General features: G+C 41.9%; 11 protein-coding genes across 17 annotated transcripts; 4 read left to right on the top strand and 7 right to left on the bottom strand.

Moving 5' to 3' along the window:
* Positions 1-1,052: 1,052 nt before the first annotated feature.
* On the bottom strand, positions 1,053-7,905 carry stc2a (stanniocalcin 2a). The gene is made up of 4 exons (XM_033632422.2): positions 7,430-7,905; positions 5,200-5,342; positions 4,251-4,462; positions 1,053-4,010 (listed from the first exon to the last, which is right to left on the bottom strand). The coding sequence occupies exons 1-4, from the start codon at positions 7,566-7,568 to the stop codon at positions 3,647-3,649; spliced, it is 858 nt and encodes a 285-aa protein (XP_033488313.1). The 5' UTR covers positions 7,569-7,905; the 3' UTR covers positions 1,053-3,646.
* Positions 7,906-26,225: 18,320 nt separating this feature from the next.
* On the bottom strand, positions 26,226-82,050 carry bnip1a (BCL2 interacting protein 1a). Of its 2 annotated transcripts, XM_078169245.1 has the most exons (7): positions 81,652-81,747; positions 80,190-80,282; positions 79,962-80,053; positions 79,760-79,864; positions 79,439-79,557; positions 78,160-78,361; positions 26,226-26,436 (listed from the first exon to the last, which is right to left on the bottom strand). In XM_078169245.1, exons 1-6 carry the CDS (start codon positions 81,730-81,732, stop codon positions 78,165-78,167), a joined length of 687 nt encoding a protein of 228 aa, XP_078025371.1. In that variant the 5' UTR covers positions 81,733-81,747; the 3' UTR covers positions 26,226-26,436; positions 78,160-78,164. The 2 variants fall into 2 exon arrangements, with proteins under 2 accessions (XP_078025371.1, XP_033489118.1); XM_033633227.2 differs by lacking the exon at positions 26,226-26,436 and having other exon boundaries at positions 76,572-78,361; positions 81,652-82,050.
* nkx2.5 (NK2 homeobox 5) lies at positions 73,180-76,291 on the top strand. The gene is made up of 2 exons (XM_033633225.2): positions 73,180-73,690; positions 74,314-76,291. Exons 1-2 carry the CDS (start codon positions 73,318-73,320, stop codon positions 74,925-74,927), a joined length of 987 nt encoding a protein of 328 aa, XP_033489116.1. The 5' UTR covers positions 73,180-73,317; the 3' UTR covers positions 74,928-76,291.
* A 143-nt stretch (positions 82,051-82,193) lies between the features above and the next one.
* Positions 82,194-85,035, bottom strand: atp6v0e1 (ATPase H+ transporting V0 subunit e1). 2 transcript variants are annotated; one of them, XM_033633229.2, is made up of 4 exons: positions 84,807-85,035; positions 84,236-84,283; positions 82,700-82,823; positions 82,194-82,580 (listed from the first exon to the last, which is right to left on the bottom strand). In XM_033633229.2, exons 1-3 carry the CDS (start codon positions 84,908-84,910, stop codon positions 82,730-82,732), a joined length of 246 nt encoding a protein of 81 aa, XP_033489120.1. In that variant the 5' UTR covers positions 84,911-85,035; the 3' UTR covers positions 82,194-82,580; positions 82,700-82,729. The 2 variants fall into 2 exon arrangements, with proteins under 2 accessions (XP_033489120.1, XP_033489119.1); XM_033633228.2 differs by having other exon boundaries at positions 82,194-82,577; positions 84,807-85,034.
* A 1,650-nt stretch (positions 85,036-86,685) lies between these two features.
* Positions 86,686-92,036, bottom strand: rpl26 (ribosomal protein L26). Its single transcript, XM_033632473.2, has 4 exons — positions 91,907-92,036; positions 90,988-91,159; positions 90,756-90,896; positions 86,686-86,851 (listed from the first exon to the last, which is right to left on the bottom strand). The coding sequence occupies exons 2-4, from the start codon at positions 91,153-91,155 to the stop codon at positions 86,723-86,725; spliced, it is 438 nt and encodes a 145-aa protein (XP_033488364.1). The 5' UTR covers positions 91,156-91,159; positions 91,907-92,036; the 3' UTR covers positions 86,686-86,722.
* Positions 92,037-92,992: 956 nt separating this feature from the next.
* On the top strand, positions 92,993-148,399 carry ppp2r2ba (protein phosphatase 2, regulatory subunit B, beta a). 2 transcript variants are annotated; one of them, XM_033633230.2, is made up of 10 exons: positions 92,993-93,449; positions 130,843-130,940; positions 134,306-134,471; positions 135,389-135,501; positions 139,088-139,265; positions 139,433-139,597; positions 143,217-143,386; positions 143,964-144,055; positions 144,149-144,272; positions 146,385-148,399. In XM_033633230.2, the coding sequence occupies exons 1-10, from the start codon at positions 93,371-93,373 to the stop codon at positions 146,538-146,540; spliced, it is 1,341 nt and encodes a 446-aa protein (XP_033489121.1). In that variant the 5' UTR covers positions 92,993-93,370; the 3' UTR covers positions 146,541-148,399. The 2 variants fall into 2 exon arrangements, with proteins under 2 accessions (XP_033489121.1, XP_033489122.1); XM_033633231.2 differs by lacking the exon at positions 92,993-93,449 and adding an exon at positions 122,260-123,280.
* A 1,352-nt stretch (positions 148,400-149,751) lies between these two features.
* On the top strand, positions 149,752-152,244 carry gpr151 (G protein-coupled receptor 151). The gene has a single exon (XM_033633655.2). It carries the CDS (start codon positions 150,275-150,277, stop codon positions 151,592-151,594), a length of 1,320 nt encoding a protein of 439 aa, XP_033489546.1. The 5' UTR covers positions 149,752-150,274; the 3' UTR covers positions 151,595-152,244.
* A 10,145-nt stretch (positions 152,245-162,389) lies between these two features.
* On the bottom strand, positions 162,390-190,510 carry adam19b (ADAM metallopeptidase domain 19b). Its single transcript, XM_033632470.2, has 23 exons — positions 190,248-190,510; positions 189,833-189,945; positions 189,628-189,698; positions 179,344-179,422; positions 177,234-177,310; positions 174,561-174,762; positions 174,380-174,445; positions 173,943-174,014; positions 173,671-173,837; positions 173,373-173,457; positions 172,739-172,878; positions 172,463-172,640; positions 172,289-172,378; positions 171,895-172,090; positions 169,105-169,213; positions 168,772-168,988; positions 168,550-168,627; positions 167,411-167,519; positions 167,167-167,296; positions 164,963-165,065; positions 164,515-164,865; positions 164,320-164,417; positions 162,390-164,241 (listed from the first exon to the last, which is right to left on the bottom strand). Exons 1-23 carry the CDS (start codon positions 190,363-190,365, stop codon positions 164,235-164,237), a joined length of 2,856 nt encoding a protein of 951 aa, XP_033488361.1. The 5' UTR covers positions 190,366-190,510; the 3' UTR covers positions 162,390-164,234.
* A 3,465-nt stretch (positions 190,511-193,975) lies between these two features.
* Positions 193,976-200,883, bottom strand: thg1l (tRNA-histidine guanylyltransferase 1-like). Of its 3 annotated transcripts, XM_033632535.2 has the most exons (8): positions 200,825-200,883; positions 200,575-200,687; positions 199,193-199,396; positions 198,897-199,073; positions 198,637-198,806; positions 198,442-198,530; positions 196,284-196,391; positions 193,976-194,354 (listed from the first exon to the last, which is right to left on the bottom strand). In XM_033632535.2, coding segments are annotated over exons 2-8 (912 nt in total). In that variant the 5' UTR covers positions 200,577-200,687; positions 200,825-200,883; the 3' UTR covers positions 193,976-194,192. The 3 variants fall into 3 exon arrangements, with proteins under 3 accessions (XP_033488426.1, XP_078025369.1, XP_078025368.1); XM_078169243.1 differs by lacking the exon at positions 200,575-200,687 and having other exon boundaries at positions 200,825-200,843; XM_078169242.1 differs by lacking the exon at positions 200,825-200,883 and having other exon boundaries at positions 200,400-200,766.
* Positions 200,884-201,175: 292 nt separating this feature from the next.
* Positions 201,176-205,309, top strand: lsm11 (LSM11, U7 small nuclear RNA associated). The gene is made up of 4 exons (XM_033632534.2): positions 201,176-201,692; positions 202,778-202,917; positions 203,053-203,136; positions 204,714-205,309. The coding sequence occupies exons 1-4, from the start codon at positions 201,230-201,232 to the stop codon at positions 205,056-205,058; spliced, it is 1,032 nt and encodes a 343-aa protein (XP_033488425.1). The 5' UTR covers positions 201,176-201,229; the 3' UTR covers positions 205,059-205,309.
* A 1,711-nt stretch (positions 205,310-207,020) lies between these two features.
* On the bottom strand, positions 207,021-221,401 carry clint1a (clathrin interactor 1a). Of its 2 annotated transcripts, none has more exons than XM_033633495.2 (12): positions 221,225-221,401; positions 217,382-217,486; positions 216,321-216,417; positions 215,766-215,874; positions 215,138-215,302; positions 214,832-215,015; positions 214,277-214,496; positions 214,089-214,173; positions 213,388-213,453; positions 212,576-212,883; positions 209,580-209,790; positions 207,021-209,461 (listed from the first exon to the last, which is right to left on the bottom strand). In XM_033633495.2, exons 1-12 carry the CDS (start codon positions 221,263-221,265, stop codon positions 209,154-209,156), a joined length of 1,899 nt encoding a protein of 632 aa, XP_033489386.1. In that variant the 5' UTR covers positions 221,266-221,401; the 3' UTR covers positions 207,021-209,153. The 2 variants fall into 2 exon arrangements, with proteins under 2 accessions (XP_033489386.1, XP_033489384.1); XM_033633493.2 differs by having other exon boundaries at positions 212,576-212,886; positions 221,225-221,400.
* Positions 221,402-223,318: the final 1,917 nt, after the last annotated feature.

Raw genomic sequence — 223,318 nt, 5'->3', positions numbered from 1 at the left:
ATGTTGGACTTCCCGTAATGCAACTTGATAATGTTTTTCATTAGACCCTCCCTGCCTCGTAAATATCCTCTTCTATTACACTCCACACCACCAGTTTGTAACAGGAAGTTTGTGTGCTTCCTGTAATCCAACAGAAAGGACGATAACAGGAAGTTAAAAACACTTTGGATTTACATTTCAAATTAAAATCAAAGAGACTGAATTGTTCAACTCATCATTTCAGCTTTAAAATCATTTGTAGCTTCAATCCAATGACTCATCTCAACCCTATTAAAAATCAAATCCTTGCACCTGCTACTTTCATCTGCCTTTAGGTCAATACAAAGAGAGATGTCACCACCCAGTGGTCATTTGGTGTCATTACACAGTCAGAGGTGAGCTGTGGCAGACTGTATAGGGTAGATTCATACTGAAATGCAGAGGTGCTATTATTACAAGCGCTGTATATGTTAAGTGGCATGTAGCCTTTCTTCTTCCCTGCCACACTGTAGATAAATCAAAAAACAAAAAAACCTTTGGGTGTCAAATTCCCATATATGGCCTTGTGCACCTCAGCACACTCTTAACTTGACCCCAGAATGTCTAAAAGCTCCAAAACAACAGTTGGACGTCTACCTTTCAAACCAGCGCACTGTCTAAATGTTTAGTGAGGCAATGTACACTGTTGGGACAACTCATAAAAACTGACACCCTGGACCCACCCCAAGCATTGCATACAATCCAGAGCCACTGACGTAAATGTTTAGGCCTTTCAATAGGGAGGATATTTCCAGTCCTTGAAACTTTAAACACAGCCCGTATTTCACTGTCAGAGAGGAGGCGGCAAGTCAAACGAGAATAGGGTGTCTTTTAACTCGTGTGTATACCTGAGACGACGAGGCCTTCTCTGCTAACCTGCTCCTTGAATGTTTTACCACCAAATGTTTCGTCCTCTTGTGTGAACTCTTCGGCTGAGCCACGAGAACGTGTTTGTCGTGGTGTTTACGCCATGTTTTCATGCTACATCAGTGTGAATACAAACTGTATTGATAGACACAACATGTACAAAATACAGACAAAAATATTTTAATGATAACAAGATACATCTTACTTCATGAGTCCAAAGTTATTCATGGGATCGTATGCCCAATGTCTTACAGGTGAGTTACAAACTTCTAGACCATGTTCTGTATTTTCAACGGTGAAAGCAGAGTCCTTGTGCTGAACGGAGGAAAACTTGCAACGTGGTGATGGAGCACTGACAATACCGGAAATGTGGTTAGTTTTATTTTCCTCTGAACACATAAAGAAAAGCCATTCAAGCCACTACATTATTACAAAAAGCCATATCAAACCTAATGACAGAGAGCTGAACAGATTGTCACTTTACACACATACAGTACATTCTCAAAAAGGATTAGCTTATGTCTTGTGTTGGGATGTCACAGGAATCCCAACTTCCACAACAGAATAAAAAAAAGAAAAGCCTGAAAGCCTCACTGATGATTCAAACCCTCGGAGCTTATTATAGTCTCTTAATGAGTGGGAGGAGAAAACATTACCTTACTGTAAGTACATCAGAAACAAAAAAAAACTTAATTGAGCCACAAAATCTGAGCAGGTTTTATTTTCTGCTTGCACCAATCGCTCCCCAGCATGTGGTGTTGTATGCTCACAAACTACACTTCCACAGCTAAAAGCATGTGACTGGCCTGAAATGGTCAAAAGCCTGTGTCTGTGACCTAGAGGAGGGAGAGAAGAAGACTACTAGGAGAAGATGGAGTGAATCATCACATAAAAAAGTTGTCTCTCTCTCTTTCTTTGCTCCACTCCTCTCTACCTCTCTGTGTTGCTGGCTCTTGGCTGTGGCCCAGAGGAATTCTCTGGTGGCCTTGGTAAATATAACATTTAGAATAACAGCGCCAGAGCCCCCGTGTGTGGACTTAACCCAGTTCCTGGTTCCTCGCTGCGTTGCCTGCGGCTCTAACGGGTAGAATAACAGGCCTTCATGTCTCTCCTGACCTAGGTAAGGGACCAGAGAGGAATAAGGGCTAATTTAGAGGGGCCAGGGATCTGGAGGGTTTCTGTCAAGCCTCTTTCCTGCCCACTGGGACACCACAAAAGGGTAACATTGATCTTCTAAAGAAGAGGCTCAATCTGGTCCTAAGGAGCATTTGGGGATACAAATCTTGGTGCTGTAAGCTGATAAGGAAAACCAGGGGTTGCTCAAATTAAACATCCTATACAGTAAGGTCTGATTAGAGGGCGACTGCTCTGGTAACCTGGTCTTACTTCTTAACCTGCAGCGGTCCAACACAAACTAACAATCATCCAAAGTGCAAAATCTAAGACTTCTGTGGCTCAACATCATCGTAAAATAGCTCAACATTAAATCTCTCCCATGACACAGTATCATCCATTCACTTAAATCACAGAGAAGCGGTCACTGTGGACAATAACAAGTTTAGGCACCTTGATGTGTGTGACTTTATATGCGAAAGGACTCCACTGAGCATCCTCTCTTTGCTGCAGTTCACTGATAGCTGACAGTTAGATGGAAAACCGACTCAAAGAGAATGTATAACATCTGACAGTTCAATTATTATTCGTGAACAAGAACAAAAAACGTCTCCTGAAGCTATGAACATGAATCTGTAATGTCACCGAGACGCAGCTCCTGAAGTTAGATTAACAATGAATGATAGTGATGAGATACTTTCTGCATCACGTCAGAGTTGCCCTAACACTTATGAAACAAAGAGTCTCCCGTTCGTTGCTGCCCAGACAGCGGCGCTCGATGACATCAGAGATCAGTCTTGGCTCTCTTATTTCTAGCTTTGTGAGAGACTTATCAATACATACAAGTGTGAAATAACTGTCCATATTCATAGTATTACATTTGCATCCTCTTTAGAGTGGATTTTCACTTGAAGAATGCACAAGTTTGTTGGCTTCATGGCCATCATGCACTACAATTCATATGTGCCAGAACTGGACTTGAAACCTGTACAATTTGTATTTAATCATCAAGTATCTATAATTATAATACACATTCCCACTTTGAAACAACAAATGGTGTATGTTACATATCTACAGACCGATGTGTGATGGGTGCAATACTGTGAAGAGAACAACAGACAGCACACCATATACTATGTCATCTATAGTATATCAGTATTGCATATTGTAACTATATTTATACATGTTTATATAAATATAGATAAGTATATTTCTATGTACATTTTGATACTTCAACATTGCATACAGAATAAAATAAATAATACAAATATAATCAAATCTTACAGTAAGTATGATTTGAGAAATGCTATATTAGAGCCAAAATAGTCCTAACAGTTGAAATAATCATGATAATAACAATTATTACTCAATTTTAAAAAATCGTGGCCTACAGTCTGGCATAACAGTACAAGCTACACCACAATTACCCTGCAAGTTTACCATGTGGGACTGCTGGAATGACTGGAGAGGGCGGAATAAGGACAGGAAAGGTCGGGGCTTGTTTCCTTCTGCTCAGTCTGTCTGTGAATTTGTGTGTGTGTGTGTGTGTGTGTGTGTGTGTGTGGAGAAGTGTGGAGTTGTGCATAAGTCTGCAAGTGTGGTTTTTAAACATCGTAGGGGGTCAAAGGTCGGGACAGTCTCTGCGCTTTCACCTCCGGATATCAGTGGCCTCGGGGTCTTCCTGCTCGGCCACGACTCCGGCCTCTGGGCTCTGGCGGCGGGGTCCCTGACTGCGGTTGCGTGGGTGAGTGTTGAAGCCCGCCTTAGCGGGTTTGTCCTTTTCACCTTGCCGCGGGGGGCGAGGATGCTCAGGCTCAGGGTGGGAAGGCAAGGGGCGGTGGTGTTGTTCGACGGCGGCGCCGGCGGGAGACGGGGTGAGGGAGGAGCAGAGGCTCAGGCTGTCGCACAGAGCCCCCCAGTTCTGCTCGCACTGTAGCCGGACACTCCGTGTCAACGCCTCCTTCACCTCCTCTCCGCAGCTTAGGAGAATATTCACCAGCTCCACATATGGACTGGGCAGAGAGAGGCAGATAACTCACATGAAGCTTGTGATTTCATGTTTGGAAGCACAATACATCTAGGTCGAGGAAATGACAAGAATAAATGGGATGGTAGTATTACTATACATGGAAGAGGAGAACAAGCTTAAACTGGCAGAAGAGTCCAGGGAAGGTAAACAGCCAGAGATGAAACAGAAGGGACAGGCTAGAGAAAAAATAAATCCAAACATGCTGTCCAGAGCAGCCACTCACCCTTTAGGGAAGAGATCTTGGAAATGGATCATCTCCACCATGACGGCCACATTCTCCTTCGCAGCAGAGCAAAGGTTGTGTTTGATGTAACACTCTCTCTGGAGCTGGAACACCATCTCTTTAATGGAAACACACTTCCGGCTGATGCAGCTGAACTTGTGCCGTAGCCCATGTGCCATACATTTCAGAGCATCCTTGATGAAGGACTTCCCCTGTGCACACACAGAGACACAACTGTTGAGCAGTCAACTCTTAAGACAAAGTCCCTAGAAGTTGTTGAAACCTGAGAGTACGCACACCAGCCAAAGAAAACCATTTGGCTCATTTTACTATATTACTTACACCTAATAGTTTGGGAGATGTTATGCACCTGTTTCAGTCATGTTGGATTGTGTGTGTGTAGTTGCTTTGGAGCAAACTTTATATGAATGTGTAACTACATGCTTCTAATACAGAATGGGGTGATGAAAGTCTGCATGAATAGCAGTAAACTGTGCCATTCTTCTGCTGAAATCTTCTGGATTTGCCTGCCAAAGATTCCTAGAATGTGACCCTATAGACATGTTAAGACCTCAGTCAGGCCTGGCTTGGCATGGCTTCAGCCTCTGCTATGTATGAAAAGGGAGCTAACTAGGCGTCTGGCCAACTGGCTCATGACCCTTGGTCCTAACTGTACATGCACCAGTCCACTGAGAGGGAAGTGAACTTCCCAAGAGAGGAAAAGAGATTATGAGATCAGTGTCTGTAAGATCGCACTTCGAGGAAAAGTGATATGTTTTGAGGTATGTAGGGGGAAAAAAAGCACAAGTAAACAAATCTGTCTGTGAATGACGAGTGTGGAGCAGCGAACCGGTGAAAAGGAAAAGGAATGTTGCCTCTGGTTATATCATTTTTTTGCAAACACACACACACACACACACACACACACACACACAGAATAGTTTAGTACCTGAGAGTCAAATTTGCCAGCGTTGTGCAGGAACGTCATGCAGATTTCCTGTAGCCCTCGTATCTCGCAGGAGTTATTCTCAAAGCATTCAAACACACCACAGCCGACATCCCCTGCACTCACCAGGCAATGCTGGATCTCAGCTGGAAAGAGAGAACAGGTTAGGGGGAGGGACCTTATCATCTGTTCACAGCAGACACAGCAGCAGATTGTTACAGGCGTATTGGCAATGAAGACCATACGGCTTGGAGGCACAACTCCACTTCAGCACTTGAGATTGCTGCACTAATCACAAAGCTGATGTGGCGTATAACTATTTCCACAGACACAGGCGGTCGCTCGTGTGTTCATGACCTAGAGTCTGAGAGAGAAAGGGGAGGAGGGGAGGGGGGAAGTCTAATTTCCCAAGCTGAGGGGTTCCTGCGGAGGAACACTTGGTGACAGATATTACTGTGTCATTCTGCACCACAATCCATCTGCACTGCCTAGCATTGAGATGGGATGGTGCATTGCAGATACAGCCTTGACTACTTGTGGAGGAAACACAAATGCAGTCATTCCTATTGTCTGTCAACTAAATGTGCATCAACAAGTCTCTCGTTACTGCATTCAAAGATGAACTGAGCCTGCATACTAAAACATTAAATAAAAGGTGCATCATTAGCGACATGAGGGGGCACAACAGCAGCAATGCAGGCAAAAAAAAACCTTGGGAAATATGTAAGTATATGTCATGTGAATACATAATGCCAGCTCCTGCACCCCACTGGCTGGCTCTCAAGTGCCATTTTCTCTTTACTGTGGCCATGAAAGACAGGAATAAAACAGATGTTTGAGGACAGAAATTACAATGTGAAAGTGAAGGTCTCTCTTTTAACCCCAAATTGCTGTGTATTATGAGACATCTGACTACCAGCAGGGAACCTGTCACAGAAACTGCTGCTTACCCTATGTGACATCGTCGGGAGTGTTTTACTCTATGGCAAATTGCAGGTTAGGTTGGGAGCCAACAGGCCGTACACAGTTTGGCTATGAAAACCCCAACTGTTGACTTAAGTAAAAACATAATTACACGCGTGGTTTGTCTCGAAGCTGATAACTGATGGGCGTAAGAGAATTTTTTTCCCTCCATACTCGGAAGTGCGCGCCAGCTGCGTAAAGATGACAGCAAATAGAGGATTAAATGTGACTTATTAGAAATCACGCTTGTCAACAAAGAGCCTCTGTTGGGGGGGCAGTAGTAGGGGGAAGGGGACGAGCTGCTGCGGGGTTGGTAGGCACTGAGTTGAACTTTAGTGCGCAGGAAAAGTGAGCCGCTGTCAGCAGTGCTTGTTTTGGCATCACGGGAATGTGCTTGGATCGTACGAGCTTGGCCGCAACGTGCATTGAATTACACAGTGGTGTTACCAGGGTCTCTGCTATAAAACCTGCATTGGAGTTTGTCCCTAATTTTTCACTATGGAGGCAAGATAACAATTATGCTGTAATATTTGACACTGGTTCACATGGTGGGGCGCAAGTCATGTGTATGAGAACACACACACACACACACACACACACACACACACACACACACACACAAATAAATCAGCCACTATATACGACGAGTTTGAGAGAGAAGGCAGCAGCCCAACGTGGTGTTAGTGCTTTGTGTTAATTAGCCAAGACGCGCTCGTCTTTTAGTGGTATTTAAGCAATGCTTCCCCCAGAGGATTTGTCCAAGAAATCAACTCCCGCTCGCCTTCAGCGCTGACCAACAATCATTACTGCTCCACTAACCTGCTTGAACACATCACCCAGCATTCATTTGAACACACAGCCTGCACAACACATGCAAAACCCACATTTCTCCAGAAAACCACTGAAAACGTTACCTACGACGCGCGCACACACGGACACCAGCGACGCACGCACACCTAGATGCGCTGCCGTATACATTACCTATTACCTTGCGCCTTTCTATTAATAGTTTACTAACATATTGGATTTCTGTCTGAGAGTATTTACAAGATATCGTCTTCCTGGGTAATCGAAAAGGGTCACTCGTGTGCACCGTAGCGCCGGGATTTAAGTTAAAAGCAGCGGATTGCTCAAATCGCCCGGACTCGTCCCCCCAGCATGGTTTAATTTGCAGCCACAGAAACACGTGTACGGACAAACCCCACGGAGATGTGCGAACAGTTGCACCAACCAAGAATCTCCACATTTCTGATCTCCTCTGACACTTTACCTGTATTCTGCAGGGAGAGGCGTCCTTTCTGGCTCGCAGGCTTCTCCGGGAGGCTGTCATGGATATCAGTATTATCCGATCCCACCACTTGCTCCAGCACTGACAAAACCAGCAGCGCCACGGCCAGTTTGACCAACATTGCGTCTCCGACAGTGTGCTCCGATTTCCAGCAAAGATCCCGGCAGTGTGTGTATGTGTGTGTGTGTATGTGTGTGTGAGGGTTCACCTTGGATCAGTGATCAGCGCAGCTGCGGCTTGGTGTCTTATGGGGGCAGCTGTGGGACTGAATGCATGAGCTGGAAGGGATGCTGCCTATATTTCTCAGAGCCCCGGGTGTCAATTTGGATGAAGGAGTTAAGCAGGTGTTGTCGGTTGGGGCTTCACAACCAATCAGAGACGCAGACATCCACGTCCAAGGTTTTAGGGGAGTGTCCAGTGAAAGTCCCCTTTTTGCAATAAAACAGGCGCTGTAAAGCAATATTCATGAGTGAGTTGATTGTGACAGCTCAGGGATGATCAAGCAGTGTTTCACAAACCAAATCTACAAAAGTCACTAATGCCCAATATAACACATAAACCTCCATAAAGACACTGTGATAATCTGTGAGCATCTTATATAATCTGCCTATACTGTAAGATAACCAACAGTCCCTGCCTGTTGTAGGGACGGTGCAGCAGCTAAAAGTCAATAGAAAGTCTGTTTTTTGTCATAAAACTGGAGCACTTATTTAGGCTACAAGGCTGCGGGAGGATCAAGACATACCAGGCTTGCCAACAAACTGGAGTAAATTGAAGCACATGATGTCCAAGCACACTGCATAAAATAGGCTTAGCTTGTGGCTCTACAACCCACTAAGTCATTAATGCAAGGTAGTAAATAAATTCACTGCAGCTTCAAAGATGTCTGTAGCCGCTCTCAGAAAGTAGGTGAAAAGTCTGCAACAACAGAAACACTCAATGAAAATGACTTATACCGTATAATCTTGCAATCAATGTCCTAATAATAATTGCACATAAACAACAGGATGTCAGAACTTTATATGATAGTCCATATTGATTTTGAGATCATGCTATAATTACTGCATACTTACAAGTGAAAGCTCCTATAAATAGAACGTCCTTAACTAACTTTTTTTTTTATAGGGAAGTGAATATGAAGGCGTCTGTTACACAATGCCCAGTTTAGTCTGTGACAATGAGGTCTGCTAACCACTACTACAGGGAGTGATCTAAGAATAGAGGACCAACATTGGCAGGGTTGCACATTTGGAGACCTTAGAGGAATCTTTTTCAAGAGCAACACTTGAGGATGCCATGTGGAATAACTGCAAGCAGACTGAGCCTGCAGTCAGAACATAAAGTCTCTGTCTTCGAAATGTTTCCAGTGACTTAATGGTGTTACTACTTTCAGGTAAAGGCCTCTATAGGAGCCAGCGGTGTAACGCGAGCCAACATGTCGCCGTGTTGCTCGTCATGCCAGAGGGCCATTGGAGGACAGGAAATTGTACCCGTGGAAGGAAACGGCTATCAGGGTGCATGGGTGCGTGACGGCACTTGGGTCCAAAGCCTCTAGGGGGCCTGGTGATGCTTATTGCTCCTTCCTTTTGTTAATTACATCGCGCTAGAGCAACCTTGACATAATAAACTTCCAGGCAATCACAGGTCTAACCACTGACTTTATATAAAGAACGACAGCATGTCTTCACTTCCTACGATTGTACAAAAAAGAAGCCAAAATATTTCGGATACTACCAATGCCATCTTGTGCTGGTTACGTCATTGGAGCCAGAGTCTGCACTGTGGTGATCTCTGCAGCATAGATTTCCCGCCCATCCACCTGTGCGCCATTGATCATGATGTCAGCCCCATTTTTATAGCATCAAATAACAAATAAAAGTCAAACTTGTCAAAAAAATAAACACTTGAATATACATGAGCTTGATGAGAACTACCTAAAGTGACAGAAATCATCTTCTTTAGTTTGGCCGTGTCACATCAGCTAACATTTATGAGATGTATCGAAGCAAGTCACCCAAGCGATTTCAATGTTTTGGCTTCACATTTGGGCATCTGTCATGTCATTCATCTTCATTATACAATGTATGGGCTTAATGCATACAGATAGATGCAGATACAACAACGACCCTTCATTACACCACCTTTGCTTTTTAATGCAGAACCAAACAACTATGGCATAATGCCGCCCCACTCAACACATTCTCGCTCTGACTTTGTCACATATTGATGTTTGGTCATGGACTTCCCATGTCCACATACTGTATGACAAGCAAGGTGCCCTGGGCGCATTGGTTGTTGACGTGCTGAGACACTGTGTCAAATTCTACCTGTTACATGCGTTGTCTTCTTTCAAAATAAATGCCCCATGTTGATACAACACTGCAAACATTTTTTCCCCTTCAACAACAAAAGGAAGTGGTTATGTTTAGAAAAAAAAACAGGGTTGGCTTTAGAATCTTACAGAATGCAAACACCGCTCTCTCAGGTGAAGGTCGGTGTTTGTTGGACACTGCTCCCACCCACCCTGTTCGGACTTTCACTGCCTTAACTTTCGTTCTTGTCCGGCCACAATTCCCCCTGATGCCACTGGGTGCCATTAAATTATAACGGCAACCTGCCACGTATTATGCCAACGTTAAAGGATGCCCTTTTTGTTGGTTTCTGACACCGCAAGTCACTGCCCAAGCGCCGGATGTCAACGACTTCGGAGTGAGACTGGGCTCCCCTGCTTAGTGAGCTTAGAAAGCATCCCTGCATTGCAAAAGAGCCATGATGGGCATGATGTGTAGCAGAGCAGCGTCAATCTCTAGTGTGACATCTAACACGTGTTGGGCAGCACTTTCTAGACAATAAGAATGGCCTAACATGACAATAGCAACCATTTACCGTCCTTGTTATGTGGCGGTTAAGCTTGTTCTCTGCTCTGAGGATAAAGAGCTCCTGGACCTCTGAGTTAGCTGCTAACTGCTGCTAGCTGCTTTTTCAATAGTCCGATGTTGGTTTGCACACATAACACATCATCAAAATGTCACACCTGTCTCATTCTGCTGGTTGTACCTTTTACACAGTCAGTGATTTGGTGCTGTTACGATCTCTTCTGCTACTTAAAGACAAGACAGCTCTGCCCCCATGTTCCACAATCGTACCTTTTATAAAGAACACTGAGGCAGAATTTATTGCCCCTCTGAACAGGCAGTGTAAAATGGGCTGTAGAGACGACATGCAGACTTTGAAAATCCAAGCCAGTGGCTTTCTTATCTCTGGTGGTTTATTGTTAAAACTCTCAGATTTGACCAAACTTCAACTTCCATCATAGTGTGGCTGCAGTGATGAGGAGCGATGATGTGGTTTAGTGTCTGCGTGTGATTGGGTGGCTGTGGGGACCCAACTACAACTCAGACCCTGAGACAAATACCATACGCCACTGCTCAGGCGCCCCATAAACGAACATGGGGAAACGATTGGCCATTTTGTGTGTGTGTTTGTGTATGTGTGAGTATGTATGTGTGTGTGTGTGTGTGAAAGACAGACAGAGGACGAGACAGACAAACAGGCATCTGATTGTGGCCGGCCAAATTTCATAGATCTGTGACTCTGAAATGTGTTTATCATAACATTTCATTTATTTTCATAAAATCCTTTTCATGGGAAGCTCTGGCTCTGTCTGCTGGAAAAAAACTTTAAGACCCAGGCTATATTTAGACCATCAATGAAATTAGCCTAGAGCAGGAATTGGACTCCTGCTCTAACCTAACCAAAATGACGATCACTTATAGCTCTAAATATAGATAATTATTATCTTCAGACTGCAGTATCTATCGGTTTAATTGAGGTTTTGAGTCAGTGGAATGAATTTTGGAGAAGTCACCACAGCTGAGAAATGGGAGGTATTTTGGCCAGGAGATGGTGCAGCGTAGAAAACCTCAACATTTCAATATTCCCATTATATTCTTATGGTGGATGTGGTGGACTTTGTCTGCCATGAATTTATGATGATCTTGTCTTACTTTTGTCTTCTATCCTCATGATGTTACACTGATGCAACGATTAGAGCTGATATTAGTAATCTAAATTTAATACAGCATCATTATAGACTTTGTTCTCCTCAATAAAAAAAAAGTTGTTCCAGTCTGTGTGCCACAAATTGGCTTAAGCTTGACGAGCACAGAACGGAAATTGCAATGCAGCAGTATTTTCAAAGTCCACTGGATTTCCAGCAGGCTCACACAGGAGGGTGTAGCACACCGTGGCGCGCGTCTGGAGATGGGCTTGGAGCGTTTCCAGTTGTGCCTATACCACAAACTGGAATCTCCTGCTCAATTCACGTCTGTTAAAAGCTGCCCACGCTGTGAACACACCCTCGATTTGGCCCAATCAGTGTGCTGCAGTGGACCACAGGCTTGTAATGGAGTGCGTCACCGCTGCCTACTGGTGCTGCATTCAAGTCATATGGGAAAAACTGCTGGAGGTCCTCAAACCAAGAGTAACGACCTGGAGGTTATTATAGTTATTTAGAGACTTAAATATTCCCGTGATTAGTATTTTCTTCTAGCACTTAAAGCACTTAGCAGACATTGGTGAGTTAACAGCAGACCAGACACCAATAAAGAAATGATTTAATTCTCTGTATAAACCTTTACGTAGCATTTTTGACAGAAAAAAATCACTCAAGGTCCACTTACAAGCTTTTTACAGAGCTTTTAACCACATTTCACAGTCTTCCTCAGCAGATGGAGAAAGCTCAGTGACTTAAATCTGGTATCTCACAACATACCTCCATAATAACGGAGCAATCTGCTGAGGTACAGCTGATGAGTGTCTTTTTTGTCGAGCTACTGCTTCAAAGATCAAAATGAATGCTTCATAGTTATCATATTTTACTTTGTTTACAGCATTTAAAAATAGCCAGTAAAGGTAACCTGTGGACTGATAGTAGTGCCATTCAAACTTTAAAGAAGTCAGGGTCCCCCTTGTCAGGGTAGGAATTTAACGCTATTATGTCGCCTCGCCGTCCTGCATAAAAGGTACAATCATGGAATGGGGGGACAGAGTTGTCCCTGAGGTATTAACAGCGCTGACACAATGGCTGTATTAAAGGGACAGACGGCAGGACGGGATCATTAGCAGTACTGACATATTGATGACGTGTTATGTGTGCGACCACTGGCAGTAGAATATAATGTAGCTAATGGCAGTTAGCAGCCAACTCAAAGAAGAAGAATGGCGGCCGAATGCGAAGGTAAATGACATGTTAATGCCATTGTTATTAACATGACATGGTAGATGTCACACTAGAGGCCTTTGCTGTCATATTTCATGTCACGCCTGTCGTGTCTCTCTTGCTTCCGTGATCCCGGCATGCTGTCTGAAGCAGCATGATACTGCTGTTGTTTGGTTCTGTGTGAAAATACAAAGGCCACATACAGAAGAGATGTCGTGGAGGCCCTATAGCGTGATTTCTGTTTATAAGGGCTAATGCTTTTTTAGTTAATAACACTAAATGAGAACATAAATCTGACTGTTCTCAGGGCAACTTTAAAGGTACACTACTCAGGATTGATTTGTAAACACACTTGCCAGCAAAAGTGAAAGTAAAAGCACTGTGTCTCTTGGATACCTGCAGCTTACGGTCTGGCACCTGGTTGCTACCTTTTTATATAGCCCCTACCTCACCAGAGCGCTGTGGGGGTACACGCCCATAAACATCCTGAGGACAGAAAATAAGAGGAAAATAAGAAAATACAGAGTCTCTGAAGAAAAATACACATCCACACACTGAGAGTGTTTCATAAGTGATGACTGAGGGGGATTACCGCTGTATGTGTCAGTCTATACATTGTTTTTTTTTTTTTTGTTTTTTTTAAGGAAAATCCTGCATAGTATCTTCAAGGTTGGGAGCTAAGAGCTGTCTAGCAGGTTTAACCACCAAATGAATGATACTGTTAAATAATGTACCACAGGAAAACTTCAAGGAACTTGAAAGGTGGAGAAAAGTGGTGCTCTTAGTGCCATTCATATTTCCTACTTTACTTGAATGCAACACAACATGCCAAACATTGGCACTAGCAACAAGAACATTCAGTGGTTTGACTACCCAAAAATGAATGAACATCATGATTTAAAACTTTGTTCACAAAGTTTAAAATAATCACATTTTCCAGAACAGCTGGCAACGAATGAGCAGGCAATGGTAGATTTTGAAACACATGTAGAGATGAATATAATTAAAAGCAGCTACAAATAGTTTTTAACTGGTTCTTAAACAGTCTTAATTTAATACTAATGTCACTGTATGACCCACATAAGAAAAGGACAAGCTCAGTGAGAAGACTGGCTATTTCTATACAGATTTTCTTAATGACTTTCATCAGGTCCGATTCCCTGTGAAAATAGATGAAAGAATTTACGGAGGACCAAAGACGGCTATGTTACTAATGTCCAAGGCAAAGTTTGCAGTAAGTAGTACTTGAGCCAATTAAAGGAAGCACAAGATTTCTTTTAGAGAATTTGTTCTTTATGTTATATTTTGTGGTTATGGCTGATGCTGGGCCAGGTTCAGCTAAGAGGAAGAGTAAAGAATTATCCAAAATGAATAGATAAATAAAAACTAAAAGGACAATGATCGAGCACGGTAAAAACACGAGTTGTCCTTGGTCTGTCATTAAACAGATGGAGAAAATTGCAGGATTCATAACCAATCCTGAATTGGCCCACTTCCTCATAGACAAGAATGTAATATGTCTATTTCATCAACCCAATCACCAGAAGAAGAAGAAGAAGAAGAAGAAGAAGAAGATATACTTTATTAATCCTTAAGGGGAAATTGAATTTTTTCACTCTGTTGTCATACACACACATGCACAAACAGGACATATACATGCATTAAATGGAGAGATTTCAGAGCAAGGGGGCTGCCTTGGACAGGTGCCCTGAGCAGTTGGGGGTTCAGTGCCTTGCTCAAGGGCACCTCAGCAGTGTTCAGGCGGTGAACTGGCACCTCCCAGCAACCAGTCCATACTTCATACTTGGATGAGATGGGGACTTGGGCTGGTGACCCTCTGGTTCCTAACCCAAATCCCTATGGACTGAGCTACCGCCACCCCAAAACCACCAATGTTTGCATTGTACATTTCTGCAAACCATGGATTGTGGTTATGTTACATTTATACATTACTTTGTCATGAATACATTGAACGTTTCTGAAGAACACTGTGGTGACAGTGCAGTTAGGTCTAAGCAAAAAAAACTCTTGGCCATGGTCAGAAAAGGATCTTTCACTTTTGCAGTCAAAAGTGTGTCCTAGCACATGTGTATTTACCTCCATCAGGGTATCTAACTATGTCCGTAAGCTCCGAAATTCTCATTTACATATACATTGCGACCAGTGTCTCATCATGTACGTGTGGCATCTTGAAAATACAGGTACTTACAGGGACATACTTGAGAAATACGGAATTGTCTTTCGCATTTTCACTTGTCAGTTTCCGGTTTACGCCTGCAGGTAGAGCGACGAAAAGCAGCAGCAAGCAGGCTAGTCACAAGTGCCAGTGCCAGTGCATTTGGAAAAAGGCAAAAAGGCAACGTGACTGGCGATTTCAAAAAACGAGGGTCAACATCGGGGTAGCCTTTCCCAGGTGGAGAGAGCCGCTGAAGGAGAATCACAACTAACAGCGGCTTACAGCTGTTAGCGCTGTTAGTGCTGTTAGCGGCGCTGGTCGCTAACAGCTGAAAAACGGACGGAAAAGCAGGGACGGGTCGGTGAAAAACATCCAGATTGGTGGCTCAAATGCTGCTGGGAAATGCTGTGAAGGAGCGCTAAAACAAACACCGGTGGAAACGCTTGGTTTGCAGAAACATAAAATGCAAACATTTTCTTCTGGCAAATGGGCTGGTTTTATTCATGAACAACTTTGCACAACATGGTTTTAAATGAATATATGAATTTAGGTTGGTGGTTAAAAAAGAGTTTCCTTTGGTCACCATCATCAGTTATTAATCTTACATAGCCACAAATAGATGCATTGCCTCATTGTTATACATCCTGCACAGCTGTGTTTAAGAAAGAAATTTGGATTATATGTATAAGTTGCCTTTTTCTGACCTTCAGCCTCCAAATACTTGTTGTTCACAACTTGACTGCATCTGTTAAGGTCACTGAGTATTTGAACACAGTGCAGAGCTTCAGTGCCTGTAATGACAATCATGTTGTATCTGAAGTGTGAGGACAGTCGCGGTCTGGTTGCCACAGATGGTTGCGTGACAGCTGGAGTGATATGTTTTTTTATTTTTACATCTAATCTGTTTTGTTTCAGAGGTATTAGGAATCTGTTTCATGTTTATGTTGCGTAAAGGCACTGTCTCCGTTTGGTGACACTGTCCAGAAAATAGACAAGTATGCTTTGACAGGAGTAATGCTCATTCACTTTGACTGCTGTACTGTAAACATACAGAAAGCAGACATGTGTTCTGAGTTGGGACCCCTGGGGCCCTGGCAAGTGATCAACCAATGAAACCACAACAGAGAGGCCAGGCTGAGGTGTGTGTGCGTGTGTGTGTGTGTGTGTGTGTGTGTATGTGTGTGTGTGTGCGTGTGTGTGTGTGTGTGAATGGGGGGTCACTTCACTGGAGGGAAGGCTTCTGTAACAGCAATTAATGTAACTAGTTTACAGACTCCTTATAGTACTTTACGGGAAGCATGTGGGTGTAATTCGGCTAAAAGTTCAGGCTCAGTTGTGGAAAGATGCTGGACAATAACTTCCAAGTGACCTAAACATAGACTTCAAAAAACATCCTCTCTATTCACACTCACACACTGGGTTTGTTGTTGTCAAATGTGTGGCAACACGGCAATGTTCACACTGCAGATAAAAGTGGCCCCAACCTGGAATTTTCTCCTCAAATCCTTTCAACCAGAACGAAAACAAAATCAATTTTACATTTCAAACATTCTCTTTTTGTAGTCTGTGATTCGATACATATCTTACATGTGGAAGTCATGACTTTGATGGCACTCCAGTGCATAATTCTCATGACTCCACACTGGCATTTGAGGAAAAAACACTGCTGTAATGGAGGTGTCTGACTGCATCATTATTTTTGGAATGGATTTTGGAATTTTGTCTCGATGCCAAAAAGAAAAACAAAACAAATAAACATGCAAGAACAGCTCCAAGTGGTGTGACTGGTGTAAAAAGTGATGAGTAAACATTGCAAGGTTAAAGAGGAACAGTTTGATATTTTGGGAAATGTGTTTATTTGCTTTCTTGCCAAAAGTTAGTTGAGATGATTAACACCACTTGTATCAGTCTTCTCATTTAAAGGGACAGTTCACCCCAAAATCAAAATACATACCGTAAAACTTCAGTTAAAGTCCCATTTAAACACCCAGTCCCTTTTACTAGTGCGGAGTGGCTATACGTTTAGACAAATTAAGGCCTGTCTCAATTAGACGCCTGGTCTGATTGCCAAGCAGTTCATTTTTATAGATGTTCTTTGGATGTATAAAACCAGATTGTTCACTACCCACTTGAGGTAATGTTAGTTAGCTGCTTAAATTGCACATACAAATATAAATGTCTAAACTTTTGTCAATATGGAGATGCTACACATTGTTACCTCAGTTAATTTCAGTTTACTGAAACCATGAGCACCAGAGAAGACTGTAAGTCATTTAGATTTACCGGCATGACGAAAAACAAGTGGCGACTCCCTTCCTCTGAAGCTGTCATAGAGTCAGAATATGTGTCCCTTCTCGATATTCTGGTAAGTTATTTTTATTCCTTCAGTTTGCAATGGTCCACCGATCAAAAAGAATCAAAAGAATCAAATGGGTTTTTCATAAAAATTAATCCATGTGGTGACTATTGTTTTAACAGGATAAAGTGGTGTTGTGTCGGTATGCCGGGTGTCGTTATCCTTAGGTGTTGTGAAACAAATGTTGTAACATATCACATATATGTTATCAGAGGCCTAATTTTTATACAAGTAAAACAAAAAAGTTTTATTGTATTTCACGTCTTTGACCAACAGTTTTGTGTAAAAGATTAAAGGCCTGTCCCTAATATAAGCCTGTTGAGTTAGTGATTTTGAATATTTGAATATTTGAAAAACTCAACAGCAATGTTTCTTTCTAGGAATCATGACCTGTTTACTGAAGATAATCCACAGACCCTGTTGTGAGCAGTTTCATGTAGGATGTAGGAACCATGTCTACCGAACAACACCTGCCAACCGTATCACTGCGCAGAAGGAAGCGTGCATGTACTCATAGATGAGAGGCTTTTGCTAATGAGCATAGCATGAGATATAAACATTATTGGCGTCCACCTCAGCTGAGCTGTTATATTGGCTAGCTCAGTGGTGCAGGGTGAGCTAGCAGATGCACTTCTATGCAAATGCACACTTCCTTCAGCATGGTGATTCGGTTGGCAGGTGTATTTCGGTGGAAAGAAAATAGTTCCTAAATCAAACTGCTCACAACAAGGTCTGTGGATTATCTTGAGTAACTGGGTCATGCTATTTGGAAAGAAACATCACTGTTGAGTTTTTCAAATGTATTTTCTTAGCGCTTTGAGCACCACAAGGCGAGTGCCATCTAGTTCCATTATATTCGAGAGAAGGCGGACATCTCTGCAGCCAATATCTCCAACACTGAGCAACTTACACCAAAACAACTTGGACTGATAAAAAGCACCACAGGTTAGAGGAAAAATATGTATGTATTTTTAATTTTCGGGTGAACTGTCCCTTTAACTCTCAGCAAGAAAATGGATACATATATTCCCAGAAAGGTTGGATTATTCCTGAAAAACTAGAATATATGCAACTTGAACGCTGAGCTCAATGCCACTGGTTACCAACCTGGTGGTCCCCTCCGCCATTTTGGGTCACCAAAGCATCACAGGGGATCGCGAGACCTTCTTGATTTTTTAAGGGATGTAAGAAAACTTCTCCTAAAAATATTCAGTTGGCCAATATCTCAGCATTTCATTCATTTCTGTGGAGAAAACTAAACTAAACTCTAGAGTTTAGTCACTTAATTTGTCATAAGTGAAGCCTATTAAGTATGTATGATTGTTAGTAAAACAAAAAGACATAATGCAGACAAAGAGTCATATAAAAGGCTCCTAAAAATATATCAGATGCAACATTCACAGGAAATAATCTGCTCAAAATTTTTGGGAATTACTTGTTTTTCACAAACACACAAGCAGTTACCACATTCACTGTTTGGGTTAATTATACAGTTTATCACTTGTTCTGTACTGTTATTGTTATATTATTTCATTTTATCCATAAAGTATGTCACTTAGTCAGAAGTCATCAGTTTACTCAATGACAGAAAAGGGGTTCCTTAAGGAAAAGGGTTGTGAACCACTGCTCTATGCAATAAACTTCACACTCATGCCATGTGTTTATCCTTTAATGTTGTCATTTGACATTAGAGGTTCAGTTCAGACTGATGCAGGACATGGCCGCAAAAACATAACGTGAGCAGTCTGACAAAATCAAAGCAGTAAATCAAAGCTGTGCGTAGAGTCTTGCATTGTAAACATAACGTATAAATCCCCTCAGAGGAGAAAGAGCATGAGAAGGGAGCAGTGTTCGGCTGGGAGAAGGAGAAGCTGTGAAATATCAAATACCAAAAGTCTTCGAGGAACCTGAAGATGATATGTTAGTTTCTAAATTTGGCTCCGTTTATGACTGTGCACATTTGTGTGTGTGTGTGTGTGTGTGTGTGTGTGTGTGTGTGTGCATGCATATGCATGTTAATGGTGTCAGGTGGTGAAAACCTCGTATCTCCTGCATGTTGACTTTGTGGGAGCCGCATTTAAGAAAAACATGCTTGTTTTAGTAGGATGACAGTGCATGTTTGGCCTCATCCAGCAGCGTTTTATGAGTCCAAGGAGTTGAGAAACTGTCTCAACTCATTAAAGAGCATGTAAACTTGATGTTTTGCACTGCGAGTGTGCGTACTGCAACAGAAAAACACGCAATTTTTGCAACATGGAGCTGCAAAATTTCTCCTCTCTCTCCCCCATTAATGCACTCCTTGGTGCGTTAACTCACCTGACTCGTGAAAAGAGAGGTTTTACTGGCCCAGCTCAGCAGGCAAACTCTGGGCTCTGATTCCAACCGGCGTGAAAGCGCCACATCTCAGACCCTCACTTAACTTGCCTCAAACAATGTGCTATTATAGAGTTTGCTCTGTATGGGTTATATTGCTAGAGCACTGGCAGATTACAAAGTGCTCCGTCTCATTACTGTCCATATAAGCCCGCAGGCCTCGCCAGCACAAAGGAGTGATTGAGTGATAAGGGGAAAGAGATGGCCCGTAGCTGCCCATGAGAGCCCTCACCTTGGCTGCTCTAGCCTCGATGAGGGCAGAGGTGATGTCATCATGGCTAGAGACACAGGGGTCGACCCCTCTGATAGGTGGGCATGCTGGGACAAAAGAGAGCACATGGGATACAAAGGCCCCATTTAATGAGAGTGAGACATGAGGCCAGAGCAGACTCCGTGGGTGGCACATAGTGTCATAGCTGCTGAAAAGACCGGTGAGCAATTAATCATCTGATTCAAGAACTGGGCAAAGGGCTTATTATGTAAGGTCAGTGTAGACAGCTTCATTGAGGTGAAGGGAGCCTTTCTGGGTTACACTTCTATTTAATCACATTGATGCCCTAAAATGTCCTTGATCCCATAATATTGGATCCAGGGATGCTATATTTATCGTGATGTTCAGGTCCAGCAATTGTGCAACATAATATGACACACTTACCCCTCATTAGAGATGAAGGGTCCTTTGTGGCAGCCTGACAATCATTAAAACTTCTCCCCTGGCTTGGCTTGTTTACTCTGTGGTAATTACCAGGTGATTGTGTAGCCCGTGACCCACATTCAGAGTCAGGTCAGCCAAGACATGGGGGATAATTGACAATATTCAGAGAAGTGCACGTAGAGAAAGAGTGTTAGAGTGGATAGTCATTTGTTCCTGCCTCATTAGACTGTGTTAGAAGACAAGCTGGCTCACAGTATTCTTGCAGTGGAACAATACCCCTTTCCAATGCAAGACCAAAAACGTGGTCTTCTGGTGTGTAAATGTGTTTGAGAGGGCATGTGGCTGCCTCATTTATCTGTTTATGCATTTGTTTATTCGCTCGCTGGTAATATGGAAAATAAATGAATAAACTGACTGTGTAATGTATATGTCTTCGAGGTGAGCTCATTTGACCCAATCTAGCCCTTTGAAACATTTTTGGACTGGCAGGGCTCTTCAGCTCCACCCGTTTCACCTGTCCAAGTGAGTACACCACTTCTCCTGGCAGCGCTCCTACCATGACAGAAACAAATGACTGACTGCCTCCTTAAAACACACACACATAAAACTTCTGCCCCATCTTGAATCCTTCCCCATTAACCTGGTCTCATTCCCAACTCGTTAAATACCGACGCTTGGTCAGCAGCTCTCTGCATCACACAGAGACACACCAAGGCAACTGCCATAAAGCAAGAAAGTCTGCACAGGGTGGGTGGTGTAGTGTGGTGGATGAGTAGCACTCACAACTTTCACCCAGAGGACTGCTGCTGGTGTCCTGTATGAAACCTCTGCTGTGTTCATACCACTGGCGTCACAGCAACAGACTACAAGTCATTTTCAATGGAAGCCGGTGACATGAAGCTATAAACTGATGCCTGACATGCTTAAATAAAAGCTGAGCTGGCCTCAACTTTCTTGCTCCAATGACACGGTGAGGCGTCAAAACAAACCATATGTGGTTGTTCCTAGCTGTGGTACTGCAATGGAGCAGCAGAATGTGATGCTAAAATGGGGCTCAGACATTTTTTTCTGACCAAGTACAACCTTTAGATGATGTCCACCTTCTTGTGTGGACGCCTTATAATAAACAGACCAGAATTGACATAGGGTAGTCGAGACCTCACAGTGTCAAGGTGCTTTGTGGCAACAGATGATGAGACTATGTCAATGAGTGCTTGAGCTACACTTCAACCGTGCATTTCCTGTGAAAACAGAAACTTATTTTGAAAAGACCCAATGCAAATAACCTGCATAAATTGACATGCCATCCCTGAGCGCTCCACCATTCACTGGCTGTAGCCTCACTTAAATCAGCTTATGAATATAATTCTGCAGATCTGCTAATGCTACTCATTGTGTTTATTATGTGATTATCACCACAAAGCAACACTGGGCCTAAACACAACCAATAAAAGCTAATGCTAGACCAACCTGTGAAAAACGAATAGGTGGCACACCCCCAACATCGCTAAGGCTGCCAAACTAAATTCAGTTTTGGAGTGCTCTCAGATTTCTGTCACATAAGACACCGTGAGGTCTCGACTACCCTATGTCAATTCTGGTCTGTTTATTATAAGGCGTCCACACAAGAAGGTGGACCTCCTGAGCAAAGTTGGGAACAGTCACAACTTTTTAGTCCTTTAAAACAAGAAGTAAACAACTCGATGAAGCTTAAAACATTAGACTGAAAATACTGAATGTAATAAAATGCAACCATGATACTGTTGACCGCCTGCAGGTGAGGAGCTGTAGTGGGATGGTGAATGAGGCTGTGTGAAATGTTTGGGTGATCGCAGCCAAATGTAACACTTGTTTTGGGTTGCATCATGCACTTTGAAACTGCGAACCAGCTGCTAAAAAAAGAAGCTAAAAATAACAATATTTGATTTCCATTTCACCAACTGGTCAACTTAGTTTCGTGTGGGTGGGTGTGAGTTATAAGAAGTCGGATTCTGAGAGAGAAATATCCAAACTCTTATTTGTGTCTGTGATTATCCAGTGCTCCTCAGACACATGTTGGACCCTGTAAAACTATGCATTAGTGAGCAATAATAAGCCTTTTAGGTAGCTCATTAGAAAAGTGTTATTTGACATGACACATGATTGGAGAGCATTGTTTCTATACTGGCGCCTGTGTCTACAGAAAATACCATTGGACTCTTTTGGTGATAATATTACAGCCTTATATAAGACTACCTGTTTGTAAAGAATGAAGCGTTTTTTATTGTACTGATGAGAAGTGCATTTAGCATTTTATTTTCCTTGTCTGGAAGGAACTATTTTCTGATAGTGGTATAAATAAAGCACATGACATACTGTATTTAGAACAGTTGAGGTTAATTAGCCAGCCCATGAATTAGTGGTTGGGTCCAGATCAAACCAACATGTCACAGATGCTTGTGAACCTCAGTGCCATGAGGTTACAATTGTAGGATGTTTTGGGATATTTGTTGTTTACGATGTGTGTTCTACAGTTAGGGGTAATTGATTGCTGTGATGGTGTGTGTTGGAACATGTTGTATTTTTCCGTAAGGCCAGCGGCTGGGGGGGCTACTGCAGAAGATGAAAAGTCCTAGGACCGTCCAACCTTCCCAGGAATTCCCAGAATTCCAGTTCCTAATTATGACATCCGCAGAGCAGAGGCCCAACACCCCCCCACCCTATCACCCCAACACCCATTACAAACACACACTTGCGTGAACACATGCACACACGAACACGTGCACACATTCCAATTACCCCTCTGCGAGCATCATCGCAGACGAAAGACGTAAAGTGACGGGGAAATGGATGAAGAGCCTCGGAGCAAAAAGAGGAAGATGAGAGGGCAAAGGAAGGAAAGGAAGGAAAAGGTAGTGTGTGTGAAAGAGAATGGCTTAAAGCTGAGAGTTCAGTCTTTGCTCTTTGCCTTTCTGTCTCTGCAGGCATTTCAAAAGGTATGGCGAGCATACCTCAACTTGGCCAAGTTCCTGGAGGTCTTTGGGATCAAGTAACAGGTCTTTTTAAAGGTGAGGAAATTCAGAATCTCCTTACATGAGGGTTTAATGCTGCATATTATCTTAACAGCCTTTCTTTAATAAACTTACACAAGTTTACACCCTGCAAAATCATTACTCATGATAGCTGGAAACTTTTTTTTTGTCTAAACATTTGTATCCATCCACCCTGGCATTGGGCGGATGAAACTGATAGAGATGACAATTTTAATATATTTCTACTAGAATGAACAAACTATACTTTATAAATGCTTTAAGCTATTGAGCTAAACAAGGCTAATCTCAGCTGTCATATAGTGCGCACTGTATGTCTTATAATTAAAAAACACCCTTTTTTCTTTTTTTTACTAGAAATTAAAGCTGCAAAAATATTTGAATAATTTTGGCCACTTGGGGGCAGCAGAAACAAGCTCTGAACACAATTTTATACATATTACTACCTGTTAACTTGTAGGGCGGACTTGTCAGCGTACAGTTGGTTCTTTGCACATCCAGCATTAGCAGAAACATTAGCATTTCTATGGGATTGTGTTTCTGGTCACCTTAACACCTCTTTCTAATGTTCAGGAAGCAAGCGAACTCTGGTGAATGGAGTGCGAAAAATTGTCCAGATATATACAGGGTGAGAGGTTTTTCAAGCAAGCGACACGTCACTTAGCCTGTCTGCTGACAACAGGCAGCTTAGAAAATCTTCATTGGGAAAAACTGAAACAATCTGACGTTCACTCATTTGCTTATTCGCATTGCACCGAGTTAGGCGGAATTTATACTTCTGCGTTGAATTGACATGGTAGCTACTAACCTGACATGTACCTCCCCACAAACGTAACGACACGACGCAGCGTCGCATATCACCTGTCTATTTTTGTAAGCTGAAACCATTTCCCTCAGTGGAAACAAAGCTTTTATTTACTTGTATTCCACAGATAAGAAACAATAAATTGTGTAGATAATAAAGCCTCCACAAAATAGCATTTTAAGTCTTGTGTGTGATTTATCCTTCAGGGATTTATACCTCGGGATTTATCCTGGCATCATATGAGCAGAGGAAACCTCTGCTTGTGGCTAGTGCTAATTTATACAATGTAAAATGCCATAGGTTTGTGCTAATAACATTAGCATGTTACATTTGTTTGGAAAACGTGTTTAGTAAAACTGCTGTTTTGTCGTTGAACCTTGTGAGTTGTAATGGAGCCAAATTATGTACCGTTACCTTCGTTACATGTTGCTGTTGTCCCTGACTTCATATGAGAGGAGGAAAAGATTGCGAGCTGCTAGGCTGATTTATACAATGTAAAATGCCATAGGCTTGTGCAAATAACATTAACAAGTTGCATTTGTGAGGAAAATGTGTCCAGATTAAAGTGCTTGTCTTTGAATGCTGCGAGTTTTCATGAAGCAAATTTGTGTACTTGTATTTGAAATTGTCGCAATTAAGCCATGTTTAATGTGTGTTTAATGTGTGTTTTGAATCAACTAAACTTTACAGCACTTCACAGAAACCTCCGCCGCTGACTAATGTTTTGGAGGTGTAACTGCAGAGCAACACAGACACACCACCGTTCAAGTATTTGGTCACAATGGCGTAGGCTATGGCGTAGGGTAGGCCTACAAATCCCGCTTTAGAAGGGAACTGCCCATTGGTTCGACATCCCATTGTTCCGACCATATGAAACCCATTGTTCCGAAGTCTGTTCCGAAATTATCATGATGCCCTGTGGTTAAGGTCTGGTTAGGTTTAGGCACAAAAACCACTTGGTTAGGGTCACGAAAAGATCATGGTGTGGGTTAAAATGAAAAACAAAGTGACAAACACATAAGCCGTGAGCCTGCTCTGCCTCAAGCTGGTCGCGGCGCACCATACGCCCGCCGCGAGCCGTTCAGCACCGCGGACAGTCGGACTAATGGGATGTCGAACCAATGGGCTGTCGAACCAATGACATGGACCCCTTTAGAAAGAGGTGTAGCAAGTACAAGTCCAAAATTCACTCTCCTTTAAGCTTTGTTTCTGGCCTCTATAAATTCTTCAGGGAAGGATCTGGCTCATTAGTGTCTAAATGCTCCACTTTGTTCACCACCTAGTCTGTCAAGCAGGCAGTCTGTCAGTGCGCACTCTGTTTTTAGAGCTTTTTTGCTAATAACAGCTGCACCTGTGCAGTGAGAGAGAGAGGTGTAAGTTGGGGCTAGAAAACCAAAACAATGAGCTGAAAGAGGTTAAAATGCTCTCCAGAGATGAAGGGAGTCACAGAGGAAGGTGATAATTGTCGTGGATTCATCACTATGGACGATCACGTTCACATACAAGAAGTCTTGTTATCCACTGTTACCAAAAAGTATTGCTAATAGTGGCTTCCTTAAAAAACTTACTTTCTAGCCATCAAGCCTCTTGTTCCCACATTTGCCATCCACATCAAGCAGTATCGGGCTGGTTAACTGGGTTGTCAGCCTGGCTTTACGTACAGCCTCTTCATTTCATGTGCCAGAAGTGCTTTGGGACACAAATTCTCTGGTGTGAGTCGTGGGAGGTATGAACTGAGTGCTGGTGTTTCTGTTTGCTCTGTACATTTTGTTCCTTGGGGAAATCTCACTGATTAAGTGCTACTATTTTGACAATATGTCAACTCACAGGGAGTGAAGATGAATTTATGTGCTTGGCGGTTCTGTAAACAGCATTGCTGACCAACATGTTCCCAACCTCATCCCAATGCCGTCTGAAAAAAATAGGGTCAGTAGACTGCCTATTTTAGTGCTGCTGTCAGACTGTAAAACTGTAATGAATCGTTTTAATTAAAAACCATGAAGTGCCCTCTCTTTTTTCTTTTTTAATTTCTCTCCTAAATAAATCCCTGGTGTGAGCATCAGTGAGTGATGAATTCTCTATGACACAAATATACCAATTCCTAAAATGCATATGTATGTTTCTTTATTTTTAGGATCGAGCCCCTGGCCAGACCACTGTGTGAGTCGCTGTGGGGACAGAAGGGCCCTTTATTAGAGATGGCACACAGGGGTCCTTCATAAGGCCCACATGGGCACTTTATAACATCTGACATAAGCATTTGAGAGTGTGGTTACCAATGCTTGTGGTTGATGCATGGCTGATTGAGTTCAGTCTTATGGGGTTGGATGGCTCACTCTTACTCACTTTCTCTCCTCTCTCCGCTGCCCTTCAACTGAGAGAAAGAGAAAGAAACAGACGGGGTAAACATAGAAGCAGAAGAAGGAGAAAGGGAAAAATCAAAATCTAGAGATGCTGGACCAAAAACACACAGAAGCAGTTGGATAAACACCATGAACTTCATATAAAAGCTCTGAGGGGGCTCGCAAGAAAAAGCGCTACTAATCATTGTGAGCCAATGCTATATTAGTCTGCATCAGAGGTGTTGGCTGACTTTATTCATGTGTTATACAAAGCAATTCCAAACACCATGGGTGTTTTCTGATCCTCTGCCCCTATTGGCATCTTTGTTGCTGCTTTCCGGACAAAAACTACATATGGTAGTCACAAAAATGATTCACATCTCCATTTCTGATCTGACACCTCTGTGGTTAAGGTTTGGATTTGGTTCCTTTAACTTGTTAAGGTTTCAAGGAAGATCATGGATTGGATTGAAACAAGGCTAAGCAGCTACACCCATAAGAGCAGCTGTGGGAGAGTGAGTTTAGCAGTGCTTTAAATGCTAACATTAGCATGCTCATAATGACAAAACTAACATGCTGATGTTCAGCATGTTTACCCTCTTGGTTTAGTGTGTTAGCATGCTAATATTTGCTAATTAGCACTAAACACAAAGTAAACAGTAGATTGCCATTAGACCCTGAATGCCTTTACGAAATTTCATGGCAATCCATCCAGTAGTTGTCAAGACATTGTAAAACTACAACTGCCATCCTCATAGATAGATAGATAGATAGATAGATAGATTGATGGGGGGATGAGAGTGTGGATCTGACTGAGAACCTGTTGACAATGCCATGTTAGCAGCAAACCTTGTGTCAATCAAAAGGTAGCTATGCCTTAGATACTCTGCTTTATGTCCATTTTGCTCCAAAGACTTGAAATTTGAGAAAACAAACCTCTTAGAAAAATGTATTCTGAGGTCATAAATCAAATGAGAAGTAGGGTCAACTTGTTCACAATCTGACTTCTTTTTGCATCCAGTGGAGTCACCCCCCGCTGGTCGTTAAAAACAATGCAGTTTTAAGACACCTATGCATTGGCCTCCACTTCTCGAACCTGTAGAAAACCCCTTGATTATTTTTTAAATAACTAATAAGGATCACCAAAGTCAGAAGGCTTCATCCTTTGGGGACCACAAATGTCTGTACAAAAATTATAACAAACCATCCTGTATTTCCCGTGATGTTTATTTCTGGAGCAAAGTGGACTGACATGTTAATCTTTAGAGCCACTAGTATGGATAAAAACTTCTTGGTTAAGGGTAGAAACATATTGTGGTTTAGGTTTAAAAAAAACTATGTGGTTAGATTTAAGGGAGGAAAAACAACGCTGACAGCTGGTAGTAAAAGGGGATGCAAACAGCAGTTGCTGATGTCACCCAACCATCTATTCAGACCTCTTCCCTAAGAGCTTTTGCGGTACTTTAACAACATCACGCTGCTTCCACCTTTGCTTCTGACAAACAACAGTCATAATTCGCACGGCCACACGAGGTCCTTCTCAGAAAATCATAAACATAGGTCATTTAAGGCATTTGAACAAACAACCAGTGCTGTAGTATTGTGAGGACCAGACTCCAAATTTAGCCAATGTCTTCCAGGTCAGGAATGTTAGATAACCTGCTACCAGTTTTCAGGCCATGCCTGAGTGTTTGTGTTTGTATCCGTATGTGTGAACATTCCTTGCATGGCCAAGCATCAGAGCTGAGTGCACAGAGGGGGGTCAGTGGGGTGCTTGTAGATCAACTCAGTGAACCCTGGAAGGCCGGTTCATCCTTCATCATTACCTTGTGCTGAAAGATCACAGTGAGAGAGAGGGAGCAGGCTGCCCTCAGTCATTTGAGCACACACAGAACACACTTTTATCCGGCTCACAATCCCTGATCCATCCCTTAAACCCTTACTTATCCATTGCCTCTGGGCACATTTTATTGAGTCGTGTAATGAATCCGTTCTCTGTGTGGTTTGTTTGATCTCAAGGCAAAAATGTAAGTTTTTGTTTTGTCTGAAGTTGATGGATTTCTTAACCATTTTGACACAGATTTTAAGTCCCTAAATTCTGTACGCTGTAATTTTGTTTTCAGGAGTGTAGAGGAAGCTCTAAATGAAACACATAGACATTTCAATATATTTAAATCTCCTTATTTTCAATCTAAATATATCTGACATTCATGTACTAGTTTGTCAAATCTCCTGTGACCCTGTTTGCATATTAAGCAACCACAAATAGCATCTCGACCCCAAGGTTGAGACTCTGGTGTAAACATTTGAAGCTCTGCTGGTCTTGTGCAACAAGTTGAAATAAACTGGACCCGTAAGTACTTGTTGCAATGTTGATGTCTTCCTCCAGTGTGTGAACCTCTTGTTTGGCTCTGAACTCCCTATCAAGGGAGACCACATAGCAGAGCGAGACATTTTTAAGGTCCAGGGAGCCTCAGCGCAGCGAGGTGCAGCTTAGTTTTCATGACATTGCGATGGTGGGCGCCACTCATCTTCATGGTTGCGGATTCCAACCCCCAATCTGCTGATTACGCTGTCTTGGCCATCCCAGCGTGCGTAGTCATACCTGTGGGTTGGATGGGAGCTGCAGACAGCTAGTGAATTGAAGTTGAGCGTTTATGGTGTGAGAAGCAGCCCCAGGGTCTAAACATGGTCTTAGTGGAGTCTGTCACGGTAGGTTTGGTGAGAGAGGCAGACAATGGCTCCTCCGTTGCCTCTGTGGTTATAAGCTTCTGTGGTTGGAGCCGATCTAGACTGCGGTATCACATGATTCGAGTTAGCTTAAACCTACTATATGTCTGTGGGCTAATGCTTCTGGTTAACAGCTCTCCAGCCTATATGTGTTGTGGGTTAGATTCAGCTGCTAACCCAAAGCCAGGCTTCTTTGTGAGACCTAAGCTGGATGAAGTTGCTGTGTGGGCTCTTTGCGCCGTTGGTTTGGGTTAGAGGGAGTTGGCCTGAGGAGCTGAGGATGTAGCAGACATGCACAGTGGTGGGAAGTATGTGGTAATTATTGTGTTCAGGACTGCCATCTGTCAACTCTCCCCTTTTAGATATTTACTGGACCCGCATTCCTCCTGCTGGGTTGGTGGATGGGATGCACTTTGTACTCTGTGTGTGTGTGTGTGTGTGTGTGTGTGTGTGTGTGTGTGTGTGTCTGGTAAATGCATGCATGCAGTACACAAAGTGGTGCATATGGTGTGTACACCAGATTCTATGCCCCAGGCCATCTTCCATCATAATACCTTATTGTCCAATTCTTCTTCTCTCTCTTTCACTGTCTCTTTTTCTTATTTTCTCATGGTTTATATCTCCTCTACAGATTCAGTTTGTCTTTGTAAGTTATTTACATTTTTCTGAGACGCAGTTATTCATTGAATATACAAATATAACTCGGTCTGTTTATGTGTTGTGTGTATGTTAGATTCCAAACATTCTCCTTGTAATGATGTGCAAAGAATTTGGTGCATTAGTTGTGTCTGTTTGCCAACAGAGAGTGGGGGTGGGGGGCAGTGAGGGCTGTGTGTGAATGCTTTTCATTAGAAAAACAAAATCCTTTTTGCATTTTTGGTTTGTATAGTTAGCCTTGCTCAATCCAAGGAAAACAAATAAGAAAATCTGCGAGGTTGAGTTTGTCTTCGCTGTCGGTTTTAAGTGTACCTGTCATGGTGTAAGCTGGGTTCACCTCCACTATTTGAGCAGAGCTCTTGGCTTTGCTAATGGAAATCTGTCAAGTGCTTATACATGGGCTTGTGAGTTTTCTGTTTGTGCTCTGTGACTAGAAGAAATTGATAAAAAAAAAAAGTTTGTGTTTGAACTGATTTCACTGCAAGGAATGATGAATAAATGAATGTGGATGAACAGTGACTTGTGCTTTACTTACTTTCTATTTGTTTGATAAAGGAACAGCCTTCCTGGTCTCAAGAGGGAGTAGCTTTAAGCCCTGTTTCCACCAAGCAGTATGGTACGGTCCAGTTCAGTTCGGTACGCTTTTTTTCCGTTTTCACTGCAAAAAAAGTTGTTGATGGTACCAATGGAACGGTTACCATTTTTGGTCCCCCCTCTGTTGGGGTACCTAGCACACAGATCTGTGAACACTGCAGTCTGTTGATTGGTCAATAGTGGACGGTCACTCAGGGCCAAGTTGTGGCTGGTTTTGAAATTAATGTAACCACTGCTCATATCGTGGAGAGTTTTATTAGTAAACTGTAACTATGCAATGAAAGGATGTTTTACTGCCTCTTGCAGCAGCCAGAGTCTGAGAAAAAATAACTTCATTCACTGTGCCGACTGCCGGGATAGTGTTGGGCCAATGCAACACTAAACCCCTGAGCTTGCCTGAGAAGGACTGAATGCACAAACCCACTATTTTTAAATGTCCCATGGAGAGACAACTCTCACTGCAGCCTGTTTTGAGCTATTTTGTTCTGAAAATGTTGGCGTTTAGCCTCATTCTGTGGACAATAAACGGAGTGCAGACTTTCCTCTATGTCACCGATAATGAGGAAACACAGTGAGTGTTGGTCAGAGCAGTGAGTGACGATAACCCCGCCCACAATTAAAGATAACGCTAGGGTCTAGGTACCATGTCTGAAGGGTACTTTTAGTTCCAAAGGTACCATACTGAAAATGTTTGGTGGAAAACGGGGCTTTAGTGGCATTGCCTGATTTTGAGGGTATTACAATCCATTTTGCCAAGAGCTAAGAAATCTTGTAAAACTGATACGGTGCAAAAGAACATTATACACAAGATCAAGATTGTCTATATCTAACGTCTTCTCAATCACTGGAAATACTCAGTATGGTTTAGGTGAGGGGTGGCAGGAGACAAGACACGACGTAGATTACATCGCGATCACCCCCTTGTCGTTCCTTGAATTTGTCTGACGATACTGGCCTCGGCCCTTACCGTCAGAAGTTCCCGAATCATGTCTTCTGTCCAGGTAGACTTTTCCGTTGCCGTCTTTGTGTAAATTACTCTTCTTCTTCACTCTTGGATGTTTGTTTTCTTGCAATTTCGTCCAAGCTGCATGATAGAAACGTCATCAACATGCTCACCTGCTCGCTTTGACTTCTCTATTCACACATAGGCTCAATCGGACCGTACACGGACTTTGTACTAGGAGGCCGGAGTCCGTTAAATGTCCGGTCTTACTGATTCAGACATTTGCGTTCTCACATACAGCTCCTCCAGTTAATGTCAAGATAGTTTCAGCTTTTCAGTGCATGTGTGAAAGGGGCTGAAGCCAGTTTCACCAAACTTCTCTCTTTGGATATCCTGCCTCTCTAGACACTAGATACTCATGTATGTATAACTGCTTTGGTCTGAGATAGTTTCTTGTAGCTCCACATTGGTCTGCCTACCATCCCCTTGCGCGGTGATGTCAGAGGAACGACTTATGTCTGAGAGCTGCTCTTGGCAACAGGCCAGACAGGTCGGTCAGTAAACACGGCACAGGTCCCCTGTAGCTCGTTTGATGTTTGAAGTACATACAGCAAGCGAGGCCCGAGCAGTGGTCTTGGCTGTCATGTTGGGACCCTTGAAGGAGTCTGTGTTGTTATAGGAAAGGTCCCAAGCCACGGCATTAACTCTTATTCCCCACAGCCACTCATGACAAACCAGCAGGCTTCAGATGTGGCTTTTCCACACACACAAGAGCAGAGTGGTTCAGACTAATATTTTATAGACCTGTAAAAACAGCACCATAAACAGAGGCTTCGCTGAGTAACACATGGGGGTCTTGTCCTGTAAACCACCAACTCAAAGAGGCAATGATTTTTGTGTATGCGTGTGCGGCCGTTAAAATTCTGTCATCATGATGCTGAGTGTTTAACCCCCATCTGTAAAATGAGGTGTGTGATTCTATGTATGTGAACTCAGAAGTTTATTATAAGAGTAGGTGTTGCGCGTTTGTAGCGTTCAGCGTGGATGTATTCCCCTTAGCACTGTGTCAGCGACGACTTTACTGACATCTCAGCACCAACGCTGTGGCTAGACACCACCGACATCTTTCCTTGAAGGTCTGGGTTTCTCATGGCAATAAACTTTATTTGTTGGCTGCATCTCCCACTGGCTCCACTTTAAAAAATCACACTTTCCTAAATCAAATTTTCAATGAAATATAGTTCTCTGAAATACTGTATAGTGGAGTGTTCCCAGAATATGCTGTTCCTAGAAAACTGGGTGCTAAATCCTAGGAATGCATTTAAAACCAAAATGTGGGCCAAATGGTTTCCACGAAAACTTGGAAACAGTTTGACACCAAGACTTTTTGGACTTTCGGTAGAGAGCAATTGTAGTGGGTGATGGGATGTTGAAGTGCACAAGGGGAAGAGGAGGAGGAGGAGGAGGAGGAGAAGGGTGTCTTTTAACCATTGTGCTGCTCATGATTCGGAGTGCTGATATGATATGCAACCATAATGGACTAGGTGGTGGGCACTGAGGTCGGCATTGTTTTCAGAGCCACACGCACGCACACACAAAGCCAAGCATGAGTGCCACCACACATGAATGGAGATAAATGCAGTGAGTGCCTGAGGTTTCCAACGTGGCTGTGTTATATGAGTAAATGATTAATCCGCATAGTTGGACCCTGTCTCCTGTCCGCAACGGCATACTCCAAGGCCACACAGCTGGTACCAATTTGCATGCCCCCGCCACATCGTGATCCAACTGCATGTGTAGGAATCATGGCTTATCGCGGCAGTAATTCACTCCTTCCTCTCATGCCGAGGCTATTCTTGGCCTTTCTGCCTCTTTATTTTTAGTCACGGCTGCTTCTCTGGGTCATTGAAGTGGTCTTGATTTGGTGCGTCAGCTCAAAGCAATGGAGCCTGGGTCCTAAACTGTCATGAATCACCTTTGGGATGCATGCTTGAGCGCAGTCACAACATCTTTGGCTGACACAAAAAACTGCTTTGTGTTGCTTTGTTCCTCTTAAAAGCTGCAGATGTTACCACTCACCTGGATGTGGTGGAACTAAGGATGCGTCTGTTGTTTTTTTGTAGCTCTTTCGTGTGACTGCTCGGGTTTGGGTGTACATGTAAGAGTGCGTGCATGTTTGAATCTGCCCCCAAGTTCATCAGGTTTAAATGGTATCTTGTACAAAAGAATCTGGGCCCCATTAAAGCTCTGGCAAATGAAAACACAAATAAAAAATACACTGGACAGACTCTGATAAATCTTCATCTGAGCGTGCCTTCTTTAAAGACATCAAAGTGGTCACTCACAGGACATGTGCTGTATTTCCAGGCTGCTGCAGACCCTGAGGTGACCTCGCAGGAGGACGGATGGCCCCCGGGCTCCTCATTTGATGACCTCATTCACCGTTCGGCGGGAAATGAACTCGTCTCCCTGTCCTCTGTGTCTTGGCTCGTCCCCGGGTTCCTGGGTGGACTGAGAGCCACAGGGAACATGGAGTGCATCCCAGATTAACATAATGGAGTTAATTGATCAACTAAAGTTCAGTTGGGGGACAGTCCTTGAATGCGCTCACTCCTTTTCTGTTTGTTACTCACTGAGGTCCAAGATTACCTCACTCCATTCATCTCTTCATACCTGAATCTGAGCTCTCGGGTCACATCAGATAGTACTGACAGCTTCCTTTGTCTCCTCCTGTTGCCTTTTCTTTGTTCAGTTCTCTTATTACTGTTGGGGTCAGTGGAAACCAACGGCAGATGGACAGTTAGCTCCAGGTCTTGAGATGAATGTAGATGAAACATTTCTAAAGGTATTAAAGGAACAGTTTGGTATTTTGCAAAATTGGCTTGTTTGCTTTCTAACTGAGAGTTCAATGAGAAGATTGATACTGCTCTCATGCTAAATATGAAGCTAAAGCCAGGAAAAGGTTGGCTTTAACATAAAGACAGACTATTTCTAAGTATTTTCTAAGTATTTTCTTGGAGCCATGACTTTGGAGCCAAGGATCCAGCTGAGACTCTAGTAAGTGACTGTATCCAGCCAAAAAGAAATCCAGCACATAAGCCCCATAAGATTGCAACTTGTCGTTTTACACTCTGTGTTTTGTACAGATCAAACAGTCACGGCTGGAGTAAGCAGGGTAACAGGGATAGGACCCATATGCAGACTGATCGGTTCAGGGCTTCATTAATCAAACAGATGCGGACAAGCGCTTATGGATCATAAGCATGCAATGGTTGGAACTGGGAGGGCGGTCTAAACAGGCAAACAAATCCAAAAAGTGCTAGGAAGGGAGTCATAGGTTCATGAAGCAGGCAGAAGGTCAGGCACATACAGGTCCAGGTTGAAGTTCAGGTTAGGCTAACAAAGGGCTTAAAAGTCGGGTCAAGCAACTAGCAAGGAGTGTTCTGTTGGAAAAACTGAGCTCATAATGACAAAGTCTGTATCTGAGATGGCATCACATCTATTTCTGCAATTTTCACATGCTCCAACAATGTTATTGCATAAAAGACTGGAAAACATTGCAGCATGCATCGCAAGTTTTTAGAAAAGCTGCTGTGAAATCAGGCATTCAAGAAAATCCCAAGAAAAAAAAAGCCTGTGAAATGCTGGTCATGTTCAATGTCACAGACAGGCCGGAAAACAGGTTAGTAAACAGCAGAAAGCAGTACAGAGGCCAGTGAAAATGGTTCAATGAGTACTTCCTTTTCATTCTCGGAACCCATCGGCTGTATTCGGCATCTGACTTCCGGCAGACGGCGATACGGCCTCTGGGGGCAGACCCCCGATTTTTTGGCATTCAGGTTTGATTTGGGCGGAGGAGGTGAATTTCCGTTTCCGACTTCCGTTTATATATATGTAAATATGCTGAACCATTGCGATGGATTCAGAGTTTGCAGTGACGCCAATTATGTTCCGCCTCGTTCACCGCACGGACCGTTTAACCTGGCAACAGCTGCAGCCGGCTCAAATGTGATTAGTCAATATCACGCGGACTACAAACAGCCTACAACCGGAAACCATGGCTCTTCCGCTCTTCTTCCGGAGGCAAGATCTCCGGGGTTTGCCTACAGACTCTACATTCACTTAATGTAGAGTCTGTATATGGAGACTACTTCCTTTTATATACCCCTTCTTTATTCAGTCTATATTTCAGACTCAGTGCAGACTAATTTGGAATGTTTTAGAGCTGCTCAGGCGTGGCAGAGGGTACTTTGTGGGGCTAAAATTAGAATGTTCACCCAGGTGCTGTATTTCCATCACTGCCGATCAAAGTCAGAGCTGATAAATACCTGTGACTACTGCAGAGTCATTTGACCTGACTGTGAATGCTGATTGTAACCTTGCCCATTACAAAAGCCAGATGTTAGTGGGTGTTTTTTGTGCCGTGGAAAAGGGGCTTTAGAAATGTGTCTGGAGAGGAGGAACAAAGAGAAACAAAATGTAGCATGTTACTTGGTGATGGTAGGCCCATTTTGTTAACTCTGAACAGAGCCAGGCCAGCTGTTAATCTCTGTTTTCATTCTTTGTGCCAAGCTTAGCTAGCTTTCCAAAAACATCAAGGCCATCACACCCATGTGTCTCATCTTCACGTGTAAAAATAGAATGTGAGAAATTATAGTTAAAGAGCAGGCAGCCTACATACCTCTACTTAGGAGGTATTTACACACTATTGTGCTAGGCTGAGTATTAGGCTCACATGATCACTTTCTTTCTTTCTTGGCTGACTGGTAGTGGGCGGGGGCTTACAAATGAACTTAGAGTCCCAGGTGTATGAAGCGCTAATGCACAGCAGCACTGAGGATCGACTTTGTTGAACTACTGTTGGAGTGACAGAGAATCAATACCTGTTTGCTGCTTACCTTTTGCTTCAACCTGTTACGCCTCCCACTGAAACCTTGTGATCCATGCAATGTTAACTCCCTTTTAAACTGCACCGAGGATGTAAAATCCTGAATTGCAAAAAGCTTTCCCCAGATAAACAAGAATAAAACTGAGGTCCTAATCTTCAGCCTCACAGACAACTCTGCAACAACAATCGGTGCCCTTGATGCTCTGTTACTGAGCGTAAAGCCCCACACAAAAAGTCCTGGTGTTGTCTTTGATTCTGGTTGAAACAAATCAACTCAGTTGTCAGCACTGGCTTCCACCACCTTGGATCAATTGAAAAATTAAACTTATTACTGACTGTTAAAGATTTTCCACGCCTTTATTTTACTGTAATTCTCGCTATGCTGGAATCAGTCAGTCAGCTTTATCTCGCCTGCAGCTTATTCAAAATGTAGCAGAAAGACTCCTTACTGCTACCAGGAGGAGAGCCCATACCCCCCCTGTGCTGGCCTCTCTTTATTTTTGGTAACACTTTACAATAAGGTACACAAAATTAGAGTAGTTACTGAGGAACTGATGAGGAACTAATGAATAGTTACTGAGGAACTAATGAGTAGTTACTGAGGAACTACGGTACACAAAATTAGAGTAGTTACTGAGGAACGAATGAGGAACTAATGAAGAACTAACTATTAGTTAATGGTCAGTTCCTCAGTAACTCACGATCAAATTTCAGAGTAGTTACTGAGGAACTAATGAGGAACTAACTATTAGTTAATGGTCAGTTCTTCATTAACTCATGATCAAATTTCATAGAGGGGTTAATCACGACTTAATAATTAGTGAACTCGTTACTTCATCAGTGCAGAATCATTACTCAATAACCCGTCCATTAGTTAAAATAAGATAAGATAAGATAAGATACACCTTTATTGATCCCATAATTGAGAAATTCCAGTGTTACAGCAGTCAAGGAAAAAGAGTCAGATTAAAGATTTCAAAATTAGACTTAAAAAACTTAAACAACTAGGCATGCAAATAAGTACAAAAATCCAAGAGTCGGCGATAAATAACAATAACAGTAATAATAATAATAATGAAAATAATAGGAAGTGGATAATAATGAGCAACAGTGAATGAAAATGAGCAGTGGATAAAGGGAGCACATCTAGTGCAAGTGATTGTATGTGCAAAACAGCAGACAGCTGTGGTGTCCATAAAGTGTCCATAGTGTCAATAAAGTGTCAATAAAGTGTCCATGTTGCAGTCTACTGTGAGCAGTGCTGGTTATGTAGCCTGACAGCAGCAGGCAGGAAGGACCTGCGATAGCGTTCCTACACACACTTTGGATGAATCAGTCTATCGCTGAAGGAGCTCTCCAGTGCTTTTATCTCCTCCTGCAGAGGATGGGAGTCATTAGTCCTCAGAGATGACAGCTTGGCTGTCATCCTCCTTTCTCCCACCACCTGCAGAGAGTCCAGAGAGCATCCCACGACAGACCTGGCCTTCTTGATCAGCTTGCCCAGTCTCTTCCTATCTGCAGCCGAGACACTGCTGCCCCAGCAGACTACTCCGTAAAAGATGGCTGATGCCACCACAGTGTCAAAGAAGGTCTTCAGGAGCGCCCCCTGCGCTCCAAAAGACCTGAGCCGCCTCAGCAGGTAGAGTCTGCTTTGGCCTTTCCTGTACAGTGCTGTTATGTGATTAGTCCAGTCCTGTTTATTGTTAAGATGAACACCCAGGTACTTATAAGATGTCACCATCTCAATGTCCTTTCCCTGGATGTTCACCGGTGTTGGGGGGAGGAGTCTGCACCTGCGGAAATCCACCATCAGCTCTTTGGTTTTCCCCGCGTTGATCTGAAGGTGGTTCCTCAGGCACCAGTCCACAAAGTCCTGGTTCAGTTCTCTGTACTCCCTGTCGTCCCCATCTGTGATGAGGCCTACGATGGCAGAGTCATCAGAGAACTTCTGCAGATGACAGGTGGTGGTGTCGTATGAAAAGTCTGCAGTGTAGAGGGTGAAGAGGAACGGTGCCAGCACTGTCCCCTGTGGGGCCCCTGTACTGCAGACAACCAAGTCCGATACACAATCCTGGGTCCTGACATACTGCGGCCGCTCCGTGAGGTAGTCCAGGATCCAGGATGTGAGGTGATTAGCCACCCCTATGTGGTCTAGTTTGTCCCTCAGAAGCGCAGGCTGTATGGTGTTGAAAGTGCTGGAGAAATCAAAGAACATGATTCTCACAGAGCTTCCAGGCTTCTCCAGGTGAGAAAGAGCTCTATGCATGTCCTAAAGTAAAGTGACACATAATAAGTAGTCTTTCATTACATTATCATCATCTTTACAATTAGTTCCTTAACAAAAATAACAAATTTGGAATGAATGAGGAACTAACTATTAGTTAATGGTCAGTTCTTCAGTAACTCCTGATCAAATTTCAGTAGTTACTGAGGAACTAATGAGGAACTAACTATTACTTAATCATTACCTACCCTCTTTGTGTACCCTAAAGTAAAGTGAGACATCAAAATGAGTAGGTAGTGATTCAATACTCATTACCTACTCATTTTGATGTCTCACTTTACTTTAGGGTACACAAAAAAGGTAGTTAGTTCCTCATTACTTCCTCAGTATCTACTCGTCTGAAATTTGATCAGGACTTACTGAGGAATTGGCCATTAACTAATAGTTAGTTCATCATTCATTCCAAATTTTCGGCTGATTGAGCATGTTGAGTCGGCAGCGGTGCTTGTCGATGAGAGAGATCCCTCTGACTGGCTGTTCAGGTGTTATATCCTCTTCCCTGTAGCAAGCGAATCTGCCTGTAGTGAAACCGGGGCTAACCGGTGCTTCCTCCTCAGGCTCCACTTCACTCAGCTGCCCGACAGATCCGCTGCTTCTTCCCACTTTAACCTCAATAACAAACCGGAGCTAGCTGGGAGCGGCTAGCGGAGCGTTAGCCGCAGCATGACCGGAGGGAAGCAGCCAGTTAGCCTCTGCTAGCTTCCCAGCTAACGTTAGCCCCGGCTCTCCGTTTGGATCCAACCGGAGCACCGAGCCCTGGTTTGTTATTCAGGTTAAAGTGGGAAGAAGCAGCGGGTTTGTCGGGCAGCTGAGTGAAGTTGAGTGAAGTGGAGCCTGTGGAGGAAACACAGAGAGCGTCTGGATGTAATAGTCCCTGGAAGTGCTGCGGTGCTCGGCTGCACAGATAGGAAACCCCTCGGCTGACAGGATGTATCACTCTGTCACTCCGCACTACTTTGTTGATCTGATGCATTCAATGGACTTCCGCTTTCCCGTTTTGTGTTATTTCCTTTCACGCAGGCGCAGAACGTACGTGCTACTTGGCCGTCGGATGTAGTCTTCTTTTTTTCCCTCACAACTTTATTTAAGACAGGAAGTTTACAGAATGCAGATCTTCAACATTACACATATATGTCATATATCACATATGCCAGGGGGATAAGAGTTTACAAGAAAATATTAAAAATCTAAAATGTTTTCTATGTGTAAACTTACATTTGTGAATGTGAAATCTTGCCAAAAGTAAGATGAGATTAATAATAAATCTTTCAATGGGTTTTGCCATATTTCTGTTAAAGTCAAAAAGTCCAAACAGCACATCCCTCCAAAACAGCTTAAATTATTTTTTAATATTGTTCGCAATAAAATTACAAATATCACTCCAGAGTCTTTTGACAATGGGGCAGTGCCAAAATAAATGAGTAACAGTTTCAAGCGTTGGGTGTAGTCTTTGTAGTGTGTTCAAATGCAATTGACACAGAGTGACGTGAGGCGATGTAGACAATGCAACAGTTGGCTTTCGTTGCCGCTAGTTCTTTGATGTCGGTTTGGTGTGTCAGCACCTTGTACAGAATAACATGGATGATCATATTAATGTGTATGTGGTCTGAAAATAATTAATTAAACTCTTCTCAAGAATCCTGCTGTCTGTGATTTTATTTGTTAAGGAACTAATTGTAAAGATGATGATGAAGTAATGAAAGACTACTCATTATGTGTCACTTTACTTTAGGACATAAAAAGGTTAACTAATGGACGGGTTATTGAGTAATGATTCTGTACTGATGAAGTAACTAGTTCACCAATTATTAAGTCGTGATTAACCCCTCTGTGAAATCTGATCATGAGTTAATGAAGAACTGACCATTAACCAATAGTTAGTTCCTCATTAGTTCATTAACTACTCCTCTGAAATTTGATCAGGGGTTACTGAAGAACTGACCATTAACTAATAGTTAGTTCCTCAGTAACTACTCCTCTGAAATTTGATCATGAGTTACTGAAGAACTGACCATTAACTAATAGTTAGTTCATAATTAGTTCCTCAGTAACTACTCCTCTGAAATTTGATCAGGGGTTACTGAAGAACTGACCATTAACTAATAGTTAGTTCCTCATTAGTTCCTCAGTAGCTACTCCTCTGAAATTTGATCAGGGCTTACTGAAGAACTGACCATTAACTAATAGTTAGTTCATCATTACGTACCAAAGTTTGTTTTGGAGTTCCGCAAGGTTCTGTGCTCGGACCAATCCTATTTACTCTATATATGCTTCCTTTAGGTAACATCATTAGAAATCACTCTATAAATTTCCATTGTTATGCGGATGATACTCAGTTGTATTTATCGATGAAGCCAGAAGAAAGTAATCAATTAACTAAACTCCATAACTGCCTTAAAGACATAAAAACTTGGATGAGCACCAATTTCCTGATGTTAAATTCAGATAAAACTGAAGTTATTGTTCTTGGCCCCAAACAACTCAGAGACTCTTTATCTGATGACATAGTTTCTCTAGATGGCATTGCTCTGGCCTCTAGCACTACCGTAAGAAACCTCAGAGTAATATTTGATCAAGATTTGTCTTTTAATTCTCATTTAAAACAAACCTCACGGACTGCATTTTTTCATCTGCATAATATTGCGAAAATTAGGCCTATCGTGACCCGAAAAGATGCAGAAAAATTGGTCCACGCTTTTGTTACCTCTAGGCTGGATTACTGTAACTCTATATTATCAGGTAGCTCTAGTAAGTCCTTAAAAGCTCTCCAGCTAATTCAGAATGCAGCAGCACGTGTACTAACTGGAACTAAGAAACGAGATCATATTTCTCCTGTTTTAGCTTCGCTGCACTGGCTCCCTGTAAAATCCAGAATTGAATTTAAAATCCTACTGTTAACTTATAAAGCTCTAAATGGTCAAGCTCCGTCATATCTTAGAGAGCTCATAGTGCCATCAGAACAATGCACTCTGAGAACGCAGGGTTACTCGTGGTCCCTAAAGTCTCCAAAAGTAGATCAGGAGCCAGAGCCTTCAGCTATCTGGCTCCTCTCCTGTGGAATCATCTTCCTGTTATGGTCCGGGAGGCAGACACCGTCTCCACATGTAAGACTAGACTTAAGACTTTCCTCTTTGATAAAGCTTATAGTTAGGGCTGGCTCAGGCTTGCCCTGTACCAGCCCCTAGTTAGGCTGACTTAGGCCTAGTCTGCCGGAGGACCCCCCTATAATACACCGGGCACCTTCTCTCCTTCTCTCTCGTATTCTATTACTGCATCTTGCTAACTCGGCCATTCTGGATGTCACTAACTCGGCTTCTTCTCCGGAGCCTTTGTGCTCCACTGTCTCTCAGATTAACTCATATTGCAGCGGTGCCTGGACAGTGTGACGTGTGTGGTTGTGCTGCTGCTGTGGTCCTGCCAGATGCCTCCTGCTGCTGCTGCTGCCATCATTAGTCATTAGTCATACTTCTACTGTTATTATACACATATGACTATTGTCACACATGTATACTGCCAGATATTAATACATACTTTCAACATATTGTACCACAGTAGCCAGAACTATAACGATAATATTATTACTTTCAATAATGTTGTTGTAAGCTACTGTCATTACCTGCATCTCTCTCTCTCTCTCTCTCTCTCTCTCTCTCTCTCTCTCTGTCTCATTGTGTCATGCGGGTTACTGTTAATTTATCATGGTGATCTGTTCTGTACAACATCTATTGCACGTCTGTCCGTCCTGGAAGAGGGATCCCTCCTCAGTTGCTCTTCCTGAGGTTTCTATCGTTTTTTTTCCCCATTAAAGGGTTTTTTTGGGGAGTTTTTCCTTATCCGCTGCGAGGGTCATAAGGACAGAGGGATGTGGTATGCTGTAAAGCCCTGTGAGGCAAATTGTGATTTGTGATATTGGGCTTTATAAATAAAATTGATTGAAATTGATTGATAGTTCCTCAGTAACTACTCCTCTGAAATTTGATCAGGGGTTACTGAAGAACTGACCATTAACTAATAGTTAGTTCCTCATTAGTTCCTCAGTAACTACTCCTCTGAAATTTGATCAGGGCTTACTGAAGAACTGACCATTAACTAATAGTTAGTTCATCATTAGTTCCTCATTAGTTCCTCAGTAACTACTCTAATTTTATGTACCTTAGTTCCTCAGTAACTACTCATTAGTTCATCATTCGTTCCTCATTCATTCCTCAGTAACTACTCTTATTTTGTGTAGCTTAGTTCCTCAGTAACTACTCGTTCGTTCCTCATTAGTTCCTCATTCGTTCCTCATTAGTTCCCCAGTAACTACTCTAATTTTGTGTAGCTTAGTTCCTCAGTAACTACTCATTTGTTCCTCATTAGTTCCTCATTAGTTACTCATTCGTTCCTCATTAGTTACTCATTAGTTACTCATTAGTTCATCAGTAACTACTCTAATTTTGTGTACCGTAGTTCCTCAGTAACTACTCATTAGTTCCTCATTAGTTCCTCAGTAACTACTTTAATTTTGTGTACCTTATTGTAAAGTGTTACCATTTTTTTTACCAGTGATGTACAGAATTGATTTTAAGATTCTTTATGAATTGCACTGCATGGGCTGATGCCAGGTTACATCTCTGAACTGCTCATCTCCTACTTCACCTCCCGACCCCTGAGATCCAGTGACCAATCACTGCTCTGTATTCCACTCACTCGGCTAAACTTTGGTGGTGTATTTCCTGGAGCTTCACGTTGTTGTGCGATTAGTTGTAGTAGGTGTTTCAGACTGGATGTTTGGGGACGTGTTTTTTGCAGTGGAAAGAGTTTTAGTCCGACTACCTGCAGAAACAGTGTTCTTGTCATCTTTCCACCACCTCACAGCATTACAAAATGGATGGATGGATGTTTGGTTTTGGGGGAACTGTAATATTATTACCATAATTTTATTAGTAATTAGTTACACTACATATTGTCATGCTTCCAGCTTCCGAAATAAGCTAGGCTACTACCTCTGGATGTGCGTGGGTGGAAATCCCTTCACACGACAAGGAATCTTTTCTGCACTTTACATAACTTCGGCAGGTGAGTACTGAACATACAGCCATTTACATCAGTGTAGGCAACTCTGATGGGCTGCAGTCTCAAGCTCGGGCACAGAACAGCAAGCTAGTGCTGTCCATCCAATGAGCCGTGAGCATGATTAAACCTTTACTAACTGACTCCTACTTCATGTAATCTTGTTATGTCAGCTGATCAATCAACACGCTACATCTAGCAACAAGGAACACATTTGTAAGGGAACAGAGGGGGTACAAACTTCATTGCTGTGAACTGCCTTACAATAACATGTTACTGCCCAACACTGGTTATGATTTTATCAAGATATTCTTTGTTTTTATTAACTTACTTCTATTCCCTTATTTATGATTTTTCATTTGATCATTCCTGTGTTTTGTTTAACGCCTGTGATGAACGTTTGTTGTTTTTAAATGTTCCAGTGAGTAGGTTTTAGGGTCATCTATTGGCAAAAGTGGTATATGATACTCATAACTATGTTTTCATTTATTTATAATCACCTGAAAACCAAACACTGGCTCTAGATAGGGCCATTTGCATTTTCACATAAGACACCCTAGTTCTCCTACACACTTGGCACACAGGAGAAGTTTCCATTCTGCAACCTCACTGCTAGATGCCACTAAATCCTACACACTGCACCGTTAAATGTGCTCAATAAATAAACCTGACCTGACTTGACTTCAGTAAACTACATCCAGATTTTTTTTTCTTTTTGGACTCTTTTTGAACAAATAACAAAACTTAAACAAAAATGTCTTCAACAAACACTGTTTGGGCTGGCAGTGTGTTTGGCTTGTGCTTGAGCTAGCCGTTGATGGTGAGTCAAGATAAGCCTCAAACAACCCACAGCCAGCCAGCCCTCACTTTCTTTCCTCCAGTCATAACTATTTTCTTTTCATTCAAACAAGATCATATGCTACAGTTTAAACTTCTATATCGTTGCCCCATCATCACTTTCATCAGGTGATATGTCTTTCCAGAGATTATTTTGGGATTGAAGAGAAGCCTGTTTGTCTTTCCCCAGCACTGCTGCAGCTCTGAAGAGATAAAAGGTGGAACACAGGATGAGGATATAGAGGAAGAGTAAGAAAAGCAAAGCAAAAATAATGACCACCTCTCATAAAGCAGCTGAGTTTTGGTGAAGACTCAGGGAGAGACAGGGAGATACATGGGTTGAGAAAAGAGAGGGTACACGAGGGATGAACTGAGGTAACGTCTTAACGCCCTCCTGCTTACTAGCTTATGTAGATCTGTGTTCCGTCATTAAAATATCTCCATGGGATGAACCTCGTCCTCAGCTTGGGGAGCAACTACAATCTATTTAAAAGGCTCTATGTCAGCTCCAAATTAGCTTAATAATGTGTGTGCATGCATGTGCGAGTGTGTGTTTTTGCAGCTGCAGGGATACTTGTGAAAATGTGCCTGAATAAGAGAGACAGCGAGAGACAGAGGTTGGGAAAGCGGAAAGAGAGGGAGAGAGAGAAGCTGAAACAGGGTTACTCAAGGTAGCTCCTGTTGTGGCAGATAAGCTGCCACCGGCTATTCAGGGATTTGCCAAGATGCCATTTTTATTATCAGAGTTACGGTTAATTACTTCTAGGATGAAATATATTGGAGGAATATTGAATTTGGAAGGTTGGTGCAGCTGACGTGCTGACAGACACATGAAAGAGACAATTTTCTACCCTTGTGCATTTTGTGATTTCAATCTCATTAATCATTGTGTGGATGTGAAACCATAGCAGCTAATAAAGTTTTAACGAATGGCTCTCAAAATATTATCCTTCCTATTACCCTAGTGATGCTTCGTAGATCAGTAATAAGCCATAGTTGCCATAGCCACTCTAAACTATGTAAGCTACTTTTGATTCATCAGGAATCCAGTAAGGTGGAGAGTTTGACCTCCAGTCGTCTTACTATCTGGAAAAAAAAAGCTCCAGAGCATTCAAACTGAAATCCATTAAAAAAATATATATATGTGTGGTGAAATGACCCTTTATAGTGGACCTATTAACAGCAAACGTTAGTATGTGAGTCATTAAAGGACTTGTTCAGCAACAATATGGGGTGCCGTTTGTAAAGTGGCTCACGCTGAAAATAACATCAACATTTTGCCACATTTAGCTTCAAACAATGTTTAAAAAAGTGTTGTGAATTTTTTAACGTCACCTTTTACCACATTTACAGCAATATTTGTTAACTTAGAAATATATTAAATAGTTAAATCTAAATATTAAATATGGCACCTAAATGTTAAATGTTAAATCTAAATATTAAATCTAAATCTAAATCTAAATGTTAAATCTAAATGCTAAATCTAAATCTAAATATTAAATCTAAATCTAGATGCTAAATCTAAATCTAAATCTAAATCTAAATATTAAATCTAAATCTAAATGTTAAATCTAAATATTAAATCTAAATCTAAATGTTAAATCTAAATGCTAAATATAAATATAAATATAAATGTTAAATGTTAAATCTAAATGTTCTGGGTGAAACTAAATATTTAGCTAATATGCAAATTCACACTGCCGGTCACCGGAAGTACCAAAATAAAAGCTCGAGATGGTCAGACTGTGTTTATAGAATCAAATAACGAATTAAAACCAACTTATCGGGGGAAATGAACACTTGAACATACATTAGCGTGATAATAACTACCTAAAATAACAAGAAACATGTTTGGAGAAATTTTATTTGACGTGTACTTTCACGTGTACTTTGGGTTAAATATAAATTTATATTTATATTTATATTTAGCATTTAGATTTAACATTTATATTTATATTTATATTTAGCATTTAGATTTAACATTTAGATTTAGATTTAACATTTAGATTTAGATTTAATATTTAGATTTAACATTTAACATTTAGGTGCCACATTTAATATTTAGATTTAACTATTTAATATATTTCTAAGTTAACAAATATTGCTGTAAATGTGGTAAAAGGTGACGTTAAAAAATTCACAACACTTTTTTAAACATTGAAGCTAAATGTGGCAAAATGTTGATGTTATTTTCAGCGTGAGCCACTTTACAAACGGCACCCCATACAACAAAACCATCATTTGTATATCAGTTGTGCGGGATTTATACATCTGTGGCGAATTGACGCCGTACCCTACGCTGTAGCCTGACGTGCACCTCCCCTGAAATGTAACTACACATTGCGGCAACGCCAACCTCCTCTCTATTGTTGTAAGCTTAAACCATTTCCCTCAGTGGAAACTAAGCTTTTATTTACTTTAATGTCACATAAAAGAAACAATAAAATGTGAAGACAATTTCCAATGGTACTACAAACAATTTATACATCCGGATTTATCCTGGCCTCATATGAGCAGAGGAAATCTAGGCTAGGCTAATTTATACAATGGAAAACGCCCTGGGCTTGTGCTAATAATGTTAGCATGTTATATTTGTTTGGAAAACGTATTTAGTATAAGACAGTTGTTTTGGCGGTGAATCTTGTGAGTTGTAATGGGACCGAATTTTGCAACGTTACCTTTGTTAAATGTTGCTGTTGTCCCTGGCTTCATATGAGTGGAGGAAAAGTCTGCTAGCTGCTAAGCTAATTTATACAATGTGAAATGTCATAGGCTTGTGCTCAAAACTTTAGCATGTTGTATTTGTGGGGAAAATGTGTCCAGATAAAGACAAGTGCCTTGTCTGTGAATGCTGCAAGTTATAGTGAAGCTGATTTGTGTATTTGTGTTTGAAATGGTCTCTATTAAGCCATGTTTAATGTGTGTTTTGGGTGTTTTATGAATTAACTAAACTTTACAGCACTTCATAGAAAGAAGCAGACAGAAGCCAACTAGTGTTTTGGAGGTGTAACTACAGAGTGACACAGACACACCACCGCACAAGTATAAATGCTTACAATGGCATAGGCTACGATGTAGGCATCCAAAAATGAAGACAATTCTTGATGAATTGAGGCCACAGGGGTCAGGCATTTTACAACAGCAAACCGAGATCAAAATAGCCACTTGCAAACTCTTACACAACTCATGCAGTGGCCTATAATCCAAGTCTCATCCAGTCGTATGTTCAGTACTTCCCACATAGTGTTTGGGAAACACTGAGCATACGACTGGATAAATGAGACTCAGATTATACTGCATGAGTTTGCAAAGGGTGTTTTCATATATTTTTGCTGTTGTTAAACACAGTCCCCTTTTACTTCAAATACAAGGTAACATGAGTAATATACAAATGGTCAGTTTGTGGGTTAAGTACTCCCTTAATTAAGGTTCATGAGTTTCTCACATGACAATGAGCAATCATCTCTGCAGTTATAAGCGGTCATCGATAAAGGGTTATTCCTCCACAATTACCAGGTCTTGCATCATTCATGTTGATTAAGTGTGCATTACTGGATTTGGTTTAGGTGCTCTGCAGCCTTTGAACAGAAGGAACAAGATTTAACTGGCAGCAGCACTAGATCTGTTTGTGCGATAGAGCTAGTTAACAAGACAAAGTCATGCTAGAGGGGGACAGACATCTGCCAAGGGAATTTTTTATACCTGGAGTCAATGAAGCGTTAAAGTAAAACATTATGGGAAATATACTTATTCACTTTTTCCACTGAGGGTTAGATGAGAAGATTGATACTCTCATTTCTGTGCCTTAAGAAAGGAGCTGTGGCCAGGAAGTGATTAGTTTAGCTTAGCTTAAAGACAGGAAACAGGGGCAAACAGCTTTTCTGGCTCTGTCCTAAGTTTCTGAAAACTTGTCATCATCATGAGGTTGCTAAGCAACATGCGAGATGCTATGAAGTCAGTGTTTTACCACTGGTTGTCAAGGCTGTTTCCAAAATTACTACTTACTTATTTTAATATAGTGCACTACAATTACTGTCCGTCATTATATTTGAGTGCCCCAATTCTGAGTGTATAAAAATTCTATAAAAGAAGATTATCACCATACTAAGATCACAATACTATATTATTGCGATATGCTGAGTATTGCGATACTTATACATTGTGATATATTGGAATTTACTACATTTATGACCAGCTGCAAATTATTTCCCCAAAGGAAAACTTTGTCAACATCAGTTACATAACATAAAGTTTTCAGTCTGATCATCTGACCTCAATCATTTTTATTGCAGCAAAATGTGATGCAAAGCAGACGGACTGACCAACACAGTCATAAAACCTGTCAGAAATGCTGCATACACCTGACAAACTGAACTGTTGGCAGATTTAATGCCCTCTGCAAGGCCAGATTAATCATGTGAGGGAAACACTTCACAAGCAGGCATCCCGCTAACTCAATGGTAACACCCATGTTAGAAGCGTTGTCTGATACAGTGACAAGGTTTTTGTCGGCTGTATTTTGCAGGAGGTCTGCAGTGTTTGCTTCGGTGTGACTTTCATGTACTGCTTCAGTTTGGAGAACATGAGACAGTAGCAGTTCTCTGTGAGATAATGTGCCCTTATAGTCACATATGAATCCACTGACCTTGAAGTCCAGGTGTCACAAGTTAATTCCACCCTTCCTGCTGTACTCAAAGATTCCTCAGCTGTATGCTTCAACTTCTCTGTAGAGCTTGGGTACTGCTATGTTGGTGAAAAAACGTCAGGGCGGAGTCACATACCGACTGAGTGTTTTTAGCATGTAACAAAAGTCTTTGTTTTCAACATCACTGTATGGATGCAGATCTTTGCACATGAAGTAGGTTATGGACTGCGTTATTTTCTTAGCTCTCTCAGAGTTAGATGGTAGTTTTGTCGAGCTAAGAATCCAGTGTTGGTTGATTTTTCAGCAGAGCTGGTTTAGCGTTAGCGGCTAATGCTATCTCTGGATGGTGGAGTATGAGGTAAGCCCTCATGTTCGTAGTATTCCCGAAGTATTTCATTCTCATATGACACTGCTGCAAATCATGTGTCATATCCAAGTCCTCCTTTCCTCCAGTGTTAAAAAATCCAAAATAAGTCCATACGTTTAATTTAAATACTGCACATTTCTAATTTCTTTCTCTGGTGCCTCCATCTTTGTTTTGATGAACTTCCTGCCAGATGCTGACTGTGACCTCTGTTGACCTCACCAGGAAACAAACATCAGCACCATCTAGTGGACCAGAAAAAGCAATTCATTTTATTACCAAAAGTTGTATTAAAATGTATATTTGCAAAAATGAATAATGTATATAATAAAAGATCGATTCTTGGTGTCTGTGTATCGATACAATATCGCTGCGCAAAATATCGCGATACTATGCTATATCAATTTTTCCCCCCACAGCTATATGATAAATACCAGTTTTAGAGACAGTGGGCACCAATCCAAGTCGTCATACACCGCTACTTTGTCAGTAGACCTTCATTTTGAGACACAGATGCAGAGAGGCGCCCCATTGTAGCAGTATGATACGCACTGGTCGGCGGCAGAAAAAACTCCGGACCTTTACCTGGATGCCCATTGTTTGGTTCCTGTGTGAATTCTAAGTTAATCCAAGATGTATTTTTCTAAACTTAACCATGTGCTTTTGTTGCCTAAACCTAAGGACATCAACCTGAAAACAAAGTATTTTACCTAGATTGTAAGTTTTGAAAAATACTTTTTGCAGGTAACAAGCAGAAACTGTACATTTCCTGTGAAAACTGAAATACATACATGTGGTCTGTGAATGTCCAAATCAGATGCTAGAGGGCACCTAGGGCGTCATATTTTGACATGTACGTCAACTGACAAAGTGGCAGTATGTGACAAGTTGGGATAAAAATGTGTTCGGCAGCCACTTCTAGGTGCAGCCAATCTAATCAGTGGCAAAGTGCAGCCAAACTAAAATTTGGTAACAGTTAAACCTTTTGCGACTAATCCCATTAAGAGAGTATCTGAAGCCAGTTAGTAAACAGAGTCCTGTGACTCCTGTGACATGCTGACCTATGTTACACAGATTTTTTCCCCTCATGAAACACATGAACATGCTTCTCAGTTGCAGAAGAATGTAATTTTGCTGCAGGTCACACTTTGCTGCAGCGTGGTGTGTTTTCGGTGTCACCCTCAACTTTTAAAAAAGTGAATAATCGTGTTTCCCAAAATGTTGAACTGCCTCTCTAATGTATACTTTTTTTTTTTTTTACCATTACTAAAGCCATATAGTTATAACAAATTCACTCTTTTTAAAGTATGCCTAATGAGAAAGGTGTGTTTGTGTGTATGTGTGTTTATGTGTTTACCAGCCACCATCTGTCTCCAAATGGACCACAACATCAGTCAGCAAATCACCCATAAACAACCTAAAACAGACAGGAGTCAAATTAAAAGCTAATTTGGGTCTTAAATCATTACACCTGTGTGACTGGCTTGGACCTCTCGGGGCATTGTGTGTGTGAGTGTGTTTGTGTTTGAAGAGTTGCGTGCTGCCAACACTTCAGTTCTTCCTACGTCTGGCCAAGCACAACACTGGCATGGTAGCAAAATGGCCATAGTGAGCGCCTGGCAGCGGCATCTGAGAAGAGGACGCCAAGCTGAGGCAGCAGGAATCAAGTCTATGCAAAAAAAAAGGTCACACCCTCACCTCTGCCCTACAATCCACTCTGCCACAACATGGGTGAATTAGCATCTCAGTCTAGTTGCCATTAACGCCCGAGTGCATTCAACAAGGTACCTGAAGCAGCTGCTGATATCTAATGACAGCAGATTCATGTTCATATCATCCACTGTAGTCTGATCTTTAAAGGGACATTGTGTAACATTTTTGTTTATTGGCAAAAATTGATGTCTGCATTCATAAATATGTCATCACTGGTGTACTATTACCTCCACCAATAATCTGACTTATTTTCGTAAAAGGAGAATTTCGGATTTGTTTGTACATTGTGCGGGTAAGTCGTCTGTGGGGTTCCATTACATTTCGCCATCTTGAGAATACACCCGCCAGCAAGGGACATACAGCACCGCCTTCGGCGTTTTCGTTGAGAGCCAGGCCAGCACTGCGTGACTGAGGAGCCGAAGGAGAGGAGCAAGAGGCGCTTCGCTACTACCCTGGCAAATTTGAAACAAAGTCCCACTCTTTGAGCATAATGCAGGATCATGCATATGCAGCATCATGGGAGACGGAATCCTTGTCGCCAAGAAAGCGCAAAAGGGAATAGAAAAGGCAGCGTGACCGGCGAATTAAAAAAACGAAGGCCCACATCGGGGTAGCCTTTCCCAGGTAGAGAGCTGCTGAGGGAGAATGGTAATGCAATCACAAGCCAGCGCCGCTGTTGGCTGTTAGCCGCTGTTAGCGGCCAGTCGCTAACAGCCTCATCCCTCTCCTCGCATCACTGCGCCGCTGTTAGCTGTTAGCCGCTTTTAGCGCTGGCCTGTGATTGTATTACCTTTCTCCTTCAGCAGCTCTCTCCACCTGGGAAAGGCAACCCCAATGCTGACCCTTGTTTTTTTAATTCGCCGGTCACGCTGCCTTTTTGATTCCCTTTTGCACTTTCTTGGCGACGAGGATTCCGTCTCCCGTGATGCTGCATAATGCATGATCCTGCATTATGCTCAAAGAGTGGGACTTTGTTATGCGGCAGTAGTGCCGCTGGCCACTAACAGCTGTTAGCGGCGCAGTAATGCGAGGAGAGGGATGAGGTGTGTGAGGTTGAGCCACTTGTCAGTTGTCAAAGGACAAGACGTGATTGGTTTGTTTCAATTTACATCCGCCCCAACAGTCCTACATTGTAAACACAGCCAGCATGGTGAGGAGGGGGTTTGTCAACTCGCGTCGCGTGTGTCTGTGTAGGAGCCTGAATGAATACTCCATGTAGTATCGGATGACATGGTTTCATCAGTGTTATCATAGCTTTTTGGTACACAGCGGCTACAGTTGTTGCAATACGTGTTTGAAACAGTGAGGCGCTAGAGTGCGCCATCTGTTTGAATACAATATATGATTTCAGCGTTAGATGGGAGAAATTCCTACACACTGTGGCTTTAAAGAAAAATGTTTAAATGTGGTGATAGGAGCATCTGCTAAAGGCAGCTAGAGAGGCAGAGGTCCCAGACTGCTGGCTTTGGCCTCTCGCTGAGCTCTGGCACCAATGTCAAATCATATCGCAGACATTTAGCATTATTCAAATTGAGGCATCGAAATCCTTCCTGTATGTTATAATGACATTTGTGCATTTCTTCTGGCTGCACCATATCTATTTAACTGTTTTCTGGGAAAAAGAAGCGCTGATAGATATTATTTGTCAAATCCAGTTTTTCCACCATTCATCACGGGGGCAGGGGTAATTGTGGAGGTTACTGCCTATGGAACATTCCACTGAGGGGGGAATAATGGGGGTGGATAGATTCAGTATCTCTCCTGTGCTGGACAGAGCCTTTCGAACTGTCCTCCATTAAAGCATGTGTTCTGATGAGTGATTCAGTGTGTCTATATTGGGCAGGAACTCGAAACAGTGACATGAAAACGCAGTTGGCAGCAGCTTCACAAATCCCACATCAGGCCCAAGGAAACCATAATCACCACTTTCGTTTTTCAGCCTTGTTTATTTCAGAGGCTGGGGTTACAATTAAGACCATTTGCCTTGCAATTACTGTGTTAAAAATAATAAAACAATTTCGGCCTACCTAAAATACCTGCATTTTGTGTAATGATTCAGGGCGTGCAAATTGAAATTGCAATGTTTGGACATTGTCAGGGAGCTGTGCGAAGCTGCCAGAGTGATAGAACTATGTTTATCTGGATGTTTGTCTACTTCTGGATTGCTAGCACTTTGTCAGAATGCAGCCAAACCCTGGTCACAATTTCTGCCTGACCTTCACCGGATAATTTTAGCTGTGTGGATGTATAATGTCATGATTTACTGCAAGGATTAGTTTTTCAACAGCCACAACGTAACTGAGGAACGTCTCTCCAGGGCCAGTAAGTAAATTCCCCTGTCAGTAACCCACCCCCGCTCAGAACGCCCCCCCAGTCCGCCCACATGCTCCCCACCACACCACTTACCCTAATTTTCCCAATAAAGTCACACAGCTCAGCCAATCTCTGCCCTGAGGCCAGCAGCTAGCCAGGGACGTACACAGTGCTCTGAGGGGCAGCTCTGTTCAAATACCCCACCACACACCTCTCCACTGCACTGTCCTCTCTCGTCATTCTGGAGCCTCCAGGAACAGGAATTGCAGGTAATGTGATGCTGACCCAAAAAGACAAGATCATTATCTGCATTTTTAAGAATTTGCTTTGTAAACAATTTATGAGGGAGGAAATGCATTCAGTATGAATAGGCTAAAGCGGCATTATAAGAGTTGCATGTGAAATTCAAAGCATATCTATAGCCCCTTTTACACAGCCTGTTTAAGGCGGGAATGTTGGGCCGTTATTCCGCCTCACAATTCCGTAGAAAAGGTACAGTGGTGGAATGGGTGGACCTTTAGGCCGGCAGCAAAGACATCTTTGTTAAAGGGACAACTGACATAATGGGACAGGTGTGACGTTTTGAAAAGGTATTATGTGTGCGACCCACTGCTGGGAGACTTCAAAAGCAGCTAGCAGCAGCTAACAGCTAACTCAAAGAAGAATAACAGCAGCTGAGGATGTCCACAAATTGAAGAGACAACAAGGTCAAGGAATTCCTTGTTATTGTTATGAAAGTGCTGTCATCTTAAATGCTAAGTTATATGTTGCACTAGAGGCCAACGCTATCGTGTTACACATCACGCCCATCACGTTGTTTTAGCTTCCATTGACTTCATTACTTAAATCACACACTAATGTGGCTTTATGCTGATGGTATTTGGTCATATACATATATATGTATAAAAAGGCAGCGTAATAAAGGGCCTTCATTGCAATCCTAGTGCCGAATCTCTGTGTAAAAAGGGTTTGTAATACAGAGTCTGAGCCAGGATTGTCTGCACACGGCTCTCAACATGGAGGTGGCTGACCTGCCGGTTAGCGGCTAATTGTGCTAACAGCGCAAACACTGCTAACAATGGCAACAGTGCTGACAGAGCTAACAGTGTTAACACAGGGGGGACCTGGGGGTGGGCGCGATGCTTGCATTGTGGATCGGGACAGAGTTATCAGCGGTAGCCATTATCTGGGTGCAGTGTCAAGCAGTGGCAATTAGCTAGCCAGTGGGACACACACACACAGACTTCAATGCACTAACATGCACGTGCGGCTGGCTACCACAACAAAGAACAGAGAAGCTCGGATTACAACACACAAAGAGGTAGCGTGACTTCACTCGCTGCTCAGGACGTCATTACTCTACTATATCTTTACATAGCAAATACTTGTTTGCTGCTATATTAATGCTCTCAAAAAAACATTAGTAGCTCATTTAATTGCTTTTTTGGACAATGGGGGGCAGCATAACAAGCTGTAAGCACATCATTACAGTATTATCCCCTTATAAAATTGTTATAGTGAACATATTCTTATTTATACATTCAGCAGACAAACAGCAACATTTGGAGTCATGATTCTGGACACCTGACTAATGCAAGTCTAATATTCACTCACCTTTTAGCTCCGTCTTTGGTCTCAGCTCACTCATGAGAGAAATATCTGGCTCTTAAGCTGCTACATGCTCCACTGTGCTCACCTCAGCTGGTTATTGACTTTGTCTGTCAGCCATTTGGAGCAGGGCAGGTAGTGTACAGTGGGTTTATTAGAGCATTTTCACCAAAAACATCTGCCTGCCTGAGACAGAAAACATGGGGTGATGAGAGTGTTGAGACTGGAGCAACAAACAGAAAAGTTGCGTGCCACAAAACCAAACAACAAACTGAAAGGCACTGAAACCTGCAGAGTCAGGTGATATTCCTCTGTGGGTTTGTCACTAAGAGCCATGCATAACTGCTGAGTAAATTATGATAAATTACATTATGTCCATTGAAAGATGTTTATGAGGTTTTTCATACAAATCTTTACAGCCTTAATCCCATTTGTACGTCCTTAAAGCCTCTCAACATTGCACTCACACATCTAACCAAACTGTATCGTTCAACCTTTCCCCCTCCTCTTTCTGTCCCTTCAGACCTCTGTTATCTGTTTAAGGCCTAAATCCGTCCACTCTTGTAACTCGTAAGACACTTGGCCCTGCTGAGCACCGCGGCGTGTGTGTGCGAGAGCGGCACGGATATGAATGTCCGTGTTGCATGTTTTTGATCCAGTTGTTGTGGAATCTTGTTCAGACTGCGACACATGTGCTGTTAAGATGAGAAATGGTGAGCCCATAAAAGTTGTGCGTCACGTCCCACGCAATACAAGCCGTATAGGCACGAGGTCTGGTTGTGCCGTGCGGGGGAGAGCTCACAGTGCACGGAAAGCTCATGTCTCACACCAAGCTCTGTGCTGCAGGCCCACATGCACTAATTAGACCTGATATACAGCCTGATGTGTGCTGATTGAAAGCAGGCTCATCTAACTCAGGACAGGGTCCTGTTGCACTGCTGTGGAACGCCAGAGGGTGTCATTTTGTTTCCAGGCGCTTGTCTAAGGTCAGTTTCATGGTCTCCAGACAAATTTCGTTGGTAGCGATTTAGAGAGGGTAAACTGATGCGGATCTATGGGTATTATGCACCAGCTTATTGACGGTGTAGAAGGATGTGGTGGTTTGTGCTCTCGCAGGGCTCTGCAGCTCACAACCAGCTGTCCATGTGGCGACAGCTTCAGCTTCACACAGAAATGAGTGGCATGCACCAGGCAGCACAGGCCACGGCACCATGCCAACCATGCCAGGCACTCCCTCGGTGCCTCTTGCAGCATGCGCCCTGTGTTGGATGTGTTAGGCTATAGTGTCTTGCTTGAGGAATGATAACAGAGAAACACTAAGCCCTCAACTCTTGTTCTCTATTGGTGTCTCTCTCTCTCTTGTGGATTTGTCACACAGTTTCTGTCTAATCTGAACGACAAGTACATGCACGAACAGTCTGGGTTTTTTTGCAGGCTTCATTCTTCACTATTATCTCAGCCTCTCTCTCATAAAATGTATCAGTGGGGAGGTATTAAGATGGCAGGACAATTACCCAAAGAGCTATTTTCACTGGAACTGCAATCAAACATCTGGAAGACTCAGCCATCCACAATCAGTCTCTTCACCAATGCTTTACTATTTTCTACTCAGACAGTTTATGGAAGATTCTCAGTTCCAGTAGGAATGTTACACAAGGTTGGATGCAAGGCTCTTTGTTCACTATAGCAAGACTGTCCAAAGGATCTGCACGGAGAACGCTCTCCGGCAGTTTCACTTCAATTATATGTAAAAAAAGAAAATGCTGGGACAGTTTAGCAGCTCAGACCAATAGCATGTAGAGAACAGCCATCCTTGTGATTTTACAGCTGGTTTGCAATTGCAGAGTAATTACAGATTAAGAAAACATGACTTGTGTCAATGCAATAATGGCAGCCCATTGACAAATCCGCTTTAAGCAGCCCAACACCTGGTGAAAGACCAATTGTTAGGTTTAACAGCATGCCAGCTTGAAAAGAACACAGCGAGTACACTGGGTTCATTTTTCCCAACATTTGTCTTTGTAATGAACTGAAATTTGTCTTTGGGATGAAGACCTGCCATTTGTACGAAGCTTAAACAAATTGTGTTCCAATAGCTTTCTCACTGACCCAGAGGTGATTTGACTTTCCTTCAACTCGCACATTATTAGTCAAAATATCACATTTCTATTTATTCTGTAAGGACTTAATGTACGATGGCCGAGTGTCCAGCAGAGTTGTTGACTTGGCTGATGGTAGTCACTACTTAATAACAGGTCCGCCAGCTGTGGGTTTTTTAATTGCTAATCATGCACAATGCCAACATTGGCACAATAGCTTCCCAAGCACACAGGTAGTAAATCTGTTTGACCACTATACAGGTGGGACAGCCAGTCACCCTGACAAATGTAAAAATCTACACCCAAACTCTGACTATATGACGCTCACAATCAGGAAGGTAACTAATCACTGCCTTTCACCAAATCTGATACAACACACAAAAAGTGCATTAACAGACACACAAACAAACTGGGGGCTTCCCCCTAACTAACATACAGCTATATAACCTCGATCCTCGTCTTCAGGCAGCTACTGATGGGGAGCACTTATTCACTGGAAACCAATGTGGTGTCCTCCAGCCTTAATTCTCAGCTCCCTAGCTTATCATTTATGAACAACCATGTTGCCAACTGGTTAGTGAGCAGAACTGAACGTTCGGCCATGTTTTAGTTAAGTGAGTGTGACTAGGCAGTTGGAGTTTTGAGCAAAAACAAAAAGGACAAAGGACTTGAATATTGCTTTGCTTCATGAGATTAAAAAAATCTCGTGTATGAGTTCTTCAGCTTCCCAAAGTTGCATTTAAACAAGTAGGAAGCTGTAATTTTGACCAAAGCTCTAAACGCCTTCACACGGGTTAACAAATCTTCATTATCACAGGAGGTAGCAACACAAACCAAACCACAAAGCCTAGACTTCATCTTACCAAAATGATTAATCTGATCCTGGACGAGCCCCCAGTTGGTCACAAACCGGCTCAAGGCCGGACAAAGGAGGAAAGACCACACGTGAGTTGTAGCTACAAAGAAGTTTATTTCACATAACTAAAAGGAAATTAAATCAGCATTGACTTGACAACAGCTGACCTACACCACCTATGGCTAACTTCTCCCCGCAGACGTATGTGAAACATAAAAACGTAGCTGCACAGGTAAATCTGAATGTGCAGCATACAGTATATGCTGCGTAATAACACGCTGCTGCTTCGTCAAAGCTGGATTCACAGATTCACTGCAGGGACACTTGATTGTATTGGCCTATTCCAAAGGGTAATCAGACCTCCCAATGGCTCCACCACCACCTCAGCCATAAAAATAACTAGACATGAGAAAAGGCCACATCATGCTCCATGCTGCCAGAGTTTGGCTTGAGCATGGACATACTCCAGTGGACCCATAATCTACCATGAGGTGAGCTCATAGGGGAGTCAGCCTTGAGCTGAGTCAGCAGCTACCTGTGCTGTGTGGAGGTTTGACCCTGGTGGGCAGTCAAATGAACTCTCATACATCACATTTCCCTCCCTAAACATGACACTCTGGTGGGATTTAAGGGTCAGTCATTGCATTTCAGTTGCAGTAGATTATTCAGTGCTCAGCAAAGCTGCTATACATCCAGCTCTATACATTCAACAGAATGTGTAGTATAAACTGTTCACGCTGTGAGTTGTATATGCTATATGTTACCGCGAGTGGAGGAATGTAAATGCTGACATAAGGTTTGGATATGTGTCAAATGGTGGTGAGTGTGCAGCTGTGCATGAACATGTCTGTGTGTGCATGTGATAGAGTTACTTACCCCTAGAAAGCACAGACGTGATCCTGAGCATTTACTGCCACTTAAAAAGATCAAGCTGCAACAAAGTCACGATTATTATTATTAAATGTAATGGGAGAAAACTCCAGTCACTAAACAGACATGTTTAACCAAAATGCACAATGGACTAACACTTACCGAGTCTGGAGCAAACCTTTGGTAGGCAGATTTTGTTCCCATCAGACAGAGCTATTTTAATTGCGCATTGCATTGTTGGACAACGGTGTACAGTAGTACTGTCTGAGACCACATTCATACATTTAGTGGTTTCAACTGCGTTTATCTCGTAATCATTCATGCAGTCATACAGAAAGACAGAATATAGAACACAACTGGGACACATCCCAGCCCCGTTTCAGCGGCCACCGTAAACGTCTCCACCACAAGTTATGTTTTCATCTCATCATCTCTGCACTTCAAAATTAAACGTTTTCTCTCTCGTTCGGATTTCGTACGAGATGGCAAGCACACAAGCCAATACTTACAGACACAAGTCTGGTGTCAGAATGTGCTCAATCAGCTATTCTTCATCGTACCGTGTTTGAAAAAGTGCAGGCTCTGTTACTGACAGAGGATAAATGCGGGAAAGAAGCATGATGGGGGACGTTGGTTTGTCCTGTGATTTTGCTACCAGTTGGAACTCCTCACAGCGGCACTGATTCGCTTATACAAGTCATTTCAGTAGCGTTGGCTGAAGCCAGCAGTAATGATGAGTTGCAGTATGCCAACCACATGGTGGACGCTGCCTCCCCAGACCTCAGACTGTCTGCACAGAGATACACCTTGCTGTTTGAGTGGTTGGGAATACGGGAGTGTGCCAAGAAACATTCAGCCATTTTCATCCTTTAATCAAACTGACCTTCTTTTCTTTCAGCACATGCATGGACAAATATACACCCATGCCACCACTACGCATATATGGACAGATGAATATGGACACATGGCGCAATATAACTTTACCCCACAGGTGACACAGTTTGCAAACTTGTTGAATCTGTTTGTGTTGTTTTACTTTTCCTTCTTTCTCTCCATCCAACTCCCTTCTTCCCGTCTCTCTCCTCCTCCTCCTCCTCCTCCTTCTCCTCCTCCTCCTCCATCCCTTTTCTGTCTCCCACTTAAAGCTGCTTCTCCTCTCTGTTGACAGCTTTGCTCGGCTGAAAAAAAGAAGCAGAATTACTGAGTAAAAGGGAAAAAGAGAGCAAATAACAGCTCTTAGAATGTTTGGATTGTGAAACCAGAACATTAGTACAAACCATAATGGCTGGCCCAGAGAGCCCAGCGCCTCTCCAGAACTTCACTCTCACAGGCAATGATGTAACGCCAGCCATTTCATATGAAGCATTCGCTTGTTGCACTCCTCAAAGTCTATTTATACCTTCTTCGTCTACTCAAAATAAAGCAGCCTATGTTAGGCTGATGCCCTTTAAATAGCCTGTTTGTTTAAGCTAAGGGAATTAGAATACAACTTTATGGTGCTGATAGCCTACTATAATTCTGGAAACTTTGAACTGTTTAATGCCCGCAAAGTAGAAAAAGATGTGAGCTATTTATCACAAAAATGATGAAAAGAAGAACGTCAGACGACCTTGGGTGTTAGTGATGATGTCCTGCGCTCAGATATCCATAAATGACTAAATTCACGGACATAAAATACAAGTGACTCACTCCACTGGCAGGTACAACCTGCTGCGCTGTCCAGGATAGATACTTTTACTACTACAAAGCAATGTGTGTGTGTCTGTGTGTCTGTGTGTGTGTGGCACGTGTGTTTGTGGTGCCAACCAGGCCTCAGTGTATACTACGCAGCAGAATAAACAAGTCTGTCTGTGTTCGCAGTCTGTAATTAAAGCCGTATAAAAGTGCACACGCATGCAGTAACAGCACACGTCATGGCCCTGAGCGGCTCTGTTTCCCTCAGCCCCTCAGCATGGGCTTGACAACAGCTGACCTGAACCACCTATGGCTAACTTCTCCCCTCAGACGTATATGAAACATAAAAACATAGCATAAAAAAAAGCTGCACAGGCGTGGGCCGCTCAGCTTTACCTCGATGGAGCTGAATATGCAGCATACAGCAAATGCTGCGTAATAACACGCTGCTGCTGCACTTCACAACCGCCTGTTGCAGTCTTGCTTCGTCAAAGCTGGATTCACAGATTCACTGCAGGGACACTTGATTGTATTGGCCTATTCCAAAGGGTAATCAGACCTCCCAATGGCTCCACCACCACCTCAGCCATAAAAATAACTAGACATGAGAAAAGGCCACATCATGCTCCATGCTGCCAGAGTTTGGCTTGAGCATGGACATACTCCAGTGGACCCATAATCTACCATGAGGTGAGCTCATAGGGGAGTCAGCCTTGAGACCTCCCAGCTCAAACATGACAGCTACCTGTGCTGTGTGGACATTTGATCCTGGTGGGCAGTCAAATGAACTCTCATACATTACATTTCCCTCCCTAAACATGACACTCTGGTGGGATTTAAGGGTCAGTCATTGCATTTCAGTTGCAGTAGATTATTCAGTGCTCAGCAAAGCTGCTATACATCCAGCTCTATACATTCAACAGAATGTATAATATAAACTGTTCATGCTGTGAATTGTATATACTATATGGTACCACAAGTGGAAGAATGTAAATGCTGACATAAGGTTTGGATGTGTGTCAAATAGTGGGGAGTGTGCAGCTGTGCATGTAGGCACATGAACATGTGTTTGTGTGTGTCTGTGTGTACATGCATGTGAGCTTGAGAGACTCTCTATTATAGTTTCTGACCAGATTTTGCCCTCTGGTGGTGCAACTCAGGCAGCACTGTCTGTGCATCACCCCTCGACAAGTGAAAAGCAACGCTAACAGCTGCAGACTACAGATTTTTGCTGTGTAAATTAGGAAATGTGATCCAAATGAACACTTTGCACACATTTTATTCTTAAATTTGGGAACATTTTTGCACACACACAAAAAAAACTGCAGTAGCTCAGATGGACATCTGCTGCAGCTAAGCATTAAATGGAGGGTTGTTGAGAGGACTAAGCCAAAGTGAATGAATAGCTCTACACTTGGTTGTGTGTGTCTATGTGTGCGTGAGTGTGTACCCATGCATATATGTACGTCCGTGCGTGTGCGTCAGTCACCAAACAGATCCCCTTGGAGCCAGTGATGGTCCCACGCATTTCCCATGCTCACTCACACCAAGCAGTGAGTTCCACAACACTCTCTCACTCTTCTCTCTCTCATTTTCACCCTGTCATGTCCTCTTCCCCTCTCCTTTTCTTTCTCTCGCTCCCGTCGTCACCGCTGCCATCATCATCCCACTTTGTTTTCAGCTGATTTTCAGCCTGACCTCATCTCTGGAGGAGGATAATTACCAAATGGGGACACCGTGTTTTAACAGTGATTTCGAGGTCAACGACTCGCTCACGTTTTGCAGGTCTTTTTTTGTTCTCGGGCTGTGAAACTTGCCAATGTTCCTGAACCCCCACCCAACAAACCAGCCCCCCTCCCTCTTTTTTTTGTACCCCCATGCATACATCAGGCCATAGTGAGATTGCTTTAGGAGTAATCACTGTAATCTCTCACTGTCTGAGGAGTTGGCAGGGCACCCTCTGTGCACTGCGTCTTGGAACATTGTGTCCATGCAGTGCTAGATGTTAAAGAGTGGTGATTGCGGAGAATGTGGCATGGTTTTGCAGAATGCCAGCCTATTAAGTTCAGCCATGCCAAAGCTATATTTGTGTTCCAAATGCTCTGCTGAATTGCAAAGTAGAATGTACTGTACATTTTTTTCACATGAAAACACAAGAAATTGCTTAATTTTGCCAAGATAAAGAATTTAAAAACATATATATCTTGCCCTCATAATCATCCGAGTTTGTATTTTTGTGTGCAGTCTGAGCGGCGGATGCTAAGTGGCCACATGCAGGTTTCATTAGTGTGACCTGGTTAGGGGACGGTGTTGGAGCAGGTGGTCAGTGGTTGATAGGGCAGAGAGATGGGGGACCCTGCGTGAGTAAAGCACAGGGCTAACAGAAGCTGTGCTGGTATTCCACTCACCTTGAGCATGTAAAACACTATCCCTGTGGAAGCAGCATGAGGCGTGGGGGGAAGGGGTCGAACTTTTCTTCCCTGCCTGGACATAGATCACATAACTGGGCCAGCATGGGACGGAGCCTGCCTCAGCTGTGGAGGTAAACCACTAGAAAACACTCTAGATCAGTGTAATCTTGGTGTCACATGTGAATAAACCCAGAGAAAAAAGGAATTTACAAGTCATGTTTTACATTGCAGGAGATTAACAAAGAGAAGCGACCAAATCAATATGAGCCTCGTAGCTACCATATCATTTTAGTGCAGTTTTAATTAAATCAGACACATGCATGACACCCATCACTACCCTATTCATTCCACAGTAACGCCCATCACTGCCCCTGAGTGTCAGTTTGAAGGAGCAGCATTCAGGGAATGTAACTCATGTCGTACGTGCCTCGAGGTTGCCACAGAAATTAAGCACATAGGTGTAAAGAAATGCCAGTCAGCCTCTCCATGGCTCCTTCAGTCCGGCTCCTGGCAGAGCGCTGGCGAGGCCCGGGGCCCAGGAATGCTGTGCCCATCTGTCAACACGGAGCTGCCTTCCCTGGCAGATACCACAGAGAGGATTTTTGTAACCTGGCCCTGGGTGGATTTCATAACCTGGCCTGGCAGTATAGTAGAAAGCCTAAGGGCTGCAGGAAGATTATGTGCTCGCATAAGATGGAGCTGCATACGTGTGTATGTGTGTGTGTGTGTGTGTATCCTAGAAGCCTTTTCTCAACAGAGAAGGCTGATAACGACACTAGAAAGTTCTACAGAATTTATTGAGCTACTGTCTAACAAATATCTCCCATCTCCTCTGTTCATCTCTCTGTCCTGCCCTCTCCTCCTTCACCTTCTCCTCCCCCTTTCATATCTCTTCCCACCACTCCTGCTCTGCTCCTGTAGCGCTGATATTTATAATGAATGGTGTTCTCTATGTGGGGCCTGTATGTGTGTGGTGGAGCCAAGGGAGCACCACCTGAGTGATGATTCTGTCTGCCCGAGTCTCTCTCTACCTCGCTCTCTCACTCACTCACTCACTCACACACACACACACACACACACACACACACACACACACACGCCTGACCTGCTGGGAACACAGGGTCTTGCTGTATCAGGCCTCTGTGGCAGGGGCAATTAGAAAGGTCCAGACGGAGCACAAGCTCTCTTCTCATACTGTCCCCATTAGAGAGGGAGAGACAGGCAGTGAGGGAAGACAGGAAGAGGACACACATTAACACACTGTCTCTCACTCTCGCACACAAAACACACAGTGAGCGTACAGTAACCTTACGCAGTCCTGCGCTTGCTAGGTGACTCGGTGGCTCAGCTCGGCCCAGCATGTTATAATTAGCCCTTTTCTAAATTGCTCAGCTGTGTTTTAACCTGCTCAACAGACTTCTCAGCGAGTGTCCGAGACGTGGGTCAAGCCATCATGTCGATGGTCCCTGAACTTTCCTGTCAAATACTGAGAATAATGGGCTCAAGTTGGATGAAGCAGTGTCCAGACACAGTCTCTGTGCCAAGATGACGACACAATGATCGATGCTCTAAACGCTGCAGAACTTGCCACACAGTTAGAGGTGATGAAAATGGATTCAGAGTCGCTGAATGATGTGTTTATGTGTGAGCATGCCACTGGTTTTTGCACAGGATGACAGCATGACGCCAGTGACTTAGTGGCCTTTGTGGCGATATATGCACGTCACAGCTGACAGTGTGGGTGTGTGTGTGTGTTTATGTGAGTGTCAGGACCTGATATGTGGCACGCAGGGCTCATCCTTGACCAGAGACGTGCACAGAGATCAGTGCTCTTTCCACGCCACCTTTTGTCTCCACATGAATTATCCATCAGGGCCAAGTGTGGTAATCAAGCTGCTCCGGCAAGCCTTATTACAATGTTGGTCATTTAGCCTATTAGCAATGCTCTTACCTCATTTCTTGGTCAACTCCAATTGCATGGAAAATAGAGCAGTCAGCATGTTAAATGGGCTCAGGGAAGGCTGGGTGAGTTAAGGGCCATAAAGCGACGGCAGCTGATACAGCACATGCAGGCTCGCGGAGAGACGCTGCAAACCTCAGGGCACATAGTTGGTCCTGGGTCACTGGAGAACTCTAGTAGGATGAGCTCATGCCCATGAAAACCAATATTTAAAGAGGGGACAAAGGAGGACGCAGAGCTATACTGTATATTTACAAATAGGCCGAGCATTAGGGAAATTACATAGCTGCTAATACACCAGACAAGTATAATTTAGAGTTGGAAAAGTTCAAATGAACAGATCAGATAAACACACTTTCAGCAAACAATGAGTCAGTAGGTCTTACCTGCTGTAAATGCAGGAGCAGCACTGCAACAATTTTCAATCTACATCAAGAACTGCAAATGTCTGCAATCTGAATATGATGTAATGATGTGATACAACATTCAATGACAGTTATCCAAAAAGATATTATGAGTTTGAGGTATTACTGTAGGAGTGTCAGTAAACTACTGTGTGATGCTGCCCTCCTCTGGTCACTTTGTGTTCTAACAACAAAAGCCATATGTGGACTGATAGAGCAGATAACACTGCACTTGATGAGAAAAGTAAAGCATAGTGGCGACTATACCACAGGTTCAAGGGTGGAGATCCTCAAAACATACCAGCATGACTAAAGAGATATTGTTTTTTTTTTTCAGAGGAGCAACAATTTCTAGTAACACTGCAATAATGCAGAAAACTTTCTAAAAAATACAGTGAAATGGAGGAACCATGAATTTTTACAGTAAAATTTCTCATTCAACTAGTCTGAAGCTTAATATTTTTGATGTTCTTATATGTCTCATTGTATCTGAATGTTTCTGTTCGCATGTATTGATTCTTGTGCATCAGACATTGCATCAGACTTGGCAATTGTCTTGTGTCAGCCTGTCACTGGCTGCAGCTGCTACACATATGGTGTCTATTGCCTCTCATTACACCTTGCACTGTGATTGGTGCCAGTTTGATACACTGAAGAAGGCTTAGGCCGAAATGCGTCTGTCATTTTGTTTGGCTGTGTGTTGCCCTATTAAAACTTGGTTTTGACTCCAGTCTTGTGAGTGCTGTTGCCTACTAGTTTCTACAGTATAATTTCAACAATAGTTGTCTAAAGTCTTGGGTAGCTCTTGAGGAAGCTTTCTAAAGTCTGAGAAAATAACCTAGGTAATGGGGTCATCACAGGATGGGTTTGAGACTTCAATCTCCTTTAAATGGATGTACTGTAGGGATGGACCAAAGTAAAATTACATAAATACAAAATGTGCGACATATGCACATGTTTTCTGTTATTGGTATTTTAACTTATTTTGTTCATATTTATGTTAATTATTTTATTATTATTTAAAAATAGTATTTCTGTAAAATACTGGACTATTTTTACACTTATTAGGACCAACATTTTTCTTAAATTTTGCTCATATTTCCTTTTGTAATAATTTTGTTATTAATTGCCAGTATGTGTCATGTGATTTGCCCTTACGTGTATGTAGCCCTGTCTAAAATCATTCAGTCTACAGTGCATAAAATCAGTAACACAGCATATAAATAGCTGTATAAAAACCCCAAAGTTAATAATACTAAAACTGGTTTAAAAGTTAAATATTTGTAAAAAGATTTATGTTCCTTGTAATTATCTTTTAGTTCTAAAAATGACCATTATTTTGAAAAATAACATACCCATTTAAGACATAATTTGTATCGTTCATTCATTTCCATAATCACTTATCTTGTTGGGTGTCACAGGGGGGCTGGAGTCTATCCCAGCTGACATTGGGCGAGAGGCAGGGTACACCCTGGACAGGTCACCAGACTATCACAGGGCTGACACATAGAGACGGACAACCATTCACACTGACATTCACACCTACGGGCAATTTAGAGTCACCAATTAACCTGCATGTCTTTGGACTGTGGGAGGAAGCCGGAGTACCCAGAGAAAACCCACACTGACACGAGGAGAACATGCAAACTCCACACAGAGGGGCTCCCCCAGCCCAGGGTTCGAACCAGGGACCCTCTTGCTGTGACGCGACAGTGCTAACCACTAGTGCAGTGTTGGTATTGTTAAAATTGTAACAAAAAGTATCAGTATCAGTATCAGTATTATACCAAATTAAAAAGGTTTGGTATTGCCCATCAAGACTTCACTTTTCTACCTCAACACAAAAATCACTTTATTTTATTTTGTCTCTCATTCACTCATTTACACATACACACACACACACACACACACACACACACACACACACACACACACACTGATGGACACTTGAGCGAAGATAGATCTAATCTTTTGAGGAAAAATTTTATCAGACAGATGCAGCTCAGGGGGTTCTATTACTCCGGATACTTGGATTTAATATGTCTCTGATTCAACATCCATTTACCTTGTAGTGAAAGAGATAGTTCAGATTTTTTTTAAAGTGGGGTTGTATGAGGTACTTATCCACAGAGAAGCAGGCAGGAGTACAACCATGGAACCTAAGCAATGTCCTGCTGTGGAAGGGGGCAGCAACAAAAAGTATTTTGAGCACCTATCAGTTTAATTGTACACTATATTTAGAATATTTTCACTGCTTTGGTCGTAAGACAGCTCTTTCCGACAGGGAACTGAAGCACCCTCTAGACTCCTTTGACAACAACAGTAATTTTACCTCACAGAACACAGGAGCTGCTGGTCTCACTGGCTCGATCACTTGGTTTATTTGTGTTATTGTGTTACCTCTGTGTTTTCAGTGGTTCGTCTGGATTCAGTAAAGCCACACAATAACAAGCCATATACTTTAACTGATGGTTAAACGTGGGTATAGGTGGCTAAAATGTGTTTTGCTGCCACCCCATCCACAGCAGTACATTGTTTAGCTTCCATAACGATATTCCTGTCTGCTTTTCCAAAGTGGATGTGTGCCTGCTACCATCTACTATCGGTAATACACTGATTATGGATAAGTAGACTACCCCATACAACCCCATTTAAAAAAATCCGAACTATCCCTTTAAGGGCGGGGAGGGTCTAATAAAAGATGCTATTGAGTTAAGTTATAGGACATGTAGCATCCAGTGGTTTGAAGCTTGACTAAATTTTAGGACATCTCGGCCTCTGCTGCTCTAATTTTGAGTAACTATACTAAATCACCGCAATACCCCTTTAGAATCCAGCTTTCATATTGAGTTTGCACATGTCAGCAGGGCACAACCTGTCCCTTAAAATCCATTCATCAGCTCATGAGCTACAATACAGCAGTATCCCACCGCTGACCTCAAACATCAGCTGTAGACAAAACTAAAGCAGCCACAGAGTAAAAACCATCCTCTCATGTCCCCTGGGGACCCTAACACCACCTTGAACTCAGCAGAAGACTGTGTGAAGCTTTGCCAAGCCTATGAACATGACCTGAGAGGGTGCGAGTCAAGGGAGGGGAGGTTGGCGGGAGGAGGCAGAGGATGGAGCGTAGATGAAGGGGATGCTGCTCCCTCCATCACAGACAAGACAAATGATGCACAGACAGATGGCACTCGACATTCCTGCCATATTCAGTTAGTTTCCAGTTTCAATAACCTGACCCTGGATCAGCGGATGCTTATCTCACGCTATAAATGATACAGCATGCTGACCACTGAATGACAGTTGCCACAACAGGAGCTCCACCACGATTATTCTTACAATAAAAATCCATATTGTCATCATAAACAGCACACGGACCAAGGATTAAACAAAGTTTGGGTGTGTTCTCGTAATGGCCACATGGTGGTGGTGTAACTCATAATGGAGTGGTGGTGGTGAGGACACAGAGCCAAGGGGCCAAAGACTTAACTCATCAGCCAGCAAACCACATCAATCATGTCTATTATCAGTTCATCATATCTCCACCCGTTACTAATATTATATGAAACATCCAAGGAGCGGCAGAGGTGGAGACATGGCGTGATGATGCAGCTGACAAGGCCTGACCTTGGACCCAAGACAAACTGGACAGTATCAAGCATTAATTTATACGCGAGGGAATCAGGAGATATACTGGGAAATATAACTCTTGAAAAGAAAGATGGAGCAACAGGTGGTGATATGAATTGACAGTGTATCAGGCTACAGTGCTGCTGGGTCACACAAAGGCTGTGACGTCTGATGTTAAAGGTTTATGTGTTTAGAAGGCAATTTAATTCAGGTCCAGTCAATATTGTGGTAAATTAACTTGTAATTTGTAAGGAATTATTGTTAACGTTTTGTTACTGTTTCAATTTTTTAAGCCAAAATGTATGATAATTGCCATGCACGGGAAAGAATGGACTAATATCCTCAGAATTATGAACGTTCTTCAGTGATTTACAAGATAAGAAATGTAGAAATGTATCTCTGTCACATCAGACAATGAATTCAAAAAGAGATAAATGTCATTTTTGAATGAATTTAGTTTCAAAACTGATTTTCTTTTCAGGATAGGCTAATTCTTATTTTCTTTTTTATGATGCTGCATTTTAAGTTAGCTTCCATTTAAACTCCCCGGCATAGATATAAGTCGGTCTGAGGCGTCCTGGGAGCTTTCTGCAAACGCACAGCGCAAACACCATTAAAGCTGAGCCCTCACTGCAGAGGCCAGAGCTTGAGTCCAGCCTGGGCCCTTTGCGGCATGTCATCGCCTGTCTCTCCTCTGCCTTTCCTGTCTCTCTCACTAACAATTATAAAGCAGAAATGTCAAAAAATGATCTTTAAATGAAGAAAATACTCAGTTTGAAGCATTGTATTCGTCCACAAGTGTGCATCAACTACTGTATACATGAAATAATTGGATTGACCTTCCAATATTCTCCTTTGGTCGGTGTGATAAATTTGTGTTGTTACATTATGACAACGTAAGTGTGGTGTTTTTGTCTCCTTAAACTATAAAAATTTGACTTAATATTTTAATGTCTAGAAAATAAGACAAATCAGTCAGATGTAATTTTTATAAAAGAACAGAATAATTTTAAAACTTTCCACAGTCGCCTATATTATTTCCACAGATGGTCAAGAGACAGTGCTTTTTAATGTCTCATCAGAAGCAGCCAGACTCTTAGTATATCCAGAACAATAGAGCACATCACTGCAGATTTCAACATCACAGATCTTGTAACTCTGCATGAACCAGGGTGTGTTGTAAGATCCTCAAACAGGCCCTTCTGGCTGTCCCGGGTTCCAGATGAAAGGCATCGGGAGTGGGCTTCTTCTTATCGAGCACTGAGCCTGTCTGGTCAGGCGGGTTCACTGTATGTCCTCGTTTAAATTCTTAAAACTCACTCTCTCTTTCTTCAATTGTGAAGTGAAGAATATTTTATTTGATTTCACTTTATTTGAATGTTTTACACATTATTTTATTGGCATGTGCATGATCATTTTTTGTATTTGTATGTCTGTGTGTATACATTTATGTTCATTGGTGTGTAACTGTATGTAAAATACAGCACATACATGTACGTGTGTTTACATATAGTGTATGTGTATTTATTCTGTATATAAATATACTGTATATCTATTGATGTGCCCATATATGTGAATTTTGTTATATGTATTTCAGGCTTCTTTTCCAATGCTTTTTGATTCTTATTCTGTAGTTGGATTCTTTAATAGTACGTTCTGTTTTTCATTTAATCTTCTCAACAATATCTCAGGGGCTAATAGTACCTACATGTACTTATGTATTGTCCTCCAACATTTTAAAGCACTTGTTCTTTATTTAGACATTTTCTGAAACTTTCTACATGATTGATTGATTGATTGTTTATTTGGTGTCATGCACACTTACATGTGCCCAACCCCCATGGGTTTACAAGACACCATTAAAATGACATTGCAGTAAACAATCCAAAGTACATGTTGTTTTACTGCTCAGTCCAGAAACAGAATACTCTGCCTTCTATCCCAGGCCTGACGAAGAAATACAGCTACAAAAAAGGTTTCCTCCGTGAAACAAAACTCAAATTTCTCATGATCATCCAACCAAAAGAAATCAAATGTAAAACCTTTTTTTCCTAAATATTACAACATAAATATTGGATTTTTTAAAAGTTACTTCTGACAGATAAGTCAACTACTCTGCATTTCAACATTACAAAATGATATAGAATAATATATATCACACTGCAACAGTTTAAACTAGCATTTGTCACCTCATTTTTGCATAGCCTACTTTTTCATATACAAAGTTCTGAAACTAGAAATTGTTATATTACTAAAATGTTTGAGATAGGTCTTGACGCACTGAAATTTTAAGCAGGTAAAGAGGCCAACCAGGTTTTGTGGTGAAAGTGTAAAATGTTTGCTATGCCATTCTTAACCGGATTACATCCCAATCAGTGTAATCACTCAACAGTTAATGGATCTAAATCACCAAAAGGCCTCCAGGACAGAGAGAGTCCATTATAAAGCAGCGTCGTGCGCCACCAGGAACGTCTAGGAAAGAGACAAAAATGTTAATTCGGGTCACACACACACACACATACACACACACACACACACACACACACACACACATGCGCGCGCGCACACACCCACGCGGAGAGGCTCCTCACTCCGACACGCAGCCCTCAAAATACTCACTGGTTCATGCAGCGGAAGTTTTTAAGCAACCTTATCTGACGCTTTATCTGAGTTGGAGATGTGCTGCAGAAAGACAGGTCAAAGGGGACGGCGGGGCTGCTGCAGGACGGAGCATTAGGGATATGAAACACATGCCAGACCTGCCATGTTCAATTTACAGTTTTCTATCCGGTGGAACTGAAGACGCGTCTAGTTTAGTGGATAATTTATAATTCCACGGGATTATTGATTTGGATTTTGAATATCTATTTGCAACTATAGACGGAAAACAGTAAAACATTACATTCTAACCACACAAAGCCAGAAGAAATCAATCATGATGAGAACATTTCCCCCCATGTCTTGTGCCCCACCCTCCCCTCGTGCGTTTACTTTATTTCGCCAATTATTACAGCAAGAGCCGGGCCAGTGTTGACTCTCACTGCGCCTGAGAAAGATTTTACGGCCATTCATCAGCTCTCGAGGCGCACAAATAGTCTTTAAAACTATAAACACCATGGCTAGGTCGGAGACAGGGGGACCCATTTACCCCGTGGCTGTGCTAAACGCTGAAGATAAAACAAACGATAATACTGTCTGTCTCCTGTGACCGTCTCCACAGGCATTAATAGCAGGTTTAGTGCCAACTGCGCGGGGGGAAACACGTGTATGCGTCATTACGCACGGTTGTCTCCTGTTTTACTGCTGTCCGGCGTGATGATTTGTACTTTGTTGTTGTTAATCTATAAATCACTGATTGTATGCTTAATTGACACTGTCTTATGCTGAAGAATATACAGCTGGAGGAGACAGGAGTGTCTTGTTCACTGGAATTTTGAACAAAAACTCAGCGAAACTGCTAAATCTGAAGCTGAAAAGCAACAAAATGTTACTGTTTTATTGGTTAAACCTTGGGTGTCATATGTGACACATCTTTAGGATAACCTGGCCTGCAGCGTGGGTGGGTGTGTGTGTGTGCAGGTTTGTTGTCGTCTGTTATCGCGTCCTGATAACGCAGACAGTGGCTCCAGAATCTCTCGGAGGCAGACAGCAGAGTGTGTCGCTGCTGGTTTCAGGTTCCGTGTTCAGGGACCCAACCTGTTGTCTGCTCTTTCCTGATGCTTGTCTGCTCCGTTTCCGACCCCCCCCCCCAACACGTGCACGCGCACGACGGGCCCCTGTTCATCCCTTTCAGTAACCTCAAAGGTGCAAGTTTGGCTCCTTAGTCATTAATACACACGTCTGATGTACATGCAGTCAGATAAATTATTTCTCTTGGTACATGAAGGTGTGTGTAAACATCCGTCCCAATGCTGGCCTTTTGGAATTGACTGGAAACGCGTATTGTGCGTAAGAGGCCAGACTTTATCCTAAACCAAGGTAGAATAAAATAAATGGCTAATTTGGTAAGAGACTGATGAGATCTGGGGTGGTGTAAGTTTGAACACATGTAGGCCCCTAAGCAACATCAGCCGTGGCATGTACCAAACATCACTTCACGTCATGAAATGGGAGTACCAAAGGCTCCATACAGAGGGTCCCACTGGCTCCCCCCCTCCCTCCTCCTCCCTGCGTCACCGGGAGGAGAGGGAGGCCAAGAAAAAAAAGTTTGGAGACAGAAGTTGACATTCAAAATGCACACTTCACTCAAGATCAGTCTGCTCTACCAAACTGATACTTAAATCCAGTAAATATTACCAGGAAAGAGAGGGAGTTTGTTGACGTCTTTTTTGTTACCTCCACATGACAGGTTAATAGCTTTCTTTTTCTGCTCTTGGCAATGTTTCCAAACCCCAGCACGTCCACTCCCTTCTCTGTAAAGGATATATTAAACTTGGAGCAGAGTCACGACGTGATGGTGTCTTCCCTGGACGTTTCTTCTCGTATGGACTGCTGCACCGTCCCGACCTCCTCTTCTTCCACCTCCTCCTCCTCCTCCTCTTCCTCCTGCATGCTGGCCCGCCTGAAGCAGGAGCCTCTCCGGGACATGTCCGCCGCCGCTGCCTCGCTGTTTGGAGAGGATCTCCACGAGTCCAGAGCCGGCAGAGGCAATGCGCTCAACTTTGCTACTGCCTTTTATGGGAAATCACTCATGGAGATGGATATAGTGAAGGACGGGAAATCAGACCCGTTTGAGGGGAAACGCAGAAAAGGTGAGCTGATGACAGGATAAAACTTGATTTTGTAGGCCTGTGCAAAATGAGGCCCACTGGACTGGTCTTTCATTTGTGCAAAACGCATCAGATGCTCCACACAAAACTCCAAAGCAATACGCATTAATATGGGGAACACTCACTGGACCGGCCTACAGGCTGTGACACTGGAATTTCCAAATTTAAGCAAATTTAAAAGTTGAGATGATGGTCAGCACTTTCTTGTAGGCCTGCTACATTTATTTAGATCTATAAAATTTATATCAAAATATAAATATCAAGACTAAAAAAGCTGCACTGGCAAATATAACTTCAATTACATTATTCGATTAGGTGTGTTATTCGTGTTTATTTTTCCCCAGAGCTTACAGTGAATGCATCATGGGCGACCAGGGGAGCTAAATCACCAAACTTGGTTGAAGTGTCACAAGCAAATTAACTATACCATGTAATATTATATATTATAATAGCTATATGATTATTGTTATTATTGATCAGCACTAGTAGAAGTTGAATATGTTGTGTTGATGAAAATAAATATGCCTCCAGCCCCTCTGTCAAAAGATCACTTTTGCACTTATATATATATATTTTTATCTTTTAATTTCTGTCTGGTAACTCAGAGGAGTTCAGCCCTCACACCGAACCTGCAGAGGACATAAAACCCGAGGACCCGGACCGACCCAAGCCCCGGAGGCGCAGGAAGCCCCGCGTCCTCTTCTCCCAGGCGCAGGTGTACGAGCTGGAGCGCCGCTTCAAGCAGCAGAGATACCTGTCGGCCCCGGAGAGAGACCACTTAGCCGGGGTGCTCAAACTCACCCCGACCCAGGTGAAGATCTGGTTCCAGAACAGGAGGTACAAGTGCAAGCGGCAGAGGCAGGACCAGAGCCTGGAGATGGTGTCTCTGCCGCCGCCCAGGAGGGTGTCGGTGCCGGTGCTGGTGCGGGATGGGAAGCCTTGCCTGGCGGGGGACACAGCCACCTACAACCCCTCCTACAGTATGGGTCACATCAACCATTTCACTTATAACAACTACCCGGCTTTCAGTAACTACACCAGCCCCGGCTGCAACACAAACTATGCGTGTAATTATCCCGCAGCCACAATGCAAACTATGCAGGGATCCTCCAACAACGGGAGCTACATGAACTTTGGGGTAGGGGACCTGAATAACGTGCAGAGCACATTTCCCTCCAGTAATGGGGTGTCTTCGTTACATGGTATTAGGACGTGGTAAACTCAATATCAAATACTCGTGTTACATATTCAGTTATTATTTTATGAATGCATGCATTTTTAAATGTGTCAAGACTTTGCGGAGTTTGTGTAACTTCTCTTATATTTAATTAGGCTATTTAGTTTTGGGAGTTTTTGTTTTCAGCACCGGCTTTTGCCTGAATAGGTTACATTTTTATTTATTTCCCTGATATTAGCGAGCAGACACGGCATTTGAGCGAAAAAAGTTGCAGCCACAGTTCTTGAAATGTTATTCTAAAATTTGCCCGACCATTTTGTAGAATGTTCATTTTGTTTTTTGTTTTTCTGATACAATATTTGGACCTATTAAAAAAAAATAATCAGACAATATTTTAGATGACCAAAGATGAAAAACAGGCTAGAATTTTGTAACAATTAAGGCAATGGGAAATTATTAAATGTTTATATTAATTAATCAAAATAATTAAATCTTTATAGGCTATTTTTATTATTATTATTCATAATAATAAAAATAATAATAATATTGTTGACATGCAACTATTTAAAATTATCTAAAGTTGTCCAATGTAATAATTGGCTTGGTTTGGCTCTGACTATCGATTCCTAAATCATTAAGAAATAGACTAAAAACAATAATAAGTCTACATTATATGATATGTAATAGTGAACTATGATTATAATTATAGTATATAATCTATACCCGTGGGTCACACAGTGATTGACCCGGTTATATACAGTAGGTCCACATAAAGGACTCTAACATCTGTACAACCCTCACATGGTTTGTGTCTGGTTAAAATGTTCAAGTGGCTGTTAGGCAGCTTCCTTCAATACGCTTAAACAAGGTTAAAAGGTTGTAAAAAAGTTTATTCTTTTTACAACCCGCTGTCAGCCACGTGTACACACATGTTGAAGTTGCTGGGACGGAGATGGCTGCGAGCCATGACCTTGACGTGTATTTAATTAGGTTCAGCAAGAATATTCTGTTTGATTATATGGAACTACAAATTTTCATTAACTGTATTGTGTGTACACACATTTTCTATACAAATGGCATCCTGAGAGTCAGTGACCTTTTCTCTGTACCTGTAAATATGAGGACAAATTCAAGATGTTACCTGATCCAAGACATTTCTTTATTTTTGGACAGTATACTTGTTTATTAAAGAATTCCTTTTTGAAACTTTTTCGATTTTGTAAAGTCATTGCTTTGTTTTAATTGAGAATTTGAACCAACAAACTTTAACTAGACTCACAGCGAAAATACACAATGACAAACCAATAACTGGACAAATCTGTAGAAATGACAGTATGAATGCAGAGTTGCGGATGTTCTGTCTGGTTCCTGTGTTTACACCATGAGTGTGATACCGTGTACGCTCCCCTGAGACCCCGCTCCACATGTCCAGATACAAACCCAAACACTTGATGGACACTATCACGGTGCTAAATGCAAGAATAGTCCAATTTGCTTGACAGAGAGGCAGAGGCCTTGTCTAAGTGTGCAGTTATATGGGAACGGGCTCTGCCCAACTGCCACCACTTTACACAAGTAAGAGACGCTTATGCATCTCTCAGGTCTCTCCACACATGCTCTATTGGCTCCCATCTCATTTTAAACAACACACCCTCACAAACACACATTTGAGAAACACGTCAAACATCAAGCCAGAGGACTTTGCGTTTATTGATAGTCAATACTGACAATATTAACATGTATTAAACAGTGGCAATGCCAGGCAATTGCAGACAGGGTAGCAAGGTCATGTAGCTCCTCTGGCCACCCTCTCCTCTGAGGTGTTGAAAAGGCAACGTCAGATAACGGCGCCGTGCAAGCCTAAAAATATCCCCCCTCGCCCTCCACCCACGCTGGAAAGGGAGAGGGGAAACGGGTCGGAATAATCTGCTTTTCCGGGTCTTATCTGAAGAAAGGCAGGGATGCATGCTGCTCTATCTCTGCCAGTGTGATCACTGGCACTGCTTTTCTGAGCTTTTCTGCTCTGCTGCAGACCAGAGCCGAGCTAACACGGGCCGAGATGGAGGGAAGTGTGCGCACTCTTTCTTTGAATTTTTTTTTTTTGGTTTGCTCACTAACTGAATAAAACATAGGGACAAACTGAAGTGCATATATACAGGCACAAGCATTGTTCTGCTTATCCAGCTGGTGAAACGCAAACTGAGTGACTGCAGTCGGACTTATATCAAGGTTTAAAGCCATTTCAGTATTGTATTTTTAAATAATAGCATTATAATGTAATAATTTATACCTCACAGTGATTATACAGTATATCCTCATAAATAACAATTAAACAAAATGCTTGTATCATAATCGTTGCATGATTTGCACAGTGACTATATGATATCAGGTGATGGGAAATTGTTTGGTTAAAACATCAGTTAGTGAAGAACTGTTTCTGTCTTAAGTCCGAAAAATTTCCCCACCACATACATCCTTTATATTGTGACATGTAATACTACTATTGATGAACAGTAATTAATAGTACGGTCATTGTTTTAATGACAGACACGGCAATAAGAGCTTGTTTAATTGAAATTAATAGTGGCACTTATTTTGCAATTATTAAATTGTACTGAAATTGTGTTCACATTATTTTTTTAGACATTTTCTAATCTATCCCATTATGTGTCACACATAAAGATGAGTTTCACTGCCGTCAGCACATTATCTGTAGTCATGGCAACATCTGAAGTAAACTGAGAGAGCATTATAGGAGTGAGAATAATTTCTGTACAGAAAGTTCGGAAAGTATCTTTATGAATATATGTACTGTGCATATTTGATATGTGAACTATATATGTACGAAAACAAAAACCGTACTGGAATGTATGAAAGAAAAGATTCATGTGGATCGTCCATCTCCTCTCATCAAAAGCAATGGACTCTCACACTAATCAAAGATGGCTGTCTGACACATTTCATGCCACCAACATGTACATCTTCTTTTCCAGAAGAATAAAATACTCCCATTGATGAACAAAACCCTTCTCAGTAAATAAAACACTGCATGGCCATTACAGCCATGTAGGTTTATCTTCACTTTTTGTGGACAATATTTCACCCTCAGCAGCGTCACAGTTCCGCAGAGTGAGCGGTCCGCATTCCACCGCGCAGACACTTGTCTGTGATGTGTGTGTAATATGAAACGCAGGCAGTCAGGGTTGTTTAAATCATTTGCGCTGAGCATGGAAAGTAATGTATGTGGTAATGGGAGTGCTCCTCAGAAAGGTACCTGGTCTATAGGAAGGGGAACAGTCTCTTCTTAAGGATGTAGAGAACTGTGGCGAGGAAGAGGGCGAGCGCCAGGAAGATCAGCAGTTTGTCGGTGAGCTCTCTGCGGTTGTACTTGGTGATGAGTTTTCTCCCGAGCTGGATGGTCCCCGTCATGGTCTTAAATTCCTCATTGGTCTCTAGGATTGTCCTCGAGGAGGTTGCTTTAAAAAGAAGACGTGTAATTAATACGTGCATTAAAACAAATACTGTGAAATGATTAAAGTCTTCTAAAATCACTGGACACAAAGTTTTTGCCCCAACCTAAACATCCATGGCAACAGAGTGATTTAGCTGGGACCGGTTGCACAAAACACAAGTTTTTGCCTTAACTATGACACTCAAGGCTTACTTTCTCCATAGCTGAGGGGCTTACACAGTTGCATGGAATCCCTTAAAAGGTTTCCTTAGTTAAGAAAAAACTAATTTACTGCGTTGAAAGACATTTTACAGCGGAAAAATTTTCCATGGAGATTGTTTGTTACCTAGGAGTCACGCTTGTGATGCCTGTTATCATCTCACAAATTTGGCTTAAAGTTAGATAGTGGAAAAATGGCAAAAGAATAGAGGACAAGAAAACCATATTGGTCAGAGGGAGAAAAGATTATACTTCTGGAGGAGTACAATCATGAAAAGCACATCCTCGTAAGTAAATGTGATCCCAAAAAAAACAGAAAACCGAAAAAGATTGTAAGAAATTGCAACAAACCTGAATTCAATAAAATCTAAAGTGTAAAATCAAAAGCCTAGCCATTGGATCCTCCTGGTAGCAGAACACTCTCCTCTGGAGTGATCGTTTTTTTTTCATTTACCACCATAAACTCAGTCATGTTGCAGTTAAGATAGAGTCGAGGGTACCTTAAGTTTTTTTTACCTTGCTTTGGTCACTAAGGTCTTTCACGTAATGGCATTCCTTAAGTATAAGACCAAGGCAAGGAGAAAACCATAAATACTTAAGTGAACATTTAAAGGAAACCTTAAGGAGAAGACTTGAGAGTGTTTCGCGCAACCAGTTTTATTCTGAGGAAACCTTAACTAGGACTTTAAGGAAAATCTTAACTTAAGGTGTTTTGTGCAACCGGCCCCTGATCCCCTTTAGTACCTTTTAAATCTGAATCAAACAAGTTCAAGAAAACAATCACAATTTAAGTACTTGGTGCCCGTGGTTTCAGAGAGATAATTCAGGATTTTGCTAGCACACAGTTAAGACGCTCCTTACATCAGGCGTTTCCTTCACTAACCTAGCGACGTCATGGTCTCCTCACTCTGCTGAACCTGCTGCGCCATCATCCGGCTGATGCTCATTAGGTTCTCCGTGATGTCACTGGCTGACTGAGCCAGCCCCTCTTTGGTCATCTTCCTGAGAAACAGACAGAAAACAAGACATACAATTGATTTAAATGTCCTTTTTCTGATCAAACGTATATGATAAAAGGACTAGAAGGATGAAAAAACCAATGTATTTTTTTTCTTATTACAACACTGACAGGATTTAGTAAGTTGTTTGAAAATACTTTGCCAAGACATAAAGCTGATCCCTGTCTCTGAATGCATCAGCTCACCTCTGTCTCACAGCACTATCTCCTCCATTAAGGAGTGCCTGCTTCTCCATATTGTCTATGGACAGTTTGCTGGCCAGGTTGGCTTTCCTCCAACCTGTCTGGTTACTGCAAAACAAGCCGTAGGCAAAAAATTTAAATCATTAAATAGACATTATTCAATTACAAATATTATTTATACAAGTCAAGGGATGGTGAACATTACCTCAGCATCTGCTTTCTATGTCCCTCCACCTGACTCATCAAAGCTTGCTTGTCTGACTCTTTGTCCTGCTCCATCGCCATCTGCTCAAAATCCTGTCAAAGTAAATAAAACATCACAAATGTGTTTGAAGCAATCAATTATTATACAACCAAGTGCAAGTGGTTTATGTACAGCCTAAAATGGGGTTCTTTGATGTTTGCAGAGATGTTCACGAACAGTGTTTCTCACCTGAATCCGCAACCTGAGATTGTGGAAACTCTTTTTCACCTCAGCGTTCAGTTCGGTCAGCTTGGTTTGAGGGCCTGCGCACTCGCTAATGTCCTGGTGAGACATCAAGAAAAGGATGAGAGAGACACATGCATTTATGTGTTTACTGTCAGGTGAAGTTATTGGTATTGACATGTTGCTCTCATTTGTGACAGTAAAGACACCCTGCTGGACGATCAGTGTTCTAACGATAAGCCATCACTGGTAATCGCTGTAAATAAGAGGTGCATCATTCTGTCAGGTGGGAATAATCCGTCAACATGGGCTACCAAATGTGCTCAAAAATAAAGTAACTCTAGACCTGCAATGATTCTTTTTATTATCAATTAATTACAATGTCCCACAGTCTAAAGAGGCCTTTAAATTCCTTGTTTTTCCTTCTGATGAACAGTAAAGAAAAATGTTAAATGATATGATAAGCAGAGAACAAAGGGGAATCTGGAATCAGTAAATATTTGTTTGAGTTTTTGTTTGACAAATGACTTCAACCATTAATCGATCATCAAAATCTGCCCAGAGGACATCTGGGGCTGGCAAATTGACCATCCCAAGAGTCAGAACAAAACATGGTGAAGCAGCGTTTTGTTGTCATGCAGAGATATTAGACACGCCCACTCTGACCAATTTTAAATCAGAGCTAAAAACATTCCTCTTTTACACTACCTACTCCACCCTGTAATGACTGACCTTATTTTTAAACTCAAATTTAAATGGATCATTTTATTTTTGCACCTCTTGTCTGCACTTTTGTTATTTTTTAAATTGTAAATAATTTAGTAATTAATTTTACCTTGGATATCTTTTTTCTCTTTATTCTTTTCTGTATCCTTTATTATGTTTTATATTGTATTGCTCTGTAAAGCATTTTGAATTGCCCTTGTGTATGAAATGTGCTATACAAATAAAGCTGCCTTGCCTATCACCAAGTGGCTAAATTATCACAAATACACTATTAATAATAATAATAATAATAATAATAATAATAATAATGATAATAATTATAATAATTTGTGGGGAAAAACGTGGCAAATAAAGCACGTTTATCCTCCTCCAAATCAGTGTCATTATGACGCCTCATCTTCCAACAGAATGGCCTAACGTTACCTTTATTTATTGCCAATTTATGACACTTATAGTTCTGCTTCCTGCTCTTCTGCTTCCAGTTTTAATTTCTCATTTCATATAATTGTCTTAACTTATCCATAAGGTCATTTGGCACATTAAAAAGATAAGTTGAAACACTTTTCCTCCACCGGCCGCGGAAGCTCCTCTCGAGACAGAGCAGCTCGAGCTGTCGGTGCACCGGCTGACTGATGTAGCATCGATGCTATCACACAACAACACGGTTCCGTTACATGACAAGCTAACACACCAGCATGTCTCGACGTGGCGCTAAGTCGTCTTACCAAATTAATACTCGCACCTGGATGAGAGCTTTGATTTCCAAGTCATATTTGAGTATTTCTTGTTCACATATTCGGACGTGGACATCTGAGGACGCCATGTTGCCAACGTAGTCGGCTTAAACTACGGAAAGCAGGAAGGCTGTTTTGAACTTCGACCGTCGACTTGGACCGTACTAACCGGTACATTTTCTGGTACTAAAAAGAGACTATATATATATGTGTGTCTATAATACATAATCCTATGCTTCATATAACAAAAAATGAACAGATCTGATACACTTTGAAAAAATTATTTTACCTATACGCACTGAAATGAGACACATTTATACAAAAGTGTTAAAATAACTTCCTAGTCCCGCCTTGTTGTATCTGTTCTTTATTATGTGGCATACTTTTGGAGAATAGTAAACAAGGACCAAACTAAATTACCACTAACTGAATGTTAACATAATAAGGAGAAATTATCATATCTACAATGACATTATTGACTGGGAAAATTAAGTCATATCATTCATACTTTAAGTTACATTCAAAAATTAGGCAAATTAGGCAGGACCAATACTGATTATTAGTTTATTAATTAACATCTATGGAATGGATTACATCCATCACTGATATCATCAGACAAAAAAGAGACGGCATCAAACACAACACACATGAACTATTTATACGCACGGTCATTCATATTAACAACAGCAATAAACACAATATACATAACGCGTAAGCCAAACAACACCAAGTGGAGGTTGCTTTAATTTAAAGTAAAGCACATTCGGTGAGATCTCTCAGAAGTCCTTTGGAAATCATTTCTGTACAAGGCACCAGTGTGGGCATCACTCAGTAATCACACAGAGACCTGACTTTAAGGTGATTCAGAAGGAATGATCTCTGCGTTAAGTGAGAAGCAGACGTCCATTGGTATGCAGCAGTGTCAGGTCCTTCCCTGCTGGGAGAAATGACATTGACTAAGTTTTAAAAATTCAAGCCAAGCAATAAAATACTTAATCTATAGGCTTTATGAGCTGCATAAAAGCTACTGCATCAGCTGTAGGTTCAATAGTTTACCTGCATGGTCAGGAGTCCTGGAAAGGTAGATTAAGGCCAGTGATAGTTCAGGTACCAGATGGTGTCAGAGGACAGAGTAGGCCCAAAGAGTGGGTTCAGTTGGGCGAGCATTGCTATCAGCCAGCTGATGGACAGAGGGAAGATTAAGATAAAGACAAACTTGTACAATTGAAAATACACCCTTCTAAGCTCAGTTATGCAGGCCATTTCTTATTCTCTCACAAAAGATAATTCTGAATTTAGGCCCGCATTTGTGATGAAAAAACATCCAGTTTTTATTTATTATTCTACACAGCGTCAAACTGAGGGCCTTTGGGAAATAACTCCACTTGGCTGCAACACTGTTTTGTCTCTTCTATACTCTTTTACCCATCTAACATGTAACATGACACCATATGCACACTTACAACTACTTGTGGTGTGAATGTAAATAATTGATCACAACACAGAAACACAATACGCATAATGGGTACTCTTTTTGTTTTATTATTTATGATGTAGATTTTCAAAGCTGCAACTGAAAGTGATGTCATCAAATAATTGAAAAATGCCAGTAACAATGTCCCAGAGGCCACGGGAAAGTCTTCAACACTCAAAAATTCCAAAGATATTCAATAAAACATACGACAAAGAGAAGCAGCGAGTTACATTTGAGAAGCTGGAACAAGGGAATGTATGTTAATTTATTTTTGTGTATCAAATTACTGAAATTATTCATGTTAAATGATTATAATCGATCATCTATTCAGTAGCAGTTAAAATTTTGGACAGGAAACCATTAAGAACACATCGCTTCCATGTTCCTCAGAAACTAAATTGTTATGTTTTGATAATTTCATTAATTTCGCCAATTTTAAACTCATTCATAAATGCCTACATGATCAGGCAGGTGACACTGTGGTTCCTCTTAGAACGTCTGGTTCAGTGACACGTGGAGCAGCCAATGGGAATTGTAAGGTTTCCCTGTGTAATTCCTCAGCTTTTTCTGTCCGTGTGTTTAACATGTGGAATTCTTTACCTACAGATCTCAAATTGGATCCTGATTTCGATCACTTCAACTCAAACTGAAACAGTTTTAAAGAGGAATCAGTTACGCAGTCATGACTAATTTGGTGCTTCCTATTCTATGGTGCTAATTATATGCATTGCAGTTCGTGTCTTGTATTGTTATGTCTTTCTTTTTACTGTTGTGTGTACTTTGCACTGTTACTTGTGTTCTTGTACCTGAGTCTTTTGTATCTTAAGGCCCAGCTATAGACGGGCATTGCAAATTAGCTTAGACTGTGGTGTGTGGCATTTATGTCTGCTACATACTTGTCCCTATACAAATAAACATTGAATATATAAATAAATGTCAAGCAATTTTCTGTCAATGGATAAACTGACTGACCCTTTCCACAATTTATAATATAGATCTAAATCTTGCTGACCTTCCAATAATTTCATTAAACATGCTATTTGTGCACACATGTATGACATCTTTTACAACATAGTGTTATAGAAATCCTGGTACACTTCCATTATGAGGATACTTACAACAGGTAGCAGCATACTGCAGTCAATACCAGCATTGTGACTATCACTCTGTGGAAATAGAGAAAACACTTAACAGTGGTATAATGAATATTTAACGACTGCATAATAGGTCTTAAACGCATCACAGGCCATTAACAGTGTGATCTCGTGATGCGAGTGACACGGCAAATAAGGGAAGTTGCATTGGACACATTTTCCAGAGATGGGGTATATATATTCTTGACTTTATTATTTAAATATTCCGGCAAATACAATATAGATTTGTGATAGAGAGGTGTCAATAACCCCAGTGTAAAAGAGGTAAAAATGATTGAGCTGCCATCGATGTCACGGGAGGAAGTGGAGTTAGCTTCAGTTAGCTACCCGTAACTTTTACCAACCAGCGAGTAAAGTTCACCCACAAGCTTAAACTTTCTTAAACTGTTCATGTAACGATAAAAAACTAAGTTAAACAAACCATCACTACCTTATACACCTGACAGTCAAGGGATAACATGTAATATAATCTTAACTTAGTTAACGTTAGCTCTTTGTAGCCAGCTGGAAGCTAAAGCGAAGCTAACAAACTCACCCTCTGTTTGGTCCTTTGGGGATGAACCAGGGCACCACTCCTCCAATAATGCCCCAAAACAGGGTCACCACGGACATGGAGATCACGAAACGTAGTTCCGCCATGGTGGTGTTTCTTTTTACACCAAAAGATATTTAAAAAGTACAAACTTTCGACTTAAGACAACTTCAGTACCGTCCAGCTGCCAGACAGGATCCACAGTGTTGAAGTGGCAATGTGTATCATGTGACCAGTAACCAGAGGGAGGAGGAGGGCGAGTGCGGTTATACTTAACATTAATTTCTAAAGCATATATCTGATTATAGTCTGGCCTTTCTTAAAAGATACAAGGATAATTAAGTCTTATTGCTCTGTAGATTAACGCACTGTTTATTACTACAGTTAAGAGTACAGAGAAACTGTAAAATCAGCTTGTAAAAAATGATTAGGACCATTTTCCTTGGATTAAACATAAGCTGTTCAAAGAATTCAATTTTGACAGACTCTTTGTAAAATCATTTTGCCTTCTGACATTATTTATTATAAACTGTTTCATTTCGGACTTATAGTAATGAAAAGGTTCAGTCTGTGGGGAAAAAGTGACACCTACTGCTCATTTGTAAAACTACAAAATCACAAATACCAAACAGGCAACACCAGACCCCATGTGACAAAAAATGTTGCACGTCACGACTTTAATCTGATTTCATTTTACTTGTTTTCCTTAAAATGCATGTGGCATTTAAATCAAGTCCCTCAGACAAATATATGCATGCACAAGCAGCATTTACTGTAACTCCTATCCTACAGGTTCCTGGGCACTCACATCGAGGAGGACCTGTCATGGATAACAAACACCACGGCACTGCTGAAGAAGGCACAACAGAGACTGTATTTCCTAAGGATACTCAGGAAGAATACCTTGACACAGAAACTGCAGAGGGTCATTAACACTGCCCAAAAGCTCATTGGCTGCCCTCTTCCATGTCTTGAGGACAATAGACGCTGCCTCAGGAGAGCCCACAGCATCCTCAGAGACCCATCCCACCCTGGTCACCACCTATTTGAACTGTTGCCCTCAGGGAGGTGCTTTAGGACCATCAAAGCAAAAACAGACTGAAAAACAGCTTCTACCCAGAGCGGTCATCACACTGAACTCTGCACAATCCTGAAAACACTTGAATATTCACTAAATACTCTTCTGTGCAATATTCCTGTTTTTTCCACTGTTGCATATAATATACTAGGTTCTACTGGTGTTATCCTTCCCTTCTACTGGGACTCACGGATGTGGCTTGCAACAAAACTATTGTAAAAGTGTAAATATGTACACTAGTGTAATTTGGACAGTTTAGTGATTTCTTGTTTCTAGTTTCTTATCACATTTCTATAGCTGTTGTTTTGCTGCCTTGTTTTTAAATTATACCTTTAATGCACTGAATCTGAGAGCAGCTACCCCAATTTCATTGTACTCGTACAATGACAATAAAGAGTTGTTGATTTTATCCAGGAAGTATCCTTGTATACCATGTTCTCAGACTTCAAGTCCAATATTAGTGAAATTCTGTCATGTTTTTGCAAATATCACATCTGGGTCACATCAGTATTCAAAAGAAGTTTCTCTGGAAAGCAGACCTCTGGCAGCACAAAAGAAAAAGTTTCCTACCTACACCTTTGGCTGCTACAAGACTCACTTTGAGCACTGCATTAGAACCGAGTGCACCAGTGTTGTTTGGGCTCACAATGATCTTATCTTCTCTGACAGGTGATATACAACAATCTTTAAATAAAGTATGCATGTTTGAAATGTTGATTCCTAAACCTAGAAGTACATTCGACACAATTCAAAGACAAAACCATCCCACCTCCAGAACTAAATGACAAGACAGACAAAGCATGGTCCATTTATACAGTTTATTGATAGCAAAAGATCATTTTCACTCCTGCATCTTCTCAATGGTCTCCTCCTTGTATTTGCCCTTCTCCTTTCCATCGGCGCGAGACTTGGCCTTGCGCTCCAGGATCTTCTTACGGTCCTTGTCCAGCTTTAGCCTGGTGATAACCACCTGCAGAGGGAAGATAGTGGGTTTGTAAACACGTCAAGGAATGCCTCACTGGCAGTGTTACCAATCTGGTAAAGAAAAACGCAGCATGTCAGAAACTGATCTGATATCACATCTCACAATATACATTAACATTAAATGTCTACAGCACATTTTAATGACTAGTTACCAGTAGACATTCTGCAAACATTTAAAGTCTGTTGGTCACACAAACACTTCAATCAGTACAAACACACAACACAATTAATTGACACAGACACCATCACCAAGGCTTCAGACCTAGAGGACTAACATGGGCCTTACATGCCTGATAGTTGTTTGGCTTTAGGACAGTTATCTGCCTGTGCCATGCGTCAAAAAACTATGCAACTATGTTTATCTTGGTCACAGCATTACTTATACTGGCATCAACTGAAAGTGACCCACAGCTGTCCAGCTCTCTAAAACACTGATAAGCAATCCTTTCCCCTGCAGATATTAAGGTGCCACAACAAGAAAAGTCCTGGTGCAATTAAAACATTAACTGTGGCTGAATTACGTTTAGGTGTGCTGAGTCCAGGGCCACGTGTGTTGTGCATGCTGGTTTAATAGCAAGGCATGGCTTACTGGAACTCTACAATGAAATGGAAATTACTGCCATGTATATGCTATTACATGTAAGCTGACATCACCAGATCAAACTGAACTGCAGTTAGTCTGCAATCTCCCAGTTCATTTTCAATTTCCAAGGGGCATTATCAACTGCTGTGGATCAAAATGCTTTTAGACGCAAGTGGACAGACCTACAACCAAGCAGAGCAACAAAACATAATGTAGCACTGAGCAACTGATACAGCAAACAAAGTCTGCGTGCACAGATGAGCTGTGATGGTGTTGCACCAATATGTCTGAACAGCTTTCAATCTTTGCCATCAGAATTTGAAAATAGTATTTCAATTTAAAGTTTGATATCAGCAGCAGCCATCTTGATTGCCTCAACAGCGCTTCTCTTAACTAAGCTAGGTTTATGCGTGTCCTAATGTCACTAACGAGTGTGTGCCAGCCAAAATGATGTCCTCACGTAATTTGTGTAAAGTATGAAGGCTCTACAAGTTGTATTGTATCAAGCCCCATAGAGAATTCAATTTCAACTGGCCTGACCTGAGCTGGTCGGCTGGAAATCTAAACATTAAAAAGGGGACCAGGCACATCTGCCAGAGAAAATAAAAATTGGGCCTGCAGATTTATCTGCCTTCCAGAGTAATGGAAATGTAAAAATGTCTCAAAATACGAGCTGAGCCAAATGTTCCACTGTCCAGTATCAGAACTGCAGTTTGCAATGTCCAGTTCACATGCACCTGTGCGAGCATGACAAAATGCTGCTGTGTAGTTTTCATTAATCATGTCTGGGTGACTGTCTCTTGACGACGAACACACAACTCAGATTCTACAGCTTAACACTACACTACTTGAATTTGATCATAAATACAAATATATCTGTCAGCTGGGTTTAGGAATATTTATAAAGGCTGTCACGTACAAAAATGGTACGCTGGGGTAAATCTACAACACCTTGTTGGAAAAGAGGAACAAACTGGAGGTTTGCTGCAGTGGGTGAAACAATAAAACAAAGGGTGCATCCAACAGGTCTTTTCACAGCAGACATTTTGACTTGTCACAGGTGGAAAAGTGCAGGTGTGACTAACAACAATGTGGGCTCTGATCTTATCAAGTGTCACAGTATGCCATGACAGTTTGACAGTGAGCTACAATACCAGAACCCTGAAACTGTAGGAGCTAAATGGAAATCAGCCACCACTGATTTCATTATTTACACCTGCGCTTTTTGTGCTGTGACAAGATGTATTCTGTGAAAAGGACCTCTACAAATACTATTTTAGTTAAAAATCTGTACAGTTTTGTTGAGATATTAGTTGTTTGTATGATTCTGTTCTATGGTTTGAAGCTAAATTTTAAGTATAATGTTGTAGTGGACTGCATTATACAGGCATGTCTAATTTGTTTACGTCGTTTATATATAGATAAGCATAAACGACACTAACACCTCACAATTCAATGTCATGCAAATAGTGAACTACAGCATTATAACCTTCTCTGACACCCAACAAAAAAAACCCCATCTTTTCAAAATTCACAGTGGTACAAGGCTGTTACTATGTATAGCCCATCTTTATCATAAATTCAATACCTGTTCACATTCCCTGCTTTTATACTTTAACTTTTCAGAGACCTGACACAGTGACAGAACTGTTTTACATTGCTTCCTGTCTATGATATCTTCAAATATCTTTAAATCTCTCCTGTTCCCAGACTATTTTTAGAAAGAAATACCTTATCATTACGCAGTTACAAATATGCCATTTTGGCAGAATAAAACAGTTTACATATTATTTTTTCAATTTGACCAAGTTCATCATGCCTTAATTTGTGTTAATCGCTGTCAGAACCACATAGCACTTCCCTGTTTCTTAGTGCCTTCAAAATTTTAGACAAAACAATTACTAGTTTAGCACAATAAAAATTCATGTTGGTGAACAATAAGGCTCAAGTCTGGATCATTTGATGATCTCATGGAAATCAATAGCGGAGAAACATTGTTGACAACTGACGGTAAGAATATCGACCACTGTGCCATTTCAGAGAACTAGAAATCCCTCAAGTAACTGTCTCACACATAATGTATGTAAAAGTGGTGACAGAACATCAGAAACACTTCTATGTAATGCAGTCCAATACAACACCACCACTTACTACAACCTCAAAGATCATCACAAACTCCAGTTAACACCTTTGTAACAGTGTTAGGAACTGAACAGTATTTGTGTATTACAGATCTTCCACCTGGTGGGCATGGGGTTTAATTAATGTGTAAGTGTGGCCCAACTTTTTCAATCTAGTGTTGAAAACAACACACAACGGTTAAGTGCTTCTCTGCTGATGTGAGCTCTACTGCAAAATGCTTGCAAGGCCAGCCATACAACATCTGAACGATGATATAGGACCATTTTTCTGGTACTTTAGGAGGGCAATAAAAGAAAAGCAGGTACAGTTCTCCAGCTTATCGTTCAACAGACTGTGATACTTTCCACTTCACGTTGAGGAGATGCCAAAAGCCCTTCTTACACAGAGCTCACACTATAGGGTTATGAAATCTCTCCTTTGTGCTGCCTTTGCATTTTTACATAGAACCAAACAACGGTGGGATTTTTGACAGCATGCCGGCATCACATAAGCAAAAGAGGCATGACGAGCATGACATGTAACACCAGCGTCTGCCTTTAGTGGGACACATACACATTGACATCTCTTTATAAACAATAACAATGGCATTCAGACTTCAATAACACTAATTTACCATCCCTGTGATATGGTGGCTGACATAATCTACTTTGAGGGCAAGGAGCTTCTGGACCTCACAGTTTTCCCAATTTGCAGACATTTTCTGCTGCTGTTCTTCATTTTTGAGTTAGTTCCTAACTGCTATCAGCTACTTTTTAAATCTCCCATGGTGGGTTCACATGCATGCTATGTTGTCTGAATATCACACCTGTGCCACACATAATCCCGTCCTGCCAACTGTCCCTTTTGTATTGACCTTTCAGTGCCGTTACTACCTCTGATGTTAACTTAAAGGCAAGAAACTGTCCCCCGATCACTCAATTGTACCGTTAATACAAAATCTTAAGGTGGCATAACAGCTTGAAAGTCACTCCTTGAAAAAGCAATGTAAAAGGGGCTAAAAAGGTGCAGAAACATCACTCTAGTGTGAGTCCTGACACACACGTTAATATTCAGTAGGTTTCCCAGTGTAACCTACAGTGCCTAACAATATAACATTTTTACACTACTTTCTCATCTCTACTGAGGCAGGCACACCAATTTGAGAACCTATAAAACTGTGTCTCACCTTGCTGGGGTGGATGCCGACATGGACTGTGGTTCCGTTGGCCTTCTCTCTCTGCACGCGCTCAATGTAGATGACGTACTTTTTCCTGTAGACCTGCACGACCTTGCCGATCTGCTGGCCTTTGTAGTGTCCACGGACAACCTGTTTGTAAACAACGCAGGCAAGTCAAGCTAGTGCAGCTTACACCTTTTAAGCTGATGGTGACTAATGTCAGCAATTCAAGCAACCTTACCTGGACTTCATCATCTTTGCGGATGGGCATGGACCTCACATTGTACTTCTGACGGAGCTCCTTGGACAGAGGGGAAGACATGATCTTCCTCCTGATGTGTGAGGGGGCATTGAAATGCCTCTTGCGGTTCTTGCGGCGGGAGGATGTGACAAATGGATTCAGCTTCATGATGCTGTGGACAATGGAGCAACAGGGACTATTAACAAGTTGACAGCAACAGTTTCAGGTTAAAAACATTAAGTTGTTTGACGAATATCACTCTCTGAACAGCTAACAACGTGACTCCTGCAAGCTAGTTGCAAGTTATAACGCTCCTCTCTAACCGTCAATGTGAACTTCAACTATCCCGATGAGTGCATGGAAAACGTGTAGTTTCTCTATAAACTACCTCCCTAAAACATAGAAGTAACGTTACGCCACTGACATTGCATCTAACGTCACTTAACACGCTCACGTTTACAGTATCAAAGCAGCAAGTTAGCCAGTTGGCTCGGTTGTTCTAACGAAGGCTTCAAAGTGGCATGCTAAGCTAGCAAGTGACGCTAATAGGTTAGCATAATACAACGGACTGACTAGAGCATTTGCATTTCTGTGCCAACAGTAACTCTGTTATATTACCTAACGAGTTTCAGACTTAAAAGAACAACCATTAACTGTGAAGAAAGTCGAGTTTGGTCACTAGCACCAGGAATCAACCGCCTTCACTCTCCGACATGCGGATACTGACGGACCTAGCAGGAGCAGCCGACACTGAGGGTTTTTTACTAGCAATCTATCATCAATATCGGTTCAATATTGGCCATTTTTTTATGGTGACAATGTTTACAATGTGTTTGAACGTTTACAGTGATACACGGTGACAGTACAGTGAAGATGGATGGTGATAACTTTAGTGAAATAGTCTGCCCGGAATTCTTACCCTGCCTTTGCTCCTCTATGGCCGGCGGAAAAGAGGCTCGCATAGTACTTCCGCTGGCATTAGTTCACACTCAAGTCTCGCGAGATGTCAACGACTATTAAAAACCACTCTTATCGCAGTAAATATACATCAGGAACATTTACATTTAGTCGTATTAGCATTTTTAACACTATTGCGTGTGGCTCTAATGGTTACATTTGACTTATTTGACGATTTAAAAAGATTTATGTTCTTTTAACTACTTTTTATGGTCCTGCATTATCACCACAAGTTAAAGTTCGCAAATAAATTTCACTAGACTCCTTTTCATTCAAATCAAACATTTTCCACTGATTTAATCATCGTTTTTGATTGATTTATTACACTTAATTTATCCGTCTGCAGTTATAATAACAGAATTTATTCATCATATTTCAACTTTGCAATAGGAACTTAAAGGTAGGCTTCAATATTCTTTTATAACATTGTTTTAACTGTGCAGTATAATTTATAATTTGTGCAATAATTCAACTATAGCAATTTTTCAACTGTGCAATATTCTTCCCACTCACTCTCCATATTTTCTTTTTTATAATCTACATGATTTGTACTTTTACTTAGTATTTCTACTTCTGTAACTCTCTACGCTTTACACCAGAGCGACTGTAATGACCCACAATTTCCCCACTAAATGATCGATAAAGTATTTCTGATTCTGATTTCTGTGACGCTTATCTCTCATTTGCTGTTCATATGAAATTATACCACATGATGGCGCCAAACCCAATTAATCAATAACCTGGTCAGCACTTGGAAACAAGTTTTGTCTATGATTCATCAAGTTTTGGCCTGTGTTCATCACACACTGTTCTGTTGTTATTGCTCCATCACTTTTAGGAGAAAGTGCTTACACTGGTAATTTGATACTACGCAAATATAACTGTCAATCATACTTACACTAGAAGACAGGCTATGTAAATTATAGGTAGGTTATTATAGTGGTCTGCCAGATACACACATGAATATCGTGGGAACAACTCAGTCAACATCATCATCTACGTAATTGCGCTTTAATTATTCTGATAAACTGAGAGAGAAACACGAAGGGGTGGGGGTGTTTACACCGGCAGACCACACATACGTTGACCTCCCATCTGAGAGGACAGACACGACCCCCTGTCCTGCTCTCACTCCAACAACTACACTGACGGAGTGAACTACCGACACGGAAGCGAAGGTGCGCTGACACAGTGCGCTGTTTACTCCCCGGGCGGCGCGCAGTTTCACCGGAGCCTGCTGCCTGCCTGGCTGCGCTGTCTGCCTGCGAAAAGTGATGCTGTCATAGCCCCCTGCGCCGCGGACAGAGAGCCTCTTTCCCCTCCCGCACCCCCCTGGTTCCTCTCTGGCTTGCTGTCGCGGCGGCAGTGCGGATGTGGAGCCCGCAACGCAACGCTCTTCACCCGTCGGCAAGCATCGGAGGAGAAGATGAAATGTTTTTCCCGTTATCTCCCGTACCTCTTCCGCCCTCCGAGCACCATCCTGTCCTCCACTTGCCACACCGAAGGTAGGGTGGGACGCCGAGGGGGCTGTCACGGGCTGTGAGTTGCTTACTTTGAGCGTGTGACATGAATGTTGAGGGCTGCTACCCTGTCCCTGACACATACAGTGTGCATGTGTGCAGAAGTTAGATTGTCCAGTTGTAGTGCTACTAACCCACTGCAGACGTGTCACAGTGCGTGAAGTTGTTGGAGCCATTCTCAGATGTAGAGATGAGAAAAGAAAGATGCAGATGAATGAGAGGATTTTTTATATTTGTGTGTGTGTCTGGTGCAAAGAGTAGCACTCCTTGTTTCACTCAATCTGCTTTCCTTAGAGCCAGAGCTGTCAACACACAGGCCTGCAGCATGCAAGAGACACTCAGTTTGTGGAGTTGCATGACAAGTATCTTACATTTGCCCCTTAATATAGGTTAGCTAATTAATTTAACCCTTTCACACTTTGCTTGGATAACCTGTTCGGCAACATGCATGGGAATAGGCCTCTTCCAGATGATGAATTCACCTGTGATTGACTCAGTTCAGAGGGTGCCTAAACCTTTACACACAGTTAGGGTCCTGGAGTTGTGCAGAGTAAAAATATTGAATTGAGTGAATTGACCCCAGCCTCGATTGCAATAAATTAGTCCATAATAGCCGGTCCATTCATCCTTCTGATTGTGCTGTCAGACTGGGCAGCCCAAGAGGGTCTGAGTGTTTGTATAACCAGCCATTTACTAGGTCATAATGTGGAGTCTGAGCCACTGCATTATTTAGTTTTGCATGGTTGCCCTCCTTCCTGTGCGCGCTCTGCCCTCAGCCCTCTGGCACAGGAAGGAAGATAGTGTGTGTGGTACAGTGTACAGTAAAGTATGTGGTGGTCATACAGGGCCCTTCACAGCCTGTAGAGCTGACCTATATACTGTATATATTCAGTAAACAGGATGAAGACATGAAAGGCATTCACTCACTCATGAATGCTGCTGCTCCATCACATCCGGTACCTTTCCTTTTTACAAAGTTTTACTCCCTGTTTTTTCCATTCACGATCCTTCTGAGCAGTTTTGTATTGATTAACTATTTAAAATATGATGAAGTGGCTCTTGATTTGTGGGATAAATTTAGACTGCAAGGTTTATTTATTGATATTTTGAATACAGTGTACAAAAGATAACATGAGTGTGACGGCAAATATTAAATTTAAACACGGAAAATACATTTTAAAAGACAATATGAAAGTAAATATATATATATATATATATATATATATATATATATATATATATATATATATAAAATAAAGGGGTTGAAATTCGTTAATTTGGTGTATCTAGGCAGTCATAAGGATATTTAGGGCTCAAAGTGTCCAAAAGACACTGGATGTCTGAAAGAAAAGGAAAACTGGATATACATATGTTTTCTTTGAAGAGTTGGTGTAAAAAAATGACAATGCACTCAAAATAACGTGTGAAAAATAGTGTAATTTAAAGTAAAAGTGTCATAAATTAAGGAATCTAGTCTATAGCTTGGAGAACTTGTGACAAAATGTCATGTCAACAAAGGATTATCTTCTCAAGGAGCTTCGGCCTTATAGTATTATCTTTGTGACAACTGGGCAAACTCCATTTAGCAAGACAGAAAGTGAGATGTGGTTAAAAGTTCTGGAAAATGTGAGTAGTGGAGCTTGAAGACTGAAGGTGTTTTTCTTTGTCAAAGTACTGTTTCCAAGGTCAAGAACGTTTGCACTCAAACATTATCTTGTTCATATCTAAAGGTTATATTTTTCCATTTTAGCAGCTGCTTATGATCTGTTTGAACAAGTCATACACTTACACGTGTCTGTGTGTATGTGTGTGTGTGTGTGTGTGTGTGTGTGCATACCATACAGCTGAAAATAATTCTTTGCCACATTAAAAGTAAAGATATGATTGTCTAAGTCATAAATGTGAGCTTCTGAGGTCAACAAACACAGCCTTTCTCTTTCCGCTCTCGGACTGTCATTCCTTCTGCCCGAGATAAGGGAGTGGTATAATAGAGGAAGTGATAGATCAGTAAACATGGAGCTGCAATGCTCATACAGCCACAGTAATATGATACATGATCTTGCCTTGCTCTCTGTGTGGAGAAATATGAAACAGTTGTACTCAGAAAGCGAGTGGGAGATGTTGAATCTCATGCGCTGGAGGCCAGTGGCGTGTGATGACACAGCACATGACCTTGGAAATGTGATGTGTAAAAATGACACAGGCCGTCTCTTCCCGCACGCCATCCACTGTTTTTGTTAGTGTGTTTCAAAAATACGAGAAAGTAGAGGCCCGTCATGTTTCTGCATGGAAGTGCCTCAGTGTTTGTTTACGCTTGTGTTTGCACTTCCTGCAGTGACCTTGTTACCGTGCTCTGCCTTTTCATTAGACCTCCTGGTCTCGAGGAGGCTCGTCGGTGCACCGCTGTAGTCCTTGTTTTTCCTCTCGAGCTCCCCCTCCCCTCTCTTCGACATCTCCCAGAATTCATGTCCGGTCCAGCTGAGCCGAGTTCACCCCAGGGAAGATGAGTGTGCAGTTACCATGTTAGCAGAAAATACATTATATAAGCCTCGTACTGGACCATATTCTCTCTGTGTGTGTGTGCTATCTTTGTTTATCTGGGCCATAGTGGGGAGCAGTGTGCCAGCATCACTCGGATTCACCTGAGTCCAGTCTCTGAGGGATACACAGCCAGCTTTTGACTGCCTGTGTCTTTTGAAATGTGTGTGTGTTTGGGCCTCTGTGCAACTCTGAGTCTCACTTGATTTTTTTTCTGCTCTTGTGTCCCCTGGTGTTCTCCTTTTTCCCCATTTCACATCAATCTGTCAGTTCTGGTGTGATGGATTAAGTCTTAAAGGTTTCTGATGGGTGTGTGTTTGTATGTGCGTCTCCCTTCTGCTGTCTTGTGTTGGAGTCAGGAAAAATGGTGCGTCCCCAACTGACACCTCGCCACATCTCATGCTGCCATCAGTCAACACAGCCAGTTCTGCCTCGTCTTCCTCCTTCCTGTTCCTTTGGCATCTGAGGGCAACTGTGCAATACATTGTTTAGGTGTGACACAAAAATAGCAGAATAGAGTTGTGAATATTTAAGAATGGATCTATGACAAGAACATCTTTGTGCTTAAGGACTACAGTTGACAATTGTCTTGTGCTGTGCTTGTATTTGTGTATGTGTATCTGTGCATTTTGCATTTTTACTCGGTTGTTTTATTTATAAGTGGAGCAGTGAGCTTGTCATGGCGGTGCCTGAGGGGGACTTCTGTCGGCATTTTGTCAAAGCATGACACTGAGTTGAGGAGTTTGGTGGGTGAGGAGCGAAGCGTGTGCTGGTGTGTATGTGTGCCGTTATCATACATCCTGCTGTGTTGTTGTTATCCTGACAGACACCCACTTCACAGCTCAGAACACACTCCTCGTAGCCGACCCATCCTTATATGCCGCCGGGGACAAACACCCTGCATATACACACACACACATAAGGCATCCACACACTCGTACACGTGACTGTTCTGTTTCGGTTGGGTCAGCTTTTCTGTGCAGAGGGTATAAAGATGGGACAGCAGGGGAACAAAAGGGTGCTAGAAAGGATACCAGAGAGGGAGGGAGAGGAGATGAAGTGGTAGTTCTTGGAGTTGTCAGCCCAACCCGGTCCATCCTCCTCTTTATACTTTACCACCGTGACAAGCAAAATAACATGTTGAGAAAGGAGAATGTCCTGAAGCAGCAGAGACAGAGGTATCCTGATTTTTAGTCTCTATGGGTCAAGCTTCAGAAAACATTGCCTGTTTTCATTCCCAGGTCATCAAATACTGATGCCTTGTCACACCCCTCTGTGAGTGATATAGACACCGAAGGCACCCTTTTGCGTCTTTATGAGATGCATTGGGCTTTCAGTTAACTACAATGTGAACCTGTCCATGGAACCTGACCTCTAACTCACCTGGTAGAGTATGCGTCCTGTATAAGCTGAGTCCTTTGCAGCGGCAAGGGTTCAATTCCAACTCATGGCCCTTTGCTGCACGTCAACCCACCCACTCTCACCCACCTTTCCTGTGTATCTACAGCTGTCCCATCATGAAAGGCAAAAAACACTGCAATATTTCACACTGAGACTAACTGATGTAATATTAAGAGCAACAAACATGGAAGGATTACTGAACAGGCCCACCAGACACAGGCCCAGGGGCCCAGAGTGTCAGGGGCCCCCCTGGCCTTCATGTGCAAAATGATTCTCACTCTGACCTCGTCACATATTGATGTTTGGTCATGGATCTTCCACATCCTGATATGATGTGAAAGGTACCCTGGGTGCGTTGGTTGTTGACGTTCTGGGACGCCGTGTCAAGTTCTGCCTGTTACATGTATTGTCTTCTTTCAAAATACACTTCTGTTTTCACAGGGAAAGTTACTGTTTACATAAGGTCTCTTTCAAAATAAGCGCACTACGTCAGTACAACACCACAAATTGACTTTTTTTTCCCTTCAACAACAAATATGGTTGGGTTCAGGCAACGACAACACATTGGTTAGGTTTAGGAAAAAGGAGCAGGGTTTGGCTTTATAATCTTACGAGACACAAACAGCATTCTTCTGGGAGAAAGTTGGTGGTTGTTGGACCCATCTACCACCCCTCCCATCCACCCTACAAGGACTTTCGGCGCCTTAAATTTCATTCTTGTCCTGCTGCAACAAACTATAACGGTGACAGGCCACGTATCATGCCAACATTAAAGGATGTGTTTTTTCGTCAGTGTCTGACACCGCAAATCACTGCCCAAGCACAGGATTTCAACAACTTCAGAGTGAGACCATTTTGGCAAAATGTCATTCACATTAACATAATCTGATTGGGAAGAGACTCAAAATGACCACAAAATGATGTAAATGAACTTGAAAGAGAGACTACAAAAATGGGCAAAACAACCACAGAGACGCACAGTGTGATCAAAAAGACACAAATGACCTCAAAGAGACACAAAACACAACAAAGTGATACAAACCTCGAGGTCTGCGTGTCCTGCTCCTAATAAGAACAGGCGGTGGGGCCTCTTGCATATCTGTGCCCACGGGCCATTGTCTTATGATCTGCCAATAGTAAGAAAGTCCATATGGGGAGGGAGGGAGGCAAGTGGATAGGTCAAACAAACACAAGACTTTCACCCAGGAGGCCGCTGTTTGTGTCCTGTGTGAAACCAAAAGTCAACATTGCGTCATTGAAACGTTATATAACTTACCTACAGGTTCACGTAGTTACAATACTCACATGATGTATTTTCACAAAGTTACATCTAACCATAACCCTGTAAAAAATAACTTATAACTTATTTTTACCCAAAACATGGTGTTTTTGTCTAAACCTTACCAAGTAGTTTTGTTCCCACAACCAAACGACGACCATTTCACAGTGTTAACCACGTATTACAATGCGTTTCACCCAGGAGACAGCAGTGTGTCACATACAGACTCTAAAAGGTGCCCTGAGGTGTGACAAAGTGTCAGTATTTGATGGCCTGGGAATGAGAACAGGTTGCCAAACCCTGGACCCTATACATTTCCCATAGCGTAGCTCAATAGCACCCTTTGTGAGAGATCTGCCTGGTTAATGCCCATGTCCTTTAAAGTCCACTCTTAGTGTTTATAAGACAGGCTTTCTGTTAAAAGTTGCCCCAAGCTGCGATCACATCACTGTGACATCATCTGGGTTATTTCCTCAGACTTTAGAAAGCTCCTTCAGAACCATAAGAGACATTATACAACTGTCTTCACAGGCTGAATAGTACTCTTCATGACAAGTAAACTGAACTTGATGTGTGCGATTGGTAGAGTGCCTCTTTTAAAGTGAAATACACACACACACAAGCTCCTGTGACAACAAACATCTGCTCTGCTGAAGTGCCCTAGAGCAAGACACTTTCATGCCTACTAGCTTCAGGTTGTCTTCTGCAGCAGAGCTCGTGGTGTAGCTGGAAGAAAAGAGAATTTCTCTTCCAAGACTAGGACGACAAAATGAGAAAGTTGTTTCTGTTTTTGGAAAGGATTGTTTGAATTATATATTTATTTATAAGTGACTTCTCCTTTTTTCTAAAATGTGTTTCACTTTCATTGCTCTCTTCAGCATCATTTCCACTGGTAGCAGGCATCTGTTTTTAGCACACAAGCTCCGATAAACCTACTGTACGATCCCTGCCTGTACCAGACACCAGCAGCAAAGTTAATAATGAGCTGGTGAACATAGTGGAGCCTTTAAAGAACCCGATACTGGTGTGTGTCTCATGCTAATAGTAATGGTTGTGTAAAGAGGCAAGTGTTTGCTAACAACTTTTCCATATCAACTGTATAAAATGATGTGTCAGTGTTGTGTTTATAGCTTGTTGTGATGCCCCTAAGTGGCCAAAATATCAATTACTACCATTTTAAACAAACATATCGGTTGTGTTTTCACTAAGTGATGCACTAATCCAATGAACTTGATCAGTATCGGTGCAGATATTGACCTTACTGAACAGTCATTTATCAGTCAGATGTAACCCATCCGGTCCATATTAATTAAGTGGTGTTTTCTACTCCCAGTGATCATAAGATTGTAACAAAACAATTTTATAAACCTTATACTAATCTAATTTAAGATTTAATGCGTCTGTAAGGAGTCACTCCTCCTGTTGGTCAGGGTGTCTGTGTGATAGGACCTTGGCACTTGTTCTGCCCTCCTCACTGGCATGTGAAAAGCAGCGGTTGGCAACTACGTGTGTATTGCATCAGACATTTGCAATACATGGTCTGCAGTACAGTGTGTACCCTCCTGAGGCTAACAGGGGAGTTAGCAGTGACATGGGGATTGTCCAGTCCAAACTGGAGCAAAAGGGAGAGAAATGCAGTCAAACTGTCATGTTTAGTCATGTAGGTGTAAGATTAGGAAGGGTTAAGTTCAGCTTCTGCTTTAAATTTAAAGGAGCAGTGTGTAAGATTTAGGGGGATTTAGTGACATCTAGTGGTGTAGATTGCAGATTTTAATCAGCTGAAATTTTCCTGATTAGAATTTATTTAGTGTTCATCATTCAGGAGGTTTTATCTAGGAGCCGAATTATCAAGTCTCCTCTCCAAAACAAATGGACTAGGTGATTTAAACTGTTAAAAACACTTAATAAAGCAGTTTTACGTCACAAATCAGTGTTTCTACGATGCTCTTTGGCATGTTGGAGTGAGCCAAGCACCTGCTAATGTGTGCTCACCTTTTCTCCTATAAAGATCCAGCTATTCAGAGATCTCTTCTTCTCCAAAATAAACTGGTGATTAAAAGCAATAAAAACACTGAATAAAGGAGTTTCGCATTTTAAAAAATTGTGTTTTTTCGACATTTCTTCTTGCAGAGGGACTTCTGTGGTGGCCATAACGAAAGTTCGAATGGCCCTATCTCAAGCCAGTGTTTCATTTTACCGTTCTAGGCTATTGAAGAAACATGGCGCTGCAACATGGCTCTGTAGATGAGAACCAGCTCCCTATTTAGATACAAAAGACTCATTCTTAAGTGTTGAAAACACAGCGATTCTTTTTTTTTTTTTTTTTTTTAGGTTATTATTCACCAAAAAAACATACTTAAAGGGAAATTTCGGTTTATTTCAACCTGTCTCCTAACGTCCTAAATTTATTTCAAGTGACTAGTGACGAAAAATAATAGTTAGCATGTTAGCCGTTAGCCTAGATACAGCCGGGGCACATTAGTAGCGTCAGACCTGTTAAAACGTAAGTGAACGGGCATCCCTTCAAGTGCAAAGTTAGTCCACTAAACAAGCTTTTTCTCCACAAAGACCACTTCATATCGTTAGGATAAATGTCAGAGAACATATAGAAAACGACATGTAAACGTGTTGTCTTACCTTACCGGTGTGGTGCCATGTTTGTTTATCATCTAGCTCTGCTTTCCAAAGCGCGGCCGAAATATTGCGAGAACAAGCAGCGATCTCATAGCATGCCTGAACAAGCAGCAACAGCTGGAAGGATAAACTGACGAAGAGCTTTGTGAAATTGAAGAACGGAGGAGGAGAGAGAGAGAGAGGCGCAACAGGTAGAGGACGAATGGCTGCTGCAAGGCTGAGTAACTCTGGAGATTGGTGGTGTACCTGTGAATGCTGTACCCCAGTGCCCACAGAAGAGGAATGCCTCTGTTGAAAGGAATGTGACCGGTTGCAGCCTTATTTTCTAGGTCTTGATGTGAGGGAGGACGAGACACCTCCACCTGGAGTAACGTTAGTATCCAGCTGGGCTTTATCTAGAGCTGGCGAGATATATTTCGGCCGTGCTCTGGAAAGCAGAGCGAGAGGGATAAACAAACATGGCAGCACACCGGTAAGGTAAGACAACACGTTTACATGTCGTTTTCTATATGTTCTCTGACATTTATCCTAACGATATGAGGCGGTCTTTGTGGAAAAAAGCTTGTTTAGTGGACTAACTTTGCACTTGAAGGTATGCCCGTTCACTTACATTTTAACAGGTCTGACGCTACTATGTGCCCCGGCTGTATATAGGCTAACGGCTAACATGCTAACTATTATTTCTATGTCACTAGTCACTTGAAACAAATAGGAGAAACGATAGGAGACAGGTTGAAATAAACCGAAATTTCCCTTTAATATATTACTTTCGGTTGCCATCAATATATCCCACTAAATCCACACACTGGACCTTTAAATGAGTCTGATATAGTTAAGGTCATGCTAAGAGGACATGAGAGAAATGTTCCTAGCAGTTACTTCCCTTTATTGAGCTACATGATCATGTGACAAACTGGAAAAGGTGCCAGAATGTTTATATTGATGAAGTACATTTCTATGTGCTATATCATATTTATACTGAAATAAGATTAAAGGAAACAAATGGCAGTCTGAAGGAAGGACGTCAATGTAAAACCTGCTCTGGAAAATGTGAGCAGCATTATAAAATATAGGTGGCGTATAGTTAGTGGGCTAAAGATTGAATCCCACTAAGTGTTTCTCAGGAGCCTATGGGAACTGAAACGAACATGACGTTCTCTTCCACAGCGAGACAAAAACATCATAACATACCAGCCTCTTTCTCACACAGCTCTTATCCGCAGTCTCACTTTACCACAAACACTTCCTGCCAGGTCTCCCCAGTAAGCCTACATGAAAACAAGGAAAGAAGTGAGCAATTACAGTATCACTGAGACTCCCTTTGCTCCTACAGCCTCACAGGGGGCAGCGTATCATTACAGCAAACACAGTGACGCAAGTTTCACTCTACTTTCTCTATCACTGTTTCGCAATATGTAAGAGCAGCATAAATGTTCCACCTGTGGCCAGTAAGCTGACGGTGAGCCTCAGTGTTTGAGCCCCTTGTGTTATATGGCATCGACTTTGCTCCTGGTGGGAGCTATAGAGCCAGACAAAGAGGCTCCTCATCGAGCTGGACTGCTGGGCCTTTGCTCCGGCTGGCAGGCTGCAGCACAGAGACAGAGGCTGCTACTGGGATTGGGGGTATATATAGAACATCAGGATGGGCTTCCTCTTTCTCCCTCTCCGCCCATCTGTCTCTGTGGTTTTATAAAGGGTCCTGATGAGCTGAGTGAGACAGGTTCACACTGCTGCAATAAAACCCTTTCATTAAATCCTGAAGTGCATCTTGTATCATTTGCCTCTTAAAAAATAATGCAGCAATGAAAACTGACAGAGTATTATTCCAATGTAATGAATTCTTAGATTAGTTTCGAGGCAACAATGGTTTGAGTGCTCTCTTTGCTTCTGTGTTAATCTATCCTGATTTTGCTTTTCATAACCTTAACGCTTAAGATGAGACAAACCCAGGTTTAAGCATAAGCAAATGCTCAGCATACCCAGGTGACACAAGCGGATAAAAAAAAAATGTTTTTGTTTGATCGCAACCCTTTTAAGTTTTGTGGATTTCGAAGAACAGGGTAGCTTGGATGAAACTTTAATGAGGTTGTGCAGCAGTAGAGGAGAGGATATACAGTTAATAAGGAGAACAAATGGCGCTGGAGATGATAAAGTGTGACAGTAACTTTACATATTAATAATTAAAAAAAACAGAGCTTTAAGCAGATTTATGTGTATTTGAACTGTATTTAGATTATCATGTGTACTGGAAAAAATACCCCAAGGCGTACTTCTGCAGTTACCATTTAGTGCGTGGAAAGATAGAGGAGTAGCTCAACTATTTTGGCGTTTGTGTTTAGGAAGTAAATAAACACAGAAACAGGATCACAAGTTGGTGTTAGGCTGATCTTTAAAGGGGACTTATTATGCTTTTCCCTGTTTTGTGTCTTATGATGTTATGTGTTACAATGAAGGATGTTCATATGAGGTAAACATAAGTAGAGACAATCTCTGTGAGCAAAAACCTCAGATCTTCATTTTGAACACTTTGTTTCCAAAAGCTTTTTTCTACTCTGGCAATGATGTCATAGTGTGCCAGATTTCTTAATATGATCATCTGCCTCAGTCACGCTACTGCTAGTTTTGACTGCTACAGGAAGTTACATGCAAATATCAGGGAAACATGTGGTTGCTGAGGTTCTAAATTTATCCCCGGTTTCAGATCATATTCCTACTAGAACATGTCCAGTTGTGTCCAGTGTTTCATTGGTGATTTTTCATGATAGAAAGTGCAGCTACTTTTTGTCACAGTCATTCCCCAGCTGCAAGTACACTGCTAATGTACATCTATCTACATGCTAACACCAGGGAAATGTGATCATGGTTGTTGTCGTGGAAAATTATTAAATATGAAAGTGTAACAAAGAGTCCTTCACTGTCTGCATGCAGGCATGCAAAGAAGCTCCAGGGTGTCTGAAGGTTAAGATACTGTAATTGAAGACCTTGTAGATGTTCGACGCCAATGTTAAATAGGTTGGAACAAGAGTTGTGTAACAATTGTTTAGACTCCTACAGTATTCTCTGATTACGTGTGCTTCTGTATGACATATGTGACATTATATAAGGCTGAATCATTGTTCTGCTGCTTTAAGTGTTTGAGCTCCAGGAGCCCCTTACCCTCTGAGCAGATAACAAGATCAGCCACCATATAACAGAGACAGTAAATGATTGTAATTGCCATGTTATGCCATCGTTATTGTTTATACAGCGCTGCCGACTCATATGCAACATGTCACAATAGAGGCCGACGCTGTTGTGTTACACATCACACCTGTCATGCCTCTTTTGTTTCTGGGTTGCCAACATGCCATCTAAAATCACACACTAGAGCGACACAATGCTGCCGTCATTTGGTTGTGTGTAAAAATGGAAAGGCAGCCCTATAGTGTGATCACCGTGTTAGAGAGTGAATACAGGTGTTCCAGCTCAAACAGTTTGAGGGAAAAGAAAGTGTTTTTCATAAAAGCATGTAAACATTTCCAAGAAGTAACCTTAAATACAAGTATGAATCTGAAAATGAGCATAATAGGTCCTCTGATTACTAATAATTATCAATAAGTTAGAGTATGAAAGGCAGACAAAGTCAGTGACTAGCTGGTGAACGTAGAGAAGCATTTAGGTGCTACAGAACTAAATAAGGTGTTGGGGTTTCTATCTCAGACAAAATAGAGCCACTGCTCTGCAACATTTATTTATGTTCCATGGGAAGTAAACGCTAAAGAGAGTAGGCGGCATTGAGGAAGTAGTCTCACAACACTTCCTGGGTGTGAAAATGAATGAATAACACTTCCCTCTGCATGTGAGAACTGTGGTTGCACTAGGTAGGTTCCAGGTGCAAAACGCTGTGTGAATAAAAGTTACTAGGAAAAAAAGACTACGGATAGAAAGGCAAGAGACCTAAAGGCCCTAGATGTTGGTTGGTGGAGAAACAGATTTGCGGGGGGTTTAAGCTGCCTGTAGAAACCAAACCATACCCACAGGGGTGATGGCTGTGATCCAATTAGATCTCACATTAGGTGCCCTTTATAGTTTCCCAGCATAGTTTCTCAATATCCCTCTGAAAATAGCCCTCCATTGTTGCAGAGTCATCACAGCCCTGTTTGTACAGAATAACCTGAGTAACACGGTCGATATGGAGCAGGGATCAAACCAAAACATAGATGGAAGCAGAGGTGGCTGTAGATAGAAAGCTGTTTATGAGGCGTTTCTTGTGTTTTCTGTCTGTCAACACCATGGACAGAGTAAAGTGACGTATGTGAGGCAGGAGAGATACTACATCACTCCTCAGGCCGTGCTGTGGTGAAGGCTTTTACTGTTCAGTCTGAATGGTGTTCTACACATAGGCTGTGACACAGGATAAATAATGTACCCTAATGCCACTGTATGAGGCAGCAGACAGCACCAGTACATGAAGTACCAGTCTGTCTCTGCCACCCCATAGCCTCCACCCCTGCACACACACATATATACACACACACAAAGTATGAAACACACAACTCTCTGAATGGATGGATGGCACATGATGAGTCATAAATCAGCAAACCAATTCTCTCTCTGTCTCTGTCTGCCTCTGTCTTTTTATATTTTTGTGTTTCTCTAGTTTCTGACAATTTATGAAAAACAGCCTCTACATGCAGCACATTTATCCTGATTCACACTGCAAGCCTCACCTTATTTATAGCTGGTATTGTTATGCAGGAGAGGAAGCTGGTGGAGTTCCCCTGTGTGAACCTTATTAGTCATCAACTAGGTCCGTTTAAGCCTGTAAAATACTCTGTAAACTACCTGTTAGATTCAGGAAGTAGTACCTACCCTGAAAAAAAACAATACAGTTTCATATCAGTAGTCACACAGCTGTATCACCACATATCATAAATTACAGAACATCTTTTTTTATCTGAGCTTCTATGTCTGCCTGTTTCCTTTGAAATGCAAGTGCTATTGACTATAAAAATTACCACTAACTTTTTTTTTCCTCTATCAAATAGTTCTAATCTTAAGATCAAAATCCTTGGTACATGTATATGTGTTCAGTTAAATGCAAATGAAGTAAACAATCATATGTGATATGACACAGTGTAAACTGAGATTGGAAAGAAGGTAGGCTAGTCCCTCCACCACTTTGGCCCAGACTGAAATGTGTAAACAACTATTGGATAGTCATGAAACATGGTACAGACATTCATAGTCCCCTCAGGATGAATTATAATAAATTTGATCATCCCTAACTTCGTCTGTGGCATCCATCATCACATCAGAATGTTTTTCTGTCTAATAGTTCGGTAAAGCTGACGACATAGGCCTATTCCGCAGAAACGGTGACCATGACCAGAAGTAGGCAATCACAAGTTTCAGTCACTACTTCCGTTTTCGCCGTAACAATCTTTTGCCTGCTACCACTGCAACACAGATCCTAAACAGTGCTTTTTCTCCTCTTTCTTTGCCCAAAGTTACCATTGTGGTAAGTTAGATGTTGTCTTTTTGAAAAAATTACAGGAGATGAGAAAAGGTCAACGTTGCACATAAAAGGTTTTTTCTACCAATTAATTTTTCATTATCAGGGTATGTGCCTTATGCTAGCTAACCTGTAAGCTAATTTATAGTTTATCATTATTATTATTTACTTGTTGATAAGAGGGAGATGATCTTCTTGGCACACTTTTGTTTCTTTTTGGAATTCGAACAAAAAGAAGTTTAACTGACCGCTTCATTACTCAGCCACTGATTCTACCCATAAGCTAAGCTAGCGCTAATACTGGATGTGGGTTTTCCCTACATACGGTTCCCGCGCGCGTTATGTGAAATAGGCGTACTCCATTCATCGTTTGCTAAACTTTATGATCAGTACCAATTAGCAAATGTTAGAATGCTAACATGCTAAACTAAGATGATGAACATAGTAAATATTATACGTGCAAAAAACAGTATGTTAGCATCATCACTCTGAGCAAGTTGGTCTTTAACTCAAAGCACCACTGTGCAACCTCAGAGAGCCACTAGTATGGCTGTAGACTCTTGTTAGCATTGTTTGCATCGTTTTATGTTTAAATGTTTTGTCAGCAACTTTTTGTTATAGCCTACCATTGGTGTATATTAACTAGGGTTGGGTGATATGTATAAAGGTTTTCAACCAGCCAGCGTCACCCTACAACCGGCGATTTAAAGTTTCTCTCTTTCCCTGAACAAAGACTCGCCTTATTGCCTTGTTAGCTCATCGTGAAACCCACTTAATCTCAACAGAAACAAAATAAAACTCACCAAATCCATCTGGTTTAGTTTTTCCACTGTTCCAACAATCACCAACACTGTTAGCCAATATATTTGTCCAATCGCCCAACCCTGATATACATCACATTTGTATGCTACAACTATTCAACTCTCTTGTAAGGCAAGAAACTGACTTGGATACTAAACATATCCATCCATCCAAAGCTGGGTCATGGAGGCAGCAGACTGAGCAAAGTATTCTAGACGTCCCTCGCCCTAGCAACACTTTCCAGCTCCTCCTGGGGGACCCCAAGGTGTTCCCTGGCCAGACAAGATATGTAAACCCCTTAAGCGTGTTCTGGGTCTGCCTTGGGGCCTCCTACCAGTTGGACGTGCCTGGAACACCTCTAACAGGAGGCACCCAGGAGGTATCCTGATCAGATGCCAGAACCACCTCAACTGACCCCTTTCGACGCAAAGGAGCAGCAGCTCTACTCCGAGCTCCCTCTGGATGTCCGAACTCCTCACCCTATCTCTAAGGCTGAGCCCACTCTCCCTTCTGAGAAAACTCATTTCGGCTGCTTGTATCCGTGACCTCATTCTTTGGGTCATTACCCAGAACTCATGACCATAGGTGAGGGTTGGGATGTACATGGAACAGTAAATCGAAAGCGGACGCTGCGCCAAACCGTTGATCCATCTCATACTCCATTCCACCCTCACTCGTGAACAAGACCCGAGATACTTGAACTCCCTGGCTTGGGGCCGTAACTCGTTCTCAACACGGAGGGGTTAGGATACTAAACATGTCTGGAAGCTATTTATGATAATATTTTCATAGTATTTAAGGTTTATAGTTTTGAATTCAGGCCCATGCTCCCATGCTCCCAAGCTCCATTTCGCAAATTTGTCCACAATTCATGCTTGTTGAATTATATAAGCTGTGAAAATCAAAAACATCAAGCCTAGATGTGTGGCTCGCAAACACTGAATATTAACCACTAGGTACATAAATATATAACATAACAAAGGACTTTCCTGCTTACATTACTCATAGTGTTGTAAGTGTTCCACTGAAGACTAAAGAAATGTCATGCTTGAGTTAGTTCATAGATCACCTCTGTTTTTAAATGTGTGCTCTCTTTCTTTAAGTGTGGAATGTTTTACCCAAATTACAATTTCAACCCCTCTTTGTCACATAAATTGATTTGATCAAGAGCCTTGTTGACCAGCTTTGTCTCACTGGAACATTTGTAAATCCCACCAGTGACACCGTTACCATACTCCAGATTCACATCTCTCTCTCCTCCAGTGGGATTATGCAGACGTGACTGAACGAGACTCTGCGGGATCAGCACTTGTTATCTCATTTGTTCGACATATTCACAGGCAGGCTCAAGAGACAGAGACTCTCACACTGATTTCAGTCAGAGGCCAAGGACTCCAAGAGAAATAAGGAGTACAGATTTATGTCACTTTCCATCACAAATGGAGTCTAATAAATCTAATAAAAACTGTAGGTCCCTATGTGTTGCACATCTTGTTAAAATACATAAAGAGCTGTAGGTCATCCACTGCAACCAGTTCACCTGAAATATTAGCCACACTATGGATCATTAGCCATCAACATTAAACATTAAAACATAAAGTTATAGAATAATTGCAAATTTATTGCGCCACATTACGTGCAGCTAAATTATGATTGGATAAAATATTGTCAGCCAGTACAATGAACTGCCATTAACCTTTAAATAAATGACCTTGAAGTCCTTTCTAACAGCCGCAGTATCATTCTAACTTAAAAATGAGTCGATAAGTAGAGGTTTGTTCCCATTCTGTTATATAAAATGAGCTTTGTTCAGTTTGTTCTCAACCTTGGCTCTCAGTGATTAGCTCCCATTGATCTGACCAAATGGCTCTGTGACCCACCTAGCATAAAATGTGTTTGGAGGCCTGGTGTGTGACAAAGTACAACACTGCACCTAAATTAGCTTTCCCACCAGCAACCAATTTAACGCCTGGAAATGACTTACAGTAAATGTTTTTGAGGGTCACGACCCGACACGAGCAGAGCAATGCGTCCTGAGAGGCATTATGTTTTTTTCTATGGTTTGTAATGACCTACACATCGCCTCATAGCAGGCTTGCTTGAAGTGACATTGTGCCAAGCTGGTTTTGTAGTAGACACTTTGGCAAAACTGTACTTGAAAATAAAGCAGCTCAGGAGAGCAGTGGCATTATGGCGATTTAGACGGCTGCAGACAGTTGGGTGTATTTCATTGAGCCCATCTGGCCTGTTTGAAAGTGCTGCTGAGTCTAAGAGAGGCGGTCAGGCGGTAGAATAGAGAGGGTGATGGATGGGGTGATGGATGCAGGGGGAGGGGAGAAGATGAGAGTGCAGATTTGGGGGGGAAAAGGAGCTCTTTTCCGGCAGAGTTGAATCTCTGGCTTGGCTGCGGCACACTGCTCTGCCTGTTTTCATACCAAGCACTCGGCTCTGGCTCCTAACCAGCTTCGACCGACCAATGCCACTGAACTCCATAACCCACCCGCGCACTCTCTTTCTCTTTCTCTCTCTGATGTTTTGGCTAACCTCTCTCTTCCCCCTCTTCATCTCTCTGACTCTCATTCACTACCTCCTTCCTTCGCCTCGCTTCTTTTCAATTTTTCTTACCTTCACTCTCTTTTTCTCGACCCCAGTCGGACCCTTTTTCTCCAGTCTTCCGGTAGTACAGAGGGGTGTGGGATAGGGCCAGAGCCTCCAGGTTTCCATAGTGATACTTTGTATCCTGATGTCATTAGTATTGACGGTGTGCAGCTAGGCCAAGCTGTCCTGGCACAGGAGCTGTTTACTGTTTACCCCAAACTTAAACCATTCGCTGTGAGCCTTGTGTGTCTCTGCATGTGTGACATCACAATCCAGCCGTCCTTATTGTTTCTATTTTACATTCAGATAGAGATGACAATAAATGAATAAGCGACAGATAGGCGAAAAGGTATTTTATTTGTGATTGTATGATGAAAACGCTCTCAGTTTGAAGTAGCGTGCTGTGCTTCCAGGAGCTTTTTCACCAGGGAGAGACTTGGCAGGTGGAAATGGCTGTTTCATAAAGAAACATCCCCTCTGTCTGCTTGCTCACTGTATGATTACTGAAGCGTGTCTGTAGAGCACAACTCCCAGCCCGACTCCTCATTCCTCTGGCTGCTTCACTGGCTCGTCTGTCTGAGGAGACGGGTGCCCCCCCCCCCCTTAGCACCACTCCCCTTCAGAAATGTACATGTGTTTATCTGCTCGCTTGTGTGCCCACGTGTATGACCTCATACATCCATGGCGAATACTCGAATCACAGGGCTGCTCCCGCATCTCCACCTCCCACAGATTGTTGAGCTCAGAGCTCTCCTGCAGGCCCTCAGCTGGCAGGTTGTGGCTTACGTGTTACCACAGTAATTAGTTCTGCTTGGTGTCTTAGGCCAGGGGTTGACAAAATATGGATCCCATATTGATGCTGTCACATCGCATGCAGGCAGAGCACATCTAGTATCACATGCACCAACATGAGCTTTTTTTCCCGCATAGATAAAAAAAAGTCCTTGTTGCATCCTCCTTGTAATCCTTCATGTACGATATGATTGCTAAAGATTGTCTTGGGATGCAGAAAAAAGCATTTCCTGCATTGATTGAAATGTGAACTGAGCCCTATCTTTACACACACACACACACACACGAACAGTTTATTTTCGGGGACATCCCATTAGAAAGAGAGTAGATATTGTATTACAGCTGATACTTGATTGTCACAGTATTAGCAAACATGATATTGCAGCTTTAATGTTTCATAGGCTGTACTTGTCCTTCATTTGAAATTAACATACCTTTATATTTGTGTTTGTAATTATTTTTTTGTTTTGGGGCAAGGACGCCTTTATTGGTGAGTCTACAGTAGAGAGCTATCAGGAAATGAAGGGGGAAAGAGAGAGAAGGGGAAAGACATGCAACAAGGGTTGTTACTGCTCCTGCTGTCCATATTGGCAGCAAATAGATTGCTTCCTGAGGCAATTTCAATATAAGTGATGATGAGGGTCAGAGTTCACCTGCTGTGCAAAAACGTATCCCAGAGTTCAGCCAAAGCAAATATGATGCTTCAGCAATGATGCTTCGGCAGACAGTGAAAGCCACTTCAGAGGGATGGTACCACAAAGAGGGAATTTTCTACTAAGAAGACTGTAGCTTTGGAGTATACCTATCGATTTGACTAACTCAGACTGTTGAAGCCTCATATCTTCAGCTGAACTTACACAATATATCCTTCAATGTATCCTCATACAACTGTTTGTATGATATCTTATGGAATAGCACCCCACAAATGGCGTTACGCACTAAACTTAGTAACGTAGGTTAGGTTTTAGCAAGTAAAGTTACTTTGGTTAGATTTAGGAAAAGAAACATGGTGACAAAGTACCATAAAATGACTCAAAGTTCACTTGGTATCACACAATTACGAATACCGGTCTCCTGGGGGAAAGTCCTGTGGTTTATGAACCATCCACCACCCCAACCTGCCTCCATATGTGGACTGTTTCCTCCTGTACTCCCACCAGTAAATTTGTCACATGATTGCAGCCTTCCCAAACACATGGGTTGTACAGGAATTACTGGCTCACAAGGGACATATTTGCATTTTGGTGCATTGTCTTTTGCAGGTATAAGTACGAGCAGTGCATGAGAACAGCCTGCATTTTTACAGAGGATGAGGGCTGTGAATTTTGTCCCCATTATTTACATTGTAATTGCATTAGGAGGGTATCTTTACAGCCAGTGTGAACAGGAGAAATATTTACAGCTAACAAAATCTCTTTAAATATGAATATTTATGACAAGAAATATGGACCTATCATTTAATTCAAACAGTCACCACTTCACCTGAAGTCCAGTTATCTTTACTAACAAAGCCTATTGATTAAATAAAGATCCTGCTTCACTCCATATCTTTATCCCAACTCTTTAATGACTACAATTGAGGGATCATTGTTATGTGTTACAATGGCATACAATACAGCGTACTGTTATCAGCACTTCTACTCTGGCACATCCATATTGATATCTGCCTCATAAGCCCAGTGTTGCTGGAGCTCTTCTTTGCATTGCCTTTGATTTGATTGGTTTTCTTCCTGGCGTATGCCCAGTGCACGCCTAACCCTTAAATCTAATTTTCAATCCAATCCCAACAATGGCAGGGACCATTATAGCTTGTGCTGAATGTAGTAGAAGTGTAGTGTAGTGCGTGTGTGTGTGTGTATGTGTGAGGGAAATATCAGCAGTTAACTAAATGTGATCTATGACACACTCTCTCTTTTGCACACATGCACACACAGTTGTGAATAGTATTGTTGGTTTGACAGGCTGACAAGAAGCTCTTGGGAAATCCTGCACAGGCTAAGGTTAATGCGTATGATTCATACATCTTATATGGTATGTTGACAGTGCTACTCAAGTTTAAACATGTAATATTTCCTTTTGCCAGATGGTGGTGCTCTAAGATCAGCTCTATTAATGCTGAAGGCAGGTTGCTCATGTCAGTAAGCTCAATGTGGTTAACTCTATATGTATGTGTGCTGTGTAATACCATACAAAGCATAGATAGATAGATAGATAGATAGATAGACTTTGTACTTCACATTTGTTTTATTTCATAATGTAGATGGTAAATGACATTAGATCCCATTAGATATTAAGACTTTCTAATGCATATTAATGCTGTTATTGTTTTATATTACCTGTGTATCATTTCACAGTGTTTTTGACAGCCAGCCAGCACGATAAACAGACAGACAGACAGATGGACAGACCACCTTCGCCAGCCAGTCCCCTCAGACTCCACTATGTCAGAAATGGCAGGTCCCTGAGGCTACTGTGCAACAGAGATCCCTCACGCCAGATCAATACATTGAGAAATAAAAATTAAGCCCTGTTCAAATGAGAAACTGACTTGGTGAGCCAGTTGACAGATTTCTATTAAATCAAGTGGCATGAATTTATCATCACAGTGGTAGGGCCTGATCCCACCTTAAGCTCGTCTTCAAATGTGTTTCTGCGTGTATGTGTGTGTGTGTCTACTTGAATAGCGTGGATGGACAGCTTGCCACCCTGTGGGCACCACGACTAGTCTATCTGTGATCCACGCTGGCAGCTGCTCTGCCAAATGGGATTTTCCTGGAGATTACAGCCTCTAAGTGTGACACGCTTGCATGTGTTTGTCTTTGTTGTTGACGGAGTGCGTGTGAGGGACTATTGTAATAAAGCTGTGTGGGTTTTTTGTGCGTTTAAATGTGTGTGCGGGGGTCTTGAGCTGAGGTGCACGGAGAACATGTTCTGTCTCTGTCACATGGGGCTGGTTGGAACATGGCTGAACTCTCTCTGGCAAGCTGTGTGCATAAAAAGGGAGGGAACGTGTTCAGATGTGGGGTCAGGCTTTTTCCAAACTGCTGCTGTTCTTATTAGCAGCATTAACCCTTGCTGAAAAGACCTTATTTATCTTGTGAATATAGCTTAGCTAAAGCCTATGGATGTTTAGACCAGGCTGATTTTACTGCATTTCAGCTGGTAAATGTTTAGGTTTTGCACTGAGCTGTACTGGAAATCCATGGTCACGGTTAATGACCAAAATACTTGCAAAATTAATGACATTCCCATCAGTCTCATCTGGAAATGTTAGCATGCTATGCTTGAGTTATGCCTATACTTAAGTACAACCTATAGACTGTATAAAATAATGGATGGATTGTGGACTGCCAGTTTTGAAGCAGGCCCCTAGGAAGTGTGCCGGGCTCTGAAGCCAATTTTTGTATTGGCCAAAGAGTTCAATTACAACTCCTGAGTCCTTCATGTGATGCCATTGGGCCCAAAAAGACTTTTCCCCATTGACTAACATTGTGAAAGTGACATCTATAAATCAGTGGCTATCTTATTTTGAACATCACAACCCCTGTGAAATATAACCTCCAGAAAGCTGCTAGAATGGCTGTAGACTCTTTGTGTCATTGGATAAAAAAGTACTTCAAATGATGTCACATGTTGAAAACTAGAATTACCGCCTTGTTGTTGTTTGCCTCCACTAACCAGTCAACTTGCAGTTTACATCCGTGTCTGTTCGGACTCATATGTAGCCATGACAGTAGACAATGCTTCAAATATGGATGTTGCTGCAAAGAAGCTACAAATTCTCAAACATGGATGCTTCACACAGATCTTCAACATGGCAGCTCAGAAGATCTATACAATCAGCACCGTTTCAAAGTGGGCAGCCAAGATTAGTGTCACCAGTGTCTGACCAAATGTCTCCCCTCCTGCTCCTGAGTTACAGCGTTGAATAATGGCCAGAAAAGTATTGCTGCAGAATCTTATGATGTCACAGTGAAGTTGACCTTTGACCTTTTGGATATAAAATGTCATCATTATATCCCATTAGACGTGTTTGAAATGTCATAATTAGCGCATGAGTGCTTGAGTTATGGCCGAAAATGTGTTTTGTGACGTCACAGTGATCTTTAACCACCATATTCTAATCAGTTCATCATTGAGTCAAAGTGGACGTTTGTGCCAAATTTGATGAAATTCCCTCCAGGCTCTCCTGAGATATCACATTCATGAGAAGGGGACGGATGGACGGACGAACCCAAAACACAATGACTCTATTGCAGGTGCGGAGGCAATTTTATTTTAGTCTATAATCATATGATATGTAACAAAAATTAAAAGTTTAAAGGGCAATTTATAAGATCCTCAAAATTGCACTGTGCTATTACAATGATCTCTGACAGTAAATACAGATATCTACAAATAAATTCAATGTCAGTTCTCACCAAATTTGAATTGAAAATGTGACTTTTGGGATTGGTCCAGTGTTTGAGATATGACAATTAAATTTGTTTGAATGTAGAGAAAATGGAAAATGATCATGGGTGTTGTATCAGAGTTTTTACATTATTTTATTCCATCGTTCATTAGTCTATGAAGCAGCTCCAGGATTGGTCACTAGATGACATCATCACAACATTTTTCCTGTCTCGCTTGTTAAAATTAAAACTGAGCTGTGGTCTGTGGACATGATTTACATTTTTCGTGTGGATTTTCCCTTTAACCCATTTTCTGTTTGCCTCAGCATCTGCTCTGGAAAGAGCTGTCCGAGGTCCTGAACATAAGCTGCGCATGGATCCCTGGTCATGTATGGGGAGGTGGCTTTGTAGTCACTCACTAACCTGCTTAACCTACTTTCTACTTGCCGGCCTTTCATCTGTCCACAGAGAGGAAAGTGCTGTAGGATAAATATAGCATACTTAACAACACACACAGTGTCCGTCCTGGCTTTCTGAACAACACAGATAGTGCCACGCTTTCTTGTATTCCTGCGTCCTTACCCTCAATGCATCACTGATCATTTCCCTAATGAAATCCAGCCTCACTCCGAACATGGACTCCTCATGTTTGGCCCATTAACCCAACTGGTAGAAAACGTGTTGGGACGCGCTTGAACCTTCATTGAGATGAATATGACCAAAATAATGACATTTTAAGATCTTAATTGTCCAATTATGTAGACAGCTGTTGTGCTGCATTGCAATGCCAGTTCAATTGCAGTTTCCTAGCAACCAGAGAGGTACAATGAAATGATTTTCTGCTAAGTGGCATCATTTCCTCGCAGCAAGACTACAGTGTACATTCACAAAACAAATCTAAATCTGCAATGTGTGCATGCTTCTTCACCTCCAGGCTAATGTTTTTGTTGCTTTACTGCTCCTAACATTAAAATGCAACCGAAAGAATTGCATTCGTGTATGTGTGTGTGTGTTTTATGGATAGGGTACCTGTTTATGTAGACATCCATATGGGTCATGTGTGCATCTGTATACCCTAGAGATGTGTCAAAGCCTATAAAATAGCTGTGTCGCAGCAAACAAAATCATTTCAGTTGATTAATGTTCATCCAGAATGCTGCGTCCTGGGCTAATCATTGTACATGCATTCTTTTCAATTAATTCATTATCAAGGGAGGTAGAGAGAAGGGGAGGGGGGGCTGGGGGAGGGGAAAAGAGAGTCAGGGGGAAACAGAAAATCCAATCCTGCTGGTCTGAAGTCTCGGAGCAATGGAGCATTAGTCTCATCTTGATGTAATTGGAATGACACCAAGAGTAAAGCCCGCTGATTTAGGAACAGCCTCTAGGCTTGATTTAATGCCCTCTGCCAAAACTATACATCCATCTTTTTATCTTTCTCTCCTTCCCTCTTGCAGGCCCCTCCGCTCCACTTCGTGTTCCTCCCCCACCCTGTTTCGCGCTCTCTTCATTCACCAGCTACAGCCATGCATCTCCATCTGTACTCTATTAAACGAACAGTAGCTGCATTTTATTATATTTAAAGGCAGAAGGTTATAAACTCCCACAGAGCGGGTATTTTTTCAGCTTTTTACTTACTCCGTCTGGCATTTACACACTTGAATGGATGTGTTTTACTCTCACAGAGGTTATGTTTTATTACTGGACAAATATCTCCGAGAGAAGAGCGCAAAGAAAGGGCAGACTAAGCAGGTGTATCCAGGCCAGGGTGCTGCGTCCCCGGGGTTTGCTGCTGCTCAGTCCCCTGACAGATGGACGGCCAGGGCAATCCTATTACCCCCATGTGTTTAGCTCCTCTTAATGCCAGGGTGGGTTGCATGGCTAATGGGAGGCAATGAATGTTTGGAGGGAGAGTCTCATGCTACTGAATGATGATCATCACCATTTATTTAACAACTTTGAGGAGATCTAAAACCAGCGACAGGCAGTGAAGAATATAAGCATGACGACTTTGTAGCTCAGCTAGTGCACTCTGATACAGTGTGTCTCACTGAGGGATGTCATATTAAATCAGCTCAGCCACTAAATAGGCTTTACTGTATATATTTCACATAGTGATTTCATCCTTGTCCAGCAAAGATGAAGAAAGTGACTTTTTAGGCATCTCATCACTACTGCCTGGCCTCTAACATAGTGTTGGGCATTGTGACTGCATGTACCATTAGATGATATAGATCTGTCCACCATAAGAGATTTGCCATTAAATTTACATGCGGTGTCTATTCCATTTAATCTCTGACTGTACAAAAACATTGTGTGCAATAGTGTAAATCCATTAGCAGGAATACTTTATGACATTATTGAGTTTTTAACCACGCTTGTGGATCTATGGATGGCAATATTGGTCGGTTGGTCAATGGATTCTACCATTCTACCACCATTCTACTGAAATTTGTTGGAAACTATTGGGCAGATTGTCTTGAGATTTTGTACAGATAGCCTGTTCATTGTGCACAGCAGGATTAATCTGAATGACTGTAGTGCCGACATGAGGTCAAAGTTTTGACTTGATGGATTCGTACAAAATTTTGTGCACACATTGCGCGCATTTCCTCAACATTGTGACCTGATGACTTCCTTTTGTGTAAGTATGAGGTTCATATTTGTGTTTTAAGTGAAATGTTTCAACAGCTATTGAGCTTAGCTTTAGTTTGTGTTGTGCTGATTAGCTAATATTAGCATGCTAACATGCTAAGATGGTGAGCATGGAAAACATTACACCTGCTAAACATCAGCATGTTAACATTGATATTGTGAGCATTGCTGCCTTTTAATGGAACTCGTGAGCTCATGGCTCTGACATGAGAAGTTGTGTACAATATGCTTGGCATTGAATTGATTCAGCTTAGAAATTTGCTGCTAGGCAACATGGACACCACTGTTAGCTCTAGAAGCCACTGACCCTAACTATTTAGCAAGCTACTGTGATGCAGGAAATGCAAAGGCATAATAATAGAGATAAAAGATGAGGCTGTTGGGGATATTGTCATTTGGTTAAATGTTGTTCTGCATTTTTGTAGTTATGTGTATTTATTTGAAACTGTTGACATCCTGGAACGCAAGACAAATTTCAGATTTTTTTTCTGACCATTAAGTGAAACTACCAATCATCATCATTATCATCATATCAACATTTCCCTCAGATGTACAATAACATTATAAAGAGCAACTCTATACAACTAAATTTACAATATCGTAACTTACCATCCCCTGAAAAATGAAGTGAACGTCAGCAAAACAGGTCACAACTTGTGAACTCTGAGCTTTTGGAAAATTCCACTTGATAGATTATGAATACCATATGAGGGGGGTGTTCATTTGAACTCCTCTTGTGAACATGATAATTATGACTCCAATTTGAAGTCAGTACATGTTGCCATGGTAGCATTTAGCTCATAACGACAGCCTCGCAGAGCAACCTTACTAGCATGGCTACAGACTAGTTCAATCAGGAGAGACAGAAGAATGAAGTCAAGATAATAATTAATACAGAATATGAGGGTACAAATTAAGATTAAGATCTAACAGAAGTCTTTGGCTCTTGGACACCAGAGGAAGATATTTTGTGATAGAAGGACATCTGAGTGGCAGCAGGATAAATCTCCCCATGGAGTCCAGACACTGGTGGTGGTGGTGGCTGCTGACTCTGAGGCTGCTGACTGCTGAGGCATATGAGGCTGAAGAATCCATAAAGACTGGGTGGTGATGGGGAGGTGGATGGTGCTGAAAGTGCAGCAAGAAAGAACTACAGCAGAGAAAGAACCATATTTAAAATGAGGAGCAGTAAGATGATAGGCTGACAGAGAAGACGTGTCGCTGTGCTATTGGTTGATTGTGAATCAGCTGATGACTCAATTGACCTACCCAGACGATGACACCTAAAGATAGTGAGTGAGCTTACGTGCAAGGAATGAATGGCAGGGTGAGAAAGAAACTTACAGCCTGAGCATGAAAAGTATGGTCTTCCTGACTGAACTTTCGCTAGAGCTTCATTTGACAAGACATAGTCTGTCTGTATGATTTTGGCGTCACTGTGATGATGCACTTTTGTTTTACAGGCACTTAATTCACTGTATTAGCCAACAACAGTCATTCCTGACTGGTTATTTTATATTTAAACAGCACAGAGAGTACAGAGGCATTACTTTATACATCAATATCACAATGTAAGATTACATACTCTATTAGATTTTGCACCCTTTCTCCCACCTGCAGACACTGTGAAACTTGCTGCAGACGAGACACTGTATGTATCTGCAGTCCATTTTTGTCTGGTAAACTATTAAAAAACAGAGTTTTACACAAAAGCATTGAAAGGTTTTATTTCTTCATATTAAGTCATTTTATACTAACATTAGTGGGAAATTTCAATTTCCGCTTTGCAAATCTTTTGGTAAATCTTAGTGGCATATCTTGTGTTCAAAGGTGTTTAATAAAATTTCATGGGTTTCATCAGCCGTGTGATTACTAACTGTTGAGAAAGACATCATCTACAATTGCATCACTGTCTATCAGTCAATTCAGTTTACTGCGCAATGATACATTTTCCACTTTTAGTTGTTCTATCATTTATACTTGATCCATTGCAGACTTTGATTAACAATTCCGGCCTTAAACAGAGTTTGTATTGATTTATCTTAATCTCATATTTCTTGGATTAACTGGATGAAAATGATCAATATTCTACCCTGCATAAACTAGTTATTATCCAGTGGTCAATATACCATTGACTGCAATCTTGAGCTATGAGAGATCTGCAGTAAAGGTGGAGTGTAAGTGTGCCGTGTGGTCAAATATCTCTACTCATGTGTAAGTGTATGTGCATGTATGCTGCTTGGTATGCAGACAGCGTCTTTGCTGCCTGTAGCCCTACAACGGCATCCCCAGGTCAAGCAATTACCACACATCAAGGAAAGCAATTGGGCATGACTAAAATATCATTGCCATGTGATTGTGTCCCTATGTTTGGGTTGCTGGAGCCTAATTTAACCCACTTTGTCCATACGATCGAGGAGAATTGAGGACACGCTCTCCAATTCTGGTGGCCCCCCGAGCATTTCCTGCAAGTCTGACACACAGCAGCTGGGCTGTAGACACGCCGTCACTGGCCCTTTACTCAGCGGAGTGGGATATGGGGTGTAATGAGCGAGAGAAGTGAGGTAGTAGAGGAGAACAAGCTGGAGGTAGGGGAGGGGAGCAATAAATGAGCCATAGGGTGCAGAAACATAAGGCCTTCTGAGTGAAGGATCTTAGACTATGTGTGTATTGACCTGCGATCACTTGTAAGGTCATGTGATTGCATCAATTTAAGAGCCAGACTGGTTTCCAGTCAGGGCTGTTGCTCTGAGATGCTTTCCATTGGCAAAGGAGCCAGCGTGTTCATATTTTGCTTTGGCAGGAGAGCAGGGAAGAGAAGTGGAAGGGGGGTTAAGGGGTGAGGAGATTGGCATATATGCACAGGCAATGGGACAGGGGCAAGGAGAGAGATGGTAGATGTTATTAGAGAGGCAGCATTGATCCCAGGCTCTGGCTCCAAGCAGCATTCACCCACTTATTCCCTCATTATACAGTCAAATATCTCCGTGCCTTTAACTGCCACCCCTGCCCTTCATCTGTCTGTCTCTCTGCCTCGTAATTTCCCCCACGCCTCCCAACAAAATCTGACAAACCTGAACCTCTCATCCATGCGGCTTCATTCTACGAAATCCATTGTTTTCCCTGATTCCATTTCAATTTCATTTGGTCTCGCTGCTCAGCTGTAACTTAGCCGAAGTCTTTTGTGGAAGAGGGACGCGCCGTGTTTCTTTTGTCCTCATAGAGCCTGTTTAAATATTGATAGAGATGGAAAGCACCGCTGACCACTCAGTCAGATCTGAGGGGGTCAAGGATGGCAGGGTTTCTCTGCAGATTTCATTAAGGGAGCAGAGGACTGTAAATACGGAAGCATGGCCCTCGCTGATGCTCCAGCAACCTTCATTATCCCCCTGCATGGATAACTCCCTGTAATGTATTCCAATGGAGATGGAGGTTGGAGGGTGATGGGGTGTAAAATAGCATGTGTAGGAAGGCCCTGTTTTTCTGCTACGAGCAGGCTGCCACCCTCACAGCCAGATACCCATTAGGACAGGAGCAGAGGATTGGATGTGCAAATGGTCCCATGGATTAGAGAGCTAATGCATTTAGGAGAGGGGGCTCCAATCTCTTTATTGCCACTGCTCTGTGTGTGTGTTGAGGCTCGTGCAGGGGAGATACCCAGTCCCTTTGTGGAGCCTGAGAGATTTAGAGTAAAGTGAGTAGATAAGGGCAGGGATGCACTGTGAGTGCGGCCACACTGATGCAACGCACACACTCATCAAAGCTTATAGTTTGACCAGAAGAAGGCTGGATAACTCAGCATGGAAATGAGATCTTTCCAGAAAGAGGCACAGACAGCACGGCCCTACTAATCTAATTAATCAGTGTCTGGGTTTTTTCATTTTCTCTGCCCTCTTTTCTGTCCCTCTTTGTTGCTCTCCGGTCTTCTCCCTTTCTGAACTCGTCCTTCCCTGTCTGCCCTGATTTCTCTGAATCTGAACTTCACGCCCCATCTGAAGTGTTTGGACAGAAATGTGCCATGTCATGCGCTTCCTACCACACATGCTATAAAGCCTCTGTTGTCCTCTCCTCGTGCACAGCCGCTGTGAGAGAACTGGATCTAGATGCAAAGAGGAAAGCATAGAAATGACAGTGTATAGATGCCTCTGCAGCAGGAAGGAGGGATGGTGATGCAGGATCTACTTATGAGGCAACCTGCTACCAGGCCATAAGGCAGCTGTCGGCTTTACACGCACGAACCTTGTAGGTGGTCGTCAAGCTGTGAGCAAGCAGAATATGAACTCTTCCTCTGTGGCGCTGGTGGTGGTGGTTCGAGTGAGCGTCACATTTGCTGCTTGTGTTTTTTTAAAGAGCCAGCCGCCAGGCAGCATGGGAGGGGCCCTCCTTTGCTGAGGCGCAGCAGCAGCAGCAGCAGCACTGTGGGTAACTACAGCACAGCTCTGCTCTCTCTGCGCTATCACAGTGAGTCAGCTGAGTTGCCGGGATCACAGGCGCCGGTGAGTGAGTGAATGAATGAGAGAGGGGACCCTGCAGGGTTTGGATACAGAAAGGCGAAGGTGCGACTCTGGAGATGCGCGGAGCTGAGACACTGACATGGAAACAGTGAAGTGATCGGAGCAAGCTTGTTGACGCATAATCCCGCCCGCCCCGCTGGCACTGGGAGGGGGGCAAATCTCGCCTGCCTAAACTCAAATCCTCCACAAGAGATTTACGGAGTGCGCTGCTTCTGCTGCTGCTGCGAGTTCAGCCACCTTCAAGAAGACATTTCTTTCATTTTGGCTCTACAGGCGCTCTGTGGTGATAATGAGCATATTTTTGGGAGATCCACATGTCTGTGAAGCAAGAGGACCTCATGCGCTATCATAATTAGGGTATTAAATCCACTGTTGGAATCGGCACTGTCACTGCGTCGCGGACGGTGGGCGGTTGGATGCGCCCTGAGGTGTGGACAGGACCTGCCCGCACATCACCATCATCATCACCATCATCATTATCATCAGCATCCTCATCATCACAGGCATTTGATCGTGATTGTGTTGATTACACCGGAGATCTGGAGCCATGACAGGCCCCCCGCTGGTCCCACAGCCCGCCTGCTGACGGTACCGGGCAGGATGGGAGCAGGTCTGCCGCGTTCAGGATCCCGAACCAGTCGATTTATCAATGGAGGAGGAGAGTGACACCCGGAAAATCAACAACAGCTTCCTTCGCGACCACAACTATGCAACCGAAGGTATTTAAAAAGGGAAAAAATGCTCATTTTAAGCTGTTTTACCAGCACAGAAAATAACCTGAGGCTGTAGCTGGAGGGATCTGATATCAAGGCAAGATAAGTCACTGCATAGGAATATTAAAGGAACCATAAAAATACTTATTACGCAAATGTCACTGTAGGATGAATGGCCTGGGTGATAAAAATAAATATATATCTGGCCCATAAAGTGCCTAAATGCCATTTAAAGCGCATTTTAATCACCTCACCCACACCATAAACTGCTGTAGGGCATTAAAGGAATATTCCGCTCAATTGTTACAAACATGGAGCCTGTAGCTCAGCCTGTAGCTGTGGTGTCAATAGCAGGAGATGATGAGGTGGCTTCCCATCATGCCTGCTATTTTAGGATGACCATCCTGACCGAGGGGAATCAGGGCTTTAATCTGTATGTACTGTGAGCAGCAGTGGAGTAAAGCCTCCTGTACAGCTGTTCCAGCGTCTGGAGTCTGTGTAGTAAATATGTGAAGCAGTACAATAACATGAATTAGTGATGAAAGAATGGATCTGGTCTGTCATGTGTTCACTTGTTGAAAGAATTAGACAGAGAAGGTGCCCTCATTTTGAGACACTGAAATATGGATCTCTCTCTCTCTGTCACACACACACACACACACACACACACACACACATACACACAGTATATTTTTACTGTACACGCTCATAACTGCAGCTTTGAACAATAGCTGTTTCCTGCAGCCCCGCTGCTCTAAATGCTGCTCCTGCACATGTGTGTTTCCTCCTCATTGACCACACATCAGCCCCTTGATGATCAGCCTGTTAACTAATTGATGCGATATAGTTCCCTTATGTTCCACCGATCAGCTCCACCTCTCCTCCTCGAGCTGCTTAGATCATTGATCAACATCAAACATTGATTAAAGATAAAAGAGCCATTGTTAATCTTATTACGACCTCAGTCCCCATTCACTGATTATAATAACTTTATTTTATTATGCAGGGCAGTTATGGACATTAACTGCTGGACTGATATCAGAAGGTAATAAAACCATTGGGAACTAAAGGCTTCTCATTGCTGGGACTGATCTACAAAACATAATGTAATGCTGTAAAACACAGCCACAGATTAATACAAGATTTCAGTCTATGTGCATAATGTGGATGTCTGTTTTCTTCTCTTTTATTCTCATTTTTAACAAATATTTGATCAGTAGGTGATCCATATTGTTCAGTTCGAAGCACTGTTTTATTTACAGTGTAGTCAGCTCTTATTTATAGTCTCTGCAGCATGGGGCAGCCTCAAATTCTTTCACACCAGACACATTTCACCACCCACTTACCATGAGGTTTGACAAAAAAAAGAAACACATTTAAAATATGACGGAAAGTCCCATAATTTAACAATCAAATAGCGCATCCTCACAAATTATGTGCAGAATTTGATGGCATAGCATAGGTAGAGGCATATGGAGGGTACACATGGGTTGATGGAGGGGATGTATTTGTGGCTGCAGGGTGGGTCGGAGCTGCCACCAGCTCAGGTTACTGATGCCACTGCAGGTTGGAGGAGAGACAAAGTCAAGGCTCAGAAAGCAGAGTCTCATTCTCACAATTTCTCCTGCTGCTTTCCTCAATTTTTTTTCCTTTCGTCATTTAAATATGGCAGAGCATGATCATTTGCTGCGCTCCCGCTCTTACAGATGATTCCTTGTCACTGCTAAACACACAGGCACTGGTTGAGAGCGAGGAGAAGTGAAGTGGGGGTGGGAGTGGGTGTGATGGATATCTTTGTTTGATGTGTGCACTGAGATGAGAAAACAGTAGGGGATCTTCCCTTTTCCAGCGTCTCACTCTTTCACTCTGTGTCATTCATTTGATCAGGAAAAAGTGGGCGAGAGTTACCCAGGGTGTAAAATGTGGCTCCTTAAAGCAAAGCACTGTCTGGTCTGTGGCCCATCTGCGCTTTTCAAACAAGGAACGTCTACTTTTGTTATTTTTTTTATTGCTGTAATTTATGGCTGATCGTCACACCTCGTATACCATGAATGTGTGTGTGTATGTGTGTGTGCCCATTCACTGGTTTTCTCCTTGTCTTGTAAGTGGTATGAAGTCAGTCTGAAGCCAAAGATCATACAGGCTGGTGTCTGGATCTATCATCCGTCCTCGTAAATTTAGCAAAGTGCACATGTTCCATCAGGCCCATTCTGCTCAGACCACACACACACACACACACAGTCACACATACACACATAGGTCCCTGATGAGTGGCGGCGAGCTGGTAGGGATTTCCCTCAGGCCGTGCTTGCCCACAGCAGCAGGACACTTTAATGATGTCACATTTTAATGATGTCACTCACGCTGACCTTTGGTTTGCACCAATCCCACGCCCCAGTGGGTCTGTGGGCGGCTACATTGACCGCGTGTGCGTTACGTGCACACACTGTGCTGGTCATCCATGGTTGGAAATTTAAAAAAGTCAACCTCAATGCAAAGTTTCCAGGAACATCTCTGTTGTCTAGATGAAAGAAAATTGCTTTACAGTCTGATTTGCATTTCCCAGCCGCCTGCGGATGATACATTGCTAATGGTGATAGAATGGATGGTGTGTGTCTCACTGCAGCTGTGCACATCAGTGTGTGTTGAGTCAATGGACTGTTATGCTCCTACAACATGGGTCTCAGTTAATTTTCATAATCTGCACCTTGGATGTTCCTATAATGGATGAAATTGTCAAATAGCAGAAAACCACTCGGAGTGTAAAAATGTAAATAGCTTCCTCGCTGTGAGGCAGGACCTAACCTATTGTCTGCGCTGGTATTGATTTCTGCTCCTTTACAATTTAGCTACCAGAACAATGACCTAAAGATCTATTGGTAGGACATGTAATCCTTTCCACCTTCTCTCCCCTGCCCCCTCTTTCCTCTCATTCTCTCTCTTCCTGCCTTGCTGCTGATATGTCTGTCTGATGCGAGTACAAGCTTGTGTGTGATGTGACCCCTCCAGACCTGCTGAATACTGATGCAGTCCCTGTAACAGAGAGCTCGCAGCCTTTATTGCAGCTGCTGATGAGAGCAGAGCACCGCCTATGGTTGCCTGTGCCAAGGCAAACGGCCCGGGGCCACACTTTAGGACCCCGGCATAAAAAGACTTAGCCCACTATACCCTCAGGTCCCATCCATTATTCACTATGAAACACTCAAAACGCTGAACCCCTCCTCGGTACGTAGCACACGAAAGATAATGTCCATGTGTGTGTATGGGGGCTGGTGTGGGGGGCGGCGGGTGCTTAATGGCAAGCTGTGAAGTTGGGGCGAGTCACACTCCTTATTCAGCAGCTGCTTTCATCCGCTGATTAGCTTCTTATTAAGTCTGCAGCTCCATGAAAATTTAATGAGAATTTATTAAAGAATACCCGTGGTGTTGCTACTGTAGGAAGATTACAAAAAAATATCCTACTTCTTATGTGACTTCCTGGTCATTTGAGGTGCCGCTGTGATAGATGTACTGTACGTGAGTCATTCGGTGCACTGCTAGCCTGCAGGCTAAGCAGTGTTTGACCTTTCTGGACTTTATAATGGGATACATTTGTAAGTTTTGATAGCTAATTCCTATGTCCTGTCGAGGAAGCCTGCGTCACTCGGAATCTTTCATGTTTTTGTGATAAGGTCACTGTAGATACAGGATTTCAGTCTGTGCAGCAGCAATCTAATCTTTGATTCACTCCAGCCTTGAAAACGGGGAGATGAAAGGGATTGCACCAAAGCAACGCAGACAGATAGAGAGGGAGAGACAGCTTTTGTTTTGGTGGTGGATTATAATTCTATGCACCCCCGCTTCCCCCACCATCCCCCTCCTACATCTTCAATTTCTAAGAGAATACCAAATAACAAGCATATGAAATGATCTCAGTATCCCTCTTGGTATTCGTGTCGGCGCATGCAAGAATCGATCGCTGATCCTACAGCTTTTCACCACTTCTCCTCCTTTCGCCCCGTCCCGTGTTGTGTCTGTAGTCAGATGTGTGCCACGTCGACGTGTTAATGAAGTGTGAGAAGTGAAGCAGTAACATGTCTCGCCCATTTCACCCTCCATTCCCCGGAGTGTGGGGATACAGGAAAGCAAGCGCACACATACATGGGCGTACAAAAGAAAGGGACTACACACACGTATGCACACATTCTGTCTCGTCCTCAAGGGGCTGATCCTGGAGAAACCAGGTTAATTAGCTTGTTCACTCCAGATCTTACAAAGAGTCATGCTCTTCAGATGAAGAGAGCTACATTGTGCTCTGTTGCTTTGTGTGCAGCTAATAAAGCCTAATAAACCCTTAATCATATGACTGGGCACCAGACTAGTAGGTAGCACGGTTTATTCAAAATTTCAATTGATCTCCATTGTTGCCATTATCAGCTGCTTATTCAGCACAGAAATAAAGGAACAGACAGGTGTTCAGTCTATCGCTGCAAAATTTCGGTGTTATTGTCCCTGGAGAAAAAAAAGCAGATTGATAGGTATTGTTGATTATCGCAGAAGGAACGAAAGCGGCGAGTGAAAAGAGAGTGCGAGAATGGACGTGAATTATCCCTCGTCCTGATCCTTTGACGCAGGCAGCTCAGCACAAGTGCTGTAATCCTCTCCTCTCAACGTCTAACAAAGCATTTACACGACACCATGTTGCTCGCATCCCTCCCGCTACCTGGAATTATTGTACAGCAACTTACGCAACTAGCTTTCCATTCAGTCACATTATTTTGGATCTGTCTGTCTTACACAACCTTCCAGTGCCACAGGATCATGCCTCAGTTTGTTTGTTTGTTTTTTTCACCCCCTGACAGGATTACACGTTGTCAAGAGGTTAGCCAGGGTTCTCCTATTTTGGTCTTCGCTGCACTCTGTACTGATGAGACTCACTGTACGATCTTTTATTGACCTACTTACCTCCCCAGACTTCCCCCCTCTTTTCTCTTAGTGGCCCTTTCTGTTATGTGTGATAGATGTTGCATGCTCGGACGTCTATAAATACATTCAATATCCTCTCTCCCCGCCCTGTGTTTCTGGCTCCTCGTGCACGCTTTTTCATTCCAGAATCAATGCATATCTATGTTTCCATCCAATTGGTGTGAGCTCAGATTCTATATTGCATGCTGTAGGCGGGGTTACTGAGGTTCAGATCAGGGAATAGAAACAGATAAGAGCCTGTGTTATTTCGGTCGTATGTACGCCGTTACACACACACATCACAGCAGCAGGCCAACAGGCTTGTCTGTGTTATTACTGGTGATTGATGTGTGTTATCTCGAGCATCAGTCTGATGCATCACGAAGCGCTGACCTGTCTGCGTCAGACCTGGCTGGCCACAGGATTTATGGGCTTCATCTGGTTATGGTCTGCTGATGAAGCTGTGTGTGTGTGTGAGAGCGAGAGAGAGAGTGTAAGTACACATTTGATCAGCCTGCTGCTAATTCCAGTCCACCTTGAACCTGCTGACGCTCACGTAATAAAAATCTGATCTGATGCAAGCGGAAATCATGACACAGACCCCGCCCACCTGCATCTCCACCTGCCAATCAGTTTGTTCCCTATAATGAAAGTTTATCAGAAAACACCGCTCAAACATGGCCCTGTCACTGGCTGAGGTTGAGTAGATTGCCTGTTTCTGGCTTGAATACATTTGCATGAGGAAAATCTAATTTAGGGAGGCATTCCATCACGTTAGCAAGAGTTTCAGCTTCACTGGCTTTTCCCCGATTCTTCATTCAGCGAGATGATTGAAGGATGTATCCGTGTGTAAACTCGTTAAATGGCACCCATCAATTACTGTTTCTCCTCGGTGACTTAATGGGTTGATGATGAGGAGAGAGAAGAGAGAGGGGGGAGACAGAAAAAAGTGTGGAGGACAAAACGGGAGAGAGAGAAAAGCTTTGATTCAAGAATGCTGACTGCTAAGCCGATTCCATTCGATTCACACCAGTGGCTTTGGCCTGATGGTGTTGGGGAAGACACCATCGTGTGTGTGTGTGTGTGTGTGACAGAGTGTGTGTGATGCAGAAAATACAGAGAGATAAATCCAGTGTCTGTTTTTTGCATGCATTTGCGAGGGTGTGTCAGTGGGGTACTCCCAGGCTGTAATTAGGTCAGAGTGTGTCTTGTCTGTGCAGCATTAATTAGTTTATAGATTCAAATATGATTAGGATCCACACCCCCACGCCGCCGCCACCAACGCTCCCTCACGTCATTATCAACACATGGCCATAAGAATCCCTCTGGGGTCATCGCTGAATGTAGCTTTCTCATCGACAATTAAAAGAAACAAGGGGAGGACACACGCACACACATACATTGGAAGACATGGCGCTTAGTCATTCCCACCATGCACAGCAGCGTTACGTGAAGAGGTGAGCCCGTCTACAGGGACTCCATTGTCTGAAGTTGTGTGCTGCATTGAACTGCACACACTTGCCCCAGATGCAGTAGCAGGTTTTCACTCTACTGCAGCACTCGCTCTGTCTGCTGAATTACAGCTAGCATCAGCAACTAAGTCTGAGAGCTATTGGCACACACACACACACACACACACACACACACACATATACACCCCTCTGACTGCCGCTAGAGATGGAAACGGTCTCCATAGCAACATTCCCCTCTCCTGTTCAGCGCTCCGCCAGTAGCAGGTCCACAGAGGGCGTGGGGGGTACAAAACAACAAGCTCTCTTTTTCTCTCCCTCTCTGTCTAATATTATTGTCACTGTTAAACAGGGGGCTAGCCTCTGCTGTGGTGTGTGTCCATGTGTGTGTGTGTGTGTGTGTGTGTGTGTGACAGATATTATGCTGTGCCTTTTTAGCTCGGGGCTGTATAATAATTACAGTCACCATTAGCCTCTCCTAAATCCAGGCAGATGTATGTCTTTGAGGAGGAGAGGAAAAGCTACCTTAAGGGTAGGTGTCTGTTATTTACTTTTGGTCAAACTGTAGCTATGCAGAGACACTGAGAAATGTTGGCGACGGATTGTGAATATATTTATTTGTTTTTTATCCTGTTGATGCACTGCATAAGATTGAAAGTTAAAAAGTGTGCCACACATATCGGCAGCAAAGAGCGCATGCTTTATTTAAAGGTTTATGATTGTGTTTTTTAATGAGGGAGCAGGAGCGTCACTGAGCAGCACGGGGTCTTGCAGCCGGGAGGAGTGAGGTGAATGGGATTATTAGTGTGGCGACAGCGTCCTTTAAAAAGCAGGAGTGCCATTAAATGACACAGATTGGCTCACTTCAGTCAGACGAGGGGCTGAATTAGTTGATATCATGCGGTGACTCACTCAGTGGCTTCTCCTAACCCATATTTCACTAAACTAGGGTATCTGTGCCGAAGAGTCCTCTGTGGGCTCCTCACGAGATTCCCCTTCCCTTCCCCTGACATGTTTTCTAGAAATCACTCTACCAGATCTTACGGAAAGGTCTTTCTTTCTTTCTTTCTTTCTTTCTGACTGATACCTTGACAGCTTTGTGTGCGTCCACACTGACATTTTCTCCCCCTCTCTGCTCTGCTTCCTGTGTTGCAGCTGACATTATCTCAACGGTTGAGTTTAACTCATCGGGGGAGCTGTTGGCCACCGGGGATAAAGGAGGCAGAGTGGTTGTCTTCCAGAGGGAGCAGGAGGTAGGAAATGCCAACAATGCAACACTAATTATGCTTGCCCTTCTGCCGAGAGCATTTGACATCCTTGAAACATTAAAGTCGCATTGTTTGCTTTTAGATAAGTAGTCAGTCAAGGGTTTCATGGAAAAGGATTGTTAGCTGGAAATTCAACAGTAAAACCACAAATAATAAACATCTCTTTGACCGCTAAGAAGCTTTGGTGGAGCCATCATTATAAACTCATGTTACATGGAGAAGCATTGTTTAAAACCACCAAAATTTATTCTGAATTCCAGTTACGATGTCAAGGTTTCCAATGATACTAAAAACTTGTATGCATGTCTAGATTTTTACATTTCATGTAATGGAGCAGCCATAAATATGTAGCACCATGGAAGAGAATGTTGATTCAATGTAAATGTGCCATATAATGTAGCTGCTATGGAGTGCTAGAACAAGCAAATAATAAAACAAACTAGGAGAGCACTCAGAGCTCTGCCAAGGCCAATAGTCCAGTCCTCTATGATATGCAAATCTGCAAGCACAAACACTGTATATGGATGTATGGATATATTTCCCAACTATATGACTGTACCTAGCTGAAGCCTCATTATTAGCTGTTCATGTATTATTTGCTTTTAAATTGGAAATATTTCACATGCTTAACATGCATTTATTTAAATCAGAAAACACTTAATTATCATGCATATGTATGATCATATATATGTGATCAGCATATGTGATCACAAGGAGGACATTTTACTTGAGTCAAATTTAAATTCACATTTAGAAAGAAAACCTTATAACCCAAACCAGTATGATTTAGTAACTTAATCTTTACACACATGGTGTTACAACTGTACTGGTTCTTGCATAAAACCACTGTGCCCAAATGTTCCATACCATCTGTTGCTGCATGAAGTTTGAGTAACTCTATGTGTAGGCTATCCTAGAGGATCACTGGTACCTGTGAATGTGGATTATAAAATGGAGTCATCGTATTTCTACAGTTTACTCCCATCTACTGGACTTTAAAGTCTCCATGAAATGAAAAATATGATTTTATCTCTTGTTATATGCCTAATATATGTTAAAAAAAAGTATCTGAATATTTTTACATCAACATGCCTGTCTTTTCTCGTTCTGCGAAACCAGGTAAAACGATTTGTTTGATGATGCATCCTCCTCAGTGGGGTTTGCAAAAATGAATCCAATCAAATACGGCTTTGGGTGACTAGCTGGCAACAAAGGTCATATAAAACCACACCTCACTGTCTGTGGGTTGCAGTCGCTAGCTAACAGAGCAAGAGAGATGTGTGTTTGGATATCAGTGGGCTAAACCTTTTTTGTCATATCCAAAACAATGTGGTGGAGGAATAATCATTCATCTCTCCCTTGTCCTCCTCCTTACCAAAGGACATATGTGTGGAGCCAACAGTCCGCTCAACAGCAGACTCCACTGTTGCTCTGTATCATGCCACACACTCGTTGTAGCGGTCCAATTAAATGAGAAGGATTTGTTTTAAATCCCTCTTGTAATTGTGTACTGACATACGTCACAGTACAGAAGTTAAAAACGCTCTAACGTAACAATGTATGGCATTTATTCTGCCAAGGCCAAATGTCTTGTCTCGCAATGTTAATGACAGTGAAAAATAATTTGTGTACTCGCCCCATGATTTGGATCCACTCCAAGAGTTAAGCCATTACGTTTATCAGGCCCATGTTGCACCCTTCCACCATGTTTCATCAAATTGGGCCAGTAGTTTCTCAGTAAACCTGCCAACAGACAAACTAAAAAACAAACAAAATGGGCTGAAAACATAACTTCCTTGATAAAAGTCACAAACATATATATACTGTATACACACACACACACGTGTAATGTTGTGAAACAGTGTAGAAAACAGGACCAAGGTTTTCTGTCCACATTACAGTTTTCTTTGGCAGATAAGTGTTGGCAGGGTGCAGGAGAACACTTCATCTGGAAGTCTTTCTTAATGACGTGCTACACATCGGTTTTGTTTCTATGACAACAATATCAAAGATCTAGAGTAACTAGGCAACTAACATAACACCATGTTAACAGACTGTTTACTACACTTTTAACAATATGCTTACAACACGTATGGTCATAGAAGAGCAACACTCACCAGCATCATTTAGTGTCCAGCCGGTCTGCTCCCACACTTTTGTTGTGATAGTTTCTTACTGACGTATCATACAGCTCGGGATACACAATAGCTAAAGGAGCAACAGTGACGACACCAGCGCCTTTGTGAAAAGTTCCAAGGTTTTCAACCAGAAGCATACTAAAGGGCTGCACAAATATGCTCTGAAAAAAAGACACTGGGTGCAGCTCTTTTTCTCTAAGCAGTGGTATGCTCTCTCTTCATTGGGAACAATTGAAAAAAGGCTGGACCTTTGAAAAAAAAAGACCATTTGACCATTTGTCTCTAAAATACTCACAGCATATTTCGTTTATTTGTGACCAAAACTCTGTTGTTCTTGCATGCCTCCATGGTGAATGAAGAAAAGGAGAACATTCTTCATTCATTGAAGTAAATGGAGCCATGATCAACAACAGCAGAACTACATCAAAACAAACACTCACACAACTCGCACAGTATAATCCAAGTCTGTTTTATCCAGTTGTATGCTCAGATCTTCCACAAAACTAAAACATTATGATCTAAAACAAGTCAGTTCAAACAGTCTTTTGCATGGCCGAGTCGTGTGTCTGGGCCTGCATGTTGTTGAAACTCTGCTCAGAGCCCATACACACACACACGTGCAGGTAGAAGTGTTTTAAGTAGAAAGGTTTTAGCAAAAATGCATGTTTGAGAAGTACAGAGCATACGACTGGATAAATGAGACCTGGACTATACTGTACAAGTTGTGCGAGGGTTTGTAAAAGAAGGTTTTGGTCCCCAGTGACTTCGGTACAAGAACAATGTTTGCCTTTTTTAGATTCTCCGTTCACCGTGGAGGCATGCGACACAAACAAAGTATTCTTAACAAATTTAAGGTAACAGGCAGTGAGTTAATGATATACAAATGGTCATTTTGCAGGTGAAGTTGTCTTTAAGCAAAACTTTGCTTTGAGCTCACATCAACATGCTAATACACTGTTTGTTGCTTAGAGGTTATAATGTTTCCCAAGATGAAAAGTAATGGGGTCAAAGTCATGCCATTACCATGGCTAAAGTATTTTTCTCACTATGAAGCTACTTAAGGGAAAGTTTAAGATGACTAAAATTTGAATTTACACCAGCAAATGCTGGACGCCTTGTCAAGGGCTTTAACTCTGTTGTGGGAACCAGTATTTAATCTTGTGGCGTTAACAGCAAACAGGTCAATCCCTCACTATGTTTCTCCTCCTGCAGAGTAAGAGCCAGCCCCAACGTCGAGGGGAGTACAATGTTTACAGCACATTCCAGAGCCACGAGCCCGAGTTTGACTACCTGAAGAGTTTGGAGATTGAGGAGAAGATCAACAAGATCAAATGGCTTCCTCAGCAGAACGCCGCCTACTTTCTGCTCTCCACCAACGGTCAGTTAGTAAGCTAAGGCAATCGTGGTATTGTTGGAGTAACACAAGTGGCGAAATGGTCAAAGAAACCATTAATCAGTCATGAGAGTGTTTTTACATGTGGGCAGAGTGTTGTTGTTACTCACTAACAGTGTCAGCTGAAGGCATGATTCATCCCTCACTTTGCAGAATGGTCAGATATACAGTACAGCTGATGTAAGAGATGTTATTAATATCACATGAAAATGTCTCTTTGACTGTTTGTGTGAATGTATTGGTGTTTCGCTCGGCTGAGCAAGTGCCACCAGAAGCGTTTCAGATTGAGAACTTCATGCATGGCTGCAACAGCAGGAGCAGACACACATATCAAAGCATGTGACACCACACACCGCACGTGCACGCTAGCTCAAAGAGACGCACACACACATCAGCGGCGAGACGTCTTGCAGATTGTGAGCTTCATGCATGGCTGCTACAGAAGTGCTAGCAGTGGCTGGAGCAGATGGCGGAGGGTCCTGTGGCGATGGCCTCGCTGCTCTGACACCAATATTCACAGCGGAAATTAAAAGAGAGAGAAAAAAAGGCAACAACCTGACTGCTGCCGCCATCCCCCTCACTAGACTGAGACGATGGGATGTAACTGGTGTTTGTGTGATGGAGAATTGAAAAGCGCCCAGATGGCTTTTTCAGGGGGAGCGTATACTGCAGCCGGGAAATGTAGTCAACATGTAGATTGATATCAGTGACATCAGAATGTACACAGGAACCGCCATTCATCATTCTCGCTGGCTCCTGCCCAGCTACATGCCAGATTGGCTGCCCAACCCCCCCGCATCCATCTTGTATCTGAGATTCACTGTAGTGAGCCTTGATCTAACTGTATGTTGTGTTCGTGTGTGTCCGTTTGTGTGTGTGTTTGTGTGATGTATCCATCCCAGACAAGACGGTGAAGCTGTGGAAAATCAGCGAAAGAGACAAGCGTCCGGAGGGCTACAACCTGAAGGATGACGATGGACGGATCAGAGACCCGTCGACCATCACCACGCTACGGGTGAGGGGGTCACAGAAACCTGTCAGGTCTAACACAACCCAAAATGTCACAAGGAGTCAGGTCAACGGCTGGTGTGTTAAAATTTCAGTTTGACTCAAAGTCAACAGCAGGTTGTGATCTGAAGACAAAAAAAATCCACCTTTGTCTTGAATTAAAACAAAAACAAAACATTTCAAGCTGCAGCCAGATGGCCTCTTGAAGCTTGAGCCAACAGCTAGTTAGCTTAGCTTAGCATTACCACAAAAAAACAGGGAAACAGCTACTGTTGCCCCATCAAAGGTAACTAAATTGGCCTACCAGCACCTCTAAAAGCTCACAAATAAACATGTTACATTCTACAAATGCAACTTGGAATTCTTAAACTTTGTTCTTTGCACAATTTAAACAGACATTTAAACTGAGGCGCCCCCTTAATTTGAATTTCCAACTGGGAAAGTCAGACCTACCCCAACCTCAAAATCCAAGATGGCTGCTCTGTGCATCATCATTAAGGAAAGCTGTAGTAATACACACCTTATTAGCACTTCTGTCTTATTAGTGTCTCATTAAAAACAGTCGTACACACAGTCTGTCCAACTTCTATCTGTGGACATGTTGCTACAGGTTTGGTATGCGCATAATACAGCATAATGCGTTGTTATCAACTGGTATTGCTAACAAAAGCTAACCTGGCTAGAATTGGTAATGCTAACAACATCTTGGTTTTCTGACTTGTTGTACTGGAATGCAGTCAACTCCAGTGTGATGTTATTCCCAGCTCCAACCCCCAGCTTCCGTTAAAAGTAAGTTACCTTTGGACTAGGGCTACATGATAGTAGGAAATATGCAACATTGCTAATGATATTACTTGCGAAATTGCAATAAAAAGATGTTAAAGTGAACATCAGTTCTGCATTTGCTGCTTTCAGTATGCTGCTGAAATACAACACATATCTTGTTGAATTAAAAAAGTTAAAGGAAAAATTTCCCAGCACTCTTTCATTGAACATTGAACTAAACACAAAAGGCACCACTAAAAAACATGAGTCATAGTTTCATAATAAAGTGCAGTTTTACTGATACTCTTTCAACTAACTTAAAAGATCCCTGAGTGCATATTACAGTGTTTCAAAATGTGTTTATCACCCAGGTAGCATGATGATAAAAATAATGCATATTGTGCAGCCCAGGCTATATGCTAAGCCAAGATAATTGACTGCTGGTGGTAGGTTTATATTGAACTTACAGATATGAGAATGGTGTCACTCTTCTCATCTAAATTTTGGCAAGAAAGCAAATAAGGGCCTTTTCCAAAATGTTCAACTATTTCTTAAAAACAATTCAGCAGTTCAGGAAGTTTTTGGATGGATGTCCCTCTAGAAAGGCATGTTGATGGTAGACTTTTCCCAGGTGACATTTTGACTCATCATAGTGGCAAAAGCACTAATATTGTTACTAATAACAATAACAATGGCTCCGTCCCAGTGAGAAGTGACAGTTTGACAGTCAACCAGCATGAACAATACCAGAAGCTAAAAAGGTTTTCATTCATTTTATAATTAACACCTGTGCTTTTCCTGTTCTGGAGGTAGTTGTAAGTAGTCTGAAGTCTGAATACATACAGTCCAGATAAGCTGATTAAATCAAAATTTAGCATTCAGTCAGGATGCTATGATAGCCTTTAATCCATCATAAACTTCTTAGCAGGGCGTGCTGTATGTCTGCACTGTATCAAAGCAGACACAGTAATATATGCTCACTTTCAGTTCTGATAAATGACACACACACAATCGTTGGACAATTTGGAACTGAATCTGGCAGAAGAAAGTGAGAATGAGTGATCGATATGTGCGCTGAGGTGAAGACCATGAAGGGATCATCCTCTCTGCCTGTCCCCGCCCCCCGCCCCCCTCTTATTCTTATCACTTCACTACCTCTTTAATTTTCACACAAAGCAGTCAGGCACATAGGACAGTGTGTGTGTGTGTGTGTGTGTGTGTGTGTGTGTGTGTGTGTACATGTGTGTGTCTGCCATAGTAGATTAGTGCTGTGTTCAGCGTGTCTGTCCCTCTTTGTCTGGCTGGCCAGGGGATCATAGCAACCTGGAGGACAGGCCGGGACTGTGGCAATCCTGTTTAGAGGCTGTGAAATCTGCGCATGGGGGGGGGAGAAAGCACAGGAGGAAAGGGAAGAGCTTAGAAAAATCATACCAAAATGTAGCCAAAAATAATCAAACAACGCACGCTCTTTATTGTATCATGAGAAGTCTATGATTCAGTACGTCCTAAAAACAAAAAATATGTACTTTATGTGTTTTATTTGATTTCTATTGGTTTATATTGTTATAACGTAAAATATTTCATGTTATAATGTGATTACTTATAACGTTACAATGTAAAAAATATCTTGTAAAAACATGAAACATGAAACTTTTCATGTTGATGTGACTGACTGATCCGTTGTGTTTTTTTTCCTGGCGTGGCAGCAATACCCGTCCGTAGATTTCAGCTATAAAAAGGAAACTGCTTTCAAATTTTGTGCTGTGAAAAGATCAGATTAGTTAGAAATATCTTAATGTAAAATATTCTGTTTTACATACTATAAGGAGGAGACTGTGTTAGGTCATTTCAAAGGTGCAGGAGCAAAGCTGAGCCGTGTAACTGTCAGTGTTGGGGGTTATGGGTTAATACGGTCCGTGTCTCTCTGGACAGCCAGTGAAAGACATGGAAATGAAGTGACACCCATGGAGATACAGCAGCCTGCTGGGCTGCCATGTCTCTCTGTCAGTGCCAGCAACGGACGAGAGAAAAAGGGAAGAAGCAGTCGATTTGTTCTCCTCTCTCGCTCCCCTCCCTTCTCTCTTTGTCTGGGTTTTATCTGGCCAACGGGGGGCTGCATACAGACTGGAGCTGGGTGTCTTTGAAGCCCGAGCAGCGCAGTGTGTGTGTGTGTGTGTGTGTGTGTGTGTGTGTGTGTGTGAGCTCGTCTTAATTCTGCAGAGTTCAGTTATCATTCCTCAGCAGGGCCGAGCGATGCCCTCGGGCCATTTCTCTTTCCACCTCCTTCGCTTTCTCTTTTTTCTCGCCTTCTCTCTCTCACACACACACACACACACACACACACACACACAAACAAGCGAGCAGGAGTGACTTCTTCAGCACTTACATGAGAGAAAGACAGAGAGCGATGGAGGGAGGCGTGATCTCAGAGTAGCTGTGTAGCTAACAGATATTCACCGTCTGATTGAACCTGCACATCCAAACAGCCCCTGAGCCCCTCAGTCACTGTCACTGTTTCATTAAGATTTGTGGAGTAAATGTCACATGAACCCCTGGAGTCATCTGGTTTCTCTCTCTCTCACACACACACACACACACACACACACACACACACACAATATACACACACACAAGCAATTATGTGCATGTACATTCACAGAAACAGATAATATCGAAGAAGGCCTCGAGGAAACCAGCATCAAAGTACACAGAACACTGAAACAGTGTTACAAAACACATCAAAGCCTTCAAGATGAATTTCTTGCATATTTTTCTGTTTCTTTATATCTCATTTTTCCCCTCTCTAATTGACCTGTCTTCACCAATAGGTGCCGGTGCTGCAGCCTATGGACTTGATGGTTGAGGCTACAGCCAGGCGGGTATTCAGTAATGCCCACACCTACCACATCAACTCCATCTCTGTCAACTCCGACCTTCAGACGTACATCTCCACCGACGACCTCAGGGTCAACCTGTGGAACCTGGAGATCACCGATCGCAGCTTCAGTATCCTCTTACACAGGTCTTTTCTGTGTTTAGGAGCTGTTAAAGTCTGCATAAAATGGGTGTAAAGTAGTCCTGTTATTCAGTCCTGTTTGTACACAAAATGAGTCACTGTTTTCAGAGCTAAAATTCAAAACAGTTGCAGTTGTTCCTTAGCGCCTTTCTCTCAGACATCGTGGACATTAAGCCAGCCAACATGGAGGAGCTGACGGAGGTGATCACCTCAGCAGAGTTTCATCCCCAGCAGTGTCACACCTTTGCCTACAGCAGCAGCAAAGGCTCAATACGCCTCTGTGACATGAGAGAGGCCGCGCTCTGCGACAAACACTGCAAATGTGAGTACCAGTGGCGTGCATCATGGGAAAAAAAGAGTGACATGAAACAGTCAACGCTTGTGTGAAAATATAAATTGTCTATTAATATTTATGGTGCTTCATTATATTTACTGGGCAAGCCACCAAGAAGTGCTGTAAAACTTAAGTGCTAGCATTTCACTAATTTAAAGGTATACTATTGAGGATTTCCCTTAACGACAATATGTAGACTCATCTAAAAGTAATCCCTCTCAATCAGCACATACAAACCAGTATGTAAGTGTGTGGCGGTATATTTTTCTGCCGGGGGTTCTGCCCTCTGCCTGTATTTTCTTATCTTGCTGTGTTCGGGATCATCCACAGCATGATGGTGAAGTCAGGACTTTACAAAAAGGTAGTGACCAGGTGCCAGACTGTAAGCAGTGCACATCAAAGAAGAAGCTATGAAAATCGTGACACAGTGCTGAGAAAAAACAAATATGGCAAGGTGAAACACCAAGTGGACAAAGCTTGTTCCAAAAGGAGAATAAATCTGGGGTGGGCTTTTACTTATACTGGTGATGACAATTCTTGCATATTTTACCTTTAACTGTGATATATTCTGCGTATTTTTGTTCCCTCCTGTCATCTAAACGTTGCCTTTTCTGGCAAGCTTTTGCATAAAGTTTAAAAAATAGTTGCATTGTACTGAACTGAACTGAAACACTGAATCCCTTTATTTATTTTAACTGAATATTTTTCCCCCTAAAAACAGTCAAATTTAGATATTGAAAAAACCCACTGTCTGTTATCTGGTGCTACATGACCAGAGAAAACAGAGGGAACATATCAGTTTGACACAATGCTGGATTTCAATGGTGGCCAGCTGGTAACAATGATTACAGAGTAACAGCAAGCTAAAACATGTTTCTGAAAACATCTGGGTCGAGGCAACACAGTAAAATAATCTTGTGTTATATTCAGTCAGCTCTGCTTAGGTTTACAGTTTGATTTCAGTTTTTTAGCCTCTGTTTTCACTATGCAGGAAACAAAGTGGTGCCCACTCCCTTCTTGCAAATTCTTCATATTACAGCTAAACAGGGCACTAATAAATGTTTCTAAAGAACATTTTGGGTGAGAAATGGGCAATTCAGTAACATATTCTTGGTTTATATTTGATCAGCACTGCCTAGTTTTGATCGGATTTGGTCTACTGTAAGTTTGAGAGACAAAGAGAGGGGCGGGTCTGCCTCTTGATCCACTTCTGTACTCTTTGTATACAGTGTAGTTGCATGGGAGGCCGGCAATGCAAAATGCAAAAAGTATAGATTGCAGGTCAAGGAACAGCCTTGAGAGCCAGCGAAACTCCACCAGATGACATGTTTTGATTTATCTGGGTGGGGGACAAATAGATCTAGGCACCAGATGGAGGAAAGTTTACTATATTTATACATACAACCCACATTGTTATGACACAAATCTGTAAGAAAATCAGCAAAGTACCATTTTTAGCCCCCCTCCCAAAAAAGTCCAGTATGCCCTGATCTGCATGGAACTGTCTACCATGAAAAATCATCACTAAAAACTTCTACACACAACTGCTCCAGCAGGAATTTCATGTTAAATCCGGGAGAAATTAACAACATCCGCAACCAAGGTGAAATGTTTTCCCGATGTCAGCATGTAGCTACATGTAGCATTGTCAATACTTGCAGTAGCGTACCTGGAGCAGATGACCATAGAAAGAAATCCATCGTGATCAGACGTCAGCTTGTCCAGAAAGTAGAAAAAACTGTTTTAAATAGAGTATTCAGAATGTTCTGAAACCTGAGGCTTTTGCTCACATGAATTACTTTTACATACGCTTACCTCATTTTTTCAAAGTTTGGCTATATTTAATATGAACATGCATCATTGTAACATAATATATATGACATAATATGAGGAAAAACGTAAGAGGTCCGCTCCCCTCCCTCTATGTATATATAAATACAACATAGCACCATGATTGCAAATTCACACAATTTGTTTCTGCTTCAGCTCCACCTTGTCTGCCTGTGAGATGCAGCCCTCCCCCTGCTCAATATGCCAGGATTGATAACCCATCAATAATTCTCTGTGTGTGTTTCAAACAATGAATGGCCTTCTCTAAAGCTTAACATCACGTGCATACGCTTTGGGTGAATGAATAATGAATACATTGACATTTTCGCTGCAAAATCAATGGCTTAAGAGCAATTGCATTAGTCCCTCGTGGACACACCTTGTTGTTCGATAATGCCAGTCATTTCCTCAGACATATTGATGCATTCACTGGACCATGCACTAACACGGCCTGTTGAATTGCGCATGAGCATTTATTTGAGGGTGAAATAAGCGTATAAGTATTAGAAAATATTTGGATTTAGGTGTAAATTTTAAGCCAAGATATTTACAGCTGTTTGATATTGACTTGTACGTGCCGTTACTTGACAGGTGCTCGCAGTGCGCACACACACATGCACGCACACACACATGCACACACACACACACTCACAGAGAAGGCAGGTGCTCTCGTTAGCCTCAGGACAGGTCTGTTGATAGCGACCCACTGTCTCACTGCATGAGCGGTGTATGGCTCAGAGCGATGAATAATGCCCTCCCTCCCACGCATACACACACAGCTCCTCCTTCCCTTGACATCTACACACACACACACAAAACTTCCTGAACCTTCTACATAAAAACACACACACTCATACCCTCCCATACCTGTGAATCTGGGAGGCCGGTGGTATCAGTCAGTGTTAGATTGAGGATGGATGGATGGAGGGACAGGAGAGGATTGCCAAAGCGCAGAGCCCCAGGACAGAGAGAAAGGGACCAAGCAGCCCCCATGCCAACTCCCTAGGGACCCTATTATACACCCCTGGAGTGGGATGGGAGGGAGGGCAGGGACACACACACATGCATATATACATGCACATATTGCACACACCCACATATACACAAACACTCATTCACTGACACACACAAATCCAGAGGGGCCCAAATGGGCCCAGCACTTTGACATTGATTTGTTTTTCTTATCCCTTCTTCATCCCCCCCATTTTTTCATCTCTCACGCTGCATCCCTTGTTAGACTCCCCATTGACACATCACAGAGCTATTCTCCAGGCCTCAGCTGAGGAGGAGGGAAGGGGGGAGAATGGTGGGGGCATTTTTGGAGAGATGGAGAGGAGCGAGGGGAGGAAGGGTGGGAGGAAAAAGAGGAGGAGGAACAATAACTTGACAGCTAACGATGGAATGCCTGGCTCTTATCCCCAGCGTGCTGGCCTGCACACAGATCAGCAGCTGCCAGAATCAATATGAATCATAACCAATATTTACCCAGCATGCTGACCCACGACTCTCCCCCTAAACACACACAGAAATAATACCGTGAAGAGATGCAGCTGCTGCAGCAAAACCCCGCATCCTCGCATTGTTGTGGCTGTTATTGTTTGCTAATGATGGCCCCCACCACCCAAACAAAATCTGCTTTGTTTTTTCTCCTCGCTGCGAATGATTAAAAGACTTGCGGGTGGAAAAGCATCTCTTCTAAACAGCGATCTCCTACAGTGTAAAATGTGTTTTCTCTGTCAGAAGATAACTGCTTTATTGTTTCTTTTTTCTCTCATAGACTTTGAGGAGCCCGAGGATCCCTCCACTCGCTCCTTTTTCTCTGAAATCATCTCATCCATCTCTGATGTGAAGTTCAGCCACAACGGGCGCTACCTGATGACAAGGGACTACCTCACTGTCAAGGTGTGGGATCTTCAAATGGAGAACAAACCGCTGGAGACGTACCAGGTAAGCTTTCACCATGCTTTTACGTGCCTGTCGGACAGCTTGAAGGCTCCAAAGATAATCCTAAGTAACAGTTAGGCCGAGATCAAATCAAAACTTATTGATTTCAGACTAATCACTCAACATAATCCTGTTTCTCTGTCACCCTGGCAATCTGTGACCGTGTCATCTTTAGCGATGACCCCAGGGGGGCTTATTGAGCAGACTGTCCGTAAAAAGACAGATAGTGATGGTGCTGATGCATCCTGAAGGGCAAAACCTCCCACTGTGTGGTCACCGGGGTCAGATCCACACTGTCTGATCAGCGGAAGCCATCTTAGGGCAGGTCATGATTGATAAGGCCATCAGCTGGGCTCAAGGGATTCTCTGTCTGTTTCTAGCCACGCCTCCACCTGCTACCTAGCATCTTAGCAGGGGTCACCAGGTCTGGAGGGATTATTGAAAGTAGAGCATATGGCAGTGCAGCTTATGGTTGTGTGGTTGTCCAATGAAAGGCAATATGACGAAGTTAAGATGCTGGGAGAGTGTGATCGTAATCCACCAACTACTTCAGATACTCATGTTTTTGTTTGCTTTTTAGGTCCATGACTATTTACGTGGAAAACTTTGTTCTCTGTATGAGAATGACTGCATCTTTGACAAGTTTGAGTGTGTCTGGAATGGATCAGACAGGTACGATTTATTTACTTCCATCCATCCATCCATGCATGCATGCATGCATTTATCGAGCTTAATAACCCTTTGCTCTCCTCTGCTCCTCCTCAGTGTCATAATGACCGGCTCCTACAACAATTTCTTCCGAATGTTTGACCGAAACACCAAACGTGACGTCACACTGGAGGCGTCCAGGGAGAACAGCAAACCCAGAGCCATTCTCAAGCCTCGCAAGGTACAGTACTGTTCATCAGTACAAGTCATACCTACCATACACTAAAAGACTTTGAAAGACTTTTAAAAGAACAAAGTTAAAATATTACACCAAACTCCCTTTAAGAAATATGATGTTTTAACAATTCCCTACATGTCTGCAAAAACACATAGCTCTAGAAATGCAAGATAAAAGACGTCAATTGTCGACAGTATTCTTATCACATCGGCATCAATATAATCTATAAAAATAAACTGTATTTGTGTACAAACTACATCGTTGATTTTGTTGCTACAACTTGCTACCAGCCTCCGTTGTTTAGCAGCAATATTTTAGCGTGACAGGGAATGGGAATGAGAGGCAAAACATTTCAGAAATTGAGATTTCTCTCTAAAATTAGTGCTGGCTGGTGGATCAGATACGCTCTGATTAAACACAGACTCCTGTTCCCTTCACAAACGCACCAGTATCAAACATTCCACAAACTGACTATGGAGGCCTGAGCGTGTCAGGTAATAACAACTGAAACTAATTTTGTGTAATTATGATACATAATATTACAAGTAAATATTTGACTTTGCTACACATATAATTGCTGTATAATTGACCCTGTTAGATTTAAGTATTTCCTGTCTGAAAAGGAGCAGGAAGCGAATACTTACTGACTCCTACCCCTTTTTTATATTTCATCAATGAACTTAATATTAAACACAAATATTCCCACTTGCCATTCCAGTGTTCACCATACACTCCTTGATCAAGTCAAATGTCACTGAACTTCACTATTTGCCTCAGCCAAGACTTAAAACTTACAACAATATTAAACGTGTTTGAATGTGTCGGAACATCAAGAGGAGAAAAAGACTGAGTTAAGACAGCTCACACTGAGTTATATGACCACGTTACATCAACTAAGCATGCATCAGCTGAGTTAAAAAACACTCAAGATTTTATTCCGACTTTGGATATTTGTCAACCATAGTGAAATAGCAATAGCAATTGGTGTGAGGCTGACATTACCTGATATCTGGAATACCTAGGTTTAAGGCAGCTGGATTTGAATATTGTCAGAGTATTTCTATGAGTGAGGAAAAAGTTAGATGCCTCCACTTGGCTTCAGATTAGCATTTTTAGATATCCTGATAACTGGGAATCATCATAGGTAAGCTACCATATTATTATTATTATTAATAATAATAATAATAATAATAAAATATTACTAAATATACTTTATTAATCCCTGAGGGGATTTTTTTTCACTCTGTTGTCATAAACACACAAATACAAAATACGCATGTGCACAAACAGGGCCTATACATGGATGAAATAGAGAAGTGTCAGAGCGAGGGGGCTGCCTTGGACAGGTGCCCCGAGCTGTTGGGTTTAAGTGCCTTGCTCAAGGGCACCTCGGCCGTGCCTAGGAGGTGAACTGACACCTCTCCAGCTACCAGTCCATGCGCCATACTTGTTCCATTGGGACTTAAACTGGCGACCCTTGCCAAATCTCTATGTACTGAGTTTATCAAAAAACATCTGCATTAAATTGTACAAATGGAATATAAAAGTTTTTCCTAAGTAGAAGAAAGTTGGATACCTCCGCATTAGATGTTTGGTTTCTTTTGTTCTCTTCACATCATTTCTCCCCACAGAAAACAGACCAGTTGGGCTTGTAAACGTACACACAGTGAAGCAGGTTAAAGCTGCGGCAATCAATATTTTAAATGTACAATGGGTCAAATGACTGTGTAATGTGAAAGGGGTCACTCAAAGTGGTGAACCCACAGAGAATTATCACCTGACATTAATGTTCCCCTCAGTTCATCTGAGCATTTTAGCCCATTGTTTTAATTTTATGGCCTTTACCGTCGTAGTTCACACTCTGAGTAGCTAAAAAAACATGACCCCAAATGAATGCTAATTTTGCTGCGTGTCTCCTGAATGTGAAAATAGTTTGCTAACATATGTTCCATATCTACTTTATAGGGTGATATTATGTCAGTGTTGCATTTCACAGCCTGCCCCCAAGTGGGCAAAAATAAATAAATAGTGCTTTAACATCACTAAAATCAGTGCTAATTTATGCTGTGCACACTCATATTTTAACGCCTCTTTATCCCTCCTGTTGTCTTCTAGGTGTGTGTGGGTGGGAAACGCCGTAAGGACGAGATCAGTGTGGACAGCCTAGACTTCAGCAAGAAGATCCTTCACACTACGTGGCACCCGCATGAGAACATCATTGCTGTAGCGGCCACCAACAACCTCTACATCTTTCAAGACAAAGTCAACTAAAGGGCAATCTGCCCATGCTGACCCCTGACCCCCACATGCAAAGGGGCTGCAGGGAGAGCTAGAGTTGGAGAAAGAGAGAGATGAAGCCGGTATCTACATCCTTCTCCTCCTCTCCCTATGTCTTGTTGCTGCTGGTCTTGAAATTTGCCGCTCTGCTGGGGGAGGTGAAGAGAAGAGTGTCCAGTGACTGAACTGCGGACGAATTTTGGGAAGCAGGAAATTGAAACAACCTGGATACCGCGCAAGGAAAAAGGTTCCTTGAAATCAAGAATGGACTTTCATTCTTCAGTTTGACTTCTAATTTAATTTATTTAGCCATGTGGACACCTGGAGAAGTGAATCCCATGCAACAAGAGGATTGCTGCATGAGTGACATGATGTAGCAGCCGTCCGGACCCTGCAGGAAGGGGCTGGATGTGGGTACACTGAACACAAAGTAGAGCACACAGACAGAAACCTTGCTTACATGATGGTGGCTCATTGTCATGTAGCAACAGTGCCCCCTCTCTGCCACTCTGCTCATGCTCCAGTGCATGTGATCAACCCTGCGGCCTCTAACTGAGGCGGCGTTTCAGGCAGTGCGACCTGCTGCAGAAATCCTACAAAAAGAGGAAGAGACTGTTAATCTCTGACCCCAGAAACTGAGAGGTCTCTCTGCCTGTGACACAAACGTGGTCAGTCTTTCTAGTACCGATTCTGTGTCTCCCTGGGGAGACTGCTGTAGTCTGTAATGTGAATGAAGCCCTTCCAGGCTGTGTCAATGGTTTTATTTAATGCTGTTGTTTTATTGAGTCCTTCGCTCGGTCAATGAGTCTGTTTAGAAGCTGTGGTGCCTTCTTTTGGTATGTGGGGGTTTGATGTAGTGGGAGCGGGAGGGGGGAGGGGACTGAGTACAAGGCAGGAGTGTGAATGTTTCAAATGAAATGTTAACTTAGAAATTTTTCTTTTGATTTATTTTTTCTCTTTCTCTTTAAAGAAAAACAAAAAAGCTCCACTGACGTCCCAAGTGGAAAAAAAGTGCTTGAAGCGATGTAGTCATGATTACATTATAGCACCGGCTACTTTGCTTGTGAGTTCCGGGGAGGACGCTGTGATATGTACAAAGTAATTGTTGCTCTTATCACATTGCAGTCAGTCTGATGTCATCAGTTTGCAAGAGACACGACAAAGCCACATTAAATTTTGTTTTGCAAAATCCCTGTTGGACAAAAAAACCCCTCCTTTTTACCTTATTTGGATTGTACTGAAAATGATCTGTAGATGGTAGAACCGTAAACTTTTCATGTCGAATTATTGAACTTGAGATTTCTTGGCGTAACATAATGCTAGCATAGCTCTTTTTGCATGCGTTGGATCTGATTCTGATGAAACCGACAGCCTGCATATAGATATCTGAACATCTACAGATCATCTGAGGCACTATGCAAGTAAAATATTTGGCTTTCTCCAGAAGTAGCGAGTTTTAAAAGAAGGTTTGATTTAAGATTGCTGCAGTGCCTGTCCACGTTCCTTGTCTTGTGGAAGATGGGTGACGCGGAGCAGTAGCAGGTTCGTATTTTGGCGCACGGCTCTGACCGGTTTGGAGGCCCTCATTTGTGTCAGATTTGTTTTAAGAGCCAACTCCCTTAAAGAAAACCAGTCAAAGGTCTAAATGAACTCTGTGAAATCAGGGAATTATTAAGTGTGATTCCGTTCAACAGTAATGTCTTCTAAACAACCTCCTTTGTGACACTTCTAATTGAAACAAAAAAAAAACTTTTATAGCTCAGAATGTATTGAAATGCAATTAATTACCATGCAGTCTTTATGCTTACTGGACTTTCTTTGAATAAAAAAGAATAAAGATGTGCAAGTTCAAACCCTGCGTTGTTGGTCCTCCTCTGTTAATGCTGCTGACTTAAAGCTACACCTGATAACTTTTATATAAAATAACTTTTTGTCATATTTGCTGAAACCACTACATCCACACAGAACTGTACAAATAGAATTAATGATGTTCCTCCAACTCTTTATAGTGCTTCTAATGGCATTTGCAAGAATCTACTGGGTCTGAAGGAAAACACATTTTGACATGTTGTAGTAGGAAAAGCACAGGTGTGTTCACTTGCATTTAGGAGACCCTGATACTGTGCATGCTGGCTTACATGAATAGCGTACTGGGACACTACATGGAACTAAGCCATTGTGAACCTTATCAGTTTTGCCTGTGGTTTTTCTACTATGACATGTCTGCTGTGAAAAAGATCCATTGCTCTTGAACGCCGGTCAAAATGTCAAAATAGGAAGTGCTGATCAAATATGAATCAAGGTTCTGTTCAGAAATACTTCATTGATCCCCGAAGGGAAATTGTTTATTATTATGTTATTGCATTTCTCGTCTCAAATGTTTTCAGAGGCATATTTTAGTGTACTGTTTAGCTGTAAAATGAGAAAGTTGGTCTGACTGGCAGGCAGTGCTTGGTACTCCATATAACTACATAAAACATGGCAGCTGGGTCACAAAGGTTATCATTTTACAGCTAAACAGTACACTAAATATGTTTCTGAAAACATTTGAGGCAAGAAATATGTAATGCATTTGCAGGATCTTGACTCATATTTGATCAGCACTGCCTAGTTTGACAGTTTGACCACAGCTCCCAGGGGGTGATTGACATGATTGACAGCTACATTAGAGACTTCTCAGCTCTGATTGGTTGTTTTCTCTCAGCTGCAGTGGATTCTTGTAAATGCCACTAGAACACTATGAGGAGGCAGAGAGACATGCTGTTTTTTTGTCTAATGTTCTACAGTGTGGATATAGTGACAATTTCAACAGATATTATCAAACTTACTAGCTACACCTTCAAATTGAATGTATTATATCGAATGATACCTTGCTGCCTGTGGTGTAATGGCGCCCTCTTGTGGATGAAGAGAGACATGTGAAGGCAATCTAGCTGCTGAAAAAAGAAAAAAAAAGGTAGGGAAGATGATTTTCATCAGTTGGACACAGTTGGTGGTTGATTTCAAATAACTAGCCACAGTCACAATTTTCTTAATTTCTTTAAATTATTCATGTTTATTCATATTATACTGATGTAACATTGTAAGAGTAGAAATCCAGCATCCAGATGAAGGCTGCTGATCCATGCAGCTCATACAACAAAGGACAGAATCCATCTGGATTGCTGTCAGATGTTAGAGTTCATGTACTGTTTGTGACAAATCCAAAAATGCCTTAGCTATAATAAGAAAAACACATTTCACAAGCAATTAAGCGTCCGTATCTCTTAGAAAACCTGACTGTAACGATTACTTATTCACAAACATTTACACAAATTACAAATCTAATACATTCATCTGTCGTACTGTGCACATTATGCAGAGTTTTTCTAATTGGCCCCGTGAGGCTGTAGTCGACGCACATTTTGTCAGCTGGGGACAGCAGCTGTCAATCAAACTGCATCTTTATAACCAGCTGCAGAAGCTGCATCATTGTGTCTCAGGATAAACCCAGGGACAGACAAGAGCTCCACTGTGACTATTGATCATCAATCGATGCCTTCTCTGATGCTAATACTCCAACAGGTTTAGATTTAGAGTGAGAGTGTTGCTAGATATATTAATTCTCTCTTTCGAGCACTTCAGTCTTTGGAAATCTTCGACCCAGAACCTCTTTTCTTCTTCTCCTGGCTGCCTTTTACTTTTCTCATCTTTTCTTCTCGCATCAGCTCGCCATTCTTTTGGAAAAGATGGATACGTTGAGTGGGAACAACGCCACAGTGGTGAACAGCTCCATTGACAAGTGGCCATTCAACGAACGTGGCTCATACCAACACCTGGACGCCAGGGAGCTTAGGGTCCTGGTACCGGCTATTCTGGGAGTCATCTGTGTCTTGGGTATGGCTTGTAATCTCACTGCGATGGTCATCTTGTTCTCCAACGCTCATAGAGGCAAACTATCTCTCATCAACTCCCTCATTTTCAACCTGATGTTTGCAGACGGGCTGGTGCTGTTGTTCACGGTGCCATTCAGGGCTGCCGCCTACTCCAAAGCTAGCTGGAATCTGGGCTGGGTGGTCTGCAAGACAGCCGACTGGTTCCTCCAGTCCTGCATGGCAGCGAAGAGCTTCACAGTGGCTGTCATGGCTAAAGCGTGCTACCGCTATGTGTCCAACCCCACCAAGCAGGTGAGCATCCACCTGGGCTCCATCCTGGTGGTGTTCTTCTTTATCTGGCTGTCTGCCTGCTCTGTCACCATCCCTCACTGGCTGTTTGCCACGCTGCAGAGAGAGATCCGCGGGTGGGTGTGTGTGCTGGTTGTTCCTCCTGAAGCCCGGGACTTCATGGCTGTGTACGTCAAAGCATACCCCCTGGGGGTCTACTGTGCACCTCTTAGCTTTGCCCTCATGTATTTTTGGAGGGCTTATGGCCAGTGCCAGCGTCGCTCCAGTAAAACACAGAACCTACGCACACAGATCAGATCCAGAAAGCTCACCTTGATGCTGTTCAGCCTGACTGTGGCCATGGCTATTCTCTGGCTTCCACAGTGGGTGGTTTGGGTTTGGGAGCGTCATATAGCAGAGAAAGAAATCGAAGGAGCTCAGCCTCTCGTCTCCTCTCTTCCCCCTCTTCTAACCCTCTCTGCTCAGCTGCTCACCTTCTCTCTGTCCCTGGTGAACCCTCTCATTGTCCTCTCTCTCTCCGAGGAGTTCAGAGAGGGCTACAGGGGGCTGTGGAGGCGCCTCACCCTGCGCAAGCAACCTCCCCCAAAGCCAAAACCGGGACCTCACAACCCTACAACTCTCCAGTCGCCTTGCCCCAGACCAGAGACTTCCGGCCAGCCTGGTGGGGAGAGGAGCCTTCGATCAAACTCTGTCCAGGGTCCCAGCAGAGAGGCTCAGCCCCAGCCGGAGCATGGAGGAGACAGAGAAGTAGACAGGGCGAGCCTCAAAGATGGGATTGTCTTGCCTGATGTGGAGCAGTTCTGGCACGAGAGGGAGGGTGGATCACACACAGAGGAAAACGATCCCGTGCCGTGGGAGCACCAGAACAAAGAGGGGGAAAAATAACAACCACCATCCAGCCAATCTTCAATACACTCCTCAGACAGCAGACAAGAGACGTGGGTTGAATGGACTCCTGAGTGCTGCACCGTAAATCATTTTGTTTTCTGTCAGCTGTGTTCATGGTATTATTCAAAGGTAAGATGTGTAATCAGTTTGGAATACGAGGGTGGACTATAAATAGAGCAGTATCATTTGTATATATGATAAACATTATACATAATGTTGTCTTTTTATTGTTTTAAAAAGGGAAGAACTACATCATAATGAGTGTAAGATGACTTTCGGTGGCTGTAAATTCAAGTTTGTGGCAATGATGACTATGTAAATTCAATACACACTATAGCTACATATATTTTCAGTGTAGCATGTGGTTAATGAACATTGTAAATTACAGTTTTCTTGAAGTATCCAGACACAGTACTGCCCTTTGATTAAAGTTTTAAAAGACTAGTGTGCTGCAAGACATCCTCTGGTAAAAATCTTAATTGGAGATAAATGTTAACTCTTGTGCAATCACTGTGTATTTGGACATTGGTGATGTTGAAGTAGGCAGCTTTGAGAGAGTCTGTGCTTCCTGTTGTTGTGAGAGAGAATATTTTGTAACTATTGTGCATCGAAATGTGTTTACAATAAAGACAGTTATAAAAGTGTTGACTGTGTGTGATAAAATTGTCTTGTGATGTTAAAATAATATAGATAAGAAGTAAAATATTGACACAAGCTTTTTGGTGTGCATCTGTGTTCATATCAGTCAGGAATGTTCAATCAATGACCCACACACACACACAGACACACACACACACACACACACACACATGTACAGGAGAGTCTTAATGAGATGAATCAGACATCAGCGGATGGGCTCCTGCTGACATCAGGTCATTAAATATATTTTCATAAGGGCATCCATTAGAATTGCCAAGAGTTCTAATTAGAGGTAAAGAGCTTTCGTCTGAACTCAGATGGAGTTGTGTCAGTGGACTCTCCTCTGTGGGAGCCTCATATGGAATTCTCTATTTATTGATCTGAATATGCATGATAAGTCAAAACCTCACAATTAAAGGGATAAACAACGTAAGAAGAAGCTGTGGCTGAGCTAATCTGTGATCGATTTGTCCGTCTGATGTAACAGTAACCCGCGTGTGCTGATCACTGCATGTAAACAACCCCACTTTTACTGTCATCAAAGATTTAAAATGGGGTTAAACATATAAGGTTGGCATGATAAAATGTACAATGTACAAAAGAGAGTAGAAGAAAATTTTAGGATGCAGGACTTATTCCCAAGTTACCTTACACATCTTTTTACTCCCTCCCCTCCCTTATGACATTTTCCTCTCATTAATCATTGATGTCGACCTTTTATTGCCAGAGGCAAGTACCTCAATCAGAGGAACACTTAACTATATAACCCAGCATCAGTCCCTGGGGTAGTGACCTGGCCATAAACACCAAAGGCAAAAATCTATGCACTTATTGTTGGACCGCAATTTAAATCTTCACTGTATAAAGAGAGAAATTATTAAAGGTTAGTATACAGCAATAAGTGTGAACATTATGATCCTATCTTTAAATACACTATGTGACCACTATTTCCAGCTGGTGCTGCCTGACACCTCGGGCTCTGGCATTTACTCAGGTAAATGAGCCACTAAATGTGCAGTTGTGGGATTTTATCCAATTTCAGTAGAAAGGCCTAAAGCTGCTAATCACTGGTAAACAACTGGTACAATCCAGGACGTTCCATATTTAAGACATATTAAATGTCTCTATAAGCTCCTACATGCCTGTAGTGCATGAGCACAGGTAGGGATGGGAATTGACAGGATTTTATCGATATCAATGCCCTTATCGATTCTGCTTATTGATCCGATTCTTTATCGATTCCCTTATCGATTCCTCCTGTGAATTAATGGTATCACCTCTTGTTGTTTGTAACCCAATACATCTGCTTTCATAACGTTTTATTATGAACCTTAAAGCCATGGTCTAGTTTAGAAAGATGATGAGAAGGATTTGAAAAAAAGCATCCCCAGCCTGAGTGTGTCAACACCACGCAGCTAGTGCAGCTAACTCATGTGAGGCAGCTAACGCAGCTAGCCCAGCATATTATAACAACAAATAGCGTGCAAATCAACTCAGCTGCCCTCATCTTACCATCCTTGGTGTTCCCATGAAATTCGACAACAGGAGCGGGGATGCGCCGAAGCTCCACCGTGGGCTAGCAGCTCCAGGGAGGCTAACAACAGCTGAAGTGAAGCTACGGTTTTGACTGCTTCTGTCTCTCCGCCATTACGTCTTCTTTGTTGTTGAACGGGCTGCTGACTGACGAGCATAGATTCGGCGTAATGAAAAGAATCGATAAGGGAATCGTTAAGCATAAAGGCTAATGATGTCGATGAATTGGACCAGTTGGAACCGGTTCTTAACAGGAACCGGTTCTCGATTCCCATCCCTAAGCACAGGTGTTTTGACTTGTTTTGCCTGATTAGTGTGTGAGCAAGCACCTGACTCAAATCACCTGTGCTCACTTTGCACCATCATAGGTCTTTTTCACGGCAGACATCTTGACATGTCACAGTAGGAAAAGCACAGGTGTCAATAACAAAATGAATGGTGGCTGAATTCCACTTAGCTGCTTCAGGCCCTACCTGCATGTAAACAAACGCTTCTGAAAACGGATATTATTTTCCCCTTTTTTAAAATAAATAATTCTGTCCACATGACCTTTGTTTTACAAAACATCATCGTCCACATAGAATGCAAAAATGACCCCAAACACTAGCGCTAGCTGTCCTCAGCAGGCTCCCCTTATCACAAAGGAAATATAGGGTACAGGCTAATGTTACCTTTTACAAAATATCTACTGCAGATTTCATCACTGCTGGTTCCCGTTCGACATAAGGATGAAGGAGCTCACATAAAGACGAGTGATTTTTAGGTTCTGGACATGCTAATGTTTTCTTTTCATTCGTCATCAACAACGATCCCACACTGGAAAGTGTCCCACAAGGGACTGTTGGTTCAACCGGACCTGATCCAAAATTGTTGTTTCTGGTGGGCTTTAAACTGCAGATGCTGAGGTGGTACAAATAACACTGGGCACAGCCATGATGCAACAGATGCCTCTGTTTGTCCGTGAAGTGGTGCAGCAGTACTAAGTTTAAGTATGAAGTAGTTATTGAAAGCAGTGTTGATAAAATATAAACAAAGCAGTAGACTGCTATTGTTGCTGTAATACACAAAGCAACACTGAACATGTGCAAATTTCCAAAATGTTACATTTTACATGTCCATACAGATAAACAGTAACCAGAGTTTGGAAAAATCTGCACCTTAAAAAGCAATTTAAATAATCTCAGTTGTAATTACCTAAAATTTGCGTGTGGACAAAAGCCCAAACTGTAGAGGAAAAGATCCTTTTTCAGAAATATCTGTATGTGTAGACTGGGCCTCAGTTTCAGGGTCCTGGTATTGTACTTGCCCACTGTCACACTCACGGGAACACTTGAATAGAACAGAGCCATTGTTTGTGTTATTAGTGTTACCTGAGGCCTGTACTACGAAGGAGGCAATACGTTTGCCAATGGATATCAGATATAGAATTGTACTGTTAACTAAACTACACAGGAATGAACCAAAATGTTTTTCCAAATATTCAAAGTGTATTTTTTGGTTTCTCAAGATCTTTCTGTAGCTGTCTTACCACCACAATTACTTGATTTTACTTTTGTGCAGCTGTGGAGGAGCTCATCCATTTCCTCTGGAGACAACGTAGGACAGGAGTGTTCATCATCAGCAGACTCAAAAAATAAAGCATTGGCCACTGACTGTTTTAAGACTGCTTAATTTTGCCATTTTTCCAGTGTGTGAAAATGAGCTTAGACCTGTTTTAGTGGTAACTGGAGCATTTTAAAGTCCCTACACAACCACGGTGCACCATCCCAAGTGTTTTCACATATTACGTCTGATTAGACCTCGACTGCGACAGACCTCTCCCTTTACAGCTTACACAATTATCACACTCTGTCATTCAGTATTTAGCAAATTATTTTTGCACTGGCCGTTAAATTACATCTATAGATACAGACCTTATTATTCCCATGAAGGGCAATTTATTTGAGCAGCTTGCACACACACACACACACACACACACACACACACACACACACACACAAAATAATAATTTATCTAATGTATGTAATCTAGTGGTGGTGATACAGAACTGTAGGTAATTTGGGTCAATGTTCTCTAGGATTTAGTGTTGTTCATTTATTGGTATATGGCATAATTTAACATATACATACACTGTACATATCACATGCATTGTGTTCAAAAATCTGCTGTTTTCATTATTTTGAGATTTATTTTGATTGAAATGTTAATGTATATTTAAGTTATTTTTTCAAGTCTTTCATTAATGTTAAGAGAATTTTCCATTTTGGGATTTTACAAAAAAAATTACATTTAGACTGTAAAAGATGGCCTTTAGCACATTTTTTATGCCGGCTTTTAATCTTGCATCAAATAGTGAATTGCATACCGTATGCAGATTGTTGCATGTACAGCTCACTAGCAGTAAATAATGTACTGGTAGTGTTGAACTAAAAGAAGCGAGACAGCTGCAAGCCTTCAAAGTTAGAGATATTTAAAGCTTTTAATGGGTCAGTTAGGTACTAGAGATGTCGTGACAGCTGTGCAGGGGGGGGCCAATGGGATTTTTTTTTTCATGGGGCCCAAAATTCCTGGCGGTGGAACACTGGTCATGGCACTACATAAAAAAACTGTAAACAATACCAAACTTTTTATTCCAGGCTTCTGAAGGGCCTCCCTCCCAGTGGGGAGCTGGGTAATCAGTCCCACTTTTCCCCTCACTACAATGCCCCTGATGCAGGGTGAGCATAGCTCTGCTGAGCACAACTTATGTAATCAGCAGAAAGCAGGTGTGCAGGGTGACAAGGCATTTTTCCAACTGGACCTCATTAGGTCAAAGTGTGACTAATGACCTTCTACATTAGAGACATATTGCAGTGCCTCGTTTCACAAGTTCTGCTGCTGCCCACAGAGCTTAAAAGCAAATTAGGATCTTGCTTAAAATGCATGACAGATGACTGTAGTTTAGTCATTGTGGAAAATAGTTTACGATAGATCAGTATATAGATTTTTACCCCCCGAAGGAAGTGATAGTTAAGCAGGACTGCTAGGATGCATAGTTACTGATGTATCAGCTGGTGTTTGCCCTCAGTTGTCAGTTGGTATTGGTGAATGTTTTTGTGGTGTTTATCTGCAGACTATCATAAAATACTTGTAAAAAATGTTAAGAAATAAGAGAGAGGCTTATATTGAAGTTATGATAAAAAATCTGAGCAGAAAGGAGGAACTGATTGAAAGGAAACTGGGGAAAAAAATGGAGATAATCAGCATTACAAGTGGAAAAACAAGGCCAGCTTAATTAGGTCATTATACAAGGCAGGGGAGCTTTCAGCAGGTGAGATCCTCTCCTCACTGCCCTCCTGGCTGCGCCCCCCTCCCGCTGAGAGTGGAGGCGGGGGTGTCACCCCTGCGTTTCATCCCTCAGCCAATCATCATCTCTAATAAATGAAACTCCACAGGAAGTGACATGCTTGCTAACGCTAATTATGCTCAGCAGGAGGGGCTGGCTGCAATTAAGCCTCATGCTAAAGCCTCTGCCTGCCAATGCCACGTCTCCCTCTGAGTCACAGCTACCTTCACCTCCCTTTGGTCCTGTGGAAGATCACCTGGCTCTGCAGTCCGCAGAGAGCCGACCAGGAAGTGTGTGTATGTGTATGTGTGTGTGTGTTTGTGTTGGAGGAAGGTTGGTTCAGGGGGTCTGGCCTTGGTATTTAGCAGCCTTTTGATTAGAATAAATCAGAGAGCTTTCATCTCAGTGAAGGATGTGGAGATCTAAAGGGCAGGCACCTTTCAGCATTTCCAGCAGAGGGGGTGTCATTTAAACTTATACATACACTATCGATTCATAATCGATCGTTTAAAAAGCAAAGGCCTCCTCTTGTAACAACACGACCAAAAAACTTTCTTCTTTCTCCTATGACAAAATAAAGAAAATTCTGTTAATTTACAATTTTAATCTGGCATATATCGGTATAATAAATAAAGGCGTCACTAATAAAGCCACAGAAAATTATCACCCAGCTCTGCATTTCCCCTCAGCTGGACAGCGACAAGGTCCGAAACCTTTCTGTTCAGTCTTACTGCTCTCATCAGGTCATTTTCAGACACAGCATGTAGTTAACTGACTTTAACCTTCTGTACCTGTGAGGCATGACACAGCGGTCAGGACAAAGTTTGAGCAGGTAACCAGTGGCTCATGATTTAGCATTTAGCAAATAAAGAGCCAGATATTTCCCTTGGTAGTTAGTAGACACTAAAATGGAACTAAAAGGAGAGTGAGTAATAGACTTACATTCTTCAGGTGGCCAATAACACGACTCCAAATGAATACTGATGTTGCACTATTCCTGCTTTATGTGCAAACAAGCTCCTGTGTGCTAGCACATTCACCCTATCAATTCTATTTGATGTGTCAGTGTTGTGCTTTTAGGTTGTCACACTGCCCCCAAGTGTCCAATACAATAATTAAACTAAAGTTTTTTTCCTCCAATTATTATTTAGCCTTTTCTGCAGTCAGTCCAGTATTCAGCTGGTTAAGACTGATTGTTGTCAAACTAGGGCAGTCAGTATGAGGATGAAAATACATATCTCAAATTCTAGTGTTGTGCTGTGCATTTTTTAAGGAATATATTTATTACATTTTTTTTTACATACAATACAGAACAAAGCAGCTCGGACATGACATGACAAAAAAATTGTAGTTAAAAAAAAAAGGAAAAAGAGGGGAAAAATAGTGGGCATTACATCCTACAACCAGTAGTGTCGTGGAGGGTATACTCAGGTATACGAGGTATACCCACTTCTTTTTCTATCCAGTTACAGTATATATCCACCTATTAGCTTCACAGCCATTGTAATATATAGGAGAGTATGCCCACTTCCTCATCCATAACCTACCTATCTACCTAGCAGTACACCCACCTCATCAACTACCACTACACCACTGCCTACAACCACACAAAGGCAGCAACAAACAAACAAATAGGCTATATGGACAAATGGCAAGATTATAAGAAAACTGATTTACAGGCAATGTACAGAGACTGGCTAAGCTGATTCAGGAAATCCCTGTAATATGGAAGATGAGAGTGTAGGTGCTTTAAGTAAGGTTCCCCAGACTTTATAAAAAAAGCCCACTGTGCATCTTTGACAGTCAGATATAAAACAAAGATGTGGTGCATGGATTTATTATTTGTTCTCCAGTGTACCCAAGTTTCCCACACATGTCAGCAGAAACTCCAAATTAGATACAGCCCCTGACTGGCTGTACGTTAAAGTGCAATGAGATTACCTTTTTTTTCTCTTTTTAATGGTATTGTTAAACACAAGTTTAATTCTGTGAGAAGCAGCAACAGATGCTTTGAAGTTGGTGTTGGGTAATGACAAGACTCAAAAACTGTTTTTTCTTTCTCAACCACGAAAAGAAAAAAGAAACTGGATTAAGTTATAATGAAGAGATGTTTGTCAATCAGACAAAAACCCTTCATGTGGCTTTGGGTATTTTTTTTAAACATCTGATGTGGTTTAGCCCTGTTGCCTTCTTCAAGGTACAAAAAGAGTTAAAGAGTTGAAAACAGTTTTTTCCACTTGACTTTGCATTAGAATAAGCCATTAGAATACGTGAAATGATTAAAAAGTGCCTCTTCATCCTCTTTACTAAAGAAGCCATTATTTGTTCACCTGTCATTTTCTTAAAGGAGCTGTATACGACATACAGAACATCAAAATAGCAGCAAACAACTTTACCATGTAAATATATTTTAGAGTAATGGCATCCTGAGCAGAAAATCAAATCACGCTACCTCTGTGCGTGTTGTAATTGGACCTGCTGTCCATGCATGTTAGTGCATGTGAGTCCCCGTGTGTGTATTCCAGTAACTAACTAACTGCCGCCATTCTGCACTGCGCTCATACAGTGTTAACCACTAGCAACCACCTGTCCACCCAGGTAAACACCGTTAGCTCTGTCAGCACTGTTGCCACTGTAAGCATTGTGCGCAGATTGTGCTGTTAGCACCATTAGCTGCTAGCCGCTAGCTCAGCCACTGATAATGGTATGAGTTTGTCAAATAGTTTGTTCTCTTTGACCCTGAGGATACACCTCCTGACATGGACTCTGAAAGGAGCAATAGACTGTGACACTCCCTACACATTTGGGCATTCTTTGAAAGAAAGGCACGTTGATAAACCTTTCAGGGAATGAGGAACATGCACAAGAAAGCACTTGTTCACCATAATAGCTATGTCTGCTGTGAGGAGTTTGGTCATGGCAGATAGCTGGAAAATCTCCCAGTCACTCATAAAACCTGCATATAGCGCAGACACATAGGTGATGGGACCCTGGGGTGCAATGCCAATCATGGCCTTGGATGTGGTGTGATTTATATGTTGCAATCACCTTGCTCTGCAAAATGAGAGAGGAGAGAGTCAGGAAAAAAACTGTACGGTTAAGCACCACTTGTGTATCAGGGAATGCTGAAAACTGGTGGTAACTGTGAGCTTTGACTTCTTTTGGTGGTATCCACAGGCGGAGGGAGCCAAGAACATAGCACAGAAAGTGCGTCCAGGCTGCAGTGATTGTTGGCTGTGGTGTGGTGAATACCAAAAGGGTTGGCAAGATCTCTGAGAGGGAGAGGCAGGCACGCACAGAGACCGGTACATCAGAAACAGCACTAATTCATCTATGGGTGACAATTTCTGTGAAAATAAATAACAATCACCCTAGATATAGTTTCTTGACTTGTTACACAGACAAATAGGATGTTATTATTTCCCTGACATGTCCCAACTGCTAAAGCCTGCAGTCCACATCAGAAAACGGATTCATTTGGACAAATAAATCAGCTGAAAAGAAGCTGAGCAACACCTCTGATGAAGACTGCAGACTTTGGCTGTGAAGGCATGTCAAATAAAAAAAATAACACCCTATTTGTCTTTATAGAAGTCAAGAAACTAAGTGAAAAGGTCAGACAAAATCCTTCCCACCACTCCAGGCCTAGATGTAGCTGTTAGACACAACTCATTAGTTATTTTGCAGATACGTTGGTATAAGCAACTTACAAAATGTGTAAGCGCTAAAGTAGGTCAAGCAAACATGGATCTCTACAAATGGAGAAACAACTCATTACATTGCCTCCCACTTACAATGGCAGTGCTAATTAATTATATAAACAGGCACAAGAGATTGGTGCAGAAATGGCCTCCCAACTGCAGACCACGTGTAGCCCCACCAGCCAAGGATTTCCACATCCAGCGTCTTTATCTGCAAGATCATGTGGGACCAGCCACCCAGCCGACACAAAAATTTTTTTGCACATGTTTAGATTTTGTGTACTAACAGTCAGAAACTGTCCCAGGAAAGCTAATCTGCATGCTCATTGTCTCACCAGGGTCTTGACCTGACAGCAGCTCTCCATCGTAACCAACTTGCGCTGTTGTGAAGGCCAATGGCATGCTCCCTCAAAACTTGGGACATGTATGGCATTGTGTTCTGTGATCAAACCGCACATTTTAGGTGGTTCTAGGTGGTTGTCCACCAGTAAAGAGAGCCAGATCTCTGGAGATGACACGAGGGCTGAGCACGTGGAAAACATGGCAAAAACACAAGTAAGCACAAGGCACAAAAAACCACAAGGAAGAAATCAGTACAGAAGCAACACTGGAAAAGCATACACCTGGCATTATTGACACAGACAGAATTATCTGGCAGAGTAGTGGAGTGGAGACCAGGTATATGTAGGCAGGTTGATAAGCTGAGTGGGAACAGGTGTGCCTTGTCAGCTGCAGTGGGAAGAGCCAACCATGCCCCCTGCCACACACAAGAATCACCACAACCAGAGGGTCGTTGGTACCCATACAGACCAAGTATGGTGCACGGGCTGATAGCTGGAGGACGAAATGCCCTTGACCAAGGCACTTAAGCCCCAACTGCTTGGGACACCTGTCCAAGGCAGCCCCCTCACTCTGACATCCTTCCATTTAATGCATGTATAGATCCTGTTTGTACATGTGTGTATTTCAGGCCTGCGTGTATATGACAACAGAATGAAAAAAATAATTTCCCCTTGATTAATAAAGAATATCTTCTTCTTCTGTCTTCTATTGAGTGCATAAAAAGTCTTAAATCTGCAAAAACTGTAAGCAAAACAAAAGTATTGCATAAACCTGTATACCTGCCCATGATAGAATGAATGTGAAACCTTTGGATAGATATTCAAACTGTGTCATTATCTGCCTGTTTTATAAAGCATGACATTTATTTATTAATCTATTTGAGACCTTGATTACATAACTTACTGTTGGTCACAGTTCAAATTGCTCATTGGCAGAGGCAGCATTGGAACAGGTGATCCCCACCATCCTAGTTTTTACAGTAGACTCATAATGGATAATGGCTGTCAACCACACGTCACAGAGACTGACAGATACACCAACACACAGGACTTAACAGAGTGTTGTCTACGTGTTGTAGAAGCCATTGTACCTGTGTGTATGAATTGCTACTTGCAGCTACATTGAGAGGTGTAACAGGATTATCTGATGACCAATGCCAATGTAGTAGACCTAAGCTACTACTGAGCATGCTCTTGAATCTGGGAGTGTTTAAATCCTGGTATGAACACACACAATGACAAAACACGACCAGTTAAAGTGTATAATATCATATTTTTATTTCTCATGTGTTTATTTGAATTCCATTTGAAGACACAGTGTTGCACAGTGCCAGGGTTTGCATAGGTCTGATAGGAAGGTAAAACATGGCAGATGACACTGTATTTCCATATTACAAATAAAACCAGGTCATCCGCCAAGCAGTCAAAGGGACCAAAGTTTTTAAGAGTACCTTACAATAATTACAAAATGATCACCGTCACACAGCCTGAAATATCTTCTCAGATGTTTGAGTAACTTTATAGCATTTTGGTCATGAGGGAACGCCCACTAAACAGTTTCAAAAGCACTGGCAGACGAACATGCAGAATGATTAAAACTGATGGTGCAAATTGTCATGATTAACTGATACATGTAAATACAATTATGGCTCATTTTTTTCTCAATGCAAAATCATTTGAAATGTTGCCCTGGACAAAGACAAAGTCAAATACTCACCGTCTGTGGGGTTTAATGCATCAGTGGATGAATATTTGACATTAAAAAGATTGCTCAAAGTGCAATACCACAACAATATAAAATCACTAAAACAAAACTAACAGCGAAACTGAAAAATCCCTAACATTTCCTGCTACATATCAGACACGTATCTCTCATCATAAGCATATACTTACAGCATGCATGCAGGACTTTCACTGATCCCCTGTAGTCCAGTTAAAATCCCATTCTGATTCACACATAAGAAGCAGAAGCACTTCAACATTGGCATCTTTTCTTAATATAAGATATCCCTTTACAGCTGATGCTCTTTGAGAGACACCATGTTTAGTACACAGGCTACACTGTAAACATTCATTTTTTTTTCTTTGCGATTAAATACTCCTGTACCAGTGTTTAAACACCGCTGCACACATGGAACAATTTCACATTTCCATTAACTTTTGGGACAATAATAACAAAATGTTTTTTAATCCACAACATTCGCTGTTTCAAGTTGTGAAAGCAGACACGTAGGGCAAATTTACACAACACAGATTCACACTGTAGTTGGTAACTTTTATAAACATAGCTTTTTGCCAATATCACAAATCAGAATTTGCCTCAGAGGGCTTACAGCATACGACATCCCTCTGCCCTTGGACCCTCACAGCGGATAAGGAAAAACTCCCCCAAAAAACCCTTTAAAGGGAAAGAAAATGGTAGAAACCTCAGGAAGAGCAACTGAGGAGGGATCCCTCTTCCAGGACGGACAGTTGTGCAATAGATGTCGTACAGAACAGATCAGCAGAATAATTTACAGTGATCCATATGACAAAATTCACGGGTACCCGGGTGCCTGTCAAACTAGGCAGCGTTGATCAAATATGAATCAAAATTTTGTTACTGCGTTGCCTATTTCTTGCCTAAAATATTTCAGAAACATATTTTTGTGTGCTGTTTAGCTGTAAAATGAGAAAGTTGCTGCAGCCAGGTGGTGCTCGGTGCATCACTTGACTATCTCCAACAACATGGCAGCTGGGTCACAAACTTTATTATTTCACACACTACCCGTCTCGTTCAATACTTCGTGGACGTAGTGAGAGTTTCAGTAAATATGGCAAAAAGTTATTTTCATAAAAGGTACCAACTGTGGCTTTCAGTCTAAATCTTGAAGATTTAAGACTTAAAACATACACATTGTGATATGTACTATGACTTGCTGTGACTCTACCACTTTCTCTCAGTACACATCAGTGTAAACACACTGTAATCCACAGACCCGGAGTGTCAAGTATTCATCATATCCCATACTGCCACATTTTCTTGTCAGCTGCTGATATTCAAAAAGACAGCCTGAGACAGTCCTTTAAGTGTTGGTCCCCAACGGTTCCCTGAGTTTTTAGTTTCTAAAAGAAGCAAAGAAGAGGGAAGTTAACGAGGAGTCTGTATAGATGGACATTAGAGAACGCCACCAGATGAATTACCTGTTTGGCTTTTTCTGTCCAGCAGATGGAGCCAAAGCAGCTTTTCCTCTTTGGAGAGCATTGGCGTTAACCTGAGGGCCTTTCATTTGTTGCTGTTCCTACATCAAAATGACAAGTCACAGATTTCACATTCAGTTCACTACTTTACTCCAAAACAAACAAACAAACAAACAAACAAACAAACAAAAAACTCACCCCTGATGGCCTGTTGAGAGGGCATGGTGGTGGAGGTCTGCTTGGAGGGTCTGGTCGGGGTTTGGGTACTGCTGAATGCTGTGAGTTGGGTTTGGCATGCAGGGAAGGTAAAGGTGGAGGTCCTGAGGGTGGTGGAGGAGCCTGGGTTCGTCTCTGTTGGCTGAACTGCGCAGATTTAACGGGAGGTGGAGTGTAACCCTGAGGAGAGTACTGTCTCTGAGAGGAAGCTACAGACTGAGGCGTCTGCTCTGCAGCATACGCAGGTACGGGAGGAGGCTTCACAGCTGGACGCACAATGGCGTTTCTGGACCGAGTTGAGCAAGATGGGCTCGGACGAGGAGAGGATTTCCCCTGTGGAAGAATGCAACCATTATCATACGTTTAGTGGTTTATCTAATAATCACAGACAATAGAGAATCAGAGTATTGGTCACAATGGGCTTCTTTACCAGGTGATCTGGGTCCTGTTTTTTTAGTAAGAATGTCGGGTTGGCATGGCCGTTCACATGACCGTCGGCAAACAGCGGCTTGTTGTCAACTGGGACTGAACAGCTGAGGGGTGAAACACAAATATAAAAGTACAGATCATTTCGAAATCAAGACAACATAGAGACTACAGCAAAAGTACATCCGTGGCAAACTGCTGCTCACTATACAGTACAGGCCAAAAGTTTGGACACACCTTCTCATTCAATGCGTTTTCTTTATTTTCATGACTATTTACATTGTAGATTCTCACTGAAGGCATCAAAAATATGAATGAAAACATGTGGAGTTATGTACTTAACAAAAAAAGGTGAAATAACTGAAAACATGTTTTATATTCTAGTTTCTTCAAAATAGCCACCCTTTGCTCTGATTACTGCTTTGCACACTCTTGGCATTCTCTCCATGAGCTTCAAGAGGTAGTCACCTGAAATGGTTTTCCAACAGTCTTGAAGGAGTTCCCAGAGGTGTTTAGTACTTGTTGGCCCCTTTGCCTTCACTCTGCGGTCCAGCTCACCCCAAACCATCTGGATTGGGTTCAGGTCCGGTGACTGTGGAGGCCAGGTCATCTGCCGCAGCACTCCATCACTCTCCTTCTTGGTCAAATAGCCCTTACACAGCCTGGAGGTGTGTTTGGGGTCATTGTCCTGTTGAAAAATAAATGATCGTCCAACTAAACGCAAACCGGATGGGATGGCATGTCGCTGCAGGATGCTGTGGTAGCCATGCTGGTTCAGTGTGCCTTCAATTTTGAATAAATCCCCAACAGTGTCACCAGCAAAACACCCCCACACCATCACACCTCCTCCTCCATGCTTCACAGTGGGAACCAGGTATGTGGAATCCATCCGTTCACCTTTTCTGCGTCTCACAAAGACACGGCGGTTGGAACCAAAGATCTCAAATTTGGACTCATCAGACCAAAGCACAGATTTCCACTGGTCTAATGTCCATTCCTTGTGTTTCTTGGCCCAAACAAATCTCTTCTGCTTGTTGCCTCTCCTTAGCAGTGGTTTCCTAGCAGCTATTTGACCATGAAGGCCTGATTGGCGCAGTCTCCTCTTAACAGTTGTTCTAGAGATGGGTCTGCTGCTAGAACTCTGTGTGGCATTCATCTGGTCTCTGATCTGAGCTGCTGTTAACTTGCGATTTCTGAGGCTGGTGACTCGGATGAACTTATCCTCAGAAGCAGAGGTGACTCTTGGTCTTCCTTTCCTGGGTCGGTCCTCATGTGTGCCAGTTTCGTTGTAGCGCTTGATGGTTTTTGCGACTCCACTTAGGGACACATTTAAAGTTTTTGCAATTTTCCGGACTGACTGACCTTCATTTCTTAAAGTAATGATGGCCACTGGTTTTTCTTTAGTTAGCTGATTGGTTCTTGCCATAATATGAATTTTAACAGTTGTCCAATAGGGCTGTCGGCTGTGTATTAACCTGACTTCTGCACAACACAACTGATGGTCCCAACCCCATTGATAAAGCAAGAAATTCCACTAATTAACCCTGATAAGGCACACCTGTGAAGTGGAAACCATTTCAGGTGACTACCTCTTGAAGCTCATGGAGAGAATGCCAAGAGTGTGCAAAGCAGTAATCAGAGCAAAGGGTGGTTATTTTGAAGAAACTAGAATATAAAACATGTTTTCAGTTATTTCACCTTTTTTTGTTAAGTACATAACTCCACATGTGTTCATTCATAGTTTTGATGCCTTCAGTGAAAATCTACAATGTAAATAGTCATGAAAATAAAGAAAACGCATTGAATGAGAAGGTGTGTCCAAACTTTTGGCCTGTACTGTATATGTGGAGTAATAGCATTTTACACTCCAGAATAGAGCTGGGCAGTGTATCAGTATGATATGGATACTGTGATATGACACTAGACATCGTCTTAGATTTTGGATATCGGGATATACAAGTGTTGTGTCCTGGTTTTAAAGGCTGCATTACAGTAAAGAGATGTAATTTTCTGAACCTAGCAGTCTGTTCCAACTGTATCTGATTACTAATGATTACATATCAAAAATCTCATTGTGTAAATATTTTGTGAAAGCATCAACAGCCAACCCTACAATATGGTTGCAATATAAAAATCGAGGTATTCTGTAAAAATATTGTAATATTTGATATTCGCCGTATCACCCAGCCCTGTTTCAGAGTTACATACGTTGGCACCGGAAGTGTAGCAGATGTTTTCAGTGGGTGGAGTTTATGTTTGTAGCAGCACCAGAGTGCAACAGCAGCCAAAACTACAAAGAGAACCAGGGGGAGGACCAGCAGGACCGGAAGGAGACTGCCTGTTGGAATATAAAATAAACTACAGTCAGAGAGCTGCATAAATTCAAAGAAATATCTTGAATTGTCAATATATGAAACACACAGTTGTATGTTTTAAAAATAATGTATCTCACTCTGGCTGATGACAGGTCCACTGTCCACACTCCCACCCGACCCCTTCTTGTCACACAGAGGAGGAGCCCAGCCCGCGTCACAGTGGCAGTTATGATTGTTGTTGCACAACTGGTGAAAGAACATATTACACATTAAAATTACAACATAATGGTTATATTCATTGCATCGACATGCAGCTAGAGGAGCAAATGACACTTTAGGACTATGGAAGTACTTCAAAATCAGACTAAAGACTTTATACTTTGTGTACATTTTGCTGATAACACTAATACTTAACAAGCATTATATTGTTTTGGTGCGATTCAGAGAGATGGAGATATCGGCCGTAGAGATGTCTGCCTCCTTTCGAATATAATGAAACTAGATACACTCTGCAATGTCTCTTCCCAGAAATCATGACCCAGTTACTCAAGATAATCCACAGACCTTGCTGTGAGCAGCTTCATGTAGGAACTATTTTCTTTCTACCGAACTCCATCAAGTGTATATCTGCTGCTAGCTCGTATAGCACCACTGAGCTAGCTAACGTTACAGCTCAGCCAAGGAGGATGCCATTAATGTTTACATCTCGTGGTGTGATGAGCACGAGTTTCTTGTCCCTGAGTAGATGCACGCTTCATTCTGCTCGGTGATGTGGTTGGCTGGTGTAGTTTGGTAGAAAGAAAATAGTTCCTACATGAAACTGCTCACAACAAGGTCTGTGGATTATCTTGTCAAACCAGAACAAGATTTATCGAAAGAGACACTGATGTTGAGTGTTTCCTTTCTTTTTTTGGAGCTTTAAGCCCCAAAAGCCGAGCAACATCTAGTGTCATTATATTGGAGAGAAGGCAGACATCTCTATGGCCTATATCTCCAACACTCGGCAACTTGCACCAAAACAATCTAATAGCACTACTGGTAATAGGAAACATGTAGTTTTGATTTTAGGGTGAACTGCCCCTTTAAATAAAATTTAAAATGCATGACTTCCACTTGTACTGGAGGATTTTTACTTTGCTTAATTGCTACTTTTAATTAAGGTAAAGATCTGAATCCTTTTGCACCACTGCCAAGTTTGCCATCTTTTCATAACAGTGGGCTAGCAGCCAGATCTTCCCTAGCACTCCTAGGAAATCCATCTCATAAAGAACCCTACCCCATGTCCGTGGCACTTGGCATTGCACTCATCGGCTCTAAGGAAAGATGCATTGCGGCATTCTCCATTAAAGCAAATCTGTTGAGAGAAGGAGGGGTTCAAGGAGAGAGAGGGGTTAGAGAATCGAGTGGTTCCTTAAGACGTCTCAAAGAAAGATCTATAGCACGCTCTTTGCTACAACAACAAATTCCACTTAGCATATCTTCACACATTCACACTCACCGAGTGATCACCACACTTTGTGCCTGTCATGACAAGGCCTGGGTCCAGAGTGTCACCCTGTCCCTCCTCGTCCCCCTGCCCAGGCTTGTACACATGTGTTCCCATACACTGGATCTTCTTGTTGCCAAAACTGACAGTGGTTTCTATGCGAACAGCATTGTTCTCAATGGGCTTGGAGGCTGAAGTTAAACACTGGATTTTCCCACATTGAGCATCCCTGGCAGAGATGATAAAAAAGGGTATCATCAGTGTGTTGATACTGATCACTCTCAGGAAGTGTAGATCCCCTCCTTAAACTGAGTGAGTGAATGAACCAATATGTTTTATCCTTACTTGTCCTTACAGCTCCTGTACTTTCCAAACAGGTCTTTGCCACAGTTGCCGTACATGTCCCCGGCCTCATTTACCTTCTTAAAACACAGGTCAGGGGCTGGGCGGCCATCTGTGGCCGAAGGAGAGAAAATACACAAAAATACATGAATACAGATGCACATACGCACACAATAATACACACACATACACGCAGTAAATGCATGCACAGTGTGTTATGTGACCACCTGATGGAGACCAGATGGCATTCCTTACTGTTCTGTGTGGCTCCTGTGGTACTACAAAGGCTCTCTGGGGAGGCTCTGTCACAACGTGAATATGGACACTGTCCAATAACAATGGCTAATCCTGCGACCCACTGAGGACTCATCTCTAAATCTACCCACCCTCTCTGCTTCAACATACACAGGATGTTTAACTGCTTTGAAGATACACCATGAGATTGTTTGATGATTGAAATATTGCACATACACACATAAGCAATAGTTGAGAGTTAGGCGACATTTAAACTTATTATCTCATTAAAGCTTTTATTATCCCATCATGGCATTAAAAACAAAGGAAGAATAGAGTCAAGAATTAGATTATCCTTTAGGGAGTTCCTTCATTCAATTCAAAATATAATGTAATGTCAGTATTGCACATTAAAAATCCAATTTAAAGGGGAACAAGGCCATTTACAAAATTTGATATTATTCTGGAGGCTATATAACATGATGGAAAATAGTGCAACCTGCTCAGGCACATGCATATTGCAGGCAAGCAGCAAGCTTAAAAATAAAGCCAACGTGCAGGCTGAACTGCAGTTCTTTGAACGGCCACTTGAGGCTTTCTCCAAAAGCGAGTCAGTCCCTAAAGACACCCATGTTAAAATGCACAACTTAACAGCAGAAATAAAGATGTTCACAGCCTGGTATGTATACAGCTGTGGTCTCTATCTCTAATTTAAACATTGATGACAACTACACAGGGTGAATATTTATATAAGTCACCTGTTTACATTTTATTAAGGCTTAAAGATGCGCAAATTTATGGGCAGGCCGCTTTGAGTGACAGGCCATCTGCTGATAGTGTCCTTGACTTCTCAGTCAGATCCACCCCTCGCTGCTCCACATCTCCAGCCTCCACTTCTGGCTCCAAAACACTAAGATGGCGACTACCAAAATGCCAAACTTGAGCTTTCAGAACAGGAGTTCGCAAACCAATGGCTGACGTCACTGTAGCTAAATCCATTACTTTTACAGTCTTTGATTGAAAGGGTGGGCCGGGAAACCACTAGCTCCATCACAGGAAACAATAAGTGCCTGCCAGTGACAAAATTAATGGAGTGTAGACAACATTTGCAATATAAATAAACATGTTGTCACTTTCTGAATCTATTTTATGTTTACAATAAACACTGTATCAAACCTTTCTGACTTCCTTCATCTTCCAGTCATGGTTTGCACTAGTTCTGTCCACTGGAAAGGAGAAATCCATGACAGGATTTCAGCACATGATGCGACAGCCATCATATGACACTTACAGGAGAATTGTGGCTAGCAGCTGGTCACAGGCCCAGCATATATATTGTGGTAGCTAGCGTAGGAACAAAATTAATCATTACTATATATAGACATGTAATATTCTGCTTCCTTATGTGTATAAGGCTTCATTATACCTGACGTAAACTGAGTCCTTGGAGAGTTTTCATTTGTGCATAAAAAGCTTCCTTTGCGGCTGTTCTCATGACAGTTATCAGTTAAATGGAGGCCTCCCTTTGCCTACCTTTTTTTCAAGTTTTAATGATATCATGCGACTGAATCTATGATTCCTTGTCAGACCTATAGAGGACACTCAAGGTGTCAGAGCTCTGACCCTACAGCTGGAGTAGACTGGCTCTGTTATAACTCTTATTATTCTGCTCTATCATTTTAGTAAATAACACAAAGAAAACCTGATTGTTTCACTCTTTATTTATTCACTTCTGCCACAACACCAACTAATTAGGTAGAAAGATAGCATTAGCCATATCTAATTTCAGAAATACAGTATTAACTTTTGTTGACCAAGTAGAGCATGGATATGAAAAGTTCAAGATGCCTTACTGGTGAGCTGTTCCTGACTGTGGAAACTAAAAGCTAGCTGCTCTGTTCCAATGAATTCCTACATTAATACTGGAGCACGACAGAAGTTATAAAGGTATGACACAGTTTCCCTGTCTTATTAGTGTTTAGTGTTAACATGAAATAGATTCAGAAAGTGACCGCATGTTAATTTATATTGCAAATGTTGAAATTGTACGCTCTTCATGCCGCCACTGGCAGGCAGTTACCACTTCTTGTAATGGCGCTACCACCTCGTGGTTTCCCAAAGTACCCTTGCAACATGCGAGTACATGAGCAGGATGCAGTATTTTTTCCATCATGTTCCATAGCCTCCAGAATAATATCAGCTTTCTGAAAAATGGCTGTTGTTCCCCTTTAATCTTTTACAAACTACAGTAAATACAACCACTCAGTGTTGGTGTCACACATTGTCAGGATAGATTAAGGATTGCTAATCTCCAATTTTACAAAATATTGAGTCAAGAAGTTATCTTAATTAGCAAAGATAACTGAGACACTATTGACTATTCAGTACTACTTTAAGCTCGTGTTATAAATAGAGGTATTAGACTGCATTAGGTGTAGCTAAATGCGTCCAATAAAGTGGAAACCAAGTGTTTGTGCATGTGATCAAAACAGATGATATAACTCATTTGGAACAAAATACCGATGAATATCACACATTAGAAGCACCCAGTTTACCCACCTCGTCCCCAGAGAGAGCGACACTGCTGCTCCAGGGTCAGACACATGCCGGTGTAACAGTAGGCCTGCCCGCCTGCACAAGATATACCATCCACTAAGTAGAAATTAGCAGGGCAAGACTCTGCCTTCCCATCGCAGTACTCTGGCAGGTCACATGACCCCGAGGCAGCACGACACAGCTCACCTGGTCTCTTCAACTAGACAGAGAGATGAAGAGGAGGAAGAGGAGTTTAGGAAACACGGGAGGATGAAAAGAGACATGAAGAAATAATTATTGTAGAGCTATAATTCAATTTCTGTTCATCTAGTAGTGAGAATTAACCCGGGGGGACACATCATTCATGGGAGGGTTTTTGTGTTTATTTGTTTAGAAGACCATCAGATTCTAATGTTACCTTGCAGTTATCGCAGCAGACGCCATGGGCACACTCAGCTCCAGCTTTCAGAGTGCAGTTGTTGGCATTACAGCAGGGACTGGTACACTCCTACACAAAAAGCAAAGAGTCATGAGTCCTGGCAGAGACATACGAGAAAAATATATACTGCAAAATTCAAGAGACACAACGCACCTCTTCCTCTCCACAGTCACATTCTTCTCCATCCTCCAGGTAACCGTTGCCGCAGCGCTGCCCCCCATACATGGATCTGGTATTTGGCAAGTTGAAGAGACACTTCCCTCCTCCAGAGCTCAGGTAGCTCTTCAGCTCCTTCAGGTTACAGGCATTGAACACACGGGGAAATGGATGCCTGTGGCGTGGTGAGGAAGAAGCACAAATATAGTATGTAAGACTTGTTTCTCTGCTTTTCTCTTTTCTGTTAGTTTAATAATTTATTCCATATCATACCCAGTAGCAGCAGCCATGATACAACCTCCGTCTTCAGCCTTTGCCTGGCAGCAGCCTGTACTGTCGTGACTCATGCCGAAGTTGTGGCCCATCTCGTGTGCCATGGTGGCAGCTACACCCACAGCTGACTCTGAGTGGTCCTATTCAAAAGAAGAGTCAAAGTTTACCTAATGATCAGTAGAAAAAGTCCATATTTTAGGGACATAGGTAAAAATATATATCATGCTATAGATTTCTCATTGCATTTTGGAGACACTGTCATCACTGGATACAAGCTGGTGTTATACTAACCTAAAATAATTTAAACTTCACTGTAAGAGCTTTATTGGATCATCTTTTTGTTTGTACAAGAAACAAAATCTAAATTTTAAACACAGAGCAAGTTATTTTTGATAAGTCACAAGTTGAAAACTAATTGAGGATTGGCCATTACATTTTTTACTCCACATTGAGCACATTGTTTGGGGTTTGGTGTCTTGCTCAAGGGCAGTTCGACACATGGAGAGGAGGAGATGGAGATTAAACTACCAATGCTACAGTCACTGGCCGACCCGTTGTACCACTTGAGCTACACCCATCGAGACGTTCACTCACATGGAGAGGATTACTGTTTGTTTGGACTCTTGTCTCTCACCGTGTTCACTCCCCCAGACTGGTAGTCGGAGCACATGGCTCTGAGAGGTGCCAGCCCGATGGTGGTGCCCTGGAACCCTTTCCCCCTGGAGACATAAAACGCCACTGGTGATTAGTTTCATCTGGACAACTGCCCACTGGGATACAACTGGTGATGGTTGTTGTCTCATGTAATGAACATAAAATCAATTGCCCTGCGGGACTGGAGGCTTAGAGCTGAGGGGGGGTACACTAGTGTTGAAGAGGGTGACGAATGACAAACAGGAAGATTAGAGGGAGACAGAGAGTGAGACACTGACGTGATGAGCTGAGCGTTGTCATTGGGGAGCGTGCGGAGCTGTTTGCCTCTCCAGGACAGGAACGCCGCCAGAGTGCTGTGAGGGTTGTCTGAAACGCTGATCATGTCCTTGCTGGTCCACACCTCCAGACCGATCAAAGCCACACGGATGCTCAAAGCCTTGTAGTACTGCGGGTGTGGGCAGGAAAAGTCGCAAACACAGTCACTACTAAATCTAGGTGAGATGAAATTGAGTGTCATTTTGTGCTTGTCATGATTCACTTTGAATATTACCTTGTCAACCAGGTTGGCCGCTTCCAGTAATTTCCGTTTAGTGTTCTCGAAATTGCTACCATGCTTCTCAAACTGCAAACGACATAAACCACATTAAACACAGAAATAGACACACCAACGTTTATGTTTTTTTTCTTTCTTACATCTTCTCTAACCACAAAAGGGGATTTCAGACTTCAGGGTTTGAATCAGCACTCTACACTTACCATACCTAGCTCTACATGATGTAGACCCTGCACAGATCGCCAGCCGGGCTCACACATAAAGACAGACAATGATTCATGCTCACATTCACACCAACTATGGGCAATGTCTTTGAGCTCATTTCACATACAAAGCCACATCCTGTACTTCCACATTTAATCATGTCATTAAAAAATGTCCCTATTTGGTTAAAAAGTGACCAAGTATGCCCATATTTGCAGCTGTGACCTCACCTCAGCTTTGTCTGCCACTATCAGCAGCTCTACGTACTTCATATTCTGGCTCAGGTCCCTTTTTTCCTGAGAATAAAGACAGAATAATAAAATACAGAATATGTGGTGAAAATAGTGTCATGCTTTGCATAAAACTTGCAAAGGCTTTCAGACATTGATCATCATTCTTGCCCCAACTCACCCTCACGCTCTGCGGTGACATCATTCCACGGATGAAGTCGTCAAGGCCTTCCTCGTGCTTCTTGTTGCCATGGTGATGCAGGCAGCTGCCTCTGGGTAGATGGAGACTCTCGGCTCTGAACACAGCGTGCTGCTGTGCGCCCGTGGAAACAAGAAGAGGCTCTATCAGGTAGCTGACGCTTGTGTTCAGAGAAATCAGTCCCCTGGGAAAACAAGACACTGCTGATGGTTCCATCCAATCATAGCACGAGAAAATTGATGTGGGTCAATGCTGTTGCTGTCTGTCTATCTGCACACTGTGAAAACAACCGTCCTTCTGAATCTTAAAAGATAAGATTAAAGGTAATTTCCAACAGTCACTGTCAGACTGAGGCGTGGGTAACATATAAATGGCTGCATGTCAGATTGGGATTCTTTTATTTGGCTGTGGTGGTTTTACGGATGGGCGGAGTACAGCCAAGTGTCTCATGTGATTTACTGCTGTTGATAAGTGAAGATCAGCTGGGGCAGACAGAGCGACATGCAGTCTTTGGGCTTCTTCACAAAACCCCCAATAAGCGCAGACGTTCATATACAAACACAAAAGCATGCACACAGGCGCCGGTCAAGCAGCTGTAGAAAACATCTGGAGAGGTCACACACCCACATGTCAGTGTGCCTCTAGGCTGTGTTTGCATTTCTCCTGAGAATCTTCATCAGCAGAAAGATGTATTCATTCACTCATCCTCCACACGCAGAGCACTGAACCCACAAAAACACACGAAAGGCTACGATTTCTGTCACTGCTTGCCAGTTCCTCCTCTGTCCCGGCCTCTCTGATTGTCTCTAGCAGGAAGGGTCAGCTGCCTTGGATCCACACCAGGAGGAAACTACAGGATCTCCATAGTGAGCTGTACTCAATGAACCAGCTCTGGAGCCAGTGACCTACTAACCTACTAGACTGCACAAGACAGTACACACAACTGTTTCCTGTCACCTTACCCACTCAGCCATAGTTTGAACACAGGCTGGACAGTTGTGCAGGGTTCTTCTTATCTACAGATCAGATTAATCATGTCCACAAACAATGTGAGGATTCTCTCTGAGACCTCTTATCTTAGTCTTAGAGTTCTTAGTAAGGATTCCCACCTCAGGAGAGGAGATGAAGCTGACCTGATGCATGCAATTTTTTGTTTGGATCTTAATATGGCAGCTAGGGGTGTTGTTATATACTACAATTGATGATATTAATGACACGTAAAAATGAAATATTGATATCTTGTTAACAATACACGTAATATCATGTAAATATTGCAGATAATTTCTGTTTCTTTACATGCACCTGGTTGCCTTTTCGCTATCCATTAAGCATTACCGATCTTTTTTTGCAATTTTGTGCAGTTATGTAAACAGACTCCTTCGCACATCCCTAAACTTGTGTTGTAAGTGTAATTCATTCGCCAAAAAGAGACAAAATGCACCATAAACAAGGTTACAGATGAATTTGACTGTGGCATTTTTTGTCAAATTTTCTATGGATTCAATCACTTATTTTCCATAACCACTTATCCTATTGGGGGTCACAGGGGGGCTGGGGCCTATTCCAACTGACATTAGGCAAGAGGCAGGGTACACCCTGGACAGGTTGTCAGACTATCACAGGGCTGACACATAGAGACAGACATAGAGACCATTCACACTTACATTCACACCTACGGGCAATTTAGAGTCACCAATTAACCTGCATGTCTTTGGACTGTGGGAGGAAGCCGGAGTACCCGGAGAAAACCCACGCTGACATGGGGAGAACATGCAAACTCTGTGATGTCATGATAATATTGTTATCCTGCACTCATTTAGCTATGATAATCGTGTAGCCATAATGGCAACCAGTGCATTTGTATTTATATAACTGGATAACTTTCACGTTTCTGCAATAACCTGATTTCTTAAATGTTGTGCATTGGAGAAAACTGTTAGTGTAACTGGAGAAGGAGATACTCCCAAAAAAGGTGATTTCTTGGCCAAGTGTAAGTGTAACCAGGTTTCAATCAGCTTATCACATCTCTGCATGTGGAAGACAGGGTAAGTAGTGATGTCGAATGCTGTGAAAATGGCCCAAACATTTTGACAAATTTCCTCGTCTGTTCTGGCAAGTCTACCAAATAGGAAATGTTGAACAAACATATTACTGTATGTTATGTAGACGGGTAATGTATCAATTACTTAGAAGACAGTGGGGAAATTGCTATGTATCCATTAATTCTGTTTTGTTGGCCCAAGATGTTTACACGTCAGCTGGAAAACAAGGCTGTAAAATTAGCATTAATGGAGCTGAAAGCTTTCATTCACTGAGTGAGTGCTGCCAACCTATTTTTATATGATCAATCACAAATATCACCCCGACACGATCTGCAGCACTAACTCCCTGTTTTTGAGCATTGGGAAAACTTTTCTCTTGGCTCCACTTCTTGCAGCTCTTTACTGCTTTGCTGCAGAAACTCCGAGGCTACAGAAAAGTCCTCTTCCCTGCTCTTAACTTTAGGAGCTGTCTTCATGAACAGCTTTTTACTTTTAGTGGGATTAAGTCTTATGGGAGAGTTCTTAGGATCCTATGAAATGTCTTTCACCATTGGGACTAACTCTAAATATTGGGAAACTTGACGCATACAGCCCGTGATAAAGTTTTACTTACCTGAGTCCTGAGCATGTGCTAACAACAACACTTGAGCCTTCCATGCCCAGAACCTCCCCATGGTAGAAACAGTGTCCCTGCAAGACAAAAACAGTTAACCTTTAGAGACCCGCGCACCTGCCGGTGATCTCAGCCGAGATTACTGTCTTTAAGAGGCTGTAGCAGGCTGCAAGAAGACCAGAGGAATCCACTGGTACCAACTGTGCCATGTTAGCTTGTTGCGAAGGAGGCTGAATAATGCTGCAAAATTAGACTAAATTTTGGGGAGGGAAAAGCTGGCGTGGCCAATTTCAAAGGGGTCTCTTGACCTCTCGTCTCAAGACATCTGAATGAAAAGTCTCCCCTTTACAGATATGCTCACTTTATGCTAATTGCATGCAGTTTTGGGCAAAAACTATGCAGCCTTTTGCATTCAGTACAAATGTGTTATTCTCGCCTATTGTATTTGAATATTTCTACATACTGGAGTCCCTGAACAGACTTGGAATTGTATAAAATGGCCATGACTGAAAAGTCAAGACTCTTGTGAATTCACTGAGCTCGCTTTCATTCATGTGTGATGATGTCAGCTACCCAAGTAGTCATTTCATTGTAGTGAGACCATTTCTTTACACAGACATCACTTTATAAAATGACCTATAGTGACCTCTGGGATATTCAGAGCCTCATGAAACTTTGCAACCAAAAACTAGAGACCTTGGGCATTCAGAGGATGTATGGCTTTCATATGTATACTGAATATCAGGGGAGCAGTTTCCAGAACAACAGTGCTCACCATTCGATTATGAAAAAAATGCTATTGCTACAGAAATCTCCAAACGTCAAAACATCAAGTTTTTGGTACCAAATCACAGCATGAATCTTTCTGTGGTATTTTGACCATCTTTCTCAATGCTTTCATTTAGCACCAAATCTGTTTAAAAATTGGTATCCACCCAAAAATTGCTGCAACAACTAATGAGGCATAATTCAGCATGGGAATGGACATAATACACTTCCATCATAATTTTTTAAGCCCTTAAACACTCTAAACTTTAAAGGTTTGAATAGGAGCCTAACCAAAACACAATAGCCCCTTTTACACTGCCTCTTCAAGGCGGGAATTTCATGCTGTTACGCAGCCACGCTGTTATGTATAAAAGGTACAATCGTGGAATAAGGGGACAGGAGGTAGTTGGAGGTACTAACAGTGCTGAAACAATGTCTGTATAAACAGGACAGTTGGCAGGACAGGATCATGGGCAGTGTGGGTATGACATTTAGACAGTATGTTATGCGTACAACCCACCGCAGTAGATTTAAAAAGTAGGCGGTAGCAGGTAGTAACTAACTGAAAAGAAGAATAACAGTGACCAAAAATGTCTGCAAATTGGGAAAACAATGAGGTCCGGGATCTCCTTACCCTCTGAGCAGAGGATGGGATCAGCTGCTATATAACAGGGATGGTAAATGATTGTCGTTGCCATGTTAATGCCATTGTTATTGTTTATAAAGTGCTGCTGACGCATATGTTAAATTTCATGCTAAAGGCTGACACTGTTGTGTTACATGTCATGCCCGTAACGCCTCTTTTGATTCTGCTATGCCAGCATGCTGTTTAAAACTAGACACTGGAACGGCATGATGCCATCATTGTTTGGTCCTGTGTAAAAATGCAAAGGAGGCAAAAAGAAGGGACTTCATAGTGGCCCTATAGCGTGATCTGTGTGTAAAATGGGCTAATGTTAATTACATATTCATGACTAGAAAAACTTGACAGACAGAGCTGAGCTGCATCTCAAATTAATCTTCAGGTTCACTTGCTTTCAGATAATGTATGTCACTTCTTTGTGGTATATACTGTTGGGTCTGGTGGGTCTCAGAGTGTTAAAGCTCAACACACAGCTTTCTATGTTGGGAAACAGGGTGATGCAATAATAACAGAGACATCACTCAACCAGAGGACCCTCTTATGTAAGTAACAAATGTAGTACTTGATGTCCATACTGCCTGTTGTCCTTCTGCCATTTGATCAGGATTTGATCCACTACATCAATATCTATTTCTCTTCTATGATCATTTACAACTCCCCACGGCAGTTTAACAACATCAAACTGTCTCATAGACTTACAGTGCTGGCAGGAGAGGAGGACTTGCGGGCTCCATCGGGAGTGTACCATATTTCTTGATATCCAGGGGCCAACAGCTGCCTGGTGAAAGACAGCACAAACTCAGAGACAATTTGGGAGAGAATATATGTAGCGTGGGACGTTCAATCTCCTGAAACAGCAACAATATGGTGGAACAATGGTGAAAAATATACTGAGTGAAAACTGCAGGAAACAGAGGAGATAAAAGAAGACAGATCCTCTCCAGCAGCCCACAGCTCATAAAACATTCACTCTGACAGAGACACTCTACAAAACCAGACTGCTTTAAAGATTTAGACAAAGATCCTCGCAGAGATAAAAGGAAAGGCAAAGAATAAGTGGAAACATGTAGGGACTGTAATAAAATCCATATGTACCTTTCCCAAATGACCTTTTTTACTTTGTGGAGAGTGTAGCTGAAGTTAGAGATGGTAACTTCTCCATGCTGAGAGTTTAAGTTTGTTCATATGTCCAGACTGCATTAGTTTGGCAGGGCTATTATTTACAAATGCTCTCCTATTCTTTTCTCTATTACTGGAAATCCTCCATGAGTATACAATATAGACTGCACAGGGGAGGCTGATAAATCAGTGAAAGATACACATGCAGAGAGAAACATTAATTTTATTGTGGTTAAACATTACACTCCTCTCCATCTGTGTGTGTGATTAAGTGAGTGTCTTCAGATTCCGGCTGTTTCTGTCAAACTTGTGTCAACCCACCGGCCCAATATTTACATCTCATACAGATGCTTGTTTTCCTGTCTCTCTCCATCCAACTCTGTCTCAATCCATTCTTCCTGTTTTCATTCATAAACTCTGCACGCCTCACAGCTGGTTTCCTTTTGCGCCGTCTCTCTAAATCTCCCCCCGCAGTCTTACTCAGATCCATCAAACAGGCTGGGACTGCAGTGAAATCAGGCTGTAGAGACATGTACCCACTGGTGCTGCTTGAAAGACCGGACTTGACTTAAGTTTTAAATAAACACGAGACAGACCTCAGATTTCCCACCATGATTTTATTATTCATCATGTATCTTCATTTCTTCCATCTTAGCGAGCTTGTGGTTTTACCTCAGGGTAACAGCTATGTATTAATTAACATTGTTTTTTCCTTTTTCATCTTTGCTGGATAAAATTAGTGCAAATCAGTGAGATGAAGTTAAATGAATAAATTTGGGAAATGTGCTTATTTGCTGTGTTGTCGAGTGAAGATACCCCTTGATACAGTTGGTGTCTAGTTATAGTTAGGGGGTGTGGTGAATGTGGAGTCAGGAGAAGGGAAAACAGTCTTTTCCCCCAGCCAGTAAATGCTGGGGAAAGCAACCAGTAAGTAGATATTATAAGTATGATTTCTTGGGTGTATAATGATCTGAAAATAAGAATTTTTGTGTTCTCTTTTCCTTGGTATGGGCTGTTTATATCTACATAGGGAGCAGGCACCATCATGTTTCTACAGTAGCTCATAATGGACAAACAAAACACTGGCTCCACAAAGGGCCATTTGTGTTTTCACGTTTTCAGCTTTTTGCATTAGCCACCATAGTAAGAAACCCAACTGCAATCAGCAGTTCTGGAGTAACACAGATTTGTAACGTGAAACTGCTGTATTCAGTGTTTCTAGCAGTTTTAAATCATCTAGACCATTTGATTAGGAGAGGAAGAGACCTTACTGGTGAATCACGCTTCGGGTGAAAACCTCCTGATTGTCTGGATCTTATGTTATTGGAGAAACAAGGTGACCACACATTAGCACACATTTAGCAAGGTTACATGGATTTGTAACGTGTGAAACTGCATTATTCAGTGTTTTTACCAGTTTAAATTACCTGGTCAGTTTGTTTTGGAGAAGAAAAGACCTCTGCAGATACTTTGGCTCACAGTAAACTCCTGAATATCAGGATTTGAAAGAGGTGAGCAGACATAAACTATTGAGAGAAAAGGGGTGAGCACACAATAGCATGTTGTGGACAAGGTGCCCATCTCCGAGTTGCTGAGCAGCGTTACATACGCACTAATTTATAATGTGAAATTGCTTTATTCAGTGTTTTTAGCAGTTTTAATTGCTTGGTCTGTTTGTTTTGGAGAGGAAGAGACCTTTATGGATAATTCAGCTCCCAACAACCTCCTGAACAATGAACACTAAAGGAATAATAGCCAGTAGTGCTAGCTGGCTGCAATCTGCACTTTACTGCTAGATGCCACCAAGCCCCCTAAATATAGACTTCACCTTAAAACTCAGATAAGAGACGCTGTTACATTGACAATAGATATGAATAATTAAATTTATGCTTTAATCAGTACCCTACAGCTATGAACACTATGATGTAATAGACTGGTTTAGTGAATTCCATACATTCAAACATTAGAGCAGTGCTAACGTTACTCAACGACATTAGCCTGTGTTTGACGATGTACTACAACGTTATCACACAGGGATATGAAACCTTAGAATTACAGGTCCTTGGAGGCTCAAAAGTTTTTTACTAATACAGTCAAACATTGTTTGGATAAAATGTTAGATCCTTTGTGTTTAACCAGAAACAACCTAAAAATCACTATCACCAAACCCACCAGACTCCATGTAAATAAACTGTATTTTAGAGCCAGCATATTGTCACACCTAACTGGGTGAATTAAGGGCTAATTTCAACCAGAACAAAGATGGTGGTTGTTAAAAGATGGTTTCCAATGGTTTCATTTTGTCTCTGTTGACTCTGAATGAAGTGTGTATAAAGATGATAAAATTACTGTTTATTTAAACGGAGTCTGGTGGATTTGAAGGTAGCGATTTTGGGGCTGTTTCTGGTTAAACAAAAAGGATCTTGCTCTTTAACAAAGAGGTCTGTGTCTGTAGGGATCCTTTTAATAATGTTATCAAACACTTAAAATAACAATTTGAGCCTGTCAGTGGCAAAAACAAGCACTTTAATGGATGCAAATCGATGGTGCAAACATACCCTGAGTGTTTACATTGCAGCCTGGTAATGCAGGAGCAGTGCTCTCGCTCAATACTGAACTAATATTACAAAATGTTGTTCCTATTAGTGACATGGGGAAGGGTCATGATTGAAAAATACCCTTTAACTCTGGATTTCTAAGTTTATCTGACATGCAGAAAGACACACAGCAACTCTTCAGCATGGTAGGGAATACTTTCTTTACCCCCTCAGTGTAAAAATATACATGTTGTGGGTGTTCCAGTAAAAACTAACCTATCTATGTCTGTCCATTAAATCAGCTGCTGGCTTTGGCTTCATATTTAGCGCACAGACATGAGACGGGTATCAATATTCACATCTTGCTCTCAGCAAGGAAGTGAGTAAGCGCGTTTCCCACAATGTCAAACTATTCCTTTAAAGGACGATGGAGACAAATGAAGGGAAGATGGGGATTTTTCTTTTCTCTCCCCTCAGATGCCCTGAAGGAGACAAGCCACTTGAAACAATGACAGCCTGTTGATGCAATCAGTCACAAAGCGAGTCAAAGACAGAAAACGGCCAGTTTGTCCTTTAACAGATCACCATTCTGGGGCAGCGGGGGTATGAGAGGGACTCTGTATGCACACACACATACGCGCAGTCTGAGAGAAGACCTAAAAATGATCACTCAGGGATAATGTATCCTGCTGATGTCACCCTAAACAGGGTAACCCCAGCGTATTGTGATGTGACCTTTACCCGTGTTTATATCTGGCCTTCCTCCAGTTTTCCTGCTTCTCTAACTCTCCAAATATTCCCATCATGCTCTCCTCTCATCTGTCCAACCATCTCTGTCGCTCTAACAGGCAGAATTAATGGCAGAGCGGCTGATGATTGACTGAGCTTCACCCTTCATCGTTACACATGAAGAATCACTTCTTCCACGAGGAGACACATAATGACTCTTTCTCCGCTCCATTCTCCCTTATTCTCCCATGCCAGTCAGCAGCTGTGTACACTCGTAGACTGATGTATATATAACCTGCTGCCTTGTGACATATAGACGCAACTGAAAGCATACTAACAGCTTAGTTTTAGTGTTTTTGTTGTTGTTTTTCTACATCAAAACAAGTGTTGCTGAAAAGCTTAAACCTAGAAATATATTTGTCACATTCAGTCATGGCTGCTGTCTGTTCTATTGAATGTTAAATATTGTTAACGCCTAATTTCTATAGGCATTGAAAATAACTTCTATTACAAATAGTGCCACAGCCAATGTAGGTGTACCAAGCTGTGGCTTATATAGACCACAAAGAAATGGATGAAAGAGGAAACACTTCATCTGTCATCCGGCACACCCAAGACCACCGAAAGTAATCTGCAGGTGCAATCAAACGGTTTAGTTTCAATTTGACTCTTGAGTCTATCCACAGGTTAAAAAACAACAAAAAACAAGTGAATGCACGATTAACTGTGTGATTAAAGTATGAAAATAACTGCAATGCACATACAGTTAAGCATGCAAACTCTTTTATATCTGTAACAATAAGAGTATACGTGTGCGTCTGAGTGTAGAATAAGTGGAGTAACTGATTCATGTGTGACTACAATAAAATATCATTAAACATGATAATGCTCTGCATGTCTGTGTGTATTAAAATGGTTGTAATCAGTGTTGCTTGGCTGTGATTTGTTGCGTCATGTTTCATGCATGGCTACATGTACCCAGCAGTGGATGTTGTTGCTGTATTGTTGTACTACTGTTGCTGTGTGCAGCTTCCTGTTGTTCTGCATGGCTTGTGTAGTGTCATTAAGAATGCTTATTTTGTGGCTGACTTTACAGCGTCTTGTTATCTCTTATCTGTAGATTTTCACCTCATCATCACCTCGCTGGTTTCAAAACATCTTGCTAAAGGACTGCAGCTGAAGGTTACCCAGCTGGTTAGCACAGGTACATAAACAAAAATGTTGATTAAGCTGCACTGTCCCTTTAAATAAATAAATGAAAATTGCGGTTTACGCTGATTTTTGTCATCAAGCCTAAAAGAAAGAGATAATTGATACCACTTTCATGAGGCCACAGCTAGCAGCCAGATATCTTAGCCTAGCATAAAGACTTGAAACAGGCAGAAACAGCAAGCCTGGCTCCATCCATCCTCCATCCTCCATCCATCTAAAGCTCACTATTCAACACATCAATCTCATTTCCTTATTGTATTTCGTACAAAACCACAAGTGTACAGACCACACTTTACAGACCACAAGCAGGACCATTTCTTGGCCGAGTGCAGAGACTTCCTTTTATTGTAACTGTGAGGCTGCCTGGCAACCAGCTGAGAGTCCAGTCAATACACCTGGCTAAAGAAGTAGTCTGACACATAATCCCCCTGTAAAGCGACAAATTGTTGGTGATACACTTTGGTATTTGTATGAATTAAACAAACAGGATAGCTTTAGAGGTGCTGGGAGGAGGACTTTGAACAGAGGTAGCTGATCCCCCTGTTTCCAGTCTTTACGCTAAGCTAAGCTGCTGCTACCGTACAGCCGTCAAAGTGGAATCCAATTCTCATCCAACTCTCTACAAGAAAGTTAGTCTAAACCACAAACACCCTTGGCATATCCCAGACCCTTGTGTCTTATTGCATTGTGGTAAATGCTGTGAGAGCTTTCAAATCAACCCCTCTGTGTGATGGCGGGAGAGCTCCACAGAGTTTGGATGTCGTCCAGTGTCCAGACAGATGCTGTGATTGAGGAGCGCAATACTGGCTGAATCAGGGCTGTCTGGCAGTGAGGCTGAGACAAAGGCTCAGTTCAGCCTCATGATGGGGGGAGAGAAAGGGTGGGGGGTAATGCTAATGTACTTGGGAGATAGTGAAGGAGGGAGGGGAAGGGGACGCGGGGTAATGCATTAGGGTCAGTGGGTCGCATTCTCTCATAGTATCAGATGACATCACCGGGAGGAGTGAGGGAAAAAAGCTGACGCAAAGTCAAAGAACCGCTCGGCAACGGATGATGAAGAGGCTTTTATTGCACGGGGAGGCCAGTGTACTGTTGTGTGAAGCCCTGAGTGTGTGTGTGAGTGTTTCCCCAACACACAGGCCTAGATTAAGACATCAAAGCAGACAGGGCCGAGCCACTGGGAGACTAAACATAGAAACAAGGACAAGCGAGTGCATCTCTGCTCTCGGCTCCGCAGACCTGTGATCCATCAGGTCCTGCTTTCAGCCTTGTTTGTGTTCTTTTGGGCTGCTGTGTGTGTATCATTGTCTGTCTGCGTGTGGCCAGAGTCTCCCAAACCATGACCGCCGAGAGCGCGTGGGAGATGTGTGTTTGCACTAGAGCCCTGGGGAATATCAGATGAGGTGAAGGGAGGAAAGAAATGAGAAAGGATGGGGTGCTCGTTTTTAGCGTGGATAGTGGGAGACGTATGAGGTGAGGATGAGGGGAGAGGAGGAACAATGATGCGAACACTTCCCGAGGGAGTGCTTAATTCAGGTTCGTGCACTTAAGGGTGTGCAGGAAGGGCATTAAACAGAAGAACACAGAAAGTCATGCAGAGGAGAGGAAGCAAGAGTATCCACACGATTCATATCAGAACCAAACTAACATAACTCACACCCAAACCGACCCCAACTGTCGCCACTTTCCTCTTTCCATGACTTTTCTCACCTCAACCTTTCTCCTCCGGTCCATCACTCACTTTCTTACCCTGCTTCCTCCCCCTCTCACTCCATGTTTTAACATCCCTTTTCCTGCACTCTGAGTCAGCACACTAGCCGCTCCCTGGCTCTTAACCAAATCAACCCTCTACGGGCTCACCATAGCCTTTCATTAAGATAAAAGCTCAGGCAGACACACAGACACTCACACCCATGCACGTACAAACCAAAAAAAGACCCCCACACACACATGCACACTGACAAGTATGGCAGGGGAGGACATAAATGGATTGAGTCTGTACTCCAGCCACTGGGAGTACTGATGCCCACAAACATTCACAGCTATGTCTTTCTCCAGGTTTTGATTAAGTGAACATTAAGTGGAGAGGAGAGGAGGTGGACTGGGACTAAAAGAAAAAGAGCGGAGAGAAAAAATTGTTAAATGCCACAAGAGGATAAACTGCAAGACAAGATCAAGACCATCTCACAGCCAGTTTAGGTTCCTCCTTATCTGCTGGCTGTCAGAATAACAGTTGCAGGGGGCAATGAGGACAAGAGGGAGTAGCCACGACACAGAGATGGACACATTTACTCTGTCTTCTCTCCATAATCAGACATTGATCTTTGCTGACACAAACTACTGTCTTCTTCACTCCCACGACAGTCTCACAAAGCCACAGTAGGCCAACAGAGGACACATCAAAACACAGTAACTCAGTGTGAGTTTTGCTGTTTAGGCTTGGAGAGAGGGGAAACACTGGCTGGTGGCAGGGTGAAGCGGTAAACCTCAGGCGAAATAATGGGTCTACTTTGAAAGCCGGAAAGCTCTTTCTCTGAATGTTGTAAGACTATGTTTTTGGAAGTGAAAATTATAGGGATTATGGTTCAATGTTTAAAAAAGCAAGGCTCTCCATTTTTTTAAATGGATCCTTCCCATGACTTAGAAAAATATCTGAACATCTCGGGTTACTATAACAGTGTTAAATTGGTGCAATTCAATTCAATTATATAAACTTAAGGTGCATGAATTAGAATTAGTACATTCTACAATCCGCCAAGAGACAGAGTAGAGGAAGTATAGGTCGTGAATTTGAAACAAGACAAGTCGCCTTAGCCATTGTACACCTCTATGGGAGGAAAATGGAGAAGTCTTGAGGAATATGTTCGGCAAACGCGTCTTCATATCCCAGTTAGCTCCTCAACTCTTTTTTTAAAGACACTTGAAGCAAGTGTAAAGTCTTTTTTTGTGTAATTGAGGAAGTTTTATCAAATGTGGCTGTTTCATACAGCTTTTCTAATGTGGTACTTCTAATTGTGCATCAAAATATATTTATGGAAACACAGATAGTAACTGTGGAGACCAAGGGTAGGCTGAAATAAATTATTAAAATTGTGAGGAACATTCAAAGACATGCTCTTCAAATGCAAAATTTAGACTAACCTCTCTTTAAAAAAAGAGGAGAAAAAAAACCCATGACCCTCCCCCATTTTAGCTGCCCTCTCCCTCCCCTCCCTCTAATAATTCTTATACAGTCCTTTAGTGAATTGTGGCACACAAGCGTGCAAGCTTAAGTGAATGAAACAGAAAACAGTATTCACATGATTTTCTCCACGTCAGTAAAGCTCTCAGACACAGTACATTAAAGGATCAATACTAAGGAAGTGGAATGCATTTATTTAATATGAAACTGTGTCTGTTTTTGCTTGAAATTTCCAATTTCTTTTGTATGGCTTTTCAGTAAAATGGCAATTAATATATTTTAATTCTACAATTATTATTATTATTATTATTATTTTTTAAATCATATGAATAGCCTACCTATTCCATTTTTTCACATCACCTCACTGTAACTGTAGCAGAAGTGATGAGAACCTGTGAAGAAATATTAACAGTTTTCCTGTTCCAGGAAACAGATGAGAAGTTGCACAAAAAATGTTTCATAATATATTTTTCTTGCTAATGACTAAAATGAATTAGATTTTTTCTACTGAATCTTGTTTCCTCTTTTCTTAAAATGATCTATATGTATACATATCAGTTATCAACGTCTCTACTTCGTGTTGAGGAGCCTGACCACGTGTAAAAGTTTTGTCAAATATATCTCAAACCACCTTCCTGTCTTTCCTCATGTCTGTCGCTCTCTTCACCAGACATACGTAGACAAACACTGTGTGTGATTGATTAAAATTCCTTGCCCAGGAGGAAATCTAACAGTGGGACCACCTGCTGAGGAGGGAGAGCAGGGGGGCAAATCCCTCAGGGGAGGGTCAGTCAGACACAGTGGAGTCATGGTTTGTTAATGTGTGTGCCTCTGAGTGAATGAGTGACAGAGAGAGAGCATGCACTTGATGGTAAAAGTGGACTTCATTTCTAATGTTCATAAAAGCTTCCTTTTCCACTTGCTCGCTGGCTCAAATCCAAAAGTGATAAACCACAGCTCTGTAGTCACCGCTGACATCTCCACTGCTCCGGTCCTCCCTGCTGTCCCACCCAGTGACCACGCTGTCCATTAACCGAGCAAGATACTCCCTATCACCGTCCCATTGTTACTGGACAGGAACTGCTCCATCAGATTACAGGATGTTAGGTGCAGACGCACAGTCTTGCGTCCTGTTTGCCCACAGCACACAGATCGGGTGTCAACCATCTGTGGTTTAAAACCATCACCCGACTCTCCTCCCTTCATCCCCCTCTCTGCACCCACAGGGCGCTGACCTTATAAATGTGTCCACTGGACAGCTAACATCTGGTCAAATAAATAGGGCCAGTCGTGTCATCTTGTAGAATACAAAGCTTGATGTTGAATATTCTCAGTTTAGTGACATGGGAAAAGTTTGATACAAGCGACTATTTGAATTAGTTTAGCTAGCTTTTGTCTCATTTTGGCTAGGGTGTAATCACAGTACACTTTGGGGGGTACAAGTAACCCTCACTATTCAGAAAGCATCATACTGTCCTCCCGATAATGTACTGATTCAGACAATTGTATGCTCTCTAAATATGCATAAAATCCGACAGTATTTCCCAGCAAACGCATTTTGTAAGAACATACTGGTGTACAAATCTGGGTTCAAAGACTCGCTGCTTGTTCAGATCATGGCTAAACTGGATACTCGTTCTGGCGAGACTGTGATGATAAGTGACGTAATGATAAGCAGGGTCTGCACTCTAGGAATGGAAATAAATAGCTGCTGCAAGCCTCCAACTGTCTCTCAAACACTCTCTGCTCTAGCCAAGACATAGTATGTTACAAAAAAAGTCAAAGTAGGCTTCATCATGTCCTAAAAAGTACATGAATAATGTCAGAAAACAGCACCTCATAAAAAATGGTGTAAAAAACGTCTTAATATGGTATGAGCCATAAGCCATAAAAAAGTCATAGTGTGGGCAATTTTCCTGTGTGGCCCTCAATCACATGCTGGCTCCCTAAAATGGTCATCATGAACCCTTGATCCAAGATTTTTGTGAAAAATGCTTTAAAGTGATCAGTTTGGTTGTTAAGTTTCTAAAAATATCTCCAAAGTTCCCCCCTGGGTTGTCAAAGGCGTACATTGAAAATGGCCCCCTGAGTGTTAATAGGTGATTACGGCCCTGCTCCTCTGAGCTCAAAGCTGCAGGAATGTTACCAGAGACATTTAATCCTCATGAAACACACTGGTGGTGTAGTGCACTTAAAGTCACTCACTCATTTCTCTCCAGGTGTAGTTTGAGCTCCTGGCCCTCAGCTGAGATCAGAACCAGTGCCTCTGCAGGATGCTGTAGGGAAGACAGGGATTGCAAGAAGCTGAGTTAGGCTACTTTACATATGTCAAGATTAATGTCAGGTTTTTTTAAAATATTATTTTGTTAGTGAAATGAACAGAGAAAGAGATAAAGGCGGACAGACTCACCTCTTTGGTGGCGGACCGCCTGTGTCTGTGAGGATGCAGCCATGTGGGATAAGTAATCTCATAACTCTGTACATGATCAAGGATGCTCCTCTGTGAACCCTGCTTATTCTCTCCTGATGCAAACAGAAAAAAGGGGAGCATGACAAATGAGCATGCAAGAGGTGGTCTGCAGCATGTGCACTTCAGTTACCTATTGAAATCTATTTTTATTTTATTTTTTATGTGTGCACTGGGTGACTCTCTTTGACCAAATAAGAAAATAAATTATTAATACTGACATTATGCATGCACAACAAACACGTGGGGGTTTGCATTAAACTGAAACCACATTCCAATGCAATGCAACCCCGATCTAATTTACCTAAGACATGTAAAAAACTCAATTTCATCGCTTCAGGGAAACAATCAGACTCACCATTGTAAACACCGCCTTCATTCAGAGCAGCCTCAACACAGTGGAGGAAAACTACGAGGCATAGGCACAGAGAGGACTGCACAGCATCGAGAGGAGGAGAGCGCGCTCCTGGACGCATTCTAACAACAAGCGGCTCCAAATCAATCCGCTGAACTGAGACATAAATGTGCGGTAAACAAGTCCGGGTGTTTCACATCGGATGGAGAACACGCCGCCGGTGTGACATCGGGATAAGCCGCCGCTGCTCGTCTGATGCTTGCAGACCGCGGGGCGCACATCTCTCTCATTCTCAACCCCTCCCCTTCATTATTACACACAGGGAGAGGGACACGGAGCTGTCGACTGAGGTGAGGCAAGATTACACAGGATATAATGAAAAGATGTTGGAGCAACAAGACACTGACATCATCATTACAGTAGACTGATGTAAAACATGCAAATACACCACGTGTATGGAGCATTATCTTAATTTTAGACTTTGCAAAAGAAAAAATCTTTAAAATATTTTATTCTGTATCTATAATAGGCTACTGCTAAAAATCATCATTAACACAATAGTTAAATGGTTATTCTTTTGGTTGAAGGGTTGTTCAAGGACTGTCTTCTTTAATTCAGCATTATTTCTTAAAGTGGTACACCAACATTTTTTGTATTGTACTCCTATAATGCTGGCAAACTCTCAAGAGACAGATTGAAAAAAACACAAGGTCAAAATTGAAGCAGCAGAGACCAAGATATCCTCACTTTTAGCCATTATAGTATGCTTAAGGCACAAAAAATGCTGGATCCTACATTTCCCATCATGCAACACCCTCCCTGCCTGGTAAATTCCTACATCTAGACCAGGGGTCAGCAACCCTAACTATCAAAAATATGAAAAGTAATTAAAATAAATCTGCCTGGAGCTGCAAAACATATTTGAGCCTTATAGTATCACTGTGTAGTAAGTCTAAATTAGCCTATTGACATTAAATTAAGTATAAATGAGCATTCAAAACTATGTTTTACCACAAAACGGCTCCTCTGCAGTGGGCTGTTTATGATTATTTGGTACTTTAAGTTTGCAGTGTTGGTGGTGAAAGCAAACAACTCTGTCCACCCACTATATAGTTCTGTATTTTCCTCTGAGATCTTTACTTTTGTGGATTTGGAATTCATTGCAAGCCTAGCTAGGGAGGCTTAAAATTTTCTACCGCTGTTGAGGTTTGGCAAAATTTAGAGGAAAAAGTGCAAAGGCAACACATTTTTACAACTGGAGAATGAAAGAATTTCTTTAGGCCAACAACAATAATGAATAAAAATTTTGGTCAAAGCCACAGAGAGCCACTGGAGAGCGGCTACAGAGCTGCATATGACTCCGGAGCAGCAGGTTTCCTACCCCTGTTCTAGGCTAACTTAAACGTAAGGAGTCACTTTCTGTCTGTCCTTCATTTCTGTCAACAACCATTCATTCAATCGACTTCACACTTGGCGGTGTATTGCTGAGAATCCAAGGATGTGCAGCATCCAGTGCAAGCTCTTGAGATCTGCGGGCCGTACTATAGTGGTAGTGTATTCCGCACATACTGAGTAGTGTATTGAGAGGGGCCCCCTGTTAACTGTCACACTGCCAAACAGCATGTTGGTTACAGCTCGAACTCCATCGCTCGCCACAACAAATTTCAAGAACAGATGAAAAAAGAGACTGGAGATGTTATATTGTAGCAGACTCAAACATTTCAAGTATTGGCAATGTAACTTTTGGAAGGAAAGCTTTTGATCCCAGATATAGCCTGGTCCCAGATAGCTCATGGTTAGGTGATGACGTGTTTACTCGAGCATTAGGGGACACAACTATGTCATGGCAGGTGTATTGCTCAGGACCCAAGATAGTGCAGTGCTGAGTGTGAACCAATACTACAGGCCAATCAATACGCCTGTTCTGAACAGGCGGCACTTCACTAGTCTTACAAACTCCACATTTTTGGTTTGTTATAAATGTGTAGTCTCCAAGTCCGAGCCTCATCAGTTATCCTCTTCCACCTCAGATCCACTGAAGAGAATTTTTTACACCTTTACAACCCAATTAGAACATCTTATTACTATCTATCCTGTTATTTATGTGTGAAAATGAATGCTTTAAATCATTAGCAATGTTAACAGAATTTAAAAAAAAAGAAAACTTCCCAATATTCTGATTTGGGAATGTTCAGGCAATATTCCAAGATGGCTATACCAAATGCTAGCCTTGTAGTCACAACATTAAAATTCCCTTAATCAGTTACTGTTAAATATTTAGAGGTCTTGATGGAACAAGTGGAAACACATAAAAACAGTATCTCCTTTTGAATTATCTGAATTGGTTATTTTTATATTAGTGGATTTTACTTAGCTGTTCCTGTTAATGCTGGTGGCTTTGCATCCATATTGACAACACCTCTGCTGTTTCTAAGGCTTAAGAGAACATTTTTTCCAACTAGTTTGCTCCTAACTGCAGTCTGGACAATATTATATGAATGCAGCTTACCTGTCAGTGGTAACGCAACCAATCAGAACCGAGGACAGGAACTCTATACATGCACAATTTTATTCACGTAGTGTAGACTATTTGTGTTTTTTTCCATCCGGTAGCCCACCAAGCTTAAGTTTAGACCCTGCATGTAAACACATGCTCTCTTTAAATAACTGCACCACTTGCCCCAACACATTACGGTTACTAAGAGACTGTCTATACTATAAGACCTTATGTCGAGTCATTGGATGTGTAGGCAACAGTCCAAGTAATCTAAGCACAGCTGGTTTATGTCACTAGGAAAACAGGAACTTCTGCAATCATGTGTCTTTGTACATCTTAATTAATTTAGCTGTTAATTGTTTATTAACTCATTTTAGAAGTCTTAGTAAAACAGACAGGCTTCTTCGAAAGAATTTCATCCAAAATGTGAAGAGTTGAATCATGGTTACATAAAGTACAGTAGAGAAGCTACATGCTTTATACAAGGTCAGGAGACCAAAAATACGACTCTAATACCTGACAGTAACCGAGCCTACTACAGTATCAAAATACAGTTGGCTTCTACCACTTCAAGCCCCAGCAGCCATTCATACTGAGCCGGTCATTTATAAGTGCGATGATAAATATGCCACAGGGCACATGTCAGAAGGATAGAGTGTATGCAGGGTGTGTGAGGTATTCTTAGCACTGATGACAGTGCAGGCCGCCGAATCCATTCACATCTCTAAATGGTGTCCTGGCTGCAAGACAAGGCCACTCGTTCCTGCCAAGGGATTGGTTTCTGCTTTACTCTGCTTATTTCTATCTCAGATTTGCTCCTTCTTACTACAAACTGTAAGTGATATTGAACACTTTGCAGATAGGACTTCCATGAATCATTAAAATTCAGGCATTAGGAACTCTGCTTCCTGAACAAAAAGGATAGTTGAGATTCAAAAACGGCAACACACAAGATAAAACCCCAGCAAAAAACATTGGGCCAAGCAGAGTCATGTTAAGCATGCCGAGAGATCGAGTGATGGTAGTATTCTAAATGTTATTCATGATATCAAATGAGGATGTATTTTTGGAAAAGCAACTTTAGGAGAGCTGCATGTACTAGACTGGGAGTGGCAGGATGTTTGGGTCAGTATCAACCTGCTGGTATGTCCTCATCACCCACTGCTAGAAGATTATGAAATCATCTGCTTCCCTTTGAACATGACAGACATCACCATCGATTTAAGGAGAAAACTTTACGGGAACATTATGACAGAAGTTTAATACAGCTGTGAAAGCGTAATTATACAAAGGCTTCAGTCTTCTGTTCGGGGATTCAAGGTCACTAAGCATCATGGTGTTGCTTGGCGCACATGTTCATCTACATCAGTAAACATTGAGCTGTTTCGGTCCACTTTAACCATTCCAGTTAGACTCTGTCCACAGTATTTTTTTCAGCAGCACAGGAGCTGTTAGCAGTTGTCGTCCTCCAGGATGTCTGGGTGTTTCTCCCAGAACTGGTCTCCTATGATGTCGCAGTTGTGTGCCTCCACCCTCCTCCTGCTGCGAGTTACAGCCACGTCCTTCTCCTCTTCGTTTGGTAGCTTCATGCGTTTGGTGACGGTTTCATCTCGCTGGACACAAAAAATGAGCAGCATGAGGAGTGCAATTAAAGGTTACTTAAAGGAATAGTTGAACATTTTTTGGGAATTTCCACTCTCGTGTGTCTGGAGTCTCCACTAGTCACCTGGCAACCTCCAGACTCCAGGGAACAAGAGTCCTGCCAGGGTCTGATTTTCAAGACCTGCTCCAGAACTGGAACCGTGTCATTAATACTGCACCCACCCTGTCACCCGCACATATGACAAATTAGCTCCGCAACCCAACCCAATCCGCCGACACAAGATCTGTGGCCCGTTCAAATAATTTGTTCAGGCAGTGCATTTAAAGTGATCATTTTGGGACACTTTATACATGTGAAACTAAGATATTTTAAAATGAAGGGAATTCATGGAATACCATTTAAATGAACATTTTTTTCACCCAGAAAAAAATAGATTACAAAAAAACTCAGAATACCACCCTCCAATCACCTTTTTTGTGGGGTACCCCTCGGGTACTCACGCTTGCCTGACCCCATGCAGGACTCTGACAGGAAGTCTCCACCAAGAAACCGTCCAGTGTAACTAACACAACATAATGTGCTAATTGGTGAACTTCAGAGAGGCTGGTAGGCGTTTATATTTTAAATTTACATTTGAACTAGTGCTGCCCCCTTTTAGTCAACCAAACTGTCACTGAAACGAGTCTTAGTTGACAAATTTTTCATTGGTCGGTGAGACGCACTACAGGTAATGGAAAACCTGATATTTTTTGGTTCCAGCTATGAACCGACTTTCAAGTTTGAAACCGATTTATTTTTGGTCGAAATGCTCCAGAGAGTTCAAAATTAGTTGGTGGAAAAGGATATTTGTGCATGTGCTTGTAAAATTTCTATATTAAAGGCTCATCATTACGGTTTTGTATTTATCTGTAATTTAGCAAAGTGATAACAATGTTACTTATAACATTCTTTCTCAGTCCTGGATCTCAAACCATTCTCTGATGCCCCAAAAACATGTTTAAATGATCACATTAATATCATAAACATGCAATGACTAGTTGTCTAATGATGTGAACTACTGACTACTAGTTGACTAGGAAAATTTTTGGTTGGGGGCAGTTCTATTTTGAACAGACCAGGCTAGCTGTTTATGCTAAGCTAAGCTAACTGTCTCCTGGCTGCAGTAAATGAACCTGAAGACATTTTCAGCTTTCCAGAATATCAACAGTAAAGCTAAATTTTTGGTGTCAGCCAAAACAAAACAGTTTCTACAATCAACATTTTCTGCTGATATGTGACAAGCACACACTGCAGAGGACAGAAGCTGAGGCAGACGAACAATCCCTTGTATTCAGACACAGAAGCCAAGTCAGGGAAAATGTTAGATATCACTGACTGAAGGAGCAATAGATGAGATGTGAGGTGGAACTGGGTGCAGTGAAGGATTTAAAACCCGCACATCAAGTAGTGACGTTTTGAGCAACACGGCGTTTCCTAAAACTTCTGATACATGACAGAAAGTCGCCATCTTAAATACCCGTAGTGCTGCCACACCTGTAGCTCATATTCTTTATAAAAATAAACCAAGAAAAAAAAATATAGATGCACCTGTGTACCCAAATATCGATGATATTTTTAATAAATATGAGATACAGGTGTGGCATGTCACATGATTGTCTCAGGCAGCACTATGGATACTTAGGATGGTGGCTTTCTGTCATGTATCAGAAGTCTGAGGAAGAGCCGTGTGGTTTGAAACATCACTCAGGAGCTACTTGGTGTGCGGACTTATTTGTTTTTTACTTTGCCAGACATTTCTTCTTGGGATGTGTGTGTCTTTTGTACTGTTTTTTAAGGATTTAAAACTCTATTACACATTGAAAACCAAAGATATCTATTGGTAGTTATCCGAGTGAATTAGTAACAATCGTGCAGACTCAAACCCTTTTCAGCAGCTCACCTTTTCCCAGATGAGAGTGGTGCCTTTCCTGTGGAGAGCAGATTCACTGTTGTAGTTTATATCAAACTCAGAGAACAGGATCTCATTTTTGTCTGCAGCTAACGTTCCCTAGAAGGAGAAACAACACATGTATGTAAATATAACAAAAATGTGTGTATACAATAATCAGCTCATACACAGTGCCTCACTAAATAAGTCATATTATGATTCACACCACTGAGAAAACCACTAAAATGACTGCAACACCCACTGCTTCTATTATTGTTTTGTTTTTTTTGAAATAGGAAGTCATGAAGGGTTTGAAGAAGCACAGTGGTTTGATGGGTTGTGAATGATTCATACTGCCCAAACATTCAGCCAGAATTAACATTTCCACAACTTGTCAGCGGTCATCACCTCATTGGAGTTTCCCTTACAGGCTACTGGAGAATGAAGCGACTTCCAGAGAACTTACAGGGAACAGTGCCATGTGTTCATCTCCAATGACAATAAACCAGAAGTCAATAATGTGGGGACCACATGAATTAGCACAAACAATGGGCCAATGAAATGCAGCTATACGAGCAACTGCATCCAGAACCATGTCTTCTTGGTAACATAACAATTTGAAAAGTGCTATTTAGTCAAAGTTTACAGAAGAACTTTAATTACAAACACAAAATAATGCAGATAAAGGAGGTTGAAATCTGGTATATGCTTTTAAATTGGATCATGGATAAGAAAGCTGTAATTAACTATCATTTTTAATACTAATAAATCTACTGATTGTATTTCCATTAATTAACTCATTGTTTAGCCTGAGAAAATCTCAATATTGATAACTGAGCATTGAACTTTATCAGACCCTGAAGTCATGTCTGCAAATTGATAAGTTTTGCCAACACAAACGTATTCAACTTCTAATGAATTATTGTCAATAATTTATTTCCTGTCAACTGACTGACTAATCAGCTTATTCCGTCACCAGGAACTGATACCAAATAAGTCAACACAAGGCAATGAAAATTTGTCTTTGACATGGCATACAAGTGAAAACACACAGTACACAAAGTAATAGGAGTCCACCTGCGAAAAAAATCACATCTTTCTGTAACAACATTGTAACACTGAATATGAGTGTACAGTGTTAGGTGGTAATATAAATATTCATGTTTTATAACATCTAAATATGCAGGTGTTTCCTGCTATTTATTATTCATTGTATTCTAAGGGTCTTGTTCTTTTATTCTGATATTTATAGAAATGCAAAAGTAATCACAGTACAAAGGAGAGACATTCCCATTTAATATTATTATAAAACACATTTGTATATACACATGCACCTATATGTGAACACACAAACGCGTGTTAATTAAAGGGACAGTTCACCCCAAAATCAAAAATACATATTTTCCATCTTACCTGTAGTGCTTTTAATCAATGGAGATAATTTTGGCGTTAGTTGCTGAGTGTTGGAGATATCACCTGTAGCGATGTCTGTCTTCTCTCCAGTATAATGGAACTAGATGGCACTCGGCTTGTGGTGCTCAAAGTGCCGAAAAAGCACATTTGCAAAACTCAACAGCAATGTCTTTTAACAGAAATCATGAACCAGTTACTCAAGATAATCCACAGACCTTGTTGTGAGCAGTTTCATGTAAGAACTATTATCTTTCTACCCAACTGTATCGCGCAGAAGGAAGCATGCACCTACTGCTTGCTCACCTGACACCATCAAACTAGCTGACGTTACAGCTTAGCCGAGGAGGATGCCACGATGTTTACAGCTTGCCCTGTCACAAGCATGAGCCTCTTGTTCACGAGGAAATGCACACTTTCTTCTGCACATTTGGTGGTTGTAGTTAGGAAGAAAGAAAACAGTTCCTACATGAAACTATTCACAACACAGTCTGTGGATGAATTTGAGTAACAAAGTCATGATTTCTGGAAAGAGACATTGCGGTTTTGTTTTTCAAATGTATTTTGGTGACTGAGTGCCATCTAGTTCCATTATATTCAACAGAAGACAGACATCTCTACGGCCGATGTCTCCAAAACTCACCAGCTCGCACCAGCATTATCTTCACTGATTAACAGCACTACAAGTGAGATGGAAAATATGGATTTTGGATTTTGGGCTGAACTGTCCCTTTAACTTTAGAGTGTGTTTCGCTCTCACCTTTAGGCGATCCTCTGCCTGGGCTGTGGTGAGTCCCCCCTGTTGTACTAAAGTCCAAAACACTGTGTTGTACAAATTATTTATGTGACCTGAAAGACACAAAAACACATGCACAGTCTGAAGTCTTTTACCTTTGTCTGTTTGATGAACAGATATGTGATTTTGTAAAACAGTTGAAGTGCAGTATGATCTTACAATCTGCTTGCCTCCAGCTGAGGTAGTCTCTGAGGTTGCGGTTGCTGGGATACAGGACCACGCGTCCATCAAAGCCTGGGGGGTACAAGAGGGGTTGTTCCCCAAAAAACTCCTTCCAGTAAAACACATATGAGGAGGAGAACTGGGAGGCCACATGGGTCATGAGCTTACTGCCAGAGGAGAAACAGGGAGAAATAAAGTTAAAACTCTGAAGGCTTGTGGGAATGACAACAGTTTACAGTGTGGCAAAACTTTGGCACCTGGCTCTCCTCTTAAACCAGGTTGAGGTCCTCTTGAAAACAAAGCTGAACTCGTCACTTTGACCATAAGCGATGACAATATCCTCTAGTTCCTCCATGACAGAGCGTGCACTCCGGGTCATCAGGCCCAACGCCCTGTTATCATTGGGTTTTGTGAACTTGTGCTGCTCTGCAAACCTGAGACAGAATGCATGAAGAAACTCAAAACATCAGAGTAATGCACCACCCTGTTGATTTGCAACATCACTTATGTCCTCACAGAGATGACAGATGTTCAGCTTGAACAGGAAACTCACTTGTGGAAGTTACGCCCATCCAGTCTCACAACAATGTAGCAGTTTCGTAGACATGTGTCGTCTGTTTCAAAGTTGCGGACATACTCAAACTTGCTCTTGGCCATGTTGCTGGAACTGAAAGAAAAACTGGCCAAAGGTTTGATGAAACAAGACCTGACACGTCCACTAAATCTGCAGGCCCTTCCAATCAACATGAGGGTGGTCCTGAAAAGACAAAAAAACAAATTCACACATTATATTTTAAGCAACTGGTTATATTTGCAGCCAAAATAATTCCTCATACACAACTGAAGTATCCCCAAAGTCTCAATAGTGCTGAAACAAATTCTTGTTTTTATTAGCAATATTAATGTCAGCGGGATCGATAAAAAAAAAAGACGACGTAAACACAATATCTGCATCTTTGCAGCTCTTGTATGCATGTACGCAGTGATTACCTACTTAATTCAGAGACTTTACATTTGTTGTTAACTATTAAAAACTGTTTTGTGTTTAACATGTCTGGCAAATGATTGGGTGGTGGTATCTGAAATATATTCATAAGTAGTGTATTAATAATGCATTCACCTCAGAAATCACAACATTCCAAGTGTTGGGAAGGTTAATTTGGAAATGTGACAAGTTACAGGTTACTAGATACCCTGTTAAAAATGTAAAGTATTGCAACTTATTACATTTGTTTACTTTTCTAACAAATGTTTTAATTTTGACAATAAAGCTGAAAAATGTCCGGAAATAAGCGATGCCAAAAAGAAGGCATTCGTGCATGGCGAAGATGCAAAACAACAGAATAAATGTTTCATTCTACATAATGCTTTTAACAGAAAATAACAGATTTGGATGTAACTCCATTGTAATCACCAACATTTTGAGTAGTAACTGTAATTTTGTTCCATATTTTTTTGTCTTGGTAACTGTAACTTATCACAATTACATTTATTTTGTGATGTAACAACATGCTGCATATCCCTCTAACTTACATGACGGTACATAGGCAGCTTTTAACAATAACAAAAGTGACATATGTGACTCTGGTATTATTCAGTACCTAATTTTGTGGTAACGCCCTCTCTCTCATAAACTACTATATTCAGACCTCAAAGCCAATTTATAAAGAGGCCCAACTCATGGCGAGGCTAATTATGGAATAATTAATGTTGCCTGCTCGTCTGCTCATCGATAACATTAGTTATTAGTCATTACTTACACTGTGATGCCATCTGTAGTGTTAGTCCGACACACCAGCAAATTAACCAGCAAGTTAGATACTTCTTGGAAACCCGTTTACTTCATGCGTTAATATCTAGCTATACCGCTAGTTACACAAACACCAAAATTTAACTTAGTAAAGTAATAAAGCTGTGTCATAGAACGATATGTACATTTATCCCGGTACTGTTTCTGGCTCACACACGTTGGTATGTACACAGTCCGTCAACGAATTCTGTCGGAGTGGGGCCGCCGACACGACGAACAAGAGTTCCGGTGCTCAAGCCTGAAATTAACAAACAATTAATTAAAAACAAATATTGCTCTCAGTTGTTTCTTAACCCCTTTTAAAAATCCACCATTGTGTACCAATATGTTATTGTGCTACGGCATTGGATAATCTATTAAGGCGAGCAAAGTTACCCAGAAGCAACTCAACATCATCTGTGTTTGGGCGCCATCTTGTGGTTGTGAGGGGGGAAGTGCACCCAAAGATCGTGTATTAAAAAGAAGTTACGGAAACACGTTAACGGAACTTGTAGTCCACTTGCAGACTACGCTATTTCCGGGTGGGTTTTGCATAAATGTTAAGGCTGTACACAAGTAATGTATGAATAATTTGATGATATGGCCTCTCTATCAAATTATTGTAGGAAAAAAGTGGGGAAATTACACAAAAATAAAGATTCCGGAGTTGAAACATGAGTGACGTGCTCTGTGTTGTGTACGGTCTCTTGAAATAGGCGCAGAGTGAGCGCTCAGTGACGACAAAAACTTTCCCAGAGTTCTTCACTTCGCCGTGTGTTCATCTCTGCGGTTGTTTCAAACATGGAGGAGAGGGAAAGGAAAAGTGCAGAGTCAGACAGTAAAGAAACGGTCACTCCAACCTGTTCGAGTGCGCCACCAGCACTGGAGCACGAGCCAAAGGCGGACAGTAAAGCTGGAGGCGATGACGCCGATAAAATAAATGTCTGCTCTGAGAACTTTGACCCTCTGTTGGCCTTGTACTCGCCTACTGTGTCGGTTCCTTTTCCAAATATCAAATGCTTCAACAATGTGGCAGCGTACGAGAGCTTTCTGAAGGGTGGCCGGGGCAGAGCCAAACCGGAGAATGTGGAGAAGAGGCGGCAGAAGGCGATGAAGGGGGTGGCGGACCCGGAGCGCATCGAGAGGCTGAAGAAGCTCATGGTGAACAACCCGGTGTCAGGGTCAGAGGAGGGGGAGAGCAGCGGCACACAGCGGAGGAGGAGGGGGCAGAAGCCCCAGAAAAATGTCCTGACAAGGATGCCCTGTAGGTTCAACCAACATTACTACTACTACATCAATATAGTTTTGCTGGAAGTTCTAGACCATCATGGGTTTGCTATTACCATTATTTGGCTGAGTTTGGTAAGGGACTGTCCTTATCAGAGGACGGGGGTTGCGACTTTGATTTTATTTTGACCCTTCTTAAAGCTACAAATATTTTTCTTTGAGCCTCGCTGAGTGACTGGTGGAAAATGCATGTCCCTACCTCCATTGTATATTAGTTATTAGATTTTTAAAAGCTAGACCTTGATGTTGAAGATGTGATAATTTCTGTTTGTACAGTTTCTGGCTGCAATAAATGGGGTAATTTTAAAGATTAAATATGCCATATATTTAACTTATTTAACCACTTGTATGCCAGCCCCCTAAGCCAAAAACAAAAGAACATATCTCTCTCCAGTGCTTAAAAAAAATAATTGACATGCCTCCCCTTTTTGCACCACCTTCTCCCCCCTCATAAGTAATGAACAGTCCCTAATGTGCTCTCACTTGAAAGCTGCATCTACCAGACAGAAGTTGTCCTGTGCTTCTCAAAACCTCTCAAATAATAACTTACCTTCGTCATATTTTTCATTTTAGACTGATTCCTGGTGTCTTTCTTATCTCTAAAGCTACTTTATTGCAGAGTGTTCTCCTGTCAAATGGAAAACTAATCATTTTCTACGTTTCTCACATGGTACCTGCAATTTTCAGCGAACTAAAGATATTTTTATTTTTTCGATTAATCTGTTATTTCTTTATGAGTAAATGTCTATAAATATGAGAAAATAGTGTCACATCACCATTTCTGAGAACCTGATGTGATGTCTTTGAATTGAATATTTTGTACAGTCAACGGCCCAAAACTCAAAGTGAATTCACAATGCTATAAATTTGGGAGAAATCCTCATATTTCAGAAGTTGGAACCAAGGGTATTTGTGCATCTTCAGATTGAAAAGTTTAATCTTGTAGTAACATTTGCACATGTAGCCTTTTTTGCAGAGACCTTTTTGTGCTACAGTTGAGTTCCTTCTACATTTTACTGGTTGTAGAGACAGCTGTGTAACCCATTTGTCATGTGTCTTCAGTATGTAAAGGCAGTCCGTTGGGTGAGCTGTACCGATGCGTTGAAGAGAGGATAAGGGTCAAAGTTCACATCAGGACCTTTAAGGGGCTAAGAGGAGTCTGTTCTGGCTTTGTGGTGGCCTTTGACAAGTTCTGGAACATGGTGAGCTCTCACATTCATGTTTTCTTATTGAATTCTCACTTAACAGAATGTGAAATAATCCACAATGTACTTGTAACCATGAAGTTGAAGTCTTAATATTGGCCTTTCACTGTTTGTTGTTTTTCTCTTTGTCAGGCAATGGTGGATGTGGATGAGACGTACAGAGAGCCTCTGTTTGGAGAGGCACTCTACCATGAAAAGGCCCTCACCATATCACGGGTAGGCACTGGTTTACATTGTATGTCTACTGAAATATATTTCTTACTCTGCAATAGATAGAGATGCAGTCTGAAAGATTTTGGTCCTGGTTGATTTGGTGATGCTCGAACAGCCAAACAAATTCATGTTGCTCTGATAAAGAAGCCCATGAATCATAATTGCAACTTCATACCAACTTAGCACTGTGCACGGTGTGAGTAGATACCCATGCAGTAGCAGGGCACTGTAAAGTTTGTTACCCCACTGAGGACTTGGATGCGTGCAGCCTGTCTCATGAAGCTCTTCATCTTACTGTGGCTGCTTCTTCGTGTTTCATCACTCCCTGAAATATTTAAAACTGATCCACTGTCAAAGAAAAGCCAAAAATGACTATTGTTTAGTTTTGTGGACACATTTATGATGAACAGTTACTGTCAACGGTAACCAAACAAATACATAATGATTCCTGTGACTGCTTCACAATAAAAGCTGCTCCACTCAGTGTGTCTGCAGGTCCTTAAAGAGTGTTAAAATGTCAATTATATAAATTTTAGACCTTAAAAGTCATTACATAGTCTCACATTTGAATTTGTGAGGTCTTGACTGCCACATTTGATCTAATTTATTTAATTTATTTTTGTCAAAATGAGTAAAACTCTTCAGCATGAAAGTCCACATTATATCTTTAAACCTACCACTGAACCTTATACTGTCTCTTTACTTTATACTTGCACTTACCTGTTGCAAAAATGCAGATTAAACAAACTCACTCTAATTACCATATCCCGACATAAAACTTACCTCTATATGGGTCTGCATATATACTATTTAGCTTTATACTTACCTGCAGTCCTTGAATTAGAAAAAGATGATTTGTCAAAAAAGCAATCTTAAATTTGGTTAAAAGTGGTCGCAGAAATGTCTTAAAAAGCATTACATTTACACCCTGCCACTTCCAGCAGCAGTAGGAATTGTCATGTGTGCTAGCAGTAATACAGCTCTGATAGTGCATCAGGAGAGCCAACAGTAAACAGTGAAACTTTTCTCAATGAGATAAAATTGAATACAGTAATGCTGGATTAAAAGCATGCAGTGCTTTTATGAATCTCTCCGACATAGATAGGTAATTTGGCTCCTACCAGTGAATGGCGGACCCCGCCAGTAAAGCCAGTTAAAGAATGTACATTTGTCGCATGGCAACTGCTGAAAGGTGCCAGCCATATATATTATTAAAACAGGATTTAAAAGTCCAGTGTTCAGGATTTAGTGGCATGTAGCAGTGAGATTGCAGAACTGAAACTTGTGTGCTAAGCATGTAGGAGAGCTATGATGACACAAAAACGTGAACTGCCCCAAAGCCCGTGTTTGGTTTGTCCATTCTGGGTTACAGTAGAAATTAACAGGGCAGACTCAGTGGAAGAGGATGAGCTCAGTAATATAACAATTCATTATAAGGTAATAAAAACTCAACAATTCGTATTTCCAATTCTGCCAATAGATGCCCCTGAATCCTACACACTGGACCTTTTAGAAAAAAATTAAACTTCAAGCTCTACATTTAGTCCACGAATGTTAATGTGACTGAAATCTCTGTGCAGCTCTTTGAGAAGCTGAAGCTCCAGGAGAGTCCAGGAGGTGAGCCAGCGAAGAAGCACAGAACCCAGGAAACGACCAGCAAGCATCAGCCTGCAGACCCAAAAAGTACTTCAAAAAACCTGACTGCTCACACTGCCAGCAAGAAAGGGGACAGCAGGACAGAGTCCAAAATGTCAGACACTGTTAAAATCAAACAGGATAAACATGCAGGCTCGCTGAAGGCCCAGGGTCCAGAGGCCTGTCAGAGGAAAGACTCCCAGACGTATGGCAGGGTCCACACACGCCACATCAACCAGCTTTTCATCCGGGGAGAGAACGTTATCCTGGTTAACCCACAGCCACTCTGATTATCGTCTTTGGTTTGATATTTAGCCTGGATGGAAGAAAGGTGGGCTACAAGTTTTATTTTACACTGAACTTCAGTAATGATAGGTCAGTGTCAGATATGGCAGATAAACTGCCAGAGATGTGACTTAATTAGATTCAGAGGAATCAAACAAGAACTATTGTTATATCATATTGATATTGAGGTTTTTCTCTGCCCACAAGAGAGCCGATCATGATTTTGAGGAATAAAAGAATCTCAGTTGTAATTATAGTAACTTCTTGTCTTGTTTTCTTTTGTCTGACAGCCACTAAGAAATTTACTGCGACACTGTTACGCCGCAGCAATAATGACGGCCTTTGTGTTATGCTTACGACCCAGCAGGTGGCAGCATAAACACATTAGTGCCATCTGCGAGGCCATTGTCATCTCCAAGAGCTTGTCCCTTTATGTTGCTTTTCCCCGTTAGTTTGAACAGGAATGACAGCGCAGTCTCTGCGGACTTCATAAATGCATTATGAATAATTGAGTTTGTGAAGCTAGAGATTGCAGATGGCACTCAAAAGCTGTCATTTGTCTTGACGTCTCAGATTGCTTTTACTCTTTAATGGGCACATTACCCATAAAAGCACAATTTACTGCATCTCATGGAAGTTGTAAAGATGTTGCTTTTTTCTGTTTTAAATGGCAGAGGTTACTTTTGGATGACGAGTGGCACAGAGTGATTGTATGTTGCTCTAACGTTTCTGGGTCTGAGCGTCGTATTTTACTCTTTTCTTTTTTAACTACACACATTAATTGACCTCCTTTCTATATATTTTATGCCATAAATAGGACAAATTCCAGCGGTAGGTGAGCTGTTGTTCATCTGTATACTGTTACTTTTCATATATATTATTAGTGTAGCCCATTTAACAGTCTTCCTCTCCAGAGAGTGAAAATGGGGTCAATTGTTTAATGCGAGCTGTGTTTTCGTTGTGTTTGTCACACCAGTGTGTTCCAACAAACCCTGATACAGTATGAGAAGGGCGCAGGCAGCACTGGTGGTAAAGAGGCGGGCCACAATTAGACTACACAATCTTTCTCTTGAGTGTATTATACCACAGTAATCAGGCCATCCATCTCATTAGGGCAAACTGTAAATTTCATTAGTGAAATGGATATTAAAGGGCAAAAAGTATCAACAGTTCTTTGTGTTATCACCCAGAATTCAACTGTTACCACACAAAAGCTTAAAGCAATGAAGGGTTGACATTTCAAAGCATCTGTTGCGTTCACTGCTGCACCTGTCACAGGAAGTGTCAGATATTGCCATATTCCAGCAGTGTTTTATAGCAGTTTACTTGTTTGCTGTTACATCTGCTGCCCATGTGATCTAGTTTCTGCTCCTGTATGTCAACATGCCATAGAGCTGCAACCAATGATTGATTAGTTGTCAACTATTATTTGGCAAGTAATTTTTTTTAAAGAAAAAAAAGTCAAAACATTCTGATTCCAGCCTCTTAAATGTTCCTGGTTTCTTGCTCCCCTGTAACAGTAAACTGAAAATCTTTGGTTTGTGGACATCATCCTGGGCTTTTTAGAAACACTGATTGACCATTTTCTGACATTTTATAGACTGAACAACTCAACAAGAAAACAATTTACAGATTAATCTACAAAGAAAGTAATTGTTAGCTGCCGCCCTAACATGCACTGTGATATATATTAGATGCTTGCAACTTATGGATTTGGTATCCATCATACTCATTTATTGGCTGTATTGTTAGTTTCCCTCCATTTATTCTCCTGACTCCCTGCCTTATTAATAAATTGTCAATATGCGTGTTTATCAAAGACCTCTCTTTATTACCCCAAACGATGAAGTTAACAAACTCGCATTAGCTAAATGCAATTTCAAAGTCGAGCGCGGTGGCTCCACTTTTGCTGCTTGAAGCTCTTTTGAATGAGGCTAATGACACAGCGCACCAAATAACACACACCATTAACAAATTTCAATCAACTGTTTAATGTTGTAGATAAAGAATCGATGTGTAAATCAAATCAAAATGGGAATAATGCAAAATTTAATTTTCTCAAAGGATTTCCTTTTTTTTTGTACATTTGCATATGCTAGTGTTTCAGTAACAATCCCATTTTTTAGAGAAGATCAAAACAATCTGAAGTAGAAAACAAAATGAAAAAAACAACCTCTACTGATATATTTTAGAAAAAAAGAAAAAAGAAAAAAAAAAACAGCAAACAGATTTTGGTCATTTTAATGCTTCAGACTCCGACACAAGGCTACTATGTGTTAGTGTGCTCCGCCTCTTGAGCCCTTGGGAGAGCAGGAAAGCACAACTTCAATCCTCTCGGGGGGGCTGCAGCATCCACTGCCTTCTCCTCTGGTCAGTGAATTATTTATTTAATTGTTGACATGACAAAAATGCCAGGCAGCCAAGATTTATTTATCGCTCATTACAAGGGTCAGGAGGCAACCACGGGCAGGCACTTGAACCACAGAAGAGCAATGTTTTGTACATCTAACCGATCAGTTAGCGGGCGTACAGCTGAATGGAATTGTTCATTACAACACGTCTTCATCCAACCACCATAAAGTACTGGGTGTGTATAAACTGCATCCCAACTGGTAAAAGTGCTTCCTCTTACAATATTCCTGATAAGTTGCAAAACATACTTCCACTGATGACGGCTATGACAGAAACACTATTTTTCAAAGTTGCTGTTTTTAATGTGCAAAAACAAAAAAAAAGATGGAAGGTGTGAGGGCAGCATTTACTGAAATGCACTGCTGGATATTTAACACATAACAGATGGATGCATGATGCAATAACAGTCTGGATCAACACTTGAAGGTGTTGAGTTAAAGTTGAGCTCAGTATGTTTTCATCCTGTGTGTTTTTCTGAGCCCTGAAGTTATCGCTGACCTGAATAGAGCGGAACCATAAAAGTGTGCGTGGGACAAACAACACAGAAGTGAAGTGATTTTTAACGATTGCATCTGATATCACAGACAGTACGCTTGGCTTGAGGCATTAGTACAAACACAAGATGTTTGTACCTGGTAGAGAAGCTCCGTTTTGGTAGCTGTCCAACACTGCACAGTCACATCGGTTCCTTCAAAGAGGTTAACTGAAGAGAAAAGGCAAACGTCTTTCAGGCACTCTGCTGTAATAAAGAACCCACGACCCTTGTGCGAGGCTTTTTCTACCTACTGATTATCTCATTTGGATGCAAACTGATTATAATATTCTTCATAAGTAAAATATATAGATATATTTATATATATAGCAATAAGAAAGGCCACAAATGATGGTCTGTTGAGGGAAGAAACCCCTCAAATTAATTAACAGCCTTCACTCCAAACACTCGTTCATTACTTTAACTATAGCACTGACAGGTCACATCTGGAGTGTGTGGACACTTATGTATAAATAGAAGGTGTCAATGTGCTTTGTTGTTGTGGGTCTTGATTCATATCAGATTTGGTCTGTATGATACACACTGTCACTGCCTCTCATATAGGAACTTCATAACTTATTTGTAAAGGGCTCCAGATTTCTATTTACAGGTCAAAGGAAGAGCAATGACAAAAAAAGAGGTAACAACATTCTTAAATGTACATTAGAAAGTTAAAATGGCTGATCATGTTATTCAAACTTATTCAGCAAAATAATCTCCACCAAAAAAAAAAAAAGCTACTAATTTATTTATTTTTTTGCTATTCTGGTGATTTCACTTGATTGAGGTTATAAAAAGCACATCCCCTCTGACATTCTCTTGGTGGCACACTCTTCCTTCTTCTCACTGAGTCACATGAAACCAACAGGGCACACTGACATCAGTGTGTGTCGGACCGTCACCCAAGACCAGACAGACCATTGGTTCAAACAACACAAACATTCATTTAGATCCATATCAGTACACGGCATTTCTTTTATAAAAAAAAAAAAAAAAAGAAGAAGATGAGATTGCAGGGTGTTGGTATTGTGATAGTTGACATTATTCAAGTACTCTTTGTTTGCAGCTCGTAACAATCCTTCACCAATGGACGGAGAGATAGAGAGAGATAGAGACCAACACCACTCCACCAGATGATCTTTGCTCTCCCGCTCTATCACTTTCCAAAGTTGCCGAAGTCAGCAAATGCGTCGAGTTTGGGCTGTGCGACCATTGAAGGGTTCATTGCCATTCCCATTCCCATAGCACTGGGCATCCCCATGGTCATACCTGGCTGCGGCATCCCCATGTTCATGCCCATGCCCATCATGCCCGGGTTGGGGGCCATCCCCATTCCCATGCCCATTCCCATTCCCATGCCAGCACCAGGGTGCATCATAGGATTTGCAGGCGGTCTGACCGTTGTAGGTCCAAGGCTCATACCGGAAAATCCCTGGGAGAGCATGTTGGCAGGTGCCGGGTTGCCTGGAAATGACAGAACAAATGAAATAAATAAACGTGCCAAATTTTAAATCATTTTTGATTGATGGGGTGCTTTGACGGAGAGCTACAGTGAGAGACGGAGAGCTACCATTACTCTCACCGTGTTGGAGGGTATTGAGGGTGGGCTGGCTTTGCTTGGGTGGCTGCATGCCTGGGCCCAGGAAGTCCAGGCTGATGTTAACTGAGGGGTCAGACCAAGTGGAGGGGAGGGCTGCTTTGGCTCCGGCACCCTGAGAGGCCACTCCCTGCTGCACAGGCTGGAGGGGCTGCACAGACTGCGGTTGTAGAGGACCCCCCATGTTCGGGAGCGGCTGGCAAAGACAAAGACAAGCACAGATACAATTTTAGAGAAGGAGATGAGCCATGCTAAAAATCACGGAAATATGCAGTGATGAGATACCTAACAGCTCCAATACTGAAATACATGATAAAAAGATACAGTTCTTTCTCTGATTCAAGGCCTTAAACCCCCACTTAACCTCGATACTGTCAGAGAAATCTGCTACTGTCTCTTTCTGAGCTCATTAAAACCTACCATCTAAAGAAACTAGAGTAAAAGGGAGTGGTGGGCGTCTTCCCAGTGCAACAAAGAATGAGTTTTTTTTAGGTCAACAACCTTTTAACATGGAAATACAGTAGACATCCACAGGCTCTTGTTGGGTTTTTAATGTTTTTGTAACTCAAAACTGATTCTTCTCATTCTGTGTGTCAGTAACAGGAGGAGTGGGTCGTTAGTGGGCGGTCTCTGGGGGAGATGAGCATCTGGTGAGGCTGCATGTTAACCCTCCACCATCATGCCTGTCTTCCATCTTTCAATCACACGAGGTACGTCTTTATCACACAGGCATACTGACTCATGTGGTCCACAAGCAGCACAAAGCAGGAGTAAACGTGTCAAGTCTTTTAAATTCTGGACTGGAACGCTACTCTAAGTATTAAATTACTCTCAATGTTTGCCAATATATTTGCAGCCTACGCATAGGCATAAAATGGTTTAAGGGTTTTTGTCTTTACTTGTATATGCCAGTATATTACTCATAGCATTCACATTCAATGGCCAAGGCCAAATTAACAAGCCTGGGGTGAGAAGATTATAAACATCAATTTTAATGTAAAAGTGGCACCCAACATTGGCTTAAACAATATTCTAAATTGATGACAGTACAATTTGTATCTAGAACCAGAGTAATTTTCTTGGGCCAATACTGATATTTGGCTGGACAGAAAATAGGGAGTGCTGCACTGGGTCAAGATGGTCAAGAATCTAGGTGTTGGTGACTGTAAAAAAATAAATAAATCAGATGCTCTTCAAGGATAGGGCAAGTAGACAAATGAGATTTTTTTTTTTAAGAATGACTGTCAAGCTTACTTAATTAAGCTTACTTAATGTAAAGGTCCATGGTGTGGGTTGGCAGTCTGAAAAGCAGCTGAGACACTCTGATTTCTAAGTACAAATCATCAAGAGAAAGCTCATCAAGAGGTGACATGAGTCATATGGCATGTTAGTAGTGCCCACTTGCAGAAAAAACCTTGAAAGACATGACGGTGAAGATACACAGAAAAAATGTAAACATACACCGTGACTGACTGACTGACATACAGTATATGATAGCAGAAAAAGAAGCTGAATCACAAACTGAAAGAGCATAAATGAAATAAGAGCTAACATATACTGTAACAAAGTCACACATGAAATGAAAGAAAAAAAAATCTAAATAAAATTAAAGGACAATCTGACAAAAAAATCCAATACATGGTAAAGTATATATTAGCTCTTAATTCATTATCACTGTGTTTCACTTTCATTGTCATTGTGACCTTAATTTGATTTTTGCAATTCATTTTTTTAATTATATATGTCAGTCAGTCACTGTATATGTTCACATAACCTGTGTCTCAATTTAGGGGCTGCAGTCTTCGAAGGCTGCATTTGAAGACCGATTGCGTCAAAAAAGCGTGAAGGCTCCATCAAACCCTCCAGAATTTGGAGCATGCAACAGATGAGTCCTTCGTGGCCCACCTGATCCCATGATGCATGATGGCCCACCCTATCCCATGATGCATCCCGCACCGGTGAAGATTAGCAGTTGTTAACTAGCTAACAGTTAACTGTTGTTAACATTACTATTAGCTAAAAGCACACAGCTTAAACAATCTTAATTTAGTAAGTTTATCTGAAAATGGTCCTCCATCAGCCTGAAATATATTAAATCAAATCACCTCCTCAAGTATTAAATTAAGAAAAGAAATATAACAACAGTCTCTGGGTCCATGATTTAGGGATAAATAACTTACTAGCTTACTCCTTCTTTCATCAAGTGCAGCTGGTTGCTAGGTGTTATGAAATGTTATTGAAATTATATTGTTATAATTGTTATGGAATGCCAACAGGTTAGAGCGACGACTGATGATGCAATTAGGAAATCCTTCGCAGACTGTCCCATTTTGGAAACTGTTCTGTTTGGCTGATGCAGTCTTCAAGGGATGTGGCCGTCGTTGACCGCTAAGGCTTCAAAGGCTGCAGTCCCTGAATTGAGACACAGCTATTGTCTCTGTTATTTTCACTGTCATGTCTTTCAAGTGGTGCTAATGTGCCATGTGACTCATGTCACATGACCTCTTAAAGTAAGCACCTGTCCCCAGTGCATTTTATACCGATTCTCTTGGTTATCCATTTATTAACAAAGGATGTTCACCAACAGTGAGAGTGCCTCGGATGCTTTTCAGACTGCCAACCTATACCATGGACTTCTATATTAAGTACGCTGGAAGTCATTGCTTTTATTTTTACTAATATGTGACTGTAAATGTATCAAAAGTAAGACAGATTTCTATCCTGAAGTGTTTTTATCCAAATTATATGTTGTATTTTTTAAATACTGTCTGAAATATATACACCAACACATACATCTGTGATTTTTTTTTTTTAAAATCACTAAGATGCATCGTTCTGTCATAAAGTGTATCGTTATTTTCCAGAGGATATTTTGTCTCCACCTGTATAATTTAAGCCCCCTTCAAGAGTCTTGTAATGATATGTATATCAATAAATTATTAAGAAAGGATGCGTGTGGGTATGAGTGCAATCATGCATACCTGTGACACAGACTGGGGCAGGATTGTGGTGCTCATGCTCTGTGTGCTGCTCATGCTAAAGTTAAGGCTCTGGGAGGAGGTGAGGGACTGAGTTGGCCCCATCAAGTCAAACAGGTCTGCTGAGGCAGGACCTGGGCCTGAAGCTGCGACTGGGGCAGGGGCAAGAGCAGCGGCAGCGGCAGGACCTGTCATGGCTCCAAAAAGGTCACTTCCGCTGGTGTCAACGGTCTGAGCGGATGCTGGTATCTGACCTCCAGGGAAGGCATTCCACTCTCCGAAGTCTCCATTGCTGCTCGAGGAAGGTGCTGCTGCTGCAAAAAAGACAGTTGCGTGAATGTCTGTATTTGCCATCCAAACAGTGATGTTTGTATTGTGAGCTGTGTAAATAATTGCAGGATGCTACAAACAAAAGTCACTCAAGCACATTTGAACCTGTCATAGCAATCAAGAATAAGCACTTGAGTCTTCAGTGAGGCCAGTCTGGCTTTATCCAGGGCATTCTCAGTGACCACTGGTGCCACGTTTTAAATTTTCATTGAACTGGCCCTGCTTGTTGTCTCTATCCCTCCTCTCAATCTCTCTCAGCTCCCTCCACCCCCACCCAACTTCTTCCTCTGTCCCTGTCTCCTTGTCATCCATAACAGGAGTTGATGTGTGTCTGTTCTTGTTATGCAGAGCAGGTAGCAGGCTCCATATGGCCAGGGCTTCCTCCCAGCATCTCTCTGAATATTCTAGCAGTATGGCTGCAACAGCACAGCACACACATGCACACACTAACAAAAAGAAGAAAAAACAAAAGTCTTGAAACCAACCCGATCCAGAGGAGAGGCCGACAGAGGCAGCAGGTGAGGAAAAGTCAGCAAATCCACTCATCAGGTCTGCATTAAGAAACAGACATAAACACATCAATTTTAAACAAGTGAGCTCCAGGTGTCATTCCACCATAGTTAGCATTCCTTCAGTGTCAGACGTGTAGGAGGGAGGGGAGGGGTGGTGGCAGTGGATAGGTGGAGAAGACCAACATCTGTTCAATGCTCCTGCCCTCTCCATTCACCAGGGACTGCTCCAAAAACATCTGGTGCACTTAGTTCCTATACATCAATTCCCTCCCCCTGCTGTCCCCAAAATCTGAAGCTAGCATCAGCAGCTGGGCAGCCTCACTGCAGACTCTAGTCCTGCAGTCACTGTGGACTTTCCTGTTTTCTACAGTGTTGTAACGTGGAACAAAAAGGTTATTCTTGATTTGCTGGTGCCTCGCTTATTTGCTAAGAATATACAACATGTAAATAAAATATCTTAGAGGCTATTGGAAGGCGTGTTTTTCAGTTTGGGCAGAGACCAGCTGTTTCCCTAAGGTGCTAAGCTATGCAGAACATGTCTGGTATCAGTTGCGTTTTTGTGGTTTCAGCATAGAAATTGATCCAAATCTTCTCAGCCAACTTCTTGTAAAACAGCAACAACAAGTGCAGTTCACAAAGTGTCGGGGTATTACATGAAGTTAGTGACATTATACCTGTGGCAGCAGGCTGGCTCGGTGTTGTGTCCACCATTAGTAGGTCAGCTAGGGCGGTGCTGGGCTGGGAGGCTGTTGGCTGGGGCTGGAACAAAGAGCATTTACAGTAAGATCAGGACTCAGTCCATGCCTAACTGTACGCTTATCAATAAAGTTTGATCTTATATGTTTAGATATGCTCTTACGACCTGTTTGGTGGTAGTGGATGGGCTACTATCTCCTGTGTAGTTGGCTGCAGCCCCCAAGTCTACTTTCTTAGACGGGACCCCTCCTCTCTTCCGTGTTGCTGTGGTCTCTGTTGCTTGGACTATGTGTACACTCTTGGTGGTTACAGTCTCCTCTTCATCTTTGAATTCTTTCCCTGACTGGCCATTGTGAGACGAGCGACCCCGGTCCTCTTCGTTGTCACTATGGAGACAGGAGAACTCAGGTAAGACAACTACTTATGTGAGGATACAGATAAGGTTTTCTTTGAACATACTACTAACATCTGTCAAGAGACAAATAAATAAATAAATAAATCAATAAGATGCAAACCATGTTCTGAAGGAGGGATTGTTTTTATCTATAGATATATTCATTGTGAATTAAGGGCCTTTGACAGCTTCAGAAAACCGATTTAGAGTGAAGGCAAGATTCATATCTCTATTTTGACTTTTGGTGCTGGGGGCTTCTCATTTCTTTGTATTTGGAACATGGTTTGCGCCTTTTAATTAACATTTGCGACAACTGCTGTCTCCAACCTGAATCGATCTGGTGAGTCGTCTCTGTCCTTCTTCCTGAATCTGTTTATAGTATCGTCAATGGTGCTGCCGATTTTGTCGCTGATCTCTCCCAGTTTCTCGCTGAAGGGGAATTGTCCTTTATTTCTCTCCCAGTCGTCGTCCCACTTTCCCCGGCTGTCGCTGGAGTCGTACCTGTCTCCCGCTGGAGGGGAGGAATTGAAGGAGGTGGAAAAGCAAATAGAAGGAAGAAAAAGAGGACATGAATTAAGCCCAAATGTTTTTGTTTATTATCAGTCCATTTATATAACTCAACCAATGACTTACAGTAACCCCTGTATCCCATGCTGTCTGAGGATACTCCGATGTATTTATCTTTCATCTTCTTGGACTTTTTCCTTTCTTCCCTAAGCCTGTCGTCATCCTGGACAAAGTCTACCAGCTCCTTCACCTTGTGACGCACATTCACACCTTGGTCCTTCCCATTCTCATCTAGAGACAGTGAGGAGACACAGAAACATCGACATTAATATAATTATTGAATTAGCAACTTCTTCTGTTAACAATGTAATGAAACCACACATGCACACACAAACACACACAGGCACACACCGGCAATACCTTTTCTAGTTTGTGAGCTACGTCTGAAATACACACATGGTTGGGAAGAGTGAAAGCAGCTTTAGAGCAGTGTGTGGTTTAAGGGTTTGTGGACTAAGCAGTGCTTAGGGCCTCTGTCCCTTCATTACAGCTCACACTGAAGCTATTGTGAATAAATACTAAACACTACAATACTAAGGTGTAGAGAGCGCCTCACTGCATCAAAGCAAAATGGAAAAGGCAAAGTGTTTTTTCTTTAGCAAGTATTCTTAGGTACTACTCGTTTGACATGTGAAGAAAAATATGGTATACAGGACAGAATAGATACAGAGGGAAGACCAGAATGACAACTTACCTACAAAGTGGTAGCTTTCTAATGATCTGAGGTCATACAGATGTTCTCTGGCACTGGTAACAACCCTCTCTGATCCATTCCTGATTAGATGGGCCAGCAGTAACAGGGACTGAGAAAGAGACACACAACAGAGCAAAGAATGTTTGAGACTTAAATTATCAACAGAATCTTGATGGAGTCAAGCTGACCTGTTCAAGCTGTGATTTCTCTTCCATGAACGGAATCACATGGTAACAATGTGAGGTATCTAAGTGTTTCCATTCAAGGCCAAATATTTTTGTTATGTGAATTATTTAAATATATTATTCCTGTCTGTAAGTAATGAGCAAAACGTTTGACATTAAAATTAAAAGATGGCTTACTTTGTAAGGGCTCCAATTTGAAGCCATGTTTGTTTGAGTTGGGTCTGGTCCGAAGTTTTATGTCAAATCAAAACTGTATTTAGTGCTTAGGTGTTCAGCCCTGTGTCATAATTAAGTATCTGTGTGTGTGTGTGTGTGTGTATGTATGTATGTATGTATGTATGTATGATGTTGCAACAGTACTGTGGCAGACCTTGTAGACTCTCCGCCAGTTCTTCTTGTTATCCCTCAGCATGCGGGTCCACAGCATGTTCATCACCTCTGGAAACTGCTCATACATGAAGGTGGCTCTGATTACAGAAACATTCACAAACAAATTAGAAAGAGGGAGAAACTGTCCTTTTGGCAACAAGAGTTTAAAATCCCAATGCATGGCAACCAAAAATCGGACCAGTTAGTCTGTTTCAACCTTTGTACTAAAGAGCCCCAGGAACTAAACTCAGGAATTATTGCAGGAGCTACAGGTGCCCTTAGTATATTTGTGTTTGTGCATCCCCTAAGTCCAAAGAACTGCAAGAATTAAGCAAATCAGACCAATAAAAGATCTAAAAGTGGCGTTCATCACCATATGTCACTTTGCATGCAACAAGACAACAACACTGTAAATTTAGAACAGGTTCAGTCATTGTTTTGTTTGTAATTTACTGTTCTTTACTGTCATGTCTGAACTAAAGAAGGGAAAGAGATGCGCTGAGGTATAAAGGAAATCTGAAAAACACCTAAAGGTCGGGACTATTTCCAAAGCAGCAAAGATCTTGTCTGTTTGTCTAGTTCCTTTTCTGCTGAAGTATGTAACCACAATTACAAAGTTATGTTTTAATCTCACACTTAGTTTCACACTGTCTCTAGTCAGCATCAAAAGCCAATAGCGTTTAAATGTCAACAACAACAACAGAACATTTTAAGATTCCTATGTCTGCCTGAATACTGATTGCAGCAGTCTGAATGAGTGCTGTATGTCTTAGCAGTTGTGAGGCTTGTGTTCAGTACTGCCAACAGTGGTACAGTAGTTTCTGGCTGGCAGAAAAACTACTACCTTGGAAACAGAGACTTTTGTGGGCAGGGCCCGAAAACCAAAGCTTAAAATATGTTCCTATGGTCAAAATGGAGGTATATTTCCTAAAAAATGTCCCTGCAAAAGTCCCTGCAGTTGAAAAGGGCTTTAAGATCATCTGTCTATGGTTTGATTTTAGGTACAAATAACCTTGTTGCTTTCAGCAGGACATAATGCACAACACTACAAATTATCCTTACCTTGAGATTTCACTCATCAGCTGTCCTGAAGGTCCCCAGGGATCATCATTGGTAGCCTCTCTGACTTTAGACTCCACCTCTGAGTAGTTCATCACGACGTTGGTTCTATACAGGAGGATAAGAAAACAACATAACTCCATTATTCATGTCTACATGGCATTTGGCATTTCAGTTCAAAATATGTGGCCTCAATGGCAACTAACAACATAGGCAACAATAGATGAAAACTACTCTTATTACAGCCACGCCCATCCACTTGTCCTTGTAGAGGCTAAACAGAATGAGAATGGGACAATAGGGAGTGCTTGTGTGTGTGTGTGTATGTGTGTGTGTGTGCGCGCGTGTGTGTGTGTGCGTGTGTGTGTGCGTGCGTGTGTGTGTGTGCTCTGAATCTAACCACTCGTCAAAACCAAAAATAGGATACTAAACAAGCAAATGCAGTTCTGCGTTCAATATGAACACAACAAGTGAGACCTCAAATGGCACTGCGTGACACAGGGCTCCGCTCACTGTGCATGAGCTCTTGCTTGTTGACACTGTCAGAAACTAGAAAAGAAAAAGGGAACTAAAATGGGAAGAAACTGACAATACATAAGGTGGCTCTCTAATAATATTAGGCAGACTAACTAGAGAGCTTGTTCAACAAGGTTAGTGGGTTTTGCAGCCTGTGAACACATTGAGAATGATTATATACAACAAACTACGGAAACCCAAACTTTGGCCTGTATCTATTCTGTTCAGATCAGACTACATAAATGTAAGCTTCTGTTTGTGGGTCTACAATTGTCACAGCCAGCAAACAATGGGGGTATGTCATAAAAGGTGTAAAGAAAAAACAAAGGATTTCCAAGGCAAAGGATATTCTAGAAAGAAAAAGGATATATGACCATTTATGGTACATTATTGTCTCTACAGGGCGCCGTTGTAAAAGAGACTTTGAATCTCAAGTGGACTATCTATTATTTGTGAAAAGAGATTTAATAAATCTGTTATCTGGTGTATATATATTTAGCAATGACTGGACAAACTGCTTATCTGGAAAATTCTTGCTGCTTGGGGAGCAGTATGTTTACATCCAATGCCGTGATCTAAGAGTATGTGTAGCATATATAGCCACAACATTTTCTGTGCCCAGTGACCTTGGGGCATTTTCATTTTTAGTCTATTAGCGTGAATATGAAAAGTTTCTTTAAGAACTACAAAAATATAATCTACATTTAAAAAAACAGGCAACTTATTCCAAATAATTAAGTGAGCCCTGTCACAGCTTTGGCCAAAACGAAGTGAGGCAAAACATTTGAACCCTGCGCCTCGTCATCCCTCCCTCGCTACTGCCACATCAGCAATAAAATGTACAGGGCCTGAAAAAGCAGCATTGAATTGATGGGTGGAGATACACCCTCTCTGTGGTTATGGAGAAAGGCTGTGCTACTACTGCAAGCTGCAGGGTATGGTTACCACTCTGACAACATACTCTCTTTTGTAAAAATGTAATCTGTGCCAAAAAAATTATTTGAAAATGACCATGCCAGGTGCTTTTTCGAACCTGATAAAATCAGCTCGAAGTTGGATGATGGGTTACATTAACTTAACGTAAAAGATCCTGGACAGACATCAAGCCTCGTCCTCTATCAAACTGAATTCTGATGGCAATATTCTTCATATTAAACACTTTAGTTCCAAAAACGACTTTGTTTAATAAAGTATTCATCATTTTTAGATGAGGGTTCATGTAGTTTTTAGTCTCTTTGATCATTTTGTGTGCTGTGTTCCTAAATGTAAGTATCCTGAGTCTCTCTAGCTACCAATAGTGCACAGTGTTTCATGCTTGCATGAATGACACTCAAAACACAAGAGGATATAATGTAGTGATGCAACATCTTATCTGTTCGTGGCTCCTGTCCTAGATATCGGCCAGATAAAACGGAAGTTGTGATACTCTCTCACAGTGCCAGACTATAGCAGATTTCCGTTAGGCTGCTGTGGTGCTGCATGTCAGAAATTTTCCCTTGCTGTTACTCATTAACCCAACTATATCTTATTCTTCATACAATACATGTTGCTTTCGATCGTTGCAAGACCTATTTGAAACATTTGCTTGCATATCCTGCCTCAGCAAAAACCTCACCTTAATCATACAACAGGAAATGGTGCATTATGCCACAATGTTAGTGTGAATGACTCACAACTAAGTTAACCCTTAATGTAAATCATTTACAATTTAAGTTGATACAGAAAGTGACGATATCTGAATGTCACAAAACACAAGCGCTTTCATCACCCTTGATTTCAAAGAAACCAGGAGGAAAAGAAACATGGAAACTCCCATCCCTTTAATCTTAAAAACGCAAACCCTTTCTTCTTTCTCGCTCTTGGTTTGCTCCCCTCTCTGTCTCTCTCTCTCCCTCTCTCTCTCATGAAAGTAATCCATGTTCCAAGAGGTCACACTCCAGGGAGACAAGTGCATTCAGCAGGAATGCCTTCTTGGGTGGACTTAAAAAAAAACACCCTGTTGTTTGGGTCTGCAAAATTAGCCATGAAAGCCTTGACGGGAGGAATAATTGAGCAATAGCCTACCACAACCATACAGTACAGAGTAGTATGCTCACATTTAGTTAGTGGCTAAAAGTAAACCAGAGTCCAAAGCAGAACAAAAGACACACTATCCCCAAGGTGTTGCTCAAGTTGAGTGCTGGCTGGTAGATAATTTCAGGCACTACATTACTGCTGCCGGCCATGCAGTAATGGACTTACACAGCCATTAAAGTATGCAAAGATTCGCACATCTGACACATGCACAAGCAGTGTACATATGTTACATGCTTATGGTCACTTTCTTTACATTCTGCCTGCCAAACTCCCTCTTCTTCCCAGTCAAACCTGGTGGGAAGGTAAACAGTAACCAATGTGTAAAACTGAAGTAAAATAAAATCCTTGAACTTTATCTAACAGCTGGACATCCACCAACAAGTTGCAAAACACTACAGGATCACTAGTCACTGATTAATAAGTGCACTGTTGTAGCACTGTTGTTTATGTTGTTGTTCTTTGCTGTTACACAGTTTTACCGTGTGTAGTGATATAACAAAGATTTGAAGGCTTGATAGTTGCTGCAGCAGTTGATTAAAGAAATAGCAGCCAACAGATGTGTTTATATTTGACAGTATTGTGAAACAGTACGTCAGACACTTTGACAACTCTTACTTACTCTTACACGTGGTTTAGCTTGAAGTTTAACAACTGAATTAATGTACAGTCTGGCTACTGTAACACTAGGTGTAACTTAGCTACAAGTGCCATAACAATCATGCCGGGGAGTAACACATTTCTACAATCAATGAAGTTCTGTATTTACTTCCACACAGTCGTAGCTAAAAACGGCTGTACGATTATGTGCGTTAACGTATAACGGTTAGCTTTTATCATTAGATAAACATTCCCCGCAGATTATTCAGCTCAGGAGCTGTCAAACTAGCTTAGCTGGCTCGGCTAGCTGCCTAGCCAGCAGGCTAGGTAATTAGCTAGCTTGTCTGCTAAGTGAGTTAGCTTGCACTGTCGGACAAACCGCACAAACAACAAGCTAAAGTGACCTCAGTACACTGCTAACGTTATCCCACGCTAACCAAAAGCCTTCGCAAAACAACGGTGACAAAGAAGAGGCACTCATACTTGAGACAAACAGTATTTGTCAAAGTCAGCTAACTAACTTGCTAGTAGCATACGGGCTAGCTAACTTGTTCGAGTGACGTGACGTCAAAGTTTTGGGTACGTGTCTCTTTCAAACAGGTAAACTACGAGCACAAATAACACGAAATAGACGTAATGCAGCTGTGTGATACTTACGCTTTGTCAACCAACTCCCTAACCTTCCACATGTTCAACATCTTGGCTCCGTGAAAATGGGCTTTCTGCCTCGACAAAACCCTTTACTCCACACGAACACCGAAACCAAACCTTGAACTCTCTGAAAGTAAACTCTTCTTCACCTCACTCTCAATACAAGAGGCGCAAACGCACCAGCAGGCGGACAGGCAAGGTTACTACGGGAAATGTCGCTGTCACGTCACACGTAAAGCAGCATTGGAGTTGTAGTTTCTAATTAGTGTCCGGGCACCACCTTTGATAATGTAAGTACACTCAAATGGAGAAACAAACAGCTTTCAACTCGGTACACAAATAGGCTATACAACAATTATGGCGAGGGGAGCTGAAGAGGAGTGTGATTAAACTGTTCTTCATTTCCAAAACCACTACAATCCCATCCAGGATCCATGGGGGTCGACTGGGTTAGGAAAAAAAGTAGATTTTAAGGATTTAAAAACTTAGATATCCTGAGAGCCCAGTTCATACAGCCAATATGTATCCTTGTTGGAAAAAGTAGTCCGACAATACTACCTCTCTCTGAGCCAAGAGGCAGTCAAAATGTAGTTTTGCATATATATATCTTGATACATATTGTTGTTTCTAGTGTCCATGTATTCAGTTGAGTATGACTGATATTAATGGGCATATTATGAGACAAGGGGCCCCTGGGCACAGACATATAAAAGGCCCCACCTTCTCTTCTACATAGGATTGGAAACACACACAGACTTTGTGGTTTCTTTTTGTTGTAGTTATTTCATGTTTTTGCCTAAATTATGTGTTTTAAAACAAATGTAATTTGTATCACTAATCATTTTGTTGCCCCTTTTGTTTGTTCTGCATCATTTTGTGATTATTTCGTGTGTTTCTGGAGTCATTTTGTGTCTTTTTTGGTCAATTTGAGTCTCTTTTTGGTTGTTCTTCCCCTTTTCATAGTAATTTTATGTCTCCTCTTAGTTGTTTTGTTAAGGTAGATCTGTGGGTGGGTCAGTGTGCCCTTTTTTGTCATTTTTTGTAATCATTTTGTTTCTTTTTCTTGTTGGTACCTGACTTTTTTTCTTGGAATTTTTTTTTTTACAGGATCCCATTCAATGTATGTAGTGTGTTTAAAAATCTAATTGGTTGGGCTTTATTATCCAAAACAAACACTTTTCCGATGTTTTACCCTCACTTATATTCGTTTCTGTTTTGAAATGACATTTTTGGCTTTCACTTCACACTTCACATTGCTAACAGTACTCTATTGTGAAACCTGTTCCTTTTGTCCAGATGTATTCCAGCTTCCTCAAAACTGTGGCCTACATCCTCATCAGCAGGTCACCACCCTGTGTGTTCTCCATCCCTCCTCATCTGGCATTCAGGCATGCTACAATGACCCAGTGATGCTGTGTGACAGGCCAGGCAAGGCACTGGCTGTTTGTGTCAATCCAGATCAATCACTCCCTCTTCTGGACAGACAACGTCATCAACGCACAGAAAGGTCGTAGGGTGTACTCAAGCCAGGCCTGATGTGGTGAGCAGGGAGGTCAGCGTAACAACTGAACACCCTTGACTGCCTGAGCATCATCTTAAATAGGCACAGTCGACTTATGAGTGAGAAGAAATTGGTAATCCATTGTTAATTTCTGTAAAGGAAGAACTGAATGATTTTTTTCCACCTTGAATTTTTTTTAATTCTCCTGTGACTGGGCGTAAACAAAAAGTATTAAGACTGTTTGTCGTATTGATTCATATTCCAGTGGGCAAGATATGCCCTCAGATGCCCTACATCCAACAGGGTCTCTATTCTCTAATGATACGTGTAAATATGGCCCACGGCTTACACTTCTATAGGAGAGCAGGAAGAAACAACACAATAGCCAAAATACAACCCATTTGAGAAAAAAACAACAAGAAACAGCACTTAACAGCCCAGAATGCACTGCACCCAAGGGAGCAACCTCAATTACTGTTACACGTCCGAAGAGGAGAACTCTGGGAGAAGTGATTGCTGAGATGGAAATGGCTGTGAGTGTATGTGTGTGTGTGTTTGTGCATGTGTGAGTGTGTTTCTGTGCGAGTGTGTGGGTTGGA

This window comes from Epinephelus lanceolatus, chromosome 7 (genome assembly GCF_041903045.1).
Source record: "Epinephelus lanceolatus isolate andai-2023 chromosome 7, ASM4190304v1, whole genome shotgun sequence".
NCBI lineage: Eukaryota > Metazoa > Chordata > Actinopteri > Perciformes > Serranidae > Epinephelus > Epinephelus lanceolatus.
This window is presented reverse-complemented; position numbering and strand designations above follow the sequence as displayed.

Coding starts and splice junctions, on each gene's coding strand:
- thg1l (XM_033632535.2), bottom strand. Junction 198,531..198,636: donor CAGCTGGAGGCAAGCAGATT/GTAAGATCATAC, acceptor TGTGTCTTTCAG/GTCACATAAATAATTTGTAC. Junction 194,355..196,283: donor CCACTCTCATCTGGGAAAAG/GTGAGCTGCTGA, acceptor TTTTGTGTCCAG/CGAGATGAAACCGTCACCAA.
- clint1a (XM_033633493.2), bottom strand. CDS start 221,265: ATGTTGAACATGTGGAAGGTTAGGGAGTTGGTTGACAAAGC. Junction 215,016..215,137: donor CATGGGATACAGGGGTTACT/GTAAGTCATTGG, acceptor CCTCCCCTCCAG/CGGGAGACAGGTACGACTCC. Junction 214,174..214,276: donor CATCCACTACCACCAAACAG/GTCGTAAGAGCA, acceptor TCTTTGTTCCAG/CCCCAGCCAACAGCCTCCCA.
- adam19b (XM_033632470.2), bottom strand. CDS start 190,365: ATGCGTCCAGGAGCGCGCTCTCCTCCTCTCGATGCTGTGCAGTCCTCT. Junction 173,838..173,942: donor CGGCCAACCTGGTTGACAAG/GTAATATTCAAA, acceptor CCACACCCGCAG/TACTACAAGGCTTTGAGCAT. Junction 173,458..173,670: donor GACAACGCTCAGCTCATCAC/GTCAGTGTCTCA, acceptor TTATGTCTCCAG/GGGGAAAGGGTTCCAGGGCA.
- nkx2.5 (XM_033633225.2), top strand. CDS start 73,318: ATGTTTCCAAACCCCAGCACGTCCACTCCCTTCTCTGTAAAGGATATA. Junction 73,691..74,313: donor TGAGGGGAAACGCAGAAAAG/GTGAGCTGATGA, acceptor CTGGTAACTCAG/AGGAGTTCAGCCCTCACACC.
- ppp2r2ba (XM_033633230.2), top strand. CDS start 93,371: ATGAAATGTTTTTCCCGTTATCTCCCGTACCTCTTCCGCCCTCCGAGC. Junction 130,941..134,305: donor TCTTCCAGAGGGAGCAGGAG/GTAGGAAATGCC, acceptor CTCCTCCTGCAG/AGTAAGAGCCAGCCCCAACG. Junction 143,387..143,963: donor AACCGCTGGAGACGTACCAG/GTAAGCTTTCAC, acceptor TTTGCTTTTTAG/GTCCATGACTATTTACGTGG.
- lsm11 (XM_033632534.2), top strand. CDS start 201,230: ATGGAGGAGAGGGAAAGGAAAAGTGCAGAGTCAGACAGTAAAGAAACG. Junction 201,693..202,777: donor TGTCCTGACAAGGATGCCCT/GTAGGTTCAACC, acceptor ATGTGTCTTCAG/TATGTAAAGGCAGTCCGTTG. Junction 202,918..203,052: donor TTGACAAGTTCTGGAACATG/GTGAGCTCTCAC, acceptor TCTCTTTGTCAG/GCAATGGTGGATGTGGATGA.
- stc2a (XM_033632422.2), bottom strand. CDS start 7,568: ATGTTGGTCAAACTGGCCGTGGCGCTGCTGGTTTTGTCAGTGCTGGAG. Junction 5,343..7,429: donor CCTCTCCCTGCAGAATACAG/GTAAAGTGTCAG, acceptor CTCTCTTTCCAG/CTGAGATCCAGCATTGCCTG. Junction 4,011..4,250: donor CAAGATCTCTTCCCTAAAGG/GTGAGTGGCTGC, acceptor CTCTCTGCCCAG/TCCATATGTGGAGCTGGTGA.
- bnip1a (XM_033633227.2), bottom strand. CDS start 81,732: ATGGCGTCCTCAGATGTCCACGTCCGAATATGTGAACAAGAAATACTC. Junction 79,558..79,759: donor GATAGTGCTGTGAGACAGAG/GTGAGCTGATGC, acceptor TCTGTTTCTCAG/GAAGATGACCAAAGAGGGGC. Junction 78,362..79,438: donor GGAGACCATGACGTCGCTAG/GTTAGTGAAGGA, acceptor TTCTTTTTAAAG/CAACCTCCTCGAGGACAATC.
- atp6v0e1 (XM_033633229.2), bottom strand. CDS start 84,910: ATGGCGGAACTACGTTTCGTGATCTCCATGTCCGTGGTGACCCTGTTT. Junction 84,284..84,806: donor CCCAAAGGACCAAACAGAGG/GTGAGTTTGTTA, acceptor CTATTTCCACAG/AGTGATAGTCACAATGCTGG. Junction 82,824..84,235: donor GCAGTATGCTGCTACCTGTT/GTAAGTATCCTC, acceptor TCTGTCCATCAG/CTGGCTGATAGCAATGCTCG.
- rpl26 (XM_033632473.2), bottom strand. CDS start 91,155: ATGAAGCTGAATCCATTTGTCACATCCTCCCGCCGCAAGAACCGCAAG. Junction 90,897..90,987: donor GCAAAGATGATGAAGTCCAG/GTAAGGTTGCTT, acceptor GTTTACAAACAG/GTTGTCCGTGGACACTACAA. Junction 86,852..90,755: donor TCGGCATCCACCCCAGCAAG/GTGAGACACAGT, acceptor TTCCCTCTGCAG/GTGGTTATCACCAGGCTAAA.
- gpr151 (XM_033633655.2), top strand. CDS start 150,275: ATGGATACGTTGAGTGGGAACAACGCCACAGTGGTGAACAGCTCCATT.